Here is a 288,358-nt window from a genome sequence, read left to right as displayed (position 1 = left end):
CCAGTTTTTAAAAGCTGACTGTTTCAAAGATGTGTCAACAGAGTTTTCAAAATTGGCCGGAGATGATGGCTCCTAGATTTAAGGCAGGTGAGCTACATGTAAAATCAGAACTCAAAGGGTTCTTTTAGCATTGATTCAAGAAAAGCATACAGAACATGTCTTGTTTGCCAGAACCCGTCATGCTCTGGGGGTACACGTCTGGTCAACACAGAATGTGCAGACCCTGCCTTTCCTGAAATAGCAGGCTTCCGGGGACGGCGTGCAAGTAACCGGCTCGTACGATGCAGTGTGGTAAGCCCTTTGTGGGATCTGAGAAGGCGTCCAAAGTGGCACTGACTTAGTCCTTGGCGGAGAGGGTGTATTGGTTATAATTGTGCTTGCCTACAAATAGCCGCCTTAACCTCTCCCCAGGGTGGGGGGAGACAGTGGCTTTCACAGTTAGGAAGTTTTGTATTTCCAGAAGTAGGCAGTCCAAGGTTACATGAAAAAGGCCTTTTCTCAGTTACTTTTAGCATGTGGATCTTGTCCTCATGCTTGCAAAATGGCTCCTAAACTTCCAGGCATCAACTCTCCATTCCAGTCAGTAAGAAGAGAAAAAGTAAATGGCAAAATGCCAGGTGAACCTGTTGGAGGTTTTCCAGAATCTCATTCCATTGTCTCCTTATCATTTTGGCCACACCTGTCCCATGGCTACTCTAGATGCCAGGATGATGAGAAGTGTAGCTCTTGGCGCTAAACTTTGTCAGCTCAGACTCAACTGCACTCCTTTGATCAGAGAGAAGGCCAAGCGGCTCCAGGGGAGGCAACCACCCAGGGGCATGGTAGATAAAGGAGCTGAGAGCCGCATTCCTCCACTGGTGTTGTTGCCCAATGGTTCCTTTCATAGCTTGTGTCTCACTCCGATCACAAGGCTGGAGCAGGTAAGAGGGACTCACTGAAGCCTGGAATCACTCTCCCTCCCCTGCTGCCATTTCAGGCAGGACCACCTCCAAATGTTCCCGGTGTGCACAGTGTAGGAATGCAGCAGGGAACCTGGCAAATTCTTGCCCCCTGACTTCACATTTAGTGTAGAAATCGGATGGCGCCACAATTCTCGGTTAAAGCAGTATTCCCTCCTCCCCTCACATAGTATTGATTCCTCTGACCAGACTTCAAGGGACAGCAAGCATGTGATCCCATTATACAGATAAGGCCGCAGGAGCCCCGAGGGGTCGAAACTCACCCAGGGCAACGCTGCTGGTTAAGGGCAAAGACGGGAGGAGGCTCCAGGATGTCTGCTCCCAGACCAGTGCTCTCTCTTCTCTGGGGCCATGTCCTGCCTCCTGTGAATACCTGAGAGCTGCCTGTGTGAGCAGGACAGAGCTGAAAGCCTCCCTTGGGTGGATGGAGGAATAGAGTAGGGGCAGGGCTGGGGTCGCAGGCACTGGAGCAGCCAGACTTGCTACCCACCTGGTCTGATTAGCTCCTGTCTAGCCAGCACCTCTCTGGACTGGTTCACTCTCTTTCCCCAGTCAGCCCCCTGGGGAGCTCGGGAATGTCAGCCTCATTACTGTTTCTTCTTTCTCTCCATCCCTGCTGGGCCTCCTTTGCCATCAGTGGCATGTCTGCTTGGTTCAGGTGGAGTTGCTCAGACCCGTCTTTGAGAAGGAGAAGCCCTGGCCAAGACCCCAGAACTTTTACTTTCTTCGCTCCCTCCCAGCTGTAGCATTCACAGAATCCCCCTCCTCCCGCCCAGTCCTGGCAGCTAGCCATGGCTTCAACATTCGATGCTACAAGGAACGTCCATACTTCCTGCATGGACCAGCACCTGGGCACTGAGCTCAGGCCCTAAGCTGGGCTGCATGGAGGCTCACGAAGGGGTCTGTGTGGACCGGGGCTGCTGGGCTGTTCCTTTCCACCACTGTACCTGTGGCCCATTGTGTTCTTCCTGCTCCTGCCAAGGCCAGCATGTGACTGAGCTCAAGTTCATCTCTCCTTCGGCAGGTCTTTCCTGCCCCACCCCATCCACCACCACTTGCTCACCAGAGTGGGGAGGATCCCTCCCCACTGCCCACAGGTTTCAAAGTGTGGAGCCCCTGGCTCCAGCATATGTGTCTGTTTATGTGTCTCTCTCCATCCTCCCTGCACTGTGAGATCTTTGCCTTCTCCAGGTCTAAAACAGTGCCCATAGTAGGCCCTTAATACAGACTGGGTGAATCAAGGATGCACTACAGTGCAGGACATTGCAGAGCATGTGGGAAAAGCCTGTGTCAGACTCTTGAGGTACATTAAGGTGAAGTACTGGGTGAGAGGAAGAGAAACAGTAATGGCCTGTGCGCGGCGAGCACCTAATAGATGCCGGGCACTGTCAGAGGCTTTTTGAGTGAATTCTCATTGACTTCTCACAGAAACCCCATAAGGTCTGTGCTCTCTCTTATTTTGCTCATTAGAGAACAGGCACAGAAAGGTTGAGTGACCTGCTCAAGGTTCCACAGCCAGGAAGTGGTGGAGGAATTCCAACAACAGTGCCCCAGCTATTAACCCTTTACCATGCAGGCTGCATCTTTAATGCCAGCTTCTTCCCACTCTCCCAGCCTCACAGGAGCCTCTACGTGGCATGGGTAGGACATCTCATGGGGATCAAGTAGACAAAAAGGCAAGACACTGCCTTCCCCAATCCTTCCATTCATCCCTCGTCCAAATGCTAATGTGGGAGAGAGATGGGAGGTGTGCTGACGCCTGGGTGGGGGGGAGCTGGGAATGACTTCCGTGGAAAAGGTGCATCCTCGTCAGCCAGAAGACACAGAGCAGCAGGTTCTGTGCTCCTGGCTGAGGAACCTGGGCTGTTCCTCAGCAATTCTGCCAAGACAGGACCAAGAGCAGGGGCTGGGCCAAGACCCAATGCCAAGGAGGGAGAGTGGCCGCCAGGCTCCATACCTCCTGAGCAGAAAGGTGATTTCTCTTTATCCATCAAGGGTTGACTGAGCACAGGTCCTTCCTAAGACAGTGCACTGGCTTCTGTCCTGGTCTGGGGGGCTGGGAGACAGAGACCAACCAAGTGAATCCAGGTAAGACTTGTTGTCACCCACAAAGGTCTCCTCTCCTTTCAGATGCTGCCATGTTCTCTGCAATGCCACCATTAGTGAGAGATTTGGGAACATTATCCCTTTCTCTTCTTTTCACGATAAAAAGAGTTTACACAGCCACAGAGCTTGACAGGTCGGGTCGCTAAAAGCACTCCGATTCCTTATCTCCACTGAGTCCTTCAGTACGGAGCATGCAGGGCCCTATAATGTGGTTGTTTATGCACCCTAGTGACGAGGCTGTTTGGACATGTTTCCAATCAGCTAAGAAACCCCGGCCAACTCATTTACCCTTCCACTGCCTCGGCTTCTCTGCCCATAAATGGGGTGATGACAGGACCTACCTCATAGAACTGTCGTGATCAAATAAGTGACTGATGTGACTGGGACAATACCTGGCACACAACAAGTGGTATGTAAACATGAGCTGCTACCGTGCTCCCATTTTATAGGCGAGGGAAACTGAGGCTCAGAGAGGTGAGGTGATCTTCCCTAGGTCACAGCACCAGCTGGTGGTATAATTGACTTGGAGCCAGGTGACCTGCAGCGAGGCAGGATCCCCTCCTCTGCCATCCTCCCAGAGCAGCACTGCTCCTTGTCTTTCAGATGAGACAAAAAGGGCCCTGGTGGAAGGGATTCGAAAGAAGACCTGGAGAAGGGAGAGTAACGCCTGTTAACTTTGTGCCGTGTACCAGACCTCTCAGATCAGGGCTCAGCAGCCTTTTCTCTGTAAAGGGCCAGATGTAAGTGTTTCGGGCTTCATAAGCTGGGCTCTCTGCGGGTCCTCCACTCTATTGCTGTGGTCCAAAGACAGCCACAGGAGATATGTAAATAACACGTATGTAAATACCTATCGCTGTGTTCCCACGAAACTGCACTTACGGACACTGAAGTTTGCACGTCATACCGTTTTCATGGTTTGTGAAACGTTACTCTTCTTTTTACTTTCTCAGACATTAAAAAATGTAAAAACCCTTCTTGGCTTGAGAGCCATACAAAACCAACCAGCACACCAGGTACCCCAGGGCAATAGTTTGCCTACCCCAGATGGAGAGGGCTCGGGTCCCTGAACGCTGCCAGCCCCTCTGACACCCAGGAGGAAGCTGGAGCTCAGGAGGACCCATAATAGGCCCAGGAGACAGGCGGGTGGAGAGCAGAGGTGGGATTTAGTGCCTCCGCTCTGCCCATCCGCTCCATGGTGCCCTTGGACCTGGGTGCTTGGTTCCCTCTGCATTTGTCACCGTGTGTGCGGATGTATACGGGGCAGGAGACGCTGTCCCAGTGGAGGTGAGAGCGTGCCCTGAGGAAAGAAGGGAGTGGGGAAAGGCCCAGGTGTGCTCCATAGAGGGAGCTTCCTGTGATGGCATTTCTGGAACTCAGACCCTGAGGGAAGCAGCATCAGTCAGCCAGCGTTCAGACACGTTGCTCCAGGAAGCAGCAGGTCTCAGCCAGGGCACAGGGCAGGCACCAGAGTCCCAGCTCCATATGCAACATGGGGCAATGGTTTTGTCTAAACAAACCCCCTCTGAGCTCCATGGCAATGGCGATAAGACCCACCATCCCCAGGTTTGTACTCAGCAAGAAGAAGGCTGGGAAGTCCACACGACAGGCAGCCCTTGTAGGATAACCCAGAAAGGTGGCTTGGTCTCAAGGATGTTGGCCTCAAAGTGGGCAAGTGGCAACAAACATGCATGTCTGAAAGATACAACTGAGGCTTCCTGGAGGGTGTGGCCTGGGACTGGAAGAGTTCCCAGAAGGGCCATCTGGCCCGTTTGTCACTCTTCCTTACTTCAGACCTCAGGCTGGCCTCTGCCTCAGACCTCCAGACACAGGGTCAGCTGAGCCAGCCGTGGGGCCAAGGCCTGGCATCTGGCCCTGGCATCTGGCCCTTCCTCTCTGGTGCACACTGGAGACTTGGGGTGCCCTGAGCCCAAGACACTGCTCCCAGACTTGCAGTAAAACTGCAGCTGTGGCTGCCAGTACTCAGGTCCGAGCTTGTTCCAGCTTCCCCGGAAAGGAGACGCCCCCGCCTTGTGCAATGGGGGCAGTCTGTCCTGGGGGCGGCGGCGGCAGAGCCAAGCCTGAGGGAGGGTGACTGGGACCCTGGCACTTGTCTGTTTATTTTGTATCCTTTTAGCATGGTGGTTACAAAAGCAAATGCTCTCCAAGTACAAAGCTTAGAAAATATGGATAAGACAAAAGAAGAGACAGATAAAAACCTGTCTCCTGGGGTAAATTTGTTTTACGCTTCCTTCCAGTCTTTTTTCTGCATGTACGTGTGCACGCGTGTACATGTGCACGCGTGTATGCTCCTTGCCCAGATGGGCCCGCGGGATAAATTCTACTTGGGGAATCTGTTTCTTCTTCATTTCACACAGTAGGGTGAGCTCGTTCCCATGTCAAAATACATTTTTCTTTGCCATCATTTTTGCCCATAGTCTGTTTCTGGCAAGTTCTCTTTCAAAGGTGTGTGGTTCTTGCATTGTAGCTGCAGGTTCCACCTGGATCACAGGACCCAGCCCTTTTCAGGTAAGAGGCTGGGGTGGACTCTGTGATTCTGAGTAATGGAAAAGCCCCAGGCTCGCTATTTGCAGCCAGGGTTCTTGCCCCAGCCCTGCCCTGACTCATGGGGCCATCCGAAATTAATCATGTCTCCTCTCTGGGCCTCAGTTTCTTTACCTACAAAACGGGATGGTTGGGTTAAGGGCTTTGTCATCTCTAACGTTCCATGACTAAACACTTGTAGACTCATGGGATTCCAGAAGCCTCCAGGAAATGTTTGCTGCTGAGGGGAAGTTGCTTCTCCCCCGACTCTAGGCTAGCCAAGCTGGGGGTCTCAGTCTGGAAGGCTTGGAAATCCCTCTGGGGGATGGGGCTGTGCCCTGTGCTATGGTTCCCAGAGCTCCCTACCAGTATGGAGAGGGAAGCAGCTGCTTCCGTGCCAGCACTGACCTCACAGCTCCACCACTTCTCAGTCCGAGTATTAATAGCTGGAACCACCTGCCAACAGCTGCCGGTTACGTTTTGAAATGCAAACCATGTGGCTGGGGCAGAGAGCGCAGGCTGGGCCAGGCCTGGGGCCACGCAGCAGGATCTGGGAGGGGCCTAGGGAAGCCTCCTGGGGTGGGCAGACCTTCTCCACCTCCTTTCTCCTATCACCACCCTCAACACCCTTCTCCTCTTCCTCCTTAGCTCCTGGAACAGCAGCTGGCCTCATCGATATGGTTTGAAGAGATCCTGCTGTGAAGTTTGGAGGCCGAAGAGCTGCTGCGTGGAGGCTTAGAAGGGGCAGGGATATTATGCAATATGAACAGCAGAACCCCTCTCCCAGAGGCTTAGACCGTTTGCCTTCCACATCTTGTAGAAATAATTATAGTAACAGCAACTGTGGCAACATTGCTATCATGTTATAAGTGTTCGCTATATGCCAGGCAATGGGCCAAATGTTTCCCTTGCTTCATTGTATTCAATCCTAGTTAGACAGTTCTTTGGCGTGAGGTCCAGCTATTGTTATCCTTGTTTTACAGATGGAGATGCTGAAGCTCAGAGGTTAAGCAGTTTGCTCAAGGGCCCCCAGCGAGTGACCTGCAGGGCTGCCATTGGACGCAGGACTGTGAGACCCGAGTTTGTTCTCTTAAACACCCTATGCCCTCGAATCTCATGCCTTGGTTGGACAGGATCCCCCCACCACAGTTTCAGCTTTGTCCTATATGCAGAGGTTCCCAGAGACTTCACAATTCTATTGGTTTCAGTGTCTACACGCCAGGTCCTACTTTCGCCAAGTGTGCACCTCAGAGGTGTAAGTCTTGGTCCATAAGCTAGAAGTTTAGAATTTCTTTGCTGAGAGAAGGGATCCAGACCCTGTGGCCCTAGGTTGCCCTCATCCTTCTCACGGCATCACGGAAGGAGAGCATGTTGTACCGCCACGCCTCCCGCAAGGTGCATCCCACCTCTGCCACTTAAAAGTGTGTGACTTTGGGCAAGACTCTTACCTTGTCCTCATCTATAAAACAGGGATAATACTCTCCATTTTACTGGGTAGTAAAAAGAGGGCTTTAAGCATTAAAGAGAAAGTACTGTCACATAGTAGATACTTAATAAATATTAGTTATTGTGATAATGACTGAAAGAGTAGGGTCCGGAGTCGGACAGCCTGGGTTTGATTCTATCTTGTCTACTTACCAGTAACTTGACCTTGGATTGTTTACTTTTGCCACTTTTTGCCTCAGTTTCTTCCTCTACAAAATGGAGATAATAATAAGATTGTTGTAAGGAGTAAATGAATGCATATGTATGTATCAGAGCAACCATACCTGTCTTAGTAAATATTGACACAAAGTAACCGCTCAGTATATGCTAATTTTATTACTATTCCTAATTACTTCATTATTAGCATCAGTTTAGTGTGATTGTCATTGTTATTCATCTTGTATCTGATTTATGGATTTGAAGTCACCTCACTGACTCTCTTCGATGACTGTATTTCTATCTGTGGCACTGCGCTCACATTTAAGTCATTCGAATGTCCAACTTCAGAGTCATTTTTCATGTTTTCCCCCATCTCCAGTCAGCCTGGAAGTCCCGTCTAGAATGTTTCTCCCATCAAAGCTCTCCTTCCCTCCCCCTGGTGTTATACCTCATCAGTCCCTCGTCCCCGATGTGGGTGAGAGTCACAGCTGCTTTCCCGGGAGCCACTTTTGACGTGGGGGGGGGGGGAAGAGAAGGTGTGGTGACAGTGGGCACATGGCAATTCCACATCCAGCCCCTTCCGCTGGGTTGTTTCTCATCAAAACATCCAAATAACTATCCAAAACTCAGTTTTGTCTGCTCCGTTGCTGAAAAACAATCCGTGGCTGCCCATGCCTTTTATTCCACATACGGATTCTCGAGGCTGAGATTCAGAACTCTCCAGAGCCTGGCCTAAGCCTACAACGGGAACCACCGTGGTTGGCTCAACGCCTTGCATTTTGCTTAGGCAGTCCCTTTATACCGCTCATGGTAGTTCCACTGTAACCGACTGGTTCACCACCGGGCTGCTCTAAGCCGTTTCGTTTGCGCAGGGCTGCTGGGAAAGCAAAGCCGTTTTCTTCCAGGCCCTGATGCCGCAACAGCCATTCTGTACTCGTGAGGACGGCCACCACAAGGGCAGTGTGAACGCGCAGCGGAGGAAAACCAAGAGGAGAATGGGGAGACAGACGTGGAGCCTGAGCCACACTGCGCCTGGACTGCCAGTGTATGACACATCCTTTTTCATTGCCTAAGCTGGTTGTGAACTTACTCTTATTATTCGCAGCTCAAAGAACCCTAACGGGTACACTCACCTTTCCAGCTTTATCTCCAACCATACAGAAGCACGCCCCTGCTCTGAAATTTCCCCACGGATTCCTACCTTGGTGCTTTTGCTCCTTTTCCTCTTCGCCTGGACTGCTCTCCCTCAGACTCTACTTGTTTACGTCTTCTGCACACTTGGAGTTGCTCAGAAGGACTCCTTCCCGAATCTCCAAGATGCTCTGTGTCTGTCTACCTGACAACCTTAGAGTGTTCAGCGTCCCGGGATGCTCATTCGCCTCCCCTCCTGGATCGCATATTCCATGGAGGCTGTTTTCCTTTTACCATCTTTGAATCCCTTAGTTGTGAACCAGGTATCTTGGCAGATATTTGTTGCATTAAAATATTGAATTCAATGCAAATGATAAGTAAATCTCAAATGACGGTAACAAAAATAATCATTGTTCTGTAAGAAAGGGGCACGATCTCTGTGGGTTGAGAAGTGAGGAAAGGATTTGTAGGCCTTGTGATGAGTCTCCCTCCCCCCCACCCCCGTGGATGGGTAGGATTTGGGTAGGTGGGGCTGGGGATTCCTCCGTGGAGATGGCCAAGCAGGGGCAAAGGGTCTGTTTCTCAGCTCCTTTGGCCACCGTGGTATATTTGACAGGCTCCCTGTAACTGTTGGGAAACATGGTCTCAGGAAGTAAATTTTGGCAGGTGGAAGATGAGAAAAGTAGGCTTGGGTGTCTTCGTTTTTTCTGTGATTACAAAATGAACAAAACAGAAGTGGAGATGGAGCAAAAGTACCTTGAGACAGTTCTCTATAAACGCAACTAAGTACTGGCTGTGGGGCGGGGCCAGGGGCAGGGCGGGATGTTTTACTTTACACCACTGTTCTCGTAGGTATCGAGGCTCTCACTCTGCTTCCGCGGGCTTAAGTGGTCTAGGTTGTCATATAGGGGTTGTCCATATAGGCACTGGCACAGACACATTGGTACACATTCCCCAACTATCTTATCTTCTCCACGGACACAAAAGGAGATGGCGTTTCTTGGACCCCTTGCATCCAAGTGCTGCCGTGTGGCCAGCTCTTGTCTGTAGCATGTGAGTGGCATGATGTACGCCACTTCCAAGCCTGGCCCTTAGACTGGCCCGTGCTATTTTCCCTGATCTCTCTTCTGACTCGCTGTCTGGCTGAATGGCTGAGTGCAGAGGTACCAGGGAAGAATCTGAGGGGAGCTTAGGGCATGGCAAAGCCATTAGATGGAGGGAACCTGGATCCCTGAGTCCCTGCTTGGAGCAGGATTGCCCAGGAACATTGCTTGATCAAGAGCACCTGCACTGAAACTTGCATAAGAAGGAAATAAAGTTCTACTCTGTTGGGCCACTAAAGTATCAGGTTGTTTGTTAGTTAGCCAGCCCAGCCTAGCATGGGTAGTAAACAGGGGGCTTGGCAGAATCTCCAGGCATAGGTGCAGAGCAGTTCTACCAAGCTGATCATCAGGTGACAAGTAAGAGGCCTGTACCTGGTGGCCTGGTGAAGGACCGAATGCAGGCCCTCAGCACTGGCCTGTGTTATTTCAACTGGCAAGGGGCGGTTTGCTCACTCTCCTAATGTCGGCTGCAAATGGCACCTGCTGGGCAGAGGCTGGGCAGCCTCTGCACACTGACTCTGCCCCTGTTCTCAGGGTCCCATCTGGTCCTATTACAGAACGGTTCTTCTTTCTTAGGCCCAGTAGACCTCCTACCTGATAATGCACACCTGAATCTCCTCCTTTCTCTGCCTTTAATTTGGATGGATATTACCAAACCACCAACCACAAAAAAATAAGCCCATTTAAAGTCCCATTAACTGTTGATAAGAGTGGAGGTGAGTGCCGATTTTACTCGGTACTGTCCAGCATCGCGTATTATCAAGCTTTAATTTTTAAAGATGCATGACAAAAATCTTACCGTCTTAACCTTTTCTAAGTGTATGGTTCAGAGGCATTAAGGACATTCACATTGTTGAGCAACCAATCTCCAAAACTGTTCCATCTTGTCAAACTTAAGCTTTTTACCCACTAAACAACAGCTCCCCATTTCCCCTCCCTCCAGCCCCAGGAAACCGCCATTCTCTTTTTTGTCTCTGTGAATCGGACTATTCTAGAGACCTCACATAAATGAAATCATGCAGTATTTGTCTTTTTGTGACTCACTTCACACAGCACAATGTTCTCAAGTTTCATTCATTCGTCTGCGTTTCTTTTTAAGGCCGAATAGCGTTCCATTGTACATATATGCCCCATTTCACGTATCCATTCATCCACAATGGAAGGGGTTCCTTCCACCTTTTTAGCTACTGTGAACGACCCTGCTGTGAACATGGCTGTGCAGATATCTCTTCAAGATCCCGCTTTCAATCCTTTTGTGCACACACCCAGAAGCAGAATTAGTAGATCCTATGGTAATTCTATGTAGAATATTTTGAGGAACCACCACGCTGCTTTCCAAAATGCCTGCATCATTTACCTCCCCACCAATAGCACACGGAGGTTGCCGTATCTCAGTATCCTTGAGAACATGTGGGATGGCAGCCGTCCTAATGGATGCGAGGTGATAGATCTCTCCCTGGGGTTTTGATTTGCATTTCCCTAATGTTTAGTTCCATTGAGCATCTTTTCACAAGTTTGTTGTTTGAATCTGCTTGAATTTTTTCTTTACATTTTTTTCATTATATTCGGAGGCCAAAGAGGAACTCCTACGCCAACGATGAGATGCTTCCACTGTGCGGTCCCATAAGGACTACCCCAACTTTGCACACAACTGCTGGGGCCTGCACTGAGTTTCGCCTCGGCAGCAGTGGGTGGGGAAAGTTTGTGTTCTGATACCATGCTCATCAGATGCAAGGTTTGCACGGCCCTTCCTAGTTGATGTTATTTCACTTGATCACTGCAGCAGCCTTGCAAGGTACAGAAGGCGGATGAGGAAATTGAAGTTCAGAGATGAAAACACAGAAACAGGAGGAGAGGTTCTTTAAAATCATAACCACTGAAAAAATGCTTAGTGGTGCATAACAGACGTGGCTGGCTGCCTACCCAACATCCACTCCCCCGTTTCTTTTGTGGGAGCCCCAGTTTTGTGAGGGGTGACAGCGAATCTAGCTATGACTCTACAAACAGGTCTAAGACAATCATGGTGCCTACATCCTGCTGCTTACATATTGATTCAGGCCAATGCAGTGTGGAGGGGGTTCTAGGAGCGATTTCTTCATTTTCAAAGAGGTAAAACGGGGACATCATGGCCTCCTCCATTTTTCTGAATGAGGTGGTTCCTGGGTGGGATCCCTGGAATTGCAACATTTGTTTTAGGACCATAAGTGGGACCAGTCTTAGGATGAAGCCAGGAGCAGTTCACAGAGCAGAAAGACAGAATGAACCTGGGTTCAGCATCAGAGTCGCTGATAATAACACAGTAGGATTTTTCCTTCTTGTGGTGTGAAAGAAATGCATGTTCTTATTGCTTGGGCCATTTCAATAAGGATTTTTGTTTGGTTGGTATTTTTTGGATTAATTTTTATTTTGCTACTGGCATCATTTTTATATGATGGGTGGGATTATAAATTGACAAGAAAGCAATGTGAAAATGTGATTCAAGAGCTATAAATGTCAGAGCCCATCCCGGGGGTGCCAACACTGTATCAGAAGAAGGACTGCTGGGGCTACAGGGGAGGCCAGGAGACATGGGAGGAGAGAGTGGGTCTCGCCAGGGCTGGGCGATGGCACAAGGTCCAAATGGTGAGACTGGACCTGCTGCCATCTGTCCAGCAGGTCAACGTGGGATCAAATACTGGTCCAGAATGAAACCTGTCATTCCCTGGCCTAAAAGTACTCCTCGTCTCTCTGATCACCCTTTACCCCCTTTTTTAGACAGTGAGTTTGGAGAAAAACTGAACATTCTCCCCCTCCCCTCCTGCCTCTCCCTCTCTTTCAGGTATGCACACCTTCAGCCAGAGTCCATTCCGGGCTATCATCCACTCTGTGGTGAGTGGGGAAGGCCCGAGGTTTTTTTGGGGGATGTATACTTCAAATTCATTTAGGGGGTAGTATTAGAAAGTTCCCTGTGGCTACACATTTAAGCCTCATTCTTTTCTTTAGCTCTTCCTAGTCATGAAGCTAGTGTCTTAATCGCCATCTCTCTGACTTCTGAACATGTTTCTTATTTGGCTTTGAACTCAGGAAGGAAGGTGGAAAGCATTATTCAAGGAACCCTTCAACGTTAACTCAAACCACAAAATCAAAGTCGGTAAGTACTTAACTGAATACAAAACATCGTATTACATCTACTCTTTCAATCTTCCCATAGGGTCTGCTGCTCCTATATAATTATATTTCCTGCAGGATGCGGGGCAACTGGTTTAAATATGTCTGGTGTGATCTGGAGTGTGGCTTCCAGAGTTAAGAGGGCCAGGGTCCCACAAAGGCCTTTAAAGAACCTTAAAAGAGATCAGGTAAGAACTTGACTAACATCAGACTCAGGATGGACAGTAGATTGGGAAGGGAGCAGGCGAGCTGGGGGAGAGTTATGAGTGGAGTGAGAAGCTCTAAAATAATTTGGCCCGTTGGGTAATGGCAAACCAGCCTGTGTTTGCTTCTAGAAAATACTTGGGTTTCAGCCACGTGGTGTTGACTCAGGTCAGTCTAAGGAACAGAAGAACTGTCAGGGGTAGTCATAGCTGTAGCGGCGGTTGCACTACTACTAATGCTAGCTAAGATATGTGGGATATCAAATATTTCACTTTACTCAATTATTTGATTCACTTCTCACTACCACCCCATGGGTTGAATAGTACATATTAGCCTTCCTTTACATTTGAGAAAATGGAGACATAGAGAGGTTAAGTAATTTGTTCCAGGTCACTCAGCTGGCCGGTGCCAAACCTGGGTTTTCACCCTGGTCACCGGGACTCCACCCTTCATACTAACTGCATATTACAATCGAATACTTCATAACCATTCCCATCCCTGATAAGTTTTCTGAGGAAATACTTCAATAGATGCAAAAAGCTCCATGCCTAACATTTCCACTACAATGTGTTGTACAATTGTGACCAGAGGCGTCAACTGCAATGCGCACCAGCAGGGAAATGGTTTAATACATTCTGCTGCATCCACTCAATGGGATACTAGGCATAATTTAAAACCAGTAGCTGCTGGGGGAGCTGGCGTTGGAAAACGAGCACCGTGGACTACAGCACTGGGGGAACAAAGACGAAAGGAGAATGGCGTGCACGCCATAAAGGCCTCCGTGTCAAAAGGAAAACTCCGTTCACATGGGATAGAAACGAAGAGCAAATATGCAAAAGCAAAAATAACTTTTAATAACAAGTGGGATCCAGCTAATTATTTTTTTTAAACCCAAGAGCGTTTTCAACAGTGCAGAGGCACTACCTTGTCAATCAAACACAGGGCGCTGTAGACAGGATCACGGGTTCGTGCACCAGCTAATTCATTGGTGGGCAGAGGGGACCCTGGGTGTAATAGGGGGAGCTCCATGCAACTCAGCCTCCACCTGGCCAGCACCTGTTAGCCTGACCTTGAGAAACTGCAATTCCTCTCGTTGCCTACTCCCTGGTCTCCTGTAACTTTGAGGTCCTGAGGGCAGGTTCCTCAAAGCATCCTGCAAGGGAGAGAAACTTTGGCTCTGACTTCAGACCATCTGAATCCTGAAGCTCCACCTGAGGAAGTTTTTTGGAACTTGCCCAAGGCACTGGTAACCTCAGTAAGTTGTGGGTGGAGAAGTGCCTGGGGCAGGTGAAGCTGTCTACGCAGTAAACTTTTCTAGAGGAAATGACAGACAAACGAGTAAAGGGAAGAAAAGAGAGAATCAAATGCTGAGGTGTTGGTTGGTTCTTGGATGGTTAAAGCAGAAAAAGGCAGTCTAGGCCTGCGCCAGCTGCCTCTTTTCCAGCTGGAACTGTGGAGGGTGCAGAAGAGAAGACGAAGGTTCCTGATGTGCCAGAAATTCTTAAGAAAAAGCTAAGGAATTTAGCAGAGCTGGAGATCAAGAGCCTGAGAAGGAAGATGCCCAAAAGATGTTTTGAAAGGCAAGGAGGAAGCTTGTCTATGAAAAAGCTAAGCACTATCACAAAGAATACAGGCAGATGTACAGAAACGAGATCCAAATGGCTAGAATGGCATGAAAAGCTGGCAAATTCTATGTACCTGCAAAACCCAAATTGGCATCAGGCTCAGACGTGTTGATGGTGTGAGCCCGAAGTTCCAAAAGGTGCTGCAGCTTCTCTGCCTCCGCCTGATCTTCAATGGCACCTTCGTTAAGCTCCACAAGGCTTCAGTTAACACTGAGGATTGTGGAGCCATATATTGCATGGGGGTACCCAAACCTGAAGTCAGTAAATGGATTGATCTACAAGCGTGGGTATGGCAAAATCAACAAGAAGTGAATTGCTCTGAGAGATAATGCATTGATTGCTCAATCTCTCGGTAAATGTGGCATCATCTACAGGAAGGATCTGATTCATTACATCTACACTGTAGGAAAACGCTTCAAAGAAGTAAAACTTGCTGTGGCCCTTCAAATGATCTTTTCCACGAGGTGGAATGAAGAAAAAGATCACCTTTTTTGTAGAAAGTAGAGATGCTGGTAACAAGGAAGACCAGATCAACAGGCACGAGACCGGGTTCCATCTCTGGCTCTCAACCGTAGGTAAGTCACCGAACCTCTCCGATCCTCAGAAACTTTATCTTGAAGTGGCCATATAACCCTAAATTCAGCTACGTCCCAGGAAGCCTTTCTCCCACAGCCATCCATTAACATAAATGGTTCCTTTGCTGTCCTCCCTTTCCCTCTCCATGGAGATGGGCTCTCCATAACCACTGAGACAGCAAAGCATGTCCTGTGCCTTCCGCATCCATCCCATGCGTGGGATAGCTCCCTGTCCATCTATCTTTCCAGCAAGAAGCCAGAGAAGTTTGTCACTGGCTCCTGAGGAAGGAGGCAGGTGTGACACAGGCCTATCCTGAGGCTGCAGCCACAGCCATCCTACTGCTCGGAGGACGAGTTTCTAGATTGCGTGTCACGGCAGTAGAAACGCATGAGAAGCCTGCTTCTGGCTGTTAGGGGCTGATGCTCTGTGGGTGGGGAAAGAGAAAGGGACAAACCCAGGCTGAGGAGGTGGCAGAGAGCAGACCCAGGTGGCGGAAGAGAGAGTGAAGTTTTTAAAAGGGGGGATAGAGGGTGGAGGGACTGAGCAAAAAGGAAAAAAGACTCATGCACATGGACACCAATGTGGTGATTGTGGGGGTGGGGAGAGTGGGGTACAAGGGGACTACATGGTAATGGAAAAAATACAATAAAAAATAAAAATAAATAACCTTTTCAGGCGGGGATAAATAAAACAAACTTGATTGTGGTGGTGGCTGCATAATTCGGTAGTTGTGCAAGAGGGTGAATTTTATGAAATGTAAATTATACCTCAATAAAATTGTTTTTAAATAATTGGAGAGAAAAAGGGCATAAATGTGGCTGGTGGGGGGAGAAGCCAGTCAAGCGATAGGAATGAAGGCAAGTGGGGAGAAGTTGACCAATGAGGAGGTGAGGAGGGCGGGGAAAGAGGGAAACAACTCAGGAGGAAAACAGATGTTACAAGAAGGGAGAGAGAATGGGGGAGAGAGAGATGAGAGTACTGAGAAACTGATAGAATTCCCATCATGCTCTGCATCCTGCAGCCCTCATCCACCCACGCCCAGCATAGGTACACGGAGGGGAGCTGGCACTGGTCACTGGACATGGGGCTGTTTGTCCATCAGATGAGGTGATGGAAATGCCATTGTCGGTTGTTCATGGAGATACACGACCCACAGTCTGGGGGAGGGGTTCCCTTACCCCACAAGGCGAGGCCACCAGACAGAAAGTTTTCCATTCTTAAGCAAAGGCAAGCCGTGACTTCAACAGTGCTGATCATTATTGGCGTAGCCCCACCTGGACTGGGAGGGGGAACAGGGCTTTCCCCTAGGGAGGCCAGATTAGGTACATCTGGAACAAATACGTCTTCAGTGCATCCTTGCTCTCTAGGTTTTCCCCTCTATTTTTTTTCCTGGGTATTTGGAGTTCTCCTGCCCTTGCCAAACCTGCTGATGAGACACGTTCTGCTAAATTCACTGACCCAGAGGCTAAAGTCACCGATAAGGCTTGAACAGTCCAGATGGTGGATGTTGGGGCATCACCTGGCTGGCAGAAGAGGGACAACAGGACCTTCTCTGAAGGACGTCACATGGTGGCCCTGCCTCTTGCTCCCCAGGTTTGTCACCCTCCCCTCCAAATCACTTTTCAGAGGCCACCTGAATGGGCCACTCACAGCTCTTTAAGACACTTTAAGACCAACGGACTTATCTCTGTGTCTATTAGATTGTTTCAATTTTGTTTGTTCATCTAAGACTGGGCCAGATCCCCATGGGCCCCTTGTCCCACGGAAGTGGGGCAAGGATGGGCGGGATTTCCTCCCAATTTCTGCTGCAGGGACCCCAGCCCAGTGATGGAGAATACCCTCAGGACCGGGGCGTTTTCCTAGGGGTGATGTCAGAGCCACGAAGCAAGTGTGTGTGCATGTCCCTGAATGTGCCAGTTACCTTCGCTGTGTCTTCATATGTTTTCAAAGTAAGATTGTCGTTTGATTCAAAAATAATATATGTTTCTATAACACATGTACAAACCTCTAGTGGAGAAAACTTAAAATTACCAATAATGTAATAATACTATTGTGTTATTTTAAAGAGCCCTCATGTTTTAGAGGTAACATTGAAATATTTACAGATAAAAAGATATGGCATATGGGAGCCAGTGGTGAGGAAGGAAGGAAGTAGGAGGGGCAGGCAGATAAGATGGGCCATGAGCTGCTCACTGCTGAAGCTGGGTGATGGGCATGTGGGACCTTATTAAACTTTTATTACTACTTGTTTGTCTATATTTATGATTAAAATTTGTCATAATTGAAAAATCTTTTTAAAGATTTTTATCTTCCTTTTGTGCCATTTGTCTCCTTCCATTCCCTTATTTGGAAAACAAATCACCAATAATCCCATCTCATATTCTTCCAGTACCTTGTTTTAAATTTTATTTTTCAATATCAGTTGACATTTAATACCATTTTGTTTCCGTTTCAGGCGTGCAGCCTGGTGGCTCAACAATCATATACTTTACCGAGTGCTTCCCCCTGTACTACAAGCACCCGCCTGGCACCATCCACAGTTATTACAATGTCATTGACTGCATTTCCCGTGCTATACTTTACGTCCCTGTGGCTGTTCTGTAGCTACCAATTTGTGCTTCTTAATCCTTTCACCTCTTATGTCCAGTCCCTCCCCTAGGCAACCATCAGACTTACCTCTGTATCTAAGTGACTGTTTCAATTTTGTTAATTCATTTAGTGTGTTCTTTAGATTCCACTTGTATGTGTAATACATGGTATTTGTCTTTCTCTGTCTGACGTTTCACTTACCATTATATCCTCTAAGTCCGTCTATGGTATTGCAAATGATACGATTTTATTCTTTTCTATGGCAGAGTAATGTTCTATTGTAAATATATGGGGAGGCAAAAAACTGGAATTTATTTATAAAAAATTGTGTAATTAATCTTACATTTCAACTTCAGTCACCTTCAAAGTACTCTCCATCTGATGCAACACACCTATTGAGACTTTTTTCCACTGCTCAAAACAGTTTTTGAACTTGTCAATTTTGATGCCTTTTATGCTTCTGCTGTTTTTTGTTTCACCTCTTCCACATCGGCAAAACTTTACCCTTTGAGGACTTTTTTCATCCGGGGAAACGAAAAAGGTCACTTGGGGTGAGATGGGGCGAATAAGAAGGGTGGGGCGCCTGGGGGCATGCCATTTTTGGTCAAAAACTGTGGAACACTCAGTGTGGTGTGGGCGGGTGCACCCATAAACCACCCATTATGAAATGGGCAAATGCATAGAAAGAATCTTAGAAAAAAATTCACTGAAGCTGAACACAGCCTCTCACAACAACACCAGCTGGTACACTGATACAGATGGGTTCCTAGAATGCTCACTTAGCAGGAAAAGGTTATCTTCCAGAAGATAATTCTGGTTTGGGGGCTCCCTCCTTGTATGTACCATAGCTTTTTTATCAACCTGTCTATTGATAGGCACTTGGGTTGCTTCCATATTTTGGCTATTGTAAATGATGCTGCAATGAATATAGGGATGCATATATTCTTTCAAAGTAGTGTTTTCATTCTCTTCAAATCTATACCCAGAAGTTGAATTGCTGAGTTATAAGGCAGTTTTTAAGGAAATTTCATACTGCTTTACACAGAGGCCATACCAGTCTGCATTCCCACCAACAATGCACGAGGGTTCCTTTTTCTCCACACCCTCACCGGCACTTGCTGTTTGTTGATTTATTGATGATAGCCATTCTGGCAGGTGTGAGGTGATATCATAGTTGTAATTTGCGTCTCTCTGATGATTAGTGTCATTGAGCATCTTTTCATATGTCTATTGGCCATCTGTACGTCCTCTTTCTTCCAGCCCTTCTTCTATATGTACATATACACAGAGAGAAATTGTACTCTATTAGGATTTGTTACTATATGTGGAAAACAAAACCTTATTTATTTGGTTAATATTAAAATTTTGCATACTCTATGTCAGAAATTTCAAAATTATGCTCTGCACTGATTTTTTGAAAAATTTCTTTAAAACGGAGGGGGTGTCTGTAAGTCAAATAACTTTGGAGAGAATGGCATACTGTGGTCCCCTCTCTTACAATGAATGTCAGCATTGGACTGTATACTGTTGGAGACTAGGGTGTGTTCATCACTGACCCGCAGTGGCTGGGCACAGTGCCTGGCAGTAGCAAACACTCAACAAATGGTTAATGGGTAAAACAAACAAACAAACAAACAAACAAAAGGAAGACTCTACAGTAAGGAATCTTCTTAACTTATATTTAATCCAATGTTTCCCAAACATTTTGTCCAAGAAAGCCTTTTATTGAGAAGCACCCTTATATTAACAACCCTTGAAATTAGTACTTTTGACGAAATGGTCTCAAAGCATTTTATAAATAGTATTAAAAGTCGTCCCCAAGTTTCCCAAGAAACTTCCCAGAAACTTGGCAGAGAAAGGCACAGGGTTATAGTCTAGGACTACACGGACCATTTTCTTGCCTATAAACTGTGTGCAAGATCTTGGGATTGAACCTGTACTGGCATCCCATTCTCTTCCTTTTTTCCCCAAAACCTTGTCCCATTGTCTGCAGTTGGATTTGCCCAGAGTCCAGATAGAGGATGAAGAAGGAGAGTGAACAAGAGCTCTCAGAACGTGGCTCTCAGTGAGCGAGAGCCAGGCCAGCCTCCTTTGTCATTTTTGCAGCCGGTAGGTGGAATAAGCTAGGGAAAAGTGAGGAAACAGACGCAGACTGGTGTATCTGCTTGAGGAGCTCTGCGTCAGGAGAAGCAGTTGTGGAAAGGACTTGCAAGAGGAGCCAGCGATGGAGAGAGAAGTGCGGCAAAGACAACAGCTTAGACTTCATGTTTTCTTCTTTCCCCTGGACTCCCAGCGGGACTCCATTTTCCAGCTTCCTTGTAGTTCAGCATGGCTAGAGCTGGGTTCTAGTCAATGAAATGTGAGTAGAAGTGATGGTCCCATCCCAACCTTGGCTCATAAGAAAATTTGCAAGAAGTACTTCTGTATGCTCTTTTCCCTTCCACCGACTGAATGGAAACAACCCCAGCAAATTTAGAAGTCATGTGTTGAGAACTGCAGCGCCTCCATCAGCCTCAATTCTCCATCCCTTCCCACCATTCTTTTTACCCAGAATGCCTGTGGGTGTTAGATGGCCCCCTAATAAATGTTTATGTGTTTGAGCCACTATATGTTGTTGAGTTAATTTATGAATAGCTAAAACTGGACAGACAACAAAATACAGAAAGAAAAATCCATCTGAAAGATAGGATGAAAGGTGGGCTAGGGCAGAATCTATAAAGCCAAGAGAAGATGGAATTTAGAGGAGGAATGAATCAACAATAATAGAATGACATCTGGATATAAAGTAGAAGTTGAGACATGAGGAATTTGGCTGGAGATGCTGAACTTTTGAGGATAATTTTTCTCTTTGATTAAAGGAGAAAACCATATGAGGAAAGACCCTTTTTCTTTCTGCCTACCTTCTTTCTTCAGCTTTTGATAGTATCAAGTACGGATTTAGTGCCTGGATCTCTGGCTACTATTTTGTGACATGAGGCAAACAGCATGAGAATGGAAGCTGGCAGGCTAAGAGTGGTCCAGAAAGATGAACAGATTTTGTGTGTGTGACATTGTGATCAAGCTGCTTAACCAACTACTTTTCTCTGTACTTTTTGTTAATAAAACAGTAAAGTCCTTCTTTAAAAAATTATAACTTTAATTTTAGGCCCTATTATATTCCAAATTCTGTTCAGCTAAACAGATATGTTGTTACATTATCTATTTTAATTTTCACAATAGTTAAATAAAGCATTAAATGAGGAACTTAAGCACCAGGAATTGAGTAAATTGCCCAAATTCTACAGCAAATAAATGATGCTCTTTGGCATCATACAAAATTACATCCAAAATTATAAATAGAAAGAGCCAGGTAAGTGCAGAGAGCCCATTTCAGGATGGTGAATGGGGGTGGATTTTAGAAAGAGAAGGGTTTAATGGGCTTGAGGAGAGGAGGATTGAGCAACGGGGGACCATCTAACAAAACTAGCCCTCAAGATCTCACTCAGGTATTCCTTCTTTCTAGAGCCTTTCTGACTACACCAATCTCTCTCACTACTGCTTGAACTTCATTATTTACTACTCCTCATCCAGCTCATTACAACCTGCCTTGGATGGTCACTAGATTTTCTCTAAAGCTGACTTACATCTTTCTTTTTTTTTGCTTGCTTACACTAGGTTCTTCTCAACATTTAGGCACATTTAGGTATTGGAGAATTACCCTTCTCCAGGCTCCTTGCAATTAGATGGGATCATGTGACTAGTTCTAGCCAATGAGTTGTGAGCAGAAATGGCATATATTATTTCTAAGCCAAAGCATTTAATCACTGGTGTGAAGTCTTCTACTGTTCTCTATCCATTATATCAGCAATTGCACTCAAAGGTAGATGCCATAAAATCAAAACACCCAGAATCATTGAGCTACTGCACGGAAGACAGCTGCCTTGAAGAACTGTCTGGCCCTGACTGGTGTGGCACAGTTGGTTGGGTGTCAACCCACAAATAGAAAGGTCACTGGTTTGGTTCTTGGTCAGGGCACATGCCTGGGTTGTGGGTATGGTCCTGGTCAGGGCACATACAAGAGGCAACTGATCGATGTTTTGCTCTCTCTTTCTACCTCCCTTCCTCTCTCTTTAAAAAAAACAACAACAAACAAACAAACAAATAAATAAATAAAGTCTTTTTTAAAAAAAAAGAATTGTCTGGGCACACAGCAGACTTAGCATGGCAAGAAGTCACTTGGGTGGTTGTGTCAAGCCATTGAGATTTTGGTGATGTTGTTACTGTAGCATAACCTAGACTATTCTGACTAATACAACTTCATATTTCATCCTGATCAGAGATGGTAAATGTTGATTATTCATGTTGTCATTGCCCTATCCTACAGTTATGATGTATACTGTTAACTCATCACTGAACCCTTACCAATTGAGCTGAAAGGCTTCAGAATCTTTCTCATCACAGTGACCTAAGCAGTCACAACTAACTAACTGGATCTGGAAAATAAAGGGAAACCCACCCAAATCAGTTCACTGCAACCAGCATGAAGTCCAAACATCTTACCATAGCCTGCAAGGCCACACAAGAGCTGGACCTTACCATCCTCTACCATTTCATTTCCTACCATTAACTTTCTTTTTCACTCTGCTCTGGCCACACTGGCTTTTTCTGTTCCTCAAACCAACCAAGAACATTCCATCTCAAGCCTTCACATTTGCTGTGCCCTCCTTTTTGCAAGCTTTTCTCTCATATTTTTTGCAAGTTTAGCTCAAATGTTTCCCCTTCAGATGGACTTTTCTGCTCACCCTATTAAAGCTACCCTGCACCCTCCACTCACCTCAATAATAATAAAATATGGTTCTATCATTTTCTTTTTGCTGTTGTATTCTTAGGGCTTAGAGTAGTGCCTGGTTCAGAGAGATGCTCTCTGAATATTTCTGGAACTAATGACAGCAACTGATCTGCCAACTCTGACCTAGACCATAATCTTTTGTGGAGAGAGGACAGGCCCAGTTCATCTCCAGCTTTTCCTTGGTGTTAGTTCATGGAGTACATACAACAGGTGTCCATTATATTTTTGATTGATGGTTAGAAGACTTGTACTTCCCTTCATGTCATAGTGGTTTCAAGCCTCTTCTGCATCTTCACCTCTCATATGCTCTCTCAAAATATGTCTTCTTTTTTCTCTCCTAACCCCCAACCACATCCTCTCCTAATTCAGTTCAGTTCAAGTCTTTTTCTTGCTCACGCAATGCCTCCTAAAGCAATAGTCTACCGTGATTGAGGAACAGTATTCAGCACTAAAATGGGCTCTGGCCTGGCCTCACATCCAATCTCAGTACCTATTCCCTTTTCTACAGGGGTTGATGCTAAGCCCTATCAAAACTTGGCTGGAGCTTTACACCTGTTCTTTGGAGCCCAGAAGTTTTACCCTTTGGCTGTTTGGAAGAGAAACAGCTGTTACAATTTGCCAGCTGAAAGGTTTTGCCTTTGAAACAGACTACAAGGCCTGTTCAGACAGAAAGGGGGCTTTCTGAAGAAGTTCTGGGAAGACAAGACTCAGAAGACCTGCCACTCATTTGCATTGCCATGCAACTGGGAACAAATCATCAGAGATGCCTAGATTCTATAACAGGGAAGGAGAAATAATTTCATTCTTTGGGTTAATTGGATGATATGGGGGAAGGGTTGTAGGAGAGGTAAGGTAGTGTTAAGATCCTAGAACTTGGCAACCAAAGGCCTGAAATTAAAATCAGAAGTCTGAATTCAGGACTGAAATATAGGCACATCCCCCATTCATTTGAACCTCTGTTTACTGTAAAACAGGGTGATGCCCACCTGTACTGCAATAGAAACCAGTTTAAGGTACCCGTTTTACCAGTTTAAGGTAAAAAGGGTTTGTTGTAAGCCACAAGGGTGCATCACAGAAATCAGGGACAAGAATGGAATCAGATGTCAAGAATGGACTAGAACAAGGAAGCTGGAAAGTGTCAGAACTCAAGGTTTTCTGTTTTTCTCTGAGTTTCTGCCTTATTCTCCTTTCTCCTGTTTCTCCATCACATGAAGGTATATGGTTACCCCCACAGCTTCCAAATTTGTGTCTTGCATGTTCAGCCACATTCTAATCCCAAATTTCTAAAGACTCTGATTGGCCCAACTTGCACCAGCTGTTCAATAAGTCACGGGCACAAGAGATGGGGTCACATAGTAAAATTATGGCTGACAGGGACTACCTTTAAGCCTCTGGATGCAATATTTACAGAAGGATCTATAATACTGGTATGTGGGCTGGGCCAGCAATCCAGAAATTGTTGAGGAATGAACACTATTTTCTTATTATAGCACCTGAAAGTTTCTAGGCAGGACATACTATCTCACCATAACACTATAGAGAATGAAGGCACAGTCCTACGCAAACCTAAAATTTTCTAGTAAGTAATTAAGGTCTGAGTCTATGCTTTTAAAGTTGACCTATTTTAGAAGTCTAATTTTTCAGTGACAAAAAAACATTCTCCACCCTCTACCTTAACAACCTTCTCTCTATCTTCTCAACTCCAACAAACCTTCCAAAGGAGGTCTTCTGTCTTACAATACACTGACTGGAATAAAATCCAGTAAAAACTAATTAAGACTCCATTGACTTAGCATTTGTGTTAGATCAAGAATCAGGAAGGACTCAAAATTTTCTATTTCTACATCTCTTTTTTTCTTTTTTAAAGTATATTTTATTGATTGTGCTACAGTTATCCCAATTTTTTTCTCCCCATTCTCCCCCTCTTCCCTGAACTCCCAACCCTCCAGCATCCCCACCCGTGCTTAGCCCATGTCCATGGGTTATACATACAAGTTCTGTGGCTTCTCCATTTCCTATACTATTCTTAACCTCCCCCTGTTTATTTTGTGCATACTTATTATGCTTCTTATTCCCTGTACCTTTCCCCTCCATTCTCCCCCCTCACTCCCCACTGATAACCCTCCATGTGATCTCCATTTATGTTATTCTGTTCCTGTTCTAGTTGTTTGCTTAGTTTTTGTTTTGGTTTTTTAGATTCAGTTGTTGACAGTTGTGAGTTTGTGGTTGTTTTACTGTTCATAGTTTTCATCTTCTATTTCTTAGATAAGTCCCTTTAACATTTCACATAATAAGGGCTTGGAGATGATGAACTCCTTTAACTTTACCTTATCTGGGAAGCACTTTATTTGCCCTTCCATTCTAAATGATAGCTTTGCTGGGTAGAGTCATCTTGGATGTAGGTCCTTGCCTTTCATGACTTTGAATACTTCTTTCCAGCCCCTTCTTGCCTGTAAGGTTTCTTTTGAGAAATCAGCTGGTAGCCTTATGGGAACTCCTTTGCAGGTAACTCTCTCCTTTCCTCTTGCTGCTTTTAAGATTCTCTCCTTACCTTTAATCTTGGGTAATGTAATTATGATATGCCTTGGTGTGTTCCTCCTTGGGTCCAAATTCTTTGAGATTCTCTGGGCTTCCTGGAAGTCTATTTCCTTCACCACATTGGGGAAGTTTTCCTTCATTATTTTTTCAAATAAGTTTTCAATTTCTTGCTCTTCCTCCTCTCCTTGGGCACCCCTATGATTTGGATGTTGTAATGTTTAAAGTTGTCCCAGAGGTTCCTAAGCCTCTCCTCATTTTTTTGAATTCTTGTTTCTTCATTCTGTTCTAGTTGGATGTTTATTTCTTCCTTTTGTTACAAATCATTGATCTGTGTCCTGGTTTCCTTCCCTTCACTGTTGGTTCCCTGTATATTTTCCTTTATTTCACTTTGTATAAACTTCATTTCTTCCTTCATTTTCTGACCGAGCTCAATCATTTCCGTGAGCATCCTGATTAACAGTGTTTTGAAGTCTGCATCTGATGGGTTGGCTATCTCTTCGTTGCTTAGTTCTTTTTGTGGAGTTTTGATCTGTTCTTTCATCTGGGCCATATTTCTTTGTCTCAATGTACCTGTTACGTTGTATGGGGCAGAGTCTTAGGTACTTGCCAGGGTGGGGCAGCCCCCTTTGCTACCTCTTGGTGCTGTATGTAGGGGAGGGGTCTGAGAGGGAACAATGCTGCTTGCTCAGCTCTCAGCCAGCTTTCCATCACTTCCCTTGCTTCCCACAACTTCCCACAAGCAGACTATGCCCTTTCAGGTGCTGATTCACAAGTGTGTGGGTTTGTGTACATTCTAGGACTCTGTGGGCCTCTCCAAAAGACTCTCCTGTGAGACTGGGAGTTTCTCCCACTACTACAACCCCCATAGATTTTTAAAGCCAGAGATTTTGAGTCTTTAGTTTCCTAAGCTGAAACCCTGGGTTTCTCAGTCTGTCTCGCTCCCCAGTTGTTCTTCCTGGCTTAGCCGCGCATAAATGTGGGACCATCTGGTCAGCCAGCCCCCGCCTCGCCTGTGCAGTCCTCTGCCTTGCCTTCTTTCTGCCCCTGTCTCTGCCCCTCCTACCAGTCTGGATGAATGTTTCTTTAACTCCTTGGTTATTGGACTTCCATGCAGTTTGATTTTCTGGTAGTTCTGGCTGTTTTTCGTTTTTAAATTCGTTGTTATCCTTCTTTTGGTTGTGTAAGGAAGCAAAGCATTTCTACCTATGTGTCCATCTTGGCCAGAACTTTCTATTTCTACATATTTTAATAGCAAGAAAGATTTCCTCTAAGTGAAATGAGGATGTGAGTCTGGATAAGTCACCTAATTCCCTGAGCCTCAATTTCCTTATCTGTAGAATGGGGATAAACTTTTCATAGGGTTATTGTGACAATTAAATGCCATTAGGTTTGACCTGTACTGAGTCAATTTGTTTGGAGAGGAGAGATGATTAAATAAGAATTTGTTACTACATGTACTTAAAAGGAATACAATTACATTTCTTTTAAATAATAGTGCATACAGTTATATTCTTTCATTTGTCCTCCTCCCAATTAGCTTGTACATTAAAATATGCATCATTAATTCAAATTTCATCTTCAAAAAATTCACATTTCTGAATTAGTTGCCATCTAATTGTGCGATTTGGTCCTATTAGAATACTATTTCAACACCTGGAGTTCCTGAGTAAAACCCATTTTGCAACTGATATGGACAGATCTAGAATCTAGAGGCATCTTGTCCCCTTGGAAATTCCAGGGTGCAGCAGTTCCACTGACCACTTTATTTGTCATAATTTGAAAGCCTTAGTAATTCTAAGGCTTCCCAGCTCCATGCTCATGTCTGGTTAGCTTGAGACTAATTTGTCATTCGATGTCATTTATTTAGCATGAAGATTGCTTCCTAAATTACTGGCGTATTCAGACTTCCCGAATCATTATTTCTGGACAACTTTCTTACCACTGCTCATTTGCATGTGTAGAATTCATACTGAGAAGGTAAACTAAGAACGGATTTTTTTTTTTTTGAGTTAAAGTTTAACTGGAATGGCATTTTCTCTTTACCTTGCCAGGTTGCTCCTTCTCTGGGACACAAAATTGAATGCTGTCCCTTTAAAAGAGTCTAGTGGCCCACAGTGTTTATAATCCTCAAATTCCACGGCTCAGGCTCACGTCTTCCACTCTTGCTCCACACAATCCTCTTCACATTTGGTTTAGATTTGACCTTTCTTTGCTTAAGAAGAACAAGATTTATTACTAGTCAGAAGCCAGTGAGCCCCAATATTTAGAAAAAAATAAACAAACACTAGTCTGCTCGAGCGAACCCCTCTGTGGCTGTGGCTCCACTGGGTCGTCTGAAAGAGGTCACCCAGATACGACACTGCTGCTTGCATCTGCCTAGAAAGTGTCTAAATCCTTCTGCCTACTGGCTCGTGTGATTCCCGAAGTCACCCTCGCAGGGGTGTCCCACCCACGGCCCGTGGGCTGCGTGCAGCTCAGGATGGCTACAAATGCGGCCCAACACAAAATTGTAAATTTACTTAAAACATTGAGATTTTCTGTGATTACGTGTCACAGTGCATTTAATGAGTGGCCCAAGACAACTCTTCTTCTTCCGGGGTGGCCCAGAGACGCCAAAAGGTTGGACAGCCCTGCGTCTAAAGTGTGTTGGGCGGAAAAAGAACGCGTGTCATTTATGCATTTCTGTAATGTGTGCTTACTGAGCAGACCACTTGTGCCAGACACAGAGAACTGTCAGGTGCTGAGTGTGTATTAGTGCCTGAGACAGACAGACAGACATGTCCGGTCCTCAGGTAGGAGGGTGGGGCATGAGTCCCACCATCAGGCAGGCATCCCTCTAAAAGTCTTGATGCCTTTCACTTACTAGGCAAAACCAACTGTGGGAAAGGTCTTCTTAATCTTATTTTCTGGATGGGAGACTGGAACTCTCAGAGGTTAAGTGACCTGAGTAAAGTCACCGGCTGGTAACAGGGAGAGCCGGTGCTCAGATGTGAGCTTTCTCGGTCCAGGGCTGCTGATCGCATCCTGGGTTCTTTCCAAAGATGTGATCTCATGGCAACCCGAATCAATTCAAGCTCTCTTTTTCAGTTTCCCACATCCCATGGTTTGGCTTAGAAAGGTATCTGGTGAGATACCAGACAGATCTTCACCATCTGAAACTAGTAACTGTAAGGATTTAATCCTTATGGAGGCTCAGAGAGGAGCAGGGCAAAGTTTTTGTGAGACCAGCGTAATGGGTGGGATGTCTGGACTGGAAGGAAGATGAGAGAGGAGCTCAGAGAGGTGAGCCAGGAGTTCCCTAAGACTGGCCCTGACTCAGCAAGTCGCCTGGTCAGATTGACATGAGTCCGTTGTGGTTGGGGGTGAACAACCTCACTAAGCTATCGGGAAGCAGGCAGGCTGAAGAGTGCCCCCGGGGAGAAGAATCCTAATTACAATCCCTAGAATTTGCATGCCCCTCCGCCGTTTACAAAGCAGGGGCGGGCGACCTGCTTCTTCATTTCCAGATTGTTGGCTGTGCAAATACAGAAGGGGCCGGGGTTTGAGATGACCTCGGGTAGGAGTTTTTATATATTTAAAAAAAGTAAAATCCTTTGTCAAAATGAAATCACACAGTAGTCTAGTGGATAAGATTGGTGTAAGTGGAACTTCTGTGCTTGGGGTGGGGACAGGAGTGAGGGAGGCACAGCCCATGTGTAAGACTTTGCTTTGACCTCTCTGTTTCTGAGGGGTCTCCGAGGAACCTCCAAGTTCCATGAAACACAGTGAGACAAATATCATTTCTGGCAAATATCCACCCCGCTTCACACCCCTCCTCCAAAAAAGGAAAGCTGAATGCCCTGGATGTAACATGTATGGGGCCTCTCGGTCTAGGATTCTTTCCATGGAATTCACCAGAACTGGTTTCTCAGGTAGTTAATGCCTGAGGATCTGCCTGGGAGCCAGTTTGACCTCCAGTTGTTTTGGGAAGGCATCTTCACAGACAGCAGCAAGGTCAACTCTCTGACTCCTGAGAGCATTTTTCAAAGGGTCTGCTCTTCAGGTGGGGCTCAGAGGCACTGCCTTCATTTTTCAGACAGGCCACCCCTTGAATCACAGAATGCCAGCTGAGTGGTTGGGGAGCAGGTTCAGTGATTTTGTTTTAAGTCCCAAACCCTCTCCCTGAAAGTGTAAGAACAGCAGCCTATCGGGACACAGGCTCTCCCCAACTCAAAAACTTACACTAGTATTGGCGGAATGTGTGTTACCCTCCAAAATTCATATGTTGAAATCCTCACTTCCCAGTGTGATGGTTTTAAGAGGTGGGGCCTTTGGAAGGTGAGGAGGATGCAGCCCTTTCAGAATGAGATTAGTGCCTTTGTAAGAAGAGACACACAGAAGATCTAGCTCCCCCCTCTCTTCCTCCTCCCATCCTGTGAGGTCAGGAGAAGATGAGCCCCTGCAAACCAGGAAGAGTGTTCTCACCAGAACCCGATCATGCTGGCACCCTGGTCTCAAACTCCCCAGCCTCCTAGCTTTCAGAAATAATTCCTGCTGTTCAAGTCACCCAGTTTATGATATCCTATTCTTTAGCCCAAATTGATTAAGATAGGGGTGATGGCTGCATAATTTGTTGAATGTACTAAATGCTACTGAATGGGTAACGTGATAAATGTTACATTATGTGTATTGTAGCACAAACATAACTACAACAACAATATAATAATAAAACTTACATAGGCTCCCTATTTCCTAGGGATCAAGTTCAAACTTCCTGGTATAGTTTACAACCTGGCCCCTGCTTACATCTCTAGCCTCATGTCTCACTGTGTCCCTCAGACTCTTCATCTGATCAAATGTTCAAGCTCCTCTCCATCGCCTCAAAAGCCATGTACTTTCATGTTTCTGTGTTCGCTCACCATCTTGCTCTTCGTAATAATAGCAAACACATATGTAGTGCTTACTATATGTACATATACATATCTACCTAGGGCTTAGTATATGCAGAACTCTTGATTCATTTAATCCTCACCAATTCTATGAAAGAGACACCGTTACTAACCTCATTTCAGGCTTGAGGAAATGGAGGCACAGAAAGGCTAAGTGACTTATTCAAGGTCACACAGCTTGTAAGCAGCTAAGGCAAGGTGTGAATCCAGGCAGTGTGCGTCCTGAATCCTTGCTACTGACACTATGGACTACTGCCTGTAGATAGTTTGTCCCTACGGATCTTCTGAAGAATTTCTTCCCCTTCTTCAAGACCTGGTTCAAATATCACTTCCACTGTGAGGAGCCCCTTGCTGTTCCCCAGGAAAGGATGCAATTCTTTTTTCTAGGATCGATAGCACTCTGAACACACATATTTTATGGGAACAGTCTGCTCGGGAGTCTGGTTCCCTACCAGAGTGTAAGGCCCCTGAAGGCAGGGCAGGTCTTATTTCTCCTGACGTCTTTGAGCGCTCACTACACATTTGATGAATTAAAGATGGCTGAGTGGCCCTGGCCCAGTGGCTCAGTTGGTTGGAGCATTGTCCTATACAGCAAAATGTTGTGGGTTCAATCCCTGGTCAGGGCACATGTGGAGGCAACCAGTCAGCTGTTTCCCTCTCTCTTAGACCAATAAACATATCCGTAGGTGAGGATTAAAAAAAAAAAACATGACTGAGTACACTTGCTCTCCATTTTTCAACTTCTTTCAGTAAATAACAAAATCAAAAGGGAATTATATTCCCTCAGAAATTCTGACATGGCTCCTTCAGGGTCTGGCCGTAATCACTGGTGACCACTACCATTTTCTGTGTGGCTCCCCAGGCAAGAAGTCCGTCCAGATTTACTTTCAGTGGCCCACATTAACAACAAAGACTCCTGTCAATTTTCCAATATTAAATCACAGTACAGTGGAGGTGGATATGAAATGGTAATGCAAATATAATTTTCAAATTGAAAATGCCTCTCTGAAGAATATGACAATCTCCTTCCTTTTTGAGATTTACTGGGTAGGATAGATGGGGGGAAATGGATTAACGTTTGTACACATAGGTATATAAATGGGAGCAAGAAAGAATGGATGGAAGTGTGGGTGGATGAGAAGATGGATACAATGATGAGGGGATAAGGGATGATGGTGAACGATGGATGGATACACTGATGAACAGATATGTGGGTGGATGGTTGGAGAAGAGGGTAGTGAATAGGTGGGTGTGGGCTTATGAAGCAATGTGGAAAAATGTATGCAAAGTAATGAGAAATTGTAAGGGAAGGCGGTTGGATAGATGAAAGGACGTGTGGTTGAACAAATGGGTGGACAGGAGGATGGAGGGATGTAAGGAAAGATGGGTAAATGGATGAATGGGTGGAAGGAAGAATGTTGGGGAGGATGGATGAGAATGCGGGCGAATGGATGGGTGAATGAATGGTAGGTGAATCCAGGTGCCAGAGACTGGAGGATACACAAGGGTTAGTGGCGCCGAACGCCAGCCCCATGGCTGACCATCTTCTTTCTCTGAACAGCCCTGATAGGAAGCAAAATCCACCTGCGCCATGTGGACTTGGCGGCTCTTCCTCTCTCCCCCGGGAAGAACCGCAAGCTCTCCACCCCTCCTCCCCACGCTGGGCAGGGAAGCGCCGCTATCGCGGCTCCTCTCCTAAAATATCCAGCTGCTTGTGAGACCCAGAGAGAACCATCCTCGGCCAGATTCAAAGACAAACTTAGCGGAGAGGAGAGGCCAGAGGTCGAACCCAGTGAGGTGAGGTTTCAGAACTCAGTCATCTTCTTTCTTGAGGCCGCCCTCCCAGCCGGCACCCTCCGCCTGGCAACCCGCCGCCTTCCCCCGCGCACGCCCAGGAAGTGCCGATTTACATTGTCCTAAGAAAACGCGGTGGAAGCCCGGGGGCCGTTCAGAGGAGGGCCAGTACGTCTTTAAACCTCTGCCCGCTGCTTAGTCACAGCCCCCTCGCTTGGGTGTGTCCTCGCTTGCTCCCTCCCTCCCTCCCTCTTAGTCAGCTCTTGAATAAAAACTGCAACCGACTTCCGAGGCGCTCTCATTGCCCAGCGGGACCCCAACCTCTGACAGGTTCGGGCCGCCCTCCTCGCCCTGTCCCCCAGCCCAGTGCTCCGAGCCCCTCCGGCGCCGCTCGCTTGCTCTCTGGGTCCATTCGTTCGCCATGGACAAGATTGGGTGGCGCGCAGCCTGGGGACTCTGCCTCTTGCAGCTGAGCCTGGCGCAGATCGGTGAGTGCCCTCGGGGGCAGCGGGAGGGAGTGGCCGGAGGGGTCGGACAGATCCGCCAGCCGCGTTGGAGTTGGTCCTGCGAATGGAACCAAGGGCACGGCGTGCTCTGTGTGGTTGGATTTGCTTAAGGAAGACTAAGATTTGCGCTAAATTGTTGGAGAGTTTGTTGATGGGAATACCATTTTATTGAAAGGAAGAGAAAGAGAGAAGAAAGTTCGCCGGCAGGCTGCGGACGCGCCGTTTTGGGCGAGGTCCCCAGAAGCTGATCACAAGGCAGAAAGTAACTGTACTCCTGGATGCGCTGTAGCCGGTGTCTGGACCAACAGGCTCCTGTCCCAAAGGCGCTTGAATCGTGGCTGGGCTGTGACTGAGGCAGGGCAGGGGCAGGGGTGGGGCAGGGGCTGTTAGCAAACTGGCCGGAGGTGGGCACAGTCGCGGGTATGAGAGAGAGCTGGTGGCAGTGAGCTTTCCAGGAAGGGGTGGCTGCCTATTGAACCTGGGTTTCCAAGCTCCTACAGTTGGCTCCAATCACTGGCTATCTTCGTGCTAGTGGGAACTTGAACCACCTCTGTGGGGGAGGTTCTGGGTCTCCACGAGGTCTCAGCGGAGGTGGGGGGGGGCGGGGGAGGGCAGGGAGTGTGAGCCTGAAAGGCAATGACTAGGCCAGCTGCTCAGTCCTCCTGAACTCCTGTTTCTGCCAATCAGTTAGGGGAAATCCAGACAGTAACGTGGCTAATATTTCCTGCCTGGAAGCCTTGGAGGAGCAGCGGGAGCCTGGGCACCAAGGTGGCATCACGGGCCTTGGGGCTGGTGCTGCCGCCAAAATTCCATCCCGACAGGGTCCGTGCCTTTCAGTGTTTGTGGAGGGGTGGCTGCGTGTGAGGTATTCTGGTGGGGCTGAATTCCAAGTATTCCTTTTCTTTGTCTATATATGTACAGATAATTACATGGCTGATTTGCTTATCACTAGCAAAATTAATTTTTCTTTTAAGAAGTGCCAGCTGGGTCATTAAGCCAGCTCAGCCTATGGTTAATTCTACTCAGCAAGTATTTATTAAACCCGGCTCTGGGGGTACCAGTCCTCTCTGGGTACTTTAGACGGAGGATAAATGGGGGATCTATGATGAGATTCCTGAAAGAGATAATAATACTAGAAACGATGGCACCGGCAAGCATTTATTGCTCCCGTTTGCTATGCCAGGCACTGTGTTAAATTCTTTACGTGTGCTGTGTCACTTTACCCGCGTGCTGGCCCACTGAGATGTGTTCTGTCGCTAGCCCTGCTTTACTGGAGGGAAACAAACTGAGGCCCAGAGAAGTTAAATGACTTACGTGTGTTCACACAGCCAGAGGACTGGCGCCCGTGTAAACCCAGGCCCACTAGTCTGTTCTCAGTCACAATATGCTAGGCTCTATGTACGTATGGCAGGGACAAAATCGACAAGGATTTCGGGGAAGGGGGGCTGAGATGGATGGACCAAAGGCCTTAGCAGAGGCTGAGACTAGAGATCCAAAGAGCCCTTGAAAGGAGGAGAGGGGAGAGAAGAGGGAAACTTGAGTGCAGGGAGAGCCCTGGGGCTGGCCTTGGAGAAGGAGGGCCTCTGAGAAGTTAATTTGCATGTTACCTTCTGGTAACTTCTTCTGGTTTGCTTCTGAGGATTCTGACTCACCACCCCTGCCAACTGGTCTGCCTTATTCTTTTAAAGGACCCCATCCCCAAATATGTGGCATTGCCCTGACCCGTGAGGCTCTCCCAGAGAGCAGCGGGCTCACTCCTACACCATGTTGCCGTGGTCCCTTTAGGCAGTGTTGTTTGGAAGAAGCACAAAAAAGTGCCAGTAGCAATAACTGCCTGGACCCTGGCTTGGAAAATTGTTTGGAAGGAATTAAGACTTGGAAAGGAGAGAGACATGATTTACCAGTGGGCTTGGGCTGGGCAGGCAGATAGCGGAAGGAGAAAGAGGCGCGGAAGGAAAGGAACTCTTGCTGGCCCATTCTGAGAGGGGGGAAGGGGGTGGGCTCCAGAAGACAAGACAAAACTTTGGAAAGGGGCAAGGCTTCCCGGAGGAAGAAAGTTCCAATCTCCCTATCAGAAAGCAAAAAGTAGAGAAATGTCTAAATGTAGTTAAACAATACTGGACCCAGAAACTCTGAGCTAGCAAACAGATACCTTGAACTACTGTATTTTGCAGACTATGTGATGTACTGTACCGTAAGACACACCTAGGTTTTAGGGGAAAATATGAAAAAAAAATTGAAGCAAAAAAATGTGATCCTGCTCCTGCCTCCTGTGACCCCACTCCACTGCCTCCCCCCACCCCCCACAGCAAGCCAGGTAAGCTACATTTGGACTATAAGATGCACCCCCCATATTTGGGGAGGGGGGGAAAGTGTGTCTTATAGTCTGAAAAGTACGGTAGTTGTCATACGTGGGAGAAGGAGAGTGGCCCTGAGTGAAGGGCAGGTGGGATGAGCTCTCCTGCCCACATCTATCACCTCCTCCTGTCCACTGTGGGCCAGAGGTCTTGCTAGGGATTCATGCCCCTAGTGTTGAGAAAGAGGTGCATCTGACAGCCCTGGGGCTTGGGGCTGGCCTGTGCTCTCTGCTTACTCTGAGCATTAGAGACCCCTCTTGGGCATAAGGGCTTTGGCTCTATTTTCCCAGGTGAAGGAGCAAGGAAGCAATGCTCCATCACTGCTTGAAGTTCACAGCAATTAATTCAGTTATTCCCCAAACATACATTGGACATCTACTTCCTGCAAAGGCAGAGCGCCAGGTAGGCGTGTTTGAGGCTGGCAGCTAGTAGGAAAAGGTTCCGTTTTCTTTCAAATTGCACCACGGAGGAGGGAATGCTGGGCAGCATGGAATTCTTCGTTTATGACAGCTCTTTTGTATTCATTCAATAAATATTTCTTGACTCATTGTCGCAGACTCAGAGACGGGACTCCCAAGGATCATTCAGAAAAATCCCTTCTTTTTCCCTAGAAGGAAACAGACCCTGGAAGAGAGGCATGACTTCCCCGCCCTCTGACAGAATGTTAGGGAAGGACACTCTTCATACTTACGGTCTCTGAAATACCACTGTCATCTACGGCCATGAGCCACACTTCTGCCCCCTGCAGTGGGTGGGCAGGGTGTGGTCTATTGGGGTTTCGTGCCTTAAATACCATCTTAAACACTCATTGCAATTTTTTATTTTGCTCCACAATATACATATTTTGAGTTTAATCTAAAATAATGAGATATCTCTTTCTTACCATAAAGCAAAGATGATGCTCACTGAAGAGTTTATGCACTGTCCTGGGGCTTCCAGGGCCTCCCGGGCTATTGTTGGATCCCTTGGAGTTAGGAGCACCCCAGTTTTAAAAGCTTGACACTCAGCTATTGCACCATAGGCTCCTGTGCAAAGCAGTGTCCTAGGTCCCCAGGAAATAGCATTTACGAGCACCAACTCTATGCTAGGCATTCAGCGACGGGGATAGCGCAGGTTGTCTTATAGACACCTCGCAACAGCCTACACACATTTAACACTCTCTGAACTCCGTTTTCTAGACAAAGAAATTGAGGCTCAGGGAGATGGCATGACTGTCCCGAGGACTTGCAGCTAGTTAAGTGGTGGAGCTGGGGTCCCCCGTTATCTGACATCCCCGTGTTAGACTCCACAGCCTCTGTTGCTTTGATTCATTACTTTGCCTCTGGCAGACTTTGTAAATCGTGTGTGGTTCTCCCACCCTTCCTTTCATCCCTATGGCCAGCTAACGTGCCGCCCGGCCTGAGTGTCTTCCCTCGGCCCCAGCAGGCTATGGGGCTCTTCCTGCCCTGGCCTGGGTCTCCGCAGGTTTGGCCACAGCTGTCAAGAGATGCTAACCTAATTATTTATCACTAAAATAATTCCATAACATTATCAGAGTCCGGCTGCCCTTCTAGACAAGCTCTCATTTGCAGGCTTGGAGAAAAGGGAGAGGCTGCTCCTTGTCTCAGAGACAAGTTAGGACAATGCCCTCTGTGTGAAAATTGAGGAATAGGCCCTGCCCGGCAGAGCCTGTCACGTGGACCTGCACGCATTTAGGTGCATTGACCCAGAAAGCCCCCTCAACACGTGCCCTTTGGAAACCCACAGTGTTTAGCAGGTTGTATGAGCCTTAGTAAGGGAAGGTCTTAAGGACCTAGGATGACGCAGCTCTCTACAAAAGTCAAGGATCTGGAACTGAAAGCTAGTGAGGAGCTCCACGTACAAGTGGCCACCCAAGTGAGACTGCAGATCAGCCTGTGACATCAGGTGGTTCCAGGCTGGGGTCCCCTGACAGAGCGGAGGGGGTGGGAGGTAAGCTGGGCCTCCACAGCAGTCAGTCCCGGCTGGGGCTGGGGCTGGGGCTGGGGCTGGGGCTGGGGCTGGGCTGAGATAGGGGCTGAAGTTGTGTTTCCCCAGCACCTCTGGTTTAGCAGACTCCACCCAGAGCCTAAAAGGGAAGTGGCTCTCGTAAAAGAATGAGTGAAGCAGGTGCAGATGCTGCCAGACAAAGCGCAGTTCACAAAGGGGATCTTTTCTGCCTCGGAGAAATTCTGGGGTTTTGCACGGAAAGAAACTGATGACTCAATTTCCTTTGTGTTGCTGCTTAAATGGGAAGCACACAAATGTTCTTTAGAATTAGCAGGGTAGCTTAGTCCTTGCTACCTTTCATTTAAACCCCACTTTGCACTTACTTAGGAAGTTGAAATTTGCCTTAAATGTGTACTCCCCCTACACTGGCCAACAAGGGTGTGGGAAGCCAGCCCAATTTCCAGAGTCAGGAAGGGGTGCTTTCTGAAGTTCGTGTTTGTGGATCTGGCCTGGCATGGGCACAGTGGTTGTGCATTCCAGACTTCCCAGGAGAGCTGGGAGTTCAAAAATGCAAATACTCTACCAGGTGATACATACTGTATACTTTGACTAAATATGTATATATTTTTCTACAAATAAATGCATGGCTTGGTGTGATTAGAAGTCAAAAACTTTGTAACACTTTTTGCATAAATAAATTCACATCTTCACAACTCCTTAATCAGTCTAGTAGCTGATTAAATTGATGTTTGGTTCAAAAATGTGTACTTTGGAGAGAAATATTTAGTGTTGTTTCCTCTGTTCTCCATTTCTTGATCATCCCCATATGGGAAGCACCCGGAAATGCCACATATCTGATTCTTGCTTGCTAGCAGTGGACACATACCTGTGGGTGTGGCTGTAAGGCTATACTCATTTGAACACATATAATGTGGGTTTTACTGGTTAACTGCTAAGCATTTATAAGGTGTCTTCTGTGGGTCCCACACTGTGTTGACTACTTCGGTGATCTAAATGTATGGGATGCAGACCTTGCCTTCAAGGACTTTATGATTCTACATATATAACATAGTGCAGTTGAGTGACGGACTTTATGATTCTACATATATAACCTAGTGCAGTTGAGTGACGGCCTGGCTAATTTAGAGGGTAAGGAGAATAGCATTGCTACGCAGAGGCACAGCCAGGAAGACTGGAGGAATCCATGACAGAGAAGAGGGGGAAATACAGACAAAATAGGATTTAACTATTTATTTTTATTAATATTTTATATTTAAAAAATTTTATTGATTGAATTTAGAGAGAGGGAAAGAGACAGAGAGAGAGAGATTGATTGGTTGTTCCACTTATTTATGCCTTCATTGATTGATTCTTGTTCGATCTCCTGATCGGGGATCAAATCTGCAACCTTGGCATATCAGGATGAGATGCTCTAACCAACTGAGCTACCCGGCCAGGGCTGAAGGTAGGATTTGAATATGCGAAGAAGAGGGGATGAGAAAGGGGTGTGCCTCATTTCTGTTACCTTGCTGATCATTTACCCACCCTCAAGTAATTAATTAACTAGAAAATATACTCAACAAGTGTTTATGCGCTGCCTGCTCAGCGCACTGGAAGTTAGGACGGGAGAGGTCATTGTCAGGAGAAGCAGCCCTCACCTCTGCGTACCTCACAGTCTAGTGTAGGGTTTCCTGGATAATGTCTGGCTCTGCATCTCTGGCTTTCGAATGCTGGATTCTGGTTGTGTGCATCCCCCCACTCCAACTGTGACAACACAAAGTGCCTCCAGACAATGCCAAATTAGTGTGGGGGGGTGTTGGTGTTAAAGTTGCCTCCAGCTGAGATTCCTTGGTGTAACAGGATGGCAGCCACCCCAGTAACCTCATCTCTGACAATGTGGTATCTGATTCCCCTAGGTCCCCCGTTAATTAGCCTCAAGCTTCATGGTAAAATCATGCAGGAAGGCGTTTTTAGCTTTGGGAGCCAAGGGGTGCTAGTGACTTTTACCCTTCTCAAAGGGGGAAACCCTGAAACCTACCATATCTTCTCTATCAGTCTTCTGCAGTATTGTGGGAGCCCCCTGACCCCGGGGCTGTATCTCACTCATTTTCATGGTTCTAGATCTCAGTGCTGACCCATAGTTGTTACCAGTAACTGTTGAACTGAAATGAATGTCTAGAATAAAGAAATAACTCTATCCGTATATATGGAGAGTATATCTGGACCGTACACCTAAGATGCAAACACATTTATGTTATCTGATAACCGTGGTGATGGTGGTCTTGCTTACATTTGGCTGGCCAGCTGTCCATCACAGGGCTTGTGTTTGGTCTGCCCAAAGAGGGAGATCACCCACCTGTTTGTGGCTTTGGTGGCTGCTTGCTGTGGCTGGGATGTCTGTCTAAGGACAGGGTTACTAGATTCCTGAGCCAAGAAGGAAGTGGGGACCAAGGAGGATGATGACACCATCCCCCAAATTTAAGCCTTAAAATAAAGCACTGCCCAGCAGCCGCCTGCTTAGATAGAAATCTGGTTATTTTGGAGGGGCTTACCTGAGGTTTGACTCCTTGTGTGAGAGGCCTGCACCTGTCCAGCCCCCTTGCCCGCTTCTGGAAGGTGGTAGCAGCTGAGAGAGAAGCAAAAGAACTTCACAGAGGATTCTTGCCTTCTCTGTGGGTCTTCTACAGCTGCTTAAGGTACAAGTCTCCAGGGAAGCTTGACATCTGATGGGAAACCACACTGGCAATGATGAAACCTGGCCTCCTCTGCACAGAGCTTGCCGAGTCTGAAGGTGCCCACCACCACGGGGGCAAGTCCTGCCTACCCTTGGACCATCTGCCCAGTGAGACTTGAAGACAGGAAGTCAGACGCAGAATGGGGATGGACATCGTGGGGGAACAGGACCTCATGACCCAAGTTTGGGGTGCATTGCCTGTCTGGGTGTGTCCTCCTGAGGCAACTGCCCCTCCTAAGTGCAAGTGTGGGCAGATAGGACCCAGGTGGGTGGAAAGGAGCTGAGTCACCAAGGAGGTAATTTGCAAAATCAAGCCCCAAAAATCTTCCTTGAGTCTTCAGTTTCTGAGGGTGAAGGTTAGTTGCAAAACTCCAGGGGCGAGAGAGATTATTCACATAGAACAATGTCGTGGGGCACTTGCTGGGGTGTCATTGCCGCTCTCTTTTGATGGTGCCTGAAAGTTCATCTTTCTTCCCCCCAACCTCTCTTCAGAGTTAGATCTCGTGTATCTTTTGCACTTGCTTCTTTGCAGCTAGTTGTATGTCTCTGAGAAACCATCAGCAATATTGGTAATACTAGCAAACACTTGTCGAGTGCTAACCATGTGCCAGTAACACTCTAATTGTTTCTTTATACTAACTTGTTTGCTATAGCCCTATAAGCTAACTTATATTCCTATATACTAACTTGTTTAATCCATACACTAACCTTATGAAGGAGTGCTATTATTATCCCTCTTTTGCTTATGAGAAAACTGAGGTATAGACAAATTAAGTAAATTGCCCAAGGCCTCAGGGCCAGTAAACGATGGAGCTGGGATTCAAACCCAGGCGGTCTGGCTACGGGCCTCATGTGCTTAATGACTACATTCCTGTGCATCCCTTAGAATATCAAGATGGCAGGACACCCCCAGAAACTCGAGGGATGGTACCTGGTAGCATTCTGGGTGTTTTCATGAACCCCATTTGGGAATTGGGTGTGGGTAGAATACTGATGTTCACGGAGCTGGTTTTGCCCTCCGTTTTACACCCGATGTCAGAGGAGGGGCTTGGGACTTCAAAAATGAAAAGGAAGTTGTAACGGAAACTTCTTTCCATTCATACTCTGAGTGGCTCATTCATTCCATTCCCCGGATAGAAGTTCTATTCTCTTCTGTGTGATGGGAAGTTGTGGAGAATGTCGGACTGAAAGGGATAGTGGATTGAATTGTTTGCTCATTATCACATCATTACTTGTTGCCTGGATGAATGAAGAAGGTTGCTGATTGATATTTCTCCATCCCCTAGGACTTTGGCTTTTGATTGGACAAAGTGGGAAATGAGCCAAATAGCAGCAAAATGTTTGCCCTCAGCTTAAGGGTACATGGTGCCAGGACTTCCGTTTCCTACCACTTAGCTTTGATGAGGGAGGGAGGCAAACCTGGAGAGGAGGCTGCCAGGAATCAGGCTACACTCACCTGGACACAAGTAATTGAGCTGCAGCTGGAAGTGTACTACAGCTCCTTTTACCATCCCCAGCCCAAACCAGACGGCCTGGCTTCTGGTTGGCCCAGCAGGTGACCATTGCTTGGGGAGGTGGTTTTGGCCTGGAGACAGAGATTCATCATAGGTCATCCATCTGTCTCAATTTCAGTGCATCTCTTTGCACTTGAGCAGGGCTGCAGTGCCTTCTAGGAGAACCTACACACCAGTCATGGATCTAGGCAGCATCTTCTATTCCAGGGGTGTCAAACTCATTGTCACTGGGGGCCACATCAGCCTCATGGTTGCCTTCACAGGGCCAAATGTAATTTTAGGACTGTATAAATGTAACTACTCCTTAACAGTTAGGCAAGAGCTCAGAGCTGCCACCGGGTAGAAACAAGGTGCCGGGCCAGATAAAACAAGGTGTAGGGCTGGATTTGGCCCGTGGGCCTTGTGTTTGCCACCTGTGCTCTATTCCCTCTCTCAAAGAGAACCTGCCAAGATATTAGAGTGATGATTATCAACCTTCTTCACACGTGGTCACTATTATGCCAGTTGAGATGCCAGAGAGAAACTACCATCCACACAGTCAATACCTGGTCTCCTGCCTCCAGCCTAGGAGGTTGTTTCTGCTCAGGTCCCTAGCCCCAGTCTTCACACACTCCAAAAGTCTTAAGTGAGCAAGCATCTACTATATGCCAGTCACAATGGTTGCCATTTCTGTGTGTGTGCAATCCAAGAACCAGAAACCAGCAGAGCCGAGCATCATCTCACAGCCTGCAGGAGACCCGCTGATGTGACAGAATTAGCCCCAGAGCCACCACTTCCCTGCAAGGGCGGGCAAGGGTGACCGCAAGAGTGCTAATCACGCAGATACAGACAGAAGTTTGGAGGGGAAAGTAACGCTGCCATTGATGTCTCCTGCCCAGAAGTTTATCTTTGCAGTGGATGCTTGGGGATGGAACTAGCTGTCTCCCCAATGCCAGCCTTAGAGGTCAGGTACATCCCTGACCTAGACTTCCTTGAGTGACTTGTACTTTCCCTATTGTTTCGTAATTGTTTCTCCCTGAGGTTTCATAAAAACCCGAAAATGAAGTTCAGGGAATGCCTCTAAGCTGTGTTTTGGCAATCTGTTCTCTTTCATCCATGAACATATAAGCTCCTTAGGGAGAAGCCCAAGCTGTCTCTACATTTCTGTATCTCTCTAGCCCCCCGCTGTCAGCACAGTTTCCCACGTACAGTAGATGCTCACTAAATATTTGGGTGGGTGGCTGAATGAATGAAATGTCTCCACTCGGCTAGCAAAGACTTCTTTATCATTTATCTTTTGTCATTTTAAAGGGTCTGACTAATTCTTTTTCATCCTCTAAAAAATTCTGGTCTAAAACCTTTTTATTTTAATTTTTTTAGTGCCTCTTGTAGTGATCCTCAAACCTCCTTGAAATTGCTTTTCTCTGCACAGTCTCCAATTTGAGAGTATCTTTCTTGAGGTTTGACCTGTCAAGTAAGGCAGGGGAAGTTTGGGGCTTATTAGGTTTTGTCCAGTAGAGCAGAACTCTCAATTTCCTATGGGGCTCTCTGCCTCTCTGTCCCAGCACTCACTTCCAGTCTGGCCCTAGCTTCAAAATCACATTCTCAGTGACACTCAGAGAAAAGATGTTGGCTTGTTTGTTACTGTGTTAAAAGAAAAAAAGGAAGTTGTTTCTTTCAATGGTTTAATAACCCTCCATATCGAAGACCACCAGATGTTGAGTGTGGAGGAACAGGAACGAGGAGGTTTGGCTTTCAAAGACGGTTGTGGAGGACAGTTAAACCAGACAGACCTCAGGTCAAGTTCCCTGTCTGCCACTTAAGAGCAGCTTGGGGTCAGGCAGTTGCCCATGTGAAGTTCTAGAACAATGTTTAGCACATACAGCTGAGTGTCTAGCACGTAGAAAGTGCTTCAGGAAGAGAGATGGCTATTATATTGTAGTGCCTCTCTGTTATGGATTCACAGTGTGATGCTGAGCAAATCCTTTCACCCCATTTGCCTCTAATTTTCCATGTGTAAAATGAGAGGGTTGGATTCTCGTTGATCTGTAAAGTGCTTTCCAGGCCTCATGTTCTATAAATCTAGCACTGTGTGGGCCAATGAACACCTAACCCTCACAAAACTTAGTGGAAAGAATAACATGACTGTAATGCAGAGCCAAAAAAAGGGGATGCCTGCTTTGTATCAAATGTCAGAAGTGAATTATTAATCCATGTCAGAAACAAGCATCCAGACTCAGTTTCACCCTGAACTCCAGTGGGCGGGAGTGACTCCTAGGGATGAGGTACTTTGCTCAGGGGACTCCCCTGAACGCTCCCAACCTCTTAGGCATGGGCAGATGAAACAGCCAAGGCCAGAGAGGTTAGCAGCCGTCTCAGTCACACAGCGAAAAGTCCAGGAAGCCAGTGCTTGGATTACCTGCAGGATCTGGAGATGATACCTGTTATTTTAAACTCTACTTTACAAAATGTTGCTTCAAGTGGCCAGAGAAGCCAACCCCTGAAGAAGAGAAAAGACTGTGTCCTTGACTTTCAAAGCTCCAGGACCATCTTGGATTCCTCAGCTTCCCTTAAAGGAACTCTGCAACATGTTGATACAAATTAACCACCACTATTCAACCAAAGTGGTGCTTAGAGGATGAGCACTAGTATCCCATGGATGGCCTCAGGAATCTAAAAATAAGCAAATGAAACAAAAGCACACACACACACACTAGGGCTGAGCAAGGCAGGCCTTTGAGATGGTAAGTTGCTGCTTCTACTGAGAACATTCCAGACTCTCACTAAGACATGTCTTTCCTTTCCATGAAACCAGAGACACTCTTGCTGAGGGGAAAAAAAAATAATAAGGAAGTCATAAAGGCTGCATTACTTAGAAGTTTGCCAAAACTGGTCAGAGACTAAATCCCATGTTGGGGTTCCGGCCTACCATCGGTCACTCAGAGTCCCTAGTCAGATTGCGGTTCATTTTTGGGTGTGCCCATTTCATATCCATCTGAAATCCGCCCATCAGAAGTTGAGATAAAATAGCAGTAGGTTCAGTTCTCATGTCCCACGGAAGGCTCTCCCTGGTTGCTGGATGTGGTTCAGTCGTCCGTATCTCCAGCCAGTCCCACAGACGCAGCCTTCTAGGAGAAGTGAGAACTCGCATGCAGCCAGCAGAGATGCAGCATTTCTCAGTTCAGTCACAGGACGATTCTTCCCTTACCGGTTGCCTCTGTTTCCCTGCTTGTGAAATGGTGACGAAATCACCAGTTCAATTCACTGAACAGTACTCTGAGATTGGCGCTATGGGAAAAAGTGAGGGAAGTAGAAGATTTGGTTTCTGAGTGGGAGAAGAATTAAACAGATGAGAGAATGACACAAGATTACCTGTCATCAAGTGCCAGTGGATGAAGGAAAGCAGACACTTCCGTGAGCACCAACTGTGTGAGAGAGTGTCATGGACGGAGCGGAATCTGAGGACTAGATGAGTGTGAGTAAGAAGATGGGCAGAGTGAGGGGAGAGGAGAGAGGAACAGCTGACATGTTCCAAATGGAGGAATTAAGTATGGCTTGCCTGGGGTCAGGAGGGGGCTCGGCCTGTGTGAATAAGAGTCTGTATTGAAGAACAGTGAAGGAGGAGGTTGGACAGATTCCAGGTGATCAGGTAACACTGGCTCCGTCTTACAAGATCCAATTCTTCTGTCCTAGAGAAGTTCTCATGATACCCTCTTCAGACAGTGCTACACAGAGTTCAGAAGCAGGCCAGCTCCAACACTGGCTGATGTAGAACTTGGGCCACCTTGCCTGAGTTGGAGAGTAGCACGTTAGGAGAATCCTGAACAAGCCCTGCAGCAGCAGCAGCAAATAGATTTCAGCCCATGTCACATGGCCCATTGATTATGAGAGGCTGCCTAGAGGGCTCTGCTAAGAAGCCAAATTTTGGTTCCTTTTCACAGAGCTCTCCTTTAGCTACAGAGTTCTGTGATCCATTAGTGATGTCTGCCATGGGCACCATACAGAGGATCTGACCCCACGTGTCACATGAAGATCCCCATAGAAAAACAGTGGGCTCTTCTAGTTTATGTTTTGATAGTTGTGTGCACCTCGGGGAATTTAGCTGCTCAAATCTAGTCAAGTAGCCATACTGTAGACTCTGCCTCCTTCTGGAACAATATTAAATGCAGTCTGCTACCCAGAGGAGTGAAGTCGCTTAGCCTTCTCTTATGATTGATTCCCATTGTGTTTTTCTGTCACCCCAATTGAAGTTAGATGCTGGAAGCCAGGAATCTCCTCTGTGTGAATAAGGGCCAGACTTCTTGGCAAAAGGCCCCTTCTCCACATCAGCTTCTCCATCTGCAAACTGAGAGGACAAAAATGATGCCTCACCCATAGCGGTGATAGGAGGAATTACGAGCTGATGTGAATGAAGCCTTTGAAGATGAAAGGGTTGTACGCGCATGTTAATTACAACTTTTATCAGCCCTGGAGCCTCTGCATTCTCAGCTGCCACTCGGGGCTCTTCTGTGCCTCCCAAAAGCAGACAGGCAGCAGCGTTCCACAGACTGGCCCCACAGGTCCCTCTGGTAGCATCCAAGCCAAGAAAGCTGGATTCTGAACTCAGACTGGCCAGCCCACTATGGGCTGCTCAAGTTTCCCACTACTCATCCCCGAGGGAAAAAAGCAAGCCCACTACCTGGGCAGGTAAGATAAGACAAAACCCTGGTATAAACAAAAGGCTCCATCAGGAATTGACGAGAGAAATAACCACCCGGTGAGATTAGGACACTCTGCTCTAATTCCCATCCGTCAAAGCCTAATTGTGTGACCTTGGGCTACTGGCTTTATCTGTCTAATGCTTCAATACACTGTGAACCACCTGGGAAATAAATCCTCTGCCTCCCCTAGACCTCTCCACCTTTGCCTGTTGGTGTGAAAGTGTTTTGTGCTGGTCAGGAGAAGCACGTGATGTAGAACTACAAGGTCCTATTATTACCCAAGGTAACTTTCTCCTTTATCTCTGTCTCCTGTTGCTGGTTGACCCCAATCGTTGAAATTGTATTCTTTGGAATGCTCACCAGTCTCCTCCGAGCTGCCACCCCTCCTGGGCAGTGCTTATCAAGGAGGACCTGGTATGTGCTCAGGCTTCTTGGTTCTGCCATTTCCTGAAGCATGTAGATTCTGTCGGGCCGGCAGGGGATCGGGGTGTCCTGCCAAGTTCAGTCGCAATGCCCTTGCTGGGGTAGCTCAATGAAAGTGCTAGAGGCAAGGAAGGGAGGGTTTCTGGATACTTTGTTAGTGTTTAGAAGGGCGTAGGCTGAGCGGGGCACCTACAAGAGCATCAAAGTATAGATTCAAAGAGACAGAAGAGGAAAAAAACTCTAAGTGACAAGTGATCATGGGCTGGTGACAAAAAGCCAAAGATGAAGGCATGCTGGAATACAAAGGGGTGCTAGCAATTTCATAGCCTCCTGGTCATATTGAACAGATAAAGGAAGGTCATCTCAAAGACTGCAAGTGACTTGCCCAAGGTCATGCAACTAGACTCAAAACCTTGGTCTTTCGACTCTCAGTCCAGTGGCCTTTCACCCTTGGAGATCATAGAGGAAAGGGCACTAAACAAGAGGAGAATGGGAGGACCAGGGCAAGAAGACTTGGAATGACAAAGAGAGAAAGATAAAAGCATATTGGTTTTTTTTTTTTTTTGTAGCACAATAGGAAACAGAAGAGGTGGAGCCTACATCATAGGTATTACACGGGAGCTTCCTACTCAGTTTCTTGTACGTCCATATTTGGTGTTCATTTGGATCCTTTTTGACTTGATGAGCATATTAAAACTAGAAGTCTGGCATAAACTGGCCTGGCTTTTTCTCACCCCCTCTCAGCAATTCTGTGAGTCAAGTCAACAATCAATGGTTTTCAAAGGATTCATTTGTTTACTCAACACATACTTACTGAACACTAAGATGTACCAGGTGTTCTACCAGGTGCTAGGGGTAAAACTTTAAACAGGAGAGACTTGGTTTCTGCTCTCATGGAACTTACAGTCTATCTGGGAAGACAGACAGTAAACAACTAATTATGCTGTTACTTAATTACACTTGAGGTACATGCTGGGAAGGAGGAACACAGGACCTTGAGAGAGCATATAATAGGAGACCTCACCTGATCTAGAGCATCAGGGAAGGCTTCTCCAGACCTGTAGAATTAATAGCAGTAATTATGTGTGCAAGATCCCCACAGTTCCTTGGTGGGGAGGTGGGGGGAGGGGGAGGGGGAGGGGGAGGGACTGCTCACTGGACTTTTCAACCCTACCAGCGCTCACCACCTGGGGACAGTCTGGTGGGTGGGGTCAAAGCTCCTCATAGCAAATCTAGCCACAGCGGGGCCTCTTCTGCTTGCCTCACACATGGGTCTTGACTGAGTAAGAATCCAAGAAAAGAAAGCTCTGCTCCTCAAAATTCTGGAAGCACCTTGCCTTATCACGTCCATCCTGCAATAGACAGTAGTCGGAAGAGAACCATGGAAACTTCCTAGCTGACTCAGACTTTTAGAAGCACATGTTGGGGCAGCTAAGGAACCTAAACTCTGGGGAACAATGTGTCATGTGATGTCAGAGTTATTTTAAGCCATGGGGGAAAATTCGTAATTTACTTAGGAATCTTTAGCGTTCAGTCTTTGTTTAGGGTCCTATCTCAGCCATGTTATTGAAAGTTTCTTGGTCTTGAGCATGTTGGTGGCTGAAGTATGTGTGTGCCAGGGGTGGTTTGCAGTGTGCCTTCCAGCAGTCATGTAGCTGCACCTATTGGGTCCAGGCAGGAGGAACAGGCAAGAACCCTGGGATATGGATGTCCAACCACTGGGTTACAAGGGCCTCACTCTTTTATCTCCTTGGCTGGGGGTGATTACTTAGAGATGACCAGAGTGGACTCTATCTGGAGAGTGGGACAGATGTGGTGAGAAAACAAAAACCATCATGTAAGATAGTTTCAGATGAAAACATAGATAATAAGAACAATATCAATTGGGAGAGTACAGGCACCAGCTAATTCAAATGACCAGTTATAAACAACCGTGTCTTATAAATGAGAGCAGATTCAAGGTTATCCCCCCGAGGATGATGTAACGTCTGTTTACTCGGATGTGCTTTCTTGGGTAGGAGAGAGAGGGATGGAGTTACAGCTATCATGATTGGACATAAACTACAACCCATCTATGCATCAAACTGTGATGTGTCCCTCATGTAATTGTTGTCTGTCACATTTTTCTTGGTTGTATCCATGTCAGTGCATGCCAGATAAATATCTCTGTAAGTAATAGAGCAACCAACCCTCACAAAATGACATCTTTCCACAACAAGAAGTCTGGAGGTAGGACAATTGCAGGAACTCAGTATTATCAAAGACCCAGTTTTCTTGCAGTTTTCTGCCACTCCCAGGGTCTTCCCACAGGTTAGCCCCCTTCGCGGTCTCAAATTGACTTCCACGCTTCCAGGTGTCCTATGGAAAAAAGAAAACAATGTCCAGCACCTGAAGAAGCAAAGCTTATTCCCAAACATCTCGTCTAAGAAAAGGAGGAATAGCTTTTCCAGAACTCCTTTTTCAGACTTGACTTCCCTTTATTTCCCACTGGAAGATGTGGGTCACATTCCATGGAATGCCCACACCAAACCGATCATTGGCTACCTGTACTCTGACCACAGTGCTTGACTAAGAACAGTCAGGATCCACCCGTTGGAGCTGGGAGTTGGGACCTCACCTCCCTTTAAGCATAAGTTTGGGACTCTAACAAAATCAGGGTTCAATTAGAAGAACTTGGTTGCATTGGTAAAAATGTCTGTTACAGTCAGCAAGGTCCTAAAAGGTGTCCACCTATATGGTACCACTGTGGTTTCAGATGCTATACAAGCTAAAGAAATAAAGAGACGAAGCTAAGTTCTTGTGTTCCTAAGCCACACCCTCCGGCTTCTGAGAAGACACACCTCAGGAGTAGGGTTCAGTTGGGGGACACTGCAGTCTGAGGCTAGATGATCAGTGGCGTGTACTCCATCAGAATAGCTGTAACTTTATCCTTTTCTCCTCCCAACAAAATCGTATCAGAAAATAACATTAAATCAGTTATAATTTACAGGAAATAGCCAGTCTTTTGCACATTTGAGCATTCTATATTAGAAACTCACTATTGCAGCTCATCTCAGGACTGCGGGAGCTACACCATGCATAAAGACCACTCATCTGTAGTGCTTCATTAAAAAAGAATTACTATGAATGACCTTGGACAAGCATCTCTCCCTGTAAATTATGAGACGATGACCCCCGAGGCACATAGCTGACTTCTTTTTTCTGTAACTGCTCCCAGCGTGTTTTGACATGCGTGAAGTGCTTTCAGCTCCATTCTCTAATCTAGCCCTTGCAGTAACTTCGTGGTTAGCATTATTATCCTCCTGTACAGAAGAGAAATGTAATGGCTTTCCCAAGGTCATATAGCTAATTAGTGCAGATTCAGAGTCTGAACCCTAGTTCTTCACCCCCAAAGCTGATGTCCATGTCACCAAACTATGTTGGCTCCTGATGAACCTGACTTGCTTTCAGGGAGTCTAGAATGGACAGGGAATTTTATATTAATTTTATATTAATAATTGCTCTTTCATAAGGGTCTGTCATCCTAACAGTTTTTAATAAACTCAAAGGTAATCAAGAGGGTTTTCTGGGCCAGTCCCCTGCCATTATGTTCTTAGCTAAGGAACCTAACAGTGTGGGGAGAAACATCAGGATTTTAAAACTTGTTTTCCATTCCTGTTTTTTTCCCCACCTAAGTACCACTAAAAGATGTATTAGGACTGCACACAGGGAAGAGGAGCCCAGGGGATATTTACTGTAGACCTCTAGGATGTGACTGTTCCTTCCATAGGAAGGGCACTGCTTCTTTTCAGAATCTAATGATGAAAGAGCTAGAGGAAATGGATTCTGTTAAACCAAAATGACTTATGTTTTATTCTGAGGGTGAACTTCCTGACCATGAGGTTTGCTGATTATTAGACTGGCCTGCTAGTTCCCAAGCCATCCCTTCTGAGCTCAGGTGAAATGACATTGCCTTGGGGAGGCATTGCTCACGGACAGCAAAAGTCCTGGGGAGAAAAGCACCTTGTACTTTGTCACAACATTTATCTGTTGTGTTGTTGACTTGTTGAATGTCTGTCTACTCCCCTGGACCACAAGCTCCCCTGGGATAGTGACCTTGCCTACCTTGTTCAATGCCCTGGTCACAGAGCCTAGAACAGTACCCAGTACATGGGGTCACTGAACAAAACTGTTGAAATAATGAAATTAGAACTGCTATTATCTTTTTTGAAGGCCTGTGTTCATTTAATGTTGGGTTGGTTTTGGGAGATTGTGACTTAGTATGGTGGGATTGGCTGTGATCTCCAAATTCAACTTAAAAAAAAAAACTTTTAAAAATTCTGTTCTATCCTATCCTATCCTCTCCTCTCCTATCCTATTAGAATAAGAGGTAAGTGCTTCAGAAGTAAATGAGGGTCAGCAAGCGGGCCTTACCTTCACTCATTCTCTCCTTGCTCTTCGTGGCTGTGCTCCACCCTGTTCCCATCCCTTCTCCTTTGGCTAGCATCACCTAGGAAACAATCCCTTCTGTGGTTTCTTGCAAGGACACCAAGGGAAGCTGAAGATGTACAATGTCTGATCTCTGAGGGTGGATGGGAGAGACAAGGAGGAAACCTTTCTGTGAGGGATAGGAAAGATTGGCCAAGGTATGGGGATGCAGGCCTTGGATACTTGAGGCTGTGATTGCTGGGTGTAGAGAGAGGGGCTTCCTGTGACTCCCTTCTGGGACATGTTTAGGGAAACTCTCCTTTAAACAAACCTCATCAGATAATCTTCAGCCTTCCAGAAGGACTGTTTCCCAGGGTATAGGAAAAGTACCCTATTATCTGTTCTAGCATCCTGTTCTTTACATTGTTTGGAGGCTAAAATCAACAGCCACTCTTGTATTCTGCATTGTTTGCATTGTTAAAAGCTTTGGAAAACTCATTTGGTTTCTTCTCCAAATGAGATTCCCACACCCCCTGGAACACATTCAGAAACAGGCGTCACTTCCAACAGGCCATCAGGGAACAGTGTCTGTCAAAGCCAGGTTTCCTGGCTTCTTCTGAAGACTAGATTTGAGAATGTTTCCTGGAGCCCACATGGTTTAGTCTCCGAGCCAAGCACAGGCCATGCACAAAGTGGAGGGGCGGGTTGGGTCTAGTGTCTCCGGCACTCAGAAAGTGTGCATCCTGGAGTGAGACCTGGGTTCGAGTCCTGCCACTCATCAATTACGTGGCTGAAGCAATGAGCACCTGTGAGCCTCCATTTTCTCGTCTTTCCCATAGAGTAATAATACCTACCTACAGGGTTGTGTGCGGCCTCCCGGGATCATGTGCATGAAACTCTTGACAAAGTGACTGCCACGGAGCAAGTGTTCACAGTAACCATTGTGATCGCTGTTGTTATTAGAAGTGGGACCTCTCCAGTCACATCAGCTCTGACCGTGTTCCTGCTGCACTTGAGAAATGTTTTCAGCTGCCTTTGGGCGATTTTCATTCCTTTTCTGGGCAAAACATTAGCCAATGAAATCTCATTTAATATGGCAGGGAGGGTGCACCAGCGTGCTGACACCCACGTGTGCTAACTGGAACAAATGTTGCTGAGCAGATAAAGCAGCATGCGTTGTTCCGGAAACCTTGGCTATTGCATTAGCTCATGAAAGCGAATGGGGAAATGAGCCCCAGGTCCTGTCTTTACTTGCACACTGTCAGTCGATTTCCCAGGTTGCTTGTCTCAGCAGGACCAGCGTCTTCCTGCCTCTGGTCCTGGCAGTCAGTGGTGGGGCCAAGGCAGGGAGATGGTATTTTTCTCCCTCACAGGTGGAGTGTTTCTTTACAGTGCTGTTCCCTAGCTTCTGAGTATCGAAGGACCATTAGGGGCAGTTTAATGCAGTAGCTTCCTTCTTATTCTGGAAATTTGGGGGTTTCCCAGAGCCCACTTCCTCCCCAGAAGCCCAAACCTGGAATCTCCGGCTCAGGGATGCAGAATCAGCACTAAGGGCATAAAATGTCGATCATCCATCATTGGGGTGTTCATCTCCAAAAAATACCTTTGATTGCCTTAAACTGCTTAGTTCTGCTCTCCTCTCGGGAAAGATCAGGCCACTCCCAGCCCCACCTCTGAAGTGACTAAGACCTTTATACCTTTGAACAGGAGTGTTGGCACTGGTGTCAGCTTCTCATCTTGCTTTTAATTTCACGAGCGTAGTTGCAGACTGCTGTTCAGGCTGAAACGGAAGACGATCAAAGCGCAAATGGTTTTTCATAGTATAAATACGTCGTAAATCAGAACCTGGGGGTCCGCTTGGAGGAGCTGTGGCCAGTGGTCCAAAGGTTTGTCTTCCCTTGGGAGCAGGGAAAAGATGGACAGTTTTAAAGCACCTGTTACAAACCTAGCTCAATGCTGGTGCTTGATTTATATCGTCCGGCTCTCATAAACTTCTCTTTGAGGTACACAGCAGATATCCATTGAATAAATGAATGACTGCGTTTCCTCAGAGCCGTTTTAGAGACTGAGAAACTAAGACTCATAAGGGTGAAGTAACTTGCCTAAGAATGGTTCAGCTCTTATGTGGTGGGGCTGTAGTTCAATTCTGAGCTTCCCTTTCTCTTTTTTAACAGTGCACCAGAGTTACCATTCAGCGTTCCAGGGTTAAACCTGTTCTTCCATCCCCAGAACTGGAGGCCTTGAAAATCAAGGTATCTCCTTTTCCTAACAATCTGGACTTTTCTTGCTCCTTGAAAGTGAAGGGCGTCGAAACAACTTCAGACTACTGGGACTTCTCTTCAGGAAGGGAGCTTCCCTTTCTTTTCTGCAGGGAAACTGGAGCCCCCAAGACCACCAGTGATCAGAGAGGTCCAGTTGGGGGTGAGCATCTGGTCTCCAGTTGTGCAGGTGGGGGCTGCTTAGCAGCACCTCACTTTAGGATTGTCTCACGACTGAAGAATTGTTTGAGTTGGCCCGTGATGCAGAAATTCACTGAAGGGAGCACTGGGGGCTTGTAGTAATTCAGGGGAAGTCTCTCTAAGGAAATCAGCAATTCTGTCAGTTTTCTCTTAATTGAAACCATTCCTTCCCTCCAGCTTTAGTGGGGCAGGTTCTAGCCCCTGCCTGCTCTGGAGGCGTTTATTTGGTGTAACCTGAGAGCAGGGTACTGGTAACAGGCTCTTGTTTTGTCTATTGTTTCTTTTCATTGGCCAGTCCCCACTGCTTGAGGCATTCATCACACCCTCACGCCTTGGTTCCCCAGTGCAATGCCACCACCCTGCAGGCAAGAGGGAGCCGCTCAGGTTTCTGGATCGTGGGGAGAACAAGTCACAAAGAAATGTGGATTTCTCCTTATAGAGGAAGAGGGCCAGATTGGCTAGCGACCTAGAGATCCTCAAATCCAACTTCTTCCTGGTCTGATAAAGAAACTGAAGCTTCTCCAAGTACTGACAGCTTATCAATAAGAAGTCCAGAACCAGAGCCCAGACCACTGGACTCAACCTAGTGCTTTTGCCACTAAACCAAAGACATATCTGTTGGGCTCCGTATTTCATATGTATCAGGCACTGGGATATAAAGATGAATAAAGCATAGTCCCAATGGAACCCACTTTGATTATATGGGTTAGTATCACTTTAGACAGGCTTCTTCCTAGAATGCTGTTTCCTAGGTCAATAGACTATCTATCAGCTGTCTATCTATCCATCCATCTATGCATCCATCTATCTAGTATGAACACATATTATATAGAATAAGAGCTTGTGTATCTGAATAATTAGGTTCCTGGCCCCTAACTGGTGGTCTTGAGTGGCTGTTACCAATGATACAGAAAGTGGCTGACCAGTTAGTCAAGAATTAAGTCAGAATATGAGACATTTCATATTTAAGCTGCTTTAAACATACTCTAATCTTTGAGTTAATTGGCTAATATTTATTAATAACAGGCATTTTTCTAAGTGTCAGGTACTTTGCTAAGTGTTTCACGGGTGTTTCCTCTTTAAATCCCCAAAGCATCTCATGAGATAGGCAGTATCTTCACTTTACAAATGAAGAAACTGAGGCTTAAAGGTTAAGAAAACATGGCGTGCCTAACATTCCACAAGAGCCCAAGCCAGGACTTGAACCCAAGTCCCTCTGATATGAGAGACTATGAGCATGGCCACTCCGCCATCTCACCATACCATGGGGGTCACTCCGGTCACCAGTTACCAGAGACTGTGAAGTAAGGGATGCCGAAGACACTAGGATGCCGAGACTCAGGGCTGTGAGTGGGTGAGCCACAGGAGCGCTCAGATGGGCTGCCCTGTTATTCTGATTTGTCTCCTTGCAGTTCAGGCCAGGACCCAGAAAGGGCAGATGCACCCCAAATCCACCAACTCTGTCCCCAGCTTATGACTCAAATAGAACTCTTATTCCAGAAACCAGATCATTCAGCTGCCATAAGCTTTGCGTTCCAAGTCTCCCTGTTTACCCTACTAAGTCCAAATTCTGGAGACAGCTTCTAATGGACCGTGGAAAGCAAAAATGAATTCCAAATCCGATTTAACCTGTATGTGTGGATGTGTGGAGGATACATTTCACCGTGTATCTGAGATTATCTGACCAGAAGCCCCATAATAAAGAAGTAAAATGTACCCGTAAGTTCACAGAAGAGTGAGTGTCCAACCACAGAGACTGCCTGGCAAGGCAGCCCCCCCCCATTCTCTATTAGAGCATCACCTGTTATTTTCTGTGTGGCACTATCACCGCCTGAAACTGCCTTATTTATATGTTAACCATTCACCTGCATTCTCTCCGTCTCTCTCCCCACACTATAATGTAGACTCTTTCAGGGTGGCAGGAATCTTATATGTCTCCCCGGCACCCGGGATCATGTCTGACATGTAATATCTGCGTCTTCTAGAAGGTGTGTTGAACTGATGTCTGCACCATGGCCTGGGGGGACTAATGGCAATTCGGGAGGCACAATTTTCACAGCAAGAGGCCCTGCTGTCCTCAGCTGGATGTTCCCAGAGCACCTCTCAAATGTCCATGCTGGAAGGAGCTTGGGCCTTCCCCAGGTGTGGTCTCTTGGCCATGTTTCACAGCCACTTATTTGAAGGAAACTCAAGACCTTATTTTCTTTGACAACTTCACAGAAGGGCCGTTTGTAACTTCCTTCATTTTTAAACCTCCTGGATCTTTGCATGGGCCATGCTCCTTAAAAGCAGGAAGTTATGTTTGGCCCACTCCAGATGAACATGAAGCGGTAAAGATTTTCGTCCAAATCCTGTGGATTGAGTAGGATTTAAAAGCTTGTCAGAAATGAGTTTTCTGGAGCCTGGCATTTGAGACTGGCATCTGTGGTTACCGATAAGATTTTGCAGATTGAAAGCTCAGGAAGAGGTGTGAATTACAAGCTATTAGCTCACAGGGCAATTGGAACTGTACCAATCCTGGAATTTTTTGGCCCAGATTTTTAAAAATGTCTCCACAATCTAGCCTCTCCCCCTGTAGGGCTTTTGCTTTGAGACATTTGTGTTGCTCTTAAAAGCATCTGAAGAATGAATAGTGGTGGGAGGTTGGACTGGGAAAGAGAGCCCACCTATTACACGCACACACACCTCTTCAGGTTAGCAACTGATAGAGAGAGGGAGAGGGAATGCGAAAAGAGAGAGAGACAGAGTTGTTGAAATGTGACCTGATGATTTTTGAGCCCAGCAAATTCAGAATCAGTGGAAATCTAGAACTTTCCGTAGTCACTTGAAATACTTGTTGCAAATAAATACTTTGGAGCTACATCACTTCACCGTATTTGGAGAGGAAAGGGGTAACCTAAAGGCATGATTCTTGTTCTGTCTCGATCCTCCTGTAGGTCAGGATTGGTTGTAGGTGAATTGTAAGTACAGCATTACTGGCAACCAAGTGTCAAGGCTTATAAATGACTTTGCTTTCTTATAAACTGCATCAAACTCATGGCTGTTCCTATAAAAATTCCCAAGCTCGCTCACTTGCATTCAGATAAGATTTCTTTTAGATGAAAGAGAAAGAGGCCACTGGGGATTGCAAGGCACCTGGTGCCCACCAGAGTGTCTCTGGGGTTGTTATTCCTATGAATTGAAGTGATACTAAGGCAGAATGAGGTTAAAACTATCAACCTAAGGGGTGCCTGACCTGTACAGTCCATCTGGGAAGAGGAGAGTGATCCGTCTACTATGGCGACCAGGCAGAAATCTAATCCATTCGCCAAGCTTTGCCCAAGTGCGCTCCTGAGATGGTCAGCCCTGTCCAGGGCATGGGCTTCGTAAGTCCCAGTCCAGGACTGATTTTCCTCTAAAATTCCCCTCAACTCATTTGGTCTGTTAGTTACCCCATTGGAGGAAGAAAGTGGTAAGCAGCTCCCATCCACCAGCTCTATTTGCATGGCACTAGCAAATATTAACCCAAGGGTGCTCAAACTGTCTGCCAAGAGCCATTATTCTACAATCACCTGGAATCTCCCAGAATGAAGCAATGGAAGAGGCATTCATGTGTGGCAGCCAAGAGAGAAGAGGCCAGGCTGCCTGACTTCCTAACAGTGCAGCCTCAGACAGGTGTCTTCACCTCTCTGAACCTGTTTTCTTATTTACAAAAAGTTGATGCTAATAACAGCACTCATCTCATATGGTTATTGCGGGGGGGGGGGGTAAGTGAGAAAATCAGTGTGAAGCACCTAGCTCAGACCCCTGCATCCAGTAAGTGCTATATTAGTGTTGATATTACTGGGTGCCCAGACAGGGACTTGGCTGTAGGGTCTGCAGGAGCTTGAGGGTCCAAACCACATCCTTGACTGCACAGTGCACTTGCATTTGAAGCTCCTAGTGTGAGAATCTGCCCGCCGTAAGCAGAGAGGCATGTGTGGCTTTGGTAAACTGAGTCTTGGCTAACTCATGTCACAGACCAGATATCATCTCAGAGTTTGATTCCTGGCTCTGCCACTTTCCCAACGGGACATTGGGTCTGTTGTGCTTGGAACCTCACTTATTTCATCTGCAAAATGCAGGTGATAACCTGACTTCTCGAAGCTGCTGGGGGATCCCATGGTGTAACATCTGTTACGGCATCGAGGCTACTGTCCGACACAGAACAGAGCTTCAGAGACCCCACAGTCTTCTCTTTCTCACTTGAGAAGATGCTAAACGTGATAGACAAGAGAATAAAATCAAAGTTGGAGACACCTGAGACTGTGGTGAAATTGGGCTGAGCGGGAAATGGTGGTGGCCCTTTGCGCCCCTCCATCCAGATGTCTCTCTTGCAGGACAGTGGCGTTTGCTATTTCCTCCTTGCAGAGTGAACCGGGGACAGTCTTTAGGGAGAGCTGAAGATTGCAAGGCACTTTTATTCCTGAGATCAGGGGGGAAAAACACAAAATAATAATACGAGGCCTGCATCACTTGTAAACCACTTTCATAAGTGCATTTCATTTGGGCTGTAGAGCCCTGTGCTGATTACAGTACTTAACACCCTGACTCTGAGTTTCCGCAGCTCCCACGTGGGTGATGAACCCTCTTAGGGCCCCAGATGCTTTGGAGCTGCTGGTATTTGGCAGGCCTTGCTAAGTGGTGGTTATCATTGTTGTGATTGGCCCTTACTGTGATGGTTTCCAGAGTGTGCCACTGAGTCTCCTAGACCATTGTGGAGGGTGTCAGGACCATTGGTGGGGTGGGGTGGGGGCTGGGCAGCAATGAGCAGTGGGCGGATAGAGGGTCTGGAGTCTGTCCCTCCACCCTCACTCCAGCTCCTACCGGGGCAGCTCTGCCTTTACTTTCTAAGTATTGTGGCTCTGCCTCCAACATCATGGGGAGGGGAGGCAGAAACAGCGTGAAAACCATAACTCTCCTCTCTGAGTGCGGCCACTTCTCCCCTTTGCCTGTTGACAACCCAGGATGCACAGGGCAGCTCCACAGGTAAGGGAGAAAATTCTACCTCGAAAATCTGACTGGAGGTCTGGATTTTACTCAGATTCTGTAAGGCCTTTGAATCTCTGAATCTCTTGATCTTAGTCTCATCGTCTGTAAAAGTTAATCAGTTCTTCGAAATGCTGGTTACACACCTGAGCAAAAACTATACGTGAATTAGGTGATGTAATCATTGTAACTACCTCAGAAAAAAATCTAGTTATGAAACAAAGTGGGACCCTCTTCTTTTTTTTCTTCTACTTGCAACAGGGAAAACCCCGTGTGGTCCCCTGAGGTGCTGTTTAATTTCACTTACCACACATCCTGGGTTTGTGCTAGTCAGTGTGCTAAAGGGGTACGGTCCAAAACAGGAGAAAGCGAAGGTTGCAAGGCCAGAGCAAGCGCTTCCCGGTTGCCAAGGCGACATGTAGGCATATACCCTGGGGTTTCTCTCCCTCTGCCATCTTCCTGGGGACTTGCTCACCAAAGACCACTTGGCCTTTCAGAATTGTGCATTGAGGTGACAACTCTAGGACGCACACTCTCCTTTGTCAGAAAGACTGTTGGACCCAGGGTAGAAAGTAAGAGCTTACATAGGCTCTCCCCACTTTAGCCCCTCCCCCAACCCCTATTGTTCCCCTAGAAGGCAGGGGCGAGGGCTCTTCAGACTCTGTGAAACAACCCAAATGCTCCATTGGTTCAGTGATGGTGGCCATGGTGCTCCATGCTCCTTGGAGAGGTCAGGGGGTACAGCCAGTTGCCAAGAGTTGGGGTGCATTTCCTTTCTAAGTACCAAGAGATAAATAGTTCAGTTGAAAGCCACCCAGGACACATTCTGGAGGAAATGCTCTGGGTATGATGGTGTATGACTATTTTCTCTGCTCATTAAACTCTCACCCACCTCCCGGGCAATTCCGGGAGAGGCTGAGTAATTCAAGATTCATGGTCCGCCCTGGGCAGCCAAGGGCGATTCGGCCACCGAGTGTGATTTTGGCCTCGTTCAGAAGTGGATTCTGAACAATAGAGCCTTTCAGCAGGCCCATCACATGGGCGTCAGGGGATGGAGGTGAGTGACGTGGGAGCAGCAAGAAGGCCTGCCAGCCTTTCGGACGGGCAGGCCTGGGTGCCAACAGGGGCTATAATAGCTAGAAAGACTCCCAGATGGAAACTTCTGGGGCTCAAACACATCAAACAATCAAAGAAATAAAGAACAGAATGTCTTCTTTATGTCTCATTAAAACAGTGGATTATGGCATAAGAACAGGCATATAGATCAATGGAACAGAGTAAAAAGCCCAGAAACAAACTCGCATTTTTATAGTCAATTAATATTTGACAAAGGAGGCAAGAACATACAATGGGGTAAAGATAGTCTATTCAGTAGGTGGTATTGGGAAAATTGGAGAGATACATGCATAAAAATGAAACCAGACCACTTTTTTATACCACACACAAGAATAAACTCAAAGTGGATTAGAGACTTAAATGTTAGACTTGAAACCATAAAAATCCTAGAAGAAGCCTAGGTAGTAAAATCTTGGACATTGCTTGTAGCACTATTTTTTTCTGATACATCACCTCAGGCAAGGGGAAAAAAGAAAAAAAAACAAATGGAACGACATCAAACTAACAATTTCTTTACAGCAAAGGAAACCACAAAAAAAAAAAATTGAAAAGACAACCCAGTGACTGGGAGAACACATTCACCAATATATCCTATAAGGGGTTAATATCCAAAATTTATAAAGAATTCATAAAACTCAACACTATAAAAACAAACAATCCCACTAAAAAATGGGCAAAGAACCTGAACAGACACTTCCCCAAAGAAGACATACAGATGGTGAAAAGACTTTGAAAATATGTTCAATGTCACTAATTATCAGACAGATGCAAATTAAAACCACAATGAGATATTACCTCACACTTGTCAGAATGGCTGTCATCAATAAATCAACAAACAAGTGCTGGTGAGGATGTGGAGAAAGGGGAACCTTTGTGCACTGTTGGCAGGAATGCAGACTGGTGCAGCCACTGTGGAAAGCAAAATGGAGTTACTTCAAAAAACTAAAAATGGAACTGCCTTTTGACCCAGTGATTCCCCTTCTGGGACTATGTCCAGAGAGACCCAAAACACTAATTTCAAAGAATATATGCAGCCCTTTGCTCATTGCAGCATTATTTACATTAGCCAAGATTTGGAAGTAGTCTATGTGTCCATCACTAGATAAGTGGATAAAGAAATGACATCTACCTTTTGTGACATCATGGATGGACCTGGAGAGTATTATGCTAAGTGAATACGCCAGTCAGAGAAAGACAAGTATCATATGATTTCACTCATATGTGGAATCTAATAAACAAAATGAATTAATGAGCCAAGTAGAGACAGGCTCATAGATAGAGAGCAGGCTTACAGCTGTTGGGAGAGATTGGGTGGGGTTGGGGGTGGTGGAGGGATTGAGCAAAAAAGAAAAAAAAAACTCATGGACACGGACAACAGAGGGGTGATTGGTCAGGGGAAGAGGTTGGGGAGAGGTGGAGGAGGGTATAAAGTGAGGATACATGGTAATGGAGGGACACTTGGGGTGCTGAACACACAGTACAGTGTACACTTGTGTTGTAGAGCTGTGCACCTGAAACCTGTATAATTTTGTTAACCAGTGTCACCCCAACAAATTCAATAAAAATGACAGTGGATTATGACTTTATTGGGAATAGCTTGCTCAGACCTCTTATAAAAGCAGCTCAGTAGTAAGAGCATTGGTCTAGGAGTCAGAAATCCTGCAATTATAAACCCCTAAGGTCCTGCTTTTCTCATAACTGGCTGGGGGACCATATTCAGGCATCCTGGATTTTTTTTCTATTGTATTTTAAGGGAATTGGATTAGAAGCCATCTGTTGTCCCTCCTGTTTTAAACATAGATGATCCAATTAGTAATGATGCTATTTTTAAAAAATTGACCTTTCTTTTCTTACTTTTAATGAGAATCAGTTTGGTTAGGTTCGTGAGTTGTATAATCTTTTTCAGACATGAGCTCAGCATATCAGGAGACAGTAACAGAATCCTAGCTATTTCATGATAAACACTATACTTTTTTTTTTTTTTTGAGAAGTAGAGAACTCACCAGTGCTTTTGGCTGCCATGGCCCAAGAGGCTAGAGTATGACAGACTCCTAGGGGCTCCATGGGGTCAGATGCAATCAGTCCAGAGGGCCTGCTCCAGGTCTATTGAGATTTCAGGCTGAGTAGCAGACATCTCATAATGTCACAAGGACAGCCTGTGGTCTGGCTTGCCAGCCCTGGGTCAACCCTGAGCCCCCAGGTCTTCTATTCACTCTGCTTGACCTTGGCCATGGCCCTAGGCTCTAAAGGGTAAAGGAGGCCTAAACTGTAGCTTAGGCTGGATTCTTAGTTGCCAAGGGGATCATGGGAAAAGCACAGGTAGAAGTAGAGAGGTAGCCAGCCCATTGTTGGGGGGAGCCAGTGACCATCTTTTCCCCATGGTGAAGGTGGAAGTGCCATCAGTGAGGGTTTCCCCCCTGAAGCCTTACCAAGTTCTTGGGCAAATGGCCCTGCCCTTTTAAGCCTTATGGTCTGGAATCAAGACAACTATGATCTTAAAATAGTATTCAATAAGCTCGAATTCCTCTCACCAGAGCTCTCTTTTAATGTTCACCTTTCCACACTTTAAAAACCACCTGGAGAAAGAGTGGATTTCCTATCGTTGTAGCATCTGTCCCATGCCCAATTTAACAGTGCAGGGTGATCAGCCAGTCTGTCCAGTCTGAAATCCAGTCCACAGCTCACAGCTCAGGTTACTCAGGTCTTCTCGCCAAATTAGTTACCTCCTGTGAAAAATGGGGAAAATAAAAGTGTCTGCCACATAGAGGCGTTGTGAGAATGAGATTAATTCCTGCACGTAAAATGTTGAAAACCCCATATGGCCCAGAGTAGGTGCTGGTGAGTGCTCGCTGTTATCACGGTGGTGGGAACGGCACAAGTCATTAAGATGCAGGAACTGGCTTTATTCTCATCTTCAAAACAAACAAACAAACAAAAATCCAACTTCCCCAGACATATAGCCTCCTCTGGGACCAAATCAGCAGGAAAAAATCTGACTCTGCCACATCCCTCCTGAGGAGATGACAAGCGTCTAGGCACATCTGGGTGGCTCATGTTGGAAAATAAATTAATTCATTTTGGACCATCTGGAGAAGTCTGATATATAGAACTGTGTGTCTTTGGGCACAGTGTGATGGTAGTCTTCGGGTGGTCCTCTCGTGAGATGCACTGTGGCTGGCGTCCTCTCAGGAGATCTGGCCCCAGGAATGACTCCATGACAGGATGCATAGAGGCTGTGCCCATGGTGGAATGATGTTTATAAAATTCGGGCACAGCCATATACAAAACAGAAAGTTGGTCTCTGAAACATCTGGGTTTTTTTTTTAAGATTTTATTTATTTATTTTTAGAGAGAGGGGAAGGGAGGGAGAAAGAGAGGAAGAGAAACATCCACACGAGAGAGAAACATTGCCTCTCACACACTTCCCCAACCAGGGGCCCAACCTGCAACCCAGGCATGTGCCCTGACCTGGAATTGAACCAGTGATCTTTCACTTTGTGAGAGAACAGCCAGCCAACCAAGCCACACCAGTCAGGGCTGAACCATTTGTTTCCAGGGAAAACAGCAAATGCTTCCAGTTCAAGACATTTTAAGTGTCTTGTAGGGGATTTTCAACAAGGCCCAGCTGGCGATTCTTCAGACGTGATTTGGGGAATGGAGCTGGGAGGGGCTCTTTTTGCACCCAACAAGTCTGCTTGTACTGTCAGGACAGGGGGAGAAAGAGAACATTCATTCATTCATTCATTCAATATGTGCCGACTTTGTGCAGTACTGTGCTGGTTACTGGGGACCCAGGGATGAAGGAGAGACGCAGTCTCTGCTGTCACGAAACCCACAGGGCAGTTCCAAAATTTCAGAATCCTGGAATTTGACTACTGAGGAGACCTTGGAGATAATAACCCTTGCAATTCTTTATGTGTTTGTCTCACAGACTTTTTTGAGAAATTAAAGAAACCCAGGAATGTTGTTCCAAAACACCTACACACGCGAACACACAAGCATGCGTGCACATACTGTATTTGTACACACAAAATCTTGCGCACGGTTTCGCGGGTTTATAGACTCCCTGAAGATCGGCTTGTAGAGTCCAGGTTGAAACCTCCATTGCTAGGCAGCTGTGTGACACTCCCCCCCCCCCGCCCCCACTCACCCCTCAGGAAAGTTTGGGGAGATGTAGGTAATGGTGAGTTGGGTAAAAATTACACAGTGCTCCCCTCCCAGCACACCTTGGGATTTTCCACCACTTAGGAAATGACTAGGGCAAACCAAGAAGCTGTTCATCTCTGGTCCTGCAATACAGGCAGTTTTTAAATGTGCTGGGGTAATTTTACTAGAAAGATCTATTTTCCTTGACCTGAGGCTTAGTGGAAAATACAGTTAGGATTAATGGCGTCTTGAGTCAGCGATGGTTTATCCAAGCAAGAATGAATTTACCCAGAACCTGCCACAATTGGCAGCAGGGCACAGAGGTTAGAACCCTGAACTAGTCTACCAACCTTTGCGTGAGTTTGGTGCCAGAGTAGGTTAAACGAGAAGACACTCTCCTGGAGAGCTCCTTTTTAAAAAATCTTCCAAACGGGTCACACTGGTAGACCTCTTCTCATGTGGGTGAAGAGCTCCCCGGGTGCTGGGCCCGTGGCCCCTTTGTCTTCCTGGCAACCCTAACGTGCCGGGTGGCATTTCTCCCTCCAGAGAGGCTCCACCCTGGATCTAAAAGTGGCCTCAAACGGTTGATGTTGCCCTTTGGGTCTCTCAGGGGAGGAACTTGGACAGTTCATTTATTACGTGATACAGGAGATTTATTGGAAACCGGAGGGCTCAACGGAAAACGTTCTTGATTTATTTCCAGTTGGAAAGGCTTGTTTGAAAGATGCAACAGCCAGTTGCTATTAGCCTCTTGAGTCACAGCAAATCCCTAATCACAGGGGCCTCTGTGTCTGGGAGAGCTGTACAGACATCTTGGGAGCCCTGTGTGTCCGCAGGGATTTACAGCGTGGCCAGCACCTTGACCGCACACACCAGTGCTCTCCAGCGGTCTGCTGTCCGTGGCTGCTCCCACCTCAGCCGTACTCGAACTTTGTGAATATTAGCAGCTATCCATTGGGGATGCTGAAAGGTCATAAACAGTTACTTCATTTGGGGTTAGGAGTAGTAGCCTAGTGGATAAACCTATGGACTCTTGGTGCCAGACTGGCTGGATTTGAATCCTGGCTCCATCATTACTAGCTCTTGGAACATGGGAGAAGGAACTGTGAACACTCATGGGACAGTTGGCCTGAAACAAAGTTTTGACACCATCTTTGCAATTGCAGCTGGCTGGATGCCACGGGATTAGGAAGTGGACCTTTTTTTATGAGATTAAGATAAATGCATGCTGTGGAATTTTCACATTGCACAGAATTCCTGCATTCATTTGGTAGCCCTGGGCTGGCACCTACCGTGTGTCAGGCCCCGTTTAAGCCTTGAAATCTAGGAAGGCAGAAGGATGAGTTTGCCTATTTTTTCCTCTCTTGGCTGGGCAGAGCACACACAACCACACACGAATATAGACACACTCACACAACGCATGCATGTATTGTCTATAAAGTTATGTTGACTGTGGCACGAAGGCTTTTATTTGAAAGTCTCAGCCTGAACTGGTTTCTATTGACTTGCATATCTGTGTGCGGAGTAGCAAAGTAGAGCTAATTTTAATAAGACTGAAACTGCCTTTGAGCTCCCAGCCACGTCCATGCCTCAGACTTTATTTATAACCTGGGAGTGACAGAAGCCACCTGGCTGAGCACTGACAGGCAGTCGGCCTGTCCTGCTCTCTGCTACCGGCTCCCCCATCAACCTCGCCTCCAAGAAGCTGATTGGGAAGCTTTGTTTTTCTTTTGTAGGCTAGACAAGCAGAGCCCCGCCTGGGCTGCCACCCCAGAAGGGCTGCCACCCAGAGGGACAGTTTCCCTTTGCTTAGATTGGCTGACAGAGGGGTCAAAGCTGAAAATGTCAGTAAAAACAAACAGTATTTCAAAACGGCCCTGTGCGTGTCCCTCCTCTGTGCTCCCCTGTGTCCTCAGCCCCATGCTGTGTGGCTGTTTGAGAAGCACGGCATCCTCCACCCCAAAGGGAATTAATCTCACGCAAAAACCCATTTCCTCCATTTCACCTTCTTTGGGTGCTTTTTTAGAGCATCTACATGCTAATGAGGCAAACAAAAGAAAAGAAGACCAGCTGATATGGGTGCATGTCTTTTCAAAGCTCCATTTCTTGTTTTTTCTTTCACTATATTCAGTCAAGAAAGAGGATACAGAAGTCCAATAGTTCTCTTAACATCTCATTTTGCATTTGTGTGACTCTGTTTTCTTCTGGTTGGAACCTGCTTCCTGCTCAGAAAGGAGAAAGCAGTTGTTGCCTATACAACTCAGTCATACTGACCTTCTCTTTGTTCTTACGCCCCAGCAGGTTAGGTGTGCCTCTCTCCTTTAGAGTGACATCTTCCCCTAGTAATACAGGAACTGAGGGCGAATGGCAAAGTGGTTTGGGACACGGGTCTGGCATTAAACAGGCCTAAGATGAAATTCTATCTCTGCCACTTATTAGCTGGGCAAACTTGGAAAGTTGTTTGATTTTCTGAGCTTTAATTTTTTTTACCTATAAATAATATGCACATACATACATTAAATTCATCTCTTAGGGTTCTTGGAAGCTGACGCAACACAGAGCCCTAAAGGTTCTGGGCGCCCAGGGACAATGCAGTAACAGGTTTCCAGGCCCCGGGCCATTGGCTCAGTACTGCAGAACGAGCACCTGAGATTCCGGGAGGTGACTACAGCCTTTGGACAGACATCCTCACCTCCTTGGGCAGCTCAGTTCTCTGAGTCTCAGTTTTCTTGTTGATAAATAAGCGGAATCTTCCTGACTACCTCCAGACCTGCCCACAGGAGTCTGAGCAAAGCCAGGTCTGTCTGGATCCAGACCTGGCTCAGAACTGACAAAGTGCTGCCCAGCCTGGCACGGGGCCCACCATGTGGCGGGCGGGCCGAGAACTGTCAGTCAGCGTCCTTAGGGAAGGACTGTCTTTGAGGCTCACGGAAGTGTTCAGGAGGAGTTAGACTTCACCAGGACAGTTTCAATAATGTGACCTTTCTGCGTTGGAGCGAACTCAAGTGCAAACTGGGGATAATACAGTCCCGGACAGAAAAAGAAAAGAATTTTCAATTAAGGCCTTTTAAGACTTTTGCGATTGTTACAGCAGATCCTGGAGAACCAGAGGATTTTTCAGCTCCTTGCGGAGATTCCAGATTAATGAGGGTTGAATGAAATCACTCTTTCACCAGTGGACAGCGGTTAGGCTTCAGGTTAAATGCCATTAACTCTTGGGAGCAGACAACAGGTCTTGGATCGATCTGTCAAGATGTTAAAGAATGTTTTTTAAGAAATTTCACTGAGTCATTTATTTATTCAACAATATTTGCTGAGCCTCTCTGTCAGTACTGTTGTGAGCAATAAAAACAGCTGTAAACCACGAAAAGGCCTTGGCTTTTTTGTGTGTGTTTTCCTCACAAAAAGGGCAGATGGAGAATAATTAGCTGCATAAATAAATAAAGAAGTTGCTGCAGGAGGTGTGAATGCAAGGTGAGCGGAGGGAGACGCTGCAAGTTTGGTAAGGGTGTTCAGGGAAGGACTCTAAGAGGAGGTGATGTGGATTTGACAAGCAAGAATGTAATGATCAAGGACAGAACATTCTAGACAGCGGGAAAGGCGGATATGAACGTTCTAAGGTGGGAAAGAGCTCAGAGTGCTCAAAGGAACTGAAGGGAAGCTTTGTATCTGGAGCTGAATGAGCTACTTAGAGGCTAGAGAGGGAGATAGGAGCCAGATCATGTAGATCTTATCAGCCATGATAAGGAAATTTATTCTGGGTGCAAGCAGGAGCCACTGGAGGTTATAAGCAAGGGAGCAACACCACAGGATTGTGGGAAAATGCTCATAATATAAGATTAAGAGTGGGGTGGGGGGGAGACTCCCAAATCTAAAACTGTATATTTAGTATCATTTTAACTAGAAACACACATACACACACTCAGAAAACAAACTGAAAGAAGATACAGCAACAAACAAACTGAAAGAAGATACAGCAAAATGTTTAAAACGTTAGCTGTAGTTTCTTAGTGATGGACTTGCTTTTCTTTCATTACTTTCCAGACTTTTGTAAGTTTTCTACAAGTTTGTATTGCTTTACTAATCAGAAAGAAATCATATACTTTTAGTTTTTTCTTTTCTTTTTTAAAATTTATTCATTTACCTATGAGAGATCTCTTGGTTGCTTCCGAATTCCGACAATTATGAGTAAAGCTGCTATAAACTTTTGTATGCCCATAAGTTCTCAGCTCCTTTGGGCAAGTACCAAGGAGTGTGTGATCGCTGAGCTACATAGTAAGAGAACGCTTAGTTTTGTCGTGGCTGTACCATTTTGCAGGTGGTACAAGACAAACTGGGACTTACTAAAAATGTTAAGAGTTTGAGCAAAAATCGATTTCAACTGGACAGCACCAACCCCACAGTGGTCAGGAGCTCTCCCAATCACACGCTTTAAAAAACTCTGGTGTGCAGCAGGGGATGGAGACACAGTAAGAGTGAGGCGGCTTGACTGTGTCTTATCCCAGGCTCGAGTTTAAGGTAATGGTGCTTTGGAATGTTGGAGTAATTACTGAAGGCTCTGGCCGGTAGAGAAGTTATTTGGCTTTTTAATGAGGTTGCTCAAAAACAAACTTCTTATCCCTTGCAGGTTATTTATGCAAAAGAATCTCAACATTTCCGTTCCATCCCACAGATCTGAATGTAACCTGCCGATACTCAGGTGTATTCCACGTGGAGAAAAATGGTCGCTATAGCATCTCGCGGACGGAAGCTGCTGACCTCTGCGCGGCTTTCAATTGCACCCTGCCCACCATGGCCCAGATGCTGGAAGCCCTGAAAGTCGGGTTTGAGACTTGCAGGTGAGAGACCAGCGGCTGTCCTTGGGCGGGCTGGGCCCAGGGGGCGGGGCTTAGCTTTGGGAAGGCTCCTCCCTGACAGCTGATTGGATGACTGCCTATCGGGCCCCACCTATCAACTTGGTATAGTCTTCTGGAATCTGTAGGGCAGCTGAAATTTAAAGCCTGCTAAAGACATCTTGTGAATCATAGCGGGGATGCCCAGAGGAGGCCATTAAGGGTCAGCCTCTGGAATCTTCCTGCCTGAAGTACTTCCCCAAAGCGCCCTCCTGGCTTCGAAGAAAACGTGCAATATTATTGTTGGAACCACGAGAAAACCATGTGCCAAATAACAGTGTTTAAAATAAGGCAGTGCTTGGAGTCTCGGCCCTGCAGATTTGGCTTAAAGCGGACTTTTCAAACTCTCTCTCTCTCTCTGGTTCCCACTCTCTCTGTTTGTTTTTTTGATTCTCTTTTATGTTGCTTTTGTTTGAGGGGGCTACAAAAAGGTGGATATGAAAAGTATTCAGACAAATCACTGGTGATTGGGAAACAACGGGAGGGACTCAGAACGGCCTCCTGAGTGCTTCTGCGGGTATTGCAAGCTCGGTGGAGCTTTCTTCAAACCATTCTGCTGGAGGACAATCACAGCAGGCAATGGACTTTTTGTTTCTGAGTTTCCTTTGGCCCCGGGTGAGTGGTGCACTTTAAGAGCAAGCAGGGGTGACAACCACAGCGAAGTGTATGGTTTGGTTTGTTTTCACTGGAAGCTCTCTGAGTCATCTGATCAACTGCTAAGTTTCCATTCCAGCCCATGCTACCCTCTCTGTGCTTTTGCAACGTGATGCCGTTAGGAACATTAAATACATCTAACCCCCACTTGGTTAGAGAGTGAGGCACCCACTTTAAAAGCGGTAGCTGAGGCTCTTGCTGAAAGGGAAAAGGGAAATCTTGAGGTCTAATTTGGTAGCCACTAGTCACGTATGGCGATCTACACTTAATTAAGTGAAATTGAAACCTTGATTCTTCAATAACACAGTAGCTGCATTTTGACGAGCCACAGATGGCTAGCGGCTCCTGTATGGGACAACATCGATTACAGATCGTTGCCGTGATCTCAGAAAGTTCTGTCATGCAGCATTGCTCTAACACAAACAGCAGCCGTATAAGACATCTGTATGTGTTCAGAGCTATGTCTGGGAGAACAGAAAAGGATGAGAGAAAGGAAGCTAGCTCTGGTAGCTGCTCACCCTGAGCTGCAGTCTGCAGTGAAGGAAGGCCAGTTAGCAGATTCATTGATTCTATTTACAAGGCTAATTGTTTCCATATCGCCTGGACTAGGTCAGTAACTGTACTCGAACAACAGTAACAATAAATAAATACATAAATAAAATATATTTTTAAAAATCCACTAAGAAAGCGAGTTTGGTAAACTGAATTTTGATTGTGCAATGCAGGCAAGGCAGAGTTACAACGTACAGAAATCTTCTCATATGCCGAGAAAAGGGAAGTTCTTACTATTTCCATTGGCCAATCATCAGGCACATAGATGCTGGGCTCACAACCCTTACTTAACCCTCAAATGGCACCGTGGTCGATTACATTACCCCACTTACGGATGAAGCAAGTGAAGCTTAGGGAAGTTCCACAGCTCGCCGTGGGCCACATCGCTTGCAGGAGGAGGAGTCCAGATCAGGTCCTGCGTTGTCTGAGCCCAGGGCAAGATTTTAAGGACCAAGCCCCCAGAAGGACTGAGAGCAAAAGGGAGATCCAAAGATGACGTGTGGATTTGCTGAGTATTTCTTTTCTCCCTGTGAACAGCAACCCACTCATGTGGTGTGCACACATACAGATTTTAATATCCCCAACCCCTGTACAGTGTGGCACACAAAACTGGCTGTCGACCTGATGTAGCAGAACTCAGGAGTAACTTACAAAGGGAAGGTAGATTCTAGAATCTAGATAGTCAGTGTTATATAGACGATGCATGCAGTGAGGGTGGGATGGAGTGTAGGCCTACCAAGGAGTAAGTACTATTATTAAAAAAAAAAAAGGAAAAGAAGAACTATGCCAAAGAAACCTACTGTTCCTCCATAGCTGGTATTAAGTGTTGCAAAACTCATTTCCATAATTTCACTTGTAGCTATGAATCAGCTATCTGCCATAGGACAGATGGCAGAGTCTCAGGCTATGATAGAACCTTAGCAGCTACTCTCTTCTGTCTGCCCCACCCTGATTAGTAGCAATTCTCAGATATGTGGTACTTATGAACACGTAATTGCCACCCCTCCCCCCACCAAGCTAAGGAGTCTTTGGAGCAACCAGACTGTTGGTTTAGATGAGGAATTAGTCATGCAAGCTACAATTGCAACAGAGACATTAATGAGTTTTAGTAGTTCGAAATTTCAAACTCAGAGCCATTTGCATAGATCTGGCAGGGCAACACACTATTGTTGCCCCTGGCAGGAGAGATTAAAAGGATTGTGCATTTTAGCCAGCTTTGCATTTTTCAGAAACCTGCTGGATTTAGCTTCTCCCTTTCTGCCCTTCCCCTGCCACCACCTCATCCCTTGCAAATGGTATTTTCTCAGCCCACATCTCATTTTTTTTTGAGGCCTTTATATTCCAGAGACATTGTGCAGTGAATCTTTAGCCACCGTGATGCTGATAGGAGGCTCTGGGTGCTGTATGTTGTATGCGACAGGGCCTCCAGCACCAACATGCTTCCAGAAACGCCTTGGTGGGGCGGAGGGACTTAAGTGCTTCCCTGGCTGTGCTGTTTCTGGAAAATCTTGGAGTGAAATGAGGCATTGCTATCTACTTACTAATCACAATTACTCCTATTTTAATGACGGTCAGTTTACTTCCACTGGCAATGAAATGATGCCCGGGATGCTCACGAGGCAAAATGGTCTCGTATCTGGCATATGAACAAGGCTTCGTGTTTAGAGTAATGGAATCTGGAGTGAAGGAATCACACGAAAAGGTGAGGCAGGGAGAGAAGTTTAGGGATGGGAAAGAGGGCAGGATTGACGTATGAGGACTGAAATGAAGAGCCACCTAGTTTTGTCTTATGGGAGCTGGTCATTTCATGTATTTTGTGAAAAATATGAAGGTACTGGGGAACCAGAGTGAATCTCACATCATAAAGTGGTCATCTTTCCTTTTCTGTGACTCGGGCTTCCTTTTTCTTATTCAAACTGACTTGACCACAACTTTTATTTGAAACAAATATTTTCCTTTCGTGAATCTCTTTTTTTTAAAAGAAGCTCTCCTAGGGCCCTCCGTGAAATGACTTTACCTCTATCAGCCTTGTCGGTCCCTTTCACTCTTCCTCTGCTGTTATTTTTGGATTTCACATAACTCAGTAGTTGAAACTTCTAACACCCCTTGGGGTGAGCAGAACGAAGCATTGCACTGCGTGACATGTCATTTGATGGGATGTGATGAATACCTGTCATGGCCCTGCAGGGGGTAACTGCTGGTGTTTCTTTTGCAGGTATGGGTTCATTGAAGGGCACGTGGTGATCCCCCGGATCCACCCCAACGCCATCTGTGCTGCAAACCACACGGGGGTGTACATCCTCCCCTCCAACACCTCCCAGTATGACACATACTGCTTCAATGCTTCAGGTTGGTTCCGAGTGGATCGTCCTGTGTTTTGGGTGGCTTTTGGCAGGCAAGCCTGTGGCAGCGTGGCCCAGAGAGGATCAATTTCGGCTTCAGTGAGCCTTCGTGTACCTTCCGGAGGCTCATGGATTATCTCTACAGCAAAGACAAGATTTCTGTCTGGGATGTGTACCTGCTAAGTTGGGGAGGCCAACAGGAAACAAATAAATATTAAATACCTTATATGAAGTCAGAGTGAGACAAGAACTATAAAAAAGAAAGCAGAACAAGAGGCTTCAGGGTGCTAGAGATGCTTTTGTCTGAGACGGTGGTCAGGGAAAGAGAAGGGGCATTGAGGAGAGCCCCAAGCGAAATGCAGGAGAAAGTCCTGAGCAGAGTGGGTGGCCGGTGCAAAGCCAAGCGTGCAACAGCGCCTTGGCCTGTTCCGGGAACAGCAGGGACACTGTGGAGAATAAAGCCCAGTGCTCAGAGGAAAGAATGCTGGGGAATGAAGTCAGAGAAGAGAGGTAAGCAGGCGCCAGATCACATAAGGGCTCATAGGCCGCGGTGGAGACTTTGGATTTTGTTCTCAGTGTGATGGGAAGTCAGAGCAGGGTTTTGGAGAGGGGAGGGACATGAATCTAATGATAACATTGGGGTACAAGCCAAATGGCTTAGCTTAGAGGACATATGGCAGGCCTTTGACCTTGTCGAGAGTCCCTGCTCAACAATGGAGAGCCCAGCAGGTAGAGAACAAGAAAGCCAAGTTAAGATCTGCAGGCTGGGCTGCTGGCCAGGCCACCTCCCTGTCTAAGGGACTTACTTCCAACCACTAGCCTAGAAACACATGCTTACAAGTCTAATTCAGGCTCCAGCAAAACTAAAGAATCCTACGCATCATGAATCTTCAGGGGTTTTTGAGAAAGGTCAAACCCATACTTGTCAATTTTTTGAATGCCAACAATCAAATGTTTTACTTCGCAAGCTGAGCCTTCTGTTGTGCCTAAAGGTTTGAGACTGTGTGAAGGGGAAGCTGAAGCCACAAGGTAGACTGGACACATCGGCCTGGCATACCAGTTTTCCTTAAGGACAGGAAGGGCATCCTTCCTGCCTTTAAATTAGCTGGAAAGTAACTTAAGACATTTTCTGTATGAGACGAACACAGATGTTATTATATGATGGCTTAAGGCATTATTTTTATGAGACAAACACGTATTGTATATGGTAGTAGAATATAAAGTCTGCACAGACTGTTAAGCTAAAGTAGGGACATCAAAAAAATTGTAAGATTATATCAATAGCTTTAGGATATTGCCACCCACCTACTATTGCGTGAGCAGTGGGGATTAGAGTGAGAATTCCGAGGGGAAAACTAGAGTTAAGGAGAAAGAGAAATGATCAGGGCTGGTTAGTTGGAATGGAGTGACCAAAAATATATACAGGTCCTAACCCTATGGAGGGACACTCGAAGGAAGGAGAAAACTGTAGAATATTTACTCCTCCCTGTCACATGAATGGAGAACACAAATGGAGTTTAACCAAAAGGAGGAGAGTCCAGCTGACGCTGTACAGTGCATGGACCATGCCCGGGTCCCACACTCACACCTAGAATGCCCCTTCTAATGGCACGACACTGAGAAAAACCCCTTGCAGAGAAACAAGAAATGGGCACAGAGCCGCATGTGGTCTGCTAGCTTATCTTAATGCCAGAGCTCATGGAAGACTTGGGAAGACCATGCTTTAGATGAGGGCATTGGGCACATGGAAAAGAGCTAGCACCAGACAGCAGACTCTTGAGTATCTCTGGGAGCTGCCTGTGCATCTCCCACTGGGTTGTGTTGAGTGAGTATATGCAGGTTGTTGTGTATCCATATTGTCTCCCCCAATTTACGAGCGGCTATCACTTGCTGAAAAGAAACTTACTTTGAAAAAGGTGGAAGCTCACACTGGTTTTTTTGCCTGGAAATGAAGCCATCTAGGCAAGTTACTACTGAGAGTTTTCTCCCTGTCCTTATTTTTGCCCATAAGGTTGGCCTGTCCTCAGAGAAAGGAGTGAACAGCACTGATTACCTTCCCTTTTCATTTGGGGGTGGTGGTGGGAGGGCAGGGGGCGGTTTAGTTGAACGGTTCGACAAGTCCTAGTATTGCATAGAAAAGTGGCTGTACTGAAGTAGTGAAGTTCAAAGTGATATATATTTTTTCCTTTTTTCAAAATTTACTCAGTAGGGAGAGGCTGCTTTTGTATGTTTTCCTTTAAGTTTTAAAAAGTTTGTTTCGTGATCAGCGATCTGTGCTCAGTGCTGTGCAGGGCGGAGGGGGGTGAGAAAGAACCGGGGACCTTAATTCTTATCTGGGGAGTTAATCGTGTTGAAGCAACAAGATAAAAAGCTAAGGAGCTTAAAAAGAATGTTATTTAAGGATAAATGAATTCTAACTGCCTTGGTTTAGAGTCAGATGATAGGGGGCATTAAGTAAGCAACAGATCTCGATAACCTTCTGCTCCACGTGAAGGATCTCATTGGAAAGATCCTCGCATCCAGCTTAGCCTGAGAACTACCAGCAGGACCCAGCGATACCACCCCCCACAAACTGGTTCCAGGGACCACAGCCAGCCCTGTCTTAGCAGATAGCTTCTGCATGTTTACAATTCAGCAATGTTTGTATAAAACACAGCCTGTGGCTTACAAATGAAAATCAGGCAGACCCCGAGAAGGCTCTGTGGTTTTTTTCTTGCTTCAGCTGTCAGCGATAAGGCCCAGTGCCAGCCTGGTGACTTCTGTGTTAACCACACGGAGAGCTGACTTGAATTAGTTCATATTTTAAATTGACTTTGAATGAAATGCCTTGTCCTCTTTTGAAGGAGAGATTTAGGGAAGATTCTACATTTATTTGTTTATTCATTTACTCATTTACTGAACAAATATTTATTGGTTACTTGGAATGTATCAGGCATTGAGGAAGGTGCCTATCTGGCACCAAGCGATTGGCTAGACTGAATAATTAACATTCCTCTTAGCTTTTTGGTGCAGTGGAGGCAAGGTTTTGAGATGCAGCCCACCAGGAACTCACCTCGGGGTCTTTCTAACAAATCTTTAGGTTCAGGAAAAGTGCACCAGGCCCGATTCTCCCAGCAACACGGTGTTCAATAAACAGAATGAAAGGCTGCTTAATGAGTCCCTGCTACCTGACTCGGGAGCACGGATGTAGTGATTGCACATTTGGGTCACCATCCGTCTTCGTACGCTTGCCGGCTTCGATGCGCTTTATCTAAGAAGGTGAACTGGAGCATGAAGGGGATCCATTTGCACAAACGCTCCAGTCATTCACAAAACTGTCTTAGTGTTTCTGAAATCCTGCCCCCTTCTATTACAATGTATCTCCCAGAAATTCCCAGTGCACTCTACTGTTACCTGCAGTTATTTTTGAATTTGGGGGACTTTCCTCCGTTCCTGCCATAAGAAGTCAAATCCAAGGAATGTTTCTGGGTCTGTGCAATGTGACAGTATCAGAAGCATGTCACAGGTCAGGCTAGCTTCTGGTGGTGTCCTCAAAGCAGACTGGGGAGAGACTCTTCAAGATTGCCCAGTGTGGCTTTTTGCACTGATTTGGAAGTGAGGGATTCATTGGAAAAATATTTGGAAAATTTTAAAAATCTAAAGAAATATTAATTACTACTGTCTTCTGTGACCTTGTGAATTCCTCAAAATCAGGGACAAGAACATGTTTATTTTTTTTGGTCTTTTAAAAAATTATATGATCTGTCATATGTGTTGAGTAATTGCTTAAAAGGAATAAATGAACAGATACATCTGCAACTCTCTTTAATTATTTCTATGGCATTGCCATTCAGGTTTTGTCTAAATGTTTTTTTGACCTGTATATATTTTCAGACCATTTTGAAGGTTAACATCTCAGGTGTGTTTACTGAAAGAATGGACTTTTTTCCTTTTTCATTCATTCAACAATATTTATTGAGTACCTCTTTGTCCCCATCACACATAAATGTTCTGGCCACGACAGATGAGGTTCCCACTCATCTTCTGGAGCTTAAATATTTCTATGGAGGTGGGTGTGGAGCAGATGGTAGGGGGTGGGGGATGTGCCATGAACAGCTGCTAAGTACAGTGAACAGGATAATTGTCGGTATTGGGAAGCCTGAGGCAGAAACGAGAGCAGGTGATGCATGACGGTGACAGGTACGGGGGTGGGGGGGTGGTTGTGAGGGGCTGGTTTAGATTGGATGGTGAGAAATGGCTTTCCCAGGGAGGTGACTTTCTCTTTAGAGAGTCTCTCTTCTGTGAAATCTTTTAATCAACCTTTGCAAGGATGGCTTTTCCTAAAACCTACTTTTCTCTAGCTGGAATATAAAACTGCCGTTTAGTTTCCCTGCAAGGCCAAAGAAACAGGCAGGCAAAAAGCATCCTGTTTATCTGTCGGAAAAGATGCTCCTAGGAACTGGGAAGAACACAAACCCTGTTTTGTTCAGCTTGTGTTTTTGTCCAAGGTTATGAGCGCCCAGTGGTTTATGGCAGGACACTTAGAATACTTGTGATAATAGCCTTCCTTGTGATAGATAGCATTCTGCCTGCCTGCCTGCCTCCACCCACCCACCCACCCACCCACCCATCCATCCCTTTCTTCCTTGCTCTTTGCCAGCGAGCAACTCTGGGAGAAGCCAACCTAGGCAATAAGTTGCCATTTTACATTTAAGTGGGCATATTCACATATACACAGCATAAAAAGCTGTAATGCACAATTGGATCCATTTTTCCTATAACTGCAAAGCCAGTTTAAATCTCTTTCAGATGTTAGAGCTCATCACAGGTCTAGGTACCAAACAGAGCACCTGGATGTGAATGGAACAGTTGGTTAAGGCAATCTGCTGTCTTCTTTTAGGACTCAAGGGATGGCATACAAGGTAGAACTTCCAGGGCCTGTTTCCCAGGGTTCCACACAGCGTTTCTCAGAGGGCTCCTGCTAACATCTTGGGTATCCAGGCAGGCCCAAGGTCTAGTCGGAAATCTTTATTCCCAAAGGTGGGGGTAGGGGGTGGATGATACATGGAGGACAAAAGAAAAAGAAGCCAGAGATACCCACAGTGAGATATGCCAAAACAGCAGCCTCAGGAAATACTCTGGGCACCTAGACCAAAGGTGGACAACCTCAGACACTTCATGTTGAGAAGTCAAATTAATAAAAAAAATTAATACATTAACAAAAGACTGAAGCCTAGTCTATCTTTAAATATTTCTATCAACTAAATTTTGTTGGCTATTTTAATCTTTAGATTCTCACACTGTTCGTGTTGATAAACATTTGATTGTATTCTTCTGCCATGTTTGTTCATTATTTCTGTAGATTATTGGGATTACACATGATTTTTCTTATTTTAGTTATACATGTCTTCAAAAGTTTTTTCAGAGTTCCCAGATTACTTTTTGATAACAAATTAAAAAATAAGCTTCTAATGTGTGCTGCCTTAGAGAAGGACCATGTCTATCTTATTCATCATTTACCCTCAGCCTTCCACAATGCCTGGCATAGAACATAGGTATTTGTTAATGAATGAATTTGCTGGCATGGGAAGAGGAACATGTGAGCTTCCACAAATTGTATGAAGCTAAATAAAAATGGAAACTGTCACGAAGGCCAGAGAAGTTCCTAGAAGACTTCACCAAAGTTCAGAAAAATAAAATTATTTGGGATAAGTTATAATAAAACTCCATTCTAATTTAGTAATAGAAATGGTAATCAATTTTGCTCATACTTTTTAGAGTTCTCATGCCTTTTTTCTTTTCTACCTTATAGCACCACAGGGAGAAGATTGTACGTCAGTCACAGACCTGCCAAATGCCTTTGATGGACCAATCACCATAAGTATGTATCTTTTCTAACTTTGATTGAGTTATTCTGTTCTTGGGAAAGGGACCAGGGGCCTGTTCTATGTTTTATATTTGACTAGATTAACAGTCATTTCGCTAAGGCGAGGCACATTGGCTATGATTCAGTGTCCCTTCCTCTTTTCCTGTGATGGCTTAACATGCTGCCTGGTTTACCCCAATGCCCTGTTCCTCAAACTCAGTCATTTGAAAACCATTCTCACTTAACGTGGCACTTCCATGCACACAGCGCTATTAGCAGTACTTTGCATTTAATTGGCCCATTCTTTTGTACCTAAAGTACATTTATTTTTTTAAAACTACAAATGAAATATCAATGTCCCTGGTCATAAATAGAAGGTAACCTTAAAAGTAAATTTAAATGTAGGGAAAATTAAATAATGTCCTTAAATTCTGGCAGCCGGAGGCTCTGAGCTGTGTTCTGTCTCATAGAGGACTAACAGGTGGTAGGGTAGGGGCCTTCTGTTGCCCAGATTTTGTGTTTGATTTAACTGGAATATTGGAAAGCAATTATAAAGGGTAAAACTTCCCAATAGGGGATTCAACATTATTTATACCAGCCCACCGAAAATGATCCCCAGAAGTAGGCATCTGCCACTGTAGAAAACAGAATATCTCAACCCAAATTTTCAAATAGGTCAGCTTATTGATTCTGATCTTATTGCCTCTGAACCTCACTTCTTTGAGAAGTAGCACAGGGTTGGGAAGGCCTGATGTCTGCCTGCTAAGAGCCAGACCCCTCGGTGTGCACAGGGAACAGTGGTGACTAGAGCGGGGAGACGAGAATCTCCCTGGAGCATACAGATCCAGCCCCCCCTCCCACACTGTTACCTAGGGAATTGTCCCTGGCCTGCGCCTTGCAAAAGGAAACAGAGGCCTGCCATGTGATGGGTGCTGTCTCAGTCAGGCCCAGTGTGAAATCCTAGCTCCTTTCTACCTGGGTGAACTTAGAGGAATGACTTGTTCTTCCTGAGCCTCTGTTTTCAAACCTGGGTAATGGGACAACATATGAGATTTTTTTCATGAGAATTAAGAAAGATAATATGTCTAATGCATGCCGGGCCCACAGCGGATGCTCAGTAAGGGCCCCACTTCCTTGGTCCCCACAGATCTCTTTTGAAGTCCAGACCTGCACAAGTTTGGTCATATTTCCTTATCAGATCCTCATCTGCAGAGGTTATCACGGTGATTGAGACTTTGGCATATTTTTAAATTTATGTTTTATGAATAGTTCCACCTGGGCAAGCTAGATGGGCAACAGGAATCTTTAGTCCCACCAATGCAATACAGCATTGTGAATAATTTCAGGTAAGTGCACAATTAGGCAGTGAGCAGCCCAGACTTGAAGGCAGAACGTACTTTTAGGGAGGAACAATGAATGAATTCATCCTGGCTTTTTCTCCTCCTGTGCATTCTAGTCATTTTCTTGTTGAAACCAAAGATTTTGCCCTTAACATACATTTGTGCTTCTTAATTTTAAGGCTTAATTCCACAGAGGATGGCAGAGGCTCTCTCAATATCCAAGCATGCTAATTACTAAGCCAGGAGTTGGGGTTCACTTAAATTGACAAAATTTGGCCCTTAGAAAGAAAACATAATCCTTCATGAGTTTGCCAATATGTATTCCCTACTGATGCTAATAGCCTCTCTGTCTCCTACTTCACATCCTTTCTGGAAACAGGGGGAATTAATAACACAAAGTTTACATATTCTTGAGAAGGGAAAGTAGGGACGAGCCAGGAGATTTACCATTTATTGAGCACCAACTATACTTTGAATACCATGCTAAGCACTTATATACAATATTATATTGTCCTCATAACAGAAGGGAGTATTATTCCTATTTTACAAATGAGAAAGCTGAAGCTTAAAGAGTTACCTACCTTGTCTACAGCCACACGAAACTGGACTTCAAACACAGGGACTCCCAAACACACCCTCTGGCCCCATCCCCTTTTCCAAGGTGCCAGAGTGGGCAGGGGAGGGTACACTGTACTCAGTGCTTCAGCTACATATGCCCCCAACTAGACAGGTAGTTAGGAGTTGCTCTTCCTAATAAAAAAGAAAAACAGCGTTATAGTCACCACCTTACATGTTAATTCCAAGTCTTTTCTGTACTCAGAGAGTGTGAGCTGTCAAGTTCTGACAGTGCCTTCTCTCTCTCCCAGCTATCGTTAACCGTGACGGGACCCGCTACACCAAGAAAGGCGAATACAGAACCAACCCTGACGACATCAACGCCAACACTACTGATTATGATTTCAGCAGTGGGTCCCCCAGTGAAAGAAACACTCCAACAGGTTACACCATCTTCCACACCCAACTTCCAACTGAATACCCGACCCAAGGCGGAGACCATCCCTCGGTGCCCAACCACCCAGAGGATACCTCTGTTACCAGTAAGGAGAATGGATCACTGTGCTTTCCAGTAGCGATTCGCCTGCCAAAACATCTCTGTTCTTGAGAGATAGGCACTCCTATGTCGTTTGTGTCCTCTCTCGAGGTTGGTGATGTCATCTGGGGAGGTGGCTACGCAGCTGTCAGTGCCGCGTATGCGTTGACGGCTACTGCCAACAATTTTTTTTCAATCTGCATCTCTGTTTTTCTTATCTTGGCATAAGAAGTGCCATGAGAGAAGTTTTTTTTAGAACTTCCCTTATTTTCTTGTCCCGGGGTATGGTGAAAATTCATGCCCAGTACAGAAGTTGTTTCCATCTTTGCACATTTCCTTCTGGTTCTCATCCACCTCTGGATACCACTGTTTCCATAGGTTGGGGGGTCACAGCAGCTGTATACCATTCCATCGGCTCCTTTATGTTTCACTTAACTTTCTGTTTTTATATTTTCCATGTTATTGTTATTGATTGTGTAATATTCAGTCTTATTCATCACCCATGATTGACTGAACAGTTCCTTTGTCTTTGGTCCAGGGAAACACAGCTGAAAGAGTTTTCTGATCAAATTAAATCTGATTAAGAGTTTTCTATTCCAGCCTGCAGGGGAAGGTTCTCAGCACTTGCTTGGTTTGTGTGGGTCACTCATTACCTTGGCACCGCAAGAGTGGAATTATGTAAACATTGCTTTAGATTTCTCTGGGTACAGGCCCCTTGTGCTTTGCTTCATTGGAAAGTGTTTACATCTCCCTCTTGTCTCCTTCCTCACTTCCCTCTTTGCTTTCCCTGCCCCGTGGTTTGTTTTAAAACATGTTTCCAGATTGGCTGTGTTCCTGCTGTGGAGGATTATTCAAACTCAAGTAGGGCATCAGCCTCTTGAGCAGCTTTCCTAGTATGGTGTGGGCTTGTTCCTTTCCTGGCCACGGCTCTGGAGGGATGGGACTCTGCTCTCCAAAGAGTGTGACTGTAATTTACTGGTTTGTGAATGCTCAAGACGGGAACCTTTCCTATCCCTCATCACCCAGAAGCCAGGAAAACCTCCAGAGCACGAGGGGGTAAGGTTACTTGCTCGACCATGCCTTAAATTTCTATTAGCAGCTTGCTCATAGTGGTACAAATAGGTTCGGGGTTCTGGTCATCCTCTGCAGATTCTTTGAAGCATTTCAAAAAGCAGATTCTTTCAAATTCTTTCTGCCCATGCTGTCCCAGATTGTCAGCTCTCTGGAGCCAACTGTTTGTCACTTTCATTGTTTGTAATCCCAGGGACAACCTTTCTGCAGAGAAGCCTCTGCAAACCAAGCTGGCCTGTGCTGCTAGCTCCTTGTTACGGCTTGATTTCCCCACCCTTTAAAAGCAGACCTGTTGAAAGTGCTAGTCATCAGGGCATTCAGTTTTGTCAGATGCCTGCAGACAACAATTCTGGTCTCAGCAGGAAGCAAGTCAGGTCTATGTTAAAATACCGTTTCCCACTGAAGATGAAAACCCTGACAAATGCCTCTGGTAACAAGTGAGTATTTCACATGTGCTTTAAGAAAGTCAATCAGCATATTGTCTGAACAATTCATAGCACATCTTTTAAGGATTGCACTTTTCCGGCCTGTTAGTTAGCCAGCAAACACATTTTGAAGACCTACTCTGTACTAGGTCTATTCTAATGCTAGCGATCCAGTAGTCAACACCATTCGAGAGGGATAATAGAAGAGAGGTAAGGATTAGTAAGCTAGTCATTCGCTCAAGTTCAACCAATATATGAGGTCTTCTCTGTGCCAGGTGTTGCTCTCGTTCCTGAGGACTCAGAGTTGGACCTACTTTCATGGAGCTTATACTCTGTTCAGAAATCAAGAAGTGTGCTGTGCGATTTCACTGAAACCTAGTTCAGGATTTGGGTTGGGAAATGAATCATGCTTTCCTCTTTCCAGGGCACTTAGCTAAGATTTTTTTTTAGTACTTAAGGAAGAGAGAGACTCTTTGTCCACCAGAGTGGGTTCAATAACTCTCAGCTAATCCGAGAGTTATTGAAGTGATGTAGGATCCAATTAGGCCAATGGCAGCGCCATTACATCAGTGCATGCAATGAGGAGTGTCAAAGAAAAGTCAGGGGACACTCGCAAGTAGCACATGGCCCACCAGGAAAAGTTAGCGCTGATAAGTTCCTGAATAGACCGTATGTTTTAAGCCCAGTGAGGAGATTCTCACAACTTTATGACTGTTGGACTGAGAGCTGGAAATTAGTGAGAGGGAGTGATTGCAAGCAGGCAGGCAGAGGTCAAGAGGAGGGCTGGCTGAGTACCTAGAATCACTCTTTGACTTGGCTGGCTCATTCCTTCTTTAAGGGTCCTCAGTGGGTGGCAATAAGGAAAACCAACAAGAACAACCATCTGGGCAGGTTTCAATTTCCAGTGAACCTTTTATTGTAAGTGTTATTTTTGGAATAGCCCTCCTGGAGATAGGTCATCAGCTTCTTTTTGATTGGTGATCTGGAATTCTTTGGAATCCAAAAACCTAAACTAATTCACAAAGCAGACTCCTGCTTGGGAGCACTCTATTTCCTTGTCTTCTGGGTGTCAAAGTAATGTGTGTGTGTGCGCGTGTGTGCACATGTGCATACATGTATGTACATACATGTATATATATCCTATATATATATGGCTTACTTGGGTGGGGAAATTGGAAACTCTGCCGCCTAGGCATTAGCTTTTCCCTTTTCCCCAAATCTCTTCAGGATGTCAAAAATAACGCCCATTTATATATTGTTCCTGTGTGTATACTTGCTGTTGGTCTCTTCCTGCTGTACTATAGGCTGAGGGTAGCATGAGTTATGCATCTTTAACAAGTTTTTGAGGTAAGAATGGGATGTCTGAGAATTTTCCAGGGAATGCTCAGGTTTATTTCAGGGCATCATTGGTGAAATTGGCTCTTATCTCTCTACTCTTTATTCTGAACAAATGTCTCCTTTATAGTATAGAATATATTGTTCAGGTGGTTGATATTTGGTGCATTTGGAGTCAAAGTTTTTAACCTGGAGTTCACGAATTTCCATGAAGTTCAATGGTAGGCCATAAGGTATACAAGACCACCTGGAATAATATGCAAAATTTTGAGAATGTGTACACGTAGGATCACTTTTTATTTTCAGGAAAGAAGCCATAGCTCATATCACATTTTCCAAAGGGGTGTGTGACTCCAAATGATTTTTACAAATCACAAGTGGCTCAGATGTTTATCCTGGGGATCTTTGCCATTTTTGTTCTACAGGAAATCATTCTGGACTCAGTCCAAATTGAGAGTCAAATAAGAGATTTCAAAGTGTAAAAATATTACCAATTATCCTTCCTCTAATTTGAACAGGGTTCAGAATTTCTCTACCGTGAGAGTTGTGTTTCTTTTTCTGGATTAGAATGAAGAGTTACAGGAAGTGATGGATGGATACTTGAGATCTGATATCACCACACTGAACACACACCCTTTACAAAGTTCTTGCTTGACTTATGCACAGTATAAAGCTTAACTTGCGGTTTCTAAGTGTCAGTGGAGCTTTCAAATGTCAGGCGTCTTCACAAGCTACTGGATGAAATGATAGACCCGAAAGGTACAGGCAAGCACCGCTAGAGACACTCCAAACATAGATGAATGAAAGCAATGCTATGAAATTCTTCATTGAAGACCTTCAGATCATGGCTGAGTCACCCAATCAAGTTAATATAAAATCTCTTTCCATCATAGGATACTGAGTTGCTACTTGATTTTGCCCTAGGCCCGTATGCAGGGGATTCCGTTTGAAGAAGGAGTAGCATTGCCTTGGCACCCACTTCTGGTGTTATCCTAAGATCCCGGGAGACTGCAGGAGAGTGGAAAGATAAAATCAGCCCTCTCTCCTTTTTTTCTGATCTTTGCCCTATGCCAGATCCAGACATTATCTACAGACAGATCTAAGGGTAAAGGTTTTGTAAAAAGATCTCACTAAACGAACATTTTCACACAGAATAACTGAATAATTGATTCAGTTACTTGAACTGTGCACTCACACAGCCATGCAGCAGCTCAGGAGCAAATTAATAGATAATAACAGTATGAAAAGGCAAATGGCCATTCCAGAAGGTAGCATGAATACGATTCAAAGTGTAGGAAACCCCTTTTCAGTAAAGAGACATCTCTACAGTAACCAGTAACCATAGTGATTAAGATAATGCTGGAGGGAGGGAGGGATATGCGAGTTTTAAATGAGATGTTTATCTTCACAGGACAAACATTGTGAAGGGAACGGGCTTGTCAGTGTTTCACCTCGTGTCATTTCTGGGCTTTCTCGATGGCTGAAAAAGGGAATCTAATTCACCTTACTTTTGTGTTTGGGAATTTAACGATGGCTTCAGTGTCTCTGCTTGAACTTTCTTCAGTTTTTATCTGTTACCTAATAATCTTCTGATGCACTCCATGGTTACAGAAATGGCATATCAGGACTCTTGCTTCTGGTCTTATTGCTGAGGTCATTGGGTCACTTCATGGCTGTCTGTCTTTCCTGATTGATTTTCCTCTTTTCAAAAGCTGCAACTCAAAGTACCCTGATCTGTTTTGCAAAGTGTTGATATAAAAAGTGACCGTGGGCAAGGTTGCCAGAGCATCTGGATTCTAAATGGGGGGGGGGGGAGCAGAAAGGCATTTTTTTCCATTTTTCACTTCAGGTGTCATCCTTCTGTGTATCTGGGATGGCTGGGGTTATGTGTCTGGGGTTGCTCGCAGAAATATCATATCCTAACTTCTTGGAGAATGGTACTGGTTGGCCAACATAGAGTGTGTAGAAGATGAAGGGCTAAGACTCTGAAGAGCAGGGTTTTAGAATCGTAGACTCTCCGATTTGGAGAAGATCTTAAAAGCTCTAGTTCAATCAATACTTTCTAATCATTTAATCACTTACCGACTTTCCTCCTAAGTGATCTTTCTGATGGTGGGGCATATAATACATTATGGAGAAGCTCATTATTGAATAGTTCAGATTATTAACTCTTTTAATTCAACATTTGAAAGAATAGCCATCTCCATAGGTCCCACCGCAGGTCCCAATTTAGCCTTTTGGGAGAACAGGCAAAAATTTAGTTCTTCTTTTACACTGTAGCCTTTCAGAATGCAAAGACAGCTTTCACGCTCCTCTTGAGACCTCTCTGCTGGTTAGCCTCCTGACTTCAGACAGGTCAAGACCTGTGCTGTGCAGCTCCTTCATCTTTGAGATGAACAGCATGAATCCTGATATTTAAGGTCCTTCCATCTCTGACATTCTATGAACTACAGTTTGGGCCTCTGAAAGAAATGGAACTTCTGTGCTTTCTCCCTTTCTTTCTACCTTATAGCAAGTATTGATAACTCTCTTGAGTAGAGAAGAGAATAAAAGCATATACAATGCTATTTGTTAGGAACTGATAATTAACACCAATTGATTCAATTATGCTGACAACAGCTATGATGAGCACTAGTGGTACACTTCCCAAAACAGTAATCAAGAGGCGAGGAATTCAGGGTTGGTTTTCATGGTTGTTTAAACCATCAGAGTCCAAGGACCATCTTCACATAACAACAATAATGGCTGGTAATGACTTATTATCTCATTTCATCTATTTTCTTGACAGTCCTCAATAATTCTCATTGAAGTCATTCTGGTCTCACACGTTTGTGATGACATCAGAGGGTCATGAGCTCTGAGATCTGTGTTTGATTTTATAGCACTGTTAAGCAGACTTCTTCTTTCCACGCTATAGAATTAATGTAGCCCAGGAGGAGCCTAATAAGGGGACTGTGAGAAAATGAGCCAGGTCTTTCTTGATGATAGAACAAAATTTTGATTCTGAAAGGTGTTCTAAAATGGCCAAAGTCATTTGAAATTTTTGACGTCTCAGGAGAAAATACAATAGCAGCGCTAGAGCTAACAAAATATAGAAAATCTCAGTCAGTGGAACTACTGTTGGGGTAGATAATACCAGTATGAAAAGACAAATGGTCATTCCAAAGGGTAGCATGAATATGATTCAAAGTGTAGGAAACCCCTTTGCAGTAAAGAGACATCTTCTAGAGTAACCAGGGGAAAGAGGCGGAGGGTTTTCTTCTTTCTTGCAATTGATACCAAAAGGAGAAAAGTGAGAATTTCTCCAAATCCTGGCTACAGTCCACTTTAGTAAGCCAAAAGGGGTGACTAACAAATGACAGGAATGACTTCTCTGTTAATTGGCTTTTTTCTTTCCCTGTATGCTGAAGTATTGTTGGGAAATGCAGTGCAGGTTTCATTTTCATTTACAGTACAGTGGTCTGATGCTAGAGAAGATAATAAATGAATTAGCAAATTATGAACACAGCTATGATGTTTTAGAAATGACTAACATGTGTTTAGATTCCAAGGTTTTTTTTAAAGTAGCTTGACAAAGCAAGTAGGCACATGTGAAACTTTTCCACCCTCTGCTGGATGCCCTACCTTTAATGACGTATGCTTAATAAGTTAATGAGTGTATGTGAAAGCATGAAGGAGTGTTTATTGGCCTTTTTTTCTTTTACTTCTTTGGCTGGGTTGTGTCTATAATTATTCTTTAATTTTCTTAAAGAGACTGTTCAGTTGTAAAATCATAGCCAATTGTTTTTAAACCTTTAGATTAGCTTCAGAAACTAAGATATAAGAATTTGGGGTAGGGCCTGGCTGGGTAGCTCAATTGATTAGAGTATTGTTCCCATACATGAAGGATATGGGTTCGATCCCTGGTCAGGGCACTTACAAGAATCAACCAATAAATGCAACAACAAATCAATGTCTCTCCCTCTCTCCTCTCTCTCTCTCTCTCTCTTTTCAATAACATTTTTTAAAAAAGAATTTGAGGATATACATATCAAATGTTTCACTTTTTCTTATAATCATGGTAATTCCATCATATACTCTGAATCTGATTTTCTTCCTTTGTCAAGTGGGTTACTTGGCATCCAGCTCAGCTACTAATGCAAGTCACCACAACAGGTACGGATTCAAATATCATCTCAGCAGGCTGGGAGCCAGTTGAAGAAAATGAAGATGAAAGAGACAAAAACCCCAGTCATTCTGGATCAGGCATTGATGATGATGAAGATTTTATCTCCAATACCAGTAAGAATAATCAATTACAGTAGAACTATTTATGCAAGGCTTATCAATCTGATTGATGCCCAACAGTATTTCTCTTGGGAAATAGTTAATATGAAAAATGAGCATACACCTATGATCACACCTTAGTTATACCTTGATTAGATTTTTCAAGGAAGAAATAGATTTTTTTTAATGGAAGCCAAAACGTATTTGGAGAGAAATTGGGAAAAACATGCTTTATAAAATTTCTAATGCCTCATGTTCTTCCTGTGGTCTGCTACTACAGAGTCTGTTTGAACTTTTGAACTTTGTCAGAAAATGGGACAGTAAAATTAGTTGCAAATGTTCATTGTGTAGATACTGTGCTAGATCCAGGGAACACAGAGATGAAAGAAGCCAGAGCTCTTGCCTTCAAGGAGCTCATAGTCTATAATATCAATGGACTTGAGAATGTGATTGGGAGGATATTAATTAAAAGTAGATGATCCTAAATTGAAGACTCAGAAGGCCCTGGTTAAGGTTAAGGGAACAAATTCAGAGTTGTAACAAATTGAGCACCAATCTAACACAAAGACATTGGAGCAACGGGCAAATATCAGGTGAGCTTTAACAAAACAGTGCAAATATTACAAGCAAATAGTAAAACCTCTGCACAATAGTATCCAAATTTGTGACAATTGTAAAACTTGTTAAGAACAGAGATGGAAATTGAGCTGAAAAAATGTCCTTTAAAAATGCAAGGCCTGGTCTGATATCCCACCTGATGACTGAGTTTCCTATTCCCACCTGTAATGATCTAAGATATTGCTGAACAGTGATGAGAATCCTGAGCCCAATTCCGTAACAGCTCCCCTTTTCCTTAGAGAAGGTGTCACGTTGGGTTGTAACATGAGCTCCCTCAGGTCACTGAAGTTCTGTCCCTCCTAATCTGAGACTATCATCCCCAAAAGGACAGTACCCAGAGAGGAAGGGATCCGAAAAATAGCTTAGGCCTTGAAGGCATCTAACTACATATGGTACCGATAGAACAAGAACTGGATATGCGCTAGATGCCGTGTGTCTAAGCTGTTAAATCGTATTCATTTTAGCCTGGACACCTCAGAGCTGACTCTGTGGAACAGGAAACTCTTTTTAACAACTTCAGGATGAAAAGCAAATAACCAAAACACTGGAGCTCTATTATTACACTGTCTCCTGGGTTTAGGTTAAGGCCCCATCTTCCAGGTGAGGCCACCAATAAACATGTTGTCTTGATACGTGAGAAACTAAACTCTCTTGGTGGCAAGCCAAACAGATCAACCTGCAAACAAATGGTATGATCACACTCCAGGAGGAAGCTTCCCTTGGTAATTTTTATTTCTGTGGCGTATTTTCCAATTTCAGTTTACTTTTCTGCTTGGCACCTCTGCCCATAATGCAGCAGGGTGCCCTCTCCCTTCTCTGAGGGTATAAAAACTGCCACTTTGTCTGTGCTCATTGCGAATGTGGTCAGTGATTCTCAACTTGATTTTCTTGTGAAATAGAGCTGATGGCTGCATAGTTCTGAAAAGAGTATTGTATTATTTAGGTATCAAAATGAAGTTTGAAAGAAGTAGGATGGATTTGCAAATAACCTTTGCACAAAAGACATTGATTCTGATTTTGTCATGATCCTTCTGCTGGGTGCATCTCCTATCCTGGCCCTATCATTTCGGGTGACATATGCCTCTTTTTCTCTTGGGTATCTGCTGTGATGGTGGTTGGTTCCCTATGGTGTTTTTCTACTGAATGTATGTGTCTTGTTTTTCTCTCGCCAGCTATGAATGGCTTGCTTATGGAATGCTTTGTATTTGATGGGACTACTATAGGTGTTTGCAGAAATGTATAGGTAAATCACGTGGCTGTTATAGGTTGATATTCTTTCTTAGAGTCACCAATAGGAAAGCTCTGGATGTCCAGAGTATTTCTTTCCCCACCAAAACTACTAATGAAATAAAGTGACCATCACGAGGTAACTTTACGTACCTCTCCACCCTGAGGATCAACTTGTAGCGCACTTGCCAGTGGTACGAATATCCGGGGCTTTCACGTGCAAAGGGCCAATACCGACTGCATGGATGGGCGAAGCTCTGCCGTCTTTGGTTCTCCTTGGTGGAGGGCTGGTGTTTTCAAAGGTGTTCTCCCTCCTGCTGCAACTTCTTTGGCTCCTTCCTCCGGAAGATCTCATTTTCTAACGCCAACATGGTCTGTGACAGATTGCAAAGGACACTGGGATGCTTAACCATATGGCGGAATTGAGCTGAAGGCACTCTCTGCTTTCCTTCCATTTCCACTCAACCATCTATACAACCTGGTATAGATGACTCACTATATAGACCAAAGAAGGGGAAAAGTGCAAAACAGGTGGTGAAGGCTGAAGAAATACCATTTTCCTAATAACTTCAATCATCATTATCACAGTTGCAACCACACCACGGGTTTCTAACATCCCAACACAGACCCAGGACTGGAACCAGTGGAGCCCAGGCTTTTTCACTCCGGAAGTATTACTTCACACAACCCCAAGGATGACTGGTAATGGGATATGCATTCTTAATTAAAGATTTTCTTTCTCAAACTATGATGCTGCAAAGGTCGATGGTCGGGACACATGGGAAATTTAGTTAATATCTCATCACAAATTCTTAGAGAACTTTCATGATGATACTCAGTTCAACTTAGGGGTCATTTATCAGTCATACCATCTGGGTACAAGAAATGTTATGTTGCTCTGTTATAAAAATGAATGCATTAAGATGGTTTATGGTGCTGCTCTTGAGAAAGTGGTTATGGTGGAATAACAGGCATCCATTATTAAGAAATTCCTTGCCCATTGTTTTTTTCTTGGGAGAGATTAGTAAAGTCACTCAAAAGTGTTGATAGGAAAGGCTCTGGCATTGAACTGTTAAATATCATGTACTTTAATGGAAGAACAGAACCATCATAGGTTGGTTGATAAAAAGTCACAGTGCATATAACCATCATCACAACAGATGTGGACAGAAGTGGCACCAGTGATTATGGCGAAAACCGGACCCAGGAGCCACAGCCTCCGCTCGTTCACCGTGAGCAACATGACGAGGAGGAGACCCAGCATTCTACAAGCACAAGTAAGAAGGATGGTGGTCAGCAGTTCCGATTAGATGAGCTAGTGAAGCCATCCCAGAGAATAGGGAGGACTGTTTCTAGACATGCCCACATCTTCTTTTTCCACAGAGTTTTTTTATCCCCAGAGCATGAAAATCTGCTGAATCTGCACACAAGTTTTAGAAATTGGAAGAAAAATACTAACTTGTCAGGTTGCCCGAAAGGCCAAAATATTTAAAAAGTGAAATTTAAAAAAAAGACCTGAGATATGGTTTTTGTGTTAACGATGCCTAGAGGCTCCAGTTGGGTGATTTTTGTGTGTTTATGAAAATGTATTATGAAGGGTTTGCTCTATTGGTGCTTAGGGAGTGGCATCTGGAAAGAAAGCTTGACTGGTGCATTGTTCTTTGGAATCCTTCTTTTCTTTTCTTTTTAAAAATTTTCTCCATGGAATCTTTATTTTCTATGAAGACCTTTGATGAGTCCAGTTTCTCCTTCACACTCTTTTCCTCACTGCATGCAGAAAGGCGTCTCTTATACTCTTTGGAGGAAATTCAATAGCTCAGATGGTCTACGTTTGAATTCTATGGCTAATGTTTATTTGTTTTTAAGCCTAGAGTAACTTGGGGAAGTTACCCTACTCATGTACTTATTTCTACTTATGTACAAACATCTCAGGTTTTCTCAAACATTTCTATGTCTCACTACTAGATGGTGAGGATAGGAAAAAATGTAAGAAGTATATACTCTTCTTTCATCTATTTCTTGGAGAAATGCCTATCAGGTTTGGAATAAAAGAAGCTTTAATTTAGGATAACAGCCTGTGGCATTTTTAAAACTATGCCTCAGCCATCATTTGCATAGCTGTGGATATCTCTAAAGCAAAAATGTAAGAAACATCCACTTAGAATCCAAAGGGAGAAGCCAAAGGGGTTTGGCAATTCCTGGTTTGAGGGATGTCTTCAGAAAACAAAAAACATTTCATACATTAGCTAAGACTTTAGTTAAGAAGTCCTAGATATTGTACTGAATTCATCCAACATGCCTACCCCTCACTCCTTACCCTGATAGATTTTGCTGCGGGAATGAGGATTATGGACTGAGTTAAGAACAGGGTCTTCTGATAAAAGAGAGAAATAATTAAGAATGGGATTCTGTACTAGCCCTCTTTGTACCAGTTTGTGCTTAAAAAACCGAAAGCTACTTAAGAGGCTTAGAATTAATGAGCCTATTGCCAAAAGGTGGTGGTGGGGTGAGGGGCATCATTACTGAAAGGTATTGAAAAACCAGACATAGCAGAACCTACCAGAGGGGGAGCAGCACCAGCCTTAGGAATTCTCTTATCAGCACTTGCAAAATGGGAAGAGATTCTGGTTGGTAAGCTCTGGGCTTTACCAAAGGAATATTACAGCACAACAGACATGTCAAAGAGTTTTGTGACTATGTCACAGGACTGAAGAAAGCCCTGGAGAAAATCAGTAAAACCATTGAGTGCTATACAGAAATGACTCTATTGTTGATTTTAGTACCAAACTTAAATATTAAGTAAAGATGTCATAATTTTATTAGAAAGAATTTGCAAAAATTCAAACATTTAATTTATTCTTGGTTTAAGAATTTTCATGTAATTCAATAAATGTAAAAAGGCTTATTTAAAAAGAATGTCACACTTTCTAGAAGAGAGTCATATTTTACAACGGAAATCCTACTCGGCTAACCCATGTGGTGAAAACAGGAGGGGTTGCTGGGTATTTAAAGCTTCATATTGCTTGTGAAGAGAATGGTGGGAGGCATGTAGAATAGTGTGTGTGTGTACTCGTATGTACGCGTGCATTTCTTTTCCTTTCCTTATTTTAAACTTTGATAGGCAGTTTATGTTTGAGTTCATGTTTCCTTTTTTGTAATTGCACTCAATGTTTTTTCTAACTTCATGACTTCTCAGAAGACAGTGATTTAGTCAGTGGAAAATAAAACTTAAGATTTGAGTGTTTTTTTTTTTTAACTCCCATCTGATAACAAGTTAACCCCAGGAATGTTTTGGCCAATGCTAGCGTAAAGTGAGGACAATCAGTTTTATTTTTAAAATGTTTCTGCTACTATGAAATCACACGTATTTTCTAAAATAGTAAAATACAGCCAGTTTTACATGTTGCAAAGTCTGCTTCGACTCGGCAAGTGTAGGAGCCCTCTTTATCTTGAGACCTAAACATTTGCTACTACTAGTTGCCCTAGATGAGAATGTCAGTGACTTTTTCGTTTTCCCATGGGCATCCTGATACAATTTTATTCCATTCATTTTGTCCTTTTAAAAACTGGACAACTACAACACTGAGTGGTTGAAATTTTCAGCCTGTCACACATTGCTATTATTTATATAATGCCAAACACTGGCAGAAATAGTTTTCTTTCACTGAGTTAATGTTGTTAAAGATGCATTTGGCAATATTAGATGCCACATGAGCATACGCTAATCGTGTGCTGGTGGAAGAGCATCCCAGTCATTCCCAACATCCTTCATGCTGGGCAAATCCATTTCTGGGGCACTTCCAGGGCCTGCGACTATGGGTCATGTGACCACCATTTCAGGCCTCGTACAGGGCTAGCTTGTCATCTATTGTTATGTAATATATTCCTTGTTACAAAATCTCCTGAACAAAGAGGATAATTCTTTGAGCAATTCTCTCAGACAGGATCTATGAAGTCATAAACTTTAGTAAAATAAGAATAACACTGGGAATTCACAGACCGTGGTAAAGAGCTGCCTCTATGACTTTGAGCAAATGAAATCTTCTTTGAGCCCTAGTTTTCCCACCTGAAAAATTAAAGGATTGGGCCATATGATTTCTAATATCCATTTCAGAAAATTCATCATCTCTCTCTCCTTGTTTTCCTTTTCTACCTTTTCTCCCACATGTATATGCCCTTAAAATAGAAAGATATGTGTGGGTGAGGAAATCGAACAGCAATGGCTGACACTCGAAATTCTTCTCACAGCTCTGGCAACCCCTAGTAGTACAATGGAAGACACAGCCACCCAGAAAGAGCAGTGGTTTACAAACGGACGGCACGGAGAGTATCTCCAAACACCCAGAGAGGACTCTTACTCAACCGCAGGGACAGATGGTAATGGACGGCTTCACAAGCAGACTCGGGTGGCACCTTCCCCGTGGGCTAAATGTTGAGCATTGAGGACACTGAACAAATAAGTTGTTGAAGGAATTCTCACAAGATGTTAAGGTTCCTTAGTAAATTATGGTGTGGTCAACACAGAGCCAACCCTTATATGCTCACAACATATCACCTGAACAGGAATGGATATTAGCACATAAAGGAGACACAATGTGCCCCTGTGCATGTGACTTTCAGATCCAGTTTGGGGCGTCCCCTGGGGAGATTGTAGCCGAGACTCTGATCTTATAAAATATTCCCTTTTGTGTTATAAAAGAATCTACTGTATGATGTGGGTCCACTTTACAGATGGCTCTATAACATACTGGGCTTGTTGGAAAGCATTTGGCCAGAACCCCAATATTGCAAGAAGTGGAGCCAGACATTTTGAGAAAAATACCTGTCTGGTGTCATTTAGCCCTTAGTAATGTCTGTTTGGAGATTTCTTCTTGAACCTAAAAGGTTTTTTCTTGATTTACAAAAAACACACCTTTGTTCTTGGATCGTGGGATTGTGGAAATTGGATTCAAGTCTTGTCACCAAGTCTAAACTCACTTCTATCTAAGCCAGATAACTTGACTCTGCAAGCTCCTATGCATGATTCTTTTGTCTCTGAGACAGAAACGTTGAAATGCACCCTGGCTTATAAAAGAATGTACATTCCTTTTAAGAATGATATTCTCATTTAGCATCAGTGAGAAATATCCTCATGTTTCCATTTGCAATATGGAATAGAATGCACAATGTACTTCCAGTGCGTGGCAACTTCTGAATGCATTCTTGGCAGAGCGATGGGGTCGGTGACTGGCTATGTGGTGTGGTTGATTGTTGCTAAGGACTATTATTGTAATCTTTTCTACCTATACCTCATTGTTGGCACAGAATGGAGCAAAAGCATGTGCTGCATTCTTACATGTCATTTATGCCATAAATCTCGCTGTTAGAAGGCAATACTTCTAATGGATTCCATTCATGCCTTTGAGATGAGTGGCATTTACTTTCATGTTTATCTCATGAGAAGCTGTTACCTGATTCTTTCTCCCAATTACTACCATCCTACTCTGCATTTCTCTGGGATGTGGTTATCTCAGAATGATGTCATGTGCTTGGACTCTTATACTTCCTTCTTTTAGGGATGGTGGCAGTATGGTCAGGAACTACTCCTTCATCCTTACTTGACGTCTGTAACTCATCTTCTATCTGCTGGAGAAGTCAGTGATGCCTTTGTGTCCTCCAGTTTTCATTCTGATTGCTAAGAAAATGAGAATGGATGAACTCATACCTACTAAAACATTCTGTGTTTATGCAACTTCCTGGCTTTCAATACCAGGAAAATGTTTTCAATGTCTTGTGTAGATAAAAAGGTATTTTAAAAAATCAGTGTATCCCTGCCTGCTTATCAACTAACACTTTAACAATTGCTTGAACTGCATGGTCGCAACAGCCTCAGCCCACGACAGCCACCCAAATCAAGAAAAGACAACGCTGAGTCAAGAGGACGGTTCCTGGACTTCTATCTGGGACCCAATCTCACATCCAATGGGACGAGGTCATCAAACAGGAAGCATGGGTAATAGCCTCTGAGGCTTTTTTATATTATATTTTTTTGAAAGCTACTAAATGGCTATTTTCTTAGAAATATGTCCTGGGTTTTAGACCAATCTACTTTCTTAAGAAGGAAATTGAAGTTTCCTCAAAAATTCCTTTTCTTTGTAGAAGTGATATGCTCATTTATCTGAATGTGAGGTCCAGAGCTGACAGTGAAGAATTTGGCAGGAAAGTTAAAGAAGAATTAGTCCTAAAATGATGGGAGTGGAAGTCATTTCCTCTGAAGAAGGAGGAGTATCAAGAGTTATGTTTCACTTACTCCTAAGTTCAGGGTTTTTAAAAAGTTAAGTGATGGATTCAGTGACTATTTCCATTGTAGACCCAAAGATAAAACTTGCCTTTGGTAGAGAAATCTTAGAGAGCAAAAAATTGCTGAGTGCTTATTCTGAACAAATAACTAAAAAGCTCAGAAGACTTTATTATTTATTCTTGCCGCATTTAGGGATAGATACAGTGCCAAGTGACCTAAGATTTAGACCACTCTTGGCCCTCCATAAATGTTTGTGAGGTTCATAAGTGGACAACTTTCACACAGAATACAGTCTCTGTTTTCTCTAACTACATTCTTATTTACCAATAAGCTATTCAAAAATAGAATTAAAGAAGAGACAGAGTAAAAAAGATACTAGTTATAATTCTATAAAAATGGAAGATTATGATTTTATTTGACCAATTTTTATATTTAAAAAGAATCCTTCCTTTATCAGGTCAGATGACAACTTTCCTTAGAGAATCTGCAAGAGTTGGTAGCAGGGGATGCCCCTCTTTTCTCAGTCTTTATTAAGTTAAAGAATCCATGTTTCTTACCATACCCATGAATAGTTACTCAAGTTTTATTTTGTTAACAAGATGTCTTGGTCGCAGAAATGTAACATTCCAAAAAAGGAGATAAACCAAAGAACCAATGTGGGGATGTGAGTTATTACTCGTGACATTGAATTATCAGGATCCAAACTGCAAAGGATGCATAACATGAACGTTATTAAAATGAGCCCTAAGAGCACAATGACCACATCTCTTGGTAGTGAATTTGAACAGTTATCTCCAAAATGAATCCAAAAGGTTTTATGGTTTAGTGTCTTTAGAACCCCATAACTATGTCATTCCCAAATAGTAATGATAAGATATCACTAAATATTAGTGATTAGAAACTATATTGGTATTAAATATCTGCTAATGTGCAAAGCATGCAGAGACACAACAATGTATAATTCATGACCTATGTTCTTAAGGAACTTAAAATATAACTAGGAAAAGAAAACATTTAGCATCAAAATAAATCTAACAATACGAGACAGCGAGTTATAGATGCCAAATGAATGTGGCCAACTATACCAAAGAAATCCAGAGAACCCTCCAGAGAGTGTCAGAGAAAGGAAGTCAGAGAAAGTTTTTGTAGGAAGAAGACTCATGTCAGGGAGGCATGAAGGAAGGAAAGCCAACAAATGAATTTGTTAGCGTGAACAGATCCATTCATCAGAAAGGAAGACGAGTTTGAAAGGCTAGGTGGTAGCCAGCATGGCGAGCAGCTGCAGTCACACGCAGACCCGCATGCGTTATGCACACGGCTGCTGGAGGCCCTGATGATAGGCCTTGTAGAAAACCACGCCAGTAAAATAACTTCAGAATTAGTATTGTCGTCCTGCTGATGAACAGAAAGAGATTCTGTTAAATGGATGAGCATGTCAAGGAAAATCAAGTTGTCCCAAACCATGGAGTGGTGTGATATCTCATGAAGGATTCTCTTCATAAGAGGGACCATAAACAAGGGAGTCTAGAGACCACCAGCAGGCACAACTTTTTCTAGGAGAATATCCAATTTGGGGTTTGATTTGGGCTAGCGCGCCTGTTCTTGTTTTTTAATCTGGGTTAATGGAGTCGGCCATGTTTGTTTGTTTGTTTCTGACGAAGATCTTGATTTTCTTTTTGTATGGGAAGACTACAGTGTAGATGTGGGTGCCCAATATTCCAGCTTTTCCCTCTGGAGTCATCTGGAACTGGTTAAGTCTCTCTAGAGGCAGCAGTGTGGGTGGACTTTGAATCGGAGAGCCAACAATAATGATGGTGTTTATGGGTCGTTTGGCCTTTACTTCATTCAGGACTTGCTATTTCAACAGAATTGATTTGTGATAATTACTTAAAAAGCATCTGTAAATATTTCAGTGAAATTTCTTGCCACTCACCATTGCATGTTAATTTCCAAAGACAGTGCACATTTGTGTTAACGGGATGACTGATCCACTACCGCTCACTGCTTCTTATTTCTCATTGCTGAATGCTTCCCCTGGCTCCCACCTAGGTAGTATTGGGTGATGAGTGTATGTTTTATTTGCACGTTCACTTTGTGAAGCGGAAGAGGGCCAAATGAGGGAAGAAGGCTATAAAAACAGTATTTTTGCCAAGTAAGGGCGATGTGACAAAATGGTCCCTAAACCAGTGCACTTTTTCCTTCCTCCATGTGGCAGATTCCATATGTCTATAAGAAAGGCAATATGTTCAGAATGGGACAAGTCACACATGGTTCATATGTGTCTCTGCAAGGTTTGGGAGGCCCATCATGTGCTTGTTTAGAGTCCTTCCAGACTCAGCAAAAATAAACAAATTGTAGCTTTCATACAACTCAAACCCTTAAGCGAAAGCCAGTTACTTTCTGTGATGTTCTTTTGAAGAAACCATAATCTATTCCAGTTCTGGAGAGATGACTAAGTATGTGCTTTCTTTCCTTTTATCCAGGTTTGAATATAAGAATAATTTAGCTCTAGATCATAAACCACCCTGAAGTAGTGGCTTAGGAAATCAAACAGTAACACTGATTTAATTCCTTCAGATATGGACTCCAGCCATAGTACAACACTTCAGCCTCCTGCAGATCCAAACACAGGTTTGGTGGAAGACAGGACAGAATCTCATTCAGTGACAACCCGTAAGGATAATGACGCTCAGCCCTTTATAAGACCTATGTTTCTGCTCTAGTTCTTGCTCACACTGGCCCTGATTCACAGCTTGGTGGCGGAATGGTGCGTTTAGTGCTTTCTGGCTCAGCTCAGCCCGGAGCATTAAAGCTATCTTCGTTTTTATGTTTTCTTGGTGTTCTATGTTTTCAGTTCTTTAACTGTGACTTTTCCTTCATTCTTGGTGCTTTCCAGATTCAATGACTTTGTTTTTTTTGTTTTTTTTTTTAAGAAAATGGGGATGTGGGACTCCATTCACCTTGATTTTCCTTCCCTAAGTAGTAATGGCAGTATCATCCAAGCCCATGGTTAGAACAGTGATTTCTCTATGTTTCAACTGACCACCCCCTTTTGATTCCCATCTCTTCTTCAATCAAGGCAGAAGAGGGGTAGGATTGTTTTACTAGTTGTGCAAAGACAATTTGGGGATGGGTAATGATAGAAAATAGGGAAATCACATCAGCCCACAGAAGAGGGGGGCATGTTGTTGACAGTTGACAGAGGTAGCAGGGCCTGGGTACAAAAGGAGAGCGTTTGCTGATACCTCTTCCTAGTAGCCCTAATTTCCATTGTGTGTACAGGGCTATCCTAGACGTCAGACTAAAATCATTCATAATCTCTTGACAGACTGTGAAAGAAATCCAGAATTAAGAGTCCTCATTTCACTGCTTGCTGCACTTAATGGACAGGGCTCTTTATGTGAGCCCTTTTAGGCAAAGGACAAAATCAGCACGCATGTGTTGATGGTCCAAAATGTAAACAGCACAGGGTTAATCATTAAAGGAGATGCAAATACGCCAAAATGGTCTCTGCCAATGGAGGGTCTTGTATTTCCACTTTATGTCCCTGTTTTGGTCTAATGTTGGGTTGGGACTTGGTAAGCATCTCTCTCTTGGCCGTCACGTTTACTTGGTGGTGGACATCGCTATAAGTGTGCTTTATGGAGTGCTTGCACCTGTAACTCAGAGATCAGTAATTTTCTTAGAAGAACACAACGGAAATGAACTCAAAACAGTCAAAGCAAATTCAGAGATGGGCAATGGCTCAGCCTCTAATTGCATATACTACAGTGAGGGCCCTGTGTTTGCCCAGGCAAGCGTTCCCTGGCATCTCAACGTGGTGATGAGAATCCCCGTCCACAGATGAGATCAAAAACCTAATAATGGAGTAAAACAGTAATTTTAATTTGATGTTCTTTAGGAGGGGCTTAAGTATTTCCTTTTATAAATTGGACCGGAGTTACTCGAGCAAGTTATTCTGGATGAACTTCTTCCTCTCTGGTGATTACAAGCGTACCGCGCCATCATGCTGATTATTTTCCCGACAGTCTCACTTTGTGACACACACGTAGGGGCTCTTGATGGTTGATAGAAGCCCTGGGAGTCAGACATTTCTGTTTCTCTGTCTCTATGTCCTCGGGTTTTCCTCAGTGACTGGTAGCAATGTTATTGTACAGTTGGGTCAGGATGACCCAGGGTAGACCAAGTTTTGCCTCAGGCTTTACGTTGGCGCCCTATCTTTGATGATACTGAAAAAAAAAAAAAAGGTCCTAGGAGCCAGCTAGGGACAAAACAGAACTCTGTTGCACGTTTTCATCAGTCAGAGGAGAACGGCCTGCACAAACCTTGGTGTTCTTGCGCCTCTATCTGTCTGACTCCACAGAGCTAGATCCCGCCTGCCAGCAGGTAACAGGATGTGTTTCAGGGCTCCCAATTAATGCTGGATCCATCCCTCTTTCAAACAGAGCAGAGTCACACTCAGAGCTTCTCTACATCACATGGAGGCTTGGAAGAAGATAAAGAGCAGGCCGTGACTTCTGCTCCAACATCTAGCAGTAAGGATTGTAAAGCCTGCGTGGTTTCAGCTGTGGGTGTCTTTGCGCGGTGCCGTTGGTGGAGGTGCATTCGTTGACTGTCGTTAATGCTGTTACTTCTGATTCGGTGTGCTGGTGATGGGTCTCTGAGTTCTCTGCTTTGTAGACTTTTTAGAAGCCATTGTACATTAAATGCAACTATATTTCTTGATCTTAAAGGTCAGGTTTCTTAAATTCTAGAGTTAGATTGCTTATTTATGATTTATAACTGACTTATATTGCTCTCTGTTTTCCTCTCATTAAGTAATATTATTTTGCCATTTATACTCTGGATCATAAATTGATGGTGCTGGTGAGTAAGAGGCAGAGCCCTCTGGTAAAGCAAAAAGATAAAACCTCAGCTCTTTGAAGACTTGTATTGGCTATTCCAATCACAGACATCAAAATTTTACCTTTTAATTCAATGATATGTTTCCTCCACTTCATCAAAGGTGGGTCTAATTGACTGAGAGCTCAAGATTATCAATGTCATAGCTGTCGTGGCATAAAACTTACCTCAATAGCCCAGGCAGATATTACAACAAATGTTTGGGTATTAGAATCACCAGAATCTCTACCACTGAGTGAGTCCAGGTGGTGTCAATTGCAAAATACAGATTCTGTGCAAGAGCGTAACAAGTCACACTCTCTTTTGCTCTGTGTTCATACATAACAAATGGAAAACTTTTGCAGCGATTGCACATTCTTCAGACACGCACACAATGAATGGTGGTCCTATTGTACAGTTGTGGGTTTACCATTGATTCCACGTCACACAGCTAGGAATGATGGCAAAGGTGGAAGAAGAGTTGGAAATCTTCCTGAAGACTCAACTACCTCAGTGGAAGGTTATCCTCCTCATTCCCCAGACACGAAGGAGTACACAACCCTCCTCCCAGTGACCCCTGCTAACACGGGGGCCCCTGCAGTCACTGAAGTTACCACTGTTGGAGACTCCAACGTTCATGTTGATCTTTCCTTATCAGGTAATCAAGCCATTTGCTATCTGGTTTGCTTTCATTTTGTCGAAAACAACACATACTTTCGTGTTATGGGGGTCATTTTCTGTGCAGGCTGTGACTAGACTGATCGGTGACAGGGGAACGGCTTTTGTGAGGTTATCATTCTAGTGCAGGTAAACTTAGATTTAGTCTGGATAAAGAATGCTTTCACTTGCCGGTGTAATTTCCATTTGTTTTTGTGACTTGGTTGTTACGGTAGAATTTCTTTCTTTGTCTTGTTACTGATCTTGTGATACATTAAGTTGATCTATGTGAAATTGGTATTTTAGTAGGTCAGAGAAGTTAAATATTAGCTATTTTATTTGATTCAGCTAATAGCATGCTGCCTACTTACTAAGGTTTTACCCACCATATGAGCAATTCCCATGTACTAATACCTTCGCTCTGAAGTTATTACCTGCTGTCGGTGATGGATCGGTGAGTTTTCCTTTTGGTGGCGGACGTGTGGATAAGCCTCTCCTAGTTATGACGCACAGTTAAAACTTTATGATATAATCCACTATTAATAAATAGGCACCGTCTCTCTTGTGGTAATGGCAAGGAGGGGGCTAAAGATGAGTTTAGTTGGACCTGGACCTAGAATGAGACCTTTTTATTTTTTTCAAATAAACAGCCCTGCCCACTTTTGCTTTTCTTTATTTCTTCATTTGCATTAAAAAACTAACATTGTAGAAAATGGAACTAGAAGATACCTACTCTGGCTAAGAAGCTAAAATCATATTCTCTCTTCCTGGTACCAAGTATTCAAGTACCTCTCACCATTCAGCCACTGAGACCTATTAAAGATCAGTGTTTTTAAATATAGAGTAGTCCCCTTCTTTTATCTATGGTTTTGCCCTCCACGATTTCAGTTACCCGTGGTCAACTGTGGTCTGAAAATGTGAAATGGAAAATTCCAGAAATAAACAATTTATAAGTTTTAATTCGTGTACTATTCATAGTAGCGTGATGAAATCTCATGTTGTTCTGCTCCGTCCCCACCAGGGATGTGAATCATCCTGTGTCCAGTGTACCCACGCTGTTTATGCTACCCACCCCTTGGTCACTTAGTAGCCATCTCGTTCTCAGTCTGACTGTCGTGAGCTCACAGTGCTTGCGCTCAAGTAATCCTTACTCTACTCACTAATGCCATATCCACATAGCTTTTATTATAGTGTATTGCTGTAATTGTTCTATTTTATTATTAGCTACTGTTGCTAATTTCTTACTGTGCCTAGTTTATAAATTAAACCTTATCATAGGTTTGCATGTACAGGGAAAAAAAATGAGACATAAGCTACCAAAAAAGAAAAAATACAGCAATCCCTCCTTATCCACTGGGGATACATCCCAAGACTTCCAGTGGATGTGTGAAAACTGCAGATAATACTGAACCCTGTATGTGCCAGGTTCTTATCCCCCTCCCCAAAAAGAATAAATGTTATGAGAACTCAGTACACAAGAGAGATGACAGCTGCGATGCTCTGACTGATGTGGTGACAGACACCCAGAATGCCACGTGCATGGCTGCTTTCCTCTGGGATGCCCGTCCCCGGCTTCAGGGAGAACAGTCTTAGAAAATTCTGACGTTGGCAATACTGGCCGGACAGAACCCATCACACCCTCTGGTTCTTTATTCAGCACGGTTCTGCCCGCAGTTATTAAAAATTCCAACTGTCATTGTCAGTATTCTTCTGTAGAGATGCCTCTGAGAGCACTGCCTAATTTCTCTTGGCAAAACTAAGGCCTGTCATGCAACCCAGTGAATTTAAAGCTTAAATGGCAATTTGAATAGTTACAGTAGCCTAGAAGGATTTCATAGACTATGTGTTAGTAAAGAGGATACTTTCTCCAAAATCGATATCCACGCACTCTCATTTCTTCTACATTCCATCTGGTACCAACTGATTTTCCATGGTTCCCCATGGGTTACATGCTCAGTAACTGCTCATTTCTTCCAAAACATCTTTCTCGGTCTCTATACTTAATCATAAAAATTAAAACACTTGGAATTGTGGTGTTGGTGGTGATGGTGATGGTGATGGTAGTAGTGATAGTGGTGGTGGTGGTGGTGATGCCGATGGTGGTATGGGGGTATTGGTGCTGGCATTTCAGCAAATGCTGTTTTTCATTATTCTAACCATCAGCCAAGGAACAAAGCAATCTGTCTCCTCTCTACAATTACATGCCACTTACCTTCCTTTCGGGAAATGGGGGTGATCAGACTATGGTATATTCCTGATAGGTACCTTCATAATGGGTGAGTATAGTCATTTTATGAAACCATTGTCCTGTTCTGTGTTGTTTTAAGATACAAGTATAGTTTTGAAAAATGTGTGGGGAGGAGGGAGAAAACCAAGACTTTCCATGTGCTAAATCCAAGGGCTGACGTGCGGATCCCGAGTTTGGCAGTTCATGAAGTTGTTGCAATTTAAAGCCTGTCCATGACGGATGTTTGAGAAGATGGATTATATTAACCCTTGGTGTTGAAAATGCAGATTTCATTTTTGAAAAATATTTCTAGTTGAAACATATTCTAATTAGTCACATGTTAGCTATCACTTCCCCATTTCTTTTTCACTTATTTTCAGACTTCTGCTTTAAATAAGCAGTTGACTTTTCTCTTTGAATCTTTACATAATTCAATCCCAAGATCCTTTATTGCCCACCAAAACCTTTTTCTGTTCCCTGCCTCAGAGAACTCTCTTTGAAAGTCTCATGCCCTCAGCCACAGAGCACACCCATTCCCAGTGATCACACTTGTCCTGATTCAAAGCCTATAGTCTCTATTTCAAAGACACAGTATCAAATCCCAACCTCAGACCTGTGACGGCATCATGATACTTCTGTCTGCATGGTACAGTTACGAGGTTTTCATCAAAGCCATACTTCCTGTGGTCATCCTTGATGATCTGCACTGAACTAATCTCCTTAATTCTGATGAAAACTCTAGCGCACTCATCAGCGGAGTAAGAATGAAGGAATTGGTATTGTGAACCCATTCAAGGCTCCTTTGCCATCATTTTGCTTCCCTTTAAAAGACTGAGCTTTGGGGTGAAAGCAAAGTGCGTGAAAATGCAAACGTGAGGAAATGCGTGTGGCAGTGTCATTGGAACACACAGTCCTGAGCCTTCTCTGATTGCTCCTTACAGGAGATCAAGACTCATCTTCCGACTCCACCGGCAGGCACCATACCACTCACGGATCTGCAGCAGACGGTGAGTTTGAGCTGCTTTAGTCGTTGGCTGTCAGCATCATTGAACCAGCTGATAGTTAGTGAAGTAGGAGTCAGTGTCTCTGGAAGGCGGTCCTCACACTTTCTTAGCATGCATCACAATCACGGGGGGGGGGGGGCTTACTAAATCACACTGCTGGGCCCCGTCCTTAAAGTGTCTGATTCTGCGTGTCTGGGGTGGAGCCTGAGCACTTGTGCTTTTAGTAAGTCCCTAGTGATGCTGATAATGCTAAAACAAGGACTGTACTCTCAGAACTACCACTTTGGAGAGAATTCTTCCATTTGAAAGGATCAGGGAGAATCCAAATAGGGTCTCAATTCAACACTGGACTACACCAGAGTGATTAAAAATATGTGTTTTGAAATAAGAATGGCTTGGTTTGATCCCCGCTCCTCCTCATACAAACTGGGGATGTTGCTTAAAGGATCTGAGACTCAATTTCCTAATCAATAAAATTTGGATAGTAATTATCGCAGTGTATTAGGTTGGACCATATTAAACAGTCGGTCAATAGTCAAATATGAAATTAAACATATTTCATATGTTTCACCTATTATTAACTCATTCAATCATCCTTCAAACCCTGCAACCTACATAAGTGCTATTATTATCCCAATATTACAGAGGACACTGAGGTTCAGAGACACCAAGCAACTTAGCTGAGTTGACATGACTAGTGAGTTGAGTGGTAGAGCCCCGTTTCAAATCCAAAGCTCTCATATCACCTCTCATAAGCACAGTCTGGAGGAAGCACTCTGTAATGACCATAATTACCACCAGGCATGCATTATTAAATGGATTCCTATTTGCTGTGACTCACATCTCACTCCTGGAAATGTTACTCCAGGCAGCAGAAGTCTGATAGGAAGCAGGATTACCTGTGACCACTAACGCTGGGGCTGTGCTGGTGCTGTCATACCAAGGAGTCCCTGAGCATCATCAGTCCAGGTGGCCCCATGCAAGCCAGGTCTTCCTTATGAACTATTGTCCTCCCCTTCATGCTTCCATTGCAAGCGGGGTTGCCTCCAGGCTTAAATGTTCACACACTTAAAGCAAAATGAAGGTGGATATTTACATGGTAGTTTTGGTGATAACCATTTACACAAGAAGACAGGGGTGTGGGGACTCATTAGAAATGCTTCTAAAACAAGAACAGAAGTCCCAGGCTCTCTGGGGACCTGGGTGGGGCATTGAGCCTTTCCCAACCTCCATTTCTTTTCTTGAAAAAAGGGATCAGAACCCTGGCCTCAGTTACCTCCTAGAGTTCTTGTGAAGAACATGAGGTATCAGGAATTTGAAACGATTTTGGAAATGATAAGGAGTTGTTACTAAAAGGCAATGTTCTCTAAGATCAGGAGACCCCAGCTACTCCAAGGGTGCAGCAGAGGCCTCACCTAGGAGCTGGTTGGAAATGCAGAATCCTCGGCCATCCTAGACCTCCTGAATCCAGACTCTCCCCACCCCACTATGTGGTTTGTACATATTAAGGCTTGGGAAGCACTATCCGAGACTGCTTTCCTCACAGTTAAAGCCAGTTGAATTATCTCTGTGCACACGTCTCAGATTGGACCTCATCTCCCAACTGCAGTATCGAGTGTTCCTCTTCGCAGAACTTGCTTTCCCCGCCAGCCCGACCCAAGCGACGTTTGCAGGCCTCTGAGGGAGCAGGGCAAGACCTGCTCTATCTCTTCCATCTCCTTGGCGTTTGCCTGAAGAGAGAACCAAGTGGGTGGGAGCGGTCTCTTTTGTTTGACTCCTGTGCAGGTGTCTGTTGTTCAAACGGGACGTTTCATCTGCCTGTACACACGCCCAGATCTTTCCTTGCTGCGAGCGCTTTTTCTGGAAAATAGAAATAAAGAAATCATGATCCATTAATGACCTCCCTTTCACATATCAAAGGCTGCTGTGAGTCAGGGAAAGACCAGTGAGAGTGACTGTACCTCTGAGCTGGTTTGAAAGGCCAAAGAGCTCCAGTTTAAATGGCCAGTATCCCATGACCGAGGATCAAGGACTCTGGTCAGCGGCTAGAGAGAGTGTGCGGGGCTCCTGAGGTCTGGAAAGGGAGAGGCTGCTGTCAAACTGGCAGGCGGTATGCTGGAATGGCCAGACATATGGTAGAACTTGAGTTTAACAAAAATGTCAAATTGCTTAAACAAGAGCCACCCTACCCAAAATAACCACCCCGATCAAGACTTCAGTGTATTCTGTGCACGGTCAGAAGGTTGGCTCCCTTAGGAGAGCGCTTCCTGTGGGGCCCAGCCACCTTCCTTCACTGGCTGCCCAGACAGACAGACACCCCTGTTTCGTTTTGTTTTCTTCCCTTGCAGACCCATGGCGGGATTCTGCCTCGGGGTTCCTTTTAGTAGGGGAAATACAGTTCATTTTGGTGGGATCTTTTCAATTTTTGTTGCGAGCAGAAAGGGAAGCATAAAAAACACAAAGAAAACAGAGTCTCTTTCGTTCGGGCGAGTCTCTTCGCCGGCCTCCTGTTCTGACTTGTGGGTTCTGTGTGTTACAATGCTTCCTTTCGGTCTGAGATTTTCTGTTTGTTTCCGTGTTTTGTTTTGTAGCAGGGGAAAATGCTCATTCTTCACAAACAAAGCATGGTTCAATAACATATTAGCAGGTTTCAACAGTAGATCAGCCTGATCAAACTGAACTTTTCTGAGCTCTCTTTCTTGTAGCACTTTATAAATGCCTGTGGCTTGGATGTATAAATAGCTTCACAGTGATGCAGAGGCTGGCCCCATGTGCCACTCTCTGTAAGCCTGGTTATGCATGAGTTTTTCATAGGTAGAATGGGCCATGGTCCCCCAAGCCCTTATTTTATAATATTTATGTTCACTTCTATGATGACATAGGATGTGATTTTAAGATTTGCTCTGGCCTTTCTGGAGCATACGAATCCCTTAGGGATCTTGTTAAAATGAAGATTCTGGTTAGGCGGGTCTGGAGTGAGGCCTGAGATTCTGCATTCCCAGCATTCTCCCACGTGATGCCCATGCTGCAGGCCCAGGGACCACGCTTTGAGTAGCAAGGTCCGAAATTAAAAATAGAAAATATCTATGCACGATCACCAGTCTTGTGTACTCCTTCAAGCCTCTGTAGAATTATGATAAAGTGGATTCTAGTATCACCCCAATTAAGAGGAAGAAACTGACACTTGGAGAGGGTCACTTGAGCCAGCACAGGTTACTAGCAGGTGGCACAAGCAGGACTTGAATCCAAGGTGGTCTCGCCCTGGAGCACAAGGGCTTAAATATTTAACAACAGTGCTGCTCTAAAGTCTCATGTTCTTGATGAAAAATAACGTTTTCAAACCTTAGCCTGAATCAAACTGAAGTTTTCTGGGGAGATCTCTTTCTTGTGGCGCCTCATAAATGTCTGCGGCTTGGATGCGTGAGTAGCTTTGCAGGATGCAGTGGCTGGCCCCGTGAGCTGCTCTGTAAGCCTGGTTGTCCATCCTGAACTTTGTTTGAGAGATGTTTTTCTCCTTAGGACACTCCAGAGGGAGCCAAGAAGGGGGTGCCAACACGACCTCTGGTCCAATTAGGAAACCTCAAATTCCAGGTGAGTTTCAACCCGTGGGGAGGAAAACGATGCTTAAAAGCAGGTCTCTCTGAATGTCCCAGAGAGGAAGAAACAACCAGTTTGAAAGCACAGCCTGATAAATGTCCATCTCTTGAAACTGATTGATCCTCTTTGCAAGCTAAAGATGAATGAGAGCAAAAGAGAGGAAAAGATGGATTTTTCCTCCCCAGGATCCATAGACTGGCTGAGCCCATATTCACACTTGTCCCTGCTCTGTCCTAGCGCAGTGCCGTGTTAGTTCCTAAAGCTTCCTCCTCAAAGGAGTGATCACCCAGGAGGGTCCAGGGCACAGCCAGGTCCCTCCTGTCCCAATTCAGTTTCCCCTTCATGTCTGGGGTTGGGGAAGACATGCACAAAATTCTCCTGACATGGCAGACAGTGTGTCGAGTGCAGTGAAAACCTTTTTCTGGTCCACAAGCCACTTTTTCTCAAGGGACAGCCCTCACTGATCCAGACAAAGGACAGTTTCCGAATATGTTACATGTGCAGTGAGGAGACTGGGCCAGCTGGCTCTCTTGAGTGTTGAGATTTCAGTCTTTTGAAGCAACTTCTTTATTTGACTTGGGTTCAAAGTTGAGCACTTGTAAAAGGGGGATTACAAAAAAAGGAAGGGTTTTCCTAGGGTTGTAAATTATCCTTCTAACACCCCGCCCTTCAGAAGTCTCCAAACTGAGCCTTCCATGGGGAAAGGGAAGGATGTGGCATGTGCCTGCCCCCTGCCTCAGCTGGCCTGGGCACCACCTGAGGCAGAGCACGTGGAGAGGGAGAGGGCTGCTGGGAGGACAGGGTGGGTGCGATGTAATTGGCTATAATCAGGCTGCAGGATTCTTTCCAACCTGGGTGAGTGGGAATGTGGGGCATCTCTGAGCTAGAGCCCCAGGACAGAACAGAAATGGTTCTCTCCTGTTGGCTTCCCCACCTCCTGACTCACATAACCAGGTAGAGGTTAGGCAAAGGCAGCACTGAGCAGGAAATCAGAGGAGAGCCAGGTCCCCCAAAGATGAATGGACAGTGAATGACTGCCCATTTTCCTGTTTCCCAAGCTTAGTTCATTGCACAGATAGATGGCCCACTTGGCAACTGAATTTATTCAAGTTGTCAAGTCACATCTTAGTATGTTAAAGCTTGATTTAAAAACATATGTATGACATTTTTATTAGTCCAAGAACAATGCATTATTACAGACATTTTAGAAAATGCAGCTTAAAAAAGGACAAAAATATAAATCAATTATTATCTACCTCACCATCCAGAGATACCATGGTTACCATCTTCATATATGTCCTTCCTGTCATTTTTCAATGTAATTTATATACAAAAATGTAATTATACCATACATGCTATTTAGTAAACTACCATTCTCGACTGGCTGGCCACAGCTTTCCAATGTCATTAAATATTCTTCCTCTGTATTATAGTAAATGATACAAGGAAAGTACTCTAATTTATTCAATCTAATTTATTCCTTATTGCTGGTTATTAGATTGTTTTCACCTTTTTCTATTATAAATAGCTCAGTAATAAACATCTTCATAGCTAATGCTAAGGTCCTATAATTTCCTGGCATCATAACTGCTATATCAAAAGCATGTGCATTTTGAAGGCTTGTGAAGAGTTTTGCCACACGACTCCCCAGGGAACATGCGTAAGTTCAAACGTCTACAGGGGTGTCCTCCTTCCCACTCACCGGTATGTGGCCTCGATTTTTAGGTGGATGCACTTATATAGGAAAGGAATCTTCCTTTCAGGGGCAGAATACATTTCTTTCAGCTTACTTAATAATTACACCAAGGGCATCTGCAAGTCTCAACAGGTCATTCTACATTTGTTTGGAAACATGTTTCCCCTGGAGAGACTTGGAAGTTCCGACTGATGACGAGAGGTTAAAACAAGAGGCCGGCTGGACAAACACCTATAGAAAAATTGCTTTTCCAGTATTATTTGCCTCCTGGCTGGGCCATTTGGTCAGGCTCATCTGTAGTGCCCACTGTGGCTCTTGTTTGGACCAGGTCAGTTTTGTTAAGTGTGTGTTTGTTGTCACAAAACGTATTTCCCAATTTCATGGCTGTCTTTTCCTTTGCTTGTACCAGAATGGCTGATCATCTTGGCATCCCTCTTGGCCCTGGCTTTGATTCTCGCAGTTTGCATTGCTGTCAACAGTCGAAGAAGGTAAGGGGGTGCTCCTCAGAGACTTTGACTCTGGAAGGGAACCACTTAAATTTAGTCTCTATGTCCTTGCTGCTCAGAGGAACCGGCCGCCCCAGCATCCTGGGGACTTGTTAGAAATGCAGAACTTCAGGCCTCCTGTATCAGAATCTGTTTGGACGAAGTCTCAGAGATTCATGTACCTGGTACAGTTCAAGAAGCCCTGCTCTGGCACGTTCTGTGGAAAAGAGACACTGTGATTATCTGGACCACCGCTTTTGAATAGTGGTTGAATCTCCTGGGGATCTTCATTATTTTGGGGCTAAAGCCCATCGAAACTTTATCTTGATGAATTATGACCTATCTCACCAGAAAGGCATAAAAGTATATATATACTCATTCATTTATTTATCAAACATATATTTATTAAGTGTACTCACAATACACAAAAACACCATATAAAGATCCAGGGATTGGTCATCCCCTCTCTCAGGCCCATGGAACTTTCTAGAACCCTTACCTAAAACAGGCATTGAGTTTGTATGTTTGTTTTGGGTTTTGTTTATTGGTTTGTTTTCTATAAGGACACTATTTTCTGTTCTCTGGAAGCAGCAGTTGAAAGGATGGCCCCCTCCCTCCCTACCTCAGCCAAGGCCTATTGTTTCAGAAGTTATTTAAACAACACACACACCTGGTTGAGCTGAGGCCAGGCTCCAGAAATAACGCCACCTGAAGTGAAGTATAGGGAAATTCTAGCAACAGAAGAAATGAACTTTGACTGGGGCACTCCACAAATACTAGTCTAAATCTCTTGCTTAAGATGCTTTCAAGAAGTGTTATTTTTCTCTAAGCATATGCTTAGGAACATTAAATCTCTTGTGAGTGTCTCTTGAGGTTTCTCTTAAATGGTAAAAAATCTTATTTCCAAGTGAGGCCACCTTTACTGTATCACTAGATCATCTAACAGGCCAGAAAATACCACTATGTTTGGGAGAAGACCTGGAGAAAACGATAGAATCTTTCTCACTGGCTTCTGGAAAACACCAAATACCCAATTCCATTGCCGTGTGCAGCCCCAGCAGTGTTGCTAATTATCTGAAGAAATTAAATAAGGCCGCCTTACATGGGTACAAGTTAATAAAAGTGCTATATTACAGTAGAACAGTTGTGTTGCTATCTGTGTGTTTGAGGGTGTAATAAAAATAATTAGTTATGGCAGCTGATTGTATATGGAACAAAAACTAGGAAAAGAAATCTGGAAGCCCTCCTAGTCATCTTCTATGACTAAATGGAAAGATACTTTTTAAAGTTGAATTTAAATAATGTGACTTAAGAGACCCCTTCCAAAGAATCTTTATACTTGCCCTTGGCTTCCTTATTTTCTCTTAGGTTACTTTGGCTCAATTACATATGAATTTCCTATTGTTGGAAATCAGTCCTTTTGTCCCAGGCCCCAGAATGTATTGCCTCTGCTCACATACACAGTCCATGAGTTCTGCACATGTCACCACAGAAACAGTGGCCCTTGATGTTGTCGACATGGGGGGGACCTCAGAGAACCATCACAACTGTCCCCGAGAGCAGCTGGAGTCCGTGCAGTGTGACTGTGTGACTGCTTAGCTCACACGTCACTGCCATCATGTCAGCCGTGAAAACAGGCCCCGCTGCTGCCCTCCTCCTCCCCCTCCCCCAAGACCAGCAGTCACCCTAGCAACAGGCAAGCAGGGACTCACGGGATCCAGCACAGGGAGGATCTCACCGGGAAAGGAGCTGCTTAGATGCCATAATTACCATATCCTGATCTGATCACCACAAACAGACTTGCCAGGCAGCCAAAAGGTGGGTATGGCTTCACAGGCCCCTTAGGTGCACTTGGGTTGCTAAAGTCGCCAATCTTTTTCTTATCCTCTTAAAGGCCAGGACTTAACTGCTGTGAGCACTGTGAGTTAGAGAGATACAGAATCCTGTGTTCATCCAAGAAAAATTGGTTAAAAGCAGGGACCTACAACAGGCATATGTTTATTTGGGAAACATCTTTTGAGGGACAGCTATGACTGTCAGCCCTGGGGACCAGAAAGAGCAGATTCAAAACAAAAAGAATACCATCCTTTCCCAGAAGGGTTTTGAGGTTTCGTGGCAATATCAGTCTGTTGGATTTGAGTCATCTAATATCCATCGAGCGCATACTCTGTGCCAAGCACTGTTATGTGAATTATGGTTAAAAGATAAAAGTGAAAAAACATTAGTCGCTAAAGGTGACATTCAAGGGTTGACCACAGGTACCCATGACAATGGCATCTGAGAGTGGCATCACCTTAAAGGTGCTGACTTAGAGGTCCTGTTATTTCCTTAGCTTTTCCCATCCTTGTCATAACCCATGTCAGCTTTTCTTACTGTTCTTCATGTAACCAGAGTCCTTGAATTGCAACTTGCCAATGAAAAGTGTATTTATTCACTGTCTTTAAGAGCAAACAGTGGTTGTAGGAGTCCATTAGATTGGTAGATAGATATACAGTGAGGCCCAAGAGAAGTTAAGTGCCTTTTCCTTCAAGAATTTATCTGATTTGTATGAAGAGGGGGAAAAAATGGGAGGGCCTGACCAGAAAAGGCTTCACAAAGCAAGAATGATTAAAAAACGTTTCTACACTACTTGTGCAGAAAAGGCCTTCGCCGGATTTCCCTCTCCTGGAAATAAGCGTCTTTTCTGTAAACCCCAGTGGGGAGCTCTGCTTGGCAGGTCCCTTCTCTGAAGTTCCAGGATTTAGAATGTCTGCCTTCTCTTAAGCTGCGGTCTGGTTCTCCACAATCTGTGCCCACCCAGCCTCGTTCTGCCCTTTAGAACAGAGCTGTCCGACAGAACTTTCCACAACGGCAGAAAGGTTCCACACTCGTCCTGTCCCACACACAACCATGAATCACGGGTGGCTACTGAGCACTCCAAATGTGGCTAGTTCAACTTCAGTGGGTTTTCAATTTTATTTTATTTTAATTAGTTTAAATTTACGTAGCCACATGTGGCTAGTGGTGACCGTATGGAATGACCCGGCTCTGGCACAAAGCAAAATAAACCTCTAAATATCTTTAAGGATCGCCAGCTAGAAGAGATGTAAGATTGGTTGTTAAGTTACCCACCCCCACCCCCCAAGTCTTTCAAGAGACATTCCTTCGTGCGCTAAATGTATGTTGCCTGGTTTCTAAACCCCACGGAGCCTGCCCACCCGCCCCTGGCAAGGCTCCAGCCTCAGTCCTTCCACATCATGTGGTCACCATGCTCAGCTAATGCCTGAGATTTAAGGGGAAAGGATATAAAGGCAAGATGCAGTTCGGTGGAGATCTCTGACCTTTGGACTCAGAAAATCTAAGTCGTAGACACGACGTGGACCCTGCCCTCGCTAGGGGTGCAGTCTCGGATGGTAGCCTGGACTATCTGGGACTCAATCTCCAGTTAACATAAGGAAAAGGTTAGGCTAGATGGCCTCTGAAGTCCCTTCAGCGCTAATAATGTTCCTTTTAACATTTCTCTCACTCCGAAGGATGAGAAAAATAGGATATGTCTTTTCAAAGTACTTATAAGTAAGTACTTACAAATGCCTGGAGCGCCACACATTGGACTGAGTTTTTTAGGAGACTCATCCTGCCAGCCTGAAAGAACTCAGTCAGGTTACAGAGACACCTGCATGCAAAGGGAAGCATGGGCAGGGCAAAGCCCAAGCGCCGCATTCCTAAGCCCTACAGGTCAAATGTCCTCCGTCTTCCAAATCGGCTTTGTTTATGTCAATAGCATCAATCCTCACTTCACCCCCCACACACACAGGCTTTTTTTTATGCTTATAAATCACTTTCTTGAAATATTTCATTAAACTTCTCAAGCACCCATTGGTAGGCAATGGGGATTACTCTAACAAGACACCTTTCTTCCCAAGAACACCCAAAATACCACCCAAGAATATAAAATAACATGAGCAGCATTCCACCTTCGACCTTTTAAGTCATCTTCATAGTAAATGTGACAAGGAGGTGGAGGCAGCTGCAGAAATGAGCAAACCCATTTTATGTGATGCTCGTTATATTCAGAATTACAGCCAGTGACTCTCGAACATTTGCTGTGTTCCAGATACTGTTCTAAGTGCTTATCCAAGGCTTTGGTTTCCTCACCCCACAGTGTTCATAAAAGCAACAAATAAAACAATAGTAGACTCATAGATGCCGTGCCAGGCTCTGTTTTGAGGGCTTTCTACAGTCTTGTGAAAGTGGTACGCTAAGTAGCCTGAGATGACAGATAAGCCAGCTGAGGCTCAGAGAGCGTGAGTGAGTTGTCCCAGGTCACACAGCAGTAAGGTCTCAAAACCAGGCCTCCCAAGCCCTCGTTCTTGTCTACGTGGACCACATCCGCACTCCCAGTCCCACGGATCTGCAGCCGGGTCAAGCGTTCTTCCCTCTGCCCCCATCAAGCGTCCTGCCAGAGGGGCAGGATCTGACTCCTGTGGAGGAGGTATAATTTCTCCTTCCCCAAACAAGAGATTAAAGTTTACGGCCTTGGCAGTCCCGGCAGGAATGGCCCACGGTCATGAATAATAGAGGCCTTGTCCCTACGACTCCAAATATCCAGCGGCAAAACGAACGATTTCAACTTCATAGTGTTTGCAAATCTCCAGATGGTTGGCAGCATGGATAGAGCTGGGCAGGGTCCAGGCTTTTGGTCGTAAAGGCCTGGAGTTGAATATTGACTCTGCCTTTTACTGGGTGTATGACTTCCAGTTAGCTATTAAACCTCCCTGGGCCTCAGTTTCCACAGGGGAAAACTGCTGCTTTGTGGGGTTGTTGTGAGGATTACATGAAATTACATGAAAGGTGCCTGGCATACAGGCAGCGTCCTCAGCATGTCGCTGTCACTTGGGAGGCGGAGGGGTAGTTGTGAGGCTCTGCCATTTTGCTTCCATAAGACACCATCCGACTTCTAGCTGTGTAGCCGTGATCGTGTTACAGGAAAGAGGAAGCACCGCGTCAGGCCGCGTGGGGTGAGGCAGTGCTCTGACAGTGCACCTGGGCTAAGTAAGACCAAGGTCATGCTCTTCCACAGAAGACCTGCCTTTAAATCTTAAGAAATATTACTGAGAAATCTTAAAGTAACAGTAATGTCGCTGGGAAAACTTAAAGTAACTGAAATATTTGCCTTGTATAGTTAGTTCCATCTCCCATAACCAGGGTTATATGGAAAGGTAACCAACGCTAGGGAACAATCGGTACGGCCTTATACCTCTAGGAAAATGGTGCTGGATTCTTCTCAGTACACGCAATAATAACCCCGAAAAGGCCCACAGAGTGTTGACTGAGAGAGGAAGTAATGGGACTTTCTTTAATATGCAAACCAGAATGATTTCCAATGATCACGTTGATGGTTTCTCTGAGTGTGCAGAAGTTGCTAAGGCACTAAGGAGAGGCAAACATTTCCATTGCATAGTGTGGTGAAAGGAGAATTGGAACTTGGAGTCAGACTTTCCAGGGGTTGAGTTCTGATGCTTTTATTACTTGCTGAGTAACCTGGGGCAAGGCACTGAATTCTCTGAGCCCCAGGTTTTCTCACCCATCACAGCACTGGCTTCCTGAGTTGTGACCCCTGGTTCTCCACCTCAAGTGTGCATCAGAAACCCCTTGAAGGCTCATTAAACCATAGATCCTGGGCCCCCCTCCTAGAGTTCCCTGATTCGATATGTCTGGGTTAGGGCTGAGAATTTGCATTTCTAACAAGTTCACAGCTGATGCTTTTACTGCTGGTTTAGGGGACATCACTTTAAAGAGTCCAGTAAGGTGAAACATACGTACTCAGATTGTTATAAACCATAGTGAAAATGACTGTGATGATGATGATTGCATTACTGCACCCTTTTCTCACATGATCTTTAAATTGTCAGGTGTGGGCAGAAGAAAAAGCTGGTGATCAACAATGGGAATGGAGCTGTGGAGGACAGAAAGCCAAGTGGACTAAACGGGGAAGCCAGCAAGTCTCAGGAGATGGTGCATTTGGTGAACAAGGAGCCGTCAGAGACCACGGACCAGTTTATGACAACCGACGAGACGCAGAACTTGCAGAATGAGGACGTGAAGATTGGGGCGTAATACCTACACCATGACCTTGGATATAAATCACACATAACCTTTACAGGGAGCTGGGACATTCACAGATGCAATGTGCTACTGATTATTTCATTTGGGTTCTTTTTTTTTTTAGCATAAAATTTTCTATTCCTTTTTGTTTATTGTGCTTTGTTTTTTGAAGTCAATCCAATTTATAAAAATAGCATTGCTTTCTGAAATGAGGGCCCAATTAACAATCGGCAAGAATTTGACTGTTTCAGTTCCCACCTAGAAGCCTCTCACTCCTATGGATGGCTTCTCACAAAAGCCACAAATACATCTTTCCCGTCCCTAACCTTCCCTTCACCCCACCTCCCAGGTAACAGTCACATGCTAAGGACATCCCCAGAGCTAAGAGGGATTGGTTCCTGGGAGGAAATCTGAATGGGTCCATATTGCCTCTCCAGGGGCCCAATGCCTAGACATTGCCTTCCAGTGGGGGAGGGATTGGGGTGTACTGGTTACACATCCCCTCCTATACACCCCCTGGAAATTTCTCATATGCTTCGGAGAATGCCCAAGGGGTGAAGCTATTTATCTGTAGTAAGCTATTTATCTGTGTTTTTGAAATATTAAACCCTGGAGGTCCTTTGATTAGTATGTTTTTTTTTTTGTTACTTTGTCAGAGGCATAAAGGGGTTTAAGCTGATTCATAATAAAAATCTGTACTTCTTCCACTTTTACCCTTGGTGCTGTGATCCTTCAGTGTCTTAACCAGCCAGGTCTGGGGCCCCACAGCTCATCGCAAACCTGTGAGAAGGTCTCCCTGAAAGACGTCATCTCAGAGCTGAGTCCCTGCTCAAGCTCCCTCAGCCAGTCTCACAGATCAGGGAAGACAGCGCTGTTTTATTTCTGAGGCTCCAGAGGCTTTCTGTCTTGTCCTAGAACCAGAATTGGGAGAGCAGGAGCTTCGGCAGCTTTTATGTTTTAATGGCCACCTGTGCTCCCCCCGAAAGGCTATATGGGAAGTCACATTACATCTGCATGACTTTCCGTGGTGGTGACCCATTTCATGGACATTGACCCCGTTAGTGATGTCCAAAAACAATAAGGAAGCGCCTTTTGACCTCTTGCAATCAAGGGAGAAATAGTGGAAATGAAAGAAAGCATAGACAGTAGCCAACTGACTGGCACAGATTAGGGAATTTGGGGGAGGGAACTCTGTAGATACCGCTTGAGTATTTTTATGTCTGTATTTGTTTATACTTTAACATTCCAGTTGTCTCTCCCCAGTGAAGTTGCTACTCAGAAAGTTAAGTGCCTGGGGAATCTCTCAGATGTTTACAGGGTTTCCCCCCATTGGAATCCTATCACCAGATACCAGGTTTATGGACAAATAAGAGATTAACGTCTTTATCCCTTGTGTGACAAATCCTCTGTGGTCTTTATTCTTAAGTTCAGAAGGCTCCGTTCATCCTGGAAATTTCAAAGGCTACTTGCGTTAGAAGAGATTGGATCTATAAAGTCAGAGCCCCTATAAAATGGGACCTCATTCCTTAGACCCCCCCATAAAAAGTTATCTGGTGCCTAAACTAACATGCTTGACTAGAAATGTTTCTCAAACAAAAAGAAAAAGAACCAGAAGGAGAAGGAGGAGAAGGAGGAGAAGGGGAGGAAAAGGAGGAGGAATTGAGAAGGGTGAGGAGGAGGAAAAAGGAGGAAGAGGAAGAAGATGAGGAAGAGGGAGAGGTTGAGGGGTAGGAGGAGGTGGAGGACGGAGGGGAGGAGGAAAAGGAAAAAGCTCCCAGATAAATTAGGGCTGGACTCACACAAAGAGTTGATTCTGAAGGAGATATTTAAAGGCCAGAAGCCCGCCTTCTGCCTTCATTTCCAACCTCTTTCTCTCTTGAGTACACCCTCACAACCCCGTTCCTGCCATGGTCTTTGAAAACCCCTTTTCCTTCTCCTGTCTGGTTTTGTTTTAATTTTCAAGTTGGAAGAAAAGAAAATGGACACGTGGTCACTCTGTTGTTCCTGCCACTAGTGTCTAAGTGCTTTCTGCTTTCCAAGGACCTTTCCTGGCTCTTGACCCTGAGTGCAACAAGCCACTGTGGGATCAGGTTAAGGAGGGCTACTCCAGGCCTCCACCTGTCCCCCAGATTCTCTTTAGGGCTGTAGTTGGTCATCAAGTCTCACAGTTAGGGATGGTTTCCCACCCCTTCTAGATATTCCCAACAAATAAGCTGAGAGAGAAGACTTTTTTTTCTACTTTATTTTGGTATTAAATATGATCTTTCCTTTTATTATGTTGTAGTCCCCCACTTGGATATGCCTTTGTGTTCTCGAGATGGGACTAGGGGAACTGTAGAGCTCCCATCTCGTAGGTGGACTCCACCTGCAATATTGCCCGAAGGTTGTCATGGGCCAGGATGCATCGTCTCCCATTTGACACAATGGTGCAACTCTGGAAGCACAGCTTGACTACACGTCATTCCTACACATCAGCCCAGGTGGCCTGGGCTAAGTCATTAGACTGGGCCTTGTTTCTATTAGTAAGGGGCCAGTGTTTCCTTATTTTGCAAAGCTTAAGAGAGCAAAGATGAGAGCTCTTCAAAGCTAGGAGCTTACAATGGAATTTGTCCTACAATCCTATATCTTCTGTGTCTCCTGAGAGCTTCTGTTAAATCGGTACTGGGTGAAAAATACAATAGGACAAATGACACTCTTCATGGGTATATTTTGCAGGTTTAGCCTGCAGAATGGATTCTGCCAACAAAACCTCTCAAAAAGTTTTACATCAAGCCCATGACACCAAGGTTCAATTTCATAGCCAATGTTCATTCAATTCTGGTACAGTAGGAGGAGGAGAAAGGAAACCTCCCACTTCTCTAGAAGAGTAAAATATACTTAAGAACAGGAATAACATGATTTGTTCACCTTTATGCCATAGTTATGCTTTTTGTAAATCACTTAGAGTTTTCAAAGAATAATTTGTTGTTCGCACATGTACAATGACCATTGTTACTTTGATTTTTCACAGCACACCCTTCCTCTGGTGTTCGTGTATTTACTGATGGGCCAGTAATAAGGAAAGCACAATGTGTATATTGCCCAGTTAAGCACTTACTGGAAAATATTAAAAGGTTACTATGGAAAAGTTAAAGAAAATGGACTCAGGAGTCTTTAATTTAAGGGGCATGGAAGTCTGGGAAGGGGAAACAGCTGGGGTTATCTGCCTGTCTGAGTAATTTAGAAGCACAAGGTTAAAGGTTTAGGCGGTGGCTGGTATTTCACACTCACGTTATTTTTTCTAAAGGGAAAAACTCATGGATTTCTATCCTTGAGCGTCTTCTTTTGGAGAAAGTACAATTTTCCATAGAAAGTGTATGGTCCACATATTTCAAACTAAATGAGCTATTGTGAAGTGTTAGTTCTTTAAAGCCAAGAACTACTCCTGGACTTCCAGGAAAAGAGAGGAAAGTGAACATATCTCCCTCTCCTCATACAAGACTCAAAAGACAGTAAGATATATTCCAAAAAGGCATAAACTAACGGGGCCCAAGAGAATGGAAGAAGAGACAACAGTAACACAAATTTGATGTTGGAAGTGACAGTTGAGTGGCTGAATTTGTAAATTTGGAAAAGCTGAATCTTAAGCCAGGAATGGGGAAAGTTGAGAAGCAAGCAGATTTGGGTAGCAGAACCCCTCAAAGGCTCAGGAATTGGCAGCATCAACCTCTGGATGGGGTAGAGAGGATGGGTTTAAAGTCTACTTAAGACAGAGTTAGAAACCCAGATCTCCTCCCCCACTCTAAGCAGCTGTGTGACTGTTCTTCACCAATTCCAGCCAATGACTGGAAGTTTATCCTCTGAAGAGGGCAAAATAAAGAGTCTCTGGCTGAAAGGCGATAAGGCACACACAGTTGACACTAGAAATTCCATACTGAAAAGTGAAGCCATGCATGAGGAATGTTGGGACTGCCTTGCCTTCTCTCCCAACCTGGCTCCCAGAAAGTCAACAGCCAAGCATGAGTCCTCCAGGCAGAAGTTCAGTCTTTCTGGGGAATCTGATAAGCCTAAGAGAAAGCTGTAGAGTTGCTAACATAATGGTTCCCCAAGGAAATGCTGAGCATAGCAATCTACAGGGAAGATCACATCTCAAACCTCACCAGGACCACACAAAACTGCTTTCTGTGGCTCCCTCTTACACAAGAGAAGCTGAGATGATTCACGGAGAAGAAAACTTGAAGATAAAAAACATCATTAGTAACTTCAGTAAGATAAGAGAAGAAAGTGTATCTATGAAACAAGAACACAAAGCTAGGGTACAAAACAGTCAGGGAACACCTTAAAAAAGGGAGATCTTTTACATTTAAACATGAAAGCACAGATTTAAAAGTAAACTCAATAGAAGGTTTAGAAAATACAGTTAAAGACCTGTCCCAGAAAACGGAGCAAAGACCAAGCAATGGAAACAGAGAAGAAAAGTGAAGAATCATTCTAGGAAATCTAATATGCAAATAACAGCAGTTGCAGAAAGAAGAGGGAAAATGAAGAGAAAGAAATCATCCACGAAATAAATCAAAATGACTTCCCAGAACTGAGGAACATGGATATCTAAGCAGAAAGAACCGAGTGAGTGCTTAGCACGATAGATGAAAACAGACCCACGCTAAAGCACATTATTTTAAGAATTCATAACAGTTGAGGCAAAAAGATTATTCTATAACCTCTAGAGAGAAAAAAGTGATAATATAGGAAATCAAGAATCAAAATAGAATCAGACTTTCCAAAACCACATTGAAGACCATGAAACAGTGGCTTCAAAATTCTGTGAGAAATATTTCCAAGTTAGAAATCACTTAGTTTAGCTAATCCAAACTAAGTGAAAGGGTGGAATGAAGACATTTCAAATATGCATTGTCTCCAAACCTGCTCACCCATTCTCAGGCAACTCCCAAAGAATGCACTCCAGCAAAACAAGGGAGTTACCAGGAAAGGGGAAGCCACGAAATTCAGAAAACACAGTAAAAGGAATTGTAAAATGAGGATAAAGATGAGATCCCGAGATGACAGCTGCCCAGTCCATCTAGGGAGCAATCAGTCCAGATCAGAGTAGAGACTAAAAAGTGAAACAATAAATGCCTTAGCTTCACTGACTGTTAATGAAAAGGAAAATTCGTTTTTGGTTATATCGGTTAACTCTTGATGCATTAAAAACCACTCCAAAATGCAATAGCCTAAAACAACACACCTTTGTTTGTTTTTGTTCTTTTTTCATGAGTCCATTGACTGGGTGCTTCTGCTGCTGTGGGCAGGGCTCGGTCAAGCAAGGCCACGCTCACACGGGGGTCTGTGGTTAGCAAACAGGCCCGCTAGAATCTACAATGGCTTCATCTGGGATGGCCAGGTGACTGAAGTGTGTTTGTGTGTCCCTCACATGCCTTCAGCTGCCTGGTGCAGGCCTGGCAGGGATCCAGGTGATGGCAGATGCCCACAAGGCTACCTGAGGTATAGGCCAGAACTAGCACTATATCATATACTGTTGGCCAAACAAGTCACAAGAACAGCCTAGAATTAAAGGATGGGAAATATATTCTACCTCTTAATGGGAGGCATTCCACAGTCACATTGCAACAAGTGTGACTACAAGGAGGCCAGTGACCAGGGCCATGAGTGCCACCAGTCTACGATGTGTTGAGAGATTCTCATGCTCAAGGGCACCTCTCATGTTTATGCTTAATAAATGCACACCACTTGGCCATATTGGAAATGGCATTCCTTTAGAAAACCATGAGCAACTTTATAAATGCCATGTTTATTGGAAAAGGAAGGAGCAGGATCTTGTTTAAGTACGTGGTTTAGTAAAAAGGGCATGAGCTTTGGAATTAGACAAACCTAGGTTTTAATACTGACACTACCACTGAACTGTGCAAACCTGCTCACACATCTTAACTACTTTGAGTCTTAGTTTCCTCATCTGTAAAAGGGGTACAATAAAACCTTCATGGGGTCATTATGAGGATTAAATGAGGTAATAACTTCACAGCAGTGCCTGGCATATATCAGGCTCTCAAAAAGATTAATTCCCACAGGAATATTAATTTATCTCCCCCAAACACACAGTAGGTACTAAACCCCTCCCTTCCCCATCCCCTCCAGTTTCCTGACCTCCAACCAGCTTCTAAGTGTGTGTTGCTATTAACGTAGGGTGCCAGGGAGTAGAATATTTCAGAGTCCAAGGCTCTTTGTAGGGGCAACCCTCTGATTTTAATAGAAATACTGTTTGCTTTCAAAGCAAGACTGAAAAGTAAGGAGTCCAGGAAGCAGATAAACTGAGATCCCCTGATGCAATCTTGGCCATTCAAATTGTGGCGGCAGACTAACCGAAGTTGGGACTCCACCCATGCTTTGATCAGACTCTCAAGAAAGTTGTCTCACGCCCCCTCTTCGTGATCTCAGCGCATTTCCTCTCTCATGCCACCTCTTTGCCTTGTCCCCGCCTGTCACTGAAGCCGGTCTCACTCTGTCCTTTCATTAATTTGCCCCATGGCCCTGTCTTTTCCATGAGAAAGCCAGCCTCCTGAGAGCCACAATTAAAGGCCAAGATCAATAATCATCTCAAAAGTTACCATTTCCTGTTTACGGATGCCTGCATTTACATATCTTTGAGTCTTTCCTCCTTGCAGGGAAGGAGAGTTCTTATCCCATTTTTAACAGGTGAGGGGCCTAGAGGTGCAAAGAAGTTAATTATGGTCCCCAAGCTACACAAGTGGGGAGTGGTAGCTGGATTGGAGCTCAGTTCTGTCCGAAGTCCCTGAATTAACGTGCTTCATTGCCTGTTGTCAGAAGCTTGCCAAATTGAATTGGTTGAAATTAGTAGATGTTTCTGAATGCTGCAAACCAGGTCAGCATGCCTTCGCGCTCTGTGCCTGCTGGGGCGAAATGAGGCTTCCAGAAACCACAGGAAGGGTTTGGGGATGAGTAAGTGAAGATGCACTCACCATTTAAAGCCATATTGGTGATAGAACTAATTTAGGAAACTGTAAACAACCTCATAGGTGCTGTGTTTATTCAAAAGAGTAGGAGCAGGTTACGAACAAATATGATTTTTCTACAAAGCCCCGGGCTAAAGGTCAGGGGAGCAGGAAGTCTGGTCCCATAGGAAACCATACTCCTTTCCCAATAACCAGCACCCCAGCCTCTGGCCTCATCCCATGCCCCTGTTGACATCTGCCCTTCACCACCAGTGGTTTGCCTGTCAGGTCTCCTCATAACCCGCCTCCTCACCCGCCCCCCTAGGCTGGCGGACTGCTTGCTCACCATGTGATGACTACTGTTTTCCAGGAGTCTAGTCCAAACCACTTCCTCCTTCCTCACGCCCTAAAGAGGAATGGCAAGAACCTCAGAAAAGGCAGCTAAAGTTTAGATAGAAAATGGTGGCCTTTAAAATAAGATTCCAAGTTCAAATCCAACCCCTGCCACTTAATCCCTGTAAGACCTTACATAAGTTACTGAATGGCTCTGTGCCTTAGCTTCCTCATCTCTTAAATAGTAATCACTACCAGAAAGACTGCTGGGGGATTGATATGATAATGCAAGGAAAATGCATGGCCTATAATGCATGGCCTATACACAGGTGTTCCTCCCTCCTTCCTGCCATCTTCGTAGTAGGGAACTAGATAGAATATGAACCACAATGTAGAGAAAGTCAGGGCTATTCCAAGAATTTCTTAGGCCCTCCCAAACCTCTGTAAGAATTGGGGCTCTAAAAACCTACACCCTCCCACTCCGAGAGGTTCAAATAGCCAACGGAAAGAAAAAATGGTTCCCCTCTGTTTTCTGGGGAAGGTTGGAATATGCAGGCTTATTACTGCCAACCTTACTACACAAAGGCCCTGCCAGAGCCAAGCTTCAGGGTGGCTCCTATATGAGGAGGGAAAAGAGACAGGGTGGGAATCCCATGGGCCTCCTTCCACAGTTCCTAGGCCCACACCTTGGGAACTCTTTCCGTCAGAAGTGGCCAGACAGGTTTTCAACACTAAAGGCTTAAGGGCAATTCAAACTCCAGGTGAGGTTACTGGAGTTCAGGAAGAGCTTTACTTTTTATTTTCTCCTCCTCCCAGGACTCTAAATGTCATTAAGAAATGAAGAAAGAAAAGTCAGGGAAAGCCGTTAGATGAATAAAACTAATGTTAGAGGAATACCCAGAAGAGGAAGGCTTGAACAATTGTTCTGGAAGAAACTAAGTTACTGCTTATTTATGAAGGACCTCCTGCATACAGTAGGTTTAGGGATCAAAATAAGTATAAAGTAATCCCCAAAGAGGCTCAGTGAGGACAGCATCTCTCTTCTGGTTTTCAGGCGGGTCTGTGGCAGCACTTCCAGGGCAGGGTTGGCCGTACTTGGCCTCTCCTCTCCTCCGCCCCACTGCAGCCACTTTCACTGGGCTCTGGGGCACAGCACCTTCAGGAGCACAAGCTCCGCCATGGGCTACAGAGTCCTTGGTGATGCTGGGCTCTGCCTCAGGGCAGCGCCAGCTGGGGCCTCTCTCAACAAAGACTCCCTGACCCCCCTGCTTTGGATCACTTTCTCCTTCGGCAGAGCTTTGCGTAAAAGCTAACTGAAGAAAAGTCCTACGCGTTCGTCTAGCCAGCCAAGGATGAAATCAACGGGAATTTTTCCATCTAAGTTCTCATTCTTCCAGAAACTGTTCTTTTCCCTGTTCCTTCAACCATTTTGTGGGCCTCCGCGGGCCTGTTGATCATGCGCTCCCTAGTGGACAATTCAGGATCTCCCCCTCCTCCATGTGGAAATTGGGGCCCGCGGCTGGACTCAGTAACACCGGAAAGGAGTGGGTGAAGGTGGCTGTCCTTCAACCAAAGGCTGGATGTGGAGTGGGAGTGGGACCGGGTTGCCCGGTGGGACAAAGGGTGAGGATACAACTGATGGTCCACATTTTCTTTTTAATCAATATCTTGTGTTTCAAAAAGGGATTCAAAGATTTTGAGAAGGAAATATTAGCTAAGTGCCACTTAATCACGATATGAAATACCTTCTATGGGGTGGGCGCTGTGCTGGGCCCTGTGCTGGGAGCTGGGTTACACAGCCTTGTCTGAGAGAGAGATCCACGGCGGAGGGATGCATAGGAGGGCATCTACCTATGACACTGACATTGGGTGTTTCCTATATCCCAGGTGCTGTTTAAAACGTGTTGTATAATACATATAATGTATAGTTAACTCAATTAAGGTATTTAACCCATGTGGTTAAATGGATCATAGAACCTAGCTTATAGAGTTATCAGAACTAAACAAATTAACCTGTTATTTAAAAAGACTTTATTTATTTATTTCTAGAGAGAGGGGAAGGCAGGGAGAGAAACATCAATGTGAGAAACATTGATCAGTTGCCTCTTGTACACGCCCCAACCAGGGACCGAACACGAAACCCAGGGAATCGAACTGGCGACCTCTTGCTTTGCAGGACGATGCTCAACCAACTGAGTCACACCAGTCAGGGTACAAATTAATATCTTGAAGGTCTTGGGACAGCGCCTGGCACAGAGCACCACATAAGACTGTGCTAACACAGGAAAGCTGAAAGTAGACTCAGAACAACCATGTGAGATAAAGTACCTTATTTTCTTCATTTGACAGATGGGGAAACTAAGGCACAGGTTGTATAGTAAGTGGCAGAGCCAGGATGCCAACGTGAACAGCTTAGAGCCAGGCCCCGCTTTCGTAACTGCTAACCCGTACTGTTCTGCCCGAACCCACTAATCCTCGAACAGGAATGATGCTCCGGACAGCTCCTAAAGAGCGCTGGCGTCAGCCAGCACTGACGGGCTGCGAAGTGAGTTTCCGCATCTTCTGTGACTCTGAAACCATTTACGTCTATTAGTCAGTTTTAAACGCAGTACCCATTACACGTCTGTTTGGTGTCTGGGGAAAAGTTCGACTCTATATCCAATTGTGGCTCTCAGTTCTGGTTTGGAATTACAGGTAGCCCCTGCTTTTTGAAAGTTCACTTTATACCACTTCCCTTTTACAAAAGGCCTACATTAGTACCTGTTTTCACTAACTGAAAGAAATCCAAAGAGGATTTTTGCTTTTATAAGAAAAGGTGGAAGTGAAAGCAGCATTCAGTGTTTGTTTTCCAGGCAACTGTTACAGAGGCATCTCGACCCTGAGCAGGGCAAGGGGACCTGCCAGACTCCTTCCCAGGAAACTACACAGCGTCTCAGCATCAAGTCCCCATAGCTTTGAACTGTGTCTGTGAGCATCTGTGCTTCATCTGGGTTCGTTCTGTGCATCCATTTGCCAGATGTGTCCTGAGGTCATCGCGGCTTCGCTTTATGCCCTTTCAGCTTATGAAAGGTTTCATAGAAACAACACCCTACATTTGGATAGCAAAGATATTCTTTTGGCTAAATGGATTTGCTAAAAGAATCTAGGGCTACTCAAAGAAGATATTGGCTCATTTGCTGTCTCTCATTGTTCCTTAAAAAAATTAACATTAAAATACAAAATTAATGGTCTACTGAATTATTTCTTCTTCTCTCTCTCTCTCTTTTATTAGATTTTATTTATTTATTTATTTTTAGAGAGAGAGGAAGGGAGAAACAGAGGGAGAGAAACATCGATGTGCAAAAGAAACATTGATCAGTTGCCTCTCACACACATCCTAACTGGGAACTGAACTGCAGCCTAGGCATGTGCCTGGTCTGGGAATTGAACCAGCGACCTTTTGCTTTGCAGGACAGTGCCCAGCGAACAGAACCACACCAGCCAGGGTGGTCTACTCCATTTCTATAGAAAGGTAAACAGACAACCACGCATCTGTCCTCTGGGAAATTCTTTATTCCCAGAAGTTTTATGCTAGAAATGTTTCCTATTACAAAAAAGTTAATGAGTTAAATTTTAAATTTTAAATAATATCTGTGTGACTGGATAAACTGAGATTTCCTCCTGCCTCCAGGGTTTAGGGAAACATGATTTGGTTAAGATATTTATTGTCCAATGAGAGTAAGGTGTCTGATAAATTACCTCAGGGGCAGGATGGGTGTGAATCTTTAAGCATATTAAGTCCGTGGCATTAATTTTCTGAGGAGGAGTGTCAAGATGAATGGGAGAAAATAGTATTTGTTATTTAGGTCAGGACGGGGACATTCTGAAAGAAATTAATCCTGGAGGAGATGAGACACGTTTGATTTTAGGTAATCCAGGGGAAGCCCAGCCACCACCCAGGGTGGCAATCTCTCCCTAAGTCTTTCCTCCTGCCTCTCCAGTTCCCAGAGACAGGGCCCATCCCTGGGGGGCCAAAAGACACAGAGACAGAGCCACTATTTGCTGTGGAGCAATTATAACTTGAAGGAGGAGAAAAGCAATTGACACCTAGCATGGTAGGCTGGGAAAGCTGAGAGAAGCAGAAGAGCTGAAATGGGCAGAGATTGACTATTTCCATGGGAAGGGATGGGGGTACTGAGAGAAAGGAAGGATTGTGGGGACACCAGAGGTAGATGGGGTTAATGCAGGAGAGCCAGGGAGATAAGAATTAAAAGGGAACGGAGAGCAAATCTTGCAAAGGTGCGTCTCACGTGGCCCACTCCAGGAGGAACCCCTCCCCACTCTGTCTCTCTTACACATACACCAGCTTATGTGGTTTGGGGGTAAGGAGGTTAGATCAGGTTTACTATGTCTAGTCTCCCTCTGCCCATTCTTAGAACTGTGTAAGGCTTTCAAATAATCAGTAGCTAGATACACAGACTTCATATTAAGCTTCCTTCCCCCTGCAGTGTCCTCTACACCTAGAAGAATGCCTGGCACATAGTAGATGCTCAACCAAATATGTTGAATAAATACACAGATGAATCATAGCAAGAGACACCTCTTACATGGCAGAAAAAGGGGAACCTAATTCACTGGTTGTATTTTGGAGGTTTTTCCAGAGTATTTGAATGGGGATATGATGTCTGATTACTTCCAATCTAAGTCATAACCTGGAATGCAGCTGGGAATATATTCCCCAGACCAGCTGCTAAACAGCAGAATGCCACCAAGTTGTCAAAGTGGACATCGCTAGCTAGCATAGCACTGGTGTGTATGAGTTTCTTATGTGATGCTGTCTATAAGCAGGGGCTGTGCAGGGGGCAGCTAAGCACTGGCCCGGCGCTGCCAGTTGGAAGGGGTGCAGTGTGCACTGTTGCTCCATTTGAGGATGAGTATTCCATCTCAGACTTTCCATGAAGCCAACTTCCTAAGACTTACTCAGATGATAGTAAACATATTGAAAGAGCATAGACCCAGAAATAGAAAAGGAAGGAAAGAGGGCCCTTTGCAGAGAAAGAGATGTCAACTGATTTTGGAAGACAAAAAGTAGAGGGTTTCTTGGTTTAGCTGGTGTGGGAAGCTGTAACCCAGAGTGTGTGCAGAGTGAGTATCTCTGAGAGGAGGTCCCCAGCCCCCTGCTGGTGCCTGTGTCAGAGGCACCAACTGATCTGAGAGTGAGGAACACAAAAGCACGACTTAGGCTTGAGCTGGACAAGCTTGGCCAAAAGGGCCCTGCTGTCCAGGAATTTGAATCTTGAGCAAATGGCACACAGATAAGCGAGAAGGGAAGAGAGCTTCACAGCTGTAGGAACATGGGAACTCTGTCTAGTGGCAGAGCTGGAATGGCAGAGCAAAATTAACCTGCTTTTCAGCCCCCACATATCCAAGAGAACAGTAAAGGAGGGGTGTCCTTTCCTCCCTGATTATTACTTACTGAGTAGGCATTATGCCTGAGGGCATCTAATCATATTTGGGCTTCAGTTTTTTTTATTTGGGAAATAGGGTTAATAAAGGTGCCTATGCCATAGAGTCATTGTGAGGATATGGATAAAAGTACACACGGAGCAGTGTCTGGCACCTAATAAATGCTCAATAAACATTGAATGATAGCACTCTCTATGTGTCCCACTAGGCAGGGTGAGTGTTTCCCCACAGCAGGAATCCAGTTAGAGACAGAGGCAAGTCCATCTTCCTGACTTCCATCTCCTCACAGGATAGCTAAAGACCCATTCCGTGTGGGCAAAAATAAAAGTGTAATATTAGTGTTTGGTCATTTTTATCAACAAAAACATCGTTTTAACTTCCAACAACACAGCTGTTTTTTTTTAATCCCACTTTTTAAAAAGTTATATTTTATTGATTATACTGTTACAATTGTCCTTGTTTTTCCCCCTTTGCCCCCCTCCACGCAGCACCCCCCACTCCCTCAGGCAATCCCCACACCATTGTTCATGTCCATGGGCATGTGTATAAGTTCTCTGACTACTCCATTTCCTATGCCGTACTTTACATCCCCATGGTTATTCTGCACTACCTACTTGTGCTTCTTAAACCCTTCACATCTTCACTCATTCCCCCAAAGCCTTCCCATCTGGCAACCATCAATGATTCTGTCTCTGTTCTTCTTGTTCATTTAGTTTGATTTTTAGATTCAATTATTGATAGATATGTATTTATTGCCACTTTATTGTTCATAGTTTTGATATCCTTCTTTTTCTGAGATAAGTCCCTTTAACATTTCATTTAATAATGGTTTGGTGATGATGAACTCCTTAGTTTTTTCTTCTATGGGAAGCTCATTATCTGCCCTTCAATTCTAAATGATAGCTTTGCTGGGTAGAGCAATCTTGGCTATAGCTCCCTTCTTTTCATGTGACTTTGAGTATTTCTTGCCAGTCCCTTCTAGAAGGCAAAGTTTCTTTTGAGAAGTCAGCTGACAATCTTATGGGAACTTCCCTGTGGGTAACTAACTGCTTTTCTCTTGCTGCTTTTAAGATTCTCTCTTTATCTTTAACCTTTGGCATTTTAATTATGCTGTGTCTTGTAGTGGGCCTCTTTGCATCCATCTTGTTTGGACTCACTGCGCTTCCTGGACTTGCATGTCTATTTCCTTCACCAAATCAGGTAAGTTTTCTTTCATTATTTTTTCAAATAGATTTCCAATTTCTTGCTCTTTCTCTTCTCCTTCTGGCACCCCTATGATGTGAATGTTGAAACACTTTAAATTGTCCTAGAGGTTGCTTACACTATTCTCAGTTTTTGGTATTCTTTTTCTTCTTCTTGTTCTGACTGGTTGTTTTGAAATTGGTGCACAATTTTTTTTTTATTTTTGTAATTCTGTAATGTTCTGGCCTCAATCTTAGAGAAACAATTTTACATTCCATCAGCTGCCACTACCTTTGTCTATGCTACCTCTCCTCCATCCTGACTTGGGAAATCTTTGGTGATTAAATTACCCTTTCTTTAGGACAATAGAACATGTACCATTTCTATAGGTGTCATTAGAGACTTACTGGCTCATAAAAAGTGCTTAATTTTGTTTCCAAATGAGGCTACAACAGAGAGGAAAAACCTAAGCAGAAACCCTAGAGCAGGAGACAAATTTGCATAATATATCAGGAGGTTGTTTACAGAACCAACAAGTGAGAGTTCTCCGTGGCCCCAATCACAAAGGTTTATTGCTCACTCATGCTATATGCCCATCACAGGTCCCAGACAGGCTCTGTCACCATAACCACTCAGAGCCTTGATGAGTGGTGCAGTTGTCATCTCAAATATTTTCATTACTTGCCAGAGGGCAAGAGAGATTCTAGAATATGACATTTGTAGAGTTAGAAAAGGCAACTGCTTTGCAACACCAAACAATAAAAGATAAAATAGAGAGATGATTTATTCACTAAAAGCCAGGAAAAAATATATCGAAGGACATTGTTCTCTACCTTAAGGCTGATTGGCTCAAGTTTCCCACAGTTAAGAGAAAGGGATGTATTTGCAGAAGGGCTGTGATTGTGGCTCTTGACATAGGAAACTAGAGTCAAACAGATAAAAGTCAGCGAAAATTTTAAGAGCTGTGAGGCCAAAGAAGCCATAGGCTACAACTAGAAAACCCTGTGACTGATTTAGACTTTAAAGGAGCCCTGAACCTTAACTTTCTATGAGCAAAAAGTAGAGGCTGTTGCCACAGGAGAGATTATTCCCAAATGCTCTCTTCACAGGAGCAGCAACAGAGTATAATGGAAAAGGAAGGATTTTCTAGGAGGTGGACTAAAGGGCCATGCTGAAAATGGACCGTGGAAGCCCTCCTAGGGAGTCAGAATAGAACATAATCAGGAAATTTTCCTCATTCGTAGTATAGGGGGTTTCTAATGTCTGCTCACCAGGATTTCTGAAGTGTTATGGTTCAGTGACCTGTAAGTCTTCCATTTGTTCCCGATGGGAGGCTTTAAGGTGACTAAACTGTCCTAGTTCACCATCAGAGCATGTGCGTGGATGGCAGAAGGGAGAGTCTCCTCAGTACACTTGTATTTTCTCTTCATTGATTTCCGGGCCAACAGGAACCACATCTGAACCACACATAGGAACTTAACATGCATCACCCCAAGATCCTGGACTTTGAGCTTGATGCCGTGACTGGAGGAGACTTTGAAGTGCTCTCCCTTGGGAAGTTGCTGAGTGCATTTTGCATTTGGAAAACAGAGTGCATCAGATATTAATAGTAGGTGACTAGAGAAGTGGACTGTGGTAATTGATTAGCTTTGTTCAACAAATGTTCCTGGATCTCCTCCACTCTGAGAACGTGGGGTTGCATTTCATTCTCTCTTGAGGCTGAGTGGGACCATGTGCCTAGTTATGGTCGATGAGTTGTGAGCTGAGATGACATTGAACTTCTCCCATCAGGATATTCCTAGAAATCTTTTCCCCTCTGGCATGGCAACAAACCTATTTAAAACAGTGGCTGGTTTAGCGTCTAGAGTCCCCGAGTAACTGCAGTAAGCAGAAAGGCCTTTGCAGACCTGTGGTAGAACAATGGTATCAGCCAATGATAAACTTATCTTGCTGAAGCACCCCCAGACCTGGGTGTGGTTTGTCTCAGCAAACAACTCATCCTGATAGAATTAAGGAAGACGAGGGAAGACAAACCTGAATCTCTCCCTCTTCCCTCTTCCCTTCAGTCATTGGTAATCAGTTGTGGTTCTTTCCTAGGGAGCATAGGTAGTGCCTGAGAATCTCCTTCAGTCTCGGTTGATCAAAGTTGACAGTCAAGATGACACTCAGTGGCCTGTTGATTTAGGGAGCACTTTACAGAAGAGAATAATCTGTTAACCCAACTATGTGGGTCAGCTACTACTACAGGTGCCTGTTAGGGCTCCAGGTACCCTTTAAGATCTCCTCTCTACCAAACATGAGTTTCATGACTCCAAGGAACTGCTAAGTAGGCGATGTTGGATCTTATGGGATGACAGGGATGACCAATCCTCTTTGAGTGTCCTTACTCTCATGCATAACTGGGCTTCAGGATTAGACATCCAGGAATATTGCACTCGTCGTAGATGTTCAAACACCATGAAAAACTGGTAACACGGCAGGCAACACACTCTGCTGGGTTGTTTAGGAAAACAGAGCCAGTACAGTGAGAGGCATTGAAACTAGAAATATCTGCAGGCCACCTTCTTAGTTGTGCATGTTTCTGATTCTCAACTTCATTACCTGTAAAATAAGATGGGTGATAACACCTAACTCACAGGAATATCAGGAGAACTAAATGTCCCAATGATGTACACAAGAACCCGCCACGTGGTGGGCCTGTGTGGAATGAAAGGTTTACTAGACACTGTGGGTATTCGGTCCTGGTCCGCTTTCTCAAGTTAGGGCACCCGTCCCCTAACTCAGCGAGTTTCAACCTCTCTCATCTCACGGCACACATAAACTAATCACTGAAATTCTGCTGCACACCAAAAAATATATATTTTTGCCAATCTGACAAAAAAATAGGCATAATTTTGATTCATTCACACCGGACAGCTATTGTGTTGGCTGTTGTCATTTTTTTTTTTAATTTGACAATCTAAGGGCAAAAGAAGTCAGTGCCCCTGACCAAATAGTCAGGTGGTAAATGTTTTAAAAATCTTTTCAGCACACCGGTTGAAAATCACTGCCCTAACTGACGCGTTGACAACTAGTAACTCTCAGCTTCCTCCCTTGTCTAGAGAAAGGCTCTCTGCAGATAGGACCTGCCTTACCCTGGTAGGGCCGTCTCCCTCCCAAATGCCTGACTCCCATGGGTGCTCCAAGACAAGTCTCCTTTCCTCAAGCACAGACAACTCAAAGTTAGACTTCTCCTGACACTGTCTTCTTGCTCAGCTCTTTCCCTTTCCTAGCCTGTTTCCCTCATGCCCTTATAGGGTTTCCTGAAGAGTACTCTCTCAAAAAAAGAAACATCATGGGAACTTGAATCCCGTCTCAGGTGCTGCTTCTAGAGATTGCACCTAAGACAATAGCTACTATTAACCATTTGTGTGTACATGTCCATCTTTTTTTTAGATATATAAAAACATATATATCTTTTCACTCCATGTCCCTAAGTGATATTTCATACATGTGGCTATACTACTAATAATAGGCCTCGTAAGTCTTTTGACCATTCATGAATAATAATAAATGTGTACTGCTGGTTAAAAAAACATATATATATGTAGTGGCCATGCCCCGACGATGCTGGAAACTGTAGAGGGCTACCACTTCGAGATGAGGGAAATGGATGAGCTCCCCCCGAAAAAGCTCCAAAAAGTTTCTTCCATGTCCTGTTCTTAATTAAAGCTGTTGAGGGAGAAGCGAATGCCATTTGTGGAAGAACAGAGGGCAAAGGAGAAAGAGATGATGGGAAGGGAAGCTGCTGGGAATAGACCCGGCCAAGGGAGTTCTGGAGGGCCCTGCTGGGTTGAACACATTCCACAGAAGTAGCCTTTCTCATGACATTTGTCTCTTCTAGCACATGCAGCACTATGAGCTGGGGACTCCCTGGGGGAGTTCTCCAGTAAAGACAAGATCACTTCCTTTCTGGATGTCCTGTTTCTCATTGGGAGAGCCAGCTCAGCCTCCCATCCTGGTGAGAGGCCACTTTGGCCACACTGAGATTCACTTTATTCCCCTAAAGAAATCCAGTATATTCCCTCGCTGCCAAGAATCGGAGCCTTGGCAAGTAACAGTGGAAAGTGTAGAGGGGTATCTGTGACATCGGATAGTGCAGATTCATGATGCCCAGGAAGTTTCTCCAGGAGTAGAGGCAGCATTAGCCCAGGCTGGGTCAGGAGAGGTCTGTCAACAAAGCTCAGAGTTTGGGGGAGGCCAGCTGAGGCCTAGGTTACGTGCTAGTGTCCATGCAATATGGTTCAAAAAGAGGCCAGACTGAGAAAGAGGAAGCATGGCTTCTTCCAGCTGAGTCATTAAGAGGTTGTGATTAATAATGCTAAGAATGATAACAGCAATGATGATGGTTATGACAGATCATATTAAGTGAACCCTTAATATGAGCCCAGTACTGTGCTAATTACTTTATGGGTGCTCTCTCATCCAGCCCCCTGTATCACGGGCATGAGCAGCCCATCCCACGGAGGAGGAAAGTGAGGTGAACTGTACAATCCAATGGCCCACAGCTAGGAAGGGGAGAGAACAAGGATTTAATCTTGGTTTGCTTCTGCGTTGCCTCTAATTCATTTTAAATTAGGGTATCAATTTCCTCATCTTCTCTCTGCAAAAAGCCATGGCTACACTTCACATATTTACCCTCTGAGGTCCTTTCTGGACTTCCAGTCTGGAGTGACCTCTGCTCTCTTCACCAACACGAGTGGTTAGTTTGGGATCAGAAGGATATACAAGCAACTGGGACAGGAGACGGGCTTCCAGCTGAACTTTTCACGCAGATGAAGGCAATTTGGAAATTCCACGGCCCCTCCCTCTGTGACCAGCACGTAATGCGGGCCTGGAAAACATCTGGGAAGTGCCAGAAACCGTTGGAGGATTCCAGGGGAGCCAGGTCATGCTACGAAAGAAGTGTTCCGCCGATGACTGCAGTTCTATATTTGCCTTTTTTCCTTCAACTAGAGGCCACCAGATTTTTCCAGGCAACGTTTGGAAGGCTAACATCTGATTACCCCAAGTCAGGGACAAAAATAGATCTTTGGGTTTAACGTATCCATTCTGACCCAGTAAAGAGAGAGGGTGAGACACAGTCACATTTTATTTTTCTGCTTTTGGGAATTCGTAAGAGTTTAAAGTCATTGCTTTTAAACGTTTGAAAGTTAAGAACAGCATTTACATTGCACAGCTTTATTCTCTTCATACTCTTTTCGGACAAGCGGTGTGGACCCAAAAAACATTCCTGAATTTAAGCCTGACTCTGTGGCTCTGGGGTTTTTTGTTTGTTTGTTTTTTGTTTTTTAAGATGTGGGAAATATGGCCCCTCACTGCCTCTGTAGGAGGAGGAATTAACTGAACTTTAATAACTGCCAGGAAGTAAATTATCAGGCTAAAAACATTTGCGTTTTTGCCAAGGACTCCAGCCTTCTATTCTCTCAGGCTCACGTACTATATGTGGGCACCTCCACCCATGCCTTCCTGTCTGGGCTGAGATACCACAAGTGGGGAGCGCACCTCGAGAAAGCTCCCCTGGAGGTCACTGAACCTTCTGCCACCTGAGGTTCTTTGAAGTACAGAATCCTGGCTTCCTGTTGACGTCACTGTGCCTGGACGGAGGGGCGCCTAGAAGTTCAATGCCTTACATGAAAGCCACATAGCTCGTCCTTGGCAGATACACTGCTCTGCATAGTTCTCCAGTCTTCCGACGTGGAACAAGCGGCCGTAGCCAAACGGCCCACAAGTAACTCTTGGCGAATGTGGAGAGATTGCTTTACTTCCCATAACTTTTTCTTTCGGACCACCTTTCACATCCGAGCAAAGACCCTGCTGAGGGCGGCGCAGCTGGTCAGGCCTAGCACCTTACCGTTCAAAGAAGAGATTAAAGACTTGGCGGGCCCCTGGATACCACCAGAGCTGTGCTCAAAGGCCTTACCCTGTGAGCCCGAGGAAAGAAGCCTTCAGCTATAAACTTACATTCCCTTCCTAAAAACACTCGGGTTTTGCTGCCTCAGTGTTCCGTTTAAAGAGGTGGACTCCACTAAACAATGTGGGGACTGCCGGGGTTGCAGCAGCGTCCGCAAACGGGCCTGCCGAGGGGGCCGTGGACAGATAGGTGGGAGATTCAAGTAAAAACTTTCCCGCCACGTGCACTTGCACGCACACACAGAGTTTTTTTTAAAATAGTGTATCTGGGGGCACATGTCCAATCTCCCGGGTTAGGCACCCAGAGGACATATACAAGAATGTTCATAGCAGCACTGTTTGACACAGAAAAAACAACTGGAAATGAGGCAACTGTCCACCGGCAGGAAAATGGATACCAAAGTGTGGCACATTTTACGCACTATATTATACAGCAGTGACAATGAACCAGATACAGCTACTCGTAACACCTTGGGCGAACTGAGAAACACAGTGTTCACTAGAAAAGAGACATGTTCAAAAAGATGACATGTAGTACGATACCCTTGTTACCCAGTTCCAAAATAAACAGAGCTTGTTTAGGCATTGAATATGTGTGAGATTGATCTATTTTTTTTAAAGCAGGGGAACGAGAAACACAAAATTCCTAGCTGCAGTTTCCTCTGGGGGGTAAAGCGGGTGAATGGGAGAAAGGAGGCACACAAAGGTCAAGGGCCATTACTGGTGATGTTCTAGTTCTTGTCCTGGGTGATGGGTTTGTGTGCTTCTGTATCCCCTGGTACTGTAATTTAGATACATACAGTTACATATATTCTGTTGTATGTATGAGATATTATGTTAAAATAATAAGATTAAAAAATAACCTGTCTGTAGTCATGATGACTTACCTGGCTGATAGGATTCAAATTTCAGAGTTCAAAAGTTTAGACATTATTTAATCCCAACCCCTAATTTTGTACAGGCAGACACGACTTCCAAATTGCAAAGGGACTTGGCCATGCTTCTTCAAGTCTTGACTGACTGTGCAGAGATCAGAAGTCCTGTTTCATAACTCTTATTCCACAATTCCTTCCTCCATTCTCATCCCCTGAGTTATTATTTTTTTTTTGCAGTGGTAAGTAAAAGCAACATTTAACTGTCCTTCACAATGACAGTGAATGGAATAAACACCTCTGTTCCAGAAGAAAAGGTAAGAAATACGGGGATCATATTCTCTGAGCAAGCACAGTCGAGTTCTTTCTGGCTGTGTCCTCTTTTGAATGAGTGGTTGGTATTGACCAAACTGTATCCACGCTAAAGTGTTAAGTTCACCACAACTCTGATCTCTGACTCTTTGCTACCATAAAACAGAATGGCCACCTGGATTTTTACCGATGAACATATTTCCTGTAAATAAGATTTTAACAACATTTTAAATAAGCATGTGATGTAGACTTGAATCCAAAGGAAGGAAAAGAGTGTCTTTTCAAATGAAGTGTCAATTTTCATCAACAATTTAAATAAACTGTTGACATTGGTGAAAAGAATTGCAGTGTATCCCATGTATGTATTTTATTTATTTAAAAACAAATATTTGCCTCTTCCCCCCACCGCAAGAAGAATGACAGAGAACAATTCAAGCAGCCCAAGCCACCCCCTTCAATCTGGGGGTGCCCTGGAGTGTGGAAAGAGAACCTGCTGCCATTCTCTTGTTGGGTTTTCATTCCTGTGCATACACCATCCTTTGCCTGAGAATCTCATTATGCTGTGTGATCCTACTTTTGAAGACCATGCATTTTATTTCTATAACATTGTAGGGAACCGGTTAGTTTTAAATCTGGCAAATGTGACTCAGCCCTGTATGGAAAACCTACAGAAGCGAGGTGGTGGGCAGGAGCCAGACCCTCAAACCGGGTTTTCCCCTGGGAATCAGGCCTAGAAAATGCATATAGACTGTTAGGGCTTGCTCTTGCTAAAACTCCCTCACCCTGGTCTGAAACAGCAGATGTTTACTGCCTGTCTTCAAGGTAATTTCCAAAGCCTGCGTGTATTTTCCCAAGGACGGAGCTAATCAGCTCACCACCTTTCCCTTCTGCATTTGTTATGTTCATTTCTTTGATGGTACCTAAAATGTAGACAACCATATTCTATGTAATAGATAATAAATCCTTCTTTGATGTAAGACCCGGGAAAAACAATAAAAGCCTGTCCAGGCAAGGGTCGGTGCGCTCTCCCCTTGAAGAAGTGGCCGCAGGACTCTCATCTTAGGAGAGTCCCGTACCGTCCCTTTGTCTCCACAGGGCGGCTGTAGTCTGTGCATTTGTTCTCGTCTTCAGCCACAACACAGGGACTCTGCAGGCCGGAGCCTGCCACGCAACGTGACTGTTACATGTTTGCCACTTCCTTCCACAGCAATGGTTTTTTCCAATCCTAGAGAAAGACTCGCTGTGTTGTACTTAATGAAAAACTGTATGTGTGCACACTATCCTTATGAGTGATTGAAGGAATTTTTATAAACTGATAGTCATTAGAGCTATTCACCAACTGCTTCCAGTTTTCTTCCTGGGCACCTAGTAAGGCTGAACTTCCCTGCCCCCTTGAAGTTAGGTAGAGCCATGTGACTTACCTTGGCCATTGAATTATGAGCAGAAGTGAGATATGTAACATTTGAGAGTCAGTGTAAGATTTGCCACATTCCCTCTTTCCTATACTTGGCAACTGCAGAAGCTTGTAGATGAAGCCCCGCTCAGACTCTTTCAGACTCTGTCAGTATGGATGACATTGGAGCAGAGTCCCTCTGTCAACTTGTGATGGACATGCCACACAAGCAAAACTAAACCTTGCTTGTTTTAAATTGCTGAGATTTGAGGGTCAGTCCATCCATGATGGCTGATCCACCATGATCATTCTGATTATACACCATATTTGTCCAACTCACCAATTTTAAATCATAAGATGTGACTCCAATATATATCTAGACTTCCTAGAAAATATTTATTTGGGAACTGCAGTTTTCAATCCTCAATTTTCTCCAAAAGGAACGCTGAAGTCCCTTACTAGGTAAACAAGACTAGTTGAAAATGGGAACTAAAGGTAAGGCAGACAGCAACCGAGAGAAATTGAAATCCACATTTATTGATGAGATATATATACATAAAAGTTAAAACACTTAGTGAAACCTTGGATTCACAGATTATTTCCAGTATAGAAAGACTATCCAGTTATCCTACACATGAAATGTTACAGTAATCAGTCCACATTGTAACAAAGCTTAGAAAGCTAAAGGTGAAGACAAAAGACCTCAACTACCCAAGATGTGCTTTGCGTACAAGGCATTTCCTAGTACCATACACAAGAAACAACCCACAAATTTAGTTGACGTTTTTACCTTTGTTCCTTCATTAGTCTTTAAACACTATGTGCTATAGATGTTCCACATTACATGACTTCAGACCAATGGGGGTTGTGAATATGAGGAAAACAATCATTCTTATCTTTCATTCTGGACACACAAGAATCTTCAGAGAGAATCCTGCCCAAAGGATAGCTTTACTTCAACAAGGTTTCTACCCTGAATTTGACAGAAGTTGAAGAAGCCACATTTTCAAGGAAAAGTGTGGCTGTCTACCACGTATAGACCCCTCACTTCACTTCAATCGTTGGGGAAGCCACTGAAAATTAACGCGCTTTGTGCCCTTAGGGGATCTCTTAGGCTTCACTCCTCTTGTGGAAAGAGAGGATGCCCGAATGCACATGGCCATTCTTCTCTGTCCTTGCAGAGGAAGAAGGGGTCACAGGAACTATAGATCCCACAGCATACCATTTAGTGATAATTAGGCAGAACGCGCGTTTTAGGCAGCAAGTGTATCATTGCATTAGTTAATGTCACCTTCAGTCACTCCAAACATGCACGCAGAGCCTATCAGGTAGAGTTCATACTCCCTTCACATATGTGGGATCTGTGCTTCATCAGTTGCCTTTCAGCAACCCCAAAGCTGTACACTGACCATTCCTGTGCTTCTGGTGCCCTAGCTTTCACCGACACCTGTGCAGTTTACTGCCAGAACTGTGCTTTTGTGGGGTTTGGCCTGCATGGCAGCTAGTCAGGAAACACCTTTTCAGTACCGTGACCCAAGAAACCAAGGGAGACAAGGCTCTTCTGAACCTTTAAGTCATGAGCATCGTGGTCAGTATTTGGCCATCAGAGAGGCAGACCTTTACCTGAGGACATGATGCTGACTAACCTTCTGTGTCTCTGAGCCCCGTCCACCAAGCAGAGGAGGGCTATAGATAGATGTCCTCGTGTTCAACCTGGATCCGCTTAGACAATCGAAAGTTCCACAGCTGCATTCACCATGCACTACACAGGTGGCAGATGGCCTTTCACTGAGGATCATGGCCCACAACTGACTCTCCCTTGCTCTGAACTGCATGTCTACAAAGATGCTGGATGCACACAAACTTCAATCATTGGTACGAAGGATTCACGGATTTCTTCACTGATATATATCCCCAAATCACATAAAGAAAAAGGAGAACTGATTCACTACTACGTATCTAAAAAGGAAAACAAGGGTTTTCAAAACACCAATCAACAAGTCTACTACATTTAGATGAGGAGCCAAGAATAACATTTAAATTATATCTATGCACCATTTCACTGAAATTACACATAGATACCTACAGTATAGCTACACAAGTGCATAGGCACTGTTCTTCATGCGTGAACCAAGTGTTACTGTGTACACACAAGAACTTCATGCTTTGACGGCTATCTGTACTCAGAAATCACAGGTACAATCGTTGCCAGTTGAGGGAACTTCTAATCTGTTTGTTTAATGAGGAGCAAGCTCAAATATATCCCAGCACACTTACTATGTAACTGACTACATCTTAAAACATGGCGAGAATACTAGCCCTATAACCATATTGGAAAGTGTGTTTGGTGGGAGGAACTGGGCCATCTCCAGTGGAAGGGGAGACGTGTCGGGATACGTGCTCTAGGGCCAGTGCTGACTCTGCAGAGCACTGGGGTTTTATTCTCAGCACACCAGGGCCCGATGTAACAATCAGAAGGGCTTTTAAAAATATCTAAATGGATACTTGGTCTGGAGGCAGGAAGGTGGAGGGAAGACCCCCTTTGAAGTGGCTATTAATTTGTCTTGGGAAATGGCACAGAAACTGCCTGGGCTGCTTCTCCACAATTTCAGTATGACTTTAAGCTCCCACCTATAGCCCCAGTATCTCTTCCTTTTTTTACCCCTGAAAATATGTGTCCAATTCACATAACAATGTGACGCTTATTACCAATTTGCTTGGCAAGAATGAACTGCGATACATCTGTCCTGATTTGCTTCCTAGCACTAACCTCAATCTCGGCTGTTTGAATTTTCCCAAGCCAATTTTTACATCAGTTACTAAGAAGGCATGGGAGACTCTGGGATAGAGATGATCCTGCTATTATCACCTTCTTTTCTAGCATCTTGGAGAAAAGTATAATTCGAATGCTTAACTGGAAAAACAAGGCCTGGTGTCGAAAATAAGAAGTCAGCACCATCCCTCGAGGTACAAAGACTAGCTGGTAAGATGCATATCCTAATCAGCGAAGGGATTTAAGGACTCCTCGTTCTTTAGGGTCTTTTTGTTCGTTGCATTGCAAAGGACAGGATCCCGCATTTTTGAAATGTGGCTCAGGAAACAACTGATAGCTCTAAATTGCTGCAGAAACTTCTTGTGCTGTAATTGGTTATAATTCTACATATGTGGTTATATAGAAAATACCATAAGAAAATATCTGTCTGCAAAATTACAGATACTAAATAGAGGAATTCAGTCTACACTGAGTTCTTTATGATTTATGAAGAATAGATACAAACCTGTAACATTATTAAAGGCTAACTCAATATTAAACATATCATATCCAGGACTATAAATACATTTCCTCATGCTTTTTATAAATAATAGCAAAGAAGCCCAGGGATTTGTTTAAAAAAAGAATAGAAGATTGGGCTGGAGGAATTTGTGAGTTTGGGGGACAATACTGATCAAGGGCAATATATTGGCTCTAGTAGCATAGATTTTTATCAGGAAGCCAAAATAGATCTGCTGGCAGCAAGATCAAATTAGATTCACAGTGTGCCAGCTCTCTCCTCAAGCTGTAGAAAACAAATAGAAAAACAATATACAAAAGTCCTCACAAAAGTAGTTTTTTTATATACAAATCTCTATAGTGACCAGATAATCTGATCTGTGTTGTGCAATGTGGAGATACAATGCTGAGGTTCACCAGGGGAAGGAGGACGGGAGCAAGCGAAGGGGATGTGTGGGAAGATCTGGATGCCGAAGGATGAGTTCCTGGCGGGGAATATGCTCTCCCGGAATACTAAGCGACCAGAGTGCCAGCTTGCTGATCTTCCACCTCAGGGAATTCACTCCACGGGGAGAAACCTCAGAGACACGCTCGACTGACTTCCTTGGCTCGTGTGTGCATCTCTCTGCTACCAAAGGCAGCGGGCTGTTTTTGAGCCAGGCTACATGGTTGCTGCGAGAAGAAATGGAGCCCCAGGAGGAGCGAGGCTCTGATTGCATCATCCCCGTCTCTGTGGGGGATGATGACAAGGGTGGCAGTGACCTGTTACGTCCCAACACTCATCCAGGAACTGGGGTGTCTCCAGCGGAAGTGGAGACGTATTGCTACCCACACCCTAGGTCCAGTGCTGATTCCGCAAAGCAGTGGGGGCTGTTCCAGTAGCAGGTTTTATTCTCAGCACAGAAGGGCCCTATATAACAATCAGAAGGGCTTTAAAAATGTCAAAATGGACACGTGGTCTGGAGGTAGGAAGATGAAGCAAGGCTGGACATAGCAAAAAACTGATCAGCAATTATTCAGAATATTATATAGAATGAGTAAAGTAAGAACAAAGGGGCTTCTCTTACTTTTCTACAAGTTCATATATGGGTCAGTTAAGAAATAATCTTTCTCTCGCTGCTCTTGCATCAGGGCTTCTGCACTAAAAATGTAATGATAAAAAAAAGCTAACTCAAATCCCTTCAGTCCTAGTTTTATATGTGGTTACCCCAAATCTAAAGAGCTGAAGTCTTCTCCAGTGGTACAGGTGCTCACAACACAATACACACCAAATCTATTCCCTATTTAGCAACAGTCTGGACCAAGGGCAAGGATGCAGGCTGTGGCTCACTGCAGCAGACACAGAAAGCACAACAGGTTGTTCAAGGCCACGGCTGGTGGCACGCCCCTCGCAGACGGACCACGCGACTATCAAGCCTGCAGACTCCTCAGGCATTGGAGAGGGAGGTGACAGCCAGCGTGACTCTCTTCCTGTCAGATAGAGCTTTTCTACCTGCGATGGGATGCACACCCAGAGGAAAGCTGGAAAATGAATTCAACCCAACATCCCTGTATATCTCTCCGGAGAAAGGACTCGCCGCAGGCCCTGCTGCGCGTGGGCTGTGCACGGCTGCGTACAGGAGGAGAGGGAAGGCATTTACAGACCGTTGCTGTTATTGTGTAAGTCTTGCACCAAATTTCATAAGACTGTTCAGTTTATTTGCCAAAGGCTCCCAGACTCCCATGCTGGGTTGGCAATTAGGACTGTTTGGAGAAAACTGTGTGTTTTGGGTATTCGGAGTGGGCTCTGTCGCTATAGCAGGAATGATGCAAGAGCTCGAGTGAAGCTGTAGATGCGTCCAGTCCCCTCGTGGTGACTCTGGCAGTATTTTTCCCTGAGCTGAATTGCCACTTCATCTAGGACAGTGAGTTTAAGCAAAGAGCAGTTTCATAAAAGTATGTCTGTTTGTGTTCCAAAACACCAAGTGATGAATTAACGTGGCCATCTTCCAAACTTGTAAAACATCAGTAAAGAGAGAGGCTTGAATTTAATTTCTCCCAAAGGGGATGAGAAGAATCCAAATTGATTAGTCATTATTGTGGGCCCCTCTGACTTAAAATATAAAGTAATATTTTATAGTAATAAGCCTCTTAGGAAAAAAGAAATTAAAGCAGAGATCATAATATTGGACTCTTAGGGCTGGAAGCTGGTTTTAATCATTTAATCCAGCCCCCTCCCTTTATGTATGGGAAGGAATGAGGCTTGGGCATAAAGCAACTTGCACAAATTATACAGCTGACAACGGGCAGAGTCTAAGTCAAGTGTTTCCTCTCCCCAACTGTGGTATTTCTCACTGTCTCTATGGCATTACCCGAATTAGCTGTGTTATGCTATAAAATCAGATACTATGCAATGAAGAGCCCCTGTCATCTATTCAATAACCAACCCTTGCACTCACTCATGGTCATTTATGAAACTGTCTCTTCAGCAGCAACAATGATATGTGGAATAAGAAGAAAGGAGGCAAAGAGTGAGAAATTGGGCTTTTGTTTTGGGAAAATCATAAGCAGCTTTGAACTTACTCCACTCAAGGAGAGCAGTCTGCCTATGAGGCAGCCTGCTCCAGATGGCACTCAGTAGCCTTCCTGCTAGGTGTTAGCCAGAAATTACCACAGACACGGAGACCACTAATCTCCTCTGACGACTGGAATTACAAAACTCTCACTTCAGAATGACTTCAGGCTCTCAGCTTAAACTTAATCTTCCCAGGCTCCCAGGTCCTACTACTCTTATTCAAAGAGCAAGTATTACAATAACTGAAAATTTCCATGTGGTCCTTTCTCTCATCTTGGAATGAGGTCATCTGGAGAACAAGTGAAGCAAAAGCAGCGACCCAGACAAGTGCAAGGCCCCACGAGTTTGACAGCCGTGACGTGAAAGAACTGCCCCCACTGGGTGTAGTTGCTGAGCACTTTTAGTGATCAAACCAGGCAGGAGCTGCTGAGACTTGTTCAGCAAGAGTCAGAACTACAAGAATTCTCTCTGAGCTTGTGCGTACCTTTGTGGACTTACTGCTATATTCCTGGGAAAATATAGCACAGACAGAAAACATAGCAGAGACGGAAGCTCTGACTCTGACCAGAGTGAAATAGTGTACCCTAACGTTTGCTATTGAGAACAGAGGGAAGTGTGGTATTGCAAAAACACGGCAGGGTTGGGTTTCCTTTTGGGGACCCAGTAGGTGAGTTACCCAACTCTGGAAGGGCTTCTTGACTTTCAACACACATGAAAATGACATACTTCTCAATCCACAAGTAGAAATGACCTGAGACCCTCGAATCACCTGGTCATGGGATGGCTGGCATTATCTATCAGGAGTACCTCTGCCCAAAACTGAATTTCCCGTAAGCCTTTCTCAGCTTGTAGCCTAAATTCAGGCACAGGCATCTTGGTATCCTTGCTTTGGGTTTTCAGAAACATCGAGGCTAACTAGTAGTTGGAGAAGAGAAGTAAATATGTCTTTTACAAGACATGGTTAACTTCCGCAGGAAATGAGACTATGGGCAGTGTTTCTACACCCAGTGGCAAGTAATGAGTTGAATCTGATGGCTACCTGGTTTGGATGTCATCACCTGAAGTCCTACATTGAGGTTCTCTGTGACTTACAATTGCCTTGATCCTCTGGTGCACTTTGCATGGGAAACACATCCTCATAGACCTCAGCTAAAGCCTTACCTCGAGAGAAAAGTCATTAGACTTACTTCATAGAATTGTTAGTAGGTAATCTAATGATAATTCCCCTTGGGTTTCCCCACCAACAAAAACAAGAAAGGGAAGGATTAAAGTCTGCTTAGCTGGTTTTCTTCTGAAACAGTTCCAATGCCTAAAAAGAGTGAATGAGTTTATAATAAAATGGTGTTGCCAGAGCCAACTAACAGACCTTACAGAATGCAGTGTATGTATCTGGCCTGCCATATCTGTAAATAAATATAACTCGTATGCATCATCAAATATTAGTGGATGATTATAAGCATTTATATCTGTGTTGGAGCTATTAATATCCATCTATGTATATCACTGGTAGGTCACTCATGTCCTATTTAGAAAAAGCTGTTAGAGGTATACCCTGGGTCTATGTGTTCTGTTTATGGCACATATACGGGGTGAGGAAAATCCCAATGGACACGGCAAGAGAAAAATGAATGAGGCCAAAAAAAATCAAAGGACACAGTCATATGTCAGCTCTACATGCATCCTGGATTGTCAGGCTTGTCTTTGAGAAAGTGTTCATTTTTAATGTGACTAGTTGAATCCAGACTAAACGTGATCTCTTCAGTAGAGTGTCATGGAACTTATTGCATACAGCCTCAAACCAGAAACATCTACTTTGTTAAGCCGTGCATATTGTTTCTTCTGAACACGTTGTCCCCTTCTATGTTTACAAGCTAACTGGGTGACTAGGAAAGAGCTGAAAACAAAGCAAACAGAGAAGACATTTAAGCAGAGTCTTGGGAAGACAACCCTTAGACCACCCCTTCAAGCGTGTACCTGTGTACGAAGCTGGCCTTACACGGCAAAGCCCACGAGCTCCTAGCCGCCTGGCCTAGCTCCTTCTCCTCTCACCGAAAAGCTCTTCCGAGTGCCACTCACAGACAGTCCTCAGCAGTTTCACAGCTGAGTCCCGAAACTGTCCCCTGGCCCCACAGCATCTGCTGCAGAGGACACTTTTTCTACAACTACAATTCAGCACATCCTTGGCCGCCCTGTCAACTGTCCATCAAATGAAAATAAAGGCCAATGCCATCTTTTAAAAAGCAAAAATCTGCTTAATACTGCCCCGTAATGATCCTTACCCAACATAGCCAGGGTGTAAGAGACAAAAACAACAACCACAACAACAAAACCCGAAGTCTCATGTCTCTTGTATGGTCCAAAGGTGTCTGATTTGGAAGCGAAAAGTCACAAGGAGTAGGTAATAGAGGGTACGGGATGTCCACAAATAGCCTCTCTTTAGGGAATTTAGATTCTGTCACCGTTCCTGGATATCTCAGCACCCATCTGCTGGCCTCAGATGACCACCTGACGCCCATGTGGGCCCTGGGTTCCACACATGCCTCAGGGTCAAATGTGACTTATTTCTCCATGATTCATGTTCAAGTCCTCAGCAAACTCCCAAAGCCAGACACCTTAGAAAAAGACTACGGGTTATTCAACAGAAAGTGATAGTAGAGACATGGAAAAATTTTAACTTACACACTCATTCAGGACGCGTTGGGTGTCTACAGCATGCAAGGCACGGTGCTACTCCAATTACATTATTTATTCCCCAGACTTTCACAGCCTTGATAGGACTCCATCTGTGAAGCTGTGTGGAGCCATCCTCTGTCCCTGCTTCACGGTTCGAGGCTGCCTGGACTTCGCCATAGGGATGTTACCTTCTTAGAATTTTGCACATGTGCTTGTTTTCTGTTCCTTTCCACAGAGGAGATAGGGGAGGAAGACTGGCTGTGCTTCCAACTGTGTCCTGTTACTGGTTTCATGTGCTTTGATACAACATAACAAACAGCTTTCTACAATACATATTAGATAAATGACAGTCTTCCAATTTATCAAGAGACAGCATTAAAAGAGGCATAGTCAACACAACTGTCCCCCTTGTGTAAGGAGAGTAAAATGGTTAGGCCTTCTGGTTAACTGGGAATATGAAGGAAATCACTTAAGGATCCAAAACATCTTTTTGTTAGAAACCCTAGCCAGAATTTTATGAGTGAAACATAGTGGAGCGGAGATCAAAGTAATCTCTCTTGATTTCACTATAGCAGATGAATGCAAACCAAAGATAAATGAATTTGAATATTTGAATCTGGTCAAAATTCATGCTGACTGTGTGCTCCCTTCCACAATATATACAGCAGTTCTATGCAAATTACATTCTAATCCATTATTACATTTAGAGCAAATTATGTAACACACTCTGACATTTCAATAACAAATGCCCACAGACTAGGTAGCACAGAGCAGAGGCCCCGTGGGTTCCACACCAGCTGTCTGCAAGACTCTGGCTCCCACTGTAACCCTCTGAACCATTTAGCTCGAAGAGCACACAGAAGATAAATTGTCACAGTTCCCTAAGACAGGTAGTTGCTTTTATCAACACATGGGCAAACTCTACAAGACATTGAAGGAGAACTACTTCTAGAGGCTTCTAGCAGAATCTCTTGTGTGCAACAAGGTGAAGCATGGAGAACACTCAAAGAAATAACACACTGGGTGTCTGTGCATCATCCCAAGTCCCTGGAGCGTCGTGCTCTAGCCGTGTCCCCTGGGAAAAGAGCAGCCACGGTTCTGCATCTTGAGAGAAAAGGGAAGCTGGCAAGAATGCGTCTTCAACTCAAACTGATTCCTCCAGCAGCAGCCATTCCGACAATAATACACGTGAGAAAATTAGACGGTTACGAAGCATTATTTGGCAAAGACACAGCACCATGCCTATCACTGACTCACAACAGACCCTCTAAGCCTCAGCTAACAGATTAAGTAAACATAGAAATATATGTATTTTTTTTCCTTTTGAAAGAAAGCTTGTTTATATCCTCTTTTACCATAAGATACGCTGGGGATTTTATTCAAGAACTTGCTGAGAGTCATATTCTTATTTTTCATGTTTCCAAGGTTCTTCCTCAACACTGCCGTCTGCTGACTTTCCGTTGGCTGCCAGAGTTACCTGAAAATAATTATCATCAACATCCAGCTTACAGGCCATGAACCAGAAAAGCACCCCGTGGGTCATGTGGAGGAGCACAAGATCCAGGTTAGACTACACGACTCCAATATCAGTTTTAAACGTGGTTCCTCGCAAATTTTGAGCTGGTCTTGGTTTTCAACACTGATTTGTGAACATTCAAAAATACTTATGTGCCTTGGGAGTAGATATTGAGGGACTGGAGACACTTGGAAATTTGGGAGGATAACTTTTGATATGCTTTTAGGATTGTGGGGGGGTCTCACTACCCACAGACCCATCACGCAATAACGCAGTCTTTAAACAATAGCGCCCGTGTGCTGCTCCATACAACCACAGAGAAAAACCATCCAGAGCTAAGCAGCTAGTTTTACTCATGCACGTGAAAGGTTCAGTTGCAAGGAGGCCAGGTGAATGTCATACACGTCCAATTTTAAAATCAGATAGCATGATGGTCTGGATACCAAATAAACTCTGCAAGCTTTAAAAATTAAAAATAAGAAGGGGGGAGTGCATCCTGAGCTCAGGGACATGGATATGTAAATTACTTCAATGCAGACATTTAGTGATCAAATGTAATCACCAGACTGCCTGTACCACGCTTTCCTGGCTCTGAGGGAACTGAACCTTACACGGAATGGGAGGCTTCCCCTCCACTTCTACGTTGTTCCTAGCTTACCTTCCATCTGTCTGTCCTCAACGTCATGTGCAAACTTAAACCCACGACTGATATTCCACATAATGGAGAGACTGGATTTATGGAAGCATTAGAATATGGAGACATGACAAACGCAGCAATGTTTGAGAGAAATCTGACCTTCTTACCCAAGTGGAAGTGAAACGCATGCGCCATGAACACACACACATGCTGGGAACAGAAAATCGAGTGCCCCTCATGCACCAAGCAATGAAAATAAAAACTAGTCATTCCTCCAATCCCCAGGAGCCCCCCAGGTTTTTTTCTTAGGAAGATCATGCAACAAGCAACAACCACCTCACATGCAGGTACTGTGATTAAAATAAAAAAGTATTGCATAACTTTCAAACTATTATTACAAGGCAAGAATTTGAAAACAGAGAGACCAACATGACATAGCAGTGCTCATCATGGCTAAAGTTTTGACCAGAGCTGCAGCAAATTTGTTTCCCCTTCAGTGAGCTGTCAGGAGAGACATCCAGAAAGGAACAAACTGTCTGGGTGGAGAAAGCTGCCCGTTCACTCTGACCTTGAATGTGCCTATTTGGCTTTCAGTGATGAACCAGATCCATAGCTGTGCAAAACTATAAATCACAGTGTGGTGCCTTTGCAAACCCAGACAGCACTTGGGGGACAGGGCTGGGTTTTTTTTGTGGGTTTTTTGTTTTGTTTTGTTTTGTTTTAATGGTGGGCCCTGTGTTTCAAAAGGAGCTGGGAGAACAGCTTTTTTGGCATTTCTTTTCTGGCTGGGTTAAAGCAATCTGGGAGTCCACTCCCTGATCCATTCCACCCCTCCTGCTCCAGCCACCTGGGCAAGAGAAAAGCAAAAACGGGGAGGGAACTGCCAGTGAGCGTCGATGTCACCCATCTCAGTTTTTAAAACAGTGAGACTAAGAATGGGCTAGAAGGAAATTCAAAGGCATGAATAAATGTGATTCAGCTCTTCTGGGAAAGTGTGCAAATTCATCTCCATAGATCTGGCTGCCTCCTCACATTAGTGTCAACTCAGTTAGTCGGTCTAGAGCAAGAAGAGTCAATTTGCCTCACCTAGCAAAGGCTGGGGACCAGCTGAACTTCACGGAGCTGAACGCAGTCACTTCACTGACAGAACGCAAACAGCCAAAATAGTTGTGAAAGCAATATGGCTATTTCATCCTTTCCATGACCTGCTCAGCTTCACCATTTGACCATCTAAATGCTAATTCTCCAAGAACTTTGCAGGTGGTTGGTTGGGTAGTCAGTTAAGGAGAGACTAAGCCACTATCTCTAAGGAACTGTCCAGCAAAAAAAAAAATTACCTGAATTAAAGAATAGGGTCAAGATGCTAAAAGGATACATCCAACAAATATTTTTGGAGTGCCTACTGTACGTTAGATTCTGCTTCAGGTGCTAGGACACAGCAGTGACAAATGGTGACACAGTCTCTCTCTTCACAGGCTTATGCCCTACTGATATAGACGGTTGACAAACATCTCCTTTTAGAACTTAAATTGTTCTGTTAAAAAATAAAGCAATTTTCTCCTGATGTTCTTGATGTCCTTTGAGGAAAAAAGAAAAATCCAGGAAGTCTGAAATCTAAGACATCATCATGCCTATACACCTTCTTCTTCAAAATGTGTCTTACACAACATTGTTAAGCCTTTTGAGATACTCCAGAAGAATCACAACACAGACAATTAGCTACTAGGATTGTTCTTCTATATAACTTAGAAAATTAAAAAATGTATGGGATTTCATTTTGTTTCATACTACTATGTTTCCCTGAATGGCAGTAATTTTGGATCAGGCCTTATTGCCACCCCAAAATGATACTTTCATTTGCCTGTTCTCCCACGCCTAACTCAGGGCTCTGCAGCTAATGGCCACTTAATAAACAGTTGTGAATGATCAAAATGTAGGTGGCCATAGGAATGAGATTGGGGTGCTCAACTAAAGCTCACAAGGCACACAATAAATACTCAGTAACTATAGCTGAGGATACAGTCATTCCTTGGAAATGTTGACACTTATTGACCCAAACTAACATTTTAATGGGACATAATCCAGCACATTTACTTAAATGTGAGAAATACTAACTTTCTAGAAGAATGGAGTATACTCTTTAGGTATATCTGAATTTCTAATTTAAATCATTTTCACTGAGTCAATTAATTTATGCAATTGCCTCTTGATGGGTGGGAGTCTCTCCCTGGTGGGGTCCCTCCCTAACTTATATCAGAGCTCTGGTTCACCTGTACGTGTACCGGACATAGAAGGATGAGCAAGAGGCTGTGGTTGGTCCACTAGCCTGCTGGGCCTAAGTAGCAATCCAGCAGACAGAATTGTTTCTGTGTCATTCTTAGTTGCCTGGCAGAAGCCGTTGTGTATCTTTGAAATCATCCAGAAGTAACACAGAAAGAAATCAACTATTAAATGAGATCTCGTCACCGTGACTGGTGTGGGTCAGTGGACTGAGCACCATCCTATGAACCAAAAAGTCACCAGTTCAATTCTCAGTCAGGGCACATGCCTGGGTTGAGAGCCAGACCCCAGTTGGGGGCATGCGAGAGGCAACCAATCGACGTATCTCTAGCACATCAATGTTTCCTTCCCTCTGTTTCTCCTGCCCTTCCCCTCGCTCTAAAAAATAAATAAATAAAATCCGAAATGAGATCTTGTCAACAGGAGTCAAAAAGGTATCAAAAATCTGTGTTGGGTTCCAATTGTCCTCAGATGCTGCCTGGAACCATTTTAGCACCCCAACCCCCAGGGTTGACTCCGCTCACCTGCCAGGGTTTCTCCAAGTTTGCTTCACTCTGGCCATGACACTCTGTCTTTGACAATGTTAAGTTAGTTACACTGAAGGCTGGAAAGAGCCTGTCGAGCTTGAAGACTTAGCACCCAACCGCTTGGAAGAGTCCAAAACATCCCTGTACAGGAAAAATGGGGCTGCCAGGCAGTGAGAAGTGTTGTGTTTTTTAGAAGACATCTAGGGATGACTGTCCTGAAGGATAGTTATCCTTTACTTGAAATTTTCCCTAGACTTGGAGCAAAGTGACTGCCAGGTCAAATCTCACATTCTCATAAAAAAAAAAAAAAAAAAAAGGAAGACAAAGATAGCTGCACAGCTATGTGAGCACATTTTTGACTGATCCATGATACACAGCAAGGAGGAATACTTGTGCTAAAAAAAATCAAATGAGTCTGGGTATTTCTCTTGGTACTTCACTAGAGGAACAGAAAATCTGAGAGCCAGCAAAATCCTAGAGCCTGTAAATTCTTGGGCAAAATATTCAAGAAAACCAATCAGATTTGTGGAGTGGGTGGATGGGGGAATCAGAATGACAGTTTTACATCGTATGGATGAAAGAAGCAACTGATTGGCTCTTTCACTGTTAGACCTGTTGATTTCCAGCCATGTTAGACACAGAGTTAGATGATCTTGGACCACAGACGTTTGGGTTACACTATTCGTTAGAAAAACAAATGCGACAAGAATACATGCAGGGCTTCGGTGTTCATTTTAACAAATCGAGCATGCGCTATTATATACAGGTCTCGATATCCATGAATGGGAAAGGTACCTTGCACTCATCTACTATGACAGAGTTGTGTGCGGCATAGACACATTGGCTAGAGTTGCTTTCCCTGTGGTTCTTCGTGTCATCATAAGTGGACTGAGTCTTGGTCATTTCAATATCTTCATGCGCTCGGTGCTGAGAGTCAATGGTATCCAGCTCAGACTTGGAGAGGTGATAGACAATCCCAGCCCCAAAAGAGTCACCCACCACATTGACTGAAGTTCTCATCCTGTCCCTGAGGACAAAGAATAGAAATGTTTAGTGAGGAAGCAGAATGCTATGGTGGTTAAAAGGTCAAAGCCTAGAACCAGAGACGTAGGGTTGAGTGCTCCACCTTTCCCTCTGCCTGATCTCGGGCAGGTTGCTTAAACTTGATTTCCCTGTTTGTCAATTGGAGATAACATCATACTTCTCTTATAAACCTGTGTGAAAATTAAATGAGAAAATGTATGTAAATTGCCCAGAAAATTGTCTGAGGAAGATAAGCACCCAAAAACAATAGCAAAGAAGAAGGAGGAAGAGGAAAGGAGTGATTAGGGGGAAATAATGTGTCCAAGTTTCAGAATTAGTATCCTGACTCCAGACACTCCTAGCTGTGTCTGTCAATTCTCGATTTAAACTGTTTGTAAAAGACTGTACTTCGAAGATAACTGCCACTTATATTATTTATGAGTTCTACAGGAAAGACCAATCACCTGTGAATTCTAATAATAGAAAATTCATCTTTTTGAAAGAATCAAAACTAGCCCTGGCTTCAGTGGATTGAGCACAGGCTGTGAACTAAAAGGTCACCGGTTCAATTCCCAGTCAGGGCACATGCCTGGTTGTGGGCCAGGTTCCCAGTGGGGACCATGTGAGAGGCAACCACACACTGATATTTTTATCCCTCTCTTTCTCCTTCCCTTCCCCTCTCTCTAAAAATAAATAAATAAAATATTAAAAAACAACAACATCTAACATTTCCTCCCCCCTGCACCCCAGTCACTTCACAACAACAACAGATATACAAGCATAACTGTTTGATAGGAAACCCAGCCACAGTTTTCCTCCTAACCAATATGTGTAGTGACTATGTGTTCTGAAAAAAACAAAATGCTTTGTTGTGCTGTCTTTATTAACCTAAAAAAACAAAACAAAAACAAACTTCCAGAGTGCCTTTTGAACAGGAAACTGTTAAGAAAAATCCTTCCTCAAATACTGTTTTCATGTTCTGATTTGAAAAAATGGGATGGTTGATAACTCCCTCTCTTAAAAGGTCAGCAACTGGGAAACTAATTAAGTTCTTAATCAGTGTGAAGAGTCCTTTTGACCACGCTGATGAGATACTGAAAGGCCTAAAGAGAAGAATGCTGAAAAACCACACACACATTAAAGGAACGAAGGGAGGAGGAAGAATTTTTGGGAAAGATTGTGCTGAGACATCTTAGTCCAGAACACACACACACATATACTATATATATAGATATAAAATATGTATATTAATGTTTCTACTTTGACTTGAACTAATTCATATATGTGTGTGTGTGTGAATATATATATAAAGGAACAAAAGCATCAAATAAATTCCAGGTGTTATTATCAAATCGATTTCTCATTAGAAAGTAATAGTAATGAAGCAATTCTAGAAGGAGTCTGGCCTGGCTTCCTTGTGAGGAGCTGGGGAGCCAGCTGTCTTGGTTTCAAGTGGGAAGATGTTGTCCATGAAAAAATAAAGGTCTTAGCCTGAATTCAACTCTCAGGAGCACCTCTCCATCTGAGACTGCGCCTCTCCTCTTTTCTGCTTTGGAGAGTCTGCCTCAGGGTCGACATGAATGAAGACTGAGTCTTGAGGTCATTCACAAAGTCAGGCCCTTGTAGATATTGCTAAGAAGCCCCAGTATAAGGATATAAGAAGAAATGCCTGACAGTCACTAAGAAAAAGCATGGAGTCTGAAGGCAGCCTAACCTGGATTCAAATGCCAGCTCTATTCCTTACCTGTTGGACAACCTTGAACATTTGTAAGCCTAGTTGCCTCATCTCTAAAATGGAAATAATAGAAATGTCTACTACATTAGGATTGTTGTGAAGATTAAATAAGATAAAGTGTTAGCAGTTCCAGACATTTAGTAAGAACTCACAAAACATTAATTATTACATGATGTGTACTTTTAACGTTACTATAAATCTCAAGTCAATTAAAATATATTTCTGACAACTCCTAAGAATGTGCCCAAACATGCCTAGCTAAGCTACTATCCCCCCTTGAAAACATTAACCCTGTTTATAGGACCATTCCTCTGGGAGCATTCCCAACTAGTTAGCTGAGTTATTTGTTCACCATACAGGTGTGGTCTGCTTTGTTGCTTTTCAGCTATGCTTTCAGCCCCTCTTGGTATGTGTTCTGAGTTATGCACCCAACACCTTTGACTAACAGTTAAATTCTTAAGAGGGCTAAAATCTTCAAGAGGAATGGTCTGAGTAGCCACTCATCTCATGGACCAGAAGAATCTGCCTTATTAGCAAGAAGAGCAATCAAAGGTGGTAGTGGTAATGATGATAATATGCTTTCTTGATATTACCTTATTTATTCCTCATCACAACTCTGTAAGAAGTACTACCATCCACATTTAAGAGATGAAGACACTGAGGCCCAGAGAGATTAAGTGGTTTTTCAAAGTCACACATCCTAGTAAGGTCATAGAACCAAATTTGAACTCAGGCAGTGTGACTTCAGAATTCACGACCTGCCACGCAACACAAAGTGCCTGGGAGCCATTAGCTTTGATTTTTGGATGTAGCTCAGCCCTTACTAACTGTGTGATCTGGGTGACTTCTCAGCCCCAATTTTCCTCATGCAGCCAAAACACCTATTTCATTGGATTTGGAGGAGACAAACCCAGTTTCTGTCCCAGAGTTGATACCCATTATAGGCTCCTTCCCTTTGGGGGATAACCATTACTCGTACCCTATCATGTGGGCAAAAGCACAAAATACTATGTTCAAGGGTCAATGATTTTTTCAGATTAATAAATCCGTTTCCACTCAAATGGGTAACACAAGTTTATAAACCCCTGGTTCCTAAACCCTTGACTTTCTTTGATACCGAATTGCTACTCTCCTAAGCAACCACTTAACCCACTTTTGGAATAGGATCTCTGGGAAAGCTTTCCCCAAATTCACTCACTGCACATATCTCTTCCATACTCTAAGATTTCCTTGATTTTGAAAAGGAATTCTGGCCAATGGAAATAGCCACTGGGACAGAATTGAATGGAGGACAAGAGTTGGGTAGAATCAAAGCATACTGATGTTTGATTGACACCAAAATCAAGATGGAAAGGGCCCTGAACTTAGGGCTAAAACTCCATCCCAGATATCCTGGCTCTCTTACCTTGAGCACATCACTTTTCACCTGAGCCTGAAATATGGAATGTGGCTAATCCCAACCTCACAGGAGGTTGTGAGGGTCAAATGAAATGAGAGAAACATTCAGCATGCTTTAAGTACTCATTAAAGATTGCAGAGACACATAAACATACAAATGGCTAAGAGAAATAAAAGAGAACATAGATTCTGATACTTGTTGAGTTCTTTGTTAGTCCACTCATTCATTGAGCATATTCAGGTATTCAGGTGTATAATGAGCATCCTGGTGTGTGCAGGGCACTATGCCAAGTGTCCAGGCAGTAAAGAACAAGCAAGGACTCTTTCCATGCTCTCTTTTCCCCAAGAACCCACGCTCTCTTTACTTGTCTATATCCCCCACTACAATGAGACTAATGTTCTGATAGAAATGAGGGCTGGGTGCTATGGAGTTTTGTAGGTAGGACATTTTATCCATCCTTGGGCCCCAGGAAAGGCTTGAGTAGAAGTATCTTGAGTTATAGTCTAAGGATAAGTCTGAGACAATGCATTAGAGAGAAAAATAACATATGAAATATCAGAGGTAGGCACACTCAGGAACATTCAGGATGGCTAATGAACACAGGGAGGGGCAGAAAGTAAGAACTGACCAAATCACGTAAGGGCTTATCAGCCCAGTTCAGGAGTTAGGGCTTTATCCCAAGTGTAATGAGGAGCCACTGAAGACAAAGATTACACTTGTTCCATTATGAAGAATGGACTAAAGAAAGGCAAGACAGAAAGAGCAAAATCCACTTAGTGAAGAGGTGGTGGATATGGAGCAAGATGAATCTGAGAGAGATTTAGGAGACAGAATTACAGGACTTGAGGACCGATTGGTCATAAAGAATAAAAAAGAAGAGTCAAGGATTCCCCTCAGCGTTCTGGTTTGGGCAGCCAGTGGACAGGCTACCATATCTATGGGGCATCACTGGTTGGGGTGGGGAAGATTCTGTTGTCACCTTGAACATAGTGAGTGGGAGGGCCTTGACCCAGCTAAGGGGAGTGTCCTACAAGTGGTTGTGAATATGGACTATATGAAGATCAAGAGGGACATCTGAGCTGTAGGTAGTGACTCAGGAGTCAGCACCTAGAGAGGCCATGGGTGGATGTCACGGGAGTGTTTAGTTTAATCCTTGGAGAGAATGCAGAGTGAGAAGAGCAGACAACGCTTCAGGAATAAGAGTCAGCAATGGTGCAAGGAAAGCAGAGGTGTTTGGGGGGAAGCATGTTTCAACAAGAAGGGTGTGGTGGACAATGCCCATTACTACCTAGAACTCGGGTAACATAAGAAAAAGAACCGTCTCTTGGTAGCAACCAAGAGACCACCATTGGCTGGCAAGGGCCCTTTCAGTACCGAGGCAGAGAAAGAAGTCCGCTCATCACAGGTGGAAGATTGAATGAGAGGTGAGGAAGTGGAGACATTCTGTATAATCAGTTTAGTCAAGAAGATGACGGAGAAGGTGAAGAAAAGGAATGGCAGATGGAGGGAGACAGAAGATAAAGAGAATTTTTGGTTTGTTTTTGAGGCCACCAGGGGAATAGCTGACCGACTCTGGGGAAATCTGACTCTGGCCAAAAGCAGGATATGGGAGCCTGTGGAAAATTCCTTCACAGGCAAATTCTTTCACTTACTCTCACAACCAGCTCGTATCTCTTAGGAAACTCTGCTGACCTCAGGAGCTTCTAGGCTACTTGGTAGAAAGAATTTTAGTGTGTGGCACTATCCTTGGGCCTGACGCCATGCGTCAGGACTGAGAAGAAGGCAGAGAGGAGAGCAGAACATTTAATTGGGTTGGATTCACCACCAGTGACATAGCTTTTGGAGCCACCGGGAACCAGAGACAAGAGAAGGGAATCAGCTGTTTCATGCTGAGGCCCTAGGTCTGGTTCCCTGGAAGCAAAGCCAAGGTGCTCTCCCTCATTCTTGTCTATCTCTCAATCTAAATCTTGTAGCGGCAAGATGGTGGAATTGTCTGGCAGTCCTGGTTCGCACAGAAGAACAGAGCCAGAGAAGCAAGGTCACCCTAAATTCATCTGGGTCATTCTATTGGGTTTAGCCATATGAAATTGCCGTAAGTCCCCAAATATCAAATATTGGCAATTTTATATGATTCATCTTAACATTCAGAGAAACAAGCCATCGTGTCTGCCTCTCAGAATGCAGGGTGCCCAGGGTGGCAGAGGGGTCACCTGAGGCCCTAGACCTGAGAGGCTGGCACAATTCTGGGTATCCAAGGGCTAAAGCCATGTGGGTTTAGGTAGGGAAGGAGAGCCCAGGAAGCACTGGCTGAGAGTGATTTGGATTCGAGCCTGGATTGCCACCCTGGCTCCAGCAGGGCAAGTTACGTAGCCTCTCCTGCTCAGCTTTCTCATTTGTGAAATGTAGGGAGTAATGCCCACCTCCAGTCGTGTGAGAAGATAATAACTGTTAACATGTATTGAGTGCTTATCATCTGAGAGGTCCTCTGCCAAACTCTTTATATAAAAGGCCTAACACAAACAGAGTGCTCAACCCTGGCTGTTCATCATCATCACCGTTGTTGTTGTTATTATCATTACTATTATTAAGGGGAGTATCATTTCCTCTTTTATTCCTCTACTTAGTCTTATACATTTCTCTTATCACACCTAGTACATTCTGTTGGGATTTTTTTTTTTACTACATCTGTCCCCATTACTAGACTCTTTGAGGGCTTATACCATGTTTTATCGACATGGGCAGGTGGCATGGGCAGGTGGCAGGGGAAGGGGACAAGCAGGATTGTGAAGGAGGTGGCATGGGGATGGATTATTAGTGTAAGAGGGCAGATTAACTAGAAAAAGAACTATTTTTTTGTCTGGCAAATATCTGTTGGATGTTTTGGTGGTGAAAAGTTAGGACTCTGAGCAAGATCCACAAGGAGGAGGAGGGAGACAGAGAAGGGTGAACTCCCTGGCCTACGGACATGAGAGAGGTGTCGTAAGAGCTGGAGAAACAGAAGGAGGGCAAGGAGGCCCAGCGAGGTGGGGAGATGCTGAGACAGGGGTTAAACACATGTAGGGTGAGATTCCCAGGGGTGGGGAACATGAAAGGATTTTTTTTTCCAAGGAAAGGAATGCCTAACATTAAACTTTTACTTTTGTGCCACTAAAATTATTAACAATGATTAGTTCAGAGAAACAGGACTTGAGATTGTAGGATTGGAAAAACTGTCCTTTTTTCCCTTCTAGGCTCTTTGGCTGGTCTAATAATTAAATGAACATAAGACAGATGAACAGGAAGAAAAATAAATTTAATTCTGTACATATGGGAGCCCCATAAAAATATGAGACTCCCAGCACTCAGCCAATTGAGGATCATACACCACTCTGAGCTAAGGAGAAGGGGCGGGGGTCCAGGCTTCAAAGGGAGGGAAGACAATTCACAGGAAGATGAGAAGAGCAGACGTTTGGTAAACAGATGTTTGCCCTGCCAAGCAAATAAGTTATCTCTGGTAATAGCTCTCTTCCTAGTATAGGCCCCCTTTCTAAATGTTTTGAGGCAGTTAAGGGGGGAGATAAAAAGTTTTCCTGAGTCTGTTGTGTCTTCATTGCCTTCAGCTCAAAATAATCCACATGCCAGCATTTTGTCATGGCCTATGCTGCTCCCCTTCAAGATCCAACTGTAAATGAAGGGAGATTTTGTTTTTTCTTTGTCATCTTACAACTCCCTGGAGCTTTTCCCCTCCCCTTGTTTCACCAAGAGCACATAGTTGGTTTTGCTGTGCAGCACGATAGCCCCACCCCCCGATCTGCAATTATACTGCACTGAATCAGGGACACTTTGGCAGTGGAAGGAAGAGGGCCACATTCCAGGAGTAGAAAAGGGCCACATTCCACGCTGAGCTTGACATAGAAGCTGAGGTAAGATGAGGTAAGTTGTAGGAAAGAATTCACTGGAAGATGGAAGTCAAAGAAAAAGATTTCAACATAAGCCCTTGGAATCTTCAGAGATATGGTGGATTTAGGAATAGCTTTTCTTTTTCACCAGACATGGAGTAGGGGTCAAATCAGTTGTGTGTGTGCGTGTGTGCATGCGTATGTCTTAAATAAAGGAAGGAGAACCCAAACTGGCCGGCCTGGGACCCCCAAGGAGCAACAGCCTGGTCATTGGGTTTGAATTCCAGTGTAGTCATTCAATATCCTCTGAACTGGGACAGGCTATTTCTCTCTGAGCCTCAGTTTCCTCAACTGTAAAATGGGCATAATACTATTAGCTGCCTCGTAACTTGCTGTGACTTTTAAACAAGTCCATGTAAAGTGCTTAGAACAATGTCCAACACGTAAGGGGCACTCATTTAGGATTCGTTACTCATATTCTGTGCCCTTTCCATCGATTTTCATTATGTAGAGGCATGAACCATCAATCCTGTCAACTGGTGCTCAGAAATGTGTAAAGATGCTTAACTACCCGCCGTCAGGAACTCCTGCTCCTCCTTCCCCATCTCTAGTCCCTTACTTCTGGCAGTGAGGTCCCTGGACTGCATCGTCAGTATCACCTAGGGACTTGTTAGAAATGCCAATTCTTGGTCCCACCCTAGCCCTTCAGAATCTCCAGGAGATTTTGGTGCAAGCTCAAGTTTGAGAATTATGGCTCTATTCCCTCCAGGCAGGGATGCTAATGGGGGAGCTTCCAACCCCATCCCCCCCCACTGCAGGGTTGGGGAGCCCTATAAAGCCTTCCTTTTAAGTGCCATCTCAACTATATCCAAACTAGTAAATGTGTCACCAGAAATGATCTCACCTGCAGTCTCATGTGATAAATGGACCGATAATCCACTTGGCTTTCACTTTATTTTGCTTTCCTTTTCCCACCAGTGGTCAGACCCAGGTGTTTATTACTTCTCCCTGGTGCTGGCTTCCAGTTTTCACTCCATCTTATCTCCTCCGAGTGAGGGGGTTGTCCAAAAGGACTCTTAGAAATATCTGCCACGGATTCCTGACACAAATTACTTCCTGGATACTGGGGACAGTTCTAGTTCGACCAGCCCCGTCTATCCGGTGTTCTAGGACTCTGGCACATTTCAGGGCCCAGAATCTTGGTTTTCACCATGACATTTACAGAGCAGCTAACTTGCCCTTTGAAAAGCGTCCAGGGCTTGGCGGACAGTAACGAGGCTGGCTGGTCTCCAGCAGCTGGCAAACAGCATGGCGTATTAAATGTCACTGCAGGCTTGGTTTGTTTTAAATTGGAAAATTGCTCGAGTTATGAAAGCTTACAAATCTTGCCGGGAGGAAAAAACATCCCACTGTACCCTGGAAATGACCAGTCTCCCTCTGCACCCCTGTCTCAACTCATCCCCATGCCCCACTCACACATTAAAGGGCAACCAAGAGGCATGGTGCCCACAACCAGCAGTGTGTTTCCAGAACTCCTCTTGCTGGTGGGAAAGAATGTGGCACCATTACTAATGCAAAGCAGATCTGACCTAGCTACAGATCCCTGTGCACATTTTCCCAGGATCCTCTACCCTCCCTTTTTCTTCTCTTCTTAAAATGAATATTCATGCTTGTTTGTATACAAACACTCATCACTGGCAGAATCCTGGTCTGGGTCTTACAATCAGAAGGACACTCAAGGGCACTGGGTCCAGACTCTGTCAAGCTGGAAAGTTATTGTTCCCATTGTACACATGATGTGGTTGAGGTCCAGAGAGTGAGCAACCTACCCGAAGTCCTACAGAGAGTAAGCGTCGGGCTCAGACCCAGGGCGCCTGCCTCTTCCCCTGTCTTCCCTTGATCACCAGGGATCAGACCCCAGAACCTGAAGACAGCTTTTCATTTGTTCCTTCCTTTCCAGCCCAGCTTGGGATGGAGTTTTCTCATACACAGTGTCATCAATATAGTTAATCCCAATGTATCATCATCTTGTTGTTGTTCAGCCAACTCCCTTCTGTGAGCACATTTCAGCCCTGGAGTTAGGACGCCCCGCTCCCTCTGCAAGTGTGAGCACGCAGGTGCCTGTGTGGGGTGATCAGGGAGGCCCGGCCCTCCTATTCCATTTGCTAACATTTAGGTCAAGTAGGCAGGGTCTTGGATGTTTCATGATCTGAGTCTCACCCAACGGGCAAGGGAAGGAAATGGCTGCCAAGAAGACCAGGTCCACACTGGCTGACCTCCTGGGCCCAGACGACTTGAATTCTAAGAATGGCTGGGACCTTGTACCCTGTTAGTTCACACGTAGGCTTTTTCAATGGTTTTGCTTTAATTCTGGGAGGAGGAAAAAAAAGGTCAAACAAAAATCCTCTGGGTAACATGTAGAACCAGAGGTGACACTAATATGTCTGTCTCCCCTGCCTTTCCAACTCTGGACCTCTCTGCTCCACCTTCCCACTGTTAGACCTGCTAGGTACTAATTAGGCAGTGGTATGGGCTGGCATGAAGGGCCCTAGCCTGGCCACACAAGCTATCCTGTGCCCCAGGTAAGAGTCTTGACCCTTCTGATTCCCAGTTTCCTCTGTGAAACACATACAAGGGCTCTTTGGGAATTAATTGTCAACAGGTGTGAAGAACACTGCACTCTCCACAACCCATTGGTTCTTTTTCTTTATTCCTGAGTAACATTAGTGCATTTTTCTCCACTCAAAGGCATTTGCATTGTAATGGGGGCAGCCTTTTTAATGATAATTTTTAAGAGCTGAATCTCTGAAAGTGAATTTTGAACCTCAGAAACAAGCCAAATAAAAGACTAGGCAATGTCATCACAGCAGGCAAGGGACACTGGCTGACAACACAGGTTTGAGAGGCTCACGGGGCAAAGAGATAGAGGACTCAGTAAGCAAAAGGCACAGGAGAAGTAGATGGGATTTTAGTGGCTCCCTCTGTGTTTCTTCTTGTGTAGAAAGGCCCCTGGTTATTATGCAGCAACTCTGTGCTTAACTTGAGCATGCACTTATTGAGCTCTTACTGTGTGCTCTGTCCCCAAGCAATTGTCAATGTCTTTGTTTTCTCTTTCTCTTCCTTCCCAACGAAATCCTACCCCACTACTTTGTCTTCTTCATCCTATTCTCCACCTATCAGATCACACCCCATACCCCACCATCAGATCCCAGCTGCCCCACAGCTGCCTTATCTACAGACATCATGAGAAAGGCTAAATGTAGGGGCCAGCACGAGGCTCCCCCCCCCACCATCTGAGAGAGATGGCAGAGACAGATAAGAGGTAACTTCATGTGCTCTTCATCTTCCCACTAAGGCCATTTCCAGAGAATTTCTCTGGTGACAAAAGAACAAGTCAGGAAGACTCATAACTTTCCTTACAGCCCTCCTGAGTTGAGATTATATCCCAGGAGCCACTTCTCATTTTAACCTAAACCTCAATGGTGGGCAAGTTGTAAGAGACCAGGCTATCTTCCAGCCTTCCCTGATGTCCTTCTTCCCTTCAGCCATGTGCATGGTTCTCTCTTTGGAAGGGTAAATACAGACGGAAGGGACTTATTTTAGCATTGGGGAAACTCAAGTCCATAAAATGTGGCTTCTGGCTCTTAAAATCTGTGCTAATCCATGTCAGAAAAACTGCCACTGGCATGTGAAACAGTTTTAAAAATGTGTGGGGACCTTGGCCTGGACTTCTGTGCTAGCACTTGTCATTCTGTGCCTCTGACACTGAAGTCAATGGTACCCCCCAGCCCCTGTCAGGTAGCTCCAAGTCTGGACAGGAGGCACCGGTGTTCATTCCACAGAACATCAGAGCCTGAATGCAGCCTTAGCAGGGAGTGATCCCAACCTCCATATCAGGGACCATCCGGCTAGACTGGCCCACCTTTGGGAATGGGCAGGGAGTGTCCTAATCTAGGCAAATGTGCTTCACTGGGAAAGGTAGCTGGGCTATGTGTACACAGTCAAGTTCAAGCTTCTTGCATGGCTATTACAGCTGTCCATCTTGCCTCACCTTTTTCCACTCCCCACCTCATACCCTGTGCTCCAACAATACTAAATCACTCATTGGTCCCCACAGTGCCTCAGTGCTTTTGTATGGGCTGGCCTTGATTGGAACATCCTGTTTCCCCTTCTGCCTCTGTATACCTGGGTAACTTCTACCTATCAGTTATAACTCAGCTCAGCTGTCACTGCCTTTAGGAGCTTAAATATGGTCATAATTATGAATGGGGTGGCCTCCAAAACCAAGCAGACCTAGGATTAAATCTCTGTTCATTTTCAAATCACATTACCCCTCTAAACATTAGTTTCCTCATCTATAAAATGGGAGTAGTAACACCAAACTTCCAAGAGTTGTCAGAGGAAGAGGTAAAGTATGTAACACGCTCAGTATAATCTAGCTGGCACATAGTGAACACTCAAAGTCAGCAGCCATTCTCATGGCTTCCTGATTTCCCCACTATGCCCTCCCATCCTAGACTGGGATGGGGCCTCTTTGTATCACTATCTTTTTATATGTGTGTTATCTATTAATCTACTATATTGAAAAATAATTTACACACAATACATGTACCCATTTTAAATGCCTGGCTTGATGAGTTTTGACAAATGTAGATACCTATGCACACCTTTGCAGAAGGAACACTTCTATTACTCCTAAAGATTTCCTTGTGCTGCTTCCTAGTTAATCCTCAGGCTCCCATCCCTTGACTCAGGCAAACACTGGTCTCTCTCTATTGCTAGAGATTATATTGCCTTTCACAGAGCTTCATATAAATGGAATCATACAGTATACACCCTGTGCTTCATTCACTCAACATAATGATTTGAGGTCTTTTGCATGCATCACTAGTTGGTTCCTTATTGGTAAGTTTCTAACCTTGTATATAATTTATCTGATTCCTCCACTCAACTGTGAGGCCATCAAAGATCCTATCTTTTTCTTCTTTGTTTCCTAAACAGGCACTCTGTAAATGTTGGAGGAAAGAAGGGAGGAAGGAAATGAGGGAGTTGCAATGAGGCCTGGCTAAGATCTCCGCTGCAACCTTGCATCTCCTTCACCCTGGAGGCAGCACTCACGTCCTCGGCAGAACCCCATCTGCAAACACTTACAGCAGCCAGTCCACAGCCACCAGCAGGCTGATGTCCTCTGTCGGCAGGCCCACAGCTGTCAGAATGAGGAGCATGGTGACCAGCCCAGCACTGGGGATACTGGCTGCACCGACGCTTGCCAGCGTGGCCGTGAGGCTGTGAGAACAAAGAAGGTCAGGTCATGGGAAGAGAAAATGGTCTTGGCAAAACCATCTCTGGCAATTTTAAGCTCTTATGTTCCCAGCAGTCATAAATTCCCTTTCTTTCCCAAGAAATAGAAAACCAAGACCCAGGAATTAGGGTCTATTTGGATTCTGTTTAACTATGATGGAAACTTACACATTCATGAATTGGAGCCTTATCTCCATCATGATATTCAAGTAGCCTAGAAAATTATAGTGCTCAAATAAAATAAATGTGGCCCTAAAAGCAGGTAAGGAAATATTAAAGAAGAAAAACAAATCACCCTCAATGTTCCCATGGGAGCCTATGCCTTTATGTCTCTGTGAGCACCAGAGACTTTTGGACTGCATGGCAAGAGTCAGTGAAGACCATTGCCAATGTTAATATGAGAACTCAGGAGAGCAAATATCCAACCGAGTGGACATCAGGGGAACAAATCAACAGATTCCAAATGACATTAAGCTTCAGATGCTTGGACGTTTCAACATGGACTGGAAAATCCATTATTCAGACAGCGTGCCAAGAAATGATAATGAAAGAATGGGAGGTTTTCTTTTTGAAGCATCTCATCGTTTTCTTTCCAAGCAATGCCAAGGGCACAGCCAGCACCATTTTGAAATTGTCTCTGGAAGTGGGTTCCACCTGGGACTCAAGTTCCCTGTGGAGACACCAGGGGCCTCTGTGATCTAGCAAAGGGCAGTGACTTTTTCTCCTCCTTTCTGGATGCCATTTGTAAAAGTTGCCATTTCCAAGTGGAAGAATGCTTCTGAGAATACAGATTCCCAACTTGCTTTTGTGGATGCTAGAAAGAAAACAGGGGCTGATTTCTTTGCAGTAATAAAATTCTAGAGCTTCTAGAGTATTTCCTCCAGTTCCAAAGGAAGAATCAGGCTCCTAAACTGGTGTAACCAAGGTCCAGACCACCAGTGTAACTAAGTTCAGAATCCCAGGTTCTTGCAGTTGGGAGGGACCTGAATTTATCTAATTTCACATAAGAGGAAAGGAAGGCCCCGGGACATTTTGTGGTTTACCTTGTTTTTCCATATTGCCCTCCTTCCATACTTAGGCCTGTTACAGTACAAACAACTCCCCTAAGTGAGATCTACAGAACCCATCTGTGTCCTCCCCTGCCCCAATACAGAGCTGGTTTCATGGTTTAGAGAATTCCATTTTCCTCGGACCCATCTGGGTCACCAGAAGTAGCAGTGTGCTATGGTTATCATGAAAGGTTCTGGAGTTGAATGACCTGGGTTCAAATACCAGGTCTGCCACTTATTAACCACATGACTTTGGACAACTAAACCTCTTTGTGCTTTGATTTCCTTATCTGTGGAAAGGAGATAATGATGTTGTCTCACTCTGGTGTTCTTAGAAGCCAATAAATAAAAAGCACTTAGAAGAGGCCAGGCACATTTTGCAAACTCCCAATAAATGTAAATTACTATTCTTATCAGAAAATCTCCACAGGGTGAGGCTGCTTTGCAATGAAAACTTCCCTAAAGCCCCAAGAGCTGGAACATAGGAATTCTCAGCCATTTCCCTGACATGGATAAGCACCAGGAGAGGGGAACTTCCCGAGTTCCAACATCTTGGACTCAACCGTTGTATTTACAACACCAGTTGCTTCTGTTATGAGTCACTCTTACACATCCCTTTGCACAATGGCCATGTTGTCTGGTTACTTCTTGGTCGTGTGTGGCAAATCCTGTAAAGAGAATGCTTGCTGGCAGTTGGTTCCTCCTCTGTTCCTCCAACTCAATCATGTCCTCATGGGCTGAGTGTCCGTGTAATTTCTAAGTCCTCCATCCTTTTATCCCTTGGCTGCTTTTCCTGCCCTCCCCTCTTTGGCTCACTTCTCTAGGGCTGGTTCTTGAATGCTGTGCAAGGCACTACACACATGTTAACAGAACTTCAAGGTAGCTTTGCAAGGTTCATATGGTAGTACCTGTTCCACAAGGAAATCATAGATTGGGGGTGTGTGGAAAGTGTAGGGTCACACAGCTTGAATAGGGTCTGCTGGGATTTGAACACTCGTTCACTTGATTCCAGGGACATGTTGTTCCTAATGTCCCTTGATCCCTCCCCACATTAAAAATTCTGAATTAATGAATCCCAACCATGAATGGGTCACTGATCCATTCTCCCATCTCTATGTTCTCATCTAATGGTGTGAACTTGATGGTCAGTGCAGTTGCCTTCAAGACCAAGAGTTCAGGGACCAGAAATCATCTTTGCTTGGCTTCCAAAAAAGGGGCTTCATTAAGGAACCCTTTTCATCTTTGAGTTTTAAAGCAAGGAAGGCTGGCAGTCTCCAATGCAGTCTGTTAGGACATGATTTAGAATGCTTGATGCTCTGACCTGAAGCCTGTTTTCCCTCACTATGTCACTGTCACATCCTTCTTTTTATATCTCATTTAGTGTCAATAACAATAATAATACTAGTAGCTAACATTTATTGACAGGCGACTATGTGCCAGGCACAACGCTCTTAACCCTCTATTGTCCCCATTATACAGATGAGGAAACTGAGGCTCCTCTATAGGACTACTATGAACTGAGTTGTATTCCCCCAAATTCATTTGTTTAAGCTTCACTGTCCAATGTGACAGGCTTTGGGGAGGTAATTAGGTCATGAGGGCAGAGGCCTCATGATGGAATTAGTGCCCTTATAAAAGGAAACTTTAGAGAGCCAGCTATGTCTGTTTACAGATCAAGGACAGGTCATGTGAGCAAGCAGTGAGAAGCAGGTTAGATACAAACTAGGAAGAGAACATTCAGTAGGAGCTGAATCTGCTAGCACCTTGATCTTGGACTTCCCAGCCTCTAGAACTATGAGAAATAAGTGTCTCTTGTTTAGCTATCTGGTCTATGGTGTTTTATTATAGCAGCCTGAGCTGATAAAAACAAGTATATACCTCATAGGATAGTTGTGAGAATTAGATAAATTAATATAGGCAAGTAAGAGTGATCTTTAAGTTCATGGAGAAGCCATGTGTTTTTAATGACCTCTTGGGAAAGAATTCTTTCTGAATGTTTTAAATGATGAATACATATGGTAAAAAAAAAATAGCTTTAGTAAAAACAGAAATATTTGCTATTTATTCGTAATAAAATGTTTTCTGTTGTATTACAGAATCTTTTCCTTCCAGTATGTCATCATTTCATCCATCACCCCATGGAATGCTGAAGGGAGCATATTTCAATGAAAGAAAAACTGGATCCAGAGTCCGATAACATTGGCCTCAGATACAGCCCTGAGGGCTCATTACTAATGACGTAGCCTTCGACAACCCCTGAAGCCTGCACTTCCTCACCTATTAAATGAGCATAGAAATAACTGTCTTGCAACATCACAGGGTTATTAAAATTCAAATAATATCAAGTTCCCAAAGCAATTTCATATGTGCCACACCAACAGAAGGCATTGGTATGATCCGGCTTCCCTCCTGTCACAATCTTTCCCCTTTGAGATTGCCAATAATTCCTCTTCCCTGTTATTTCCTTCACCGTTCTTCTGCCAGGAGAACTGAAATTCAAGCAGCCCCTGTCAAAGGCAGTTACTGTGGAAGGGGATAAGGTGGAAGGTCATTTCAGGGCCTCCCCCACCAACTCACTCACCTCACAGTCACAATCTGGCCTCCATCCAGGACAACACCATTCATCTGGGCAATGAAGATGGCGGCCACTGCTTCATAAAGGGCTGTACCATCCATGTTAATGGTTGCTCCAACAGGGAGGACAAATCTGGTCACGCGCTTGTCAATCCCCAGATTTTCTTCCAGGCAACGGAAGGTGACAGGCAAAGTTCCAGCACTAAGGAACAGAGAGAAGGAGGGAGGGGAGAGGTTGAAGGAAGAGTAGAGGGGGGAGACAGAGAGAGAGAGAGGAGAGGAGAGGAGAGGAGTTAGGTCTACTGCAGAGAAGCAGAACAAAGAAACTGGAATGCCACCACAAAGGTTTTGTCCTTCTGTTTCAATTGAGCAATGTGACGTGCAAAAAAAAAAGGAGTGTCTGGAGCCAAATTAAAAACAGTAATTTGGAGGTTCAAATTCAATTTATTAAGATGTTAATAGACTGAAAAATATTTTTGTTGGTTCTGGTTTTTGACATATACTCAGAGCTTCAAAGTTCTCTTTTTCCTTCGGTCACTGTTTCCATCTTGGATTCATCCTGAAGCCCATCTAATTGCCCACATTAATTGGGATGCAAGAAAAAAAAATAGGTCAGAAAAGAATCAGCTGTCAACAGTGAAATGGAATGAGGAATTTCTGAATGACCCATAATTTGATGTTAGAAACACTGATTCCAAGAAGATGACTACGTGGGTTGCGTCAGGCCCTGGGAATTGACCCAAGCTGGGTCTGTTAATTTTGCAAATGCTGGACAAACACGTTCAGCACCATTCAACCTGAACCCATGCTTCTAACAATCCACTGGGGACCCTCACAGGCAGTCCAACTCCCTGAAAAATAGCCAACTCTACAGTCCTTCCAATGACACAGGGCAGAAAAGCATGTGCTTTGTAGCTAATCAAAGACCCAACATGGAGTGACTTCAGCCCCACTCCTCCCAGGCGTGGGACGGGGATTCAATGACTGCATGATCCAGACTCTAAGGTCAGAACGCCTGGCGTGTTCATGTGTCCTCTAAAATAGGAGACCTGTAGGGATAGGGCTTACTGAAGGCCAGAATATTTCCACATGGGTAGAAATGCGTGGGTGGGTAGGTGGATTGGCTTCAAAGTTTAAGCAATTTGGAAAGCAATGCCAAACACGCAAACTGTCACGGGAGTGCTTTGTGGTCTATTCTCTTATTTATTTATGTATTTATTTATATGCGAACGTCCAAACCAGACAGTGATTTTCAGTCTTGCGTTTACATCCTTAGTCATAGTTCTTCCTTCTACTAGTTAGAATTAGGGCTCCAGCCAAGCTGGACAGACACCTGCTGAGGTCTCGGTTTTTCAGAGCGTGGGAGAGGACCACCACCTTCTGAGAAGCTACATGAAATGCAAATTGCAGGGCCTACATAGAACCAAGGAATTGGAAGCTCTAAAACTAGGGTCACCTAAGTCTGCTTCTGATCAAACCATGGACCCACAAGCTACTGATAACAATCTAGGCAAGTCAGAGTCATCTGATTGGAACATTCTGAGTGATTTTAGCTCAGGCATCTGTCTCAAGCCCCCTGCGTGGCCTCAGGTAGGGAGAAGAACTTAATGTTTGGAGAGCTCCCATTACTGCAATCTTAGCCCAGGGAGAGATGTTGGGGTCTGACTTCATTCACACATGGGGGTGCCAGCATACCTGGCTTGCTGTCCTCACTGCTGTATGAGAAGTTAGGGTCCCTTAACTCCTCTTATCCCTGCACCACTCCCATCCCGGCCTTTCCTAGGACCCCACTGAAGGATTGGCAGGACACCGTGACTGGTCTGAAATGGCAGCTCAGCCATGGTTGGCAGGCGGGTTCTCAGTGGTATGAATCTATGGACACTTCTGGGAAGACTGGAATACGTTAACTTGTATTATTGCATGTTCCCAAAAGGAATCCTTAGATCATTAAACACATTAGGAAAAATAATTGATAAAGCATGAAAATATCCTCAATTTCTGTACTGGACAGACTTGTGTCTTAAAAATCCATGTATACCCAACCCAGACAAACTGAGACGTGAGCACTTTAACTCTTTCCTGTCCGCCCCACTTGCTGATGCTGTTTTTCTGGTTCCTCCTTCAAGGACCATATGACAGTCTTCAAACATTGCTAATAATAATGATCAGATACTTGAGATTTGGGTTGTTTTCCCCCAGATTGGTTTTAACAGCGTGCACTGAAGTCAGAGGGAGGCAGAGAGGAGCGTCCCAGGCCAGTCCCCCTCCACTCGCCGCCCCCCACACCAGCCTCTGTGCCCACTGAGAAAACAAGGCCACCCCCACCCCCCACCCCACAGCCCCAGTCAGTCTGAGGCCCCAGGCGGGGAAGAGGATATTTAGCTGGCAGTCCCAGGGCTTCGTGTTTCCCTCTCTGGCCCTGAGGGCAAAGATCATTTTTAGCACTTGACTGCTGTCACACCGACTATTCTAAAATTTTTTTTTGTCCTAAGAAATTCCACATCCACATTTTAACTGAAGATTAAAACCACATTGGTTTCTTTCTTTATTTCCTTTTTTCTTTTTTTCCAAATGAAATTCAGGGTAAGGAAGATAAAAGGGACTAACATTTGTGTGGCTTTGGCCAAATAAACCAATCATTTGTCACATTTATGTACAAATGTGCCTTCAAGGTTTACCTCGTCTTATAAAAATACTGGGGTAATTGTCTAGTTATTCAAAAAAAGGATAATAATAATATTTTTGAAATAGTTTAAAGATCAAAACCATACATGTTTTGGGACAAAATATAAAGTTATGTTTTATGATCTTTTGTGGAGATGTTCCTGAGCAAATACTAAATTCTAAAGGAAAATATTGACAGCCCCAACAATATACAAATTAAAAACTTCTAATGGCAAAAAGTATTATAAATTTTTAAGACAAACGCAAAGTAGAGGGGGCCATTACTTGCGACATATGACACATGAGTTAATATTCTGATACATGAAGAGAGGCGAACACCAGTCAGGAAAGCATGAGCGCCCCCACAGGAAATTAAGATCACCAACAGTCTGGGTGGGGGGGAGGGGCAGGCAGGATGGCCAATAGGAACAGGAAAAGATGCTTCCTCTCACTCATAATCAACGCAATGCCAGTTCAGTGAGATCATTTTCACAGTAAGACTGGAAAGTATTAAAGTAACTGATAACAGCCAGTGCTGGGGAGGAGGTGGTGAAAAGCATTCTCTCACACCCGTGTAGAGGGACTTAAACTAATGCACTTGCCTGAATAGTAATCCGGTGATATGTTTTAAAGCCATTAACGTGCTTACCATGAGACTCAGAAATTCCACTTCTAGAAAGGTATCCTGAGAGGGTCATCAGACAGCCTTGCAGAGATGTATTTACAAGGATGCTTGTCACAGTCCCATTTAATAGACATGCCTTAAGTGAACGTCACGGGCTGGGGCTGGGGGTTGTACTGCGGTATATACAGCGTACTGTTCCACAGTTTTTAAAACAGTGGAAAGCCCTATATTGATAGATATAACTTATAGGGTATATTGACTAGTGAAAATAGCAGTTTACCGTATCTCCACACAGGAAGAACTGGAAAGACATGTAACTGTAAAGATTAACTAGAAGGTTGCTTACTACTAATTGTCTGTGGGAGGTGGAATCACTGGTGATGTTCATTGTCTTCTTCAAAATTTCACTCACTGTCTGAACTTTTTCACAATGAGTAATACCATGCTCATAACCAGAAAACAAAAATAAACCTAAACTTCGTTGTTTCTATGGTTGGAGAACAAAAAAGATTTACTTTTTCTCCAAAGAGAGGAGGACCTTTATGGCCAGAGATGCCTAGCCATAAGACATTTACAGGCCTGAAAAAGAAACAGCAAATTCTGGAATGTTTCCCTTCACCTTCGGAAAATGAATGCAGACTCTAGGTCCCCGGGATTATATACATTTCAGATGTTTTCCGAAACCCCACTTTCTAGTAGCCCTGAATTTGCATTGTTTGGCAAGATGGAAAAATAATTTGGCTTCCTGGATAGTCACCGCCATTTGCCTGTTAGGCCACTTAAGGAAAGCCTAGCTGCCTGTTCAATAGCCTTGGGACAGCGGTCACCCTGTGTCACGGAGCGGCCAGCTCACTGGTGGTGCACAGTCCTGGACTCTGCAACAAGGACCTGCCTGCTTGTGACCCCAGAGGGAACACTGAGCCGTGGGTTTGCTTGCCTCCCTGCCACCTGCTGTATGACCTCAGTCTTAGTTTGTGACCCAAGGAAACACAAACAACGATTGGACACTGAAAGAATCAACGGCCAGGTGTTCCTTATGTACTTGTTCTTGTTTGTTTGTTTTTGCTACATTCAGTCCAGGATGACATAAAAAAATTTGGTTTTCTCTCCTGATTCCTCATTGGTTTCTGAGTGGCTTGAGCTAGGTAATGAAAAAGGAAGTGACTCTCAGTTAAGGTCAAGTCAAAACAATGCCAGCCTGATTTTCTTAAAATCAGTGGGGCACAATGGCCTATTAGAGGTTCGTGTAGAACCCAAACACTTAAGCGATTTCTGGTTCATTAGAAAAATCTCACCTAATACACCATTTACCCTATAAAAGCTCGTCCTCCTATTTTTGAAAAATTACTCCAATAGACTGATATTTTGGGATAGCATTTTTCAAATCACAGGTGGGAGAACTTCTTAAATAGAATAACATCCTGTTATACCCTTTTGGAAAACATTTAAAACAAATAACTAAATGCTACATGTGGCAAGGTAGACATGCAGATTAACAGCATGCATTCATCTGAGAAATTTAATGTGAGGTCATATTTCCAACACAGTTGCCTACAGCAAAAACATTCATCAGTAAGCTCAGACATTCCTAGAAGGAACCAAAAATACAAAGTGTTTGCCTTTTTCAAAAATAGGTTAAGAAGATGTGAAAAGTATTCTCACTTAACTTTGTGATGGGAAGTGTTTGAAAATGACGAAGTGGCAAAGAGGGTCAAAGAGCGAGCAGAGAGAAAGAAAGGTGATTCCTGCATTCTCTACCTGGAAGCGGTGCCCAGGGCAGTGATCCAAGCTTGGAATATGCCAGCAAAAAAGGAGAAAGGGTTTTTCCTGGTCACTAGGAAGTAAATCAAGGGGAGAAAGATGCCCCCATGGATGATGAGGCCCACAATCACCGTGACCATGTACATCCCCAGTTGCCGAGCAACCACTTCTAAGTCCTTGATGGCAATGATCTTCCCGCAGATCAGGCAGGCAATACCCAGGGGAGAGTACCTGAAAAACATAAAAGAAAAAAAACACACTGAAGAAGTCTGGTCAGAGTTTTGCTGGAAGAGGGCCATGAGATTCAGTGGATGCTACTTTTGACTTCAGATTAATGGCATTATATGAAATCTGGTCCATGGATTTGGTGGCTTCTGCTCTAAAAAAAAAAAGTCCAAAGGCAAACTTTGCTGCTTGGGTGATTTTTAGGCATAGTAGAGACAAGCTTTACCACCTCTTAGGTAAGCGCCAAACTCAAAGTTGAGAGTTTGTTTTAAATGTTATGTCTTGAGAATCTTGTTTGATTTGTCTTTCCACAGCTCCTTCCTTGAAAGTTGGGAAAAGCCCTGACTAGTGTAGCTCAGTCGGTTGTGCGTCATCCCACAAAGTAAAAGGTCACCAGTTCGATACCTGGTCAGGTCACATGCCAGGGTGGCAGGTTGGGTCCCCAGTTGGGGCATGTGCAAGAGGCAACTGATTGATGTTTCTCTCTCACATAGATCTCTCTCTCTCTCCCTCCCCTGTCCTCTCTCTAAAATAAATAAATAAAATTTAAAAGAAAAGAAAATTGGGAACAAATCTTGAGTTTCTCAGAAAGCTCATTAGAGTTTCAAGAATCTATAAACTGGTGTTTTTAAACTTGCTTTGTTTTTGCCTTGGAAGATAGAAAATATTTAAGAGAGAGAACGAACACAAAACAAAACAAAAAACCCACCTGAACCAAATAGTACATTTAGAGAAATGTGGTTGTATCACTTCTAAGTCTGACAGTATTTCTTTCCATACTCACTCTAACTGTAACATTGGCTCTCAACTGGAGCGCTCCACACACATCGCCTCGTTTAATTCTTACTACACTCCCAAAATCTAGGCATCATTATTCCTATTTGGCCAATGAGGCAACTGAGGATGGACAAAGTTAAAACACCAGCCCAAGACCACAAAAGCAGAAAGTGAAGAAGAGAACCATCTCAGATCTGAAAAACTCCATGACTAGGATTTTTCCCCCACCAAGCCAAACCACTTCCCTTTAATGAGCAATCGAAGTTCTCTGTAGATAAGCAGACGATTTGCCTTACACCAATTCATGCTATGGAAACTTATTTTAACTTCTGTATTATTATTATGTCACAGAGCACTTGGAAACAATTTACTCTTGCGCTCCCTCTTGAGTGACGTAACCACGTCTGTCTCATCTTGACTGTATTTTTCACACTGTTGGCAACTTCCCTTTTTTATTGCCCAATCCGGTGTTGTGGGAGCTTGAACTTGCTCAGCTTATAACAATGGCTGATTGAAACAAATATGTTAGTGGGAAGCTTGATACCTTATTAAGAATTAGGAGAGAAAGACGTGAGGAAAATGAAATCCCGGGATAAGACTCCCAACCAGAGTAAGGGAGTCGGGAAAGGAAGAGGGCACTTATGCCAGATTTGGTAGGGTTTTTTTATTTGTTTGTTTTTGTAATTGTGCCCAGAGCAAGCCCTTCCAAGGCTAAAGGAAAGCTGTTAGGAAGAGATGAGAGTCGCATACACAGTCACATAAAACATGGAGCTATCTCGCCACTTACCAGCTGCATGACCTTGGTTAGTGACGCATTCCCATTTCACAGATGTGCAACCCGAGGCCTCCTCTAACCTCCAAGGTTGCTGCGAGGATTACGTTTTGAATACGCGTACGTATGTGCTGTCAACAATCCCTCCCCGCCCCGGCCAGCACCGTTACTCCTCTGACTCCTGACAAAGGCATCCTTGCGTGCTCCGTTCTCACACCTATGCCTACACCCTCGCATCACCCGTGCTTAACGAGTCCAGTTGAGTTCATGGGGCATTCAGAAACATCTCACAGGCTCCTGCCACCCAACTGGGGATGTTTTGATGAGCAAAATATTTCTCAAGAGGAACCTTCTCTTGAAGCAGGTGATTTGTAACGGACACGAATTCGTTAAAACATCAGCATAGTCCTGACCGGTGTGTCTCAGTGGATTGGGTGTCCTCCTACAAAGTGAAGGGTCCTCGGTTGGATTCCCAGTCTGGACACATGCTTGGGTTGTGGGTTAGGTCTCCGGTTGGGGTCTGTGCAAGAGGCAGTCGATTGATGTTTCTCTTTCACATGGATGTTTCTCTCTTTCTCCCTCCCTTCCCCTCTCTCTAAAAGTAAATAAATAAAATCTTAAAAAAAAAACCCAAAACATTAGCATAGCTGCTGCTGTTCTCCCTGATAAGCTTCTGCCTGTAGCTGCACTTCTGGTTTCCCAGGCATGGAGGCTGGCTGTGTGTAAGCGCTGCTTCTGCAGGCCTCAGGGAGTCGTGTCCTTAAACCCTGGCTTTCCCGCCGTTGCCCATTCTCCTGGGATGCCGCAGTCACAACAGCTCATAGATCAGCAGGGTAGTCTGGGGCCAGCTCTTTGTTCCCTGGGATTGTAAATAATGGAGCAAACGGTACCTTCTGATAAAGCCAACAAGCATTTATCTTCATAAACCAAGAGATTAATTCTTTCCAAAGCACCCATCACCCTTTAAAGACGTCCAGAAAAACACAAAAACGAGCTGTTTGGGGTACCATCCAATTTTCCTGCTCTTTTGGGACGAGCAATTTGTAGAATTAAGAGAAAATGTTTTTGAGGCTCTTGGCCAAGCAAGACCAGCTATAGAGTCCCCTGGAGAACACATCTGGACCAGGATTAGAAAGGGGTAACAGGTTACCTCGGAGCACTCAGCTCTCTGGGAGAAACATGAGTTCCCACTGTTAATGGAGAGTGTTATTCGAAGGGCAGAAGATAGAGTGTTAGGGGAAATAAATATGGCAAGCAGGGCTCTAGCTGACCCGGATACCTTGGTCTCCAGAACTAGAATGAACATTAATTAGGACCAGGAAACAGTCTATGTTCTATGATATTTTTTAGGGCCATTACTTCCCTGCACGTGTTTTCAAAATAAGCAGCTTAAGCCTCCACTCAGAAGCCAGGGCTTTCAGTTCCTGGGTTTCCATATTAATGAATTATTTCTTCAAAAATGACACTCCATGGAAAAGAAAGGACCAATGCCCAGGGTCCCAAGTTACCACTCGAAGCTTCTGAGCTGAAGCAAACAATCAAAGCCACAAAACAAAGTGCATGAACAGGCTGAGGATTCCAGTGAGTGTTCTGAAGCCAAATGATGCCCAGGAATTGTTGGACCAGTTTTCAAATGAGAAGACAATGACTGTTGAGCTAGGAGGAGGGAACGGCTTCCATGCAGTCCTTAGACCGGTTGTATCTTCAGCTCTGGGCACTGTTTTCAAAGCCACTGATTCATTCAGGACTGGTCTATAGAGTCTTTTTCTTACTGTTGCATTATTCACTCTTTCCTCGGCCCACATTGTGCCTCAGTCCTTGTCGTCCTAAGGTTCCCACCAAATCCCCCCTCTTAGGTTCTGCTCCCTACTCCACAAGTGCAAATTCATTCACAGCACTTACTTAACAAACCCAGAACGCAGTCAGTGTCTCTGTGCCTCTGTAGACACCGGCTTCAGAATCACCCCGTCTGCCTGGTAACAATATGGATTCCGTGGGCCCACCACATACCTGCTGAGTTAGAATTTCCTGGGGCTGACCTTAGACATTCATATTTTAAACAAGTTCCCAAGGTAATTCTGATGTGTTTGGAAACCACTGTTTCGAGGAATAAAATCTGATCTGCAGCTGATGTAATGCAGATATGACTTGGTCAGCCTTTGGGAGCCATTTACTTTAGCTTCAATTTTATTCAAGGCCCCTTTGGCCTTAACCCACTAAATTAAGTCAGGACTTTCAGGCACAGGACAGGTGGCGGGCCAGACACATGGAGTGGAGGTAAGTGGAGTTAAATCTTTAGGAGTTTTGGTTTCAGTGAATAAAGAACTTTCTTAGTCCTGTTGTAAAGCCACTCTGGTTCTGTCCCATACATCTCCAATAGCAACGCCAGTCTGCCAGTTTGGGATGCAGAGCCCAAAAGAACTCAGCATTGGAAGAGTGTGTCAATAAAGAGTTAAAGATACATTCCAGTTACTTAAAGGCACTGTCTGTACTAAGGCTCAGAAGTAATACAAATTTCCATCTTGCCCGATCTGCTTAGAGGGAGGCCTTCTGCCTGTCCAAGGACTGACTTTTGCTGACAGACAGCATATGTGGATCGGAATTTTTCATCAGATTGAGTAAAAATTAGCTCACTGAGCCTCCAGCCCGCACCCCCCCCCCCCACTGACTTCCTTTTGCAAATACATAAAAGCTCAAATTTCACGGTGGCCTCTAGGGCCCTGCAGGCTGCCCATCTCTCCTACTTCACCCCCTTCCACCACCACCACCTCTCTTACCAAACAACCATATTCCAACCATTCTGGACCTTCCTTCTGATCCTCAAAAATATTTCACTTGCTGTTTGTTCCCCCTGGAAAATTCTCCTCTTGGTTCTTCATATACCTGCCTCCTTCTCATTCTTCAGGTCTTCAACAAAAGTCACTTTCCCAGACAGCCCTCCCTGGCCCCACCTGTGAGAGTTCACTCCTTACTTCCATCCCCCATCACTCTCTATCCCATTTCCCTTCTAGTGCCTTTGTAGCGCTGATTACTATCTGAATTCTTATTTGCTTCCTTTTACTTTCTCCGTCTCTGCTTTCAATAGAACATGAGCTCCATGAGGGCAGGAATCTTTCTCTGTCTTTTTTCACCGTTATGTTACCAGTGCCTAATATTGTTGTTGGCATTGAAGAGGTGCTCCAGAAATATTTATGGAGTAAAAGGATGGATGGATGCATGCATGGATGGGTGGATGGAGGTGGTTTAACTGCGAGGGAGAATTGAAAGAGTGAGCAGAGATCTCCCTTCTCACTTTGTGTTTCTATCATGATGAGATTATTAAAGTTTCACTTTCTATATACGTTTTTAAGATTAAAAAATATTTTAAAGAACTTTGCAAAAAATTAGAACATGAAAATCACACCAAAATTAAGGGTTTCCCTCTCTCTCTCTCCCTGTTTAGAATCAGAGAGCCTTGCAGGCCTCTTGAAGCATTAGGAGCAGAGAACAGAGAGAAACAGATTCTGGATTGCATTGATGATGGCCATGATAATCACAATATAACAATAATAATTCTAGTTCACACAAAGTGCTTGGGCAGGTCCCAGCACATAGGAAATGCTCCACCACTGTTGGTCACAATTTCACTTACTCCTCACAGTGATTCTACAGTGAGGATTTTAGAGTCAATCATTTTACAGATCAGGATGTGGGGTTTAGAGTGTGTCCAGCTTGCCTAAAGGCACACAGCCAGCAACAGGAGGACCCTGGGTTCAATCCAGCCAGAATCAGACAGAAGTTGAGTCAGGTACCACTCTCAGACAGCTCCTATCACTTAGGCTGTGCAACACCAGGCGAGTCAACCTCTGTGCTTAGTTTTCTCATCTGGAAAATGGGGCTAACAAAAGTGCCTATGTTTGCTACGGATTATTATAAAAAATAAATGAGTTAATGCATGTAAAGTAGTTGGAATAGTAGTAAGCCTAATTCAGGTACTTGGTGAGTCTCAGTTATGATTTAATAATGACTATAATAATAGTCATTATCTTCTCAGTAATAAATAGGTACAGTCTTGTAATCAAAATAGTACTGAGCATAAAGCAAGAATTTAATAACTCTAAGCTATAATTTAATAATTATTAGAATAATGGTAACCTCCTCAGTGTTATATCTTCTATTGTTAATATTCTTACTACCACATAGAGAAGAGTACACAAGAACTCTGATTCTTTAAGCTCTGAAGGGTCAGCTGAAGAGTGGTTGCCTGTTTTATCCACAGCCTTCTCACACTTCATTGTCAAATGCTGACACGGCAGCTAAAGAATGAAGGAAATGTGTAGAATTGTCATGTAACACCCTCCTAGATGAGGTAACTGAACAGCTGTCAGAAATCATTCCACAGGTCTTGTTCCTGACTCGCAATTGCTCTTCGTCTCCTGGGATATGATGCTGTATCTTTAGGAGTTCTGCTTTCAGTGAATAGGAAACTTCTTGATCCACACCACCCTCCATCCCTGGGGAGAAGAAAGGCTGCATTTTGTCCCATGACTCATCTGATTTCCTAGACGACTCCTTTTCTCTCAAGGGCTCAGTGGCAAGGGCATTGGTACAGATGAAGGAAGGGGCTTTCATACTCTGCCCACATCATTGGCATCATAATACAGAGACATGAACTGCACTTTTAGAGCAAGGATGCTCAGTCTTCTAGAAATCCTAGGAAACAAGAGGTCTATTCTGTTTTATGTATTGCCATTTATTAAACTCGGCCAGCTCACAATGGATTGAAAAGACTTTTGAAACATTTTACAGCATCACATTTTGTGTGATTTTAAATTTTTACACAAAAGAAATATTCAGAAATCTAGTGTTGCCCGGGGAGTTGAAGAATCAGTACAATAATCGAAAACAACACATTGTTTTACTAGCATCCTTTCCATGTTTTCAGAGTACAGTAAAGCAATGATCTGGGCAAGCCAGGTCAATTATATATGGTTCATGAAATCACAAAGAACATCTTCATAATCTGAGACCTGGGGGCTTCAGCTAGGCCACTCAGTCCTGAAGTTTTAGTAAGAATTTACTACAGGCACGTCAGTGTGTTTGGGTTGGTGGAGATTAAAAAAAAAAGTCGAGAACAGATTTTTGTGCTTGTAAGGTGGGAATAGGGGCCAAGAAAAAGAAGAAGAGAGAAAGAAGGTAGGATTTCAGTGGAAGGCACCACATAAAAGAGGGAGGTTGAGGATGAAGCTATGTAGGACTGGAACATGAAGACATGGGGAATTCATCACCCAGAATTTCTGTGGTAACTAGAATATAGATGTGGTTTGGTCTAATTATGCTTTTTTTTTTCTAGTCAGGCATACAGGAGCATCATAAGGGTCTCAAACAAATGCAGGTAAAAGTCTGTCAGACGTGTGACCACTAGAAGTTTCCAGTGACAGAAGGGGGCACACCTTCCTTACTGAAGGAGTGGGCACTTGTGATCTCATGGGCTACCCAAGATTTCAGAACCACAGACCATAAACACACGTGTCATGAAGTGGAGACAATACTGCTTGGATGATTCAAACAAAAACACCCCTACCTGGCCCTGGCCGTTGTGGCTCACTTGGTTGGAGTGTCGTCCCATAAACAGAAGGGTCTCGGGTTTGATTTCCGCTGAGGGCACATGTCTGAGTTGCAGGTTTGGTCCCCAGTTGGGGTGTGTGCAAGAGGCAACCAATCGATGTTTCTCTCTCTCACATTGATGTTTCTCTCCCTCTCTCTACCTCCCTCTAAGCATGCCCTCAGGTGAAGACAAAAAACAAACAAACACACCCACTACCCACTTACCCATTAAGGACTTTAATATCAATATGAACTCCAGCTCTCCTTAGACAAATTAATTCACCTCAGTCAACATAAGTTGCTTTTTCTGTAAAATGGGAATAATAATTCATCCTTGCAGGGTTGTTGGGATTACATTTGATTGGTACTAAGCAACTATCGTAGCTCTTGGCAGGTAAAAGAAACTCAATAAATGATAGCTTTTATTATCATCATCATGATGTTAAAGAATCAAGATTTAATGTGTTTGGACCACAGTTTTCTCTTCTGTAAAACTAGAGGGTGGGGCCAGATTCCTAAGAGCTCTTACATGCACTTCTAATTTATCTCTGTGATTTCACTTTTGCTTGCACGGTCTGAGAACTGCCTCTTGTTTCTTCTGAGTCATGAGGAACTAGGTCAAAGATACGTTGCTTTGAACAGCAGAGAACTGGAGCAGTGGGTCATGCCATATTCCTTGTGTCTTGGGCTTATCTCGGTTTCCTGATACGGCTCAGTTTCAGTATTCCTGACTGGTTTTTCCAGCTTGTCTGACTGTCTGTCTCTCTCTCTCTCAGTATTTTTGGTTGTTTTGTTTTTGTTTTTGTTTTCCTTTCCAGGGCAAGGATCAGCAAACTCTTTATGGGAAGGGCCAAATAGTAAATGTTTCAAGCTTTGCAGGCTGTACGGTCTTGATCAGAACTACTTAACTCTGTTATTTAGCGCAATAGAAACCTAGACAATATGCAAACAAATAGATGTGGCTATGTTCCAATAAAGTTTTATTTATGGTGCTGAATGTGAATTTCATATAATTTCCATCTGTTGTAGAATATTATTACTCGTTAAAATTTTTCCCCCACAAACTAAATACACAAAACCCATTCTTAACTTGTAGGCCATACAAAACCAATAGTAGATAAAATTTGGCACGTGGGCTAGTTTTTCGTCCCATTTTCTAGGAAAAGCTCCAAAGAAAGAGAGAGAGAGAGATTTTTCATTCCCTTCTCAAAGTCATTCCAGAGAGCCCTGTGCTTGGTCCACACCCACCCACTCTTTTCTTCTGGGAGGGCTCCAGTATTTTCTGGGGACCCCATGACCTTCTGACACCCCCACCATGATGCAGTAAAGACAAGCCCACTTACCACATGATCATGATCACTAACTTCATTACAATCTCATTCAAAATGTTGAAGAAGTCCACCATCAGCTTGGCCTGCTCGCCCATCTTCCCCATGGCGATGCCGAAAGCAATGAAAAACCCAATCAGACCTGTTGAGTGAATCACAATGCACAGAAGAACACATTATAAAGCATGTGTTTCTTCCCCTTTGTTCTTCCCCTTTCCCGATGTACGGAGACACACACTCACATCTGCTACCCACCTTAAGGACGAGGCATGCCGCACTGAAAAGACTGTCCCCCTAAGGACAATGGCTTTCCTTAACACTTTCCCTGAGCAAGTTCAACTGCCCGCAGTGTTAGTTCATTGATGAAAACAAATTCCTTTTCATTGCAAACTAAAATGTATTTCTCCACTCTCTTCTTACTTAGAAAATCATGTATAAGCAGATTTATTGGTGTATAGATCAATGAAGGAAGGCTCCTTGGGACTTGGAGGCAGTGTGAAATTAGCAGAGACCAAGTAACCAGAAAGTCTCTGCCAGGGTTGTGTCTATACTGCTGTGGTGTTATCCCAAATTAATACATGGCCGGTATATTTCACTCTAGGAAAATCTAAATGAAAAAATATTTTTCTATGGCCACATTCCTAATGTGAGAAGGAGGAGGAATGTCGAGAAATCAAATTGAAAACAAAGAGAAATCCAAAACAATTGGGAAACCCCAAATGACCCAGTTTGTTTGGGTTTAAAATGTTATTTATAAATTTATCGTAATTCTTTTCATGGACAAAATGTTAGAATGCTGTTTTTAAATTGTATTTTTTTTTCAAGATCTGGAAGACAACATGTAGACATTGTTACTTCCCAGCCCCTCAGCCCTTCTCCCTTCACTTGATAGCATTTGACCTAAATTTAAGCCCAACCCCACCTCAGCCTCCAGGGTCAACCCTAATCGTGGCCAGAAGGATTTGAGGAGCTCTGTTACAGCAAATTCATGTCAGCATCAAATTGCATGAGGGCCTGGACCAAATCCAACACTCAACCTGAGTCTCATTTCTGTATTGGCTTTTTCCTCACTCCCTGTGCCTCAGTTTTTACTTCTGGGAACCTACCCTATACTTTAGTTCCTCCAAGACCTGGCTTTTCTCTCCTCACCAACCCTGTGCCTGGTCTGGAGTCTCACTCAGGTCTGGGACTGGACACACTACATGGCTACAGGTGTCCCCATGACTGCTTGGGAATGTCTGCATTTCTGGTCGCCAATCACACGTGTCCCCCCCCACTCCTGGCCAAGTATTGCCACTCTTGGGGGTCCAATTCTGATGACTTGCAAGGACTATCAATCAATGTCCCCTTGGCCACAGGACCTTGCTGCCCATCTGACTGTTCTCTCTGATCTGCAGTATGGACCAGCCTCTCTCCCCTCTCTCTTCCTCTTCTTTTCCACCCTACCCTGACCCAGTTTGGCAGGCCTCATTTCTCCTCCGTCCCTCTGATATCCAGTTTCCCATTGTGTCCAGTTGTGCCTAAAGTCTTGGGCTAGATCCGGGAAATGATAGCACTATAATCTGATTCTCTTAGAGGGGAATTTTTTTTCTCTCTGAACCTCTGATTTTACCTTTTCTGTAGTTTCCAAAACCACTTATCACCCCACACCACGCATATATCAACCCACATTATTCAGCTGCCCTTCAATGGACCTCTCCATATTCAGCAAAAAGAATCCAGTACCTGCATTCAGGACTGTTAATCGCTGATATTTAATATTATCCCTTTTCTGATCTTGGCCAGAAAGATTGACAAGTGACTTACAAGGGAGTTACTGGCCATGAAGACAAAGCCTTGATAAGAATTAGATCCCAGAGAGAGTGGTCTCATTCTGCAGTAATGTATGAAATCAAATCCAGGCTATTATCAAGCCCTTCTCTTGAGCCTATGAAGAGGAGTTTGCAAGGTGTATGATGAAAAATAATCTGAACATTCTGGTCTAGAATAGCTAGTATTACTTGGTTGATTCCATTTGTTAATTTTAAGAGAAAATGAGCAGGGTCTCAAGGTCCCAAAGAACTGGCATAAAAAAGTTCTCCTTGCAGGGTCAGCAGAAACTGGCCGTATGGATATGTACCAGAGAGAGCTGGTTAAGGGGTGATCTCACACCATTGATTTAAGCAGTTGGGATTAGAGTAGAGCCCAGGAGTGCTCTGGAGGTTTTCTGGGAAAGAAAGGAAACTTTAAGGAAGTGCAAGGCCAAAGCCAGGGTTTTATCTTTACTTATTGCAATGCTCAATCCTTGGGACTTTCCAAAGCCAAAAACAAAATACAAAGAAAGACACCATCTCTGCCTTTGGAAAACCATGGAAAGAACCGTATTTCAGCTATGATCTGTAAGTGGGAAGTTTCTCAACAGTCTAACTTCCCTTGGCTTTCCAGAGCCTCAAACTGCACTTGGAAACCCACGTCCAGCTTGTTATTTCCCTCTGGAAACACTGACTCATTCAACTCACTCTGGAACAGTGGTGTTTCATTTGAACAAAGCCCTCTAAGACTTCGTCCTTGGGGTTGAGAAAGTAGTGAGCTATGTTGAAACTCCCCAGTACAGTCAAAGGTCATGTGTCTTCCCAGAATCTACCAAGACTCTGCAAACGACCTTGAAAGTCTTCTGAATGATTCAATCCAAAGCTTTGGCCCCATTACTCATGGCTTCGACCTCCTCCAGAGTGTTTGGAAGACTGGGGAGCCACTTTGACCACAGGGTTTGGGAAAGCAAGGGTAGTTGGGAAGGTCCTGAAAGGGTCACAGATACCTGGGCGGTGGGAGACAAAAGCTACCCGGCGGTAAATGGTGAGGATATTTGTAAATCTTCCTTCTCAGAGGACTCTCCCATTCTCTCTTCTCTCCTTCCTCCTTCATCTCACACCGATGGCAACAGTGTTTACTGATTTTTCCATTGCCCGGCAACCGCGTCAGCTTATCACTACCCTCTATCCCCGCTTACCCAACTGCCTTCCTGCCAGGCCAAAAAAAAATGATGCCTCATTGAAGCTTCTGCTTTTCAGTAACTGGACAATCCTGCCCTCTCTACCTCTTTCAACTATTCTGGATAAAAAGGAGTAAGGTTACCAAATTTAAAGCAAATAAACAAACGGATAGCTAGTTAAAATTTGAACTTCAGAAATGCAATATTTGGAACATACACTAAAAATTATTTGTTATTGATCAGAAATTCACATTTAACAGAGCATTCTGTATTTTATCTCACCAGCCTACTAAGGAGACAAGGGTATTCAATCTCCTAGACAGCAAAGTGGAAGTTCCACTGAGCTCATCCATTTCTAAACAGCTCTCATTTAAATCCTGAGAAAACTTGCTTGCATGGATCAACATATTTCCTCCACCCAGATTCCCCATTTTGCCCAGTTTACAGCCATCTGTCCCTCGTTCTTGGCTTGGGGACACCATTCTAATAGTGGACGGGGGTTAAGGTCAGGAGTGGACCCAGGGGGTGGGAGGGGAGTAAACTGAGCAAGCTGGAGTCACTCACATTATGGAGGGGTCTCTATCCTCAGTGGAGGGTGTTTCCTTATTGAGTCCCTCAGCTCACCTTTAATAATGATAGTAGCTCACACGAACAAAGCATGTGGCATGTACAGTTGTGCTGTACATGCGCAACCTCATTTCATCTTCACACTGATCTACAAGGGAAATGCCAATCCATCCCCACTTTACTAATGAAGCTCAAGAAGTGGGGCAACTGCCCATGGTCAGATAAGCAGTGAGCGGTCCTAAGAGACCCAAGCACAGTCCACCCAAGTCCAGGGCCGAAGAACTTCTAGGATGGCTCCAGGCTAGGGGGAAGCACTCATTAGAAGTCCAGAAAGTTAAACAATGTCATCTCCTGTTGGGAAGCTGCTTTGGACACCAACATGTTATCTGCCCAATAGCACTGCATTTGTTTATAGACTGTGAGAGCTGGGGGTGGGGGGCATCGCCCATGCCTAGCACAGTACTGGTATACAAGGGCAGCTGAAAAAATGCTTAGGAAATGGAAGAATTGGATGTATCACTTTATGAAATGGAGAGTCAGAGAGAGTGACTTCCTGACGGCACACAGAATATCAGGGAATGTGCCCTGAACATTCATCCCGTCTGTTTTCCCACACCTGACCTCTTGCTGTCATGCCCCTCAGGTGATGCTTCTGCCCATCTTCCTCTCCCTCAATCCCTCAGCTACCAGTTCCAGTGACCCTCAAACCACTTGCCAGAGAGAGCCTCCTGCGCCCCCTAGAGGACGGCAGAGCCATTGGTCTCCTGGGGAGGCAGTGAGGGATGCCAGGTGCCGAGAGGCAGGTGAGGCTGGCCCTTGTTGTGGAGGAAAATGATCCTCCCCCAGGGAGTTGAGTACCAAGTTGCCTACCTAAGACATTCATGCCGTCCTTGAACTCCAGGCCCTTCTTGATAACCACCTTCGTTTCCTCAGGTGCCTCTGTCGTAGCCTCGGCCAACAGGGAGACGACAGAGTTGGTGACATTGCTCTCCTCTTCTGACTGAGGTGCCACCAGGACTTTCTTCGTCACTGTTTGAATCTAATGGAGTGAAAGAAAGAAACACATAAAGATGAGGCTTGGTCCAAAAGGTTACCGAAAGCCTGGCCACTTACCTATTTTAAAGTTCCTAGTTATGTTAAAAAAAAATAATTAACAAATACCAAAACAAGGTTATGGAAACTGGGGAATAGTTTGTGTCCATGTTTAATGAGGTGAGGCTTTATTCTTTGCATACAGTGGGATGTGACTATCCTCATCACATGACAACTATAGGCTTTATAACACTCATTTCTAATAGGCAACAGATGGAACGATTCGGTAATGGGACATGAGCTTCAAGTGGGGGTGGATGTCTGTTTAGTCCCATGATGCTCTGTGCTTCAGGACAATATCAAACGTCCACCATGGATGTTCTTTATAATTGCGAGGTCCAGCTGGATGACCCTGTGCCCCCTTGTGATGGAACCTGGTCAAGAAGAAGAGGACAAGGGTCAGCACTTCATGATCTGCCTGTTTGGCTCCTTCCTGCCTGGTTCCTGTGGGACAAAGTCTTCACAGACCAACTTATGTGGGTCCTTCCAGGGCCAGGCTCCGCTGGCATCTCCATCTGGGTACCAGATGTGCCAGCCACCAGCAGTCACCACAGCAAAGGTTTTGGCTTGCATTTCAGACCCAAACGTAAGCTGAGAAGACACCTGCTCCTTCTGGATACTGATGCTAAGCCCTACTCGATGTTCCCCAAGCAGCTCTGTGCAAATGGCCTCCCAAGAACCGCTCATGCTATTCCTCGACATCTGTGGCAGTCATCCTATTTTTAAAGGTGCCACATACCTTGCATGCAGAGTGCTGTGAAAACTCACATCTGAGCCCGGAGAAACACTCCCTCCAGGGGCATTAAAAATAGAACTCACACAGAATCCTAGAATGTCAACCCCGGCACGGAGTTGGCAACAGATGGCTGAACCCTCGATAGATATGGAAGAAAAAGCATGGGGAGCTCAAGTGACTTTTCAGACATCATAGAGCTATTGGCAGAGCCGGGACTTCTTCAGCTCAGATGACATGACCACCACTGAGTTCTTCGCACCACAAGTGCTGCATGATAAATGCTGTGGGCCCAGCTCGGCCCAAGGGCAGGCAATGCTTCATCTGACCATTTATCGGAAACGGCAGAGAAGAAAGCAGTGTTCTCTGTTCTAGCCCAGCCACATGTTTGCTCTTGTGCAGGGAGGAAGAAAGCCCAGGCTCAGTGTGTGAGGTGGGAAACGGGCAGATGTGGGCCCCTTGGTCTGGGCAATGTTGACATGAAGAGAGGATTCAGGAGTGATCACAAGGGAAGATTCTACAAGCAAAGAGCCATGCGCCCAGTAACAAATTGGGGACAAGAAGCCATCTGTAGACCTTTCCTAAGAATACTAAAGAAACCAAAGCTGCCAACGTTCAAAGTTGTAATGGCCATAGACCGAAATAAATGGTGGTTTCCAGGATCAGGTTGGAAGCAGGTGCTCCACGTTTGACACCTATTATCTCTTATGTTAAGAGTAGGCCCTCAGGCTCCCGGGACTACGTGACTAACCCCAGGACTGACAGCTAGTAGATGCTGAAGCGGGCTTCAAAATGAATGATGTTTGATTCGAAAGCCCAGCTTTCAAGTAGCACAGAGCAGTGGCTTAAGTTGAACATAGGGAGATAGGGATATTAAAACACAGGCCTGGTTCTCTAGCTGGGCTCTCAATTCAGTGCCTGTTTGGGTTGGACAACCCCATCTGGGTGCCAAGTCTAGTCTACTTGAGTCTAAATCGCCAGGGTCTCTCACCTTAAAGCCTGCAAAACCCTGCTCAGTGACCTTCCCACCTCTCTTCTCCTCCACCTACAATCACCAGGTTAGTGTAGCTACCTCGAGCTCTGTCTATATCCACAGATGCCGGACTGTTGCTTTTTTAAATAGAAAAACAGTCATCTTTCTGCCTAAAACTCTCTTAGAATAAGAACCCAAGTCTGACCCCAGCCCCTCAGGCCCTGTCTGAGCTGGATTTTGCTTCCTCTACTCACCCCACTCCCCACACACTGGCCTCCCTTCTTGTCTCTGAACCCACTAAGTACCTTCCAGCCTCTGCACGCCTGGGCCTCTCCTCTGAGCAGGCCGTTCCCTGCAGTTCTCACCTGGCTCATTCTGACCCCTCAGTGCCTCAGCTCAGACGCCCCACCCCCACCCCCACCCCAGTTACTGCCTACCCCTCCATCCTGCCCCCAGCCCTCACAGCACACGTTAATTTCTAAGTATCTAGTGTGTTTACTTGATATTCTTTCTGATCTAGCTCCGCTCACCCTCACCCAATGGAAGTAAGCTCCACAGAGCAGGCACTCCAACTTCCTCATTCCCTTGGCCTCCCGAACACAGCAGAGAGCGTGGCACCTGGGAGGTACTCACAGCATCTGCTGAGCGAGCAGGCACAGATCACTGAATTCCGTGGGAGAGGAGACCCACTGTGGTCCCTATTGCTGGGCGCTGTTGAATATGCTCAGGCCACACAGTGCAGCCATGGATCTCTTGGCAACCTCACCTTGGTTCCCAGTCAGCCTTAAGCAGCAAGCAGGAGGTCTCCCTGCTCTCAAAGACACAGCCTGGCACCTTGGGTGAGACAGACTCTGCTCTGGGGACAATCCACTTTCTTCTTTCTTTTTTTTCCAGTTTAATCTTTATGGTATTTTTTCCATTACCATTTAGTTCCCTTATACTCTCCTCCCCGCAGCAATCACCTCACTGTTGTCCACGTCCATGAGGCACTTTCTTCTTTACGTCTCTGTGTCTAACTGGTCATGAAGCCCTCCACCCAGAGAGGCGATGTGAAATCACTCTGAGTGTTACCTGTAGACAGGAAGGCGCCTCTCCAGCCCTTCCCCTCCGTAATGGAATATCGCCCTATAAGAGTTCCCTTTCTTCTAACCCTCTTCAAGGTCCTCCTGAGTCCATGGCAGGGCAACTAGTTTAGATGTCTGGCTTAAGGAATCTGTACCCTCCCTCTCCCTGAGCTGAAAGATTCCACCCAATTCATTCTCTGTCCTAACCCAAAGGGAACGTGACTCTGGGCTTAGGTGGGGGACTAAGGATTCATTCTTCATATGAATTTTGCCAGTGGAGGGGGTGGTCAGGATGGGCCTGGGACAGAGAATGCCACGGTTCTCTATTCTAGTGCCATACCAGTGTCCCCCCGGTCATGCACAGCCATGTGCAGAGAATTCCCCTTGTCCAGAGAGGTCACCGAGCACAAGCGTGGCAGACACCACCAAAACTCGCCCCAAGACCAGGGCAATAGTGCTGAGTGCCTGCCTGCTTCTCAGTCCTGCTTCGTCCACTGACTTCCTGCACGGGGCATGGTCACCACCATAACTGGAAGGAGGCCCCAATCTCTCCTTCCCCTGTCCCTCTCATGCTGCCCCCACCTCCAACTCTTCTACCTTCTCACCTATGGTTCCAGAATGCTCTTTCCAAAACAGTAAGAATAGACTTGGCACCCAATTGTGTCTATCACCTCAAAGCAAGCAAATTCATCTTCTAAGCAGGCTGGCTGAGGGGCAGACATACTGTACAAGGAGAGGGCCAGTCAGCACCGGCTTCTTACTGCCCACTCCCCACCCAGCTACCCCTGCCTGGAATGGCTCCTGTTAATACAGCTCCTTGCTACAGGGGCACCAAAGTGGCTTTGGGAATCATGGAATATACCCCAACCTAGAGTAATCTGGGCTTGCAGTGGTTGGCAAATACCTTTGTGGGGCAGCTGGGACTCCAGAATTTCCCTCTAAGTGACCTATTTCCTAATCCCAGAATATTTCTGGGATTCCCGGAAATGTCTGAAGGAAGTTTCTTGATTCTTGTTTAGTTCCCACTTGAGCTAATGAAAACGGAGGTGTATTCTAACCTGAGCTGGCCTTAGAGCCACACAACGGGCTGCTGAGTGGGGCCCAGGCAGCTAGCTCAGTGGTTCCACTCAGCAGAGTCGTCTGTTCTTAAGAATCTGTTCTTCTAAAGAATCACAAGTTTTTAAAAATAGATATGCCTATACGCAGCGGGCAGGAGTATTCGCCGCTGCAAACTTTTGCAGAGCCATTTTGCAACACCCAGCAAATTCAAAATATAAAACTCCTTGGCAGGACATTTTAGCTTCTAGGAATTTATCCTCTAGAAATGCTATGCAGACATAAAAAAGAAAGCAAGCTGAAATACTCTTAAATGAAAAGCAAGGTGCAAGTTGGCACATATGATGCAGTAACACTTGGTGGAATTTTTTTAAAGATTATACAGATGCATTTTACACACACACACACACACAAGCAAAATTCTCAACATGAGTAGCTCTAGGGAAGGGAAGGGAAGACTTGAAGTTTTCCTTTATGTACATACATCTGTATTATTTAAACATTTCACAAGCCTCGTGTGTTACTTCCACAATTTAAAAAATGCCCGATTCCCAGGCCCACCCTGGAGATCTTGACTTTGCAGAGCATGTGTAATGTTTGAACACACCACAGTGGTTTGGCTATACTGCCAAGATCTAGAGCCACTGGGAACTCTAGAGGGCCGTGGGCAAGGGTGATAAAAATGTGCCCTTGGACAATGCTGAGGCGGGAATTAAAAAAGACAGACAAAAAAGGAAAAAAAAAAAACTAGAAGTGGTATTGTGAACTAAAAAAAGGCAGTATAAAAAAACCCCACGTGACTTCAAGTCCCAAACCCTGCCCCAGATCACCTCACACATACCTAGACAGAGACAATTAAATATGAAGAAACTTGCTCCCCAGAGCCGGTTCACTGGAATAGACTCTGTGTTAGCACCTAGGGAACCCGGGGGCTTGGACAGGCAGGAAAATCGGAACTTTGCGTTACCTGCTGGAAACAGGCTTGGACCAGGTTTTCCGGGAAGAGATTTCGGATAAGGTCCAGAAAGGCATCCAGGCTGGACACCTCGTCGTTCTTCTTCCCAGGCCCCAGCTGCTTCTTAAGTCTGGGGTTCCCTGGGTGGATGGCCAAGACCAAGATCACCCCCAGGACTGCGGCGATGATGGTCGTGGACATGTAATACACCATGGCTCTCGTGCCCAGGCGCCCGCTGGCTTTGGCATCCAGGCCTGACAGCCCTGGATGGAAAAGAAATCCAGAAGAATTAACTCTGTGTTACTTCTGTTAATCACCTGTCTCTGCATACCTGGAACGTAGCTTCTTAGCATTCAGACGCATTCATGCTTAATTAAGCCTTTTTCTACTAAATATCTAGTCAATCCCACAGTTTGCAATTCCATTTTTTCAGGACATTTTTGAGATTCTACAAAACCGGGGAGAAATGACGATCTCTGATCCAGAGTTTATAAATTGGTCAGTGGCTACTTTTTGTCAATCTGCAACAGTGAGTTAAAATAAAGTTGAATAAATTTAATTTTTAATTCTGAGAGTATGTCCTTCCCACTTATTTGGTATCAAAATACCCTTTTGTGAAGTGCAGGTGCTGACGCATGCTAGGTTTTTACCCGTTTTCTCTGTTGTTGTTGCTCTTCATGACCTCACTTGGGAAACTAAAACGCTGGTAGCAGCATGTCAAGCCTCAAAACTTTTGAATATATTACCAGTCATTGAAACTGAGCCTGGAATAGTGATGTAGGATAGCCCCTCACATTCTCCATCTTGTGTAGGGATTAAAGAATGCAGGCATAAAGCCCCCCCAAAAGATGAGTGCTTCATCTGTACTGTGGGAGGTTCTGTGATTGTTGGAGGAAATTCCAAGCAAGTCACAAAAACTCCAGCCTTCACGGGTTTTTTTTCCCAGTTGCTTCTTCAATTTTCTACTTCCTGGTTTCAGTTCCTGTTTTTACTAGACAAAGAGATTGCACCCCATTTTTGGCATGAGGGAGGAAGTCCTTGATGTTAATTTCTCTGAAATAAGCTGACCCATATAGGACATGACCCATTTCTTACAACCTAAAGTCTAGTTCTCTCCAACGAAAGCTAGGCTTCCTTACCAGGTCCTCCAGCATACAATCTGTTAAACAGGTGTGAACATTTTCTGTAGCTTGGAAAGGAACATTTAAGGTGAAAGCACAGCGTCACTCAATCTCAGGTTGAACAAAATAATAAGATTTTCTGAAAGTCGAGACCCAGCATTTCTAGTCACTGGGTTCACTGGGCAAAGCTATGAGACTTTAGGACGATCTGCTTTGGCATCTGAATCTCTTGGAATTACCAGAGGCTTGCTTCCTTCATAAAGTGGACAGTCCAGAGGGACAACTTTCTCAAGGTCACCCAACCTGCTGGCACCTAAGTATGGACCGAAGAAGCCCAGTCTTTCCTTTTATCTCAGAGCTTAGTCTCCAAACTACAACAATTTATATACTGTTCTAGTAATAGCATTCAGTAAGGAAGAAAGTACCAGTATAAACCCATGAAGGGAAAATATTCTTTCATATAAAACAATTTTTTCAGCCAAAACAAGTGACCATGATATATGTAAGGCTAATTTTCTTCTGAAAAAGTCAAAGAGCTTTCCTATCTAGTATTTCATTTATTTTAATACTTATTTCCCTCTACACCTAATTAAACAGTAAACTTTCTTTTCTACTTATTACTTTTATCAGTTTCTGAACAAACTATACTTTAGAAAATGAGAAAAAATATACATTAAAAATTAGAATCACTACAGATACTACCATTTTTAACATAAGGCTATTTCCTTTTTATCTTTTGCTGCGTAGGCAGAGGGACTGCCCCAGAGATAACAAACTGCCTTTAGGGTTGATTGTCCCTGTCTTAGAGATAGGGGAACAGAGGCTCTAGTGTGAAATGACACAGATGATTACATTCATTCCTTCAACTAAACTGAGATTCAATGGTCAATCCAAAAGCTGGAGCAAGAGTGGGGTCCACTTCGGCCAAGCACCAGAGAGGTAGGTGGACTTACCTGTGATTAAACTGGAGATGATTAGAGGGAGAATGAGCATTTTTAGCATCCTCATGAGTATGTCCCCTGGGAAGGCTATTAACATAACCACGTCAGGGTGGATGGGAGACGCGAAGCGGAGAAGCCCTCCACATACTGCCCCCAGGATGACACCTATAAATAGGGAAGGGGGAAAAATATGGATTGATTTATTTTTTTATCCTAGTCGAATGAATATAGCTCTGAGATCTTATTTCAGTGACATTGACCTTTCCCATTATTCCCTATTATCAGATGATGAATAACATGTAACAAAAATACCACCAGATAAGTGAAGCTGATGTTGATGACTAAGAAGAGAACATTTTGTACCTCCAGCTACTCTAAAAGGCAGCTCTGGAAGAGTCAAGGACAGCCTTTGCAAGGCTTCATGGGAAGTATGTCACAGCAACTGGACTCCAAATTTTTTGAGACTTTTTTATCGTCCACGGGTAGAGTCAGAGATTTGTCAGTAGAAACAATCCAAGTGCCAGAGATTGCTTTTCCTCTCAGCCTGGCCACATGGCACAATGTTTCGTATATTTCTTCCCTTTAATCGGATACCCTATAGAAGGAGCATTTGACTGACTAAGCTAACGTGAGTTCCTTTGTTCTTCTGTTTCCTTTAACTTCCCAAAATTTCCCCATGGTTTACCCTCAAGAAGTTTTGTCCTTCACTTCTATACCTGTTATATAATCTTTAGACTCACTGATCCTATGGGAGGTCAAGCAGGGTCTCTGAAACTGTAGCACTTGGGGGGAAACAACTTGGGCAAAGATGCTGGCAGGAGCCTTTTGGTTCGCATGCTCAGGGATTCCACAAGGAAAACTTCAGATTTCTCCAACCAGGTGGCCGACCTAAGCAACCCTTGTGGAAACCGCAAATCAGGTCATAACACCACTGACTCTGAGCGAGGGGGCAGTTCCCAGTCTGGGGGTGACAGTGTTCACCCCTGGGGACATGAAGGGAGTCACATGGCCCAAAGCCTGGGCGTTTCTTCTTCCACCGGTGAAAAATATACTTCTTCAAGACCTATGACGAATGACATGTGCTTATGTGGAGGCCAACCCGTGGAAAACCCTGCCATGCCTGTGGCTTCTTTTTATTAAGTGAGCTGAGCTACGGCAAGCCTCCAGCGCTGGCCCTGGTCCACTGAGATCCGAGGTGACTGCTCAGAGCAGAAGCCATGGCATGAAGGGTACAGGGAGGTGCGTGGGGGTGGGCAGATGAACTGTTCATTGCTTCTGTGTGTAGCCTGTGTGACAGCTGAAGAACAGGGGAGGGATCAAGAAAGGAAATGGTGTGGTTACCATTACAAGAAACTGCAATTTACCACATGTTTCAATAAACCCTGATTGAAAACCTATGACCAAAATAGTCATGCAAAAGGACAACTGTGGGGTGAGTGAGGCCTGAAGCAGGGGAATAAGACCTTTGAGACAGCACAGGAGCAGGTCAAGGCTTCGGAACAAGCCTCTCTCACACTGACCTCGATGAGCTAATGTGCTAAATTAATCTAAGTTAATAAAATTTCAGGCACAGTTAGACCTTGTAAGCCATCTTAGTGGGTCTTTCTGCAACTGTTGCCTTTATCTTGATGTAGTTATTTCTCTCGATGTGGTACACTGACCACCTGCTTTGGAATCTTCTAAGTTTGTTAAGACACAGAGTCTAGGACTTTGCTCCAAGTGGCCCAAAGGCAAGTCTCCACAAGTCAGTAGCCCTGGGGATCTGTCACCCTCATGGGCAATGTCTGCGCATACTGACACTTGAGAACCACCAGCATCCCAGAGAGGAAAACTGGTGGCCCGGGCAGGTGAGGGGGAAGTGATACCATTGAGGCGGCCATGCTGGGGCCCGCCGGAGCCTGTGGGAGGGCTGGCTGCCAGAACCAGCTTCCTCACAGAACCAGGAGAGACAGAGAGAAGAGGGGCAGGCGGGGAGATGCCTGTCACCTACCAAACACCGTCAGAGTGAGCAGGAGGTTCTTCCCCAGCTTGTCGCACAGCCGCCGCCCCAGATGCCGGGGCTTCGGCTCCTCCGAGCTGAGGTGGCTGTCATGCATTCGCACTTCGACCTGCTTGGGCATGATGTTGGCACTGAAACAGAAGTGAAGGCTGTGGTTAGAGACCGCTGGGCACCTCCCCGACCCTGTTTGAGGGGCACCAGCAGTAGGAAGAGTAACAGTCTCGCCCCAGGCACAGCTGGGAATCTGAAAACATTGGTGAAGAAATCAAAACAAAGAAAGCATTCAGGTTATCCTGAATTCTAGTTCTCCCATAAGCAGGACATGAGGACACGCTGAATATCTGCATACCGGGTGCTTTGGTCCCCGTGATCTTGGATCATTACAGTAAAGAAGGGCTGCAGGAAGAGGGAGGGTTTTTCCAAGAGTTGTTTACCCCATAACCCTCGTAGGCAAGTATCCCCATCCCATAGACAGAAAGAAACTCGCCCAGGGTCACAGGCTAAAAGAAGTGGAGATCAAACCCACATATGTCTGGCTCCAAAACCTGAGCTCTTTTCTTCTGTAACAGCTGCAAAAGGGCGACTTTTGAATAACTAAGGTCACAGCCTAAGTCATACTAAATTAAAATGCCTCTGAGCTCAAGCCTTCCCCTTCCTGGACACAGAAAAGTCGTAAATGCTGGTACTCCAAGTTTTGTCTCTCCTTCAGAAAAGATGGTGTATCCAGATTTTTAAAAATGTATCCTGTGTGGCTTTCAAAAGATCACTTGCATTATCAGGGCTCTGTTAAGCCGCCCAAGAGTCAATGTGGCTCAATGTCAAAGTAAGGTCTTAAGAAGCATGTGATCACCTTCACCCTGGATGCAGCCCGGCCCTTTTCCAGATAAACCCATGTGGTCCCAAGCTGTGCTGAGAGTCTGCAATGGAGCCCTGGCCAGGATAAGGAGCATACTTGCTCTTTTTTTGAGCTTTGTCATTTCCCAAGCCAACAAGATTTCAAATTTAAGCTTGAGAATTGACACAGAGAGGCCGAAGTTTTCCTCTGACCACTTAGAACACTTTTGTTAGCTGCCCTTTGCAATCGCCATCACCTGATAAAAGAAGAAAATAGTCTTTTACATCTAGAAAGGCGGGCCGTGGTCTCTTAATAAATGACAGCGCCTTGCAAGACAGAGGGTGCTAGCCTCACCCAGGTAATCTCACCACAGACTGGAGAACACGTCCTTCAGAACCAACAGCAATCTGCAGACCCGTGGGGTTTGCACTCAGAGAGCCTGGGTGTCAGACCCCGACCCCATCATCTGCCAGCTGGGTGCTGTGTAGAAACAAGGGCTCGGCGCCAGCCTTGTGGAAATTAAACATGATCGCATATGGGAGAGGCCTGGCATGTCAGCTGACATAGGTAGGTCCTTTCTCCAGAGACTATGAAGAAGAGACATACCATACTTGTTAAGTTTGTAACAGCGGTGACGTTTAACTGGGGGATCTACCCAGGTGCACCACCATTCCAATTAGACACTACGCTTAGCATCCAGTCTCAGAATTAAGGCCAGGGACCCAAGTACAACTACACACTTACTTTTCCGTAATAGGTTGCTTAATATACTTGCTACAAAAATGCAATGACATTGGGAATAATGTTGTGTGGCCTGGTAAAATACCCAGAGGAAATTGTTAGTCAAAATTACAAGCTTCTTTGTGTCCCTCCCCTCAATGGCCTAATTTTCTACTCATTTTGTTCGTTTCCAGGTGACCTCTGACTCTCTAGCACATGTGTGTGCTGATGATGACCCCTCAGACAATCTGAAAAGGAAAATCGGACGTGGCCGCTCACAGCAGCAGATGAGGTCCTTTCTGATCTGTGAGCGGCAACTCCCACCTCCTCTCATCACCACGTGAAACAGACAGAAAAGTCCTTGTTACAACAGAGCAGGGGAGATGACCAAAACGATCTTTTCACATGGACAGATCGCATTTTTGTGTTTGCATTGGGATCTTTTTATATCTTTAACATTGCTCTAGCCAGTATGCTGAAGCTCTAAACCAGAAAACTGGCAACAAAGAACAGGGGTCACATGTGTTTGAAATGGTGACTGTATTCCATTAGCCAGCCCTTGGCACACCTCTGGGAAACCCCTCAGGTTGTCACCCCCTGCCTTCTGTTTCCACTGAATCCCTCCTGCCATTGAAGTTAGAATCAGGCACATGGTTGGTATTTAAGGGAGGCTAACAAGTATTTAAAGCAAACATTCTGGCAAGAGCCATATGATGTAATGAAAGTGCCAGGCACCAAAACAGCCACGTCAAAGGGAAAACACACAAATGCCACGTTAACATACACACCCGGCCCGGCAACGAGTCGGATGCCTACTGCACACAGTTCCAAGTGGCACAAAACACGTTTAATGGTGTGTTTTTTAAGTCATGACAAAATGTCCTGAAGCCCTGAATCAAAACAGCCACATCAAAGTGGCAACATCAAAATGCTATGAACCCACAAGTATTTATTGAGAGAATTCCTGTAACTTGCCCTCTTGGAATTAGAGAAATGCTCCAGGCTCATAGGAGTTCCTAACGTCTGCACATAGAAAATAATTTTTAAAGTACATCAGGGCTTCAGCTTGCATGTGGGGACACAGGGAGTCTCCTGAGAACTCTTTGTAAAGATTCTGTGCCCGTCTAAGTGACCCCTGCAAGCCCAGGACCCCGAGCGCCTGGACTGGGAGGGGGTGTTATAGAATATAACGTTGCATAATACTATATAACATAACACAGAGATGCCTCTGAGCCTTATCATCGTCAGGACAGGTACGGTTTTTGAAATGAGATCACAGACAGAGAGAGCGCTATGTCGGTGCTGGTTGCCGAGTACACATAGCAACAACGGCGAAGACAAGGATAACTGGCACTTACTGAGACTGTGTGTCAGACACTACACTTGGCAATGAGGACAGTGTGACCCTCGCTCTTCAGGACTTACAGGGGGAAACGGAAATTACATCGTACCTTCCTTGTCTGCTTTACATATGGGCTATGAAAAAGTTCTGCCCAGGATAACACAGAAAATGGTAAGAATGGTGCCTAACCTAGCTTTGGGGAACAAGAGTGTTCTAGAAAGGCTTCAGAGAGGGGCTGATGCCAGCATTGGATCTTAAAGGATGGATGGAAGTTAAATGTGTACATCCCCCTCCAGCTGGGCACCCTGGGAGTGCAGGACTGTGATCTTTACCACCCAGTACCAAGCTTGATAAATGTTTGCTCAAAGAAATGAAGAATTGGAAAGCAGCTTTAAAGGGCACCTTGCTTTCTCCTGGGAACGAGGCCCTTCTGTGGTCGACTGGAATGCACCACTTCAGCAAGCCCCCTTGCCTTCTTGCCTTCGTTGCACAAGTTTCTACTGGGCACGTATTACAGGCCCCATGCTGTTCCAGGAGCTGATGACAGGGCAGGTTAACAAGACAGACAAAGCCCTTGATCTCATGCAGTGAATGTCTTAGTGGAAGAATAAGTAAATGGGTAAATATATTTCAAGTGGCGATGGGTATTGGGAGGAGGGGGACATGTGGGAAGAAGGCAGAGGTATTTTTGCATCAGAAGACCAGGGAAGGCATCTGTGATGAGGAGGCATTTGAACAGAAACCTGGAAGGGATGAGAGGTCTCCTAAATTAATCAGGTAATGTGTCCAGAGCTTAGCAAACAAGTGGAATACACACAGTTTGGAAATCTGCATACCCAAATGAGAGCCTGAAGCTCCCACCAGATGTAACTCCTGGTGTCCATGTGTTGGTTTTTAGCACGGCACTGATTCAAATGAATGACAACTTAGTAGTGCTAGGCCCTATTACCACCCTGAATATCATAGACTTTCAACGAGTTTCCCAGCTCCCAGTGAAAGAAAAACAGTCCCAGGGAGAAGAGAGTTGGACACACGCAGAGGTCTGAGGTCACAGCAGCCTGCAGTTTCCTTCCCTGGCAATGAGCAGAAAGGGCAGGAGCTGGTCTGGGTAAGAACACTGGATAAACACAGTAATTATTTCAAGTGAGCACACTTACCCTTTATGAATACTCACTCCCTACCATCTGTGGCTTTTCAGATAGACCTGAATGCTAGGGAACTGAAAAGCCCAGGTGTGGATTGGTTATACCAAACACACCGAGCCTGATGCTTTCCAGCACTGCGGGCCATGTCTAGTTCTATCTGAACACCTTCTGAATGGAAAATTTAGCAAAGCAATTCCGTAATAGTGGAAGTTTCTGTAGGCCGACCCTGCCAGATCTCTCTCCGTTGCCCAGCAAAGCAAGCCCATGTGATGAGACAGCTGTTGGATAATTAGAAGCTTAAACAATGAGCCTACAATTTCCTTCAGCCATAACTTCTCCATTAAATTATTAAAACAGCTGTTAATTTTGCATCGCTGACCCATTCTTTCTCACACAAATCCATGAGTCGCTCCCACGACAAGCTGGAAATATTTTTTCTTTTTTGACTCAAAAAGGAACACATAATGAGGCTGGTGCTAAGTTTTAAACTATTCTCAGAACCTGCTTTTTATTAGCATCTGATATTCCTCGCTCTGCCAAGAGCCTCTAATAATAGGCTCATTAGATAGGGAGTTGGACTCAGAGTTCCTGCCTGCACACTTCGGCATCGCCTTATCTGGCTCCAAATTCTTTATTCCTCCTTCACCGGTTCGGGGAGGGTAACAGAACATTCCCTGGGGAACCTAAAAGCAACTGGATTCGAAGTCTGCAAAGGGCATCACCCCTCTGGCCTTCTGCTGTCCAAGTCCAAGAACTCAGGGAGGGAATGGGAGACAGTTCCCCCAGAAATTGCCCTAATGGGTCAGATCCTTGAGAACAGAACTTGTGTTTGTTGAAGGGACTTTCCCCTAAGGTATTTGGTATGTCTGGAAAAGAATGCTGGAAATACCACTGGTGTCAGCCCGGAGCACTGGGCACCGTGGAGCAGAGGTTACAGTTGTGATAGACCCACATGTGGGATTTCCCAGCTCCCTACAGAATGCCACCGTTGCTGTGAAAGGGACTGGAGTTCTAAGACAGCTGGGCATTTCCAACAGCCCCCCAGTTCCTCCGCCCTCACTAGAGCCTGTAAGACCTGGCTGATGTCAAGAACGTTCATTGACCGAGAAGTCAGAATCACTATCTGGTGCTGTGCCTTGCAGATCCTATGAAGGAAACCTAGAGGTTCACAATCTTCTCATCTCCTTTACTACCTTCTTCTGTTCATTTTTAGCCACTGTGTCCATTTCTGAATCACAAGAACAAATGCGAGAAAGGTCCTGCCAGGGAACTCCAGACTTCACAAACGCCACGCCTCTTCTGTAGCATCTTTCTGAGTATTGGATGGTCCAGCTAAAGAGCACAGTGTGTTGTCCCGAGTCATGACGGGCTCAGACCTGGTGGACAACATGGGACTGAAAGTCGGGGGTTCTGGTTTCCAGGGCTCCTGCTAACTGGGGTGTCAGAAATAGTATGTGTATAAAATGGATGGAAAGTTACTTGACCACGACCAATAGACAGAAGGGTAAGAGCTATGAAATGATAAACACACACTCCTCCTGTAAGATACCAATAGCATTTAGGTGTCAATTTTGGCTGATTTTCATTTTTCAGGTCCGAGGCCCTCAATCTTCAAAAAGAAGGGTTGGATTAGAAATTCTTAAATGTTCTAAATTTCTGTAATTCTCTAATTCTTGGGTTCAAGGAGGTACCAATAGCCCTCAGTTCCAGAGATACAGCCTTCATTCTCTTCCCTTCTATCCAGGACTGAGAAAGCTTAGAACCATCCATGAGACACATCGCTGCAGCAACCACAAGGGGACAGACCAGCGGCTGCATCACAGCCCTCCCGGGGAAGGCAGATGGGTGGCTGAGAGACAGGACAGAAACCACCAATAACCACCCCTTCTTCGTCTGTACCTCCATTTTTACCTTTCCTAGCTCTGCTACAAAAGCTTGCTTTTCTAGCACTACTAAAGCTGAATTAGGGGTCAAATTCAGTGCATGGTTCAGACATGGACATCTTCTTAACCCCCACCCACACTTGACCAATTCTGTCTAGATTTCTAAGATGGGCAGGTCAATAGCACGAGAATATAGACAGGCAGGTGAAAGGGCATTGGGACCAGCCAACTGCCAAATTCACCACTAAGTCATCAAAAAGCCACCCATTGCATTCTCAGCCATCTGCTTGGAACCGGAGAGGCAACACTGCCAGAAACATTCAAGATGGAAATTTGAGGGAAAGAGATCTTTTCTCTGTATCGTTTTCCAAGTCAAGGGGCCCAAACCAGCTAATAAGATGAATGGCAAATATGGAGGCAGCTGGGGCCTTTGGGTGTCCTCACAAAGGGGAAAAGAGGGAGCAGTGGAAGATAAACTGTGAGCGGATCAATAAAGATAGCATTCGTTTTGCCCAGGAACAGGAGTGAAGACACCAGCACTGATGAGCTGCGTCAGAAGACAACTTCGTGGACTACAATTACATAGTTGCATGGCCACTGGATTCTTGGTGAAAGTCTTTGTGTTCCAGCCGTGGCCAGGACAGGGTGTTTGTTTGCTTTCTTGGACAATAATATCCAACCCACCAGGTCATTACAGAGCTTAAATAACAGTTACAGAAGCACCGACAGTATTTAACACAACTGACACTCAATTTTAGTTTCCTTTCCTTGTCTTAAATGGCTAAAATAGTGCAAGACCACCATTAAGACAGTTTATTTACAGTTGAGTTTTTGAAAACCACTTTGGCAACCAAGGATATCTGTGCATTTTACTAAAAGAAAGTCCCAGAGGAGTCCAAGTGGCTGGGGACCTGGAAGGTCCCAATGCTGTAAGCGTCCACACTGTGGAACGACTGGAGAACCTCTCACAGAACATCAGGAATACAGCCTTAACGATAACACCCCTGAACTTTTGTAAAATCCTCCCCAGAGTAGAGGCCTAAGCTGGCCTTGACCCAACGGATTTGCCCATTTCCAGAAAGGCTCACCACCAAAGCAGAAGTAAGAAGACACCAAGGAAAAGTGAAACTCCAAGCCTGGGTGAAAGACCGGGGTGGGGTGTTTGATCATCCCAAATCGGGGACCGCTTCTAAAAATAAAGATTATGCCAGGGCCAAGGCGCACACTGGCCAGCCCAGTCCCCATAGGCGTGTTGATTCTGAAGTAATTTCTACCCGCTTCTGGTTCACGGAACATGAAAATGTGTTTGAAAACTTCACACAACTGCAGTAAACTAAGGGAGACTCATTTGGCCTGCACCCTGCTTTTCAGCCACAGGGAACTTGGCCCTGGTTCCAGTTTGCTTTGAAGCGAAATATGTCCTCCAGCTAAAACATCCTCCCCACCGTCCCCTCCAACCCAGTTCTTAGGCTAATTTCTATTTCTTCTTCAAAACCCAATGCAAGGACAACTTCCCTTGGGAAGTCTTTGTGGAGTCCCAAGTTTGCTTTTTTCTGATGTTCCTCCTGTAGCTTACCTGTGCGTACCTGTGCCTACCTGTCTCAAGGTATTTTTGTACTTGTCTTTTTTCCCCACTAGAATATAAACTCTTTGAGGGCAAGGCCTTGACTTATTTGACTCTGTCTCCCCCACATCCAGCATGGTTCCTTGCATAAGGTGGATGCTCAACTATTGTATGTCAAATGAATAAATGAATAAGTAGGAAACAGATTTTTTTAAAGCGTGTGATAGTCACAGGTTTTAGTGACACTCGGTTTTAGTGGACAGTGTTCTGAAAGACTAGAAAATCTGAAAAGGAGTGAGAAATGAGAGCAAAAGCACACACAGCTGCATTAGGAAAACCAGTGGGAGGCAGGAAGGTGCAGGTCAGCACCACACAGAACTGACCGTTCCCTTCTGGTGCCTTTGATCCAACAGCCCTGCCCAGGACATGGTGGCTCCAGTGCTCAGGGGAAGACGAAGCCATGAACCAATCTGGGCTCAGCTAACAAGGCCTTCAGGGGAAACAGCCAATTGCCAAGGTCAACATCTCTAAATCTGGACCCTCCAAAATGTGGTCCTTCTACCAAAGAGCACGAACACTCACTGTCTGTCCAGGACTCGATGGAATTCTGATTTTGAGGTGCTCTCTTGATTAACAGAGCTCCAGATTTGATCTCAGGTCTGGGAGGTTCTTTCTGTGGCCCCTGAAGCTTCCCCAAATGAGCCTTCCCCATCAGTCCCTGGGACAGAGGAGTGGCTGGGATGTGAACTAAGTATATTAATTAGCTGCAGTGCCTTTGGCCACCTGCAGAAGCTGGGCAAGGTGTACAACAGTTGGGACTCTCTGGGCACTTTGGTCACACCTTACGATTGCTTTTCTCCAGTGCAGTCCTCTCCCTTCCTGAGAAGAGCAGACTGACTGTGAGTCTTTTCTCTCCTTTAGACTAAGCAGCCAACCTTGCAACAGTGTCTGTTCTAAGCAAGAAGATAAGTCAGCTTCATACCAAATGGTGAGCAAGTGGTGAGACTTCCCGGGGCTGGCATTCAAAAGGCCACACTACACTTTTGAGGGGTGATGTTTCAGGACTTCCTAAAGTCCCTCACCCCTGGCTCCCGGGGGCCTGAAATATTTTGAAAGACCTGTTCCTTTGCATCCCGTCAGGTGCGCCAGATTGAAGCCAGAAGCCCATGGAAAAGCAACCCACTGACTAACCCCCATGTTAAAGAGCCTCTCCGATCCCTCCCTAAGAACAGAGCCTGCTGGGGGGAACCCCCTGACATGGGTCCTGGCCAGAACCACACCCAAAAGCCAAATACAAGGAGGGGAAGTCGGGACACGGGACTTAAACTTTGCCAACTCCATGCTACTGCCCCAGTCGGTTCCAAAGTCAACTGTGTTTAAAACTCTCTGGCCTCAACAGGGTTTCTTGAAAGCTAGCAATTTTCTTTTTGTTTTTAATCTGAATGTAAGTTTCACATGTGTCCAATTTGTGAAAATTAACCAAGCTGCTGGTCACTTAAAAGTTGTATGCTTTTATCTATGCATGTTAGGCTTGAATAAAGCATTTGAAATAAACTGGCAAGCTAAATTTGGTGTTAGAAGTAAATACATATAATTTATCTAGCTTTGGCCTTCCAGTGGCTGATTCCTATATTAATGATTAGCCGGCAAAAGAATAGGGGTTAATTTTGTCCAGAAACCCACTTGTACTTTGGGAATGTGTAGGAGTCTCCTTCAGAGGAAACGAAAACAGTGAGGCTTTGGGGCCGCCCGGGTTACAAGACGGTGATCTCCGTGGCCACAGCAGAAGCCTTCCTTCTGTTCTCCGTGCCTACAGCTGCAAACTCCTCCCACACGCGACCTCGTCTGTCTCCCACGAGCAGAGTCCCTGCAGGCTCTTCTCCTTGTGACGATCTTTTAAATGATAAACAATAACCATCATTTCATCAGTCTAACTTATTAACAAATACGTTAATAATAACTTCACATATGCACTGTTCACAATATATTTTGACACCCATTAACTCATTTTGTCTCTGTGACAAAATAAGTCCATCTGAGAAATGAAGAGGCTGAGGCTCCGGGAGAGTCTGAAACTGGCCTGAGCTCACGAAGCGGAGAAGCTGCAGAGCTGGGGTTTCAACCAGAGGTTCCACAGCCAGCATTAAACCTGTCTGTCCCCTGCCTTTGAGCCCAGAGTTCTTAGGGGACATCCCTTTTAGGGGTGTTTGCACAGCGGCAGATGCATTGAAAACGTCCACCTCCACTACGTCACTAGTGACTTCTGAGATAGGCAGTCCCAGCTTCTGGAGAAGGAAGACAGAGAGAGGAGTGGGCTGCTAGGTGAGGGAGAAGGCAAAGAGAGCTCTGGGAAGCCATCGCCTTGTTGCCTCAGACAACCTGTGCTCCTGCCTCGCTGGCCTCAGAGGCACCTTCTTGAAGCATGGCATCCACTACCTGACTCCTCCCCTCAGCCGGCCGGAGTGCACAGGACTCGTCCTGTTCCCGCGGACTCAGCCTGCACGAGCTGATGTGCAATAGCCACATGGGTCCACTCTAACTCCAGGTCTTCACCTGGGAGGACTCCTCACCTCAGAGGGACTCAAATGTCTGGTAATTGGTAATGATAAGGATAAAGATGGTGATGGAAACCATAATGAGAGTGGCTAACATTTATCCAGAGCTTACATCATACAAGACAGTTTTCTAAGTGTTTTAGATGCACAAACTCATTTAACACTCACGATAACCTCACGAGGGAAATACTATTATTAGCAACTTTTATCAAAGGGGAAACTGAAGCATTAAGTTGTTAAACTATTTGCCCAGTATCACAGTTTGTAGGTGGTAGAGTCTGGATTTGAACCCAGGAAGAACTTGGAAGAACAGGTCAGTCAACTCTCTCTGCCCAGCTCCAGCAAAGTTGCTCTCTGATATTAGGTAACTTTATGCTAGCAGCAAACATTGACGGGAACATCTGGCCGAAATTTTGCATTGGGGGAGAAAAGTCCAGAGAGAAGAAGGCTAACGCCTAGTCCAAACCAGAGCCTGGCATAAGAGCTACACACAGTCGTCAAGAATCCTAGGATTTCAGGCCTCGAGAGGCTCCCAGTCCACCCTCAACCACGGACAAAATGACTATCAGGACCAAAGAGCCCAAATCTGTCTCTGGATCACCTGTTATAATTACAGGTCTTTAAAACTTACGTGCACACAAAACCTACACACAAATGTTCCTAGCAGCGCTAATCACAGTACCCAAAACTTGGAAGTGACTAAGCTGTCCTGAGTAGGTGAATGGATAAACTGTGGTACACCTACACAATGGAATATTACTCAGCACTGAAAAGAAATGAGCGATCAAGCCATGAAAAGACATGGAGGAAACTTAAATGCACATGACTAAGTGAAAGAAGCCAATTTGAAAAGGCTTCCAACTACATGACATTCTGGAAAAGGCAAAACCATGGAGACAGTAAAAAAAGAAATCAGAGGTGAGAGAGGGATGCACGGGCAGAGAACAGAGGAGTTTTAGGAAGCAAAAATACTCTGAATGATACTACAATGTTGGATACATGTCATTATACATTTGCCCAAACCTGTAGAATGTGTATCACCAGCAGTGAACCCTAATGTATACCATGGACTCTGGGTGACAGTGACGTGTCAATGTAGGTTCATCGACTGCAGCAAACGTACCACCACTCAGGTGGGGGCTGTTGATAGCGGGGGAGGTTGTACATCTGTGGGGGCAAGGTGTATATGGAGATCTCAGTTTCCCTGTGAACCTAAAACTGCTCTAAAAAAAATAATAAAGTCTATTAAAAAAAACACACGTCTCCAAGGCCTATCCCTATATATCTCAATTCAGTACGTCTGGGTGGGGCTTGTACCTCTGGACTCTTTTAAAAAGCACCCAGTGCCTCTTTTGGGGTCAGTACGAGTGCTCACGTGCTGGCAATGCCTGAACTGCGCAGTGACGTGAAGCTTGTGACTTCACACGTCTCACCGTCTTGCCACTGGGCAGCTTTGACTATTTGAAAGCTCTTCCTTTCGGGCAAGCCTAGAGCCGCAGTGGACTCCATCCTCTTGCATTACCCATTTCCCCCCCCCTTTAAATAGCCATTTGCAGCTCATGGTGTTCAAGGACTGTGTTACCTCTTGTATTAGAACCTGAAATCTTAATTGACGCTTTGATGTGGCTTTTTGAAAAATCCTTTCTTGAGCCTCCAACCTACTTTCATGCCTCTGGATGCTGCACCTCACATTTCGCCACATTCATACTGTTTTCTTAAAGTCTGAACGTCTTCCCCACTAGACTTCACACTGTGAGGGCCTATATCTCCCTCTGGACCCAACACTTGCTCAGTAAGACTTTGTTGAGAGACATGATTTGCAGGCACTAGGGGGACCCAGGTCCACAGGGCCTGGGAGGCGCCATAGGCAGCGAGTGGGGGGAGCCTACCCAGCTCAGGCATTGGATAAAAGGTGCCTCCTCTGGATGTGGGTACGGAGAGGAGCCTAACAAAGCAGGAGGAAAGGATGTACGAACTGCTTACCCTGGAAGCCTACCAGAAGCTGAAACCAACATCTGAGGACCTCGCCAAAAAAAACCAGGGCTCCTCATTACCACATGCAGTCATAACTTGATTTTTATGCACCTCCTGAAGTCATTCCAGCACCACCTGTCCTTCGCGCCCCTGGAAGTGGTCCGCTAATGTCGGCCACTGGACCATCTACACCAGTTCACTCCACAGCCACTGAGGGGAAAGCCCTCATCCCAGGGGCTTGGGCAGAAAGGCTCAATCTTGCTCAACTTGTGAAATCTTTCATTGTGGTTTCTTCCTGTGTCAGGGAGTTGTCTGGTTGACTCTTAAATCATGACATCAAAACAAAGATCACGTCCTGTCTTTACTTGAATCTGCTGTATAACGGCAGGCTCAATGCCAGGCACCTAATAGGTGTTCAGTAAAAACTAGTAGATCAAATTAAGTGCTAGGACAAAATACAGTAATAAGGGTTAGATAAAAATCTACAGTGTTACTTGAAATGAGTTCCCTGGACTCCAGGGCATCCTTAGGGTTTTGAGTTAACACAGGTTTTTTTTACCAGGGGCAATTTTGCTTCCTTCCTTTACCAACCCCCTCCCCGTCCACCCTAGGGCCACATTCAGCTCCACTCAGCCCACCATCCCTTACTTGAGAACAGATCCAACTCCACGGCTCATTATGGAGAGCTCATCGTTGTATGGAATCAGGAGAAGAGAAAGAGGTCTGACGTCACACACCACTCAGCAAACACGGGTAAGACATTACTGTAAGCATCTTTGTTCCTCTGCCCTACACTCCCTAAAGTTTCTTACTCTCAACCTCCTCAGCCCATGAGCAGAACACGGGCCTGGTGGACTATCCAGCAGCTGTCCAGCTGTTGTTCCTCAAGCTCCTTGGAGCGGGTCTCTTCCCCACCCCTAAACAGCTTATCCAGGACTCCCACAAAAGTCTGCTCCTCACCACCCAGGAAAGGTCGCTTTTCCTTTAGGGATACACCACAAATAACAGATTAGTCATAGAATCCATTCGCCCCCTGTAGGCAGAGTCCTTTATTGCAAAATTCAACAACCAATAGCTTTAACAATGTTAATGATAAAAAGTTGGGAATTCATTCTAAAACCTCTTTTAATTTGCAGTAAAAAATTCCAATAAATTGTCAATCATGTAAAGTTTTCTTCATGTAGCATCAAGGCTCTTCGTTTTGACCTTGTTATTGAGAACAACTAAAAGTGTTTCTCCACTTTCCTGTCTGAGGAACATGATAAAACTTGAGTGAAGAAGGCAAGCTTTTCCTCTTGGAGAGTGTTGCAATAAATGTTATACAGTTTTTGAGGTGTTAGTCCAGTGACCATTTTCCCTTGACAACTCACCCTCTCAGTCTATGAAGGTGCTTACAAACTGAAGGGGTAACACAGACACTTTTTAAAAATTGAATTCGCTAACATTTAAAAGTGAATCAATTTTACATTAAAATCCGTATTTCTCCAACCTCTTAAAGTATTGGCAAATCTAGCTATCTTCAAATCTCGATTCCTTTAGTGGCAACAATCAGCTAAAACTGAGAAGTGACTGTCCTTTAGGCAGACAGGGTTTTCCCAGTCTGCCACAGTCCCCTCCAATCCCTATTGCTCACTGACACAGAGGCCAAGTGTCAACTATCATCCGTCATCATGCTTGCACTGCTGTCTTCCTGAAAGAAGTATTGAAAGGAGAGTAAACTACCATCTGGTTTTGTTTACACACCTGCCTGGCTCCTTCGAGCTGGCAGCCCCTGACCCGTGCAGTGGCACCATCGTATGGATGAGGCTTCCCTTGTGTGCCTAAATGGAATCCCCAAACACCAGTAATATCTGTTTGCCAGGCAACAAAGTAGGTACAGTAAGGTTTACCAGAGTGAATCACGTTGCTACTGAAGACGCCACATAATTCACAACGTTGAGCAAAGTTTCCCCGGGGACAAGTGTGAAAACAGGAAAGCGAGTGATCTGGGAGCTCACCTTCCTTGACAGCAGGTAGAGGCAGGGCTTGAGGAACAGTCAGTGACTGGCTAGCCGACGACAGAGGGTGGAGCAGGGTTTTCACGGTCTTCTAGCACCTCACCTTGTTATCAAGAACCCCAGGGGTAGAACTCCCTAGAGTAATGACTCAGCGCGCGCTGAATGTTGAGAATGACTTCAGCCTTTTCTTTTTTCACAAGTCTACAGTGGGGGGCGGGCGAGTGCAGAGGCGGTCATTTGGACCCCAGCCGGTACAGTCAGGCTGGTCGGCAGTTTCTTGCAGCATCTCTTAACACAGATATTTTATACAATGTGAGGAGTGATTATTAGTCATTTTACAGATGAAGAAACATGATTAAGTAATTTGTCTGCTGTCAAATAGCTAGGAAAGGGCAGAGGTGAGAATCACACCCCGTCTGTCTCTATCAAAAGCCCAATCGTTTCTCACTACATTACAGTGGCTGCAAGAGCCTGGAACTTCAACGTGAGAATATATAAATCCTACATGTTCTTTCAATTACTGCATCAGAGACATGGCCAGCCTCAACCTCATAGCTCATAATTCTTCCGAAATATTTATAAAACTTAGTTATTAAAAGCTAGATTCCGAGAACCAAGATGGCGGCGTAGGTAGACACACTGCGCCTCCTCGCACAACCAGAACTGACAGAGAATCGAACAGCAAGGGGGACCAACACCAAGAAAATAGAAAATAACCATTCATCCAGACTGGTAGGAGGGGCGGAGACGGGCACCGGGGTGGAGAGGACTCGCGTGGCTGTGGCGGGACTGAGACTGGCGGAGTGTGGGACAAATGGCGCAGACAGTCCGAGCACTAACAGACCCTGCGGCCCCACATCTGCGCAGATAAACCGAGAGGGCCGGACTCAGAGTGGCGGAGAGTGGGGCAGGCAGAGCAGCGGGTAGCACCCGCGGCACCAAATTTGCCCACAGATAAACCTGACGAACGGCGGGGAGCAGACCGCGTAACCCAGGGCTCCAGCTCCAGGAAATAAAGCCTGAAACCTCTGATTGAAAGCGCCCCTGGGGGTTGGGGCGGCAGCAGGAGAGACTCCCAGCCTCACAGGAGAGGTTGTTGGAGAGACCCACAGGGCCCTAGAGTGTGCACAGGCCCACTTACTCGGGAACCAGCACCAGAGGGGCCCAGTTTGATTGTGGGTAGCAGAGTGAAGGATTGAAATCCGGAGGAGAGTGAGGCGGGCGCCATTGCTCCAACTCGGCCCCTCCCCCTCGTACAGCGTCACAGCTCAGCGACCAGCGTTACCCCGCCCTGGTGAACACCTAAGGCTCCGCCCCTTAAAGTAACAGACGCGCCAAGACAAAAAAAAAAAAAAAAAATGGCCCAAATGACAGAACACTTCAAAGCTCCAGAAAAAATACAACTAAGCGACGAAGAGATAGCCAACCTATCGGATGCACAGTTCAAAGCACTGGTTATCAATATGCTCACAGACTTGGTTGAATCTATTCGAAAAACAGATGAAAAAATGAAGCCTATGCTAAGAGAAACAAAGGAAAATGCACAGGGAACCAATAGTGATGAGAAAGAAACTGGGACTCAAATCAATGGTGTGGACCAGAAGGAAGAAACAAACATCCAAACAGAAAAGAATGAAGAAACAAGAACTTGGAAAAATGAGGAGAGGCTTAGGAACCTCCAGGACACCTTGAAACGTTCCCACATCCGAATTATAGGGGTGCCAGAAGGAGAAGAGGAAGAACAAAAAATTGAAAACTTATTTGAACAAATAATGAAGGAGAACTTCCCTAATCTGGCAAAGGAAATAGACTTCCGGGAAGTCCAGGAAGCTCAGAGAGTCCCAAAGAAGCTGGACCCAAGGAGGAACACACCAAGGCACATCATAATTACATTACCCAAGATTAAATGCAAGGACCTACATCCAAGATTACTGTATCCAGCAAAGCTATCACTTAGAATGGAAGGGAAGATAAAGTGCTTCTCAGATAAGGTCAAGTTAAAGAAGCTCATCATCACCAAGCCCTTATTATATGAAATGTTAAAGGGAGTTACCTAAGAAAAAGAAGATCAAAAATTGGAACAGTAAAAATGACAGCAAACTCACAGTTATTAACGGCCACACATAAAACAAAAACGAGAGCAAACTAGGCAAACAACTAGAACATGAGGGTTGTCATTAAGGGAGTGGGAGGGGGAGAGAGGGGGAAAGGTACAGAGAATAAGTAGCATAGATGATAGGTGGAAAATAGACAGGGGGAGGGTAAAAATAGTGTAGGAAATGTAGAAGCCAAAGAACTTATAAGTATGACCTATGGACATGAACTATAGGGGGGGAATGTGGGAGGGAGGGGGATGGGCAGGATGGAGTGGAGTGGGGGGGGAAATGGGACAACTGTAATAGCATAATCAATAAATATATTAAAAAAAAAAAAAAAAAAAAAAAGAAAGAGGAAAAAAAAAAAAAAAAAAAAAAAAAAAGCTAGATTCCCCCAGGAGGTTGAGCATATAGGTGGCTTTTGGCCAAATTCTTTCCAACTTCAGCCATAGCAACAGGAGTTGCAAAATCAGGGGCAGCAGGGTGAAGTCAGTGGGAACTCATTAGCCGAGGCTCTAGAGCTCCTATGGCCTATAGTCACTCCTCACCTGTTGATCTCAGCCCATGTTGATAATCTTGACCTGAGACAGATCATTTGGCTTAGCTCTGTGACTGAAGAAAATGTTCAGAGAATAATTTTTCATTTGAGATTTTTCACTGAAGAATGTGAGGCCTCTTTTTTTTGGAGAAAGGAAGATGGTCTGTCATGGTTTAGCATTAGGGTCTTAGCAATGATGCAAAGCAAATATGATCTGGGCTCAGATTGTTGTTCCCCATGGAAGATAATGATGAAAAAAGATTACTTGGTCAAACTACACTACAAAACTATAGTAATCAAAACGGTACGGCATTGGAATAAAAACAGATACAAAGATCAATGGAACAGAATAGAGAGCTCAGAAATAAAGCCACTCCTGTATGGCCAATTAATCTATGGCAAAGGAGGCAAGAATACACAGTGACAAAAGGAGAATCTCTCCAACAAACGGTGTTGGGAAAACTGGACAGCCACCTGCAAAAGAAAGAAATCAGACCACTACCTCACACCAGCCACAAACATTAACTCAGTGTATTAAGGACTTGAACATAAGACCTGATACTATAAAACTCCTGGAAGGAAACAGACAGTAAGCTCCTTGATACCTTTCAAATCTGACAACAAAAGCAAAAGCAACAAAAACAAAAATAAAGTGGGACTACATCAAATTTAAAAGCTTCTGCACAGAAAATAAAACCATCAACAAAGTGAAAAGACAACTTACTGAAAAGGAGAAAAATATTTACAGATCCTGTCTGATCAGGGGTTAATATCCAAAATACATAAAGAACTCAATAGCAAATAAAATATCCAAATAAAAACCAAAGCTCTGAATCGATAGTTTTTCCAAAGAAAACACACAGATATCCAACAGGTACATGAAAAGTTGAAACACAAATCAAAACCACAGTGAGGAATCACCACACACCTGTTAGAATAGCTATTATCAAAAAGATAAGTAATGACAAGTATTGGTGAGGATGTAGAGGAAAATGGAACCCTTATGCACTGTTGGTGGGGACGTCAATTGGTGTAGCCACTATGGAAAACAGTACGGCATTCCTCAAAAAGTAAAAAATAGAACTACCATATGATCCAGCAATTCCATTTCTGTGAATTTATCTGAGGAGAATAAAACCACTACCCTGATGAGATACATGCACCCCCGTGTTATAGCCAAGAAATGGAAACAACCTAACTTCCCACTGAGGGATGAATGGATAAAGAAAATGTGATACACACACGTACACAGTGGAATATTATTCAGCCAGATAAAAGAAATCCTGCTTTTTGCAACAACATGGATGAGCTTTGAGGGCATTATGGTAAGTGAAAAAAGTCACGCGGAAAACAAATACTGTATAATCTCGTTTATATGGAGCACCTGAAAATAAACAAATAACTGAAGAGAACAGAACAGATGGATGGCTTCCAGCAGAGGCAGGAGGTGGAGGGTAGGGAAATGGGTGAAGGGGGTTATAAGTAAGTCATGGCGACTGATGTTAATGTATGGCATGGTGACGATAGCTAACAACACTCTAGTGCACATTTGAAGGTTGCTAAGACAGGAGACCTTGAAAGTTCTCATTACAAGAAAAAAATTGTGTAACTGTGCAAGGTGGTGGGTGTTGACTAGACTTACTATGCTGATCATTTTACAAGGTGCACAAAATATCAAATCCTTGTGTTGCACACGTAAAATTAACATAATGTTATGTCAATTTTATAGCATTTTTGTAAGAAGACAAGAAAGAACTACACTAGATTCTGCAGAATTTCCCTTGTTGAGAAGTTGATGTTAATAGTTCCCTAACAGGCATTCTTAATAAATGATGCAAATTTTTAAAAGATGGTTTTTCTTGGCACTTCCCACCTAGTTCCCTTTGACGGAGACAAGATAGGTCAGTTGCTTAACTGTACGCTATTGAACAGTTTCTTTATCCATCGGGCTTGATTATCAATACTGATTATACCGCTATCATTCAGAGAGCACAGCAGCTCTACAGTGTCTGTAAGGGGGACTGTTATCCCTACTTTGTAGACAAGGAAACTGCAGGGACTAACAAACTAAAAGCACCCGGGAAGCAGCAGATCCACAGAGCCAAGCCTACACCGCCCAGCTCTGAAGCCCGGGTGTTAAAGGTTACATCAAGTGGCTGAGCAGCCAGTTCGAACACTCCATCCTTTGGTCTGTTCTTTCTAACTGATGAGAGCTTAGAGCAGGAGTCAGCAAATAAACCCTAGCCCACCAGATGGCCACAAAGCCTAAAATATTTACTATCGGACCCTACACAAAACAAAACAAAAGTTAGCTGATTCTTGGCTTAGAGGAATGGTAAACTACATCCCAAATGTTCCATTCTGTTTCCTGAGTTCTCTATAGTACTTGGGACCAGAGGGTTCTGTGGCTTGTTTTTGATTCATTAAATATTTTTTATTGACCCTAAGTAATAAGATAATTTGGGGGGAAATCAATAAAAGCTAAAGAGCTGTGGTTTCAAATATTTACCTCCTGGATCACTGCTATTGCAGGGCTATTGGCTAACCAAAACCCAGGAGGGTTTTGCCGGTCATGAAGAATTTGGCCCGTGGCGCTGACCCACTGAGTGTAGATAAAAGTGCTCACGGGCTTCTCTGTGGCCATGATGACGGGGGATTTGAGGGCACCCTATCGCCCTTCAGTTCAGCATGCAGCCAAACTGAAAACTAGCTGTTTAGACAGCTGCCGGCTTGCTAAGCCAATAGCAACAGTGACAAAGAGGGCAGTAAGTGAGGCAGTGAGTAACTATTCATTTTATTCATTGCTCCCAATGTAGTCAGAGGTGTTCAGTAATCCTCACGTAAAACAGATGTGTGTGTCATCCCAGGAGCCGGGAGTTCTCAAGTCATCAAACACAGGGTGGTCCAGAATCAGGTCTTTCCACTGGTGCCAGAATGTGCCAAGAATCTTACCAATACTAAGTCATCACACAATCTAGTTTCGATCAAAACCAAAAATCTATCCTGGCCAGTGTGCCTCAGTTGATTGAAGCATTGTCCCGTAACTGAAAGGTCGCAGGTTCGATTCCTGGTCAGTGCACATGCCTAGGTTGCAGGTTTGATCCCCTGTTGGGGTGCGTATGGGAGGCAACCTATAGATGCTTCTCTCACACTGATGTTTCTCTCTCTCCCCCATCCTTCCTCTCTCTCTAAAGCAGTGAAAAAAAAATGTCCTCTGGTGAAAATTAAAAGAAAAATCAGTGAGTCTTTATTGTCTGGCTCCATTTATGTGGCCAAGATTTATCTGTATAATGAGCACTGGCACTGGATATCTCTACAGTTCCTTCCAGCTCTATGCGTATGTGGAGAGGAAGCTCCACCAACAGTGTAGAAATAGTCCAGGAATACATTGCTGACCATTACTCATAATTCATTAGAGCTCATTTATCCTGTTAGTGCTCTTATAATTATCATCAATGTTATCATTTTATTATCCTTACTTACAACGTAGATCATAATAATAGCCAGCATTTGAATGTACCAGAGGTCATTTGTTGAGGTCTCTGGAATAGGTGTGCAGAGAACATTCTATGCTCTGCCTGTGCTTTCTGCCTCTTAGACCAGAGGTCAGCAAACTACAGCCAAATCCAGCCCACTGCCCGATTTTGTAAATAAAGTTTTGTTAGAACACAGCCAGGTCCATCGTTTACCTATTGTCTACGGTTGCTTTTGTACTACAAGGGCAGAGTTGAGTAGTTGCAGCAGAAACACTAAAATTGTGTTCTGGCCCCTTAGCAAAAAAAGAAAAAACCCACCCTGTAGCCCCCTCTCTGCACACCTGCTGCTGTTGCCCACCTAGAACCACTTTCCTACTCTTGGTTGGAGCCTCTGGGCTTTCCCCATGCACCTCCCCTCCCATCCCTGTGGTTTGGTACAGCTGACCCGCTTGCCTGTCTCAGGCCTGGCAAATCAATGTTTTTTGATTCGGTCACAAATATTCAGGGATAGGATCGTGAGATTCAGACCTCAGAATTTTGCCAGAAATAATGACAAGGAGAGTCACTTTTTGCTGAGGTTTCTGAGCTGCTAGGATACAAGTCCAGAGCTGCCAAGAGCCTGCATGGAAATGACCTGCCTGTATTTGAAGACAAAGAGAGATGGAGAAAGAAAGAGTTCTGATGATAGGATCTTAGCCTCTGGCTCCAACTATACCTGAAGCTACTTCTGGACTCTTTAGCTAATAAGCCGATACATTCTCTTGTTAGCCTCAGCCAAATTAAGTTAGGTTTCTATCACTTGCAACAAGAAAACAATCCTTTGAAACAGACATAGTTATTTTTCATACTAAGACTTACCTGTCCGATGTCACATAGCTAGTGAGTGGCAGAGGCTAGCACCCAGGTCTGCAATGAGCATAAGTTGAAAAGAAAGGAAGAAGGGATAGATGGATGGATGGACAGATGGGTGATTAGACAGACAGACACATAGAGTGATAGCTATACAAAAGCTACACACATATTTGCATCTACAAAGATTATGGATAACATTTCTGGAAGGCTCACAGGAGAATGAATAAAGGGGCATCTCAGGTGAGAGGGAGACATCGATCGTTGCACACTCTCAAACACAGCTTGCGTGGTCTGCCATGTGTTTGTTACTGTTTCAATGTGAGAATTAACTGTAAGAGGGAATTACCAAAATATCCCATGACAACCCCTCTTGGTGTCTTCTCCTAATGACCAGACCCCCATCTCCTCGGGCTTCCTGGTTCGGCTTTTTCCTCTGAGACTTTGTCCCACAGGCCATTGCACAGTTTACCCTCATGCGAGCTCTACTCACGTGTCACTTCTCTGAGCAGAGAGCAGCTTGTTCCAGGTAAATAAGTTGCATGGGACCTGCTATTTTGCGGTCTGCCCCAGCTCAAAGGTAAAGGAAAGAGGGTGGCATTAGAGTCCAAAGTTTCAGCCACAAAGCCCCTACTTCATCTAGGCACAGCCAGGTCCAGGACAGAGTTTTGTTTCCCTGGCTGGTCTCAGCCTGGCCACCAAGGCACTCGAAGTCCTCAGAAAGGTCTGAGCTCCCTATTGCCTTTAGACCATAGTTGGTAGACAAAGTTTAAGACTTCAAAAGAATGGGATATGATTCTGCGTTGGTCCACGTCCAGTGACCCAAATACACACACACACACACACACACACACGTTCCTTGGGGAGAACATGGGTCTGCTGTAGAGCCCAGTGCTACCCCTCTCTTGTTCTATGATCCTCGGCCCCTCACTTTCATCCTGAAAGCCTCAGTTTCCTTTTCTGCCCAAGGAGAGAGGATAGTAGAGAAGATTATACTGGATGCAATAATTTCTGCTATGTACCTGCCACATAACAGCTGTCCTGTCCTTTCTTATTTCCCCTTTCCCTTTGGCTATTTCAGAAATAAGGAATGCTTTGTAAAGAATTCAATCGACCAAATGACAACATAAACCTCTGCCCAAGTGAACTTTAAGACTTAGAAAACTCCGCAGACACTCCAGTGAGACTCTGATCTCTGCGCCCTTACACAACAAGTTATATAAGGGCCATCTTATTCCCCATCATGTCCTCTCGGATTACGCTGCGCAGGCTAAGGTCAGAGGAAATTATGCAAGCATAATCCCCGGAAATCAGCACACAAAGCAAGGACCAGCTCAAGAAGCAAACCAGCAGTACGTTAGCGAGAATCTCTCAGAGGCCAGAGACTGCTAAGCGTTGTAAAGCACAACTTGAGCACATTTGGTTGAGAGTCGGGGAGGAGATTGCCAAATATTTTTTAATGGTACATCAGGGTGCCAAACAATCTGAGTAGAGGCTGGGACTGCAAGAGACCAGGTCTTGAAGGTCACCTGCAAGGCTGCAATTAACCTCTTAAGTGCTGCCTCCCCGGGAGGTGGGGTGAGGGGCTAGAGAGGCAGGGGGCAGTGCGAGGGAATTGACACTTGGGGCAGGGGCATGTTACCAACAAGTATGAAAATATTTCAGTATTTTAACCACCAGCTGCCTATCAGCCCTGGAGGAGAGACAGTTCGGAAATAGTCCCGGCAATGAAAATGTTTGAAACCATGTCAAAGAAAGACCGACATATGGACGGATCACAAGCAATACACAAAAGTACCTTGGAAATCAGGGAAAAGTAAATTAAAACAATTTTGGCACATCAGATTAACAAAACTTTTCTTTTTAGTTATAACATCTACGATTGGCAAGGACATGGGAAAATTAACGTGGAAGTCTAAATTGGTAAGGCAGGGGTGGAGGGAGGGTTGATTTTGGTAGTTTCTGTCAAAATTAGAAATATGCAATACTCTTTGACACCCCCCCAAATATTTTTCTTAATATCTGTCCTAAAGAAATGTGTATGTGTACAAAGATACGTATTCTCTGCGGAATGTTTATAAAAGTGAAACCTGAGGCGTAACCACAATTCCATCAGTAGGGGGCTGGTTGAATATCTGCTACATTTTGATGCAATGAAAGACTAATGCACCTGTTAAGAAGAAGGATGGGTCACCACATTGACTGACGTGGAATGATGACCGAGATATAGCTACATAAAAAGTCTATATGTGCCTGCACATTTATTATGCATGGAGAGAAATTCCGGAAGAAGAAGCGAAAAGCTGTTTGCAAGAACTAACTTGGTGAATGGAAGAAGGTTTTAGCCCAGTATGAAAAGGGGCTTTTAAAATATAGGGTGGGGCAAAAGTAGGTTTACAGTTGTTCATATGGAAAACAATTATTATTATTATTTATTTTGCACACTCACAACCATACCCTGTATTTCTGTTGGTTTTTTTATTTTTGTAGATTTTGACTTCTAAAACAATGCTACATTCATGAATCGTGCTATATAATTAAATTTTATTTTGAGACATGGTGAGTCAGCTATCCAAAATGTTTGGAAGAGAAGAGTATATATTTTTAATGCAGAAAAACATTAATTTTTTAAAAGGAGCTGTTGTTTATTAAAAAGGTTATCAGGGAGGTCCTCAGCTCTGTGTGCTGAAGTGACTTTCAAGCTCCCATCACAGAGACTGACAAAAGATAACGTCTGTCTGAAATGATTCTGAGGTTTACACTCAAGGAGCAAAGCAAATAACCTGTCCGGAAGGGATCAGGGTTTATTTCTCTCCAAGGGAATGTATCTCCTGGAAGAGTGTGGTGCCTTTTATTCTCTCCTTTAAAAGTAGATGAGATGTGGAATCTCTTTCCCTGGTCTAATCCCACTTCCCCTTGACCAGAAACGGAGGCAGCTGTGTCCCATGCACACGGGAGTCCATGCATCGGAAACAGCAGCCCACGCTGGCCCTGGCCAGTGCGGTTTAACCCTGGGACACCTTCTCCAGAATGTGATAATAATGGCAGGGTGCAAGTGGGACTTGCACTACCGCCCCTCCCTGACACACTGGGCAACCCAACCTCGCACAAGGCACGAAAACCCACATCGATGTGACCTGTAATGTCAGGGCAGCATCTTCAAATGAGGACAGCCCATCATCTGTGCAGCAAAACAATAACAATTAATAATAATAATAATAATATTTGTGCACCAGGATCTGAGGCCTCCCTTTTTACACACACACACACACACACACACACACACACAGATCTGGTGTATTCGAAAGACTGATGACCTTAATGATAGATGCACCAACACTGTGAAATTCCTAGAAGACTTCTGCCTAAACATCTCCTGCAGTACTCAGGTGACCACTTCACAGCAGGTGAAACATTTGGGACCCAAGGTTCATGCCTGAGAAGTGGCTCCACGGAGAACCCAGACCCTTGTTTCTGTCATTAAAAAAATTTTTTTTAACATCTGAGACCCAAATGCGATCAGAGTTATTAATTTGTTCGTTCACGCATCCATTCTGTAGCTATTTGCAGAGCAGGGCTTGGCACTGTTTACCTGTGACAGATACAGAGTGGACACCATAGGGGCTTAAATACTAAAGGGCGGTAGTAAACAGATGATGTCATGTAGTATTGTAAGTGCTGTAGAGAACAACGGAGTGATGCAATGGTGAGTGGGCTCGAGGGTGTTATTTTATACAAGGTAGTCCAGAGGGTGACACTTAGTCAGTGACAGAGAAAGTAGGGGTGACCAGGTGGGATCTAGGGGAAAAGTATTCTGCGAGTGGGAACAGCAGGTGCAAGGGCCTGAGGCAGAGACAATCTGGTGAATTCTAGGGACAGCGAAGAGGACCTCCTCACTACTCTGCCCACTGGCAAAATTCTGTGAGTGCTTGTTTAATGGGACTAAGGGACTCTCCCTGAAAACGCACATACAGAAAAGTTTCCCTTACAGCCTAGGACCGCTGAAGCCCTCCATCCTGGACCCTTGGTTAAGAACCTCGATGCCACCCCAGCCACCTAAGATTGTTGCTCTGACATGGCAGCTGCAAAAGGCCGAGTCCTGGCTGCCATGGGCACAGGAGAGACAATGAGGAGGCCACATCCATTCTTTAGAAAATCTGCTGGTTCTGAATTTTGAAAAGGATGGGAGGCCCTGCCCTCAGTGTGGGGGGCTGAGAGATTCACCCAGGGCAGTGAAGAGCACAACCGAGGCTGCTCACTGCCCCTCTGTCTGCAGGAGACCTGAGCACCTGATCAGATCAGACTCCACCCCTGCTGTGAGTTGGAAGTGACCTGGAGGCATTTATCATCTCCAGAGGCAGCCAGAGAATTGAACCACTCCACTCGGCTAAGTAGCTCTGTTTCAGACCCAGAGCGGGTAAGTGATGAATACTTTGGGTCTCCAAGTTACGTTCTGAATGCTCCAAAAGCCAAAAAATTAATAATAGGAATTTTAAAAACAATAAATAAGTTGATTTAAACAGCATGCTGAATCCAAGCAACCCACTCCATGATGCTCACTGCGCCTGTTTCTCATTCCACTCCCGCTTCCCCCGAGTCCCCACTGGACTCTCCGTGTTAAGACCATCACGCCCAATAATTCTTGCTAACTACCAGGGTTGCAATTACTGCTTCACCATAAAACACTTCATAAAACGTGTGGACTTGGCTCCTGCTTTTTGCAAACACAGTCTGGCCCTCCCTCCTTCCTCCGAGTCCTGAAGAAACCCAGCCCTCGTGCCTGCTACTGTGTCGTGTGATGATTGCATCCGCCCTGCGGAGGGGCAGCCGGGTGACTTCATTTCCTGATCACACAGCGAGACGTGCCGGGTGCCAATCATGACACCATCCCGGGAGGCTGGAGCCTCCCTGGGAGGCTGTTGGGACTGGGAGGGACAGTCTTGAAGCTTACACCCCACTCCCTCCTCCTGCACCATGTGCACTAAGAAATACACACGGTGGGGGCAGGGGCAGGGGCTGGCAGGATTAACTATGACCCTGTTACCCACCAGACTCTTTGTCTCTTGGAAAAAATAAGAAATAGTTTTATAGTGTGTTTTTCAGATTATATAAATAACGTGCACTTAGTTTAGAGAAAGATATAAAAAAGAAAGTGAAAATCGTAGTAAATCCTGTTGTCAGGGAAGTCTAAGTAATAGCCAATGTTTATACCAAGCGTTGTTTTCAGAGTTAACTACTTCAACTGAGGGAATGGGCAAGAAAAAAGACCTCAAGTAGGATGAGAGTTGAATCTTGAAAAATAGCTACCTCTGGGGAAAGAGGGGGAAAAAGAATCCTCTGTAACTCGGACAGAAAGGAGCTATGAGAGAATAGGAGAGGCATGAAGGTGTCATAAGGAGCCATCTTAGGGGCTCCCCACAGCAGTGTTACTTCGGAACATCCCGCTAAAGGAGTCCCCTAGTCTGCCCCGGACAGATGCGGCAGCCCTGCACACCAGCTCTTCTGAACACCCTCCAACTCAGTGGCCTTGGACCACCTTAAAGACCAGACCAGATTACAAACTGATTTCATCTCCTGGGAAAAACCCAATCCAGAAGTAGGTTCTTCCTGGAGCTGTGTGTTGAGAAGGATTCTGAAGCTGAATCCGGACTCAAAATGAATGAGTTCTGTGATAGGTTAGCAGTATCTGCCATGGACACAAAACTGTGACCACAGTTTACCATCCTTGCATTCAGTAATTAGCATTCCCTTTGTGTCTCAGATCCGGGCCCACCGAGAGAGCGGAGACTGTCCTGTTTGCCTTTGCGTGGCCCCGCCAGGTGGGCACCGGGAAACAGATCACTGTGCTCAGCACAAGTTTGTTAAAGAAATGACCAAAATCCTCGGTTCCTAAGAAAAATAAAGACAGAGAGGCTGGATACTGTGAGGTTTAGAAATGCAGAAAAGGCCCAAAGGGCCTCTTTCTCTGAAGCCACTTCCCATTCTGACCCCGCCTGAGCCAGGCTCCCTGTGACAGGTCTGGGCTCCACCTGGGTCCAGGCTGGGTCATCTGCTCAGGGGAAGGGCCCAGCCCAAGGATGGTGTTACCGGCCAGTGTTCCGGTGGAGGAGTTACTGACACAGCTAGTGAGTCCTGGCACTGATGTGCAGAGCCTCAGTAGGAGCAGCTGTGAGCCCAGGCCAACGGAGAAGCATTCGCAGGCATCTGCTTTTGCAGAAGAGAGACAGGAATGCAAACAGCAGAAGCAGGCCTGGCTTGGCCTCCCCTGGGGCTGGTGAAAGAAGAGCTGTCCCGAACTGAGTTGGGCCAGCAAACACTCATTTCTGAGGGGCGCCTCTCAAGTAGGTGTTGATGAGCAAATCCCATAGTCCTCTTTGCTGTCGCCCAACCCTCAGCAGTGTGCCTCGTAGGGAGCAAAGACACAGTAAATTAGACAGAAACATCGCATTTAAAGAATGCCTCAGTATACAGGGAGGAAGGCAAACAGGTGAGAAGTTAGGGTCCAGGAGATAAACAACATTCTAGGAGGAGATAAGAGGACGCAGGTGATTAATTGCCCAAGGAACCGCCATAGACACCCAGCAGGGCTACTGGACTTGTGACGACAAAGGGGTTGATGGACAGTTTGAAACAGAGTCCCAAGGGGAAGGGATGAGTGCTGGGTTTGGAAACTGTGGGTAGACTTCCCACAGGGGGAGAAAAGGGGAGAGGAGACATCAGGCCAAGGAAATAGAGAACAAAGCTCAGAGACAGGACGGGAAAGGCAAGCTTCTGAAACAGGTGGAAGGTGGTGGGGGGTGAATCTGGGAGCGAGGTTCAAAGCAGAGACATGAATGGGGCAGGGATCACAGGAACCCAGGTAGTGAGGTATGAAGCTTGGATCAAGGTGCGGACTGTACAGTTAAAAGAAAGATGAAAAACCAAGGCTACATTGAAGGGGAGAGTCAGGAAGAAGTCAAAGATGCGGAGGGAATCAAAGGCCTACAGGCCACCAGGAACAAGAAATGAAAGGAAACGATGGAGCCAGGGGCAATTTTCCAAGCATCTTTAGCAACGTGGATCCTTTCTTTCTGGGGACTACAGACCCCGAAACCCCTCCAGCAGATGGCCAGGGCTTGGAAATCAGTAGCTCAGATGGTTTGTTCTTGTGAAGCCTGCAGAGCTGTCTTCCACGTCTCACCACTTTGTCCTCCTGTCTCTTTGTGGGGACATACAGAGGAAAACAAAGTCCTTCCTCTGTAGATTCTCAGGGCCCTCCTCTGCAGGTGTCTACCCAGGAAAGTCCTGAGAAAGTCCCGGTCTCTCCGTATCAGACACAGGTACCCAATCACTACTCCTCATAGAACATCTGCATTTCACAGCAGCCCAGCCCAGGTGCTTAAGTTTCCAGCACGTTCCTCCATGATTTCCTACTTACAGCGTGCCTGGGAGGGGTGGGGAGGGCGGCACACAGTCCTCGGGCTCGGGGGCTCGGTTTTGCAGTGGAAGGGCCATTCTAGTACATTGTGTGCTGATCTTTTCCAGGAGAGGGCAGAAGTCCCATAGTCAGGATGGTTGTGAACAAGAACAGAGGCTCGAGGCAGGAAGGCAGGGATACAAACCCCAGCTCCACCCCTGTCCACCTGAGAAACTTGAGGTGAATTTCTTAATGCCCCTGAGCCTCGGCTTTTCCTTTATGAAATGAAAGCCCTGAAGGGGCTCACCAGGCAGGCCAAGGGCTCTGTAGGGTGCCCTCACAGGGTGTAAACTCAGTGGCTATCTGCCAGGACCTGCCAGGAAATATTGGAAGCTCACTTCTGATTTTCAGGAAACGCTGACTGACAATCGATGATAAGAGGACCCAAAAGGCTACGAGAGCCCGTAACTCATTAACTCTTGGTGTTCCAGTTCCTTATCACAGATCAAGACACCAGAAACCTCTTTCCAACCTTGTTTTATCTTACAGGAGGGGCTGGGTGGGGGGAGAGAAGATGGTATCAACATTTACTGAGAGCCCACATTGACGGCAGCAAGGTGCTAGCCACGTCACAGACTTTTTTACCTCTTCTAATCCTTACAAAAACTAGGAAGGTACAAATGTTTACCCTGGATTAAGAGAGAAGGTAAAGAGGGGCTGAGGTTGTGAGACTCGCCCAAGGTCCCAGAGCTAATGAATTGCGGGCTGGGATTCCAGCCCAGGTCTCTCTGACTGCCTCATGCTGCATCCTGGCTCCTGACTTGAGCCAGACCTGAACTCCAGCCACCAGGGGCTCCTTCCGCAAAAGTGCACTGGGATGAGATTTTATCCCAGCTTTTGAATTTGAGGCCCTAGGCTGAAGCAACAAACATTTTGGTGATTTATTCCAAAACTCTTAGCTGCCCCATCAAGCCTGATTGGGAAGGTGTCTGGCTAGGGATGGAGTGTCCACCTGGTCCAGACACAGACCTTGGTGGGGTGTGACTCCCTGCCAAGCACTGAAGGCACCCTCAGCTCACAGTCTGGAAAATACCAATGGAAGGAGCCTTCAGTTTCCATTCTTTGACCCCCTAAACCGTGAACCCATCCTCTCTCTGGAAAAACATGCTAAAGCCCACCAACATTCTTATTTCCAAATAGAGATTTTCTTAGAGAGTAAACCCATCTCCCATGATCCTCTTTAAATGGAATCAGCTGACCTACCCCTCCCCTCTCATGGACAGCCCAGCAGCTCCTTCTGGGACCCTGGAGTCTGTCTGAGGAACATTCCAGACCAGAGCATCTTCCTGCCCACGTGGACATGTGCCGCCATCCCACCCACTCAGCCCTGGCCCCAAGGAGCTTAATAAGCTAAAACCAGTCTGGCTTTCAAGTAATATTTCATGACCTCATGAGATACAACGTCACTGTGAGGACTCTGCATGTACATTTAAAATGCAAGACAGAAAGCTGCATAGGATTGCAGTTCTACAAAAACCACCTATTGTATCGAGGTGCAAAATAAAAAGGCACGAAAGGTTTCCAGTGGCTGCTTGGAATGCTGGGATGATGGATGGCTTTTTGCCTCCTTATTGATTCTTTTCTTTATGGTCAAACTCCCTACAGTAACCATGTGTTAACCTTTATAATAGGAAGGCAAAAGTTACCAAAATAAGCTGACTGACCGTAACAAGTGTCTACATTACTCAGAGCAAAGACAAAGAAGGACTTCATCCATAAGTAGCTTCACTGACACAGGTTCCCTCACCTCACCGCTCACACTTCGTGCCCTGGCTAGGAGCTCACACCTCCATCTAGCACGACTCTCAGGCCTGCCTCTGATGTGGGAGGGAGTGTCAGCATGTCAGCAGGGGGAGTGAATTACCTTCACCTGTCCATGGCCCCTTTCCAGTCCAAGCCACAGCCTTCTCTGGAGGGAAGGTTTAATGACTGAAAGCCCGTGACGCAGCTGGACTATTTTTGGCTGGCAGGCGGGGCAGGCAGGTCAGCTCTTTATCCACTCCTGCCTTGGCCGAGGTCACAGAGAGGAGGCTTTTCCACCCTATCCTGGTGCCAACCCCGTCTTTCTGGAAGCCACTCCAATGCTGCCTCCCAAGGAACCAGCCAGGCTCCAGCTCTCTCCTCCGAAGGACTGGCACAGTCTCTCCCCCCCGATACGGTCACTCCCAGCTGGAACTGTAAAACGCCTTAGGGTGTGCTGTACTTAACCAGGGAGAGAGCTGCCCTTGCTTTCTAATATGCCGCAATGGACACAGTTCACCCTGAGGACGAGGCTGGGAGGGTGGGAGTGAGACAGTGCTAACCCCGAACCGCGGGAGAAATGGAAGGGAATAGTTCCTTTCACTCATCCTTGTAAAACACCACCGAGCACAGGCTGGATAGAAGCTAGCCCTCCAGAGGAGGAGAAGCCTTGTCATCTTTCCACCACCACTGGACCATGCTGATATCTAACCCACCTCCCGTTAAATAACATTTGAGGCTTTATTATTATCTGTGCCTTTTGCTCTACTGGCTCCTAGTGACTGCTTCTTACTCCTATTTCATTTACAAGCCTTCACCCGAAAGGATGTTAGTTAAATAAGTAGAGAACGTGACCACAGCAGTTAGTGCAATATTAATACCCATTGTCAACCGGGGAAGGAAGACCTCAACAGGCATGCGAGAATGGTGATCCAGGTTGTCATTATTAGTATTCTTTAAAATCCTATAAGCTTATCAACCATTGAGAAAAATTTCGCTCATAGAAAGGTCCTTAGAAACCTGTGGGTGTGGCCATTTCACAGATAATGGGCCACAGACAAAGGCAACTACTAGATGACAGAGGCGCCCTACTGGTAGCACCCGGGGACGAGAGGCCCCTCGCAGTAAAAAGAAAAGCATGAGGGCAAAGGCCCTGTATTGGCCCACTTCTTCAGGTGCGTCTCTTTCTCCCTGGTGCAGTGGCTCTCAAGCAGGGGCAAGTTCATAATATCTGCAGATATGTTTCGTTGTCACACCCGGGACACTACAGGATGCGACTCCTAGACAGAGGCAGGGACGCTGTTAAACACCTCCCACAACGAAGAATTATCTGGCCCCAGATGCCAGTAGTGCCAAGGTGGAAAAACGCTGCCCTACTAGAAGTCAGAGAAGGCAGGAAGCCCCAGGATGAACACAGGCAATTCCTCGCACTTCGCAGCCCTGACCACAGCACACTCCCCATCCCACCCCACACCTAAGGCTGTGCGTCACACGCCAAGGTACTCATCTACTCTGAAGTGTACAGGGATAGGTACCAGAAGACAGGCCCAGCCCCACCAGAAGCTCGCCACATCTTCCAAGAGCAGCAGTTTCACTCAGAATATGCCCAACTGCCTCGATGCTAAGGCACACTCTGTCCCCATACGTTAATGTTTCTGCAAATGGAATGGAACTTATAATTAGTTCCCCCCCAAAAGGCTGTTATGAAGTCAATGAAAAGTTTTATAAATAATTACATATTACATCAGAGAAACATGGCAGCTTAAGACATAATGTTGATATTGGAATAAAGACAAGTAGACAATGGAGCGTGATATAAAATCTGCTTGAATTCCAAGGACAAAACACAAGGCCTCAAAAACTTTCTCCCTTTCACAGGCTCCTTTGGCCAGTGTGAGTTCACACGCCTCCACCTTGTTGGTAGAAAGGCTTCAAGTGCAGACCCTGCTCTCGGGATGTAAAAGGACCAGTGGCCAGAGGGTCAGGGGATGAAACTGACCCTGGAGGGCTTGCTTCACACTTCAGCATCCTGGAGGCTGGTCTCCCTCCTCCTGGCCCTCCATGCCTGCCTCCCACATCTCCACTCCCATCATCCTCAGGGCCCCTTCTTTGTTCTCCGCCATAACTGGCACCATTGCTGGTCGTTAGCACTTGGGGGCATCGTGGGGCTCACTGAGAGAGAGGCACCCTTGGGTCCTGCCTGCTGACCATCTTGTTTCCCTGTGGGGACGCTGCAAATCCACAGCGAGTGCTCAGCACACGGGCTTCGGAGGGAGGCCATTCACAGACGCAGACTCAACACCTCCGCGGACTGTCTCCCTGACAAGCGAGGTAACTCCGCGGACCTCGGTTTTCTCACGTAGAGAGTGGCAGGGGATGAACAACAGTCCTGCCCACTACAGGCTTGTTTCTCTTTAGATATAAATAATATAATCATGTGAAATACAGAGCACGTGGCCGACTGCCCACTACATTTGGTTGTGTCTTCTGAGCAGGCCATAAGACAACCAGTCACAGTGCTTCTAAAGCATCTGTAGCCTTGGCCTTGGTCACGCCTTGGGTGGGTGTTCCCGAATGGATGGAATGCCATCAAGTACACCTGAGTTAGGGGACCCTGTGGCTTTTTTCTTTTCCAAATTCATCCTCACAGACCTATAATCAACCCACAGAAATCACGAGTTGATTTTTAACAGGGATAATATGGCCAAGTGTTGCTTTACTCTATTAAAATTTACAGGGATAAGACCCTTGGTGTCTCTGGTGTCCCTGGAGGGCAGAAAGGCTCAGTTGGAAAGAATGCGCTAATGTTGGTGAGCTTCTCGGACCGAGTGTTATGGCCGGGCAAGTGCCAAGATTGCTGAGGCCCTAGGCAGCTCCCGGCGCACCTGGACCTCCGGGCAGGATGCCTTTGGTTGGGATGTGGGCAGAAAGCGGGAGCATTCCAAGACGGCCATTTTCCGTCAACAACATATTGCAATTTTTGTCTGGGGCAATAAATTCAAGGACCCTTCTCCATCACTGGAAAGGAAATTGGTTCTGAAGGTATAGAGTATGACTTGTCTCTTGTTCGGGCTTGTCTGGAAACATTTAGGGTGAGTGAATGGCACTGAGAGATACAAAGTTTCTGACAGTTTGGAGAGAAAATAAAAAGAAAAAAAAAAGGGAAATGAAAATAGAATCAATCCTTGTGTTTTCAGAATTTTTCCCAAACTTAAAGTCACTATGTTAATTTTATCACACATGTAGAAGCTAATTTTCTAACAACTCATTGTGTACATTGTTTATTGAGGTAATAATTAACTTGTTACTCATTTAATGCACACATTTTTATTGTAAGCATTACATTGTTAGAAACAGGTAAGAGTTTTACAAAGGAAAATCAAGCCTATTTAACTTAGTCTGAGACCCCTATTAAGGCAGTGAATGTGACTACCACGGCTTTTATCAGACCTGATGAAGGCTTCCTGCAAACAAGTGCATTTGGAAATCGTGGATGACGCTATCAACTGGGTTTAGTTTTTCTGGAAATTGGTAAAAAGTGTTATAAATCTGTTTCTGTTCATGGACCTGATACCTCATTTTAGAAATATGAAGCATGGAACAGTCGCCAAGAAAAATAAATTCAATTCAGACAAAGATGATCATTCACAGCACTATTTATAAAATAAGCAAGTTGGAAATAGCCCAGTTCAATCACAGCAAAAAGGTTAAGCAAATGAGGCCGCAGCAACGGTGAAGTGTAACAGGGCCCTGGTAAGATGTAATCTCATTCACACTCCCCCACGGCAACCCAGTGCGTGTTCACAGAGTGGGCGCTGTACAAGGCCCACAGTGTGAGAGTGGGTGTGAGGAAGGAACTGAGAATGAGAATTTATAGTAAAGTGATTTAAGTTCTTTTTCTTGAAAAAAAGGAGGGGGTTGCAACCTAAAAAGCAAATATGAGATTAAAGGAATGTACCACGGTGTCAAATACGTATTGGCATACATTACGACCGGGAGGGGGTGCATTTCAATAGGGATTATCTCTGGTTGGAGGAATTGAAGGTGGTTTTTCCCCCTTATTTATACTTTTAAGTATTTTAACAATTCTCTCTAATAAGCATATAAAACCTTTATCATTGTAACATCAATGGCCTTTTAAAAAATATAACTATATGGGGATGGGCGGAGGTGGGCAACGGGGAGAAAATGGGGACATCTGTAATAGTGTCAACAATAAAATTAAATTAAATTAAAAACTATAAACAAATAAACTTTGAGGAATAAGTTTTAAGCAGTGAGAAGATACGGGCAAAAATGTGAGCAGAGTAAGTAATTTATACTCTTGTTAAAGGGAAAAGCATTAGGCTGCTCACAACACTGTATCATCCACAGGGCCAAGCACATACAAAAAACCCTCACTCAAAGTCCAACTTTTCCACACTTTATGACTTAAATTGTAGCTACCAGCAATTTCTGCTTCCTTTGACTTATTTGTTACCATCTTTTTGAGTTTCTGAAAATGGAAATCAACATGTAAATGGATGGAGCATTTGAATATTGTCCCAATTCTGGTAAACCCAAAAACTGTGCCCAAAACATAGTGAGCATGCAATAGACATGTATTGAAGTATCAGTAAATGAGTATCATGTAAATGAGTATCAGCCATTTTCTTCCCAGTTCTGAAGGAGAAAAGAAGCAATTTGGAAAGAACAAACAGCAAGAAGAGCTGATGATCATTGGAACGCCCACACTCTGTGTTGCAAGAGGAAGGAGAAATGCAAAGGGGCCCCGTGTAGAACATTAGACCACATACCCTATGTGATTCAGCAACATCACAAGATGCCTTTCCACCTGTACAGCCAAGCCCAGGTAACAGTGCAATAGCACTCATACCTTTGCCTCTGAATGGGCACCCGAGAGCTTTCCCAGCATGGTTAACAGGTTGACAGGACAATCTTAACGAAGTCATCCACATCACCCTGCTCTCGCAAGTGGAGTACAGTTACCACCCAACAGGTAGATGGCAGAGGTGGGGTTTGTGGGTTGAATGCAGAAGACGTATCATTGAGGACGATGTCCCATACTTCCTGGGTGCTAAAGTTCTTCAAGATGCAATCACACAGATGATAGTTTTGGACAAGCTACAGCTTCTCCAACTTGTCACTGAACATCTCATGGATGTGTTATTTAAGCCATATTGAAAGGTGGGCAGTTCTATATGGAACGATATAAGTATCATTTATCCATTCACTGATTCATTCAATGTACATTCATTGAGAAGCACACCGGGTACCTGGTATATTGTTAGGCACTGGGGTATGGAGACCTACACATTTTATCCACCATCCTGAGACATTTCAGAATCACTTGTTTTTCTGATTAGCCTATTATACTTGCCAATTTTTACTCTTCTTTCTCTGAATCTTTACATTTCTGGGGAAGGCCATGTTCATAGGAGGAAGCTCCCATTATTTCCTCCCCTAGGAAAAGCTCTGAGTGTTTTATAATAACCTACCAACCCAGCTTTTCATGTCTCCTCTTTCTCCAGGAACATAAAGCAGTCCCCTCCTTCTCACTGGCCCCCACAGCCCACCGCACCCACCCAGGCTTTCTGACCTGGCCATCCCCTCGTCTCCAGGCCGCGTGCTGGCCACTGCGTGGGGCTGCAGTGAGTGGTCTTTCATCAGGGTCCAGAGGGACCTCGGAGGAAGATCTGTCAGGTGCTTTCAAGTTTACCGAGCCAGTGTTTTGATGTCAACGAGGTAACAAACTATTTATTGACTCTTGTCATTTGACTGGTGAGCTCAAGGCCACTAAGTGTTTGTTTGAACATTGGGAAACGATGGGCTCATCCCAGGCCTTTCATGTCCCTTTCCTCTCCTTAGGCCAGAACTGCGGCTATTTAGAGGGAAGTGGGGGTAGGGAGTAGGTGAGAGTGGGCAAAGGGGTGGGGGGACAGGAACGAAGACAAAAAGAGCCTCTGCTTGGGGCGATGGGCACGTGGCAGATGATGATTTATTGAGTTGTACACTGGGGGCCTGTACAGTTCTGTGAACCAGTGTCACCCCAATAAATTCAATTAAAATAATAAATTTTTTAAAACAGAACTGCAGCCATTTACTTCCCAAGTTTTGCAAATTTCCACTCGGCTCTCCCAGCAGCTCACTGGTGCCCCTCCCAGCTGGTCACTCTGTCACCAGGCGATCCCCCTTTGTCACTTACCTTCACTCTGCTATTGCCATCCTTCCAGCCACCCATGATCATTCATTATCCATTTTCACCCTGGCAGCCTTGTTCCCTGGCATTGAACCTGGACTTAGCAAAGTACGTTGTCGTTCATTTCTAATTCCCAAGGTAAATGAAAGAAGCCCTTTGCTTTCAAGGTCCAGAGATGTCCCAGCCTTCCAATCATTTCTCTGTGCTTCAATTCTAAATGTTCTGTAGCTTAATTCAGTCATGGATTCTGTTGAGGAACCTCTGCTTTGTTTTCTAATTAAATGTAAAATGAAAACCCAACGGATTGTTTTGAAGTAGATTTGAACACACAGCACCTTCAACGGCTTCCATGGGTAACAGCATCATTTCTCAGGCTGTGTTCCTCCGAACACTAATCCCCTAGAGGGCTCCTGGATACAAAGATGAAGGGGCCGAATAAGACTGGAAAGAGCTGCTCCCCCTTGAAGGCTCACAATGTATGTTAGTGCATTGAAGGCTTTGAGAAGTTCAGCAGGAAAGAAACATGCTCAGCCGAGCCATAACCAAGGTTCCTGGAACCCAGAACACATTTTACTTTTTGTTTTCTTTTTCTTATGTAGAACTATATATGTAGTATAGATTTAGAGATCCAAGAAACACACTCTGGGAAGCAATGACCTGCCATATGTCCACCAAGAAGGCTTTGACCCTATGCTGCATGGTTGGATTTATTCTCGTGTTAGGGAGCAATAACAAAAGGCTTTGGGTCAAATATTAGCGGGATGCAGGCCTCCTTGAATTATAATCTGACTGCAGATCACTATAGAGAATGGAGACTCAGTTCTTCTCAACTGGCATAGGTGGCTTATCCAAACTGTCACCCAGCCCGGACAGCAGACATCCAAGCAGTTTTGCAGGTGACCTAACAGAGAGCACCCCACGGTGAGGCCCTCACAGGATCCTGGTGCCTTGAGCTACACCACGCTGTGGCTCCTTCACAAGCTGCTCCTGGCCCTGCCATGTGCCATTTCAAACCCAACCCGAAATTTTCACAAGAGCTACTGCGTCTGGGAAGGGACTGCATTTTAGTCACCCCCTAATTGCTGCCTAGCTAAGTATGTAGCACACAGGGGATATCTTTTGGAGTTTCCCACCCTACTTCCACCACGCATGAGCTGTGTGATATTGGTCAGGTTACTTAACAACTCTGAACCTCAAACACCTCATTCATGAGACATAAAAACTGATAGTACTGTCTTACGGGATTGTTGTGAAAATTCAATCAGTCAGTATATATGAAAGTGCCTAGAACACAGGCAGCATGTAGCACATGGTAACTCATTATTATCATCATTACTTATTCATTCCACAAGTATTTCTCAGGCAAAACAGTCATTGCCTCTGTGAGCCCTCACTGCCTGTTAGGCAAGTTTGCTATCGAGAGCTGCCACTAGAAGCCACGGCAAATCCACATCACAGGCATTGTGATCTCCTTGGCAGCTGGACTCCACTCAGTTCTCCTGGTTGCAAGCCTCCCCATCTTCTTTTGGTGACATTTATCACTGTAGGCCTCTGGTTCTAGCTGACCTTCACTGAAGACTTATTCTGTACCAGCCACATTCTAAGTGCTGCCCATGCACGTGGCTTGTTTAAGTCTTTCGGCAACCCTGTCAGGTAGGAACGACTGTTATTCCCATTTGTAGATAAGAAGATGGCAGAGAGGGAGAGGCTGAGCAGCTTACCCAAGTTCACACAGCAGCTCACTAGCAGAGCTGGGATCCAAACCCTCAAAGTTGGATTCCTGGGCCATGCCTGAAATCATCACACACCCTGCCTCTCCCTGGAGGGGTTCACTGCCTCTCCAAGGAAGGGGCCGTGTGAGGAGTGAATATGCGAGATATGCAAGAAGGGATGGAAAGTGGAGGGGCGGGTGTATGAGACACAGAGTAGAGCCTTCTTTTGGGTGTTGTGTAGAGAAAACCACCAGCTATCAATTAGTCAGGCATAGGCTGAGCGGCATTCACACTCTCCCCCAGAAGGTTCTGAGGCTGCTACAGACCCGTGGATGTCAGAGTAGGAGGGGGACAGCAGGCTGCTGCCCAGCAATGAAGCAGGGGCCCAGCCCGAGCCTGCGACGCAGCTAATGAGAACAAAACTGCTACAGATGCCTCCTTTTCTGAGTTGCCAAAGACTTCTGTCATTTGTAAAATAGGGGCCCATCAGAGGGTTTTGAAAGTCATTTGGGACACACAGCCAGAGGGTGCCTCGGGATCCCTCCAAGCTGTGGAACTCCAGGATACCCGTTGCCCCAGGGACTTTGCCCACTGACCTGGCTGGATATCAAAATGACAACAGAAGAACTAACACTTAGAACACTTTCTATAAGCCATGGGCTCAAGGCTGAATTCTTCTAGCAACCTTCTGCACAGAATTGTCACCTGAGCCTTACTGGTGAGGCGTAGAGAGAAACAGTAACTTGCCCCAGGACATGGTGCCCTCAAGGACTGGAGCCAGGACCTGAGCCAAAAGCAGGAGAAACTCATGTCCAGGCGTAGTCTCTGCACTCAACAGGTGATGTCTGAACTGGAGGAGCATCCACACCTTTAACTCAGGGAATCATTCTCCTCCGAGGCCCTGTGACAGGCCCAGGCAGACCAGGCCCTCACTGGGTCATCGCTGCTGTTCCTGCAAGGAGAGCCATCCAAGATGACGGCTTAGCAAACGTTCCCGGGACCCTGCCACTCTGTACTCAGAGGCTGGATTTAAAAGGAGCTACTATAAAGGACACAAGGACAAAATCAAGGAGGAGGGTAGAGGTGGGGGAGGGAGGTGGGACTGGCTGGGGTGGGGTGGAGGGAAGAGGAGAAAATGCAGACAATTGTAACTGAATAAAAATAAATTAATTAATTAAAAAAATTAAAAAATAAAATGAGTTCTTGGCACAGACTCGGCTCCCTCTCACACTGAGAACACCATGTGTGCCCCACACAAAGGGAGAGAAGACAAACTCCCAGCCGTTGGCTGTTCCGGAGGTGGTGTCGTGCAGGCTGGCAAACAACCCCCCAGCGTTTTCTTTCAAGCGCCTGGGGGTGGGGCGGGGGGCAGGGGAGGGGGAAGAGCTGAGAAACTGAAGGTTTCCCTTTGTGTGGCTCTCACAGATGTTTCTGGAAGGGGTGGGTTTCGGGTGATTCATCGTGTACCCAAGTTGACTCGCACTGAGGAGCTGGCTCAGATACTGTGGCTAAAAATAAATCTCTGCTCACCCACCTTCTTATTGACATTCTGTAAGTGTACTAAGGCCCTTCCGCCAACAGTGAGAAAAGTTCATTTTCACTTATAGTTGCTACACTGGCTCTAATAAATTGGTAGAAGTAACTCTATAGCTAAGCCCTTGACTTCATTTTGAAAAGTGATGGAGAAAGGGTAAGTACTAAACCACAGGTGGCAAACACAAGGCCCATGGGCCGAAGCCAGCCCTCCACCTTGTTTCTACCCGGCAGTGCCAAGCTCTTGCTGAACTGTTAAGGAGTAGTTACATTTATACAATCCTAAAGTTACATTCGGCCCTTTGAAAGGCAACTGTGAGGCTGATGTGGCCCCCGGGGAAAATGAGTTTGACACCCCTACCCTAGATCATCCAGGAAAGCAGTTACTTGCTCGAACAGTCTGCGGGCGTTTGAGTGCCACTCACTAGCCATACACGTTACTTTGTGACTCGGTATCCCCATAGGTAAAGTGGAGACAATCACACCACCTACTGTACTTGTAGGTTAATACATACAGACTCGTAGGATGGCGCCTGGGGTATAATATGCACTCAACTCAAGGGAGCTATAGTCATGCAAACTCAGCTTCATTCATAACACGGATGGGAAGGAGTAACTGTCATTCATTCCTCTCCTACCGTGTGCCAGGCACAGGGCTGAGAGCTTACAGACGTAGCATGATTTAGTCCTCAAGACAGTCCCACAAAGTAGTATTATACCCATTTTACAGAGGAGAAAATGGAGAGTCAGGGAAGTCTACACCTGGCAGACTGCAGAGCAGGGCTGGAACCCAGATCCCCCCGAATCCACAACCAATGCTGTGTAATCTCCTTGTCAGCTTACAGCAAGACTATGAGGCTGGCAGGAGAGAGACCCTGATGATCTCTGAGGAAACTGAGGCAGAGAGCTTAAACCATGAAACCAAGTCCAGTTTTCTTTGCAGAATAATAGGCAACAAACATTAAAGTGGTTGGGACAGGAAAGGATACTGAGGGAGACTATAGAAATAACTGGCCTGCTCTCTTAACCAAAATAATAGAGCAGAGGCATTTCTGGTCCCTCTGAGTGCGGGCTATATCCACACCATCTGGGCACCCCCAGTAAGAGCCCCCAAAGCCCTTGGTGATGCTCCTTACACACGATAGATCACATGATACAGCCGATTTAACGACAGTCCTGCAACCTGGCCTTTCTGAGGGCGAGGAGGCTCTGAGGTCAGCATTTCCAACATCAACTATTATAGCATCCCCAAGTCTCCACAGCCATCAAGCTTCTACACGTGGTATCGCTCATCTGCAAAACTCCTCTTCATCCTTCAAAACCTTATTCAGCTGTCTCTGCCTCAATACAGCCTTCCCTGACCATCCCAACCCCCACCACAGAAGTGATATTTCCCACTCCTGAATTATTTCTGCTTCCTTTACATAGCTCAAATTGTTGCAACACAGACTGACTTGCCATTATAGTTTATATGTGTTTGTCTCCTCCCTTAGGCTATGAGCTTCTCCATTCAGGCACCTATGATTTATTTCAATTCTTTGGGAATCAGCAGTGCATGTATGATCTACATCAGTAGTTCTCCACAGTGGCAGTTTTGCTCCCTAGGGGACACTTGGAAACCTGGAGACATCTTTGGTTGCCACAGTTGGAAGTGGGAAGTTGCTACTGGCATCTTGTGGGTAGAGGTCAGGGATGCTGCTAAGCATCCTACAATGCACCGGACAGCCTTTCCACAGCAAACAATGACCCAGCCCAAAATGCTGGGGTCCTGAGGTCGAGACACTCCACTCTACCTGGTAGTTCTCCATTAAGCATCACCCCCATTGCTAATTAAACAGTTTAGTGCCTTTCATACAACAGGGCTCAGGATCTGCTAGAAATTGTGTTTTGGTCCTCAAATATTTGTGGCACTTCTGTGGGAGGATTATACTTGCCCACCATCCCTGAAGACATGCCTTGTGTCTTCCTTGAGCCAATGGGCTGCAAGCATGTGGCAGATGTTCTTGGGGCCCCACCCATATCACTGGCTGTATCTCCCTCGTGCCCTCCAGCCAACTTCCCACTGCCAGTGGCTCTATCTCCTTGCCCAAGGGCTTTTTCAGAAGCTAGAAGCCTTCTCTGAACCCACACAGGCCAGAAGTAGCCCCCAACCAATGACAAGCAGGTCTAGATGTGTAAATACATCACTCCCCTCACTCCTCCAGAGGAAGACAGGACATGTGATTTGTCCTGTCTCCTCAACTTTCCCCATGGGATTAAACTGCAGTTGCCCACAGTGGTAGCGGACTTCACAACCCCTTCCTTCCCCACTTGCCTACTGGTGTTTCTGGTACCTCCCAAATAAACGCCTTGTGCCAGCATCCTTGTTCTAGAATCTGCTCTTAGGAACCCAGACCATCATGGAATAGAAGTTAACACATGTCCCTTCCCAGAGGAAGCATCAAGAACCTTCACATGGTTCTGACATTTCTCTTTTCCCTCTGCATCTTCAGCTGGGTCCTGGATGGAACAGGCACAGAGGACACCTGCAATTAGCCTGATACCAACAGGTAACCAACTCAAGAGACAACCTTTTGATGTTGTAAGCCACAAAGATTTGGGGGTTGTTGTTACTGAAGTATACACTGGTGAGAGCTGACTAATACAGGCCTTGTCACTCCTAGAGAGAACCTTCCCACCTGACTCTATGGTAGATGACCTAGCTGCTTACCTCCCAAACGATCCTTGTCTAAGGGCAAAATCCTGTAGCATAGCCTTGTCGGCTCCTGAAGGTTGGAGATGATTTACCTTCTTCCCTTTGTGGAGTTTCCAGGTAACTCGGTGCCTTGTGCAGTACTGGGGATCTGAAGGGTACCTAGAGATTGGGAGAATGAACCCTGAATTATCTGGGTTTTACCAAGGACCTGGTGGCTATTTCGGGAAGAGATTAAGAATGAGAAATTTGGCCTGGCAATGGATGAAAGCACCAATCACACTACGGCTGCTCTCAGCCAGGGTGACCTTGGGGGAAACCCCTTCCCCCATCTGGAGCCTCCCAATTGTAACAGATGATCTGACCCTGAGATCTTAAGTTCCATCCCCAGCACTCAGCCTCTGTGGTTCAGTGAGGGCCACAACCAACTTCACTGCCCCCATCTCCTGCTTTCTCTGGCAGCCTTCAGAAAAAGTGAAACTGATACAAAATCACAAGGGCAAGGCAGTCTCAGCCAGCTCCCCAACAGGTCATTTCTCCTAGTAGCAGATTGGGAGAGGGAGCTGCATCCTTCCTCCCCCCGTCCTAGACATTTAGTGAGTGTGAACCACGTGCTACGTGTCAGACCGGGAACTCCCCACGGTCTATCACACCATTTCTCATGATCCGTCACTCGCATCCGGCCTTCACTGTGTTTGCTGTATCTGAATGCCACCCCGACTAGTATCCACTCAACAATGTTTAATGCTGACCGATTCTTTGTACTTAGAAGTGTTCTGAGAGGTATTTTTACATCACTACTACCGAGGGAAAACCAGTAACACTTGTCATAAATTAGAAGATAGGTGTGAAAATGAATGTGACAACATTTTTACTGACATTTAGATAGAAGCTGGTTGCCGAAGCCTCTGCTGCCTGTTGCCTCTTTGTTTAAAAAGGGAAGTTAAAAGGTCTCAGGACAGTGATGAATAGGCATAGCAGCACCTATTGAAAGAATGAACCTTGTCCTAATCAGAAAGATTGGAAGACATTTCAAAGTGATTTCCTTACCATGTGATTTGATGTTAATTCATCATCCGTGCATCCCCAATTATCACATGGCCTCTTAAGATCACCTTTCATCTCATTGGGCCACCCATCAAACACTTCGAGTAAAGCTATATTATTCCCCTGGATTCTTGCAACAGTACAGTTGAGTTATGAACAGCTCAGATTTTAGTCTCTCAGATGCAGGTTTAAGCCCTCCCTGCTCTACCATTGCCTAGCTGTGCGACTTTGGCAAAGTCACTAAACCTCTCTGAGCTTGTTTCTTCATCTGCAGAATGGAGCTATTCATAGTCCTGACCTCATGATGTGAAGACCTTTGAAAAATGCTTGGCCTGCAGTCATGCTCAATAAATTATGACTGTCATTATTACTGATAGTCGTCAACTCTGTATGGGAAGTATTTTGCTACCCTTTCTACCGATGAGGAAAGTAAGGCCTAGTTCAGTAATCTGTCAAAGTCATGCAGCCTTGCTTTTCCCAATTCTCTTTAAGCAACTGCCTTAAAGAACAACAAGGATTGTCATTTATTTTTAAACGGAGTATTTTTATTCCTGGTTGTTTTGTTCTGCTCTAACTCTGCTGGCTCGCTGAGTTGCTTCCCACTAAAATGCAGAGGGCATTGGTGCAGGGACACAGCAGTCAGTCAGAGCAGATTCAGGCCCAGCTGTAAGGTCCTGCCATCGCTTCGGCCAGCCAGCTGGCCCTGGGATGTTGCACTTCATGGAGAAAAGCACGTGAGTGCAGAGACCTCGTCTAATACCATTCAAAGATAAATGCAGAGCCCCACCACCCCTATTGTGATGGGGATGAGGGTGAATAATGTCCTTATCCCTGTACCTTTTCATGTTTAATGTCCCATTTATACATTTCTCACCTGATTTCAATTAAACTCTACTTCAGATCACCACCTGCAGACAACATGTTAAAATTACAGAAAAGCACAAGTCTGGGAGAGAGAAAACGTACTACAGCTTGGTGCTTGGTTTCCCTTCCTACGTCCCTATGCGTTCTTAAAACATCGACACCCACCCTGACCGGTGTGGCTCAGTTGGTTGGGCGTCATCTCACAAAGCAAAGAGTCAATGGTTTGACTCCCAGGCAGGACCACACCTGGGTTGTGGTCCCTGGACAGGGCATGGGCGAGAGGCGGCTGATTAATGTTTCTCTCTCACATCGATGTTTCTCTCCCTCTCTTCCTCTCCTTCCCCTCTCTCTAAAAATAAATAAAACATTTTTAAAATCAATATCAAGTCCTGTGAAGTGGACTGAGAGAATTTTCTTCTCCGCTGCCTTCCCAGAGACAGGAGGCTCCAGGGACTGAAGTCTTACAGAGGGGTCTTCCATCATGAAACTCAAGGCAGGCAGGGGAGGGGGACCGTCAGATACTCTTAGCATAAAAATTACGAGCTATGTTTCTGCATTGCCCGCAAGGTCTGACTGTGTGATAGATTCTCCACCCAAGGCTTGAATCCCTTTACAAGGCTAAGTTTCCTTATCAGAAGTCTGTGCCTTCCCCCTCCCGATATGAAACAAAGCAAATGTGAGAAGCATGAATGCAAAGCCGTGCTGGAGGCTGGATAGAGAAAGACACGGGGCCTCGGGGACAAGAAGAGAAATGTGTCTGCAGGACTGAGATGCACTCACCCACCACCGGGTCAGGCCCACAGTGCAGCCCAAGACTCTGGCTGAGGTGTGAGCCTGTGTTGGGGGCCCCGGGAGAGATGTAACAGTCCAGGAAAGCCACTCCACATCTCAGGTGCGCGCTAGACTCTGCATGGCTTGGACTTGGTCACTTGACTCTGAAACCAAGGAGGGTGTGGGCTGGCCGCCAGACCAAGGAGCTGAATGCTATGGCTAAGGACACCAAGGCTGCAGGTGGGTGTTTGTGGGAAGCAGGAGAGGCAAACTTGGGTGGAAACTATGTTCTCCTGTTTATGGAAATGGCTTAGTTGATGCTTGTCAAAGCATTGTCCCTAACACGAGATCCCTCAAACCCACCAGAGCATGACAGAGCCAGAGAGAGAGGGTCTGAAAGGCGCTTGGCCTTTCCCTTTCAGGATTTAATACATTTATTCTGAACTTCCACTGATTGTCTTCTGTGCTACCCATGGCGGGCTGTACAGGACTAGACCGTGCCCTCTGAGCACCAATCATCAGAGTTGATGGTAAGGCACACGTGGTGAGGCAGGGGGCTGGGGTAGGACAGCATGACAGTAACCCAAATACATGACTACTGCTTACAAAAGTCCAAATGTAAGTATCGCAAGCTAGAAAAGTAAGGAACAGTCCATATAGCGATGAGGTAATGCACACATCTTGTGGAAATCAAGAATTTGTGAGAAGGTGAGATAAGATTTTAGCAGACTGCAAAGTTGGGTGGGGGTGAGGGCAGAGGACGCTTCAGGCAGAAGGAGCAGCCCAGCAAAGCATGGAGGGAAGGTACCTGCTACCTTCAATCAGGCCGGAGCCAAGACAGGCGCCAGCATCCATCATCGCTCACACTCATGCATTTAAACCGCCAGCGGGCAAAGGGCTTCATAGAGAGTTTCTGATTGAATCTGCACAACACCTTGATGTGGAAATACTATGTTACCACTCTCATTTTTCAGATGAGGAAATTGAGGCTTGACCTTGCAGGAGGTCAAGCAAGTGACAGCTCTAAGAACGGAGCCTCGATCTGCATGATCCCAGCGCTCCTCCTGGCTGTCACCGTCATGCCTCCTCGCTGCCTGCCATAGATTCAGAGGAGCCAGGCGAAGAGAGGGGGCACAGATGAGGGGCTCACAGAATGTGGAACAAGAGAAACAGAAGCTCAGTGTAGAAAAATGGGGCCTGGAGCAATTTCTGAGCAGAGCCCAGGGCTGCTGGCATGGGTTAAGGGTGGGGATATGCAGACAGGTGCATTCAAAGAGCTGAGCACAGCAAGAAGGCGCTGCAGACTGAACTTCCATATGGCCGTGGTAGCCAAGATACAACCCTCCAGCTGAAATGGGTTTTCCAGATGCAACACGAGGACCATGCCCAAACCCTAGGGCTTTGCTGCAAAGTCATCATGCCTGTACTCGCAGACCTGAGAAGTGACAGTGGGATGTCACTAGGCTTGGATTTCAGGGGAGGAAGAACTGGAGAGGGCTGTGGAGAGCGTATTAATGGTAACAGCTAGGACATGCTGAGCGGCTACTACATTCGAAGTGCTGTTCTAATGTGCACCATGCTTCACTCATTTAATCTAGACCACGACCCAAGGAGGTCAGGTCTGTATTATCCCCACTTTGTAGACAAGAGCATTAAGGCACAGAGAGGTCAAATAACGTTCACAAGGTCACACAGCAGGTCAGTCACAGAGCCAGAAGCAGGACCAGGCTGTCTGGCTCCAGAGGCCAGACTCTCAACCTCCAGGAACTAAAAATGCCCAGCCAGGCTGAAATAACTAGATGATTTATTAGGCCTTAAAACTTCCATTTGTCAGTAGATCCCTGGTCTGGCCAGTAAAGTGTATGTAGAGCAGTGAACTACAAAAGCTAGAAATGGAGAAAATATCAGATAATCCTAAATCAAGGGGTAATCTACAAAATAACTGATCAGCTCTCTTCAAGAGTGTCAAGGCCGTGAACGACCAGGAGAGACTGAGACACCGTCACAGATGGGAGACCACAGAGAAATGATGACTAAGTGCAATGTGGGATGCTGAATCGCATCCCAGAACAGAGAGGGCCTCCGTGGAAAAACTGGGGAAACCCAAAGAGTTCTAAGTTAGCATTGGGTTGGCCAAAAAGTCCGTATGGTTTTTCCCGGAAAATAAAAGACACATTTTTCATTTTCATGAATAACTTGCTTGATTTGGATATTTTGAGTTTGCTGGCTGTCTCCCACATGGTATAATATTGATTGTTCTCAATTAATGTCTCAATTTGATTGCTATCAACTTCAACTGGTCTCCCCAACAGGGGAGCATTGTCCAGCGAGAAATCTCCAGCATGAAACTTCACAAAGCACTTTTGACATGTTCGATCAGTCACAGCACCTTCTCCATACACTGCACAAATCTTTTTTTGTGTTTCAGCTGTGTTTTTACCTCTCTTGAAATAATAAAGCATAATATGCCAAAAATGTTGCTTATTTCCTTCCACCTTCAATATTACAATGGCTACACAAAAATTCACTAATTTGGTTTCATGAAACCAATTTTGATTTCATGAAAGAGACCAAGTCAACTTCTTGGCAAACCCAATAATATCAGAGCAAGGTTAATTTTTTAGTTTTAATCAGTTTTCTAATCTAGGGCAGTGATCTTCAACCTTTTTCATCTCGTTAACTAATTACTTAACTAATTACTAAAATTCTGAGGCAAAAAAACCTGTAATTTTGATTTATTCACACCAAACAGCTATTGTTGTGTTGGCTGTAGTCGTTTTTTTTATTTGACAATCTAAGGGAAAAGAGATCAGTGCCCCTGCCTAAATAATCAGGTAGTGCATGTTTTAAAAATTCTTGTGGCACACCAGTTGAAAAATCACCGTTCTAGAGTTATATAAGATGTAACCATTCCCGGAAGCTGAGTGAGGGGTATATGGAAACCATCTGTGTTCTTTTTGTAGTTCTGAAGTCTAAAATTATCTAAAAAATTTTAAAATTAAATATTGAAAAAACAAAAAATTAAAATGACAAAAAAATCAAAGCCACTGACACTCTCAGTTTATGAACTGAATCTGTGTAATTGTAATCAAATGATATTATTTCCACCTCTCTGCGTGAATAAGCACTCACCTTGACTTGACATTAAGCCTATTTGAAATCGTGAATAACAAACAAAAGCTGGCAATACTTCGAGTTAGAAACCTGGACCTGCTTCAGAAGAACAAATTACTCACACGTGCTTCAGGATGTGCCTCCCATCTTTCCCTCTCTTTGACTCACATCCTCAGTGTTGCCATTCAACAGATCTAATTGACCCCACATGCTGATGGCTGCTGCCCAGGAAAGGACTGGATCGCTTGGAGGTCAAAGGACCACTTGTAGGCGGACGTGAGCTCCAGAAATGCTTGCAGCAGGTTTGGCACACAGGGATAAATGGGCAAGCCAGGGAGCCCCTAATGTCTTCATGAGGGTCAGGATGGCTGGCAGACAGAAAGGGGAAGGAGAAACAGAGGCACAGTTTCCCTAACTGAGTGCAGGGCACTGAGGTGTACATTCTGCCTGCCTCAGCTCCTTTAATCCACAGCTCTAGGAGGAAAGAACCATTATTACTATTCACAATTTACAGGTAGGAACAAAAAGATCAGAGAGGTTAAGCAACTTCCCAAGGTCACACAGCGGTAGAGTTGGGATGTTAGCAAGAAAACTGTTTATCTTGAGTGACATCTATAGGCATCTCTTCTTTGTTGACTTTCTTATTTCAACCAATATTGGACTGGCTGTCTCTAGCAACTCATCCTCTGGTTTGTCCTTAACTCAGAGTGGGATATATAGTGAACCAGACGAGCGTCACATAACATACACTATGTACCAGGTGCTCTACATCCATCGTTCCATCCAATCATTACAAAAGGGAGGGATTATCAACTCCATATTCAAGTGAGATAACTGAGGCTCAGAAAAGTTATGTAGCCAGATAGCTCAGTGCTGCACCAGGACTCAAGCCCAGACCCTCCTGATGGGCAAGACCAGTGCTCTTTCTGTTCATTCGATTTCCGAGGAAGACTCACGAGGTAAAAAAAATCACAAGCAGGTTGGAAGAAATGGACCTCCTCTCAACAACCCCTGAAAAAGTAACCCTCAAAGACTGGCCAGAACAGGCATATTTATGAAGATTTTGCCATCATCTGATTGACTTTGTCTTCATATTGATCAAATCCAGGTAATTCAGACCTAAAACAACTAGAGTCATTTTTGTTTGTCAATTTTACTTTGTTTGTTTGTTTTGCTTGTTTCCTTTGTTTTTGGCTCAAATCACCTATTTTAGAGACCAATGTGATCTAAATTATCTAGAAAATTTGAAACACTCCTTTCCCTCATTCCAGTGTGGGTTTTTCTTTAAGAAAGCCAGATTCACAATCCCTTTCACAAAATGAGTTTCTAAATGAAAACATTTGTACAAGGCCAATGGAACCAGCATTATTACCCTTGGGTGTTCCTTTGGCAGTGTCAGCCAGAAAAATAAAGCTGCACTGAACCAGACAAGCTCCCCTAAATCCCAACCCAGTCCCTTGGTTCCACACTTGGAAATATGATCAGCAATACCACTGCCTCCCACCCATAAAGTGCATTTCCAGTTTGGGTTTCCACATTCTGAAAGTAAGAGCAGGCTTAAGTGGAAACGGCCTGATTCCTTTGCACAGTATTACTTTAGGGACTGATTATTCTGAAACGTTGTTTGGATGATGATACCCAAGATCCTCGGGGGACCCTGCCTCCTCGGAAGACAGCAATCTTAGAGCCGCTCACCTCTGCTTAGTACACATCTCTCACTGAAGACACAGAAGAAGCCAAAAAAGAATATCAATGCTGACTGACCTGAAGCATTTTCAAACTGTCACAAACACGGACTGATTTATTAAAACCTTTGTCTCTGAAAGAGCTCACCCTTTCCATTCACAGCAGCCGTTGGCGTCTTTCTGAGCAACTCTAAAAGTCCCCTGCCCTTCATTTTCATGAAATTGAATTACTTAGCTTAAGAGAAGAACCTTTCGAATATGCTGGAATCAAGAAGGTGGGGGAACAAAATAGGTCTTGGTAATTGAATCTCTTGATTGAATGATAAATGGTGTGCTTTGAACTTACTCCTCACAAAACCGAAAAGCATATAAAAGACAAGTGTCCGAACAAACATGTAACCCATGGCTCTCTTCAAGTAAACTCTATTAAAAGTCAAGTCTGTATGATGCAGTTAAAAGTGGGCAGTTCCCTGGCCATCCTGGTAAGAGTGCACAGCCAGTCTGGCTCTTTAGCTCTGGAAGGAGGAGACGATGGGGGGTTAAATCTGAAACTCCACTGTCTGTGGAGTGAATGCATTAAAATCTGTGACGGAGAAGTGTCTGGAATATAAGAAATGCTTTAGAAAGCTTGGCTGTTGTTACTGCTGCTGCTGCTATTATTATTACTAAGATTGTTATTAATAAGATGGTTATTACTAGGTTGCCCAGATTCCAACAACTAGTCAAGTCCTTTGTTGCATCTAGGCAATTCAATTTAAAAAAGCAATGCAGATTTTTTTAGAGGAGGCAGGTATGAAATCCTGAATAAGAAAACACCCACCCACAAAGAGCGAGGCGCCCCTGCCTCTGACATGTTCCTTGGGAGAGACCACCTAGCAATTTGGGAGCTTAGAAGCTTTCCTTGAGGCTTGAGAAGATGCCAAGGACTTTCCACAAGAAGCAGTCTAGAGAGACATTTGATCGCATTTTCCAATGAGAAGCACATGTCCAGGGTACACACGCTTCCTGCACTCACGTATGGATGGAAACAATGTGGAGTACGTTCTGTCCCAAGAACTTACTCATGCTTACTCTAGGATTAACTTTTTAATTTAAACCCCAGAATCCTGCCATGACGCGGCCAACTGAAAGGCTGCTCTGAGAACGACTTCTGGACAATCTACTAACTGCGTGGCAATTCCCGACAGCTAAAACAAACATTTCCTGTAGCCCAGGCAGCCATAGAGTTGATTAAAAGCTGTGGGTTTTTTTTCCTGTTTTCCACGATCATCCCCAGTGACATCTAATAAATTCCAGTGAAGCCCCAACAGTGACAGGCTTGATTCACATGCTTACATTGCGTTCAGGTTCATTATCTCGTTAAGAGACGTCTGACTCTTGCAGGCAATCTATAAAAGGCCAGATCTGTAATCACACACATATTTTCATAATCCATCTGATCTTATCATTTAATCTTTTGGTTAGGTTTCAAAAAAAAAAACAAAACAGTGCTCACTGGTTTGATAAGACAACCAACACCAAGCAGGTTCCTCAACCATACACGCAGGGCATACAACACCTGCATCCTTAGCTGCTCAGGCCCATCAAATGGGACACCTCTTTGAAGCAAGAGAACCTCAGTTCCCTGGATGGTTCACCTCCACCTAAGAATTCCTCAGACAGGGGATTGTTTTTTGCCTTGGAAAAGTCACCCAGATGGTGGCCCTGGTCATTTTTGAGCACTAACCTCCAAATATGGTCCTCGAGTCTCTTCATGGACACATACGTGAGTTACTCTAGGTAACTTCTTGTCAAAGGGTTTTATTTTAAATCCCAGCTAATCTTTGCTGCTCCCTGGACTGGTCTGGTCTCTCGACACAGCATAGTTCAGGTCTACAGTGAGCCGTAAAACGACGGTGTGAACAAGTTTGGTTTGTCTGGCTCTTTCCCTTTCTTCCAGTCAGTTCTGTTCCATCAGTGACCCCTTTCTTTCTCCTCTGCGTAAACGGCAGTATATGTGAGCCAAAAATAAAAATAAAAAAGTAAAAACAAGAGCTGAGTCCATGGCGCTCTGACCGCGAGAGTGCTACGGCAGTTCTGAGAGCCTGCACACACGGCAGTCCCGGTTGGTTTTGAGGACTGCCTCTGAGTATTTTTAGAATCTGTAGGGAGAGGTTAAGCCTCACAGGGTGACTGCTATGCCACTAATGACACCCTGAGCTTAGAGAAGCAGGATTCACGTGACTGCTGGGGCTTCAGGTGATAGGAAGCAACACCTGACTTAAAAGTCATACCTGCATAAGAGTGGGAGGAAAAGGGAGGGGGGAAAGTCCTTGATAAACTAACCTGGAATTAAGTTTGCAGACCTCAGGTGAAAGTCACCTAATCATGAGACTTTTATGAGTTTGTAGCAGCCATATGTCTGCCTTCCTTCCTTCCTCCTCCATTCTTTCTTTTCTTTTCATCTGCTCAGCATCTCGCTGGGGAACCACCCCTTTCCATCTGCTCCATAGAAGTGAACTCTGAGATCCAGATCTAGCCAATCAGACAAGCTTTCCACAGTGGTCAGACCAGGAACAAGTGTAACTGAACTCCAGGTAATGAACCCGTTCCCTGGGCTTTTTCCTGGAAGTATCAGAAAAGAGGCACTTTTTACTGCTGGGACCATTAATTGGGAGGATGCTGTATATAAGCCTTGAGCTGCCGGAAGCCAACGTTGCCGGAAACAGACAACCCAGGAAAGTCCAGCCAAGAGATGGGAAGGGGAACAGACGTCCTGACAGTGTCTGCCCTTGGTCCCACTCTGTCTGCAGCCACTGAATCCCTAGACACCCCAGTTACCTTAGCCAAAAAAGGTCCCCCTCCTTTCCCTTTGAGCCAGCGTTCTACCAAGGGCACCCCGAAGTATCTTAATTCACAGCTGCTTTGTACTTCAGGAAAAATAAAGTGCAGCATTTATTTCTCATCGATGTCACATTGCACCCTTTAATTTGTCATCTTCCCCAGAAAAGCAACCCCCCCATGGCTTCCATGCTCTGAAATGGTGTGTGAGTGCTCACCTCTTACCACACCAAGTGATGGTGATGATGAAGATGATGGTGAACTTGTAACAGTCTAGTGCCCTGAACAAAGAAGCCAACCAACAGTAATACTTACACGATCTGGTTAAACCCTCACACCATCATTTAAAGCGGGTTCTGTAAGACACCCGTTTTAAGATGAAAATACTGAAGCTCAGAAAGATTTAACCACCTGTGCAAGGTCACGCAGTCAGTAAAAAGTGGAGTCAGCATTCACACTCAACTCCGTGCACGCTCAAGGTCTGTGTTGAACCACTATGCATTGTTCTTTCTCCACTGACTCACCCTCTGCTGGAAGGACCTGTGCCTTCAGCTTACCCCACACCGGTTTCCCGCCTGGCCTTGTCAGCCTGCCCACACTTGCACAACCAGAGGGTTCCTGCTGAACCTGCTCTGTGTCTTCCTGACCCTCTTGCGTGTGATTCTCCATGACCTCACAGGATCTTTGAAGAAGGGTGCGAAGGGACAAGCAGGCCAGCTAACCTTTGATGGGACCATGGGTCCATTTCTCAGGAAGAGGGTATCTTATGTCAGAAAGAACAAATGATCGGTTTTAACATTTCTGCTAAAGCGCAGAAGGTAAATCATTTAGGTCATGTTTAGCTACTTAAGGTATTACTGTTTCCCATTCTCCAGCAGTGAAAGGAACTTAATGGTTCTTTTGAACCTGACTCTGAAATCTGATTCTGATTTCCCCACCTAAATACCACAAAGTTAAACGCCCATAACCACTTAAAAATTATTAAATATATGTGGAAAAGGTATATATAAAGACGTGTGGTTTATGATGGTGAAATGTTAGAACTAACCTCAATGTCCAACAATAAGAAATTAGTTCAGTCAATTTTATGGTATAGCTATCATTTAAAAATATGCCGACCAATTGAGTCATTAAAGTTATGTCAAGGAAAAACATATTGGGGGGGAAAACCTAACATAATCCTAAATGAAAATTGTAGGCTTTTAAAATAGTATATAAGCATGCAAATTTAAAGGACATAAAATTGTAACAGCAGTAGGACTATGGGTGATTGTAGCTTTTGGTTTTTGTTTTGTTTACCTTGGGCCTTTTTGGGTTGAGAGGTTTTTTCATTGTTTCTTTTGCTTTGCGCAACACTATCTTTATGAAGGTTGTTATGGAAAAGATAAGCCTTAAGAAAAAGGCTGCAAGGAATAGGAAGATGAGGATGTTACTGGAGCTATAAGAGAAAAAGAAAAAGAAAGTATGAGCAGAATGTGTGCGGGCGGGAACCCAGACTCTGGAGTCAACTCTCTGGGTTCTAGCCCTGTCATTCAGTAGCTAAGTAACTGAGCAAGTCACTAAACTTCCTTGCATCTCAATCTCCTTCTCTAGGAGACATGGATGTTAATAGTAGCACCTCCTCTTGGGGTTGTTCTGAAGGTCACGTGAGCTAATATGTATGACGCATTTAAAACAATGCCTGGCATAGGGTATGTTCTATGTAAGTTGTTACCCCTATAGTATAAACTACTCCAGAGCAAGCACCCTATCTCATTCATCTCTGCATTTCCAGCACGTCTCCCAGGGCCAGGGCGCTTCCTCAATGTCTGCTGAGTGGTGCCCAGCTGGATTTCAGAGGCCGGTGATAATGTTTTGAGGAGCAGCCACCATGATACCATCTCATTCATGACATATTTTGCATGACATGTCCCTCCAGACCCTGTCCATAACCCTTGAGAAAGCATTTGTTCTAATGGAATATGAGAGCACGGATGGTTAACAGGATAAAGGCGACCACTGAGACACTATTGCCTTCATCCCCCTCTGTCCTAGTCAGAACTTTTTCGGTCAATTGAAAGAGAACCTTACTCACACAGTGCTAACAAAAGAGGTGAGGATGATGATGTTAGGTATAGATAGCTCAAGGAATCAAACAAGAAACAACTAATAATAGAAGCTCTCTTGTCAACTGCAATTTGGACCAGTGGTTGGATGACTAATTGACAATGTTGGTTAGAGCTGGAAACAATTTTTTAAAATGATACCATAATACTATGAACATTTTAACTGAAAATGTATAAAAACATTCACTTGCCAAACTCTGGATGACTCTGGATCCCCCGTGGAATGTGGAAGATGACTCTTCTCATCCACGGAGCTTGCTCCTGGTTTGGCTAAGTTCTGACCTCATCCTTAGAATCCCACGAGTCTTCGAAAAGTAATGTAAAGATAAGTGGCCTTATCTGTACATTAAGGAGGAACATGACCTTCCTCCTTCACGAAAAAGAAAGACCGACCCAGAGGCTGTCGGCACAGCATCTACCATGGTTCAAAGTGACATGTACACAGTAGATCCAAGTACCCTAAACAAGTCCCTGACAGGTTCAGCCTCAGGCCCAGGGGACGAGAGAACATCAATTCAGCGTTGAAGCTGACTTGCTTGCCGAGTTACCTTTCCATTGCCGCTGTGGCGTATGCACCAGTGTGTCCACTTCCAAAGCTTCAGGCGATTGACCAGCTTTGGGGGAGAAAAATACTATCGCAAAAGTCTGGCCAATTATCTGCTTGTGCTTTGGATTGTTAAACAAAGAACTGAGAACTTGAATTATAGAATTTGGGGCAAGAAAGGGATTTTAGAAACCCGATCATCAACCTTATGTTTTACAAAAAAAATTTAAAATAGCCTAGAGAGGTCAAGGTGATGTGTCAAGGTGATGTGCCAAGGTCGGGAAGCCTGCGGTCACAGAGTCCGTGTGCAGTGGTTGTCCCTACACTACTGTGAATCTAAAGGGCATCCAGCTGCCTCAATATGGCACAATTCTTAGAGAAGCATTGATTAAACTTCCCAGAAGTATGTGGTTTACCCACAAGCTGAATGACTGACCAGATCATTCTACATGTGGCCTCAGAGTGAATTGACAAGCGAGTGAAATAGAAAGCTCCAAAAATAAAAACTCTCCCCTAGCCTCTTTCTAGGTTATAACGTAAGAATGCCAGTAACCCTCTCAGCTCAAACCATCCCTACCCTCCTCTTTATGAATCAGCGTTTACGGCATTCAGAAGGGGATAACAGGTGCTGAGAGCCTAAGACATGACGAGCGCATCACAAATGGCTTAGTTCATCCTCATCACAACTTTGCAAGGAAAATATTATCTTTTTTTGTGAGCCAACTGAGACTCAGGAAGGTTAGGCAATTTCCCCCAAGTCACACAGCTAGCCTGTTTAGTTCCTAAAGCTTAAAGGTTTTGCAGTGCTTTGCCTCCTATTCTTTCCAGGCAGAAAGACATGGTTGGCAGTAAAATGGTCTTTTTGAAATACTTCAAAGACATCCTGTCTGGGATGTGGGGGTTATCTCAGAGCACCAGTTCACAGTGCGCCAGGCCAGCCATCTGCTCTCCCGACCTGATCCTTCCCCAAGGGGTCTTCCTTCAAAGACGGAGGGAACTGATTCCTCTCTGGTTCCCTACATTCTCCTTAGCATCTTCTCACCAACTTAGGTAATGCACTGTTAAAATCTGGACCCTGTAGGAATGGGTCTCATCAGGATTAGAAGAATTTAGAGGGGACAGAAAGCAAGGAGCAAAACCAACCTTTAAAAAGTTTATTTCCTCTGGCCCTTAACCATATGCCTTCCTACACTTCTTTCACACTGCTAGGTTCTCCTCTTCCATGGAATATCTCAGTTCTTAGGCCCATCTTGCCTTCTCTCATCCTCACTCTTCTCCTGTGTCAGAAGAAGCACATGTCTCTTACAATGGACATATTTTCTAGCTACTTACAGACATGACCCCCTCAGATACCATTGCAATGAAGTACAGGGATGTTAGCGTAAACCTCAACTCAACACTGAGGGAAAGACATGTTGTTACTCAGGTAGCTATTTTAAGCATTTCCTTTGAAAAGAAAGCCCAATAAAAAAATCAATTTTTATTTTTGAAAATGAAAAGAAAAATCAGCTTTAAAAGGTTGTATGTTGAATATCCTAACAGATTTCAGCATATTGGACAATAGAGAATCACTGATACATGGCCCAGGGACCAACCATTTTAACGATAATGGCTAACGTGCCAGGGGCTTGCTGCGTCCCGGGACCTTCTCCACACACTTCTGTGCATTTATTCTCACAACCACCCCTAAAAGATGCGGCTCTATTCCTGAACCATTTTACGTATGTGGAAAGTGAGACTCAGAATCTCAACAAGCTGCCAACATGCCTTCCTCACTCTCCTGTTTTCCAGTGCCCCCCCACCCTTCTCTCGTGGAATCAGTATATGAATTTTTTCCTAGTCAACCAATCGCCAGAGATGGCTGTCTGCGTTTGTAGGGAGGACCATCTGAGCAAGAATGGGTCAAATCTTTCTAGAAATGAAAGAACATGCCAGTTAGGGTGTCTGGCTGCTGAAAAGGACCCCACGCAAATGGCTGGCCCCTTCAGGTCTCCCCCAGCTCGGCATGAGCAGGCAAGCTCATCCCCCACCTTCTCGGTGCTGCGGCCGATGCTGCTGTTAGAGCTGCATTTCCCTCCCCTGGAGGACAAGGGGTGTGAACGCAGCCGGTTCTGGAAAAAGCTCACTAATAATTCCCTCCGGGTAACCCACAGGACAATGCTGGCCACCATGGCAACGACGATGCATGTCCTTGTTTGTTTTAAAAAGGGTCCAAAAAAATGGGGCTATTTTTTCGTGAATGTGGAATTCCTGACAGAAAGTGTGTATGAGTGAGAGTGAGGTACAAATGGGTGGGGAAAAGATATCTTAAAAGTGCAGTCTGTAAGTTATTAAACATCAGGACATTAAAATAAGGGAAATAGTGCGTTTCTTGGCTTCACACTGCACCCTTCTGGAAGGAGGTGGAAGTGAAAGAATAAATCATTTCTATAATCAATTTGCTATAATATTATGAAAATTGATATGTAGTCCAAAACTCATATATAGTCCTGGCCATTGTGGCTCATTTGGCTAGAGTGTCACCCTATAAACTGTAAGGTCACAGGTTCAGTTCGCGGTTGGGGCACATGCCTGGGTTGCAGGTTCAGTCCCCAGTTGGGGCACATTTGAGAGGCAACTGATTGAAGCTTCTCTCTCACATTGATGTTTCTCTCCCTCTCTCTCCCTCCCTTCCCCTCTCTCTAAAATCAATAAACACATCCTCAGGTGAGGGAACAATTGTTTAAAAATTCATATATATGGCCCTGGCTGGTGTGGCTCAGTGAATTGAGCTCCAGTCAGCAAACCAAAGGGTCATGGGTTCAATTCTCAGTCAGGGCACATGCCTGGGTTGCAGGCCAGGTCCCCAGTGGGGGGCCCTTGAGAGGCAGCCACACACTGATGTTTCTTTCCTTCTCTTTCTCCCTTCCTTACACTCTTTAAAAATAAATAAATAAAATATTTTTTAAAAAAAGAAAAAATTCATATATAAAAGCATTTTCCCATACTCAAACCTTTTTTCTCTTAACATATAACTCCCCCAACTAATCTTTACTACAAACTTATATGACTAAAATTATTTTAAAATATTATTTATTAATTTTAGAGAGAAAAGAGAGGGAGATAGAAACATCGATTTGTTGTTCCACTTATTTATACATTCATTGGTTGCATCTTGTATGTGCCCTGCCAGGGGATCGAACCTGCATCCCTGGACTACTGGACAATGTTCTAACCAACTGAGCTCTCCAGCCAGAGCAAAGCTAAAATTATTATCCCTATTTTACAGATGAGGAAGCTGAGTCTGAGAGATGACGGCCTCAGTCCCGTGGCCTAGAAGTGGTGCCGGCCGGGTTTGTACCCAAGTCAGCCCGAATCTCTTATTTCTACATATCGGTTCTACGGGAAAGGAAGAAAACTGAATCCAGTGAGGAGGCGAGGTTTACCCAGAACTGATTTCAGGAAACAAACCTTCCCCTCTGCCTTGGGAGCTGTAGGATCCCAGAGCCTAAACCTTCGTCACCTTTGTTTTTGGACGCTCAGAAAAATCAGGGAAAGAATCCATGAAAAAAAGATCAAGAATGAAGTACTATAAAGCAATATCTCTTTAACTTTTGTTTCACATATTCAAAAATTCCAAGCAACCAATGACCCACGACACTTAAATCACGGGGTGCATTGACCTGGGCTCCCTTTCTCGTGCACAGGCACAGCCCCAGCCGATGAGGGACAAGCTGTTCTCCAGCGGGCTTGTGGCCTTCCTTATTCTCACCCCAAACTGCGGCTGAGGTTGGGGGTCTTGGCGACACAATCCATCTCTCCTGGGCTTCAGTTTGCTATCTGTCAAATGAGAATCCTTTGAAGCTGAGTATAGAGATAGTAAAGTACAAAGTTGGGAATTCTCATGTATATTTTAAAAATGATCAGCATGACGTGGAGTAACTGGTTTGGCTGGTTTCAGACATTCATTCATTGGATGGACAGAGAGCTTTGACACAGCAAGCGCACGGCCTAAGAACGAAGCCAAACGCAGCAGTCGGCCTAATTTGAAAAACAAACCAACAAACAAACAAAAACCTGACTTCCGTAGATAAAGCAGTGAGTTTCACACATGCCTGGCAACAATCTACAAGAAGAAACACGTCTTACACCTGTCGCCCTGACCCAGCACACACACAGGCGTGCACACACAGGCGTGCACACAGGCAAAACGGCAGGCAACAGCTCATATCTGTTGCATAGTCAGTGTACTCTGATAGTTTCTATTCTCTACTTCGTTTTTAAATTTGACTTTTTCTACTAAGTGGGTTTCTTGGTCCACTGCATGGTTATGACCTGCAGTTTGAGGGGCACTGTTCAAAGCTGTTATTCAATACAGTTACTGAGCACTTGAAATGTGATGAGTATGAAACAAGAGGTACCTTTAAGTTTAAAAGACACAGCTGAGTTTTTAAAACAGTACCAAATATTAAAGTAAAATACCTCATTAGTGATTTTTCATATTGATTACATGTTGGAGCAATAATGGTTTATATAGCCCTGGCTGGTGTGGCTCAGTGGATTGAGCATCTGTCTGTGAACCAAAGGGTCGCCGGTTCCATTCCCAGCCAGGTCACATGCCTGGGTTGCAGGCCAGGTCCCTGGCTGGGGGTGTGCAAGAGGCAACTACTTACACATCAATGTTTCTGTCCCTTTCTTTCTCCTTCCCTTCCCATTTCTCTAAAAATAAATAAATAAAATATTTTTAAAAATGAAAAAATAATGGTTTGTATAATTTGAAATAAAAATAAAATATATTATTAAAACTAACTTTATCTGTTGCTCTTTACCTTTTTCCTGTGGCTGGAAGAAGAGTTAATATTATACACGTGGCTCACATTATGTTCCTATTGGACGACATTGACCTAGAGCGGGGCTAGCAAACCACAGCCCAGGGGTCAAATCCAAATTGCCAACTGTTTTTGTAAATAAACTCTCACTGGAACATAGTCACTGTCCCTCACTTATGTATTGTTGAGTACTCACAGCAGAGGCTGCATGGTCTGCAGAGCCAAAGATATTCACTACTGGCTCGTTGCAGAAAAAGTCTGCTGATCCCTAACAGCAGTGGGTGCCTATTATCTGCCAGCCATGTACCAGATCAGTCACACACACACACGTATGTACACCTATACAGCACTTGACTTGATACTGATGACAGTGCTGCTAGAGGAGTTTTATTACTGAACTTACAGATGAGGCTCTGAGTGATTCAGTAATTGACCCAAGGTCACCCAGCTGGGCAGCAAGTACCAGAGCTGGGATCTGAATCTGTGCCAGTCTAATGACAAAGCCTGTGCTATCATTTCCACTTTGGATGCACCTGCCCCAAAGAACCCCTTCCTACTAGATATATGGCTAAGGCCCACCTTTGCCACTGAGAGAACCAACTGGCCCACCTGACGGCCAACAAGTCCAGAAGGCGATGGGGCCAGGTTTGAAAAGAAGGCCTCCCCTCAGGGAATTTAAGTGATGGATCTGCACTTTTAGTCTTAGGAGGACTCACCTGCCTTCTACCCACCATAAAAATTAAAACTGCTCAGACACTGCTCCCTGTTTCGTTGTAAGCCTGTCTCACTTCAAACAGTAATTTTCATGACGATGCCTTGTTTTTCATTTCCAACCCCACTAACTTAGGGATTCAAACATCGGATTTGATAGTCCTGGATACCCAAAGTCACTTTGAAAAAATAGTAAGTGGGAATGTCTAAAAAAGCTCACTGGGGCTATTGGTAAGTGCAAAAGCGAATAAAAGAGTTTTCAAAGGAATACCCCACTTTGGTAAATAAATAAAAATCACTTATAACTATTTGTGTGTATGTGTGTGTTGAACATTTTTCTCAAGGGGTAGATGAAATTCTTTTTGCTTTTATGTGCTTTTAAATGTTTGTTGCAATAAAAACTGTATTGGTTGCAAATGTTTTAAATTTCCTGGTTGAAGAATCCACACACAATTTATGTTTTGGTTTTTAAGGGCACCACCGGCCTTCCACTGGTTTTCGACATTAGAAGGCACAGAGAAGGTGAAGTCGGGCAAACACACAGGAAACCCGAGATGATCTTTCAGGGCTCATTCAGCCAGCCCGGGAGGGATCCGGCCATCTTTGAGGAAAAGTGGGGCTGCAGCGCCCCCCCGCGTCCAGCCCTGCGGAAGCCATCAGCCGTGGGCGGAGGAATCCTGCCTCCATGGCTTTGGGCCAGGGGCCCTGCTGGGCAATTCCACACAGAGTATTAGGAATTCCCAGGGACAAAGAGTATTCGTGCTCACCGAGTTTGTTATTCCTACCTCTACTTGCCAGGCCAGGCAAGTGGAGAGCTCAAGCTCCCAACCTCTGTGGTGACTTAGTACAGGCCTTCGGGGTTCCCAGGCTCCTTTCCCAGTGGCAGAGGAGGGGTTAGGGAAAGAAACCTAGGGGGGTGCTCTGAGTCCTGAACAGGAGCCGTCCAGGCTTGGATCTTCATGGTCTCCCTTTCTGGATGATTCCATGGCAGCTAGGTGCACGTGTGGGCTTGGAAGGGGAGGATGCATAAATATAGCATTAATATACCTCAAAGTTTTTATACATGTTGAAGGCTCAGTTTTAGGTGTTCCAGGGGGATATAAGCACCGTGATAATGTTTTAAACAGCCACCTTTTTTTTTTTAGCATCTATTTCTTCCAGCACTGGCCAAATGAGAGGTAACCTTCATTACAGCCCTTCAAGGCAGATGCTATTACCTCTATAATAAAGATAGAGAAGGAAGCTAAAGCTCCCAGAAGCCAAGTCATTCACCAAGAAAGTAGCTGGTCCTAGATTTAAGCATCTCTAGCTCCTTCTTGGTGCCAGGTGTCCTATACTAAGGTCTTGGCCAGGGTGTAGGGATAGCAGGTAGATGCATTGTCCCCAGTAACTGGACTGCCACCTCCACCGGATGGCTAGACTTCACTTGCAGAGGGCCAGTCACTCCATAAGCATCTGTTAGGCCAATGAATAACAGCACATTTTACTGCACCTTGAGCTAAGCGTCTATTCCAGGAGTCCCTCTGATTTCTAAAGCTGCCATGTTAAAAGCAGAGGCCAGTCCGCCCCTGATCTAGCCCCTGCCACACAGCTAATATGAGAGTCCCTTCCCAGAGCACTTCAAAGACATGGCTTCTGGTGACCCACAGCCCATGCTTCTGTTCTCCCTGCTGCCTTACTGTCCTGAGCAGAGAGATGGCAAAAATAACACCAAAACTGGTGTTCTTTGCAAGCCTTTAATCAAATTAGGACTTGGTAACCTGAAAGAGGGGGCCAGAGAAAATGTGAGGGACATTTCATACATGTGAAAAAAGTCACCAGCCACTTTTATTCTGAGCTTTGCACCTTCCTTTAGGGATTTGTGAGCAGCTCCAGCACCAAAAATAACCAAATAAAAATCATCATACCTATGAACAAAACATACACCTTACATGGTATGCAGACAGTATAAAGGTTTGTTTGCCTAAAATGTTCCAGTTCTAAAAGGCAGGCGAGAATAGAGGCTCCCTGTTGTTGTCGTGTGTTTCTTTCACACAGAGCCTCTTCCTCTCCCCCCTCCCCCACTCCTGTGGCTTCGTTCTCAGGGCGATGGCCAAAGCAGTACCACAGCCCCCGTGAAACTCTTTTGGAATGATGACTGAACATTCTCCAGTCCCTTTGTAAAAGAACACTTCTTTGTTCAATGGAGCCCTTCCTCCCTTGGCAATCTGCAAAGCTTACTTCCTTCCACCACCAACTCCTGCCTCAGCCCCTGAACAAACCCTAACCTCAAACCCAGGGTCTAACTTGCTTCTAACGGTAAACCCGTCTGTCTTGTATAAAGCCCCTCTGGATGGGATCCCTCCTCCAAGCCCCCAGCTCCAGGCAGCGGTGGTGCCCTGATTTGTTCATGATGTCTCAGTGAAGGCCCGAGACCCATGCTCTGCCCCAGCAAATGCCCTCAGCCAGGTGTGAAGGGATCAGAGACCTGTCAGTTGGGCCACCTGCTGCTCGGGCACCACCGCGAACTGCCACTCTCCTCTGCGCCTCCACGGCGACCCTGCCCTCCCACAGTGGCCGTGCAGATTTGGCAGCCTGAGGCTGATAAGGTGAAAGGCCCCTTCCAAATATAAGAAAGACCAAATTGCTAATTTAACTCTCTTGATTAAAAATACAATTTCCTTAACTTCAGTCAAAGGATCGTGAACTCTGTGGCCTGTGGAAAATGACTGAGTGACATGGCAGAAAAAGCCAGAACAGGCCAGTTGGGATGACCCCTTCTTCTTTCCCTGCAGAGTTCACCCCACTTTCTCACCTCCAGTTCCTCTTTATCTGCTGGAAGGTCATGGTCCCACCAGCCTCCAAAGGGACTGAATTCCAGGAAAATTCAAACCTGCAGATCTTAACCAGTTAGTGGGAGTGATCAGGGCCATGTGGCCCCAAAGGGTAGAGAGGTCCAGTACTGAGTCCATTTCTGATGCATCCTTAGGCCACTGGGCATAATGTGGAAGCAGGAACCTGAGGGAAGGACAATGCATAATGATGCTAAGTTGGCTCCTTGTGGTGGGCGGAGGATATGGCTGCAGGGCCTGTTGCCTTGGAGAAAGGCATTTCTCTCCTTAGGAGGTAGGTAGCTATGGAGGGTGCACTGGCCCCAAGGACCACTGGTGCCCTGGGGAGATGGAATGCCCTGCCTCTCCAACACCCCCCACCCCAGTGATAAGTGTGGGCTCTGGCCTCTAGTGACTCCAAAGATCCCAGAGGCCCAGGGGGAGGTGAGGTCTCCCAAGGGCCTGGAGAGCACCCTCCCTGCCCCTGCTCTGGCTGTACCACACACAGTGATTAACTCCGATTTTAGGAACACCCCATTGTGGACAATTCCAGGCTTTCTGAGAGCAGGGAGGGCCTGGGGATCCAAGTATATCACCCCGTTCCAAGGGTAGCAGTGGGGGTTTCCAAAAGGGAGTGGAAAACAAGACCAGGCGTTCTTTCCCGGAGCCGGCCTCAGGAATGAGCTAACCTCCTGTCAAAAGTTTAGGATTTTTTTTTTTAACTCAGAAGCCCCAAGAATAGTGATTTTTATGCTTATCTCTTTTTTTTAAATCATTACTCCCTCTAGTTAGTCCCATATCATCCCCCTCATGTATGAGAGGCTCTGGGAATTCAGGGACAGGGAAGCTAGGGGAAGTCTGGCTCTCCCCACCTCACCCCTCCACTGGGACTACTAGAGGAAGTAGCATCTGCCAAGGGTAAGTCCCAGGGACCCCAGAAGAGCCAGTGTCCAGGAAGTGGAGGCCCAAGGGGAGGGGAAGAACACAGGTAAAGCAGGCAACATGTCTTCTAAAGCTCACATACTGGGCAGGAAGAAGGAACCCTCAGAACATGCCTGAGCCCCAGTCTTTGACTGTAGGTAGAAGAACCTCACTTTCTTCTTTCTCCTAATCTTTAAAACTCACAGAGCATGTTACAAGATATAATGGACAGATTTCCAGTCCAGAAGACTAAGGCAGAACACGAACTAAAACCCAGGTCTCTCAACCTGCTTTGCCTGTGGGCCTCAGAACAAGGAGCAGGCTGGACCAAATGGTCTGGAACATTCTGAGTCCATGGTGACAACAAGCAGAGACAGCTTATTATCCTTCACGTGACATAGAAACCTAGTCGGGATGTATTTCTGACTTCTGCAAGCGCCGATGACTCTCACTTTGGAAAGGGATGGAACAAAATCACAGTCTGAATGTGGCCAAGGAAACACAGCCCGAACTTGAACTGCTACCCATGGTGAGCAGTCCATCCCCAAGGATCCTAGCCCACAGCGACTCCACAGTGGCACAAGTAAAGCCTGCTCGGACAGAGACCCGGGGGCCACTGTTCGTCCGGTAATAACGAGCAATGCCTCGGCCTGGTGGATGTGAGTTACCTGACCTTAAGAGAGCTAAGTAAAGGCAGTCTTGCCCTAAGCACAGAAGGCTTAGCCTCCTACGCAGCTCCATGGGGCTGTGAGCCCCGTGAGATGAGAATATCTTGCGTTTCAGAGCTGGCCCGTTCAGGGCCCCCTGAATGGGAAGGAAGGGCACCGCACTAGCCCTACAGAGCCTGCCCAGGGCTGGGTGTCTGCCCAGTTCGGGGAGAGACTTCATCTGGGAGAGGTGATTTGCATCGGCCTGCGAGTCACTTACAAAATGAAAATATTCAGCCACAATCTGTTCCTACCAGCCAGGAAAGAGCAGCCCCATCCACACCGACCTTTAGCAAGTCCTTCTGCTTCCTCCGCTTCCCGAATCGAATGGCTGCCCTCCCCATGTGGTTTCCCTTCATCCTTAGGGGAGTCGAGGGTTGGCCTTTCACAGACACAGCCCTTGACAGACATCTCCTAAGGCACCTGGGAAACGAAATAAAGCAACTAGCTTTAGTTGGACCTACCCAGATAATGAAGCCAAACTGGATGGTCTACCTTTTTGATGTATAGATGCCATCTTTAGAGATGAGGTCAAAAATCCAATCAGAACGAGCACAAGTGGAGGTGGGGAGGGGCTGGGGTGGGGGTACGGCTGGGTCTTGAGACCAGAAGGTTCAGGATGTGAGAACAATCCTTGCAGGATGGCCCTTCCCCTGTGTGTGTGCCAGGCAATCTATTCCCACTCAAAACAGAGGGGGTAGCCAGCGCTTTCCACCTGCGGCAAAAAGGCACGGCCGCAAGAAAGGAGCCAGCCCCTCCAGTAAAGTGTGGAGCCACGTTTTTGCTGATAGAGAAGAGCTCACGCTTAGAAATGCAGCATGAACTCTGTGCAATTAATGCTAAAGAAACAGTGAGAATGTCCTACAGTTAGTGTAAAGCCCTGACACAAAAGGACGTGACCAGTCAACAAGGACTAGTGTGAACTCTGAACAGGATCTGTAAAATCTGAAGCCAACACAGGGGAAAAAAAATTTTTTTAACCAGGTTCAGGGAAAGACATGTCTTAGTCTAACACTGGCTCAGGTGGTGGCTTGAAATTACAAGTTCCCCCCAGAGCCGTTCCCTGTTATAGCCACAATGAACAGACACTGCAGGGAGGTAGATGGCAAAAGACAATTACACCCCTGCCTTCCAATCTCCTGTCTCCCCGAGGCTGTGCAATTGGGGAATATGTGTCAAAATGATAAATACTAAATACATGCACCATTTGACCCAGTGATTTCATTTCTAGCGATCTACTGTAAGGAAAGACTGAGACAGGTTTGTATGTGTAAATATACAAGGGTGTTTATAATAGTGAAAATTAGAAACAAGTTAACCATGACAATAGGATATTGGTTCTGAAACTTATTCTACATCCAAACGCACACAAAAAATATCCATTAAACAAGGTTGTAGATTTACTTATTGACAGATATTCATAACACATTGCCAAGTCAAAAAAATAACTTTTGTAAAATTATTTTATAGAAAAAAATTAGTTTATAGGTTGTACTCCCATTTTAATTAAAAATGTTTTGACATGTATATAAGCTAAGTCCCAAATGACACCGTGCCATGTTCAAGATACCTATTGCAGGTCAGTGACACAAAGGGTGTTAGGCTTTTGTTATCTTGTTTGTGTCTAAGCAGGATGGCGCTCGTGTACAATGAATAGACTTGTTACAAATACGCTCTCCCCCCTTGCAGAATGGTGCCTTAATATGGATTACTCCTGCCGAAACTCATAGTGGTACATCCCTGAAAAATCAGAGTCCCATGCAAATGTAAGAAAAATAACATTAAAAAGAAAAGGGAAAAAAAACACAGAAGTCTTCCCATGTGATCTCCCTTAAAAATAATTATGTAGAAATCTTTTAGTGCCCACCTGCCTATTTTTTTACTTAGAAGACACACGCATTTTCTTCTACAGCACACACGGGTTTCTTTTACCCTGCATGCCAGCCTCCCTGATAAAACTCTGACATCGGGTTGCCTGTTACTGGCCACGTACCAGGAGATTACCACTCAAACACCTACTGACACGCTTTAAGGTGGTTTAAGGTTTTGGAAGTATTGAACCACCAGCTGTTGGAGTGAGTTGGGTAGCTTCCCAGAGAGGAAATCATAGATTCTCTGTGTTAGAGGAAAGAGGCATTAGCCCTCCTTCCAAAGCTCAGCCGCCCTCTACCGTGCCCCTGCCTGCTGGTCATCTGACCTAGGTCTGAATCCTCCTTCTGCCCCCTGTCTCTCAGCCAACACCTTCCGAAACTATGTCTTATCTTTATACCGTTTCAGAACAGATGAATGAGCTTGAGCAGGGTTCTTCTTGCTTGGGGAGACCCTGATATTATGGGGGGTAATATAATTAAAAAAATGGTTCGTCTTTGTCCCTGGTTCCGGGAAGGCACACAGCTCCCCAAACCATAGCACTCTCCAGAGCAAGAAGAGTCTTTTGTAGGCTAACGGGGAGATGACTGGTGGCCGAGGGCTCTGCCCCTGGACAGCTCAGAATGGGTGGGGGGTCACCAGAAAGACCAAGTCTTGATTAGAAGATTGGAGCTTTCGGCCCCACCCCTAACCTCTGGGGAAGGGAAAGGAGCTGGAAATTGAGTTGATGATCAATGGCCAGCAAGTCGATCAATCACGCCTACTTAACAAAACCTCCATAAAAATCCCTGACTGGCAGCTTTGGGAACTTCTGGCCTGGTGAACACACCAAGGTTTTGGGAAAGCTCCATGCTCCTCCCCCCATGCCTTGCCCTATGCATCCCTTCCATTTGGCTGTTCCTGAGTTGTACCCTTTATAATAAGCCGGGAAACAATAGTAGTGTTTCCCTGATTTCTATGAATCAGTCCAGTGAATTTTCACACCAGAGCAGGGGACTGTGGGAATCTGTTGGATTTATAGCCTGTCTGTCAAGAATCCAACCTGGGCTCGTGACTGGCACCTGAAGTGGGGGGAGTCTCCTGGGCCTGAGCCTTAACTTAGAGGACCTGACGCTAACTCCGTGTTGACAGTGTCAGAACTGAATTGAATTGTAAGACACCCACTGGTGTCAGAGAGCTGGAGACAGTGGAAAAAACACCATGCATTTTGAGTCAGAAATGTTGCGAGGGAAAACAGTTCAAGGGTTAAAAGCACATAAGAGAAAAATCTTCTAGGAAACTTTTGCTCGTGCAAATACACCTCTCATAAGAGCAAGGAAGTCCAGGACCTACTTTCTAATCTTATCCCCTGTGACTCTATGAGACGGAATTAGCAAACATACCCACGGTTGTGCACTAAATGTTAGCCCCCAATTTGCAAAGTCAAGAGACTGACAGATAACCCCATCTGAGTTCGGCTGGCTAAAAGCAAGCCACTCATGCTATTCCAAGGAAAAGAATGATTGACAGTCATCATACAGGGTGTCGCCCACATCCCAGGCACTACGTGGAGGGATCCACAAAGTCCTTCCTGCCTTAATTTTTTTCCCAAAAACCTCATGGACAGGTCCAGTGAGCGCTATTGTCCCTATTTCATGGATAAATAAACTGGGTCTTAGAGAGGCTCATTAGCTTCCTTGAAATTATACTGCCAGTAAGTAAAGGATCAGGGCATTTTGCGTGGGTCTTTCTGAATATCAAACACGTCATTTTAACCGCTGTGCAGCACTCTCTCCCAGAAGCTGTTTTATGCAAAGTATCTCATCATTGGAATACTCTAATGCACTGCAAGCCATCAGATATTCTCAAGGTTATCATCTTTATCCTGTTCACTGTCATTGTTAATAGCATTTCCTAGAGGCCTGCATAGGTGTGGCTTCCTTGAAGGACTTGCCACATAATTTGCGGAGCCCAGTGTAAAATAAGAACACAAGGCCCCTTGCTATTAAGAATTTCAGGATGGGGCGACTGCGGAGCCTTAAACTAAGGACGGGACCATTCTGAGCTCAGGGCCCAGAAGCTGGCCCTGCATTCCTGTGTTCCTGCACTTACACTCGGAGAATCCGAGATTCTCTTGAAGGGACAATCAGAAATGCGTGTGGTGAAGAACGCAGCCAGTGAGCTTTTTGACTGCTTTCATGCATTCGCCCAACAAATGTCACATGATCAGAGGACATGAAAAACCCAAAGGTGAATTTCAGACACCCCGAGTAGACACTAACGAGTCCCTTCTGCTCCCTGTAAACACGGAGTGGTCTTCATGGCTGGCCTCAGCCCAGCTTAGCTCAAAGGTGACGAGATCAAGTCCTGTTTAGACAAACATATGGACACATGGATAAGTCCCTGTCTCCTCCACGGTCGCCTCCTGGGGAGCGTGCCTGTAATGAAAACACCGCATTTTCATGCCTCTTTTAATTTTGTTGCCTCTTTCCAACTGGGTTGGAACATGGACTAGACTGCTGGGGTGGTTGGATAGTCCCTTTCAAAAGACTAATGCCTGCTTTCATGCTTCCATTCTTGGGTTGTTTATTCTGGGGCCTTTCCAACCTTTTCAAAATGCACCTTTCAATTCCTCAAGCGTCTTTTTCTCCCTCTTCAAAGGCCTCTCTGCTTCCCCACGGCTGCCCCTTCACCCTAAATAATCTGTCAATAACCAGGCAAAACCAGGTTGGACCTACCCGAGCTCTGGAACCAGTGACTCTTGTTCAGACCCTGCTGGTGACTCGAGGAGAAGCCAGGAGGACGGGGACAAGGAGCCAGGACCACGCTGGTGAACGGTGACTGCTGTCAACTCACTTCTCCTCCTCTGCCCACTTGTCCCAGGCTCCAGAGAGCTTGACTTAACAACTGCAGGTCACTTGAATGTAAATAATCGATGTGGTGGGGTTTCCTTTCTTAAAAACCAAGGCAACAGCTGCTGCGGGCCCCGGAAAGAGGCAATTCGCCCTCTGGCTCTTGCTTCAGCGCAACAGGAAAATCACCATTGCCTGCAGCTACCCCGTCAGGCTCCACAGTGCCCCCTTCTGGACAAACTGGTTTGGTCTTCCTGATTCCTGAACAATGACAAGTGGATTTGCGAGTGGGGGACTGGAGTTTGCTTTCCTGGGAACCCACTGAGAGTCTTCCCAGGGAAAGGGGAAGCCAATCAAGTAAAAACATGATCCGTGTCTCCTTGGTTCTCCCAACTAACAAAGACTTCTCTGTCAAAGGAAAGCACAGTGTCTCTCCTTGGATTCTATTTTCACCTCAAAAACAGCACTTGGATTGCTGGGGGAATCTAGCATGGGCAATGAGGACAACGAGGGTGGTTTCAGCTCGCAAGAACTTCGGGTAAGGCTCAGGAAGGGCGTTCCGTCAACTGGCCCTTCCTCCAATCACGGAGTTCTCAGAGTCGAGAGAGAAGACGCTGGGCCCAGTTTCTGTTGCCTGTCTACCAGGACACAGCAAATACCCCTCAACTCGTCCCGCCACGAGAAAACTCCAGAGAAGAATCCACTTCAGAAAATACAGAAATACTAAACATTTTCATTTAGCTTACCGGAAAACACACATACCAGCCACGAGACGTTATTTCTAGACCCATGGCTCTCTTTTTCTTTTTTTTCCATTACAGTTGACATTCAATATTATATTAGTTTCAGGTGTACAGCAGAGTGGTTAGACACTTACACAATTTATGAAGTGATCCCCTGAAAAGTCTGCCCTTACCTGACACCATGCATAGTTATTACAAAAGTATTGACTATATTCCCTAATCTGTACTTTACATCCCCACGACTGTTTTGTAACTGCCGATTGATATGTACTTCTTAATCCCTCCCCCTTTTCCACTCAACCCCCAACCCTTTCCATCTGGCAACCATCAGTTTGTTCTCCATATCTTTGAGTTTGTTTCTGGTTTATTTGTTCATTTTTTTTCTTTTTTAGATTCCACATATAAGTGAAATCATATGGTACAGATCTTTCTCTGACTGACTTATTTCATTTAGCATAATACCTGCTAGGTCCATTCATGCTGTTGCAAAGGGTAAGATTTCATTCCTTTTTATAGCATGGTTCTTTTTTTTTCCCCCCTGACCACAGTAAGGAGCCAGAGAAAAGAACTCTGTTGGGAATGATTAAACATTCAGAATCCCTTCAAAAGTTAAAATAGCATCCATTTAACAATGCTCTCCGCTTCTGGGCACTTTCCTTTTTCTAAATCAGTTTTACAAGCAGTTGAACTGTTGCGCCTTGGATTTTATTCACTGATGCAATTTAAATATCATCTTTGACTTAAGAAATGCTTCTTTGTATCTGACTATTAAGTTCATGCTAGCTTCTCGTCGCTTGCCTTTACAAGGAGCAAGGAGAAGGAGTAGAAAGCCAACATTCTGAGAGGAGGCAGGAAGCCCTGGGAAAGAGGGGGAACAGCAGTCGGCTCAAAGTCTCCTCTGATTAGACTTCTTTGCTTTTTATAACAGCAGCTCTAGGAGTTTGTAATCTTTCCCAGACAGCAGCATGGGAACGCGATAGACTATGACAAATACATTTTTGGCTTCACAAAATGCGCTGCTGCCCAGCGAATTATTCTTGTAACCCACCTGAACCCTATCAATCCTTAGTGGTCAAAAGGCTGGTTACTGACTCGTGGGTAGGGCAGTTTGACTGACCACCAGGACCTTAAAGAGACGGGGTGCCCAGCAAGTGAATTAAAGGGATTTCTTACCTTTGGTCCTGATGCCCCCTTAAGACCATCCCCTCTGCCCTCTCTATGCCCTTGATGTCTCTTTCCCAAGGTAGACAACTTAATTGCATTAACATGCATTGTGATAATGACAATAGTCAGGGCACAAAGGAATGAAGGTGGTGCTGATCAGCAGGGAGATACCGGGAGTCCAGAGCCCACAGATAAGAAAACACTTAGCACACCCTGTTATAATGAAATGCTCTAAAGATGTCTGAAAAAAGTGTCATGGGGACAAAGTCTCTGGAAGAAACCCAGCTCAAATGTCACCTCTTGTGAGACACCCCCTCTTGTCCCCAGGCTGAGGTGGATGAATACTGACTCAGGAAACGCTTCCTGCATGCATGGTGTCAGGGTCTGGGGGAATGCAAGATGAACCAGCCCTCAGACCACTTACGTTCCTGAGGGAGGCAGATACCAACAAGAAGAGAAATAAATAAAATATTTTAAAATTGCAACTGATGCCATAAAAACAGCAAGCAAGGGGAGTGAGGTAGGACTAAGAAAGGGAGACCTAGTTTTGGAGGAGTGACGAGAGAAGAGCTCTCTGGAAAATGGCCTTTAAGCTGAGAACTAAAGGATGCTCGCAGATCGAGAGTAGGAAGAAGGTAGGAACAAAGGGAGTGGTCCTGAGGTGGGCAATACCATGGGCTATTTGGGGAACTGACAGTTAGGAGACAGTGTGGCTTCCAATAGAGCTATCTGGGCTGATGTGATGGCCATGGCAATGGACAGGAAAGGTCAGGCCTAAGGGACATCTTTGACAAAGAACTGAGAAAGCTTGGAAGTTAGGGCTGACGGAAGAGAAAAGAACAGGGGTAATACCTACATTTCTGGCTTCGACTATCTAGACAGATGGTAGTGCCCTTTACTGAGATGGAGGAGACTTGGGAGTGAGTAGGGATGTGTCTGCAGGAGAAACTAGCAAGAGTCCCATTGTCGCCATGGTGATTCTAGTCGTCGGTGGTGGAGCTTGGAGGAAAGGTCTCCAAGGATAAAAGGATAGATATATACGCTCAGGAGCTCTCAGGACACATGTGCCATATAAATGCCCAAGAAGTGATCCGAAGAGAATGCAGAGCTGAGAGAATGGGGATCAAGAATGAGTCCGAGGAAGTTTCACAAGCTACGCAAGAGTGCAAACAAAGGGAAAGGGAGAAAGAGGAGAATTCCGCTATGGGACTTAGAAAGGCTTGTGGAAGGTAGGTCCCCATGCCCCGCCCCCATCAAAAAAATAGCAACCCCTACTAAAATCTGTCCAACTCTAGCTGGCTGACTAACGAAGCTACAGAAATAAGGGAGAGCTGGTAGCAGCACCTGTCACTCTACACATCACCATAGACCGCAGGGATCTGGCAAGTCTAAACAGGGGCCCTGTCCTCCCTTGCTGTTCTGAGTTGTCTTTCCCTCTGCTGTGGGATCAGGAAGACTGTAGGACGCTTCAGCCAAGTACTTACAGAGCCGCTCTGCCCTGCCCTGCCCTGCCCTGCCCTGAGGAATCTCCAAAGCAGGCAATGGGTCTAATTCTTTCTTTCATCAGCTTGTTCCACAAAAGGCACTCAGGACCTCACCATCACTGAGCAAACCCTTTCCTTAGCACAGGGACATGCTTACAGCATACTCACCCAATAACTAAAGCAAGCCCAGATGTATCCTGCTCTCCTCTCTCCCTCCCTATGTCCACCCTCCCCTTGATTGACAGTCTTGAAAAAAAATTACATACATTTTCTCTACACCTATTGTCAACACACACCAGCATGGCAAAGCAGTCGGCCCTTTGCTGACCCATCTCTGGCACACCCAGTGATGGCCTTGAAATTGATTAATCCAATGGCCACTTTTCAGGACTCATATTATTTAACTTCTCTACAGCATGTGGCGCTGTCACCCACTCTTAGACGCCCACTGTCTCCTGACCTTACCTCTCAGCATCTCTGCACCCCACATCACCTCCCTCTGCCCATCTGTAGACACTAGAGCTCTCCAGCTTTCTTCCCTCAGCCCAATTTTCCCCCGTAGCTTCATGATATCTCTGAATGAGCTCACTTATTTCTGGGGTCATAAGTATCACTCCATAAAGGCCTCGGGCTCTCATGTATCCAATTGCTCAGTGAACGTCTCCACCCCAAAATTCTCACCCAGTATGCTAACCAAATTCATCACCTTCTCTCTCAAACTTGCCATCTCGTTCCTGAGTTCCTTTCCTGCAGTCTCCCCTACCACCCATTGGCTCAATCAGAAATGGGGAAACAGCTTTTGACTCCCTCTTGCTCACCCACCACCTGCGTTTGGTCCCTGAGTCCTTCTAAATATCCTTGGAATCTGGTGATGCATACACAGCCCCATGGCCTGATTCAGGCTATTACCTCCACCCAAATCATGCCGTCACCTAAGTCATAACTGGTCTCAGTGTCCTGCCTCATCCACTCCCCCCAATTGTGTTCTACCCAATGTTATTAGAATAACAGAGACTTGGAGATAACCTATGGATCAGGGACTGCTTAAATCAATTACTCTATGACAATACCATGACTATCATCAGATACATATAACATGCATACACACCTAGAGGTGTTAAGGAAAAAGCACGTTGTAGGATTGTCTGTATAGAATGATAGAAGTCACAGATCAAGCATAGGGTGTTTACATGGCATAGAAAAATGTCTCAAAGGATAAACCCAAAAATGAGTCTTTGTAGAGAAAGGATTGGGTTGGGAGGCAGTTTTTTTTACTCTATTTTATGCCATTCTGTAGTATTTGAAGGGTTTTTTTGTTCTAGTTTTTTTATAATGCCATGTGTTTTGTTATGGGAAAAGATCCACTGGCTCAAGGGACAAAATGGTTAAAAATGTGTTTTGTTCCAGGTAATCTCTTTGAAAGTGGACAGCGTGTCCTTCATACCGCTTTGTGTGGCTGACACAGGCCGCATGCACAATGTGTTTTCTAGATGTAGACTGAATACAATCATTCCGTCTTTACCTAAGTACCGGAAACACGGACAATGTCTATCTGCCATAGGAAATACCAGGTTTGTAACTTAAAAACAGGTAAGAGAAGGAAGAGCAGGCAAGTTTCAACGTTGGCCTGCTTCACCTTCTTTACTCTCCAGTGGAGCCACTTGAATTAAGCTGTCATGCTAATAAAAACACACGCATGCTGATAATCGGTGTCCTGGTTTCAGAGAACAGAGTTGACTGCTATGAGGAAATCAGGGGAAATACCCACAGGTAGCATTTACAAGGCCTCAGATGATGTGCAGAAGTGTTCTTTCATCTCTGACCTATCTCAATATTTACCAAGGGAGTGGAGCAGAGCAATGTCACCTTTGGCAGGAGGTCGACAGAATGCGTGACCCTTTGAGTGGACAGAACAGTGCAGTGGACATTGCAGAAGGGGGTTATCCAGTTCACTGCCCACATTTTCCCAAGGTGAGGACTCCATGGGAAATAACTCTGCTGGGAATATAGAAACAGCTGCTGTCAACACTGGGAAAAGCAACAATAGCTATATTCCGCTTCCCAATGTATCTGTGTGTTGTTCCTTGTGGCCCCTTCCCTTAGTTCAAGTTGAGTTCCCTTCGTAAAACAGCAATTTCAGATAACCATCCTCCCACTGGACCAGGTGCCTTTGGAAGGTCTGGAGCGAAGAGAAGTCTTCTGTTGCCTGTCCTTAGGGACCGTGTGGGTCACAGCTAACACTGAGGAATGCAGTGCCTACTAATTGTCCCCACCCTTGTCCACAAGAATCCACCGCCCCCACCTTTCCCCCCCACACACACATTTCTTTTAAGGTATGGTATTTTAGTGCAGATGATAGCTTTATGGGCACATGAATATTCAACTTGAAAGCAACCCTACCCATTATTTTGTTATCTCTCAAACATTTGAATTTGGAGTCAATGATGGACGCTGTGGCATGCTGCCCAAACATTCATCCCCTCACCTTCAGGACTGAGGCATTCACTCTCCCAGCTGCTGGGAGTATTGATAAGTGACAGTATGAACCAACTCCATTGCCCTCCACAGCCTTGGTCTGCACTCACCCAGGGCCATCCCCACAGCCCAAGCACAGCCTGGGTCCAGTGGCTGATCAGCTGTGGTAGAAAGGCCAGACTCTTCCCTCAGTCCTGGACCATCTCAAAGGGCCTCTCCTGTACCTCAGCCTCCTGTCACTGTGTCAGCTTCTCCCTCGGCCCACCCTGGCTTCCTTCTCTCTTCCACAGGCAGTTAGGCTGGGAGCTCCCCTCAAAAACTTCATGCACCCAAGTTTCCCAGGACCAGCTAGCAGCAAGGCCTTAAACCCAGTGTATCCACATCATGAAGAGAATCCAAATTTGAGTACTCTCAGACTAATAGATAAGCTCCTACAAATGATTAGTCCTTCACTGGGAATGGGAGCAATTAATCATGGTCGAGAAATCAATGATCCCATCAGCACTTCCCTGTGAGGATTTTATGGATGTCTGCTGACGGATGACTTTGAATCCCAGAAACACAGTAGGGGCATTGATTCAGTCTGTAAGTCCCCGACTCTGTATTCTATTATTAGAACTTAGTCCCCTAGTTATTGTTGACACTGTTCTAGCCCGTATGTTGCATCAAAATATAAAAAGTCACACCTGAACCTCTCCCCCTGGGGAACTTGAGAGTGTCTCCAGATGAGTGTTGTCAGCTCTATCTATCCACTTCACCCCTGGACAAGTTCATCTGCGTGGGCTTTGTTTCTGCTGACTTCCGTCCACTCCCCTGCCAAAGCTGGTTATCAGATCACAACTGTGCTTTTGAGTGGGCTGAGATAAAAACAAAAACACAACTTGGTCTACAGCACTTGGCTTTGCCTGATACCTGATGGAGAATGCCTTCCTTGTTTCATCTATTTTCTTTTCCCTTCATGCGTTGTAACTACATCTATTTGAAATTCTCTAGTTTAATGTCTACAAGCTGGGGTCTGACCATCTTTCTCAGCTGCCCAAACCTAGTCTCACTTTTTTTTATGGAGGCATTTTTTTGCAATGTCACATCTCTACTTAAAGATTAGTTAACTTCTTTTTAAAAACATTTTATTTATTTATTTTTAGAGAGAAGGGAAGGGAAGGAGAAAGAGAGGGAGAGGAACATCAGTGTGTGGTTACCTCTCGTGCGCCCCCTACTGGGGACCTGGCCCGCAACCCAGGCATGTGCCCTGGTTGGGAATCAAACTGGCGGCCCTTTGGTTCACACTCAGTCCACTGAGCCACACCAGCCAGGGCCAGTTAACTTCTTTCTGCAACCACTGCTGTCCTTCTCATGCATTGCCTGTTAAATGTTTTATCATCTCTATTTGGCTATCTCGCCTCCTTTGATCAAAACTACTGGAGACACCCACTGGTGCAAAAACCAAACAAAGGGAGAGTTTGTGAAGTTTTAAGGAGATGTGAATTAAGAGCAAAGTGTGGATAATATGAAATACTGTAGAATGAGATGACAAAAAAAGGTACCCATTAACAACATAAAAATCAAAATTTCTTGAAGCTTCAGTTTCCACATCTGTCATATGAGCATAATATTTCATAGGAGTTTTCTAAGGATTTGATGAAATCATATATGTATAGTTGCACAGACTTGGAATAAATTAAAATGAATGGTTTTATTTATATTTGTACATGGTGATATCTCTGAAAACTGTTGATTATGACAATGTTCTCATGATTACCAAATAATAGATTTGATGGAGACCCTTTTTCTTTAGTCAAAAGAGAATGGAACGCTGTGGGAATTGGGACTCCCTAAGGCCCAGAGGTTCCTTCCCAAAGGGGAAGGGAGTCAAAGGAGACCAGCGAGTCTGAACAAAGGGCTGACATATACTGCCACCTACTGGGTGATCAGCAAACTGTGCCACTCTGAAAACTTGAGACACAGACATGCATCTTAAAGATTTCCTCCTCGATTTAAAAGGCATTCTTAGCCACCACTATTTGCGAGTGCTGTGGGGGGGGGGGGGGAGGAAGACCCAACAACATTGGCCCCGCAGGGCTAGTAGCTGTTTTAGGAAAACAGGTAAGTCACAACCCTAAACAGTCGCACTTGAAAGTCACATAGGAATGGAAAAATTCCAGGGCCAATAATTGCTCAGCTACATTTGCCAGAAGAAGTGCATTCCCAGGGCTCCCTACTCCAAAGGACAGGACCCACGCGCTCATGCCCTGGGCTGTTTCTAAGCGCTGCATCTGTTGTAAGTGCTAGTGGCTTCCTGACCACCAATAGTTACCAGAGAACTCTGCATTAAAAGCGACCCAGAGCAAAGTTAAAGAAATAACAAAAGGCAGTGGCTAAGGGGTAAAAAAAGAAGAAGTAGCTGGAAATGTCTTTCATGACACAGAAATGGGATTTTGAAGAATTTCTCCAATCCACAGTCACCAGGCAGTGGCATAGCCTCTGAGGACAGAGACCAAGCTCTCGATGTCCGTCGAATGGCTGCCTGAGAAAAGGGGTCAAGCAGGTGACCTGAGTGAGTGGTAGGCGCATGCCCTGTGTCAGCAGCCAGCCACTACTCAGCCTCGGCCCTGCGGGAGCAAACGGTGTGGCCGAGCAACCAGGGACCCAGAGCCAGGCCGCCTGGGTTTAAGGTCCAGCTTTGCCCTTTACTAGTCGTGAAGTCTTGGGCGAGTTATTTAATCTCTCTGTGCCTCAGTTTCCATGCCCGTGACATGGAGGTAATGATGGCCCCCGTGCATCATATCGCTGTGGGGATTAAATAAATGAATACGAGAAAAGTCTTTAAAACCGTGCTGGGCTGTAATTACGCGATACACGGTACCAAGACGAGGAGGCGGGGCCTTGGTCATCATCGAGTCTGCCGATTTTTGACAGAAGCCAGAATCAGGATTTTGTTTGTAGGTGAAATGTTTTTAATTATAAGCAATTATAATTTTAATTAAAATTTAAACATTTTCAAAATCCCACAGGAGCCCCAACTATAGGGCCGGGGATCACAGTCATCCAGTACCTCCTGCCCCGAGCTGTGGGCAGAGCAAAGCCGGGGAGAGATACCAGCCTCAGACCCACCTCCATCGCTGCCACCAGCGCCGCGGTCCTGACAGCACAGCGGCTGGGAACCAGGATAGCAGGAGCCCATGACGGAAAGTCCTGTGCCAGGTTACAAGCAGCAAGTAACAGATGGCCCTTCTGACCAAATGTGACTCAAGAAAGTACTCTTGGCGATTTAAATGCAGCCTCTATACAGAGGTGGGGGGGTGGGGGTGGGGGTGGACTGTCTCCCTGCTTGTCCCCAGGGCCTTCATTCAAGGTCTTTGACATGCACAGCCCTCTATCTCAGAGGCGGCCTGGATTTACACAGATCAAGTCCAGCCGCCAAAATGGAGTTCGTTCCCCTCATTCCATTTTTAAAGGACAGCCCTTGCTCAATGAGCCTATAATCCAAAGCAGCTGCCGAGATGGCCAAAAACACCAGCCGGCCCGTCCTATCGGCTCAGTGAGAAATTCGGTAAATATGTGAATGAAAGATAATAAATATCAACACTGCTGAAAAACAACCATTAAAAAAAACCAAAGCCCCTAAGAAAATAAGGTATTCTTCTTTAAAGTTTACGATCTACCCTTTTCTCCACTCTCCTTTAATACAGCTAACCCGTTGTCTTCTCTGCCATTGTCTGAAGCCAGCCAGATTTATAACGAGATGCTAGTCCTTTCCTATCCTACTGACAAATATGCGACCCATCTGCCTCGAGTCAGTGATGGAGCACGTGGAGATGGAGTAGTGAGATATTTTTAAACACTCCTTTAATTAATTCATTCCAAGGACTTGGCGCTGGTGCAGTTGATGGGTGAGGGGCAGGCAGTGGGAGGAGAGCGCAAGCACAGGATCCTGGTAAATAAAGAGATTTGCCTTAATCTGGATTCTAAAACCTTTGCTCTGAAACATCCTGCTTGCCCCCAACAAGCTGTTAAGGGCTCGGAAGGGAAGACGGCCGGCGAGGCAGTGCTACGGTGCGTGTTAGATGTTGCAGACTTCCAGGACAAGTCCTTAAAACGCAAACCAAACTAAAATGTTGTCTCGGGAACGACTCTTCTGCCACCTATTGCTAGAAGATTTGAAATTATCGGTGTCTTATTTGATTAAAATAATTATAGCAGGTGATTGAAATGAAGACTAGCGTCAGCTCGTTCAGAGAGGCAAGCCAGTCCCAAGGGGATCAAAAATCAGTATGGAAAACAATTTAGTTTGCCTTTAACGTGACGGGGGAAAGCAGACACTGGGTATTGTGTGATACAGCCACAGAGGTGGGGGGAGGGGAGATTTCCATTGAAAGCAACCTGTGTTGTGTTTCAAACTGTGACAAGGCTTTGCAACGCTGGATCTGTAGGATTTATGGCACACTGACCTAGAAATCTCACACTTCACTGTGAAGTATGGCTTGTTCCTCCAGCTGAAGCACCATCTCTAAAGGGCTTTTCCTTGTCTGACCATTTCCTTCAACCTGACCAAAGGAGACAGCACCCACTCACGTTGCATAAAACAGGATAAGAAGTAGCCATCAAGGGCAAAGCTCAGACCTGCCTTTTGGTTTTTAACAACCCGGCTTTCCACTTTACAAGTTTCATTTGGGTTTAGAAATTATTTCTTGAGAATTAAGCTATGAATCACTCACAAGAGGCTGCCTTAGTCAACATGAAATGGCTTTCTCCCTGTTCCACTAATAGCTATTTTACCCAAGGTGGCTGATTTTTATATTCTTGAAAATGAGAAAATGAGAAATGAAAACTGGAGCCCAGCCTGAGGCATGCAATATGCAAACCCCTCTGGATGCCCAAACCCCATGTCCTCCACTCCCTGCGCAATAAGCCCACCCCCCAGGCTCTTCCTCCAGCTGACCTCAACCTCATTCCCGAGGGGAGGCGAGAGAAGGCAACGTTCTGTTCTGCTTTTGTTTGCTGGGAATAATAAATCCAGAGGCCTCCCTTGCCAGAGATCTTCTCTTGTCAGCAGTTTTCTGTTTCACTTGCTTTCTAAGTCTGACTGAAACCCAAGCCCTCCTGGTTGGCTTTTGCCCTGACCCCTCGCTCCTGGGAGCAGATCAGAAGACAGATAGCCTGGGGTCCTTGACAGACATGATGACTTAGCCACCTCCCACCCCAAAAACATATTTCTAAAACGCCCTTCTCTACAGCCTCGGTGCTCGACTGTAACTCAGTCAACGGTGGACATTAGCCTGTCTGCCACCCACTACTTCTAATCCCTTTCTAATTTGGGTCAGGGACCTAACACCGTATTTCCAGCCATGTCAGGGGCTCAGGAAAAAAAAAACACAATGTTTAACTATCAAATTAGATCTTGCTTTGCGAGAAAATACCTCTCAGAGCCTGGGAACTACCAGAGTCCGCTGCTGACTTTTATAGAGACCGGATGCTAATAACCCCAATTCCACATGAGGAACCTCAGATAACCAGACCGTGTTTCAGTATGCTTTGCAAAGGCCAAGTGCACAGGCCGATATTAAGAATATTCCAAAAGGCAATTTGTATGCGCCAAAGATCTGAAAGGAAGCCAGCAAACCGCAGCACCAGACGTGCCTAGTATACACTTCGGTGGTACCTGATACTTCCAGGTGATAACCTCCAAGTTTTGCCAAGTTTTGGAATCTTCCTGGAAAGATGACATTACAGTCTATATCATTTATGCTTAAAGCCCATTTTCATTGGACCATCTACTTCACAGTTATTGAAAAAATCAAATGTGATGATGTACACAAATGAGCTTTGAATGTGGAGGGCTAAACATCAGATGCCACTATTATTTCTAATAATTCTTTAAAAATTGGCAATCAACATGTTGCAGACTCTGTATCATCAAATAACTGGTAACCAGAATTGTTAGTTAACCGTAATATCTCATTCCCCAAACAGTCTGGATCAAACAGAGTTGAACTGAAAATACATACACTGAAAGCATGTAATAACTCTATTGCTATTTTTGCTTTCTTCTCACTAATGTATGTTTCAAGGAAACAGTTTCAACCTTGTACAGCAGCTAACGAAGGAGACCAGCCTGAGGAGCCTTCGTGAACTTCCCTTTATGATGCACATTAACCAAAGACATCAGAAGAGGTAAGAGTATGTCACCAGACCATATAAACAATTTCCTAATCAAAGTCTTCAACAGGAGCCAACCTACAAAAGCCAGTTCCCAGACCCTCAAGGTCTTTGTACCCCCTCAGAGAGCCTGGCACGTGAGGTCTACCCACTAAGTACTCAGGAAGGACAGATAGAAGAAAGGACAGGCCAGGACTTCTGAGAACGTCACCTGCCCATCAGTTCCTGCTCTGAAATGATAATGGGCCATGGGTCTTTCTGTATTTGTTTCCCAGTCTTTCAAGTTTTCTCACCTCCTTCATCTCCGATATTCACGTTCCCCTGAACAATCCTTTCTTAATTATCCAGTGTACGAATATAACATTAACTGAATGAGTCTCTTTAAAGATCCTGAAAAGCAGTTCTGCTCTATATTTAATGTCAAATCACTTGGCAGCTCTCATTTACGGCAAAGGTGAGACAAACACGCTTAGCCTGGGGATTTCTGTTTTGGTCTTAACCTCTCCTTTCCCTATCTGGCCATCAAAATCAGGGGCTGGGTGCAGGACTTGAAAGGCTGCCATCCTCCATGTCTTTTCCAGAGGTTTTCCAACCCAGCCCTTACAAGCAGGGGCCAATCTAGAAGGGCCCTGAAGGCAGCCAGAAATGCCTTAATATCTTTTCTAATACGAAAGGCTGTTTAATCAAACAGGGAAGGCACTGAGGTGTAGCCATATGGGCCCTTAATGTTTAATTCTAGAAATCTGCTTTTGGAACATTACACCACCCTCCTCCTACCCAGTGACTTTCCACAGCATCTTTTTGGAGAAATAATAATAAAAAAGGTCCGCACTGCTGGACAGTTAGCATGAAAAGAGAGAAGAACTCTCATGCTACCGTAAGACGCCAGAACCCCTTTGGAAGGACTTCAGGGGACAGAGAAGGGATGAGTGTCCTAAACACAGAGAGACAGTTTTAGGAATAGTTTCCCTTTGTTGGAGGGTGGAGTCTAGAAATCCGACATTGGGACCAGTTCTTCATTCCTACTTAGAGACTCAGTCCCCCCAAACAAGCCTGCCACATCAGTGACATTTATCAAAGAGAAGCTATGGGAAGTGCCAGCACCATCCTTGGTGTCCACCATGGGCCCGGAGACCAGCTGACATTTGCTTTCCACCTAAGATGGATCCAGGGGTCACCTGCACGTGGCCAGTGCAATTTTGTGAGTTAACCAAAAGGCTGAGCTCCCCAAACAGTCCTTTTATCCCTACTCAGTCTCCCCTGAGTTGGAAAAGTTTCCTGGGACATACTGGTCCAAGGCTGTTGTTCTGACTCTTCCAACATGATCTGACTACTGGAGGGATCCTTTGGCCCCTCCACAGCCCCATCTCCCTCGTGTTAAAGACAACCGTCTTTAATGCTGAGAACATTCGCCATCCACCTGCAGCCTCTGAAGGCAGGAGACGACTCCACAGCTGTGGGCAGAATGGGAAAGCCAACGCTTCCTCGCTGGAGTCTAGGGAGGGACTCCTGTCCTTGCCCCAAACCACTTATTTTCCCTCCTCTTCCCGGGAAGCACCCAAATCTCTTCCACTCTTCCTTAGAGCTGGCCAGGGAGATTCCGCCATCCAGGGTCAAGGAGAGAACAGAGCAGGCCAGGCCTCTATTCAGCGGCTCTGCAAGTCCGACGTTCAAGGCCGCGCGCGCTAGACCTCGCCCCGCCCTGCCCAGGTCCCGGCTCATTCATCCCGGCCGGTCCCCACCTTCCAGCCTGCGCCGTGCTCCGAGCGCTGCTTCCCGGGCGATGTCTGCCGCCCGCCCCGAGCCCAATCCCTTATTGCTTTTAAATCTCAAAAGTAACCTCAAGAGAATGTTAGCATCACACTTTTCACACCCCCAACGTACCCTTTTAATAGAATAAAACAATCCTAAGTCTCTCGCATCCTCGAAGGGTTAAGCAGTAAGCTTGGCAAAAGAAAATCCATCCCCTCGCCACCCTCCCACCCCCAGCCAGAGCTCCGACACTGTCCCCGAAACCCGGTGCCGACGTCTCTCTGTCCCCATCCCGGATAGGGGGCCATCGCCCTGGGAGCGGCCCCCACTTTCCTCTGGGTACAGAGATAAGCCCCCTCACCCTTCCGTGGATGCCATGGTGTGGGGAACGCCCCCTCCTCTTCGACACAATCCGGCAGCGGCGGGCGAGGGAGTAGGCAGGCGCCGGGGTGAGCGCGCGAGTGTGGCCGAGAGCGGTATTTAATGGGGAGCCTCTCCCCGCCCTTCCACCCCCCTCCTGGGTAAGCCCTTTAGCGCCTCAAGGGGCGCGGGAGGCTCTGCTGGCGCTAATCTGCGTCTCGGCTCTCCCCTGTGCGCGTCCTGCTCTCCCTTCCACCCGCCTCGGCGGTACTTGGCAGGGTGCTCGGTGGGTTCAGAATGTAGCTTCCCGGAAAGAGCGCCGCCCGGGGGCTGCGGGAGGGCTCCCGAGAAGAGCGCGCCGCCACCGCAGACACCTGTGCTTGCAGCGGAGCTTGCAGGCGCAGCGAGTGGCGGAGGGTGAGCGCCGAGGGTGGTGGCAGAGGAGCACGAAGAGAGTGTGCTAGCGTGCGCGCGTGCGGGGGTCTGTCCCCGCCGGGGAAGGGGGTGGAGGCCGCTGCGCCCTGGCTCGGCGCCGGCCAGGGAGGGATTGCAAGGTTTAGCCCCGCCGGAGCAGGGGATTTGCAGGCGATCCCTCTCTATTTTCGTCGAGAGCTGACATCACGCGCGCCGCCGCCTCTGGAGACTCCTTTAACTGCCGCCCCTATCCCCCCATCTCCAAGACGCGCCCCCTCCTCTGTCATCCCTTCCCCCGGCTTCTCACCATAAATTAGCCAAATAAGAAAAGAGACCTCGCTAGTTGCCTGGGAAGGCCTGAGCAGCCCGTGGCAGGAGCCCAGGATCTGAGGAGTCGCTATTGTTCCCTCTCCAGCCCGCGTGGATCCGGGTCACCCCGTGCGGGGAGAAGCGCAGGTTATAGCTCTGAGACCTGGGATGCCCCTGGGTCCCCGCCTCCCTCGAGCTCTCTGCCTCACTCTTGGGCTGACTTGCTCTGGCTCATACTCACCCCCAAGCTCACGCTCCCAGGTGGCACACCCACTCCATCCTCCCACGTCCCGGATACCGGGGCCCGTAGGATCCAAGCGACCGAAACGCGGGTGGCGTGGCCAAAATGCAGCCCAGCTGAGCGTCCTCCCCCGCAGCGGCCCGAATAAATCTCTGGCCTTCTATTATTCATAGGGATTAATATTAATGCAGCTCCCTGGAGGCGGCGGGCGGGTGCTGGAGGCCGTAGTGTTTTTAAGCCAAGGGAAATCGGCCTGGGGGTGCGGGCTGGCAAGGCGCAGAGAGATGGCCCAGGCTAGTGGTGGGGACCGCGTCTCCACCCACTGGGCTCTGGCTTGCCACCGGCTTCTGAGCCCCGGGGACAGCGCGCGGACAGATGGGCTTGGGCAAGGGAGGGTCTGAGCCTGTCCTCCGGCTTTACATAATAATGAAGAGATGCATGCAGATTTTATTATCTTTGGTACCCAGCAGACACCTACAGCTCCACCACCTGCCGGACGTTGTGACCGCGGGAAGGAAAAGCCTCACTTTCCCTGCCTGCTAAGGGGAATCAAAAATACCCCCCTTTGCAGGGCGGCGGTGAGAATTAACTCTCTCTCTCTCTCTCTCTCTCACCCCCCCTCTGTCCCTCCCTCCCTGTCTCCAGGCATGGTCTCAGAACCGGTGGTGTCTGCTAGACGCCTGTCTCCCCCCTCAGCTTTCCTTTCCTGGGGGAGACAGTCTTCAGTTTCCTGCCGTGCCGACCCTGGTCAGAAGAACGGTGTGCGTCTGGCCACGTGGAAACTCGCCGAGCTCATCAGGGCAGCGCCTCCAGAGTCCCAGCAGGACCGCTACATGGTTAAATGCCAAGCTCTGGTATCGGAGAGCTAGCGTGAGTTCTGGGCCACCTTCCAGTGCAGGGATCGGGGGCGAAGTCCTCAACTTGTCTTCATCCCATCTACAAAATGGGAGTAACAGCCTCAGCCTCGCAGTGCAAAGAGAATGAAATGAAATGTAAAAGAAAGGCAACGTCTTAAACTAGAGTTTTGCACCCAGCGAACCCTCAAAAAGTGTTCAGTTAAATTTAGGGGTTCTTGGAGGATAGTTTCTCGAACACAATATCCAAGGATGAATAGGCAGATGAGAGAAATAGCCAAAAAAGAAAAAGAAAGAAATAGAAGTTTAAAGGAAAAAAACTCTGCTTCACCTCCCTCCTTCACCTACTTTCCCCAAATCTGCGTCCAAACATCTTCCACCATCCATGCCTCCCTCCACGTCTCTCCTCTCCTCTCCTCCTGCCTGCGTCTGCCCCATTAGATTAACCAGATCTATATCTGATTCATCTTAGGACTCCCACAACCCCTCTAAGTTTGCATTTTCCTTTTTAAATTTTAGTTATTAAATGAGTGTATAAATCTGTATCAAATGTATGTAACCCGGGACATGCAGAGATGGAAAGCCACCATCTTGCACCTTGGGGTTAGACTTGCACTGCCTTCTCTCTCGTCCTGCCAAGGGTAGATGTATGACCTTGTATTTGAAGTTGTCAGGTGCAAACCCCGTACGTCTCATTTTCTCTTTACAGTTAGATATTTGACTTCCCTGTCAGCTGAGGCAGCCGCTGGAGAACAAAACCATGGGGATCTCTCCCAGGCCTAGACATTGGTGAGCCCAGCAGCACAGCTGTGACCCCCTTTCAGATGGGCGTGAAAGAACTCCCCCATCACAGTCCCTCCGCATCTACACACAGGCATGCAGGGCTGAGCTGCACCAATCAGCAGCACTCTCTGCCAAGGGCAAGGTAGCTAGCGACACAGAAACACAGGGTAAGTAAAAGGAAAGAGAAAAGGGGTGGAGTTGTTTTTAAACTATCCAATTAAAAAAGACTCTCACTCTTGTGCTAAGTGAGATAAGTCAGACAATGTATGATATCATTTGTATGTGGAATCTGAAACAGCTGAACTTTTTAAAAACAGAGTAGAATGGTGGTTACCTGGGCCAGGGGGGTGGGGCAATTGGGACGATGGCATTTAAGGTACAAACTTGCAACCGGGAGATAAATAGGTCCCGGACATCTCTATAGAAAGCAGTACTGTATTATAAACTTCAAAGTGGCTAAGAGACTAGATACTACTTGCTCCCACCACAAAAAGAGAACATAATTCTGTGACACGATGGAGGCGTTAGCTGGAGCTATACTGGCAATCATTTTTCAATATACAGGGTCCGGCACAAATAAAGTCCCCTTTTTATTACAAAATCATAAGCATGTAATTTTGTAACATAACAGTATCACACCCAAGCACACCCTATGGCATTTTAGGTAAAATGTTCAAATTAACACTACAAATTATTACGCCCATATTGTTACCCTACCAACCACACTTAAGCAGGCATTACTTCTGCCAGACCCTGTATAAATGTAGCAAATCAACACATTGTACATCTCAAACTTACACAATGCTATATGCCAATAAAATCATATTTCAATAAATGTAAAAAATTATTTAAAAATACTCAATTATGTTTTCGGTGTTCAGGACCTGAGAGAAATCAGGTGACTCAATAAGCATGGCCAGATTAGATGGGAGTTCCTGATGTCGCTCTGCCCCCTTCTCTATAAGTGACCATGTTTGGGAACCTTGACATCCCATCCTACACTTGAGAGACATTTGTACGCAGCTGCCCTTGGAGACAAGGCCCATTAAGTCATGTGGAAGGGATATGCCACAGATAATTGTGGATAATATCCATTAGCTACAAGGAATTGATTCTCTTCGCTCACACCAGAGGGCTCCTGCCAGTTCCGCCAGCGGTCCACTTCTAAAGCAAACTGGGGCAGGGCTTTTCAACACTGGCTGCTCACTAGAATGTACTGTGAGAGCTTTTTACAAAACAACAATGTTCAGGCCACCTTCCCGAGATTTTGCTTCCATCGACCTGGGGTGGGGCCCTGATTTCAGTATTTTTAAGGACTTGCCCAGGTGATTGAACTTACTATGCAGCCAACGTAAGGAGCCACAGACTAGAAACAGTTCAACAAGGAGGAGAGGGATTCGGACACAGGGACCCCAGAAGGAGCTGGAGAAAACAGATGTGTTTAGCCTTTGGAAAGACAAAACTAAGGAGGACATGATACAAGGCTGACCCTCCTCTTTTCAAATACAGGGAAATAAAATTTTTATCCAGGCACTTGTGTGTTACTCTGGACAACTAATGGGAGAAGCTATAGAAACATAGAACATTCTCCTTAGGTTGTACACACATGGGACCTGGAGAGTAAGCCCCTGAGACTGTACCTCACTGCCTCAGTGCTGGATCGGAGCCCACCTCTGGGTCAGGCTCACCTGCCTTAGATCCTGCCCTGCCACGGGTTACACTCTGTGTTGTCACCTTAGGCTGTGTACTTTGGGTTCTCAGCTTCCTCATCTATAAACTGGAGAACGTAATAGTGGCCACCTCAGAGTCACCATGAGATTCAGCGGGATAATACGTAGGAAATGCTCAGCGCTGAGCCTGGCACATCGTGAGTACGTGACAAAGGGTCATCCTAGACGCATGGGAGTGGCAACATGCACCCAATTTAATTTACCACTGAGCTCCCTTGAAAACCTAGCCTCCCTCCCCTAAAGCCACCTCAAGTGTGACCCTATGCACTCCATTTCATCCTCACAGCACTGTAAGTCTCCCAGCCAGCATTAAGTGGATGGAGCCTTGTGATGAGAACAGAACCAGGTCAACCCCCCAGCCAGCAGGAACAACGTCGAACTCTCTGCCCTCCCTCCATCTGCCCTGGGGAGCCCATGGCTACGGAGAAGCAGAAAGGGTGGGATGCTCTGACACTGGCACACAGACTTACCTTTCTTAAGTCTAGCTCATTGATTCTCACACTTAGTGTAAGGACTACTCTGCCGGGGTGAATACAAGAAAAAAAAAATAACTGTACTATAACTCTGATAGTGACTGAAGGGACTTTCAAAGTTGATTCTTACTGTAGGAATTTCTTTTTTTTCCTCTTTCTGGAGTCTTTTTGATCATTGAATTAAAGCCTATCACGGTTATGTGAAGTTGAATTAAAGGAATGTTTTGGCTGGGAGTTCATGGTGGTTGTAACATTACCCTAACATTTACTGAGTCCTTACTGTGTGTGTGCAAAGTACCTAAATATATATGACCTTGTTTGGTTCTTGAAATGGCTTTCTACAGGAAATATTATTATTACCTCCATTTTACAGAGGAGAAAACTGGGACCAAGAGAGGTTAAGGAATTGCCCAGTGTTACACAGATGAGTGGTGTATCAGCAATCAAGGTCCAAGCTAGAGAAAGACAGTACGTTCAACTTAAGTGAAGTGTGCAAAGTTTATTAAAGAGATTATTTAGAAGTCTACAGGAAGGGTGTAGAGAAACCCTAGGGACAGTGTAGAGCCCCTGGGCTGGTGACAGTGGAGCACCATTGCCCACCCTAAGCCTGAAGGGAGGTTTCTGGGATCTAGTGGGGAGTGCTGTATGGAAAAGACCACCTTTCAGGAACGGAGACCTTTGTTGCCCTAGCAACTGCTGAAAGGGGGCCTGGGAAAAATAACTCAACTATACTTCCCTCCTGTTCTTCTCTCCCTTCTGGGCCTCCCTATTGGCCCAGAAGAGAGAGAAAGGGGGGCAGGAAAGCCCACTGATACAACTCATATGCAGTCCTTGAAGTTCAGCCTCTCAGGGGTAACAGAGCAGGATAGAGAGATGGAAAAGGAATCTACAGGGATGAGGTGGGGTTTGAGTTCAGGAAGTCTTCCTGAAGAACCTTGCTTGTAACCTCTCTGCTATGCAACCGATAGCATATAATGTCATCATTACTTGAACAGGTGGCTCCCTTGGGCTGCAGGACCTTTTCCACCTGAGAGGATCTTCCAGCAGAGAAGACTCAGCCAGAGCATTTGCTAGAGAATAGGAGATGGTATATTTATATCATGGATGAAGCCACCAGATGGTCTCAAATGTTCCAGGCCAAAATTCTATAATTCTCAATGTTCTTCTCCAATCATTACAGGAGCTTAGTTGGACTAAGAGATAGTCCAACTAAGTTGGAAGAAGGGATAAAGACTCTCCCTTCTCCCATTGTGCACTTCTAAGAAACTCATTCCCTGCCTTCGCCCTCCTTCAGATTGCTTGAGATTGGTTATTGCATCTGCATGTAGGGGAGGTGGGGGGAGACTCCTAATATAGAAAAGGAAAGGAGTCCTACACTGTTTCCCATAAAAGACTGTTAAATAAGCCCATTCCCCCTCGTGATGACAACAGAGGAGAAATGTCTCAGTGTTCGAAGTTTATCAGAAGAAAGTGACCTAGAGAGAGAAACGGCAGCCAAGTGACCCCAGGGTTACCCCCTCCAGCAGGGACTGTCACTTAGTAATGTCTGAGAAATATGAATTTGACTCTTTCCCCCTGCTTGCAGTAACCATTTCATCTGCCTTGCTCTTAAAGATCAGCAATGCTCTCCAGAACGTGGGAATGAAAACCACCCGCCACCAGCTTATTAGGTGGGACATTTACACTTGCGGTTCTTTGCAAAGTCAGAACCACCCAGTGAACCAATGTCCTTTCAGTTTCCATGTAGCTGTTCTGGTAAAGCACATCTGGGCTTGGGAAGCAAGTAGGCCTATGTTCAAATCCCACCTCCTCCACACATGGCACTAAGTGGACCACCCAATCCTTTGAGATTGAACTCTCTCATCTGTAAAATGGAAACCATTCTGGTAGCTGCAGCAATTATATCTGCAGGCACATGCCACAGGGCCTGCCACATAGTGTGAGCCTATTAAATGTCTGCCCCATACCCTCCTATATAACCAAGAAACCATCAATTGTGTGTTTGTCTGCCATTTAAATGTTTGGTCCAATCATTAAGACTACAAGCCTAGACACCTTAAGGGGTGTTTTTTAATTAAAAAAAAAAAAAGGAATATTGGAACCCTTTCATCCAATTAAGATGAGTATGTTAATTTTTCAAAAAATGTGAGCTATTTTTAGGATGAATGAAAAACATGAATGAAAATTATTATATAATGTTTCTATTATAGAAAGATAGTATTCTCAACAACACTGGCCCTGAAGCAAAAATCGTCTCAGAGATGGAAGCTGAATTGAAAAAGAAAAGGTTTTAGAAAGAAAAAGAGGTTTAGGGTAGTAACTGGTAGGAGAAGAATTTTCCCAGGAGAAGGCCCAGATCTGTGTATTAAAAATGCTCAGGTGTTCACAACAGAAGGTATAACACTGTCTTCAGAATTAGACTGACCTGGACCACCCATCTCAGCTGTGTTTGCAACAGTGAATTTCAACTTGAGTTCACTGCTCCCTCTTTCCATTTTGAATGACCTTGAGTAAGTCACTTAACCCTCTGGGCATCGATGGGGATAGTAATGACCCCTCCCACCAGGTTCAGATGAGAGCTGAATGAGGCAATGTCACATGAAGTGAATAGGACACAGTTCCTGGCACAACCTGATAGCTATTATCATCTTTATTAAGTCTGCCTCCTGGCTGCCGCTGCTGCTCTCGTCACTCAAACACGATCACAGTGGGAACGCTCGGGACCCAACAACACAGTACAGCTACAGATCAGCCTGTGGCTCTGTTCGATTGAGGTCACCGAATAGGGAATAAAGGGAACCACCCATTCTCGGGTGTTTGGAGCAGGAAGCTATACGTTGAGTTCATTCAGTTTTCTTGTTAACATACACAAGCAGAAGAGAAGCAAGGGAGGTCTATTTTTACCTCCCTCTCTGTGCTGATGAGAAAAGAGATGTTAGTTCATTGAAATCTCAGTTCATACTGAGAACTTGTTCTAAATATAACCCATTCTTCAGGCAGAAAGATCTTATTAAGTAGAGAACTCGGGAAGACTAGAACATTTGTTAGCTACACTCGTTGCCTGATGAATTCTAATGGAAAGGGTGTGAATTCATTCCATTTTCTTAGTGCAGATGAAAGAGGAAAGGACACAATGGAAGATGAACTGTGAGTTCTGGGTGTATCATTTCTATATGTCAGCATCTTCCGCTACGAGATGTCTTGAGGCTAAGTGTCAGGCTTGGCATGAATTCTTTAAGCCCCGCCACAAAACCATACAATTTTGAATTAAAGTGACTGTCTCTCTTTTTTAGTAGCTCGACCCTATACAAAGTGAAATACTTTTTGAGCATGGTCGCTGGTATTTTAATCCCCCGTTTCTTCTAATCACAGCAAAGAATGCCAGTTATGCATCCTTCCCTTCCCTTTGTTCTGCTGGGACATTATTCAGTACTGACATCTTTACGATGCGCAAAAAGATGGAGAGAAAATTGACTTTATTTTCAGAGGGGATTTCTTTGCTTGACACCAGATCACTGTGGTTAAATGCTAAATGATTTGGCTAAAGGACCCAAGCAAAGACCCAAACTCGGCTCTTGGGACCTTAGGGAAAAATCCAGTGATGTGATTCCTGTTCCATTTTCTCTACTCACTTTTTAATCAAATCACATGGTAATTTTGAGAAAGGCTTTGTACCAAATTTTAAAATTATTATTCCTATGAAGTTACTTTCTTTATTAAGAGAAAGAGAGGGAGATCAACCAGGCAATTTAGCTCACAATTGAGATTATAGATTCAGAGATCTTTCTTAATCAAAGGCTGAACTGCATCTTGGCGTGATGACAGGAAATGAGAAGGATTCCAGTTCACTTGGAGGTTTCACTTCTCA

General features: G+C 45.1%; 2 protein-coding genes and 1 pseudogene across 21 annotated transcripts; 2 read left to right on the top strand and 1 right to left on the bottom strand.

The window, feature by feature from the left end:
- The first annotated feature begins 14,234 nt into the window (after positions 1–14,234).
- Positions 14,235–31,839, top strand: LOC112303185 (large ribosomal subunit protein uL30-like; annotated as a pseudogene).
- On the top strand, positions 31,601–116,289 carry CD44 (CD44 molecule (IN blood group)). 15 transcript variants are annotated; one of them, XM_053924203.1, is made up of 17 exons: positions 31,601–31,716; positions 67,681–67,846; positions 71,322–71,455; positions 77,240–77,308; positions 79,500–79,730; positions 86,710–86,835; positions 89,254–89,367; positions 89,826–89,942; positions 92,914–93,042; positions 94,532–94,657; positions 97,523–97,618; positions 99,391–99,480; positions 100,278–100,484; positions 103,652–103,717; positions 107,234–107,305; positions 109,417–109,495; positions 115,384–116,289. In XM_053924203.1, the coding sequence occupies exons 2-17, from the start codon at positions 67,800–67,802 to the stop codon at positions 115,586–115,588; spliced, it is 1,908 nt and encodes a 635-aa protein (XP_053780178.1). In that variant the 5' UTR covers positions 31,601–31,716; positions 67,681–67,799; the 3' UTR covers positions 115,589–116,289. The 15 variants fall into 15 exon arrangements, with proteins under 15 accessions (XP_053780178.1, XP_053780177.1, XP_045049949.2 ...); XM_053924202.1 differs by lacking the exon at positions 31,601–31,716 and adding an exon at positions 31,745–32,201 and having other exon boundaries at positions 86,734–86,835; XM_045194014.2 differs by lacking the exon at positions 31,601–31,716 and adding an exon at positions 31,745–32,201 and having other exon boundaries at positions 100,368–100,484.
- A 22,240-nt stretch (positions 116,290–138,529) lies between these two features.
- Positions 138,530–280,732, bottom strand: SLC1A2 (solute carrier family 1 member 2). 6 transcript variants are annotated; one of them, XM_045194299.3, is made up of 11 exons: positions 280,651–280,732; positions 195,631–195,770; positions 193,653–193,805; positions 191,591–191,841; positions 186,576–186,744; positions 182,183–182,309; positions 173,477–173,710; positions 168,437–168,631; positions 164,657–164,791; positions 152,266–152,497; positions 138,530–147,987 (listed from the first exon to the last, which is right to left on the bottom strand). In XM_045194299.3, the coding sequence occupies exons 2-11, from the start codon at positions 195,758–195,760 to the stop codon at positions 147,916–147,918; spliced, it is 1,698 nt and encodes a 565-aa protein (XP_045050234.1). In that variant the 5' UTR covers positions 195,761–195,770; positions 280,651–280,732; the 3' UTR covers positions 138,530–147,915. The 6 variants fall into 6 exon arrangements, with proteins under 6 accessions (XP_045050234.1, XP_024414684.1, XP_024414685.1 ...); XM_024558916.4 differs by lacking the exon at positions 280,651–280,732 and adding an exon at positions 279,688–279,810; XM_024558917.3 differs by lacking the exon at positions 280,651–280,732 and adding an exon at positions 265,439–265,763.
- Between the last annotated feature and the right edge of the window lie 7,626 nt (positions 280,733–288,358).

Source organism: Desmodus rotundus, chromosome 5 (assembly GCF_022682495.2).
Source record: "Desmodus rotundus isolate HL8 chromosome 5, HLdesRot8A.1, whole genome shotgun sequence".
NCBI classification, from domain to species: Eukaryota; Metazoa; Chordata; class Mammalia; order Chiroptera; family Phyllostomidae; genus Desmodus; species Desmodus rotundus.
This window is presented reverse-complemented; position numbering and strand designations above follow the sequence as displayed.

Excerpts from the sequence above, each read along its gene's own strand:
- CD44 (XM_024558807.3), top strand. The coding sequence starts at position 32,135 with ATGGACAAGATTGGGTGGCGCGCAGCCTGGGGACTCTGCCTCTTGCAG. Across the intron at positions 67,847-71,321 it reads GTCGGGTTTGAGACTTGCAG|GTATGGGTTCATTGAAGGGC; the intron begins GTGAGAGACCAG and ends TTTCTTTTGCAG. Across the intron at positions 89,943-92,913 it reads CCAGCATTCTACAAGCACAA|CTCTGGCAACCCCTAGTAGT; the intron begins GTAAGAAGGATG and ends TTCTTCTCACAG.
- SLC1A2 (XM_045194297.2), bottom strand. The coding sequence starts at position 231,476 with ATGAAAGACCACTCACTGCAGCCCCACGCAGTGGCCAGCACGCGGCCT. Across the intron at positions 168,632-173,476 it reads GCCCTGGGCACCGCTTCCAG|TGCTGGAACTTTGCCTGTCA; the intron begins GTAGAGAATGCA and ends TCTGTTCCTTAG. Across the intron at positions 164,792-168,436 it reads GGCCAGATTGTGACTGTGAG|CCTCACGGCCACGCTGGCAA; the intron begins GTGAGTGAGTTG and ends TTGTTCTCACAG.